This window comes from Sceloporus occidentalis, unplaced genomic scaffold (assembly GCF_023333645.1).
Source record: "Sceloporus occidentalis isolate IW3139 unplaced genomic scaffold, rSceOcc1.0.p SCAF_2, whole genome shotgun sequence".
Lineage (NCBI taxonomy): Eukaryota > Metazoa > Chordata > Lepidosauria > Squamata > Phrynosomatidae > Sceloporus > Sceloporus occidentalis.
Window position 1 is genome coordinate 38,728,752 of NW_028316982.1, and position 209,439 is coordinate 38,938,190.

The 209,439-nt window shown below is 40.0% G+C and overlaps 1 protein-coding gene across 1 annotated transcript; it reads left to right on the forward strand.

The window, feature by feature from the left end:
* The first annotated feature begins 285 nt into the window (after positions 1-285).
* On the forward strand, positions 286-190,821 carry DNER (delta/notch like EGF repeat containing). Its single transcript, XM_089509155.1, has 13 exons — positions 286-644; positions 94,218-94,514; positions 95,232-95,326; positions 99,703-99,869; positions 110,264-110,409; positions 132,564-132,717; positions 136,462-136,575; positions 143,873-144,097; positions 173,930-174,052; positions 176,743-176,856; positions 180,006-180,137; positions 184,981-185,227; positions 189,750-190,821. Exons 1-13 carry the CDS (start codon positions 396-398, stop codon positions 189,859-189,861), a joined length of 2,175 nt encoding a protein of 724 aa, XP_089365281.1. The 5' UTR covers positions 286-395; the 3' UTR covers positions 189,862-190,821.
* The last annotated feature ends 18,618 nt before the right edge of the window (positions 190,822-209,439 follow it).

A 209,439-nucleotide genomic window follows, 5' to 3' on the forward strand; every position in this document is an offset into this window, starting at 1 on the left:
GTGTGGCTTCAAGATTGTTGGACAGTGGAACAGTGGAGTGGAGATGGACCATTTGGATGATGGTGGTGGAGAGAAACCAAGGAGGGGAGGTCTTTGTTGAAGACCTGGATGCCCCTCTATCAGAGGGGTGTGCTTTGATGGGGAGTTCCTGCATGGAAGGGGGTTGGGCTGGATGACCTTTGGGGGTGTCTTGCAACTCTAGTGACGTCACTGCTGAGGAGGGCGGGGCTGGCATGGCGAAGCGTCGTCGGGGCCATCCGCCGGCAGGGGGCGCTTCGGCAGAGCTCTGGGCTGAAAGCCATGCCAGCCACTCCCTCCTGCTCGGCTCCCTGGCCAGAGCCTCCTCCGAGCCTCCTCCGCTGAGGAGCCTGGTCTCCATCCTCTCTTCCTGGACCATGGGCGCCCCCAGGTCCCCCTCCAGGCCTCTCCTCCTGGGGCTGCTGCTGATGATGATGCTCTCCCCGCTGGGCTCCTGCCTGGCCCCGGATCCCTGCCTCAGGCAGCCCTGCCAGAACAACGGCACCTGCTCCCCGGCCCTGGCCCAGCTGCCCTCCATCCCTCACCGCCTCCCGCTGCTCTTCCTCCAGCCCCAGCCGGCCTACACCTGCGCCTGCCCCCCGGGGGTCTCCGGCTCCCAGTGCCAGGTAAGGCAGACCCCCTCTCCCTCCCCTCCCCTCCCCTCCTCTGCTGCCCCCTTTCCCACCCCCTCCTTGGTTTCTCTCCTCCTCCTCCTCCATCATCATCATCATCATCATCATCACCACCATCCTCCTCCTCCTGGTCCCTCTCTCCAGAGTCCCTCTCCATCCTCCTCCTCCTCCTCCTCTGCCAGCTCTTTCCCTTCTCTGTTCTCCCAGAGTCGCCTGCCTTCCCTGCCGATCCCCTTTATTTGACCGCTGGCGCTCCGCTCCTCTTTCTCTCTTTTCCATCGCCTGTTATACAAGGGCCCTCCTCCTCCTCCTCCTCTTCCTCTTCCTCTCCTCCTCCTCTTCCTCCTGCACTTCTTCCCCGATCTGCCTGATTCCCCATACAGTCTCCCCCAAAACGGATCCCCTAATACTCTCCTTACAGCTGCCCCCTTCTCTGCCTCATCCCCATGACAGTTTCCCTGCAAGTGTTCCCCTGTTTCTCTCATTCCCAGCTGCCCTACAAGTGTTCCCCTCGCTACCTCTTTCCCTATATATCTATTTATCTCATTCCCCATAGAGTTCCCCTACAAATGATCCCCTCTCTGCCTCCTTCCCTAACAGTCTCCTTACAATTGTTCCCCTCCCTCCCTCCCTCCCTCATTTGCCACAGTTTCCCTGCAAGTGTTCCCCTATTTATCTCATTCCCCATACAGTTCCCCTACAAATGTTTCCTTCTCTACCTCATTCTCCATACAGTTCCTCTATAAGCGTCCCCCTATCTACCTCATTCCCATCTACCTCATTCCCCTAACAGTTCTAAATATATCATGTATTTTGTGCATTTTGGTGGGCCGCATAAAGGTATCACCATTGTGTGGATTTGAGATGCAATTGTCTGTTGTTGTTGTTGTTGTTGTTGTTGTTGTGTGGCTTCAAGTCGTTTCTGATTTATGAAGACCGTAAAGCGAACCTATCATTGGGTTTTCTTGGCCACTTTCTTCAGAGGGGGCCATCCTCTGAGGCTGAGAGAATGTGACTTGCCCAAGGTCACCCAGTGGGTTTTCATGGCAGAGCTGGGAACCAAACCCTGGTTTCCAGAGTCGTAGTCCAAGATTCAAACCACTACACTACGCTGGATGTTTTTGTATTGGCCCCATATCTGTGCGCCTCAGTTTTCTCAGCCCCCACCTGGTTGCATTATTTTTTTTTGGGAGGGGCAGCCTTTTTTTTTGCAGGTGTCCAAAGAGATGTCTATGGGGATCTTTCAGTTCCTCTCATTATCCCAAAAGGGAAGGAGGCTTATAAAGGCAGGTGCTGGTATGCCCAGGATGAAGGGCATCTTGGGCACATTCAGTTGGCACCCATGTTTTCTGCCTCTCCTTGGCTTCCTAGGGATGTGACACTTCTCTATCAAGATGCTTCCTAAAGCTGAACTGGGCTTCTCTTCTAAGGACTGTGGGTTTGGTGTCCTTTGGGACTGTCAGAATGACAGATCCGTCAGAGCTTTTCAAGGATACTGCAAACTGCTGCTTGATTCGAAATAGAGATGTCAGTCTGTTCTGCTCAAGGTTAAATCTGAATGCTTTGGACTCCCTTACTCTGCTGCCTCTGCTTTTCCACCTTCTCCTCCCCTTTTTTCTTAGAGAAACATTCAGTACTTTGATTAATAGGGTTTTCTAATGATGAAATGTCCTGGTGGCTTTTGCCACTGTCGGTGACATCAAGTTTTACAGTTAGACCTTACAGGGTTGTGGCTGGAGCACATGTAATGGAATTGCAAGGATGGACAAAATAGACTTCCAGCAGCTGTTTCCCGCTCCCCTTTAAATCCTCCCTTTTATTTGTGTAGAATATCATTAATGCTGAAAAATGCTTTTCATAATGCTTTGTTAAGAGTTCCTTTTTGGTTTTGGAATACCGAGTTGTCCACCTGGGCTGGAAAAAAAGAGATCAGTTTCTATGTGGGCTTTAAAATGGTGCACCGACATCCTTTTCTACGAGAAGGAAAATGCTTATGTTTCATCAGATAAGACTGTCTGAATACTCCTATACGGTATTTATTTGGAAGTAAAGGTTCAGATAGATACCATTTCAAGATGTAGCACACAGGGAAACTATACTTTTATAAAATTATTATTTGCAAGTAAGCGTGTAAGGACCTGCTTTGGATTGGGCCTATCATGTCTTCCTGGAGAGATTTCAATCTCCTTCTGTCTTTAAAGCCATGAGAAAGAAAGGGGAACAAGACTCCATGCAAAGTCTCAGGGCAGTTAATCAAGCAGAGGGATTTTACTGTGTTCGTTTTATGACATGCTTTTAACATAGCAAACAGGCCAGCAAAGCTTTTTTCTTTGCACTGATACCTCAGTACTAAAGCTGTAGCCTCAACGAGTGTAGCTTAAAATATAAATGTTGCATATAAAATTTAATGTAGAAAATGTTAGTGAAAGAGACTTGCACACAAAAGAAAGTTGTGTGTGCCTTGTCTCAGAGTGCCTTTCTTGCTTCCTTTCAGCAATGCAAGCCAATTGTTAGATCAAAGAGATTTAAATGAACAAAACGGAATAATTTTTAACTAGCATAACAGGCTTGCTAATAAGAAATTGGCTGTTCACAAGCTTTCTTGTATGCTAAGAAGAATTTTGTATAGATCTTAGCAGTTTATATATGGTAGTATCTTATCAAAGATAAATTATTCTTTTAAAGACCATCAAAGCGTAACTCTCATTTACAAAGGAAGAGCTGCTATCTTATTCTAAAAATGTAAATGTGTGTGTGAAGTTAATAAAATTCTAAAATGCCTATGGATGGTTCTTCTGAAATTTCAATAAAAATTTTGCTTTTTTGTTACATGGATGTTTGACCAGCCAATGCAAGTAATATTCAGCATAAATCAAGGGATCTGCTTTAGTGCATGAACAAATGTCAATACTTGGGTGGCAGCACTGATAAAAGCAATTAATGTTTATTCTTTTGTCTCAACTGTATCTCACCGGTTTATTTATAAAAATACACACTCCAAAATTGATAATAGTTACTGGACACTTCAGCCATTTACATCCACCTATCCATCTTTGAATAATATTAATCAAAATATCCTGGTGGTCATCATTCCTCTCAAATTTATTTAGCCTTCAGCTCTAAACAGATGGAATGGAATCCACTTTCAATCATTCTTAGAGAAAACTCAATGACATCAGTGCTAGTAATGAAGTGAGTCATGATGAACTTAATTCCACTGAATCAAAATTGGATCCAGACCATTGCATCAATGGTGGGAATCATGTGGCCATCTAGATGCTGTTGGACTGCAAGTCCCAGCAGCCCTAAACACCACGATTAATGGTGTGGAATTCTGGGAGTTAGAGTCCAACAACATCTAGAGGATTGCAGGAGTCCCACCTGCATTATACGGAATGCACTCACAGAAGTGAATATGAAGCAACCAGGAATAACCACATTTACATTCTTTTCATATTATTTCAGGAGCTAAGCTTGTGTCCCATTAAAGTCAGTGCCTCCAACCAACTTATTTGCAGCAACTAACTTCACACAATACCTGGTAGCCATGTGTATTCTAGTTTACATTCAAAGGTGCATTTAGTCTGTTCAGCATGGCTTGGGTAAACATCATAATGCAAGTGGGAAAGGCATCCAGATATCTATCCACAAACACCCAGAGCTTGAAAAAACTACTTTTTGAGTCTTCTGTACCTAGAATCTCCCAGCCTTGGACCTGTAGTCCAAGAAAATAACTTTTCCAACCTCTGCATGTGCAGTATGTATGTGAGTCTTGCACATGGGTATATCTTTGTTTAGCACTGACTTTTTAAAGATAATCTTTCTTTTAAGAAGAGTTCTTTAAATTTCTTTTAACCTAAGTCTGTCAAGAGAGTGTCCAATATATTTGATTTTAAATTAGAGATGTCGTGTTTGTTTAGGATGAGTTTTGGCTTAATCAGTATATTGTAAATCGATATACTGGGGCAGAATACTTTCCCGTTGAACAGGGAAACTGAGGCTCTGGGACCTAATCCAGCTCTCCTGGGATACCAATTTGGCCTTCTGTAGATGCTCAAGTGGCCACATCCTCTTACCCCTCTATAGCATATTTGGGTGGTTTCCCAGTTGTTATATGGGATTTTTCGTCCCCCCATGTAAAAGTTTGGAATAACCCTGCAAAGGCATAGTTCTTTTAAAGATTTTACAGATCTTACAATTGGGTATTAACAACAAACAACATGTCCAAGATACCGTGTAATGAAATGTATAAAGTTTGTGATCCACAACAATCCAGCACAAATCTCAGGCCATCACAGGTGTGATGGAATAACTCTCAAAAATCAATATGTAGGAGGAAGGAGAGAAAATATTGGTATTTCCATATGCCTTACCTGCACTTGGAGCATGGTGTCAAGAACTTCTCTGAAATAAACTTTAGCCTTTGTGCTGAAAAAGGTTTCTAACCTTCACTTGTAAGGTTGCTTATTGAACAGTAATGATAAAAGTTTCATTTAGAAAAAGATGAGGACCAATCACTTTCCAATACATGACACTTCTAAGACAGACAGATATTTAAATGCACACCATTTTGTAAAAAACAAAAACAAAAAAACCCTGTATAATAATATAAGAGAACTATCCATCTGATTCCAGTTTACTTACATTTTGAATGTAACAGTGTCTAGAAATGTGGTTGTTTAAATAAATCCATTTGCAGCAGGTTTATTGATTTAACCATAACTGTGGAAACAGCTCAGATTTCTTTAGTACAGGTTGAGTATCCCTTTCCAGAATTCTGGAATCTGAAATATTCCACAATTGTCCACATGGGTGGTTGAGGTAGTGATACTTTTGCTTTCTGATGGTTCAGTGTACACAAACTTTGTTTCATTCACAAAATTATTTAAAATATAGTGTATAATATTTCCTTCAGGCTAATATTATGTTTAGACTTGGGTCATATCTCCAAGATAGCTCATTATGTATATGCAAATATTCCAACATCCTAAAAAAAATCCAAAATACTGCTGGCTCCAAGCATTTCATATAAGGGAGACACCACCTGTAATTGTATTACCTGTAACAATTTAATAAACTTTGTGGACACTATTATTGGCAGGAAGAACAAGAACGCTAATAGTACATGTGTTCAAAATATTTGTTATGTACTTCTCTTCTATCATTGTGGCTAGTCTTTTGTCTGAAGGTCTTTCTGTTTGTCTTTCTAGCTACAGGTTGAACCTGTTACTGGCTGCTACTGGTTGGGGGTATAATCTATAGTGTACTGTTAATTGTGTATCAACACAACAAGTATCATTGTCTTTTGAAGAACAAAACACATGGGACAGTCACACCCACATGAGCAACCAAAGCTACCACTTGCTGCACCATCATAATTGAAAGTTCTGATGCTAATGCTTGTTGTTGTTAACTGTCCTTGAGTTGATCTCATCCCATGGCGGCTTTGAGGATGAGGTCTCATAGACTCCCTATCCTCCACTGTTCTGCTTAGTTCCTGTAAACGCATACCTGTGACCTTCTTAATAGGGTCCATCCATCTAGCATGCAGTCTTCCTCTCTTTCTACTTCAATCCACCTTTCATAGCATTATTGTTTTTTCCAATGAGATGATCCTTCTATGATGTGTCCGAAGCGCAACAGCCTAAGTTTTGTCATCTTGGCTTACGGGGAGATTTCTGGCTTGATCTGCTCTAGGACCCACTTGTTTGTCTTTTTGAATATCAAAGGAATCCTCAGCTCTCTTTTCCAGCACCACATCTCCAATGAATTGATTTTCTTCCTATCCACTTTCTTCACTGTCCATTTCTCATAACTATACATGGTAATGGGAATACAGTTGGCCCTTCTTATACACAGATTTTTTATACACGGATTCAAGCATACACAGTTTGAAAATGTTCAAAAAAAAATTTAATTTTAAATATCAAACCTTGATTTTCCATTTTTTGTAAGGGACACCATTTTGCTATGTCATTATTTTTAATGGGACTTGAGCATACACAGATTTTGTTATATGCAGGGAATCTTGGAACCAAACCCCAGCGTATAACAAGGGTCCACTGTACAATGGCTCATATGATTCTAACTTTCGTGCTCGGTTGTACAGTCGGCCCTTCTTATACGCGGATTTGCCATCTGTGGATTTGAGCATCCGCGGATGGCAAATCGAGAAATTGTCCCCAATGGCGGCACGCGTGCACACGTGCCACCATTGGGGACAACTTCCTTCTCCTTCCTCCCCTCCCTCGCTTCCCTCCTCTCCTCCCTGCCTCCCTCCCTTTCCTTCCCCTTACTTACCATTAAAGTCTCGGTGCGGCTGCTTGGCCTCTGCCGCCGCTGCCGCAGGGCGAGCTGGGTGGCAGTGGCGGCGGCGGATGCCAAGTCTTGGCTTCCTCGACGCTGCCTTGAAAGGGCATGATGGCGGTGCTGGAGGCCTCTTGGCCCCCAACAGCACCGCCACCGGGCCTTTCCCGCGGCAGTGGCGAGGAGGCAGAGCTACTGCGCCAGAGGCCTTCAAGGCCTCCAGCGCCAGCATCCGGCCTCCTCCATGCCTCCGCCGCTGTGGAAGGGCCGGATACTGGTGCTGGAGGCCAAGAGGGCCCCAGCACCGACACCTGATCCTTCCGCGGTGGCAGCGTCGGCAAGGAAGCCAGGTGATGGTGCCAGAGGCCTTGAAGGCCTCTGGCGCTGCTGCCCTCCGCGCCTCCCCTTCACCCGGCCTCCTCGCTGCCGCTGCTGCCGCAGAAGGGTTGGGTGTCGGTGCTGGGGCCCTCTTGGCTTCCAGCACCGGTATCCGGCCCTTCCGCAGCGTTGGAGGCATGGAGGAGGCTGGATGCCAGAGCTGGAGGCCTTGAAGGCCTCTGGCGCAGTAGCTCTGCCTCCTTGCCACCGCCGTGGGACAGGCCCGGTGGCAGTGCTATTGGGGGCCAAGAGGCCTCCAGCACCGCCATCGCGCCCTTTCAGGGCAGCGGCGAGGAAGCCAAGACTTGGCCTCTGCCGCCACCGCGGCCACCTGGCTTGTCCCACAGCGGCGGCAGCGGAGGCCAAGCCGCTGCGCAGAGACTTTAAAGGTAAGTAAGGGGAAGGAAAGGGAGGGAGGCAGGGAGGTAAGGAAGGAGGGAAGCAAGGGAGGGGAGGCTGGGGGCAGGAACTTTTGTCCCAATGGCGGCGCGTGTGCACTCATGCCGCCATTGGGACAAATGGGACTTGAGCATACGTGGATTTTGGTATACGCGGGGGGGGGGGGGAGTCAGGAACGGATTCCCCGCGTATACCAAGGGCCCACTGTATATCTTTGCATTTTATGATCTTTTCTAGTTCTTTCATAGCCCTCCCAATTCTTAATCTTTTTCTGATTACCTGGCTGCAGTCTCCATTCTGATAAATGTTTGATCCCAAGTGTGAGAACTCTTTTACTATTTCTATTTATTCATTATCTAGGTTGAATTTGTGTAGATTCCCTGTGGTCATTATTATGGTTTTCTTTATGTTCAACAACAAGTCTGTCTTTGCTCTTTCTTCCTTGATCTTCCTTAGTAGTTGTTCCAGGTTTTCTGCTAGTGTTATGGTATCATCCTAGTTGATATTCCTTCCTCCTATTTTTACTTCTCCTTCCTCTGTGTCCAAGCCTGCTTTTCTTACAATATGTTCTGCATATAAGTTGAACAAGTAGGGTGATAAGATGCAGCCTTGCCTGACCCCTTTGCCAGTTGGGAACCATTCTGTTTTTCTGTGTTCTGTTCTGACACGTAGCCTCTTGTCCTCAGTACAGATTCCTCATCAGGGCTATCAGATGTGTTGGCACTCCCATGTTTTTCTTACAATATGTAAGATATGTTTCCTTACAATATGATCTAAGCAGTCAAAAGTTTTGCTGTAGTCTATAAAGCACATCCTGATCTTCTTTTGGAATTCCCTTGTGACCCCATTAGTCATCCTATGTTTGCAATGTGGCTCCTAGTGTCTCTTCCTTTCCTGGATTGGCTGGCCCTTGTGGCCTCTTCCAACTTACTATTCCTCAACAACAAATGATTTTAAAAATAACTGTGGTACTGTTTGTAAAGGGATCTTTCAGCACCTTTGAGACTAACTGAAAGGTAGAAGCTGGTAGCATAAGCTTTCATAAACCTGAGATACATTAGGTGCAGTGGAAAGCCCAGGGACAGATCTAAATAGCAGCCTCTGTGAGACTGTCCATAGGAATGCAAAATTTTTGGGTATGGAGATGAGGTGACAAGTTCAGTTTAACAATAGTAACTGGGGAACAAGGCAAGGATATTGTCTAAAGCCAAGCTTAGTAGATAACAATATGAAAGATTATTGGGATATAGTGTGGGAGCCAAAAAAGAAGATGTGATAGCCAAGAGAGTGCTGTTGTGATGGACAGTCTTATCCTAAACAAAGAATATATGTGGTTGAAGATGCTTGAGTAGCAGGAACAAAAAATGGTCCTAAATTGCATGAAAAAGCAGTATATTGATTTGCATGTACAACTTGTTAAGGCATCTTTTCAGATGACTATGCTTATGCTACATATGCAGGAGGTATGTTTCCTATGCAGTATTTTCCTCTGCATGAACATTCCTGCTACTGGCTTTCTTTGCAACTTGGAATGTATTGCTTCCCTATTAAGCATGATTTGGAAAAGTTACTTTTTTGACTACAATTCCTAGAGTTTTCAGACAGTCAGAACAGTAACTTTTCATAGTTTTGCTACTAAACACAATTATTGGCTTGTTTTCCTATCCCTAATACAGACTACTTGCTGATTCAAATGGCGCTTGCAGAATGGCCATAGCTTAGTGACAGAGCACATGTTTTGCATGCAGAAAATCCCAGGACCAATCCCTGCTTTAGCCAATTAAAGGATTTGAGGAAAGGAGTGCCAGTGTTGTATACTAGTTTGAGGGCTTGACAGGGGCTTGGGGGTCACAGGTTCTAGTCCCATATGAGCTATAAAACCTTGAGTGACCATGGTACACTCTCCTTCCTCAGCTTGAAGTGATCTGGAATGCACAATTCACTCAGATCCGACTCAGTTTAGGTTCAAGAGATAAAATGGGAGGGAAAACAGAGCCACTGAGATCACAAATTATAACTGTATTGGTGAAAAATTGATGAGAAAAGATGTAGTAATAAAAAAATATAAACAAAGAAACTGTTTTCATTTTTCTTCAACCCAATTCTGACACAGCCTCAAATGCTGGTTGTTTCCAGGCTTACACTGCTCCGATATTGTTCTCTAGCTCCATATGGGCCTTTTTAGGTTCTCAGAAAATTTTCCAGCTTTTATCTTTCTGAGAGGGGATGACAACGTTTTCTAGAAGGATCACTAACACAATTCCAGGTTTGGGAAATAGTTTCCCCTTCCTCCAACCACCTTGAGACTGGAAGAAGATACCTGTTGTCAGTGAGAGCTTCCTTATCATTGCAGGGATTGCAATCTCTATATTTAATGCAAAAAATAAAATTAAGTTGAGCAGTTATGGAATGGTTAAAGATGAGCAAGCATAGGGTTGCCATAAGTCAGGACCTCCAAACTGGGACAAACGTAGGACACGTGTAGGACAAAATTTTCAAATGTAGGGTGATTTTTTTAAAAAATGGAGGACACACGAAAAAATGGCTGTTTTTTTAAAAATGTTAATATAAATGCATGTTTCTTAGGCATGATCAAAATGGAGGACATTTGGGCATTATTCCTAGACAGATGGCACAAATGTACTTCCCTTTCTGGCCAAACCATCCCCCTCCCCATCCCAAAACACAGGACAGCACATTTGGGCATTGAACATGGCTTTACTTAACATGGTAATCTCTTGCATATTTCAGAGGCTTATTGCATAACCAAACTCTTTGGGTTTCACACTGAACATGGGTTCACATAGCTATGCATACTGAATATGTCAAGGTGGTTTAACAAGAAGTGATTTGCCCTTGGTTTCATGTGTCTCGCACCAACTATACTTCTCAGAAGTGTGTACTTGGTCAAGGGACTTTGGTTTTTCTTTACTGCACATGAGTTTGTAAAAATCACCTCAGAGGCTTGCTGATATCAATACCACCACCACCACCATCATCATCACCAGTATCATTCTTAAAGCAAACCTGTACAAATGGAATGGAAATCCTCCTCCTCCTCTTCCTCCTCCTTCATCCTTCCTCCTCTCCTTCCTCCTACTTCATCCTTCCTCCTCCCCCTCTTCTTCCTCCTTCATCCCTCCTCCTCTTCTTCCTCCTTCATCCCTCCTTCCTCCCTCCTCCTCTCCTTCCTCCTCCTTCATCCTTCCTCCTCCGCCGCCGCCTTGGTGCGCTCCCCCTCTGCGCACTCCAGTGGCAGAGGCAGGCGGCCACCTCCGCCTCCTCCGCCTTTCTAGCCCTGCGCGCAAGCAGGGGCGAGTGCGCGCTGCCGCCGGCCAGCCAGAGCCAAGACAAGCACCCAGCGCGCGAGGCGGAAGAGGAGGTGGGTGGCTGCTGCCTGCCTGCTTCCGGTGCGCGGACGGGGAGCGCGCCAAGGCAGGCGAAGTTAGAGGAGGAGGAGGGGCCTGCCTGCGCGCTCCCCGTCCGCGCACCGGAAGCAGGCAGGCAGCAGCCACCCACCTCCTCTTCCGCCTCCGCCTCACACGCTGGGCGCTTGTCTTGGCCCTGGCTGGCCGGCGGCAGCGCGCACTCGCCCCTGCTTGCGCGCGGGGCTAGAAAGGCGGAGGAGGCGGAGGCAGTAAATGGCCGGCCGGCTGCATGAGCAGCCGCGGCCATACAGGGAGTGTGCGGGGGCAGAGGAGGCGGCAGAGGAGGAGGAGGTGGGTGGCTGCAGGCGGGGCAGTCCCCCCTTTTGCCTGGAAACCGGACTGGGACCGGGCCAGGACCCCCAAAAGCGGGATTGCCCCGCCTACAGGCGGGATATGGCATCCCTAGCAAGCATACGATTATGATATTTAAAAATTCTCAATGCATGGTTAGATGCCAATTTACTAAACTCTTCATCAGTCTTCTATGCAAGCAACCTATTGCAGATCCTCACCTATCTCACAGAGTTGTTTTGAAAACTAAATTGGAGGACAGGAGTCATGCTCATGGGAGGAAAGGTGAGATATAAATGTAACCATCATAACTGTGATAATGAATAAATTATTGGTCTATGAACATCTTCTCCTGGAATCTCAGAGTGACTACCAGTCACGGAAGCCTGTACTGGGCTAGACCAGTAAACAACACATGTCAGTTTTATGTGTTCATCTCCCATTAGAAGCTGTTATGCGTTAAACATTAATGCATGTCTGCTTTTACCTTATAAAATGTGAGACTGCTATTCTTTTATTTATTGATTTCTTGCCTCTTACTGGTTTCCTGCTAAGGCATTCAGGACACTTCACTATTTCAGGCAAAAACAAACCAAAGTGTCAGAAGACAAAATAATAAAAGAATAAACTTGTCCCAGGACATTTGCTACAGGAGCCTCACAAGACAATAGCAGCACAAATTCTCTAGCTTGGACTATATCTTTTATTAGTGTTCCCCCTGCTTGCTCCTTATGTGTACTACAGAAATGTCTGCTTTTCAGCCCAAGCTGAACTGTTTCTGTATCAGTCTTGCTTTCATTTGATAGAACAAGGTTAGGGGAACCTGCAGCCCATGCCTTGATGTTGTCCAGCCTCTAGAATTCTTCAAGACTGCCAGCCCCTTGTTGGCTTCTCTGGGTGAGCAGTAGGGCAGTTTGAAATTGTGCAGGCAAGTGACAGCAAAGATAGCTCAAGCTTTACAGCAAGGATAGGTCTTGCATGCCTCTCCAAATATTGTTGAATTGCAAGTTGCAGTGTTCCTCACTATTGGCTGTATTGGCTAGGATTGCTGGGAGTTGCAGTTCTCACCCTTGCTTTAGAGAGAGAAAGAGAGAGGGAGTGGGTGTGATGTATACCTGGTAGAATTTTGAAGGTGTCATCTAGTTAGATTGGTACTTTCAAAGATGTTCCCAAAACCACTGACCTGCAGGAAAATTGGTTGGACTCTCCAGTTGATTATCTTTGTTGCTGTATGCCTTCAAGATATTTCCAACTTATGGCAACCCTAAGGTGAACCTATCACAGGGTTTTCTTGGTAAGACTTGTTCAGAGGGGGTTTGCCATTGCCTTCCTCTGAAGTCAAGAGAGTGTGACTTGCAGGTCACCTAGGCTTCCATGGTCAAGCATGGAATTTATTTTTTTTTGCCCGGGAGGGGATTGTCCTATATGTATCTTCTGAGAAGTTATTCTCATTGCATACAATGAGAATTGCTGCCAAGTAAATGAGTATAGGATTGTACCCTCATGTGTAATTCTGATGGTTTATCACCATCTGATAACTCTTTTTAAATTTATTAAATTAAGATTCAAAATTAAGGTTCAGAAACCATTCTGTAAATTATTGAAACTTTCCAGTTTATTCCTAGTAGCTATTTCATCTCTTATGCATTGGAGTAGGCTGTCTAATTAGTTGACATTTTAAATGTTCAGTTAATGAATGCTCAGTGCTCTCCTCTTTGTGGTCTGACATTGACATATAGGTGCAATATGGAACTTACCTCCTGGACTAACATAAATAATTAGTTCCTTCTGCATTAGTCCCTTCTGCATTCATTACTTACCTTTAGTCTCCAGTTGTAGCATCATAGAGTTGGAATTGACTGCCAGGACAATCTAGTTCAATCTCATCAGCACAAATGAATACATCCACCCTTATGTTTACATGGACTTCGAATCCGCACCCCTTGCCCATTTGCAGGTGGCAAAAAGAGGGGGACAAAATGGGTGCATGCCACCATTCAAGCCAATGGGGCTTGAATACCAGTTATTTTCCATTTTTGTGGGGCGGGGATACAAAATGAATCCCCCATGAAAACGGAGGGGCTACTGTACAGCTAAAGCATCCCTGACAGGTAGCCATCCAGCTTTTATTAACAATCTCCAACAAATAAGAGTCCACCACCATCTAGTATAGTCTGGTCCACGGTTGAAAATCTCTTAGATATTTAGCTAAAATCTCCTTTCTAGTTGTTGTTATGAACTACTGTAATTCTCTATACTTGGGGCTGTCTTTAAAAAGTATTTGGAAACTGCTAACTGGGACAGGTTACAGAGACCACACAAGGCCCATGTTGAAACAGCTCCTTTGGCTGCCAGTTTTTCCCTGGAAAAAATCCGAAGACTATAAAGCCCTATATGGTTCAAGACCAGGCTGTTTGGCAGACTGAATCTCCCTATATGAGCCAGACTGGGCCCTGAGATCCTCTGGAGAGGTCTTCTCTCAGTCCTACTCCCATCACAAGCATGGTTGATGGGAACATGAGAGAGGGCCTTCTTGGTGGCTGCCCTTAGGCTTTGGAATTCCCTTCCCAGAGAAGCCAGAAATTAATTTAATTCTATCTTAATGCATCCCTTTTGTATGTTTTTAATTGTACTGTGCTTTTCAATTATAAGCCACTCTGAGTCCCAGTTATGGGGAAAAACAGGATACTACTACTACTACTACTACTACTGCTACTGCTACTACTACTACTACTAGTTATGTGCTTTCTAGTCATTTCCATCTTGTGGCAACCCTAAGGTGAACCTATCATAAGGTTTTCTTGGCAAGATTCTAGTAGGATGAACCTGTGTTTTTACCTTCTTTTATTCTGTATCCCCCTTTTACCTGTGCTTGTCTATGACTGTAATAAAGATGAACTGAACTGAACTAGTAGGATGAATTTTTTTGGTTTGGACAGAACAAAATGAAAAGATAAATGTTCCAGGGCCAGCCATATAACACCAGTATTGAAAGATCTCCATTGGCAGCCTATTCGCTTCCGGGCCGAATACAAGGTGTTGGTTATTACCTATAAAGCCCTAAATGGCTTGGGCCCAGGGTACTTGGAGGACCGCCTCTCCCCAAACAGTCCGCCCCACACTCTCAGGTCGGGTGGGAAACATCTTTTGAGAGTTCCAGATGCTCGATTTAGTTCATCTCGGAGGGCATTTTCAGTTTCGGCCTCTCAGCTCTGGAACTCTCTCCCCCTTGAGCTCCGTACAGTCACCACCCTTGATGGTTTTAAGAAGAACCTGAAGACCTTTTTATTTCGCCAGGCTTTTCCCCCATGAGCCTGTTGTCATCTTTTCTCCCCTGGCAATGTAATTGGCAGATTCCATCTATCCAGCCATTTGTATGGGGTTGTTTTGTAGGGTTTTAATTGTTTTTAATTGTTAATTGTTGTATTTTTATGATATGATGTATGTTTTACTTGCTGTTGTACACCGCTGTGATCCCTGGAATAGCGGTATAGAAATAAATTAAATTATTAATTATTACTAAACCTAACTCACTGTTTCAAACAGAAAGAATTAAGATATGAATATAATCTATATTCTTGTGTTGGTAAATACTGGATTGAAGTTGTTTCATTGCAGAGCTATGTACTTTGAGTATAAATATAATTATGTAGGGTTTTCTAAAACCAACTCTTCAGCCTTTTGTCTGGAGGTCATTGAACAACGTAAAAACATTTATTGGCCACTGGTGAAGCCTGTGAGTCGAAACACATCTGGCTACCGTTTGTATGAAGAATCTGATGAGACCTTGGGCCATGTATTTTCCGTTGACAAATGATTTATGTCTCATCAACCTTCTCCCACATTCATATTTTTAGTCTGGACTGTGTAGTTTTAATTTGAATAATTGATTATTTTATTGTATTTTACACACACACACATTTTATGTTCATACCCTAACTGTTTCCATTTGCTTATCTTCTTGGTTTGGATCCTGTCTTCAGGAAAAACAACAAGCAGGCTTGCTATCTTGTGCGTATGATGGCTTTCAGGATATTTACATATTGCTGTCATTTCATCTTTTAGTTTTACTTCTTCAGGCTAAACCCAGCAACCTCAGTTTCTAGACCTTTTTCCATCTTGATCATCATCTTCTAGGCATATTCCAACTTGTCAATATCCTTCTTGAGTTAAAGTGCCTAGAAATGGACACAGACCAAAGCAGAATAGAGTGGCATCATAATTTTCCTTGATCTGAATATTATACTTGAGTTGATGCATCCTAAAATTGTCTGTCTTTCTTTTTTGGCAATGAACTGTGGCAACTATACATGAGTTGATGCAGATCAGAAATGTATTTTTTAAAATTAGTTTTTGCTGGTGAATTGTGGGCCAGATAGTACCACACTTCGGGGTAATTGGTTGACAAACCAAACCTAGAGAGTACTCCTTCTTGAACTATGATGCCCAGAAATGGACACTTTTCCAGGTGAGGTCTGACCAAAGCAGAATAACAGAATAACATAACACTTGATCTGGACACCATATTCCTATTGATGTAGCCCAGAATTGCACTGGCTTTTTGGGCTGCTGCACTACACTGTGGACTTGTTTAGCTTGTGGAATATTGACTACTAGATCTTTTTTCACATATACCTCTTTCGAACCAGGTGTCACATGTTCTATATTTGTCTATTTAATTTTTTTCTGCCTAGATGTAGTATAGTACTTTACATGTATTCCTGTTGAAATTCATTTTGTTAGTTTTGCTTAGCTCTCCAATCTATCAAGGTCATTTTGAATTCTGGACAGCAAGCATTATAAAAAGAACTTAAAAGACTTGAGTATATTTGTTGGAGAATAAAAGACTGAGAAGTGATATGACTGCTATCTTTAAATATCCCAAAGATGTTATCTAGAAGATGGTGTGGGCATGTTTTCTGCGGCTCCAAATATTATGACATTTTGTATATTTGTATGTGATTTTATACTGTTCGTAGATGATTTTAATTGTTTTGAATTTATTGAAATTTGAAAATATTTTTTATCTTTGAGTTGCCTTGGGTCCCTCCAGGGTGAAAGGAAGCATACAAACAAACAAACAAACAAACAAATAATACCAGTAGATTCAAATGATAAGAAAACAAATTCCATCTAAATGTTAGGAGGAATGTCTTGACTGTAAGAGCTGTTTGACAATGGAACGGACTGTCTCAGAGGATGGTGGACTTTTCATCTCTGGAGGTCTTTAAACTGGGGTTACATGGTGCCTACTTAAATTGGGATTAAAGATTGTTAGGCCACAAATAGGCCACTAATTCCTTCTGTGTCTAGAGGGTAGTTTGTGCTTGACCACAGACAGATCTAACTAGTTCAACAAGCTCCATCCTCAGGATACAAAGTGTCTGCTCAAATCTTGCAGTCACTGACATACTTTGAATTTGAGGGGCTACTAGCTTCTTCTCCTTTTAATTGCCTGTTCAAGGAGAGTTTAATACAGATCAGCTAATTCATAAAGGGATTATTTTCCAGGCCGTTAACTTTTTGTTGAACTTGGACTGAACATACAGACCACAAAGCAGCTTTTTGAGCAGTTTGCAGAAGTGGCTCACATCACCATGATCCCTTTTAGAGACTTATCAGTGAGCCAGTATGTTAGCATCTGAGTTTGTGGCTAAGTGACTACTTCATCATCTCTACATCTAGTCAGTGACTGACAAAAAATGATCAGCATGATCATGGATAGGAAATAGACCCATTAAATGTGGGTATAAAATGTGGTCTGAAATTTAAGATGTCCAATGTTGTGTTGTGATTTTGTTAGGAAGGATCTGATTAGGAAAATTTCTTAATTTAGCTTAAATTGCAGAGAGTGGGGTCCTAACAACACCCCTCGCAAGACCATGTCCCTTAGTGTATACCAGAGAGCTAAATGATCCCTTAAGAGATGACATGGAGACAGACTGCTCCATTTAAGTCTAAATATTTATGAAATGGGAAACAAACACACAGCAAAGGATACACGCGTACACACACACAATTCTAAATGAAAGTAATTTCCGAAGGGAAATTTGGGAGAGAGTTGTGAGAGGCAAAACTACGGGAAATACTTCTGAAGGCTACTCCAGGAACCCAATGTAGATGTAGATAATGGAAAAGACACGTCTGCTGGAACATGGGGGGAAATGGCCAAGGGAACTAAAATCAGAGTCCAGTCTGACATGAAGCCAGGCTGTATTCTGACTATAGCACACTTGGGTGAATGGATCTAAGGGTTATATAGGTAAATTCTAGCCTCTTGCGATGAGCTTAATGGCTTGGCTGAAGCCAAGACAAAGGATGAAAAGACCTGGACTTTTGTTAAGCCAAGGTGAAAAATAGCCCAGCCGATGCACTTGGGTCTTGACAGAATGGTGGAGGACAAACAGATGAATGGATGGGTCATTCATTTAATCACTGACCCATCAAGTATGAGGCTGAGAATAAAACAGCCAACATTTTGTTGGTTTTTGGAGGTGATGGCTTTCCTATTTAGCAACTCTCAAACTTCCTGTGGCAAATTTCCAGTTTATTATCTCTAGGGATCTTGCCTCCTCCTTTGCAAGCTGCCTACCTGACCTCCTTGCTTTGGAGAAATGGCAGTGCCCCTAGGAGGTCAGCTTGGGGTCAAAGTAAATTCCACACACACTCCAAAATTTAATAAATCTATATGCTTTAACAGTCTCAGTGTTGGACTACAACTCTGGACACCAGAGTACTATTTCCCTCTTGGTCATGGAAATCCACTGGGTGACTTTGAGCGAGTCACACACTCTGAGCCCCAGAAAATGTCACGATAGGTTTGCCTTAGGGTCACCTGAAAATACACAACAACATCTTTGAGGAAGACAAAAGAGAAAGAAGAAAAATAAAAGAAGACTGTGCTCTCCAAAGACTGCATGTGAGAGTGTTACATAGATTTTTAGTTAACCATAAAGCACAGTGCTGTCTCATCTATTATTTGAATTGGGACACAATGTTTTAAATGTGATTTAGACATTATAAATAAATACTGTGGTTCATATATTCATTAAGGGTTACTTAGTATGTGAAATGATTGTAACAGTATATCCTTAAGGTCTGTATACAAAGCTAAGTAAACTGGCTTTATGGCAAGTAAAGTTCTTTTTTTAAAAAAATACCTGAAATGCTGTAAACCTTCTAGGAAGGGCTGTTTATTTTTAAGGTACTCAAAGAAGCTATTGCATTCATTTGAAAAGACTCTTTTGTATAATTTGCAGGTCATTACCCATGCAAATTGCTTCAAGAAATACTTCAGCAATATGGTTTACTCCTTGTGTTGATAGTTGCTGAAGAAATGTGACAGTAGAAGTAAACTAGAATGGGAGGTGGCAGGCTCATCACCTAGACTGGCAGGTTTTTATTGCTGTACTTAATGCTCTTTTCCAAGATTCAAACGATGTTTTACTAATTACTTCAGCAATATGGTTTACTCCTTGATATTTAGGGAATCTATTCCTCTTTCACCAACTTTTAAAAAAATATCTACTCAAACAGTGGCTTAAAACAACAATAACAGTTAAAACAGCACTTTCCAGCACATTTGTGTGAATCTCGGTGGACAGCAACACTGAATGCAGGTGTCTGGAATCTATTCAGCTAGTGTTTCCTCCATTAAAATGCCCCCTTCCAATTTTTATTTTTATTTTGTAATATCTCCATAGTATTATTATAATAGTGCTAAGCTACAATGATAATATTATTGTGCTGGGATGAGATAAAATCCTTTGCCCTCTCCACATACAGACCAACCCATATGATAAAAATCAAGGATTGTAACCTAGAATCTTAAATTAAGATCTGGAGTACCTCAGCTAACAAGTTTTGTGCTACCTCTACTTTGTCAGGATTTTTCACCATTTCATTTCCTCCACCTCTGAGTTGTGCATTTTAGCTTGCATATGTTTAAGCACCCTATACATGTGAGCCTCCATTTGGAATTCATTTTGAATGTTTGCTAAGTCAATGTAGTTCTCCCCATAAGAACTATAGTCCAGTCTACAGAAGAAACAGTGGAAGGAGAGGAATAGGGGATGGATGATACTTACATCCATAAAACTCCCAATTTGTTTGGGTGCTACAAGACTCTCTAGATGTTTGGAGTGTTCCAAAGCTGAACATCCATTTCTGGGAAACAATCCCTGGTGTATATGGAGAAGGTTCATGCAAGGATGCTCTTTGTGTATGTGTATATTTTTGCGTGTTTGTGTGCTTGTTCAGCACAGTAATAAGAGCATTAGAATTTAGCAACATAATGACAAAGCTTTAGAGAGAGAATATTAAATGATTTAAAAATTAAAAGGCATTTTTTCAGGGCATAAGGAGGACACCAATCTATCTATCTATCTATCTATCTATCTATCTATCTATCTATCTATCTATCTATCTATCTAATATTGTTTGGTCAGGGAAACTCAAAGAAACACCCCAAAGGAACATTCTATGACATTAAAGGAAGTGACACAAAACAACACCAGTGACTGGTTTGGATGAGCCCACTGGAAACTATATAGAATCAATACATGCTGTTTACTGCTTTGTTTTCCTGTTCTTTCTTCCTTTCTTGACGTTTATATTCATTCCTCTTTTCACTTTCATGCGTCTTTTTCTGCTTAGTCTTGGGATTTTTCTGGTGTTTGCTTCAAATCAAGTAAATATTTATTGGACAGAAAAATCATTACCTGAAAAATATCATCCATCTCTCTCTTTCATTTCCTATTCATACCTTGTGGCAATTGCTATTAGTTGGTTTAAGATGGTTGTGTTGTACGCAGGTTGTATATATGTACGTAGGTAGGTAGATATGTTTCTATATATGTTATTGTTAAGTGAAAACCTTAATAAAACTTCTTAAAAATATCATATATAGAAAAACAGTTCCACCAAAATACTACATAAATACATTAGTATTACACATAAAATTGCTAAATCAATCATGTTCATTATCTTTCCACTGTATTTTTCAATAATGAACTGTAGACATACACAGTGTGAAGTCAGAACAGCACTACTTCAAGAGTAGCAATGTTGGGAGAAAAGCAGGTATAAATTCAATAAATAAATAAGCAAGCATATTTGTGTTTCTTGAGGTCAATAGAAAAGTTTTGACTTTGCATGTAAACCTTCTTTCTTAGCCAGAGATATGTTCAAAATGACTCTCTTGAGGGTCTCTGTAAGAGGCAGCAATACATAATGTATAATTTCTTACATTTTCCCCAAATCAGGAGAGTCTGACTATTCTTTATATAATGTGTGAATTAAGAGGGTCTACCCAACTCTCTTTGAATATTGAATGAGTGTGTGGAAGGGGTTGTGGGGCTGCATGGGGTATCCCTACTCACCAACTGCTGATGCATGTAATGTTTTCCTGATGAACTTATGCTTGTCCATTGGGGGGAAAAATTAACTGTGTGTACACATAGATACAAGAAGGAGCTGTCGCCAGTGCACACAGAGGATTCCCCTGACAATTTTAAATGCAATGCATTGTGGCTTTGTGGGCAAAGCTTTCTCTGATCATCGTACATCAGGTAAAGGGGATTATGTGTATTCCCTTTCCAGAACATTAATGTAATAACCTATGTCCATCTTCTGCTATCTCAATTCAAGGGCACTTCTCTGAACAACATTGTCTTGAGATATATATTCTTCAAGATTTTATTTACTGCAAATTTCCCATTCTTTTCTATGCCTTACCTTTTGCTAAACACTGCTACTTTTTGTTCTTTTATTAATTCCTCTCACGTTTATTAATTTCCTCTGGAAAGGCTAGCTTGCCCAAGGAAGTCTTAATTGGAGAAGCACTTGACTTAAAGGCACTAGCTGAGTTTCAGCACTTGTCTGAGTAAGTTGTTCACCTGGCAGTCTCCCAAATGCTGCAGTGCCTGAGTTGACTCTCTTATGCCCCATGTCCTTCTAGTATTGGCTTGAATGTTGAACTGAGAAGCAAACCTCTGTTCTTCAGAGGTTTAGTCTTGAAAAAAGAAAAATTTATATCTTTAGCTACTCTTTATTCTTTTTCTGGAATTGCAAAACTTCAGGATTGTGTTTGCCCTCCCCCCCCCCTTAATTTATGCGTGCCACTGCAACTGTCTGCTACTTTAATTTGTTGAACATTTCCAGTTTTCATACACGTTTCATTCCTCTTCTACCCCCCAAATGGTTATCTTTTTTGTTAGAATCAAATCATAGAATCCAAGAGTTAGAAGAGACCTCAAGGCCATCCAGTCCAACCTCCTGCCATGCAGGAATCCACAATCAAAGCACTCCCAACAGATGGCCCTCCAGCCTCTGTTTAAAAACATCCAAAGAAGGAGACTCTACCACTCTCCGAGGGAGTGTGCTCTGCTGTTGAACATCTCTCACTTTCATGAAGTTCTTCTTAATGTTGAGGTGAAATCTCTTTTCCTGTAGGTTGCATCCATTGTCCTAATCTCCGAAGCTGCAGAAAGCAAGCTTGTTTCATCCTTGATATGACACCCCTTCAAATATTTAAACGGGGCTATTAGATTGCCTCTTAACCTTCTCTTCTCCAGGCTAAACATACCCAGCTTCCTAAATCTCTCTTCATAGGGCATGGTTTCCAGACCTTTCACCATATTGTTGCCCTCCTCTGGACAAGTTCAAGCATGTCAACATCCCTTTTGAATTGAAGTGCCCAGAAACTGGATGCAGTATTCCAGGTGGGGCCTTGGCTACCATAATGTACATAGTTCAGACATGTTAAATTTTTCATGTTTTTAGGTCTGGCATTTATCTGGCCTTTCCTGCATCCTGGTTTGATTGTATTTCTCCTCTTGATTCTGAACTGCCCATGGTGAACTTCTGCCCCTTCATTTCAAGAGCTTACCTTCTCATTTCCCCTGTTCTTCCAGCGTTGTCCTTCTCAGTAGGACTAAGTCCTTCTATTTACTGTCAACATCTTTTCACTCTGTTCATTCCCTTCCTAGAGAATATCCTGCCTCCTGACATATGGACATTTCCATCTGTCCTTATATTTAAACTGTGACTGGAGACCCATCTGTTTTCTCAGGATTTTGCTTTCATTACCTTTCCTCCTCCTCCTTGAATCCCTTATCCTTTTATGCTTTCATTTTCCCTAATCTGTGTCTCTTTTAGATTATGAAAGTAAAGGAAGGATGTCTGAATATACACAAATGTAACATTTTTCATTGACTAATTTAAAGGCAGATTAGGAAACACTTCAGGTTGATGGCAACCTAATGCATTACATTGTAAGAACAGTCAGGGCAAATTTAGGTGAAATGAATAGCATATGTACATAGATTAGCATTTGAACTGCATTAATTTTTTTCCTCTGGCTTTCTCTGTATTGTGTCTGTTGGTTATAATCTTGCACCGCGAGCTGTGTTTTTATATGAATGGTGGGAGAGAGCACAGGTATAAATCATAACTCCACCATCTCCCGATGCTACAACTTGTCATATAAATCCACTTCCATTAATCATCCTAATTTTGCATGTGTCTTTAATAATCAGTGTTTTTGTAACAATTGGTTTATGGTAAATGTGAGGTCCTCTCTATGTTCAGTTTGAACTAATTACTTCTAAATGCTTCATCTTTAAAAATATATGTAGCTTTCTTTTTAAATAAAAAAAACCCTGCAGTATAAGTTTCTACTGTTTACTTCTGTTCCTCATGCAGAAATGATTTCTGATATGACAGTACACTTTTCATTATAAATCCATATTTAATTTTTGGCAGATAATGCATTTGATTCCCTTTCATACTTCAAGGTCAAGTTTTATGCAAATATTTACACTATTTTCATAGTCACATAGCAGACTGCTACTCAAAAAACCCAAATATTTTTAATCACAAGAAAGTTTTTGGATTACTCATGCTTATCTGCATTTTGTAGGACGTAGTGCATTACTAGAAAGAGAATAGGAAAGATTCAGTTTCATCAGTGTACGTGGGCTGCAGTTCAGTGAAATTCATGCAGACAAGTTAGGCCGGTTTGAAAATAATATGATATAGCAACTGTTTTAGCAATATTTTTTTTTGGGGGGGGAAGCCCTGATTTGTAATTATAGTCCCTTGAACAAGATCTAAGTGGCTATTGGGATCTCAGGCACAAATTCACACCTGCAAAATAATTTAACTCCAGTTGGAAGTATCCTCCACTGGTTGGCACACTTAATGCCATACTCATCCCTTTTAATGTGAACTCATATTGATCTTAGAGCCACACATTTCTGACCCAAAGTAACATTTGTATAAAAGGGTGTTTCTATCTTGGTCCACGTGTTCAATAATATGGATTATTTTGTGTCACGCTGTTGCAGTGGCTGCACCATTTTTCTTTCCTGGCATGAATGCAAATATATAAACCAATAGCCTTTCTAGCTTTCCTATAAATCTTACCACTTACATGCACTGCTGTTTGACAGCTCTCCACCTCCTATTCCCTCCCCTCCGCACCTGAGTGAGGTAGTAAGGGAACTTGAAAGTTTAAGTGTTGTAGCCTAAACTAGGAGGCATTTAAATCTCCCTTAATTCTTTCTCCATCTGCCTTGGAGATATCCCATTTCTATTAATAATAGAAATAAATATTATTATTATCAAATAAATATTATTATTACCAAATAAATATTATTATCAAATAAATATTATTATTATTTTGTTGTTTTTATGCATTGATATTGTGTTTTTAACATGTTATACTGTTTAATACTGTCTTAAGGGGGGGAGGGATAAAATGTTTTTAATTGTCATATTTTATATTTTACTGTTGTTAACCGCCCGGATTGGTTTGCCAGAGGGCGGTATACAAATAATAATAATAATAATAATAATAATAATAATAATATTAAGTCCATAAAGTGGGTGAGGGAAGGTAGGGGATGGGAATGAGTGAGTGAGGTAATGCGCCTGCGGCTTCAGTAGCTCTGGGCTTTGTGTTAACACTTATCAGTCCCTATTAAGCTTCTTCGCCCCTTTTGTTCAAGTGAGTGAGCAAGTGAGTGAGGGGACTTTAAACTTTAAATGTCATTGCCTAAACTTTGTTTGTTGTTATCTGACATTGAGTTGACCTTGACTCATGGCAATCCTGTGGATGAGACACCTCCAAGAACCCCTATCCTCCACTTTCCTGCTAAATTCCTGTCAGCCCATGCCCCCCTCCTCGACTGAGTCCATCCATCTGGCATGCGGTCTTCTCCTCCGTCTTCTACTCTCTACCCTTCCTAACTTTATTGTCTTTCCCAGTGATCTATGTCTTCTCATTACATGGCCAAAGTATGGCAGCCTCTATTTAATTATTTTGGCTTCTATGGGGATATCTGGCTTTATCTGTTCCCAGATCCATTTGTTTGTCTTTTGGGCTATCCACAATATCCTAAGCACTCTTCTTCAGCACTACAATTCAAATGAGTTGATTTTTCTTCTGTCTGCTTCTTTTAGTGTCCAGCTCTCACATCCATACACTAGGAGGTGTTTAATTTTCCTGATGGACAGAACACACACACACACATGGGATAGAAGGTGTGTGGACAGAGGGGACTGGAGAGGGGATGTAGAGAGAGCTGGGATGGACAGGTGAGATGGTGGCAGAAGCAGGAGGAAGCAGGAAGGGGCTGTTGGTGGTTGCTTCCATGGCAACAGCTTAGTGTCACTGGTGTGTGCATGAGGGTTGTGTTTTAAGCAGTTTCAGTGACTTTATGTGATACATTAGACTGTTGTGCAAGCCAAGTAAAATTCCAGCTCTGGTCCAAAACATATAATTTATTTGTCACATGTGTGTCTGGGTTTCTTCAAAGAGCTCAGGGTGGTGCATGTGGGATGAATATGTCTTGTCCTCACAGCACCATTGTGTAGTGTGACATATCTCCTCGCAGTTCACCATAAATACTGCTGATCATAAACAGTGAGGGGAGGAGGAGGAATAACAAGCCTAGTCACTCAGCGGTGCCTCAGCTGAACAGCTTCTACCCTCCAGGTTTGAACACGGTGTTGTGGTTGTCATCGACTCCCTGGCAAGGACAGAGCGAAGCTACAGTTGCACCAGCTGTGTTTCATGGAAAAACATGAAGGCTCCAATGCAGCAATTCTCAAGCCTCCCTCCTCCCACCGCCAATGAAGGAAACATCCTTCATGCATAGGAATCACATTCAGGTTGGGCACTATCAAAAATGAAATGGTGACAACACACTTGCTGGATGGAGAATGCCACTCACCAATCTGCCCCCCCCCCCTTTTACACTCCATCTCAACACTGGGGAATAAAAAGTGAGTTTATCTAAATCATATTAAAGCCTAAAAGAAACACTTTCATTGTTAAAACAGTCATCTGTTCTGAGGAGTGGTGTTATCGAGGAAATGGAGATGGGGTACAGATTTTATTTGCTTGTGTGGATCCAGCCTCAGAGATGGTAGTAATTTGACTACATTCTTGAATACTGTGGGTATTCATCATCTCCCTCTACTTCAATACCAGTGGCTTCACTCAGATGAAAATGGTTATGTCATCATTATGGGCTGGGAAACAGCTAATTTTAACTGGTGTTTTACCATTCTTCCATATACTGTATTATGGATCTCAGAAACTGGGGAACTAATACTCCCTTTCATTACCTGCTTGGCTAAGGTTGTTTCTTTTCTACTTGCCATGGATAACCTGATTGGTAGTCTTGTGCTGCTGCCAAAAGACACTGGGACTGTATTTGGGGAAACCTTTTGTTTCTATACAAGTAATGAGATAGGTTGTTTAACTGTTCTTGCTTTTCGTCTAGTATCAGTATGCTGCCTAGTTCATGGTTGGTCAGAATTTCCAGTTACCATGACATCTGAATGCCTGCTTAGTCTTTTTTTTTAACTTACATGAAAACATGATGAAAATGAGATTTTTAGAAACACATTCAATTTGACTGACAATATCCTTCCCATCTAAGAGAGGTTTAAATTAGATTACCAGTTCATATTTTATGTTGCTTGCTCATTCAGTTCCATATGATTTATTTTCACTATTGCGTCTGCTTTATCTATTATCCATAATCAAGGTATTGAATCCCTGAATGTTTACATTGTATGTCATGTTTTGTGACTAGCCTCTCTTTGTGATATTGAAAACCATTCACCTAGATTTTTCTAAATATAATCTGACATGATCATGCAATTTCTACGATATATTATTGAGAAGATTGCTTTTATAGATCTAAATATGTTATTACCATGTTAATGGTGTGTGTGTGTGTGTGTACACACACACATATACCCTTCATAGTAGTTCAGAACCCAAAATAGTGTTCAAACATCTCAGGTGTGAGTGTTTTATACCTGGATGTTCAGTGGACTTCAGGTGATGATTTTTAAAATGGTTTCTGCTGAATCCTGGCACTCCATTGTAGATGGCTTTTTCATGCTGGGCCTCTTGATGAGCTCTCTCCAAAGAAGGTTTGTTTTTCTGCCTCAGTGTCTGTGTCTTTTTCCTGTTCTTGAGAGTAGATGGATTCTTTTTGGAGGGCCCAGGCTTGGCCTCAGTTTCCAGTGGTCCTAGGAAAGTTGCTAGCCAGAGCTTTCAGCTCCTCCTCTGATTCATCTTGCCTGTCATCGTGGGTCTCCTCTTCAGACGTGGTGAAGCATTTGACTTTACCTCCTTGATTTAAGGCATGATACCGATATTCTGTGCCTGAAGATGGGATTTTATACAAAACAGCCCATGTTTGTAGTGTAGAGAGCCAGTGTGGCATCATGGTTTGACTGTTGGACTGCAAGTCTGGAGACCAGCATTCAATTCCTAGTTTGGGCATGAAACCTACTGGGTGACCTTTGTCAAGTCACATACTCTCAACCTAAGGAGAAAGCAAGGGCAAACTTCCTCTGAATGAATCTTGCCAAGAAAACTCCATAGGCTGCCATAATTCAGAAACAAAGGCACACAACAGCAACAACAACGATCCTTTAAACCTGATATATGAATTTGTAGCTATTATTTTGCTTGCAATATTATACTTGTGGATGTAAAGTAGCAATATAGCAATAGCAAGTACATTTCTATAACTCATATCAGTACACTTAAGCACTCCATAAGCGGTTTACAATGTGCAAGCCAATTGCCCCCAACAAGCTGGGTACTCGTTTTACCAACCTATGAAAACATGAAAGGTTGAGTGGACCTTGGAGCCTTCTTCTAGGATCAAACTTGCAATGTTGTGGCTGGGGTATTGGCATTTAACCACTACGCAATGAGGGTTCCTTAAATCTGAAGTATCCTCTTCAGATTTCTTTACTGGGTATATTATGCTACCCCCCCCCCCCCCGGTTAATCAATAATTGGTCTGCTTTATTTGATCTCCAAAATAAATAAGAAATATTTGTGAGCCTGTTTCTTTAAGAAGCTTTTCCAACTCCTTTCCTCTTTCCTCTAAGAGTTTGGATTTCCTCTGACTCTTTTTGTTTATCCTCAAGATATTTGCTTTTTGTGTCAGTATCTTAATATAAATGGCCTATATTTTTTACAATGTGGAACTTCATAAATATTTCTCATATGCCTGCTTATTTTCCATGTCATACAAGTAGCTTGTGCAGTTTTCTGGTTTGGCAATAAATTCTAAAACAAAACCCACTGGAGTATGATCTGTATATTAAAAAAAATTGTTTTTACATATCTTATTTTTGAAATAACGTTAGTATCATGAAATAAAAGTATGTTTGCAAGTATGAACAGTGTGGATTTCAGCAGAACATATAATCCCTTTTCCATTCATGTAATGGGCAAATTCAGTACTATTATAATTTAGAGTAGACCCACAGAAGTTAATGAGATTTGTTAGTTTCAACGAACGTTTGATAGGGCTAAGGTTAAATTTAATTCTGTGACCCAGCTGCAGTTGCTTGTCCCAGCTAGAGTAGGCCTATAAAATCAATGTGATATATATAAACACGGACTTAACATGTTTTCTTGATTTAGTGAATGTATTTAAACTTTTGCTCACTATTTCCACACATTTTACATGGATCTTTGTTCTGAATCCTTATTTTTTTTGTAGCAATGTGAATATTCTTGCTTCCACAGCAAATTTATCTATTGCCATTTTCAATCCAGTAAAGAAAAATTCTACTTATTGTTGAGAATATATGTTTTATGTTTCCTATGACTGCTTGTTTGTAAAACACAAATTCAAGGGTTAATCTGTTCTTTTTTAAATCACTAGTTTTCAGACTGAAGCAACCAAATTCAAATCTTAATTTTGCCAAAAACATAATCAGCAGGAGGGCTACATCCATACTGCAGAAATAATCCAGTTTGACACCACTTTAATGGCCATGGCTCAGTACTATGGAATTCTGGGAACTGTAGCTTTCTCTGTCAGAGAGCTCTGGTGCCACAGCAAACTACAATTCCCATAATTCCATAGCACTGAGCCATGGCAGTTAAAGTGATGTCAAACTGGATTATTTATGCAGTGAGGATGCAGCCAATGACTCTCTCCATTTGAATCATTCTTACCTAATAAACAATTTCAACATTAAAGAATCACTGAATTAAGTGATTATAGTTTTCTCAGATTTCTCAGTGTAGTGACGGAAATTGTTTCAGAGCCTTTAAAAACATTTTTGCTGGAGAACTAGATTCAATTTAATGGCATGTTGAAATAGCTCAGGCAGTGCTTTTGGGAGCTGTTAGTCAGGCTCAAATATTCTTATAGTCTGAATGTAGCTTAAGGCCGGAAATAGTGCATTCAGAAGGAGGACACAGGCTTTTTTTTGCAAAAATAGTATGCCAACCCAACATCTTATAGCCAATATATGTATTCCATACAGATTCAACACAAAATGCTTAAATTATTAAATGTATGTAATAAGAAAACTTACTAAACCTTGTAGGCCTGTCGGGAGAGGCGGGACAACATAAATAAAACTTATTATTATTATTATTATTATTATTAGGTAAACTGAAACATGTGGCTACTCTATATCTAACAGTAAATGAAAATATATACATGAAAAATTATTGGCAAGAACTATTTAGGTACATTGCAACATGCAAATATTCTAGACAGAATGGACTGACAGAAATATGTGAATGCAGAATGCTGTACAACAGAGGTGGACCATGTCTGACTTGCCAGCCCACCACTTTGGAAAAAATTGGGAACCACAGGCCTGTTAAGGGCCTGTTAAAATCGCCCTCCCATGCTTTATAACAAGTGGGAGTATCTGAATGGGCAAGGAAATAGAACATGAGACATAGTATACCAATAGGAATAAATTGCTGTCTGAAGCTAAGATGACTAAATTATTGAAGGAAGCCACCTGAGGAAGAATGTATGAAATGGATTAACACCAGGATCTCTATTCTTCTAAGTGCTGTAAAGGCACTGAGCAAATATTAGGTCTATTGTTGCACCTTTTGGGTTGGTCCCTTTTGAAAATACTTTTTGGTTGGGCATGCTATATTTGTTATCCCACTGGAAACCTCTGTCCTCATTTTTGCTTTTTATATAAATGGTAGTGCAATTAGCATTTATACATATTGTATTATTCTTGTGCTCCTTTGTTTTTTTGTTTCTAGCAACATTACATAGCAATGGGATTCATTCTTCATGTGTACTGAGTACAAAAATATACCATTTTGCAATTTACATTAGCCACACTTTAAAAAAATTACATGGGGGAATGCCAATTTAGTCTTGGATGCTATCCTTTTAAGCATTAGTGGCATATTCTTTAGAAAGCAGTGAACAAGTCCAAGTAGGCAGTCATAGCTTGGAGGATGTTTGACATTTGCTGGCTTTACAGATTGCATCTAATAACTGTTGAAATATATTTCTAATTTGTATGGAAAATGTTCAGATGTGGCAATGGTTAACTAAAGTTTAAAATGGTTCCTGTTGAAGGCCAGAAAGCCTAGGCCTGAAAGAACAAGTCTTCAAGGACATTGCCTGAGACATAATATAAACAAAATGTTTTATTGTTATGCTTTTGTGTAGTGTGGTGACTTCATGGGAAAGAGGTGTGTCCACTTGGTGGGAAGGTTGATCTTTTGAGAGAACAAAGACTGATGTCACATTCAAGCTTCTAGCATGGACTCTGAAAGAGTATAGATGTATAGTAGCCTTCTGTGAAAGTGTAAATAGCAACAAAGTCAATAAACCCTCATTTGAGTGAAAATCAGTGTGGAAGTTACTTTGATCCTGAGTAGCTGAGAAGACTGCATCTGTTCCAGTTGGTACCAGTTCAAACCACCGGCAGCACGAGACATCACAGATCCCAAAGATCTTTTTCTCTAACAGTAACAATTTTGATCATTTTAATATGGATCTGTCTCAGTACATGGAAGCTTGATCACTTTGAAGTGTTATAGACAGGGCAGTTAGTCATGACCTCTAGCTATTTAATAGTGTGTAGTTGAACAATGTCATTACTTTCATATTTGTCATATAAAAATGGGGACAGCTACAACAACAACAATAATTATGTAGTTTATTTAGTAGTAGTAGTAGTATTTATTATTATTAGCTTTATTTATAAAGCGCCATAAATGTACACGTAGTAGTACAGTTTATTTCTATCCCTTTTCCTTGTTCAGGACTCAGAGCAGTTTACGACAGATTAAAAAAATCATTAAAAATCCATAAGATAAAAGTTAAAATAAGATTAAAAATAAAACAATTAAAACCAGATTAAAACATACAGTCAGCCCTCCTTATCCACAGATTTTTTTTTACCCACAATTTCAAACATTCACGGCTTGAAAATATTCAAAAGAAATGTGAATTCCAAGAGCAAACTTTGATTTTCCATTTTATATAAGTATGCCATACGTCCAGACCTCCAAACCGGGAAAAATGTAGGACAAAATTTTCAAATGTAGGACACATTTTTTTGGTGTCCTACATTTGAATAGGAGCCTCGCTGAGGGGAGGCTTTCCCTTGCCGCCTGGGCCCCGGGCCTTGCCGCAATCGCGGCGGGGAGCGGAGCCCAAGCAGCGAGGGAATCCTCCTCTGACGGAGGCTTTCCCTTGCCGCCTGGGCCCCGGGCCTCACCGCGATCGCAGCGGGGAGCAGAGCCCAAGCGGCAAGGGAAAGCCTCCCTCAGCTTGACATATCCTGCCCGGGGGCGGGGGCAAACCAGGGCGGGACCGTGCAGACCCGCCCCAAACCGGGAAAGTCCCGCCCCCAGGCGGGATATGGCAAGCCTATATATAAGGGACACCATTTTGCTCTACCATTATATTTAATAGGACTTGAGCATCCATGGATTTTGTTATCCACGGGGGATCCTGGAACCAAACCCCTGCCGATAACAAGGTCCCACTGTATAGCATTAAAACACACACCAACACAAGAATGAGCAAGATCCAGCACATTATGTTAGCCATGAGATAAATTACAAAATTCATATTGGTGAATTTGTAGTGTTTATTTCTTAGACCAGCCAAAAATGCACAGCAATCTGTTCTGACTTTTCAGGACCTGCAGATCTCTTTGTCAGGCAAGGTGTTACAAATATCAGGTGGGAGAAGGGGAAGAAATGTGTTGATCTTAACGACATACAGTACCACTTACATGCTGTTTTATGATGCCAAGGAAGGAGACTCTCAGACTGGTCTCATCAGGGATTAGGTTTCATCTTGAATAGCCTCTATATTTACTAGGAACATGAAAAGCAAAAAAGCCCCAAACAAATCAAAAACAATAAAGGTTGATTCTCCATTTTGAAAATATACACACTCAAATACAACCATAAACATTGATGTCGTGATATCTTCCTTTAAACCAACCGTTTTATTGGAGCTGATTGGTGTTTTACGCACTGAACTTACTTTTCATATTAATTCTTGATATAAAGCAACAAGAGGAGTCAAAGGCCCTGAACAGATGGGCCCTTTGCAGTGTATCCACGACGTGCTAGGGTTGCCTCGTGGCGGCGTGTGCACATGCCCCGCAACCCTAGCATGTTGTGCACCCGCCGCCATTATGCAGCGCCTTACAGACGGCGCGCATAATGATGATGTCACAGCTGCGCTGCCTCCAAATGGCGCTGCGCAGCTGCAACATAACCGCACTGCCTCTGGCACTTTGCGGCGCCACAAAAAGGAGCCGATTTTTGGAGCTCCTTTTCTGCTGCGCAGCAGCGCCGCACAATTTGTATGCTGTGGCACTCCTGTGCAGCAAAGAGAGGCACCTCCTAGGCACCTCTTTCTGGTGGTCTGTACCCTGCCAAAGAGATGGTCAACATACATCTGTTCCTGCATTCTCGAAATCTTTGGTCGTGAATTCCTAAACTAAAAGGGAAGGGTGATGACAGGGTTTTTTGTTTTTGTTTTGGCTGTGCTCCTTAATTTTTTCATAGTTGGTCCCATGGCTTTTTTCTGCCAAATTAGGACTTGCCCCATCAAACCAATACTAAAATGTAGAAGTATGCCCAGTCACCAAGGGCCACATGTTTAATTATTTTCTATTGTTGGCAAATGGCAGCAGTTAAAAATTCAGGAAGTTCAGAAAATTAATGACTAGTATATAGAAAACACTGTGTAATGCATTGAATGGAGGTGTGCCTTGTGGGAAGTAATGGGAAATGCTTGACCTGTGTGGTCATACTGATTTATGTGTGTTGTATGCCAGCCACACTAATGTTCTTAATGAAACTATGATATGATTTGTCATATTCTGTGAGAATTTTAATTGGATCCTTTGTATAAACTTAATGGGGGGGGTTTAAAGTTAGGTGAAAAAATGTGAGTTTTTTCATAGTTGCTCATTGCTTGCCTAGTTAAGTTTCAGAAAAAAACTTTGGTGATTATTTACAGAAGCAATTTAACATAATTTAAAATAGACATTCAGTTGTCTTCTTTCTTGGAAGTATATCGATTACTCAATATAGTTTGGAACTGACCCCAGTGCAGTAATTCTACAATGTGTTTTGGAGCATGTTTTCCTGGTTTCCTTGATATTTGATGCTACCTTATGGTGCAAGCTACATGTGATATTTTTATTTGTAAGAGGGGTAAGTGCAATTTCAATTTTATGCGTACATGTTTACTCAAAGTTTCATTGTGCTTAATGTGGCTTACTTAGAAGTAAATTACTTCAGGGCTGCAGTTTTAATAGCTTTATGATCCAATGGGAACATGGGAGCTATAAAGATTTTCTTACGCTGTATTTTCTTTCTTTTTCTGATAATGTTTAATTTCTCTGAATTGCAGTGATGGCATTCCCTACAAATTCCTCCAATGTCTGTTTAAATATTGATGTGTTGTTCATATTATTTCAAGTTGTCATAGGTCAAGAAGCCCTTCTTTGTCACTGAAAGATAGAAATTGTCTTATGGGCTTGATTAAATTTTAACACTCCTATTTAGAATATGTTTGTAAGAATTCATTTCTTTAGCCTTCGTGCATCAGGATGGGACATTTTAGTGCCTCAAAGTCATCAAAGAATCCATGAAGCATTATGCTTACATTTGTGGCATTGTCCACTTCACAGTAGTAAAGAATGCCGCCAAATTTCAGCCACTTGCTATGTACAAATTCTCTACTTCTAGAAACAAACAAATAAAAATAGCTGGAATAAACAATGGTCTGACTCCAACTGGAGAAGCCAGATTGAATCATTTACTGAATGGAGAATTGACATATAGGTAAATATATTGATCTACAGTACTTTAGTTGGGACTAACAATAAGATTCAGTTCATGGGCACTAAAAATCTGTTGATTTTTGTCACTGAGGTACACTACCCAACCAATAGAGTAAAGATTGTCACATGGCTATGCAGAAGTGGTTGTTAGTAGAGTGTCCTGATTTGAGGAAAATCGAGATTTGTTGAGTTGAGGAAATACCCCACAGTACAAGAATTGGCAGTTTTATTTTATCTGATTATGATCGCATCTAAACCATAGAAATAATGCAGTTTGACACTGCTTTAATTATCATGGCTCCATCCTACAGAATCCTGAGGTCTGTAGTTTTGTGAGTCAGCAGCACTCCAAGTCAGAGAATGCTATTCTTGCCATGTCTGTTCCATCTGGTTTTAAGTTTTATTTGTTTGTAATGAAAATCCTCTATTAGTGCAAATGTAAAGTTGAAATAGAAGCCATTATGCTGCAACTGGGTAGGAATACATCTATGATAACAGACCTGCTTTTATCTGTAGAAGACACTAAGTGGAATATTGAAAGCCTTGAATGTGAGAGGAAAGCCAGGCTGCATTATCAGTTAGGCAATGGGAATTAACGTTCAGATGCCCTCTGTAGCAGAGGAACCCATACAGCTGTTGACACTGCACAGATACATACACAGCCTTCTTATACTGTGGTGGTGTCAAGAGAGAAATGCTCCTGGAAAGATGAGGGTGGTAGATCTCTCTCTCTCTCTCCTGTTGTCTTCCCCAAATCTCAGTAGCATTAACCCACTTCCATCCTGGCCTTTTGTCCCAGCTGTCCTGTGGGTGAAGAAGGAATTGGTAAATCCATGTTACTGTTTCTGAGACTCTTGCCTTAGGCATGCCAGCTGTAGCACAGACATTGGGGCTGTCCAGTCATCTGTCCCTGAGGACTGAAAGAACTGGCTCCAGGATTTCTCTTGGTCTGGCAGCACTGCCAAGCCTGTTCACAGTGCAAAGCCAGCCCTTCAGTCAGAGAGCACAAACATGTGCCCCAAGAAGGCTCTGTTTTTGGAAACACTTAAGGGCACCTGCCACCTTAATCCAGCCTTGGAGGGAAGTGCTGCTACTTATAATGCATTCCTTTCCACTTTCAGCCTGTCTTGTTGCATAAAATTTTACTCTGGATGGTCCATCATCTACAGGAGGTGCTTTGAGGACAGCAAAGGGCGGCAGTTGGAAGTTTGTGTGTGTATTTGTGTGTGAAACAGAAAAGCCCTGTTGAGCACATGGCCCTTTTAATACCAGCCAATACATGGGGCAATACAAGAGGAAATTTCATAGGGACCTGTTAGAAGAGAAAGTGGAATGCTTAATAAATGCAAGGTAACCTACAAAGGAAGGAATAACCTATACCCATTCCATATTAATTTTAAACACTCATGAGAAAGAGATGAGCAGTGATCTGACAGCTCAAAGTCCTCTCTCTGCTCTAAAGTGGCAATTGTAAGTGTAACCTTCAATACAAATGATAAATAATTGAGTAACAATTATGATTGAACCATTTGCATGCCTTTATGGGAGTCCACATTTTGCCATTCCATGACTTTAAATGCAAAACTTGCTATAAATACAAAGACAGAGGTTGAACGAAGGTGGGTAGCGGAAATATTTGCAAGAGTATAATAGCACCCTTTAGACTGGATGCAAATGAGATGGTTTGTAATAAAAGTGGCAAATAGGTGATTGGGCCTCTTGTTCCTTCTCACTAGGTGATAATAAAACAAATGCAATTTTTTAAAAAAACAACCCACAATTGTTTAAATTGTCTTTAACTCAGAAGGGCATATGTACACCCCCCCAAGGTTGTGTATGTGGCCCTGATTCCACTTGACTATCTTTTTCTAACAAAAGAAGCATGAATAACTTTATTTGTTAGGAGCAGCAATTTACCTTTTAAATAGGTTGTATGTCTGCCCTGCACTGTTTAACATTAAAAAATCCACTTGTTTTCCAAAAAAAACAACATTTGTTTTTGTATTTTTTATATTTGTGACAATCCTAGGACTCCAGGGATAGAAAGAGGAATCCTAGGACCTAGTGCGATTGTCCATCCTTGCTCTAACTTATAAATTATTTAACAAAATGGCAAAAGCAGTAATTAGTACAATTCAATTCTGTTGAGTGGGTTTCAGAAACAGCTTTCTGTTTCATGCTGCTTCTTTTCCCTTTAGGTTCAACTGTTCTGTGGACCTCACTGCCTCTTAAAATTTTAATTTCTTCATTCTTCCTCCTTGTTTGAAGCATCTTTGAAGTTTACAGTACCTTTAAAGTTTAGTCCCTTTGAAGTTTAAATTGCCCTTGTTTAAAGTGCATTTAAAGTAGCTGTGCCTCTGATTTGGAGAGTGCCCGAAAGATGGTGGCCCCATTTGCAAGAAATCTGGAAATCATATCTTAAGAGGAACACTTGAAAGAATGAGGTATGCTTAGCATGGAGAAGATAACAAAAGGAGGTGTGATGACAGTCTTCAAAATGTGAAGTGCCATGCCCTGTCTCTGGGAGCAATAGCAATACCAGCTACATTTCTATACCACTTCTTACTAAACTAAGCAGTCTCTAAGGGGTTTACGACATGTAAGCTAATTGCTTCCAGCAAGCTGGGTACTCATTTTAGCAACCTCAGAAGGATGCCAGGCTGAGTCGACCCTGGAGCCCCTGCCTGGTATCAAACTCACAACCTTGTGACTGTGAGTGAGTGGCTGCAGTACCGGCATTTAATCTCGGTGCCACCAGGAAGAGGCTGAGAGCCCGTTGGACATGCCAGGACTGCAGTCACTCCAGCAATCTCTGGAGGTAAGGCTGCAGCCAGTAACAGGGCCAAATTCCCAGGAGCAAAGTTTTCCACTACCAGAGCCAATGCCACATAGAGACAACAGGAAAAAAAGAGACAATGGTGTTCTCTGTGGTTAAGTAGGAAGCAGGCTGCTAACTGGGAGCACTTGCATGACCCTGACAGGCTATAATTATTCCAGCACCTCCACCATGGTTAACAACCATCCTTTGTGTCTTGGGAAATGCCTTGCTATTGACTTGGACCTTGACTGATTGCCTGTTGTCTGAAACTTTGCTTGGATCTGGACTATTTTTTCAGATTTTCCCTTCATACCTGCTGTATTGGACTGACTGAAGTCTTGTTATGAACCTGGACTGGATTATACAACCGCTGCTTTTGCTGCCAAAGATTTGGCAAGACAAGCTTCCTTTCTCTCATTCCCTCAGTACTTGAAACACTGAACCTCTTAATCAGGGGTAGGCAACCTTTTTGAGCTGGGGGCCGGGTTGCTGTCCCTCAGACAACTGGGGGGCCGAAGCCAAAAAATAAATAATTAATTAAAAAATTAAATAAATAAATAAACCGGGACAAATGTAGGACAAAATTTTCAAATGGAGGATACTTTTTTAATAAAAAAATTGAGGACACACGAAAAAAATTGCTGATTTTTTAAAAAATGTTAAGATAAATGCATGTTTCTGAGGCTTCTATAGACAATTGCCCCACCATGCCCTTCGCACGAGAGGCCAAAGGCCCCGGCAACAATTGGCGACAGGACCGGGCTGGGGCCGGTCCCAAGCCCTCGCCGGGCCGCATCCGGCCTGTGGGCCGCAGGTTGCCTACCCCTGCTCTTAACTGAAGGTTTGGCTAGCCTCCCAAGGTCAAAATGGGACATTAAGGGCTATCATGCAAAAGCCGCAGGCTTGATCTTGGTTGTTCTAGAACAGGATTAGAACTGATGGATGTAAAACACAGGGAAGCAGATTTTGACTAATTCACTGACAGAAACATCATACTATTGCAAGCTATTCACAATTGGAAGGGACTGCCTTGCAAATTGTTGCATTGAAGCAAAGTTTGTAAAGCCATCTCTGAGTTCACTAAGATGGAAAGAGTGTTATCCTAAAAAACATGCTTCTGATTTTACTTTGTAGAACAGTTTCTGTGCTTTTGTATTGAGAATTGCAGAACTGTAGTCGGAAAGAAGTTATGTCCCGGTCTGCCTTATAGGTTGACTACAGAAATCATCATAATACCTTTTTTTCCTTAATTTTTTAAAGGTGAGGTAAGAGGGGGTTTCCTGAAGGGTACACCTGCAGGAGGTTGCAAATGAGCTGAGGAAAAATAGTTCTGAAAACATGAAGAATTTAAAGGGACACAAGGAGCTGTCTAAGGTACTGAAATGGAGCTGGTGATCAGGGCTTTGGAGGAGGCAGACATCTAATACAAAATAGCTTGTTCCTCTCCCCCACCAATCTTGTTGTGTTCTGTGCTGCTGCAGTGGTGAGAGAGCCAGCCCGGTATAGTGGTTTGAGCACTGGACTATGACTCTGGAGACCAGGGTTTGAATGCCCGCTTGGCCACGGAAACCCACAGGGTGACCTTGTGTGAGTCACACTCTCTCAGCCTCAGAGGAAGGCAGGCAAAACCAAATCACTTCTGAATAAATCTTGCCAAGAAAACAACATGAAAGGGTCGCCATAAACCAGAAATGACTTGAAGGCACATAATGTAACTGGAACAGAGTGTATGATGTAGAATTAAATTGCTGAATATTAAAAAGAAACAGAGGAAACCCAATTAGTAATGGGACTAGGGCCATCATTTCTCAAAAGTTTGAGTCAGGAGTAAAGTAAGATATTTTACTGCAATTCTTATGGTCCCCCCCTCTAATATTCTGTCTTTTAATGCATTTCAAAACATTGTAACTCTGTAGAGGGTTAAGTTGTTTTGTTTTAAATAACACATACATACAGACAGACATATTTACTGATATTTTTGTATGCTTTTAATTGTACTGGTTTTAACAATTTGTGAGCTGCCTTGAGTTCTAGTTGGGAAAGGTGAGATACAAATGAATACTACTACTACTACTACTACTACTAATATTAACAAGAACAACAAAGAACCTCTGATATACCTTTCTTTTTAATTTACAAGAAGCTATGTACTACTTAGGCTGTGGTGGCTTAGTGGTTAAGATGCCAATTCTGACAATCAGAAGATCAGAAGGTTGGCAGTTGGAGGCCTGAGTGCTGCATGATGGGATGAGCTCCTGTCACTAGTCCCAGCTTCTGCCAGCCTAGCAGTTTGAAAGCATGCAAATGCAAGTAGATAAATAAGTACCACTTCGGTGGGAAGGTAACAGCGTTTGGTGCAGTCAGGCTGGCCACATGACCACCAAAGCAGTCCTCGAATAACACTGGCTCTTTGGCTTAGTAACAGATGGTTCTTTGAAACTTTGTTTCAGTCACAAAATTCTTTAAAATGCTTTATATATAAAATTGCCTTCAGACTATGTGTGTAAGATGTGTACAAAAGAGAAATTAATTTTATGTTTAGACTTTGGTCCCATCTTCAAGATATCACATAATGCATATACAAATATTCCAAAATCTGAAGAAATCTGAAATCCAAAACACTTTTGGCCCAAGCATTTCTGATAAGGGAGACTCAACCTGTATATGATATAGAACACAAATAGAACATTTTGTGTGTTATAAAATTACAAACATATAAGAAGTGGAAAAAGTAGACTCTGATAAACCTTTTCTATACTAACTTTTTCCTGCAAATAAATTGCAATATGTCAGTAATTTCTGAAGTATATATGCCATTGCAAAAATATATTTGTCAGTTGTATGTATCAGTTGGGGTATCTGCCACCTACATGCTAAATGTAATGAATGCATGTTAAAATCCCAAGTAGTCGTGATATTTAGCCTATGATCAATTTCAAAGAGGTTTTTGGTTTTTATTTGGCAATTTAAAAAAAAAATTCACAGCAACTATACACTCAGTTTTTAACATGTAACTTAGGCATTCAGATTTGAGTTGAATGAAAGTTTTTAGAATCATATTGGTTTGAAACATCAGTAATAATAAATAAATAAATAAATAAATAATAAACAAACTATTTTTTAAATTCTTCCAAGAGCTATATAAGAGCTTTTTGTCAGTGATGAAAAGATATTGGCTGGCATTTTGTACTGCATTTACGGATATCTAATTTAGAGTTATGGAGCTGTAAGTGCTCTGTAACTATTGCCACAATCATAAATTCCTCTCCTAGCTGACCTTAACAGCCAGAGGCCAGATCGGGGCAAAGGAGGTCTGTTTAACTGCCAGTCAGGATGCAAAGTGGAAGAGGCTTCTGGCCCCCTCCTGCTAGAGAGCATGACAATGATATTCAGAATCATGACCTGTTTGAATTTCTCATTACAGCCTCACTTGTTGGCTGGAGGGATTTGGAAATGTCATCCTCCTTGTGTTGGCAGCTGCATAGACCTGCTTTGGTTGATGTGGCTGCTGGCTGTTAAATCAGACTTGGGGCAGGGTGGTGGTGGTCCAGCCAGGAGTCAGTATAGAATATCAACCATAATTTTATTTTTTAATTGCAAAAACATTTTAAATGTTTCAGTTTAATTGCAAAATCATTTCAAATACTTCAGGTGTTGCACAACCACTCTCTAAATTTACAGTTTTATATGTGGCTCCTTAGAGATGGTTTTGGAAAATACATAAAGAAAATATTGAACGTTGTACTGCAATATTCTTGGCCTGCAAATCCCATCAGTTCTCGCCAGCATAGCAAATAATAGAGGCAGATGGGGAGTTTCAGTTCCACAACATTTGGAGGGCCACACATTTTCCATTCCTGCCATTATTGTTGTTGTGTGTTTCCAACTTAAGGTAACCCTATCACAGGATTTTCTTGGCAGTTTCTTCAGAGGGAGGGTTGTCTTTGCTATCCTCTGAGTGTGATTTGCCCACGGTCACCCAGTGGGTTTCCATGGCCGAGGTATGATTCGAATCCTGGTCTCCAGAGTCATAGTTCAATGCTCAAACCACTATACCATGCTGGCTTTTATACCTGCCATAGAGGTGTTAATATTTCTCTAAAATGGCAGGTTTTTGTTTTATTTTTTATTGAGGGAGGGGAAATAGTAATAGAAGTTCTATTCTACATAAAAGATTTTCTAGACAGTTTTGTCTCTCCCCCTGCTTTTTTTTTTTACTTTCAGCATCTTATTTCCCATGCAACTCCAATAAATCAGTTCAGAAGGAAATAGTGGATAGTCAGGCTAGCAGATGTGTATTCTAGATTTCTGAATCCTTCATTACAAAAATTGCCTATATTCATTGGCTAGACTGCCTGTTCCTCTTACTCTTGTAATTTCCATCTGTTGCTACTAGTGCTGAGTCCTACAGAATGACATCCTACGCACCGCAGGAATAGGGGGGAAAAGCCATCAGCCAGTTGGGGAGGGGGGTCTCTTGACCCTAGGATGATGATCACTGCCATTGAAGGCCCTGAGAAGGATTAGCATGGATTAATGCTGTAACTGATTAGAGCTCTGTAAATGAGATTGCAGCTGGTTCTCTGGGAGAAACAGAATCCAATTTGTGCTTTGTGATGAGTTCACTTTTCAGTGCTAATAGGGGTAGAGGTCAGTGTAAACCTATCCCCATTACTCTGTTCAGCAAATGGGATTCAGTTTCAACAGGGAACAGATCTGCTGCACATTTATGCAATTATTTTTCTAAGGAGATGGTGCATCTGAGAAGAATTTACTTGGATATTTAATGAGAAACCAGGGCCTAAAAACTCTATTTAAACTTATGTGCTATAGCAAGTAAATTGGACCTGGCTGCAGGTTTATGTAAACCTCTAGCTCATACTAGCAAGGCTTAATTGTCATTCTAGTAAAGCCTGTTTGTTTGTTTGTTTGTTTGTTTGTTTGTTTGTTTCAGAAGGAGTACAGAGGTGACATAAGACCTCCATTCAGAGATAGGGGATTAGAAATGGAAGCTTGCACTTAGCGATATGGTAGAGAGAATTTAAAACTTGTATCATAATCATGTTGATAATATTAAACTCAAAGAACTTGATCATATTTACAGTGCTGAGAACAGAATTAGGAAGAATCAGAGTGGAAAGAAGAAAAGTAGAGGCAGAAATCCCTTCTGTCAAAGCAAAAAAGGAATAGATAAACAGATAGGAAAGGAGTCAGCTGTAGACAGAATCTTAGACACTTGGAGAATAAAAGAAGTCCAGTAAAAGGGAGTCAGCAACAGAGAGATCAGGGAGACAGACTAGAGATGTCTGGATTTTATAGACAGGAACTTGACAGTGATAGTGGTGTGGACAGATTTACAAAAATGCAGAGGACAGAAACTACAGTAGATAAGAGAGCCTTCCTCCGAGTGAAATCCTCCAGATATTTGGGATTCAGCTACAAATAACATGGCTGGTGCCTTGGAGTTCAAGTCAAAAACATCTGGAGAGTACAATATTGAAAAGAGCGTAGTAGGGGTTCTAGAAAGGAATTAGAGGGAAATATAAAATGGTGGGTATGTGAAATGACAGATGGGTGAATCTTTCCAAACTTCACTAGTGGCAAATGTTTAATATAACTATGGACAGTACTAAAGGCATGGAAGAGGTGGGAGAAATGAGACAAGGTATAAGGCCACAGTGAGGAATTGGGGCCAGAGATGATATCATTGTAGATACTGAAATCTCCAAGCAGCAGTAGGAGATGCTATCAGAGAGGAAGAAAATCTTAGTCAGGGTTCAGGCTTTGAAATTAAAGTTGAGAGGGGACAAGAATGGTGAGTTTGGACAGTAACATGGAGAAGCAGAGTGGAATAGAGTTGAGCTGGATGAATGTTAAAAGTTGAGAAGAATTTGGATGATTGCTGAGCAGGGGCTGGACCTAGCCTGAAGTGAAGCCAGCTGAACTACTGCAGCCTTCAGAGGGGCCAGTCACACTTATGTTTTTTGCACAGAGAGACTCACATCTGTGAATTGCTTCAAAATCAATTCACCATTGCCACTACCTTTTAAGGCAGCGAATCTCTCCGTGGCATTTAAATCCAATCTGAAGTTCCTATTTGCCAGCATTCCGGATCAAAATGGAGGCGCCTCTGTTTCCTGAATGGTGGCTGCATGATCCAAATCAATCTGATAGCTTACTCACACTATCAGAGATGTGGATACTTGAGGTTCTTTAAAAAAGAACCACTAAGGTATCTGGTACCAAATGCACTGGTTTAAATGGGCTTTTCGGTTGTCCCCCCCCCCCCCCCAACTGCACTGAGTACAAACAGTGCAAGTCTGAATGACAGGGAAATAACTCACTTTCCAAACCAGGTTATTTAGTAGTGTGAATGGGGACATAGTTGAGTTTGTGTTGAGGGAGAGCCCTCCCACAGAGAAAGCAGCTAAAAGATCAAAAGTTAAGTATCCAGCTTTCTGCTGAGAGTGAGCAGCTGGAGGCTATCCAGGGAAGAAAATACTATGGAAGGTGGTTGTTTTCTTGGTAGTGAATCATCCAGTCAATCATAGTTAGTCACCAAATAGTCAATGACTTTGGGAACTGGCTTTCAGCAGCTGTCTAAATCCTTGGGCCAGAGTCCTGTTGAAAAACTATACTGATCTAACAACGATAATGCAGGCAGTGGTGGCAGGAGGAAACAGCCATGAGTAGAGAAGCTGTGAAGGAAGGAAGACATTGGAAATTTTGTCTGCTTTTCCTCATTCTCAGTGCACAACCCTGGTGGGGATGCTCTTGCTTACATAGTGTACCAACAAGGTTCCAGCCTAGGTTTGCTGGTGGTCCATTGATGAAAATACTGGGTTGGTTGTGTTGGAGAGATTTATGTGAATGAATTATGAAGTGGCTCCACCTCTTAGTCCAGGTGGGGAGATTGTCAAAATTGTCATAAGGCAGAAGGAGGAGCTTTCATCTAATAACAGCAAAGGCAGGCATACCAGCTGGGAGGAACAGACAGTTTCTTGGCTGGCCAGCCATAGGTTGACTGAATTCAGTGAGACAGTGCTATTCACTCAGCTATGTCTCTCTGCTTTGTAAAACACCTTTAAATGTGTTCTGCTAAGGGTATGTTCTCTGTTTTCTGTATAGACGCCTGAAACAGCCTACTGCTCATTCAATTTTAATAATTTATCACGTTTCTAAGTTGGTATATGTAGCTTCTAATTTGTAAATAACATGAGCAATAAAGATTATTGTTGCATTGCAGATGAAAGCCATTGTTTGATTGTTCATGAATTTTAATGAGTAATCTGCCCCTTAAGAATTGGGTATCACTGTTAATCCTTCTACAAATAAGTGAGCATCTTTTGCAGTAGCATATGCATTTGGGGAAACAGAATATTTCTTTGTCTCAGATGAATCAATGTGACAATAAAGTATAATGAAAACAATTGGGTTTCTTTGTACAATTCTCTTTTTACATTTTTCTATAGAATTTGACAAATGAATAATAGATACATTGCATTTCCCTTTCTTTGGGGAAATTACCAGAGTTAGCTAGCTTCATGGCTCTGTGCTTCTTTGATTTCCTTTTCTAACCAGGAAAGGAAACTTTTATAGTTGTTACACACTAACGATGGCTGACCTTTAGTGTTAAGGTTCCTGTGCCTTTAATAATTGTGCAGAAGAGGAAATTTCAGTTTTTCTTTCCACAATTCTCGCTGGGTTTTGAAGTGAGAGTTTTCCTATGTTGCTTCCATTGCACAATGATTAAGAATATCAGAGTCTTATTCTTTAAAAACTTAAAATCCCTCTTTTGGACATTTGGTTCGTCTCTTTATAAGGAATCTTTGCAAAGGCATTCAGAAAAAAAAAACTTATATGCATGCACATTAATACGCTAGTCATGTGTTTCACACTGATGGCATAGGAAACAAAGAAATAGTTGTGCCAAGACAGAGGGACATGATGCTGTGTTACAGGTTAAATAGGATGGCCACAGCACTAATGCAAATACCACAGTTACAAATCAGCTACAGTATATTCATAACTAATATCTTTCTAAGGTGGACAGTGTGTAGACAAAGTAAGATTGAGGGAACATGAGGCTCAGTGGTTTCCAGACCAGTAAACACTCAAGCTGGGAAGCAAGCTGGTAAACATCTGGCAGGGTTTACCGTATCAGCCATTCTGTTGGACATGGAGGTGAGATTACCTACATCTGCCCAGACTACAGATTCATAGAATCATAGAGTTGGAAGAGACCGTAAGGGTGCTCCCCCCCATTTAACTTGTGCCCACTGTCCTTCTCCCCTTTTATATTTCCAGTTGTGACAAAGCAGTGAGAATGATAAAAACTCATGCTGAATAGCAGGGAAGCAACAATGAAAAGGAAAAAGGGATGTGAAAATATAAAAATAAAATTTCCCCACAAGGAGTGGGGAGTGTTATATGTTTTCTCCAAGCAGACAATTCATTAAAATGGTTGTGTGCAATGTAATTCACAGTTTTCCCATGTAAGATTTTGAAGGGTTTGTTTGATGTACACTTGTCCCTCCACATTTGCTGGGGTTAGGGGCACAGGACCCCTACAAATGTGGAAAAACCACAAATAACTAAAATACTAGGTTTTTACCTGAGAGAACATCTCTCTAGGAATCCCTGGGTCCTCCAGTGCAACTCTGTGGTCAACATCTGCCAGACATCGGCCATAGAATTGCGCTGAAGAAGCTACAAATGCCTAGTGGAGTGTTCTCTCTAGGAATCTCTAGGTCCTTCAGAGCGACATTTAGTTAACGTTAACCATAGAGTTGCGCTGTAGGACCTATACATTCCCAGAGAACATAGTAATAAAATTCATGAATAATCAAATCCGCAAATGTCAAAGCCGCAAATGTGGAGGGATGAGTATATTGAGCATTTTTATTGAATGATAAACTCTGATTCATGGGCAAGACACTTATAATAAATTGTGGAACTAATGCTTTTACATTGACTAATACCAGTGTTTATTTTTTAATTTAAAAAAAAATGTTCTTTGATATTTGCCAAACAAAGAGTAATAAATAAGTCAAGCCATTGGGATGAAAAAGAACAACAAAAGAATGATTATAGAACTGCCTGTGACATGTGAATATATAATTACAGTTGTCAGGTCAGGGAACTTCTGGAATTTGTAGATAGGCTGGAGTCAAAGTGAGTTGAATGTGTGAAGGGTATTGTACATATTCACATTAAGACATGGAGAATGTTCCAACTAGCAATATATTTCAAGTGTTCACCAATCGGTATGCATTATTTCCAGGTGATATTCTGGAATATGATTCATACAGTGTATTGTATATACTCATATACTTTCTGGAGCAGGTAGGGCTATACTTATAATGGGACAATATTCAAAATTCCATTCTTAAGTAAGTTCTGCACAATATATTCTCCATGGAATTATTTAATTCATTTATAAGCCCCGGCATAGCTGAAAAGGCTCTCAGAGCCTTTATCATATTAGTAAAAACTTCAAAAACAAGACATATTATGTGAATGTGATCATAATCACCAATGTTTTTGCACAGTCTCAGTTCAGCTTCCAGTAAGAATATAACTTATTTTACAGATAGATTGCCAGAAAGATATCTCTTTATTGTGGGAAACTTAGAGTCATGCAGATATCAAATTAAAAGTGTTTAGTCAAAAGACAAGCCATGGTGACCCTTGAGATAACCAAACATAATAGGGAGCAAAATTCCATACCATTTCATGGTTGCATATTAAGCCTGTGAAAGGCCATGACACAACCAATTCATTCACTTTTAAGCTATTTATGCCATTTGGTAGGGCTAACAGAGGCATTACTACAATATGGAAATTATTTTAAGACATTCACATGATCCCCCCTCCCAGCAACAGGAATAATATTCATTTATTTTGTTAGTCTTATAGGAGACAAAAGTTTGGTAGGTTCAACTTAGTTCACCCCAATTGCATTTTGATGTGTCTTCCTATGGTATAGATTGTACCAAAAACTCTGAACCATGTTAAATATTAGGTTGCGAGCTGAGCTTGACTGCTGAGTACTTTTTTGTTCCTTTATTTCATTCTAATACATTTCTAGTTGCTTAGCAACAGAAGGGCTGAGTTCTTTAGCCTTTTTTGATTCTTCATTCTACAGTTATTTTCCCATGGGGCAGGAAAAATCTTCAGAGAGAATGACATTTTCTCAATTTAATAGTTGTAACTTGTAGAGAACCTTAATTTGATATACATCATTATGACCCTTTTTAATATGCCTTGCAGCATAATACGTTGTCATATGTGTTGACCTTGTACATATTATTATTTACTCTTTTATTCACAAACATCTCAAAATGATGATATAAATTCAGTATAATTTGGCTGTGTTGATGTAGTTCATTGTTAGTGCCTTGAAATGTTTGGGATTGAAGAAGAGTCTATTGAGGAGCCAGGATCCATAATGAAAAAGAGGTCAAATACATATACGACTGCTTATGGCTACAATCCTATTCCTACTTATGTAGGAGGAAGTATCACTGAACTCAGTGGGATTTTTTTCTAGTGAGGATTCATGGGAATGTGTTGCAAATTGATTTGGTGAATTTGTATTCTGTATTTCATTATTTAAGAATCTAATTTGCATGCGGACTGTCTACATCATATTCCATCAGATTTAAAAGAGTAGAAACCTTTTAAGTCTCTGTTACTTTTCTCTGACTGGCTCCTTCCCCAGTTTTTGCTAGCACACTTCTTTGTTCTTTATATTCTGAATACCTGCTCAGGTATTATCGTTTTCTGCTCTTGTCTCTGTGGCTTTTGTCATACTGTTTTGCAGAGCTTAGAAAGATGACTCACTCTGCATCCAGAGCCAAAGTCCATGCTGGGTAATGGATTTTGGCAATTATAGTCCAACACAGTAACTTTTCCCACTGTGCTATTTATCTCTGAAACAGTCTTCACTATTCAGCAGACTATTTACATCTTCCCTGCCACACCTTCCTCAAGGTCTTTCTCTAGTTATGGCTCTTGAATTGGGCTTCTGTTAGTAAGAGGCCACCAGTGAATGCAGTTAAGGATAAGGAAGACCAACACCTATATCAGCTGGTGTTCCTTGATGGATAGAATAGCACCATGCAAGTAAGTACATGTTTGCTGGATGGAGAGCAACATCTGGTGTCAGAAGAAGTGGAACCCTTCCCCTGCTTCCATCTCATGAGTTGTCATTGCCACTCTGTCATTTTACAGGAAGGAGGAAGGACAAAAGGAACCATCCTGTCAACCTCACTTTCTTGTCATATACTTGCTGCAAATCCTGGAGATGTACTTCCCAGCATGTATTACCAGTATAACATAGAAAAAGTAGGTTCTTTGTGCATGGGACAAATATAACTTCTCTGCTTATGGCAGTTACCTTGCAAAGATGTCTGCAGGATATGTGCTGCAAAGATGTCATAGTAGTTAAGTGTCTGGAACTGACTGTACTTTCTGTCAGTCTTCTCCATCAAATCTTGAAAAAAATAGTGGAACACATCCTGTGACAATTACAGATTTAAAGTGTCTTTCCATCGCTCAGTTTGCTACCCTTTTCAGTTACTGAGTACAGAAATTGATGTTACTCAGTATTTCACATTTTATTTCCCTCCGCCGCTGCAAACTCTTCTTCCTCTCAAGAAGAGGGGTTGATCCACAATCAAATATGATGTTGCTGTTCAATTTATAGCCATGTGTCTTTATCCCTAAATGGTAGAATAAGACACTTCTGTGTATTATCAACATCTTTCATGAGGATTGCTGGGATGTGGGATGATACTTAAAAGAGCCAATGTGGCACTGTAGTTTAAGCATTGGACTTAGCAGATCAGTGTTCAATTTCCCACTCAGCCATGGAAACTTATTAGGTGACCTTGGGCAAGTCACACGCTCTCACCCCCAGAAAACCTCTTGATAGGTATGCCTTAGGGTCCCCATAAATCAGAAATGACTTGAAGGCGCACAGCAACAACAGCAGGATGATATTTATGCATGTTCTGGACTTGTAGAAATCAAGTAGCTTTGACAATGTTGGTCATAACTTTCTTCATTATGCAACTGAGTGTTTCTTCTGATTCAAGACACATCAAACTCTTGTTAAGTGTTCTGTTGCAACAGCTGTCTTTGTTGTTTGTACTTTATTTTCTATTTTTCCTATAGCTGCTGGAGAGGAAGGAGAAAAGCCACAGCATTTGGATAAAAATGTTGCATTGGTTTGTATTGTATTGATTTGTTTGTTCTTCTGGTAGAACAGATAAACCTAGAGATATGGGCTTTCCCCATTTATATGCAAACTTGAAGCATGGATGGGAAGTCAAGGCATTCCACAAAGTTAATTGAGGTTTCTCAGTAGACCAAAACCAATCTGCTTTCTGGTTGCGTCCTGCAGTGCTGAAGTGCAGCATTGAACCAAGAACATAGGAAGCATTTGGAGTACCAAGTCACAAGAAAATAACTGCTTTTGTGGAATGTTTGATATGGTTCTAGAGTAAAGTCTAGATGTCTTCAGAAACATGCAAAATGACATCTGTTTTTAGTTTTTTTAAATCTCCAGCCCAATCCGTTTCACACTTCAGATGCCTGCCACATGATTAAATTTTTTGGAGATGCTCTCGTACAGATTTACAGAATATATTATACAGCAACAGCTTGTTGATAATTTATAATGAAAACAAAATTTGGTTTTCATAAAGATTCTGTTGGAGACCATTCAGAATTAGTTACCTGCGACATCACTCTTCAATGCTCAATGATTTTTAGAATTTCAAAACTGACTCTTTCATGTTGCTTTTTAACTTTTATTTTTCCTTATATATTATTGGTTTCTTATATTACTGGTGATAGAATACAGTGATACTAACTGTGGAGTTCAGCAGTAGGTCTGAATATATATTGTGGAAATTGTGTTCTATTTACCAAAGAATATTTTAGGCTGGATAGACTGTGTACTGTGAGATGATGACTAGTGAGTTAATTAACTGAATAAACAGAGAATATCAAATGGTACATGAACCTCAGGTGTTCAGTACAAAGTTAAGGGGAAAGAAATTTAAAGCCAAAATAGGTGGTAAGAAGTCTTGGAGGTTATTCATACACTGGTTTTTTTTAGCATGACTCTATGAATGATCTCATTCATGCATTCCGCTTCTGTTGTTCACACTATGGAAGCACATCTATGCACATCTGCAAGTTCTGTTGTTCACACATGCTAGCACTCAAATAAAGATGGAGTTGATTTGAAGCATGTTCAAGGCAGGCAGACTTTTATTCTGGTTTATCCTGGGTCTATTTGCATTGGTTATTCATACAGGCAATGATGCAGATCTTTTAGACAAATTCAGAAAAATACCTGAGATTGATTATCCTGCATTAAATGCCCCCCTCCCTTAACCAGGTGCATTTAAAATGCATGTGAACAACAAAGATTCAACCCAGAGTCTTCCTGGATTATTTTCACCATCTTAATAACCCCTTGGAGAAGCTTGTGTCCTTAGTTACAAATTGACTTGATGATTTCAGCAGATGCTTGTACTTCCAAGGGCTGTTGAAGAAACATTTAAAGTAGCTGACCTTTTATAAGAGGTGACCGAAATCAAGATGTTTTAGCAATGACTTTGCTACAGCTTTATTTTTATACCAGCTAGTTGTTTTTTTAAGGGTACTTGTAAAAGTGACTGCAGCGTTTCAGAGTAATGTCTTTGATCATGTGTGGGATTCTATTTTTTAGCACTACACATTTGGCCAAATCACATGAGATGGATAAATTATTGCACCGAATGCTGTTACCTTCCCACTGAAGTGGTACCTATCTATCTACTTGCATTTGCCTACTTTAGAACTGCTAGGTTGGCAGAAGCTGGGACTAGTGACAGGAGCTCATCCCATCATGCAGCACTCGGGCCTCGAACTGCCAACCTTCTGATCTTCCGATCATCAGAATTGGTGTCTTACTCACTAAGCCACTGCATCCCTAATCCATACCTAGAACTGGGGAAATGGGTATGCTTACACAAAGATTGTGAATGCTATAGTCAAAAAAAGTTACTTTTCCAAGCTTGGGCCATACTTTGTACAATATCATTTGCTTTCCTAAAATTATTTTACTTGCCCTGGTCAATTAGACTTATCTATCTAGTGACTGAGGGCCTCTACAGATGAGTGGCTCAATGCCGCCCCTTTGAGGTCCAGATGGAGGCCGTGGCAACCAGATGCCATGGCCTTTGGCAGGAGCAAAAAGAACTCACTTCCCGGCGGGTCCTTTTTGCATCCTGAAAGGGGCGCCACAGGCATGCTTGCGCAGCACAATGACACCCCTTCCGCCCAGCGCTGTTTGGGTGCTGTGCTCGAGGGACGTCATCATGATGTGTGCTGTCTGGATGGATGTGTGCCATTATCACACCCCAGCAGAGAAAGTATGGCTTGGAGCATGTGGATGCTCCACCCTACTTCAACCCTACCGTGCATGCAGGCCAGCACAAAGTGTATTGCCCCTGAGTTCTTTGCTGTGTCTTCCTTCAAAGCTTCTTTGAATGTTTTTTTTTTAAATGATTCCATTGAAATATGTTTAATCTATTACACTAATTGGTAGATATGCACTTGACCGAAAGTCACTAGGCTTTGCATTCATAACCTCCTTGAAAAAGTGACAGATAAAAGAAAGTGTGTAGAGCACCTCTAAATTTATTCTTTGGTGAACAGTGCTGCTTTTTTATGTAGGCACATTGTCATTTTCAGTCGCGAGTGGTGTGATAAGATGCTGAATGATGTTTCACTCCTTAAAGTGCTTTTATAATAAACCATTATCACAGGTGCCATTGCTGCAAACAACATTCTGTGTAGGAGGATGTTGGTAAAAGCTGCACAGGTTCCCTGTTAACCAGAGGGGAAATCCAACAACACTTTCTGTAATTAGGACCATTTCCCCCCCAGTTAATGTAGTACCTAGGGGAATCATTAAAAGATACAGAGCAGACAGCTCAATGAGAATGTCAGCCCAGTAGAGGACTGCTGTGAGAATGTAAATTCCATGTTGGGGGTCATTAGGAAAGAAGTGAAAAATAAAAATGTCAACATTATTGTGCCTTTATTTTCCAAGACTGGTCGGTGATATGATCGTTCTTGGAACACTTTGTACAGTTCTGGTCATTGCATCTGAAAAAGCAATAGACAGAAGATTCTGTATTATTAATCCCCCAACACCTTTTAATGTTTAGAAAATGTAAAAAAAAGTTAGTAGCAGTACATAGTTTTTAAAAACTGGCAAACGGAATGCTTTATCTATGATGCATTAGGAGTGAACATCTAGTGAGATTTTAAAATGTGCGTTTATGAGAAAGAGAGGCAGACAGATAGAGTAAAATTCTTACCGAAAAGAGGAAAATCTCAAAACCCACCAATGCTTGGTGCTCAGATTGGGTTCAGGCTTTTCCAGTCTCATCCAGTGGACTTTCAGGCAACAGTAAACGGGCCCCAGCCAATCCTCTAAATTTATTGCTGAACAAAGCAAATTTCCATGTTTTGTGAAATGGTTTAACAGAATGATGTTTACCAAAATATTGCTGGGAATTTATGCTGTACTTTTTACATGTTTGCACAAAGAGGTTTCCAGTACCCCCTTAATTTTCCACTAGCTTGCAATGTAGTGAGCTGGTTTAGAGGCTGGTCCAGCCTGCAGGCACAACTCTTTCCCCCTTATGGTTTTGAACATCCATAAGAATGGCCTGGAATTTTGCCCAGAATGTTAGGACATTCAAACTAGGATTTTGACCATTGTCTTCTCACGTCTTCAGCGAATGGGGAGGAGTAAAGAAAGAATCTCCAGTTCTATGGGTGACACCATTTGTACATTGAATAAGAATCTGAACTATTAACTGAAAGGGGATAGTGAATGACAGTGATTTGAATGTGCTGTGTTAGAGCTATGCCATGATACAAATTTGAGGCAGCAGACTTACCCCATGTATTTGAAATAAAGAAGGAAAAGAAAATCTAACTGTGCTAATAATTACCATTCGAAAGCTCAAATCTATTCTGTGTGAGACTGGCATATAAATAGGCTGAAATTCATTGACTGCTAACAAGAAATTCTTAGGTAATGGAAAATGTGTCAGGACTATCAAGGAGAGATGCAGGCTTCACAGATGTGTGTGTGTATATATATTACTGCATAGTGATTTATGGAAAGAGATACAGATGAAATTTCTGAAATCAAGGGGAGCCTTTCTGTGACACTGCTACTGCATAAGAAATATTTCTCAATTGTAGAAGCATCTCTGATGAAGAGAGCAGATATACAAAATTTGAAATTAGAAATACATCTGAAAATGTTCACTTTCACTTGGATAACAAGCTAGTTAAGGAAAAAAAGGTTCCTTCCATAATAATTATTTAGTTTTTATTACAAATTAAAGAAAAATGCAGTTAAAAACATACAAAAGTGGGCATTAAAAAGAATTAAACTAGTATAGTATTAAAATACATCACTCATCAAAAGAATAAAATGCAAGTTAAAAGAGAAAAGTGTTTAAAAAACAGGACACATTAAAACAGTCAAAAATCCTAAAAATTAAAATATTAAAACAACACACACACACACACAGATCCTTAGCACCACAAAGCATCAAGAGTACAACTTTATCCATCTGTAAAGGCCTGGCAGCACAAAAAGATTTTAACTTGCAACTGGAAGGACAGTAAGGATGGGGCCATCCTGGCCTCGCTAGGGAAGGAGTTCCTGAGCCTGGGAACAACCACCAAACCTGGGAGCAACCACCAAGGCCCTCTCCCTGGTTCTGACTAAACAAGTCTGAGAAGGCGGTGGGTCAGAGAGGAGGGCCTCTCCAGATGATCTTAAAACCCTAATGGGCGCATATAGGGAGATACGGTCCTTCAAATAGCCTGAACCCAAGCTTATGACCCACCCTCCATTAATTTCAGTTTATTGGTTTCATCTAATCAAGGGGCGGTTGTTCCCAGGCATTGTGTGATTATTTATCTGATATTTGATTTTATATTTGATACTGATGTTTTTAATTGTTGCCTGCTTATTTTATCTAATTCTATCTTGTATTATTTCCTATTGTTTTATATGTATTTTGTAGAATGTACGCCATTGGCAGGTTTTATTTTTATCGATTTTATTATTTGTATGTACAGCGCTGAGTAAATCTACAGCGCTATATAAATAAACCTAATAATAATAATAATAATAATAATAATAATAATGGTCAACTGCCATGGGTTGGGAGATTGCATCAACTCCCCCATGGAACCATTCTCTGCAACACTCCCCATTTCTACCTCTAACCCAGTGGTGAATTATTTTGTCCTCAAAATGGTCAGTAGCAATCTCAAGTAGCTGTTCCAAGCCTAGATGGGGATTTTTTTTTCCCAACCAAGGAATGACTGAACAGTCACATCCTGTTTAGGGGAAAAAAAATCCTGTTTAGGCCTAATCCTTCTCCTTCCAAAAAGCCCCCAAACACAGTGAAACAGTCAATAATGCTCTTGGAGTCTCTGGGGTTTTGTGTGTGTGTGTGGGGGGGTATGTGTGGGGATATAAAGATTCTTCCTTGATACTCTTGGGATCTTAATTTTCCCCACCCTGATATTTTCCATTACTGTTTGCAGTTACACTACTTAGTTCTTTTACTTTCTCTTCCAACCAGGTGTAAAGGAGCCATCAGTAAGTTGATGGCACAAAATTCCAAAACCCTAGGTAACCTTGTAATCACAGTATACTTTAGTAGCACCGAGAAGAAAAAAAGAGAGAAAGAAGAAGAAGAGGCAGCGCTGTCAAGTTGTTTGTGAGGAAGTAGCATAAGCATTTGGAAATCACACACTCAAAACTTGAAATATGAATAAAGAGAAGGCTCGATGGCATTTGCAAGATGTTTCAGTGGGAAGTATTGGCTTTTATTGCAGAGAAATAAATCCTCTGATTGTAATTGAACCTAATGTCATAGTTGTAAATGCAGTCTCAGTTTGGGGCAGATGATCTTGAACTATCCAAGTGAGTGAGCAAATTGTATGTGATAACAGGGATTGTAATTTCAGGCACAATGAGATGAAAAGAACTACTGCACTGTTAGAATCCATTATCGCTTATGTGTGTTCATGTGCTGAATTGGGGGGTTAGCATGATAGGGATGATCTTGGAAATGGATGATACAGGATGTGATCCTCAGCATTATGCAAAACCTCTGGAATGCAGCTGCTTCATTGGGAGTAGAGCATGGATGGGAATCTGATCTCCCAGGAATAGCATGCTGACCTTGAAGGCTATTTTTGTGGCACTCAGAGAGAAAGCAGCTTTTCATATTTTTGAAAGGAATGATTCCACCTCAAACATTCCAAAAGGAGACACAATTCATCTTTTAAACAAGTGTGAGCTCCCAAAACTGTATTTTTTTTTTTTAAAAAAGAAATCCATCTAGGGAAAAAGAAAGTGACCTTCCTATCAGTTTCTGCTTTATTTTGAGGAGCTGTTACAGTCCTCAGAAGGTTTTGGGAGGTGAAAAATGGCCCATGGATCTTGGCAGCTAACCCAGCCCCGAAGTATAGGAAATGATGGCAGAAGGGCCACATATATGAAGAAGAAGGTTGATACTAGAGTGACTATAGCATGGAAAACACCAACACAGTAATGTCCTTCAGACCGCCTGTAGTTGTTAGCTTTCAGTGAGACTTGACTTTGCCTTGATTTGCAGTTTAACTTCATTCTTTATCATCTTTGCTGGATCAGGAAATACTCCAAAATCCAAAATTGTCCACATGGGTGACACTTTTGCTTTCTGATGGTTTAGTGTATACAAACATTGTTTCATGCACAAAAATATTAAAAATACAGTCGTCCCTTCTTACCCAGGGGATCTGTTCTGAATCCCCTCTTAGATAACAAAAAATGTGGGACCTCAAGTCCCATTGTTTCCTATGGTGGCATAGCATGCCTCCATTAAAAACAATGGGGCTTGCCATCCGCAGAAGCTCAAATTCATGGATGGGAGGCCTGCAGATAAGAAGAGCCCATTTTATTGTCTATAAAATTACTTTCAGGCTACGCATATAAGGTGTATGCAAAACATAAATGAATTTCATGTTTAGACTTGGGCCCCATCTCCAAGATATCTCACTAGGTATATGTAAATATTCCCAAATCAAAAATAATCCAAAATCCACTTTTGGTCCCAATCATTTTAGATAAGGGATAAGCTGTTCGCCTGAATTTTAAAGGAGCTGTTCAAGGTGCTGATCCCTATCCTTAAACCTGGTTCACCACCTTGGATAACGCCTTTAAAGTTCAGACTGAAGCCTGCAGCAGAGTCATCACCAATGACACTGAGCCCACCATCCATTATTTCTGGGTGGACTTAGGATGGTTGTATGGGTAGTTTGATCTGGATCACATACAGCAAGGGGAGCTTCTTTCACATTGAGCCTTGACACTGCACTTTGTTCCCTGCTTGTCTCCAGAAGAGGCTTCTGATTTCTTTGCTTTTACAAGCTCTCTAACATAAATATCTTTCAGGTCCATCCAAGTCCAGGTTATGATAGCACCTTCCTACCAGTGAGTTCCTTGGTCACAGGGTGGGCTGCAATGTCTGTTCTTATTTTGTAACAAGCTCACAAATCCAGCCTCTTCCACCGTGCACTGCACTTCCTGGGATGTGATGTTGATGCTCATATGGGTGTAAGATGTTAGAGAAATAAAGGAGCCAGTTTTAATGTTTATTCATCAACTTTGTGTCTGTACCACAGTAATCTCAGGAATCTCATTCTTAATCCAACATTATTTTCAGATGCTTTGAAAGGAGACCCCCCCCCCCCCCCATTCTTCCCTTAGCCTAAAGGAGCATATTTCCGTTTAGCTTTGAAATATCAGGGTGATGCATCAGTGGTAGGTTCTCGTATCAGTTACTACCAGCTCTGGGTGCTGCAGAATTCTGAAATTGAGAATGTGTCATTTCTATATAGGCCACTGTGACCTGAACAACAACAACATTCCTAGGGTAAGTAGCCTAGATCACATTCTGAAAACATATTTGACTTGTTTTTTGTTTTTGTTTTCTACACAAGACTACACTGTTTCCCTTGGTGTCTACTTAGAAATCTTTGATGCAATTGTTTCTCAAGTCAGATGGCACCAGGTCACTTGTTTATGTTCTGCAACTGCACACTACAACTGAAGCAGCCTCTGTTCATACACATAAAAACATGCATCTCTTTTAGATGTATGAATTTGGCTTGAGGCACAAATGCTTCACATAGTGTGAATGAAAATGAATTCTGTGGCTGGATATTTCATGCCCTTGCTGGGATAAATACTACGTAGCAACTCTCATTCAAATGCACAATCACTGGGGGATGTTAAAAAAAACCCCCAACCAACCACCACACTACTGTGATTCTATATATACTTTTGCTGAACAGTGATAAAAACATAGCTCTTAGGGATATTAAGCTTTATATAAAGTCGCTGGGGGGATATAGTTCTATAAATTCAAGAATGGATTATTGACATACATATGTAAAATTTTCTTTAATCCCTGACAAATCCTATATTGCTAATGGTTCATCTTTCAATGATTCACCCAAGTGTGTTCATACATGCACTGTATCTGTAGACAGCTAAACTGCTGTTTGTAATCTTTTACGTTTAGTAGAGAAGACCAGTGTGGTGTAATGGTTAGAGTGCTGGTCTTGGGACATCTCCACTGACCCATGACACTCACTGGGTGATTTTGCTTCAGTCACTCCCTCTTATCCTGACCCGTCTCAGGTTTCATAGAATCACAGAATCATAGATTCATAGAATAATAGAGTTGGAAGAGACCACAAGGGCCATCCAGTCCAACCCTCTGCCATACAGGAACTCTCAATCAAAGCATCCCTGATAGATGGACATCCAGCCTCTGTTTAAAGACCTCCAAGGAGGGAGATTCCACTACACTCCGAGGGAGTGTGTTCCACTGTTGAACTGCCCTTACTGTCAGGATGTAACCTCTAATGTTGAGGTGCAATCTCTTTTGCTGGAACTTGCATCCATTGCTCCAGGTCCTAGTCTCTGGAGTAGCAGAAAACAAACTACTGTAGCTCCCTCCTCAAAATGACATCCCTTCAAATATTTAAACAGGGCTATCATATCACTCTTAACCTTCTCTTCTCCAGGCTAAACATCCCCAGCTCCCTAAGTCGTTCCTCATAGGACATGGTTTCCAGACCCTTCACCATTTTAGTCGCCCTTCTTTGGACACATTCCCTGACAGATCGGGGCCTCAGTGGCCACAATGGCAGCCCTGGAAGTCCCGATCCATCGCTTCTCCTGGCCTCAGGTAAGCAGCAAAACGCCGCTTCCCCGCAGCCTGGAAAGGGGTGTCTTTGGGGCTTCATGTCCCAAGGACACCCCGACAGTGGTCCCTTTCTCTTCCGTATCGCTGGTGCGGCTGTTTAAAAGCCGTACGTTTTGGAGCTCCTTTCGCGCCGCCGAAAGGGTGCCACAAGCGCTCTGCAGCAGCACACGCGCATCACGGATGCACCGTTTGGCTACCGTTACTTTGTAATGGTGGTGCCCATGTAGAGAGGGCATCGCCATTTTGACGTCTCGGTTACGTGCTAGGGTTGCGGGACATCTGTAAAGGATGCCCCAAGGCAACCCTAGCATGTATCCAGGCCGGTGCAAAGCGCCATTGTTGAGCACCCATTGGGTTCGGCCAGTCAACCAATTACAAATCCATGTAACAGTTACTTTGTCTAGCCCACATTTTACTAGCTTGTATACATTTATAAATAGATTCATATATTGAATTAATGAATAAAAGGGATAAAAACAGCAGCAATTTTCATACTCTTTCACTGATTAAAGGACCTTGTGTGACACAAAGAGGGGGCTAGCTTTTTAAACACTAAAATTAATTTCTAACAAGCAGCTATATAAACTGCCATAGCTGACTCAGCTTGCATTATATTTATTATTAATATTTGTATGCCAGCTTTTTTTCCAAAGCAGTGCATAGTAAAACTAGAATAAAACTTCAGTACAGTATCTACTCGGGTTTCGTTCCAGGATCCCCTATGGATACCAAAATCCAGGGATGCTGAAGTCCCACTAAATTCAATGGTATAATAAAATAGTATCCCTTACATAAAAGGGCAAAATCATGGTTTGCTTTTTGGAATTCATATATTTTAAAAATATTTGGAAGCCATGGATGCTTGAATCCATGGATAAAAAATCAATGGCTATGGAGGGCTGAATCTACCATAAATACAAAGAAAACATCAATACAGAAATGAAACACAATAACACACTAAAATAATGTCAAAGAGATGGGTCTTAACATCATTTCTGAGAGGCAAACAAGTGAGGTGAATTCTAATTCAGGAGGGAGTCTGTCCAACCAGGGATGTAGCCAGGATTTTGGCAAGGGGGAGGGGTCCAGACTGCCACCATTATATTGGGGCTTGGGCACGGCGGCACAGCAGCACATGCCATTCATTGTATCTAACAAAAGGGGGGTCCCCATGGATCCCCCCCAGGCTATGTCCCTGGTCCCACCATTTGGGACACAGCAGAGAGCAAGTTCCAACATATTGATCTCTGAGGAATGTAGTGTCCCTGGGGGGAGACTTGCCTCTGGATTGTAGTAATGCTATAGGTTCATAGCAAAATGAATCATTTTGACAAAAGAAATTAGGGTAGCTAAGGTCCTAAACACCTTGAGTAACTCCAGAAAACTATAAGCAATCATTTGAGTTTATTCCAAAGAGCCAAATGACCTTTCCATGTGGAGACGTGGCTAGTAAATTACACCGGGAATAGGACAGAACCCTCTGAGTCACCTTAGACTAAGGATGGTCATGATTCAGAGGTCAGAGGGCCACTTTTGGCTTCTCTGACTCTCTTGGGGTGGTACTTTAATGCATCTGACCACTCCAGAAGTGAAGCTTTAGTGGACAGTAATTTCTAATCTCTACAAGTGCACTCCCCATCCTTTTGTTGTTGATGTTGTTCTGTGTGTTCATTCCAAAATGGGGATCAGGGAACAAAACAGTCCCCCAGAGCAAATTTCTTACTTTTGTGGGGTGAGTGGTTTATACCCACCTCTTTCATAGACCAAAGGCCATGAAATATAATATTACTTCTTCAGCACCACCTTCTGGACCTTGCCCAATAGAAAGAATGAGATAATATTGATAAACAGTACCTCCAAGTCCCATCCCCACCAGATACCATGATTGATAACGTAGAAGCTTTGTAGTAGTCTAGAGGACAGAAAGGGCTGAGTTCACCCATGTTGCTGACAGTTTAGATAATCCACTCAGTTGAAAATGATAGAAACTGATAATTATCATTTAGAGGAATCTGAGATTGCAACACCATTGTTCTATAAGCAAAAGGAATAATATAAGTCACACGTATCACATACTGTTTGAATTAGTTATATATGACCAGCTGAAATTTTCAGCAGCAACTGAGTGCTATGACTTTCCCTTCTTTGTATGCAGTATTAGGACCTTTTGCAACATGAAGTCTAAGAAAGGGTTTGTTGCAATGTAATGTTTTGATGCTGATGGCTGCATCCTTTTTGTGCTGTGGAAAGGCCAGATCAGGGCTGCAGAGTGCGGTTGCCATGGCCCCAATCTGGCTCTAAAAGGGGTGGTCTGCACAGCCCCTAAATGAAATGAACAATGGATTATGGATTAGAATAATACCACATTTCAAATTAATGTAGAACAATGCACAAGTGTTACAAAAATTCCTATTTTCAGTGAGTCTGCAGTGAATAATGGTCTGTAATAATGGGTATGCATTTGTACTAATTGATATGACTTTACTAGAAATCCCAATATTGGCACTAGAATGATGGAGACCTTTCAGAAAAATTACTTAAAGATATCTTCTGTATTTGCTGATTGAAACATATTTTATACAAGCCGTTCCTTACCTTTATATATTCTCTTCATTTTGGTACAAATTTGAAGTGGTAAGAGATTTTGTTAGGAGATTATCACATTGGGGAGAATCGGGGGTTTAAACAGGCATTTTCCCAGGATAGTCACACAATCGCGGCTAAGATTTTCACACACACTGCGATTAGAGAGGACTTATCCCGGAAATAACCAGGAATGCTCAAGCAACGAATCATTCACAGGATTTCCCCGTGAATGATTTGTTGCTGGAGCACTCCTGATTATTCCCAGAAGAAGTCCTTTCTAATTGTGACATAGTGTGCAAATCTTAGCTGCGATCGTGCAACTGTTCTGTTTGTTTAAACCCCCTGTTTTCCCCATGTGATAAAATCCTTAGTTATGAAATCACTGGACCATAAGAGTCAGTGGTAACATAGGAGAAGTGTGAGGGGTCAGTCCTCCCCTTTTCGGCCTCCTATGCACCTTTAAAATTGGGTATTTTTATTGTTAAGTAAATTTTGACTTATTGTGATCTTTTGAATGGGAGACCTCCTGGATCCTCATCATCAACTAGGCTGCTCAAGTCTTAGGGCCATGGCTTTCTTGACTGAATCAATTCATCCATAGTGCAGTCTCACTCTTTTTCTGCTGTCTTCCATTTTACCAAGCATTATTATCTTTTCCAGTCAATCCCATGGTCCCATGTTATGTCTGGAGTACAATAGCCCCAGTTATTTTTTACCTCTTTTACCATTGCCTATGTACTACTTTTGTTAGACAAGAAAAATTATTTGCTGTCATATGCACCAACCTCTGTGCATTCCTTCTTATTTCAGTTTATTAATCTACACCGTCTTTTAAAAATGCATGCTGTCCTTCCAGTCCTGCTTTCACTTTGAATCATTTTCTTGTAGTGCTAGTCTTTCACTCCTAAATATGATCATGGCAGCCTGGTATGTAAGATGAGGACTGGCTTTCCCTCTGGGTTAATATTGATTTTGCTGGATGTTCGGTTAAATCCAATATTTCATCAGCGGAAACAGAAGAGGAATATTAGAAGCAGAACAGAGGTGAAGTTGATAATTCATAGTTCTGCAGTCCCTGCTGTTTTCCATATCTCTTCTGATGGTTTCACAAATTCTTTGGAGAAACTCTACCACATTGCCTTTTCCCCTTGGGGAACATCACTCTTCTTTTTGGTCTGCTTCTTTTCTGTGTAGTGTTGTTACAGTATGACTTCTCACATTGTTGATGCATCAGAAGCCTTTCTATATAGGATCTTGAGTGCATGCCCTCTTGAGTGAAAAGATGCCCTTAAGAATTTCATTGAATCCATGGATGTGACCCTATGATTCTGCTAATACAAAATGAAAGCGACAATGAAGTGAAAGCAACAAAACAAGATAGTGACATGAAAGTTAAGATTTACCTTTATTTGTAGTGTCTATTTCATCCATCTAAACTCTGTGGCTCAATTTCTCTTCAAATACAGGTGAATTTGAAGTTTTCTAAAGCTCTTCTTCAGAGTTCACTTCTAGATCACTGTATAGTTATTGGATAGGGTTGCCATTAGTCCGGACCTCCAAACCGGGACAAATGTAGGACAAAATTTTCAAATGTAGGACCCTTTTTTTTCCTTTTTTTTTTTTTTTTGGTCCTACATTTGAAAAAGAGCCTCTCTGAGGGGAGGATTCCTTCTCCACCTGGGCTCCATTGGAAGCAGCCCAGACGGAGAAGGAATCCACCCCCAGGGAGGCTTTCTTTCCCCCCTGGGCTCCGTTTTTGCCAACGGAGCCCAGGGGGAAAAGAATCCTCTCTGAGGGGAGGATTCCTTCTCCGCTTGGGCTCCGTTCTCACCAAGGACGGAGCCCAGGCGGAGAAGGAATCCTCCCCTCAGGGAGGCTTTCTTTTCCCCGCCTGGGCTCCGTTTTTGCCGGCGGAGCTCAGGCGGGGAAAGAAGTCTGGCCTCGGCAGGCGAGGCTTCTTTCCCTCCCTCGGCTCCAGCGGAGCCAAAGAGGGGAGGGAAGCCCCCCGCCAAAGGAGAGAGGCCTACAGAGGCCTCTCTCTCTTTCCCCTGCCACCGCTGTTGCACACTTTGCAACAAAGCCCGGGGGCGGGGGAAATCCCGGGGGCGGGGCCAACCCGGGGCGGGACCATGTGGACCCGCCCCAAACCGGGAAAGTCCCGCCCACAGGCGGGATATGGCAAGACTATTATTGGATAACTTAGTGTGTCCTCCTCTGGTGAATGATGGCAATTGTCTAGATGCCAAAATTTTTGGTAGTTTTCGGTGAATGTGGAAATCCTGCTGTCTGACCCAAGTTCCAGAAAGTTTTGTTACTATTTATATCCTGCTTCCCCCCCCCCCCCCCCAAAAAAAAAAAATTGGGGCTCAACATAGCTCACAGTTTAAAAGAACAATACAGTGTGCCTGCATCATATGTGGACGTGCCATATGCGGCTTTCAGCTTATGCTGAAAGCTGCATGCCAGAGGAGGCAGTGGCATGTGTGCCTGGTGCACAAGCCCCATTATTCAATGGGGCTCAAGCATACGCAGTATTTCCCTTACGCAGGGAGTGGGTGGGTCCGGAACAGATCACATGCGTAAGGGAAGGGCCCAGTGTACAATTAAAAACATACAAAAAGCCAACATCAAAATAGAATTAAACCAGTACAGTATTTAAACATATCACACATTAAAAGAATAAAATGCAATTTTTAGAAAGATAAAAGTGCTTAAAGACAGTATAATTAAAAGAGTACAGCACCCCTAAAGTATTCTTTAAAAGCATCTATTTATTTATTTTTAAAAGCAAAATATAGCAAAATCCAAAATCCGCAAGCAGCTATGCCTTTATTAGGCCAATACCAAAGGATAAAATATATAGCTGACCAATCCAGTGAATAACGAAACCAGACACAGAGAACTAGGTTATAACATGGGCAACTATATGTAACTCAACTTATTTAACTTTATTTCTTTGAGATCTGCAAAAACTAGGAGGAGTGACTTAGGGAACTAAGTATGTTTAGGCTGGAGAAGCGAAGGTTAAGATGTGATATGATAGTCCTGTTTAAATATTTGAACAGGTATCATATTGAGGACTGAGCAAGCTTGTTTTCTGCTGCTCCAGAGACTAGGACCTGGAACAATGGATGCAAGCTATAGGAAAAGAGATTCCACCTCAACATTAGGAGGAATTTCCTGACAGTAAGAGCTGTTCGACAGTGGAACACACTCCCTCAGAGAGTGGTGGAGTCTCTTTCTTTGGAGGCTTTTAAACAGAGGCTGGATGGTCATCTGACAGGGATGCTTTGATTTTGAGTTCCTGCATGGCAGGGGGTAGGACTGGATGGCCTTTGTGGTCTCTTCCAACTCTGTGATTCTATAATTCTAAGCCTACTTCTGTGACAATGAATGGATATGGCTATGTTTGAGAGCAATTGATGATAGTCGGTGAAGTTTGATCTGGTTTTGCCCTTTTGTCCTTCTGACTTTTGTTCCAATAATTGTACTGTTTTGATCATATAGTCGGCCCTTCTTATTCATGGATTTTTTATACACAGATTCAAGCATACACGGTTTGAAAATGTTCAAATAAGTATAAATTTCAAATATCAAACCTTGATTTTCCATTTTTATAAGGGACAACATTTTGCTATGTCATTATATTTAATGGGACTTGAGCATACACGGATTTTGTTATCCACAAGGGTCCACTGTACTTTTATCTCAGTATTTATATTTTTAATTATATTTTATACTGGTCAATGACAGAATAAACTATTGATTGATTGCTTTGTTTGAGAGACCTTTTACTACCTTAAGGGTGTATCCAGACTCATTGAAAAGTACCAGATTCTGTTCCTGTTCATTCTGATTTGATACTAGGTTAAAATAAACTGATCTGTGGAGCTGGTATAAGAAGTATCTGATTGTACCGGGAGCTGAAAGAAAGTATTCTGAGATAAACAAAATTTATATTGATCTCCAAAAATAAAATTAGTAAGAACAGGAACAAAATGGGGGACATTTTGGTTTTCTGGGTGGGCTGTAATATGCATATGGATTTTGATAACTGTTTCTTGCATTTTGTCTTTTACACAACTATTAAAAGATTCAGGAATCCTGTGCTTTTAAAATGTTTGGCTGTTCTATGCAGATATCAGTTATCTTGAGGCAGGAAGATGCAATAAAAATCAGTGTACATCCGGTTTTACTGTGGGTCCTTTACCCTTAAGACAGCAGTTTGTACACTTTGGCCCCATTCCCACTTATATTTAAACCAGTTTGCTATTCGCCTTTGCTCCATGTTGGTGAATCGATTCCAAAAGGTCCATCGTTCCCACTACAAAAGTGGTTCATTTCATTATCCCCTTGTAATCACTTCTTTTTTAGGATGATTGTTGTCTGCACTAGTTTGCACCACTTCAAAATACGTGTCAATCATCTGCATGTCAGCCTGGGAAATATATATATATATATAATTGATAGAAGATTCGATTCATTGGTTTTGCAACTTCTTGCCTCATTGAGCTGCCGATCACCTGGCTTGCCACCCAAGTAATTGCTAGTAGTTGCAAAATCAATGAATCTAATCTTCTATCATTTTTAAAAACAAAATCATTTGCCCATAGGTCACACAACAAGCAGAAAGGCAATGCTGAGAAGGCGGGGGGGGGGGGGGAAGGAATGGTGGATCTACCAAAAAGGAGGGATCGTAAATACTCCTCTGCCATTAGTCCCACCCCTCCAGAATGATGTAATTCAGATCTGTTGTTCCCACTTGTTGAACACACTTCGGAACTGTTTTTTTTTTCCCCAAAAGAAAAATAGTGTCAGGAAAGAGTGGTTTTTTTCCCCATTTGCCTCGCTTCATTGCAATTGAAAGCGATCACAGTAGGATCGGAAGCAGTTTCAAATGGGAATGATGGACATATAACCCAATCAGCAATTTGCTCTAAATCATAGTGGGAACATGGCTTGTGGGTTCTGTTTCAAAGAGTTGCCATCATTACAGGGTGCAAAAAGGGTTTGTGCATACTGTATAACCTATATCACTGTTTGTGTTTGTGTGTTATCTTACTTTCTCATTGTCTCACTGGAAATTGAAATGACAGCATTCTAAGATTTTTTCCATTGTTTTCTCAGATTACACATTCTTCCATTATGACATAGATAAAGAAACTTGATGGTGTAGAAAATGATGTTTTTGGCTCCTGGCAGTATTGATGAGGTTTTGGAGTTGTTAGTTTTTTGTTTTTTGTCTGTCTTCTTTTTGGATGTTTTATGCACATCTAGCGCATTTGTTACAATAAGAGTGGCAAAAACCAATTAGTTGCTTGAAAATAAGGGTACTAACTGGGGGAATGAGATACTTAAGACCTAGCTAACATAAGTAGCAGATCAGGAGGATAGTGTGTCTGTACTGCAGAGTGGAAGCTATTCCTCTGTATCTAAGCAAATTTTACAAAATGTTCCTGCTTCTCAACAGCTAGTTGTCAGGGAGCAGGGATTTTAGCTGGGAGTTTCTCCTGCTATGCTGATTTTTCTATGAGCAGGCATTTGTTTTTATTTTATTGTTTAGTGGGGAATTATTCAGTTTTTAAATCTTCATCTGTAGTCTCAGTTAGTAGAATCCAAATAAAGGTTTGTCACCTTATCTACAGTTTGTTATCTGAAAGTCTGCCTACTGATCTTCATTGCATATACTTCATGTATGGTACAATATCAGATTGATACAGCAGTACAGTGGGACTTTGTTATCCCCTGGGGTTTGGTTCTAGGATCTCCTGTGGATAACAGAATCTGTGGATGCTCAAGTCCCATTAAATATAATAGCAGAGCAAAATGGTGTCCCTTATATAAAATGGAAAATCAAGGTTTGCTATTTGGAATTTATGTGATAATAATAATAATAATAATCTTTATTTCAGCCAACAGGCCATAAGACAATTTGGAATTTATACTTTTTTGAACATTTTAAGGCTGTGGATGCTTGAATCCATGGACAAAAAAATCTGTAGATAAGGAGGGCCAACTGTATTTAATCCTATGGGAGAATTGAGCCACAGTCTTGTACCTGGTTATGAACCACACTGAATTCAGTAGAGCACACCTCTACTCAGTAGAAATATATAGGATTGAGCTGTTAAAGCACACAAAACCTGAAGGCAGGTTTGTAGAATTAGCATTTGCAGATGAGGCAGTTTTGTCCATAGTGGTATGGCTGCAGGGCAAGGAGAACACAGGAACTTTGCCTTCTGTTAAAGTCCTTAAGTGAATGTATCTTCAGATAACAAGCCAGTATAGTATACCTGTGCCTCTTGCAGACTAAAATGGAATAATATTTTAATTTTCTTTTATCATAATTGAGGCACTTTGGATTTTTATTTGAAAATTCACTTTGAATTTTTATTTAGTGCTCATATTGACATACATGCATTTTCTCATCTTGGATATTCATCTTATGTCCTCAGATAGGTTATCATATTCATCTTCTCTATTTACTTAAAATTAATCATTTCCTACCAGTTCTACCTTTTTAAATCTCTTGCAGTCAGCAAGCCATTCATTTACCATTCATTTTTTTTTAGATATGTGAATTGATAGGTTAAAGCAAGATTGATTTTTAAATTAATCCCACTGATCTATTGACCAGTAGCATGTTGAAAGCCTGGGCTGACCATGTGTTTGAGGAGATTTATTCCATCCTAAAAGAAGAAGGCAGTTGCATGGGGTCAGGGACGTAGCCAGGATTTTAGGAAGGGGGGGGGTCCAGACTAAGTGCCACCATTATAATGGGGCTTGGGCGCGGCGGCACGGCAGCACACAACATTCATTTTTCTAATGGAAGGGGGGGGTCTGGACCCCAAGAACCCCCCCCCCCCCTTGGCTACGTCCCTGATGGTGTAAAATGAGCGGGGCTTGTCTTTCTGGAGCTGTGGAAATGAGCTCACATTTTCATGTAGGAGCCATAACATTTATTTAAGAGCTGTATGAATATGTGCACATGTCATTTGTATGGTTTCAAACATTTTAATCTGTATCCCAGCATGGAATTTATAATGATGCAGAGAAATGTTATAAAAGTGACTAGGAGCTTCTGTTGCACAGTGTTAATATTGTCACGTGGATTTTGCTTTATTGTCTCTTCCTCACCTCTCCATTTTTCTTTTGTCTGATGTGGGCATAGATTTATCTTCATTGCCAGTATTATATAGAACATATCCAGCTAGGTGTTAAGGACTGCTTCATTCTTTACAATGAATTTGAACAAGATTTATTTGCAGCAATGTATTGCTGTACTTTGAAATGAAGGCACTTATTTCTCTGCAGTTGTCCAGCAGTTGCTCATCTGTAGCTCTATGTCATCACATTCTGTATCATTCTTCCCAACAAAGAAATCAGAGTAACAAGATGAACCCAAAGCTTCGCATGCTGATTACTTCAATTTGTGTTTCATTCTTGTTTCATACTGGAAAGATGTTTTTATGTTTCCTTTTAATATTAAAATTTAGTGACTTACCCTTTTAGGACTTTTTTTTTGTTATCTAAACGATGAATGCTATTTTTGGTTTGATGCCGCCGTGTAGAAAGCAACCAAGAAAATTTAAGGAGAAGGTTCAAACTATGTTGTAACCACTGTGGAAAGCCCCTTTTGATGATGGGTATGTGTTAGAAGTAATTACAGAACAAAATTCTTTGATCATTGTTTTATTGCTACTGAAGTATATTGTTTGACGTATTGTAGTTTTTGTATTTTTTAAAAATCCTGTTGGATGTCACCTTGACTTCTCAGAGTTTGAGTGGAAAAATGACTCATAAATATATATTTTCAAATGTAACATAAAATAAAATCACATCACATCAGAATAAAATCACCCTGAGTTCTATAGGAGTCACTGCCAAGTGAAGTGCATAGGACTGTGTACTAAAGCTATAATCCTAAGCAATACTGACTTTGGCATGAGATCCTTTGAAGTCAGTTGTAGTTATTTGTCTTTATGGATAAACCTGCATGGGCATTAGGAGGAACTACCTGACAGTAAGAGCTGTTGGACAGTGGAACATACTCCCTTGGAGAGTGGTGGAGTCCCCTTCTTTGGAGGTCTTCAAACAGAGGCTGGATGGCCATCTGTTGGTGCTTTGATTGAGAGTTCTTACATGGCAGGGGGTTGGACTAAATGGCCTTTGTGGTCTTTTCCAGCTCTATGATTCTCTCCAGGACAAAAAGAGTAAGCCCAGCCTACATATAATAGGCTATGCTCCCTGGCATCTACAATCTAACAAATCTGGTTTGTTAGATTTCTGCCTTAAATTTTATGTGGCATCCTGACATCTAGTATAAATCAGCCCTTACGCATTTCATATATCCAATTATGTGCTAATAAACTACAAAACATGTCCAGGATTACATAATACATCCATCCATGTCCTAAACTTTTCATGTTGCTTGTATTTTCAGTTCATCAGTATCAGCCTAAGATGCCATGCGGTCTTATGCAACATGATGTATAGGATATGCCACTTCTAGGCTTTATTAAAGCCAGTATTTATGAAGAAGTGCATAGTTTCTTCAACTGATTCAATAAGTTCTTTATCTTTTGGTTTTGCTTTTTCATCTTTTAAAAGTGCATTTACATTTGGTGAGGCCAAACAACTTTTTGACCATTAATGTCAAGCTAAAATATTGATGCTGCACACGTGGTTGCAGTTTTCCATAAAGTCTATAAATAGCTGAGGTCTGCCAGCATCAGCTGCCTTGTTATGTAGCCTGAATAGTACCAAGGTGTCCATTGTGTAGTTATTTTTGAAATCAGATGAGCCCAAGAGAGGCATTATCCTATACAAAATGTTCCATCTTGTGTGACTGTGGAGAGATGGTTATACATGTGCTTCTAATGGCTTTAGACAACTCCAAATATATTCTCTTTTCTATTCCTGTAGAACTTTGAGTTAAAAAGAATGCAATGTTAACTAATAAGGTCATAATGTATAGAACTGAGAGACTAGCTCTGTACATTTTGGGCACAGGTGGAATGCAGTTAACTGATTTCTCCCCAGGCTAAGCTCTCCAGGTAGTAGATGTATAACAGAAACTTTAGTTGTGATCATCATCATCATAATCATCATACTAACACTGACTAGAGTTGGGGGAAAGAGAGATCAAAAACTATCTTATGCAGGCAGATATTGCTGCATAGGATAATTGATACTGAATATAACAACGTTTGCAGTCATTGTGAGAAACAGAAGCACTTAATAGTATGCATTGCAGTCTTCATCCCCCATGTAAGGCCAGTTGACCTCATTTAATCTTTGTGAGCTGAGCACACTGCTGACTCTGCAACACACACAAAAAGAACAAATTGCATATGTTTACAAATAATTTTGGAGGAAGATGTAGGGGTCTTTTACAGGCATGACATCCTCTTGATCCAGATTTTGTGCACATTGAGCACTGCAGGCTTGCACATACTTGCTAGAGAGTATGTCCTATTGAGCTGGGTGCAACAAGAGTCTTTGTGGGTATTTTTTTTAATGATGCAACACACTGATATGGCCACGTTTTTGGAAATCAAATCTGGAATATCTTATCAAGGGTGTAGCTATGCCCCCTTCAAAATCAGGGCACTCCTCTCCAATATGAAGTTTGATGCCAATTAAACTTTCCTTTGATCCCCAAATTTCTAGAATTACCAGGGGAATGCAATCACAGCAAATATAAGAGTTCTAGATGTGATCCAGTTTTGAAGTTTCTTTCTCTGCAGTGCTAGAAATTGGGGGACTGATGGAGAATTGAATGGGGAGCAGAATTCATCCCACCCCCATAACTACACCCCCAGACTTAGTGTGGATGAAGTGTGCAATGCCTCTGACCATATTAGAGAAGCATAGCTCACACAGATAAGTGATGTTTGAGTTGACAACCGTTTTCATGTGTTGGTCATGCTAGTGTTTTGTTTTTGTCTGAATGGGCTGACCAAGGCTTTAGTGATTGCCCAACAACAACAAACTCTAGCTGTGACCCAACAGAGACTTAAATCCATTGTAACAATTGTGGTTTCTTTTTGTTGCATCTGGGAATTGCGCGGTTTGTCTGCTGCGGTTCCCGGATGCAGCAACCAGCGGCGCTGGCAGAGCGTCGTTTTTGGGCACTCTGTAATGCGCCAATGTTGCTTTCTGATTCTAAGTGATGGAAGATAGTGTCTTCAGCCTTTCTTTCATTCATCATTCCAATGCTTTTGACATTTTTTCTGTGTCTCCTCTGAAAGTCTCCAGTTTATGCACATCTCTCTTAAAACATAATGACCAGCGCAAATCACACTGATGCCATGAAAGTTAATTGCTTACTAAAAAGTTGCCTTTATGTGCTGTGTTCCATGATAAGATTTTTTTGAAGTTTCCAGTGGTCTATGAGATTCAGGTTGAGTTCCTGGCATTCCCAGATACCTGTACTGGAAAGCATCTCCATCTGAGCAGAGACCCTGGTCTCAAATCCTAGAGAATCATTGGTAGCCTGTTGGTAGTGCTGATCTAGATGAAACAATTGTCTTTCAAAGTATGCAAAAGCTTCATATGTCCCTCCCCCCACATATGATTTCCTTGTTCAAATGTTACAGAACGAGTTTCAGATTGAAATGATAGGTGACAATCACATCAGTTCAAGAACAGAAAAAAATTGGCTTTAACTTAATTCTTTGGAGCTCTGCTTTTGCAAAAAAAAGTGTCAAATGGTGTTAGAAGTCTTTAAAAGCACAGCTAACATGATGAATCCTTTTACTAATACCCTTGAAATGTTGTTAAATAATGTGTGATAGAAAATGATAAGATATAAGATACTGAGGCTTTACATGAGATCTAAGAAGATAATTCAGTCATGTCAGTGTAACAACGATGTGAATAGAAATTTTTAAAAAATAATTAAGTAAGTGAAATTAAAAGAAACTGTTACGCAAAGTGGAGAAATATTACAGAATCACTATTTACAATGTAACTACATGTTTTAAAAGAGTAATTTTAAAATAAGCCTTTTGCTTGTGGATGATAGAATAAATGTATTTTTCTTCACCAAGCAACATAGAAGATTTTAAGAAATATACTATCAATGAGCAGAAATCCTTCTGTTTCAACACATGACCCAGTGAGTATAATACTCTTATCAAATCTGGTTCTACAGAATACTAACAGATTAGGCTTTAAATACAATCATACTTGGAAAAATTGCTAGATACTTGGAGAAATTATATAATGCACCCTTAAAATTAAAATGTGAGGAGTGCCGGTCCACATTTGACTGGTATAGAGCTAGTCTACATGTATTATGTGAATTGCTGCAGATTTTCACACATTTACACTGACACTTAATTGTCTTCACTTTCCTGCAGAAATGCTCATCTGTTCGTCCTCTTTCTGCTGAAAATGTGCATCCATGCATACAATTAAGTGTCAATATGAATGTGTGAAAATCTGCAGCAATTCACAGAATACATGTAGACATGTAGTAATGCGGATACTTGTGAATACTCATGGTTATGCCAGAAAAAAAGTGAATCCTTTTTCTGCAGAGTTTATGGAGTTTTTCACACACACATCCTAAGCCTGAATTCCTCTGAATCACATATGCCCAGATTACACTCTATTTGATTGGAAGGGGGAGTATTTTACTCATGTAGACAAGCCAATAGACCTCTCTTCTATTTGGTTAGGAAGCAACTGTCCTAATGCTTAGTATTTTCAGTGAACTGGTATACAGTGCAATACAATGTTGTTTCACTAAGAGATATGCATTTAGGATTTACCTGACAACTATGACAGTAATGTAAATTTGTGAAACTTTTGGCAGTATCTAATCTAATTTGGCATGAGGATGTTGTACCAGTTGAACATCACTGATTACAATGGTATGCATACAGTGGCTGCTCTTCTTCCCTCTGACATAGCAAAAGCAAACAAAACTCTTACCTGGTATGTGTTAGATGGAGAGAATATAATAGAGCAGAGTGTACAAACATTTTTTGGGTCAAGGGGTAAATTGGTTCTTAGGATTGGATAGAGTAAGTGGGATGTGATGTAGCTGCACCTCCATGTCATTTTTATTGTTTGTGCAGAGAGAGGCAAAGAGCAAGCACTCCCATGCTTTGGTCCTCAGGGAGAAAAGAGAAACAGAGAGGCACGAATTACATTGTACAGCACTTCTTGAGGAGAGGGACATATTGAAGGGGAGGTTCTCAGTGGACCCTTTTGAAGCCTGGATAGACCGGTTTAATGTGTTGAATTTGGCCCATGAAACTGAGGGTCCCATCCCTGGAATAAAGAGAATAGAGACCTGCAGGCATAGACATGTTAACACACGTTCGAGATGAATGTCACAAGTGTGCATTGTTTGGGGTTGCTGGTGGTGTGTGATCAGAAGGGTGATCTCTTTCCTTCCCTCTCTCTGCATCGGATGAAGTATTGGGTGGAAAGAAGTTTTACAATGTAGTCCATACTCCCTAAGGGATGTGGTGGCTTAGTAGTTAAGACACCAGTTCTGATTACTGAAAGATAAGAAGGTTGGCAGTTTAAGGCCTGAGTGCTGCAGGATGGGGGGAAACCCCTGTCACTAGTTCCAGCTCATGCCAACCTAACAGTTCAAAGGCATGCAAATGCAAGTAGATAGATGGGTACAACTTTGGTGGGAAGGTAATAGCATTCGGTGCAGTCATGCAGGCCACATGACCACCAGAGTCATCTTCAGACAACACTGGCTCTTTGGCTTAGTAACTAAGATGAGCACCCCCCCCCCCTTTACAGTCGGTTACGGTAGACATTCATGTCAAGGGACTACCTTTACCTTTTACCATACTCCCTTACAAGTGTGTACAGGGGTTTCAGTTTTGTAACACAATGGTGTGCTTTCTGGGTGGCTTTCTAGAAGGAAGTCTCATAACTTTGGTTACTTGGTACTGTGGAACAGGCTGGTTGATGCAGAGAGAAAAATGATATAAGCATGGGATACTGAAGTGCTATACCTCCTAGACCTGAGTGGGGTGGGGGAAAGTAGGATTTGGTTAGGATTTCTTTAATTGCATATTTACACCACTTTTTAGTCCAGTGGGTTTTCAGAGTGACATACAATATTTATTTTATGTTGTTGTTCAGCATGGAAGATCCATAAGAATAAAATTTTACCTTGTACCAAACTCAGAAGCTACAGTTGGTTCAGAATATGGCAGCAAGGCTGGTCACTGGATGTTCCAGGACCAGCCATATAACACCTATACTGCGAGATCTTCACTGGCTGCCTATTCACTTCCGGGCACGATAGAAGGTGTTGGTAATGACCTATAAACCCCTAAATGGCTTGGGCCCAGGGTACTTGGAGGACCGCCTCTCCCCATACAGTCTGCCCCGCACTCTCAGATCGGGCGGAAAACATCTATTAAGAGTTCCCAAGGCAAGGTTTGTGTCTTCTTCACAAAGGGCATTCTCTATCGTGGCCCCGCAGACCTGGAACTCTTTGCCCGACGAGCTCCGCTCAGCAACCTCTCTAGATCTTAGGAAGAATCTGAAGACCTTTTTCTTCCGTCAAGCCTTCCCCCATGTGCCTTGATGTTATCCCTTTCTCTCTATGCATTTTGTTTGATCCAGCTAATTTGTTATATGTGTTTTAATGAGTTTTAATTGGTTTTTATATTGAATGATTGTTTAGAATGTTTTTAGAATTGTCGTGTTGTTTTTAAGTGGTACGTGTGGGTTTTTTATTGTCAGGTTATGGGCTTTCACTTTGTATTGTCTTTTGATGTTAAATTTTGTAAACCGCTATGATCTCTAAGGAATAGCGGACTAGAAATAAACATTCATTCATTCATTCATTCATTCATTCAAAAGCACTCATACAATAAGAATGGATTGGTGTGCAGAAATTGAATTGATAGTAGTCTGAACGCTTCTGGAACAGTGATTCACATTTTAAAAACGATTTGATTAAAAGATATATGACTCAGCCTGATCCCTAAAAATAGTTTAGGCTGTTGATTGGGGGAAAATACATAAGAATCCTTCATGGTGAAATGGATGTGTGGGTAAATCCAGTGTCTTATTTTAAATTACAGTACTATTTAAATTTACAGCAAAGTAAAATAGGTGACAAATACAGTTGTACTGAAACCATACTCTAGTTTGATTTCAAGCACCCAAGAAAAAGAATTCTTCTTGAGCATCCAGACTCAAGTCCATCATCATCATCACCATCACCACCACCACCACCACCACCTACCCAAGTCAGTTGATATTATACTAATTCATATGGGAAGGAGACACTTGAATGAAGCACCAGAGATTATTTTACATAGCTCTTGTCCAAAGTTGCAATACAGCACTGGGTTCACAATATTTAAGCTAAATAAACATTTTCTCTGCTCCTGAACAGCAGGGACCCCAGAACTATTTTTAAACTGTAGCAGCTCAATATTGTCAGGTATATCGTTGCTAATTTTGTCTACTTGCAGGTACAGTATTTGTTGTGGGGGGAGAAATTCTTTTTGCTGTCTATTGCCACTGAAACATTTTTAAACACTCTTACAAGCATAATTCACCTTTAAAGTGTCCTCCATGTGTTCAATGTAGTTTCACTCCCCAAAAAGTGTGCATTGGATAGATTGCAGGCAGACATTATTACAGTTCTGTGACAATAGCCTTTAATATTTCTGTTTGATCATTTTGTGCACCTCTGAATCATAATGCTCGAAGGGACACAATTCTGGTGTTTAATTTTGTTAGATCCTTTCAAGGAGAGGTTCACCCTTCCCTCATTCTGAGGTCCATGCTGGATTTTAATTGAAAGAAATTTAGAACATTCGACATAGGCTAAATATATCACAAAATCAATAATGCTAAACTGAGTTTCATTCATTTTTTATATAAAGGTTTTGTTGAAATGCTCTGTTTGAAAACAGTTGTCTCCTGATGTGATTGAATGTGTTGATCAGCCAAATGAATGTTTATTGTTTCAAAAGCGATATATTTAAATGTACAGGTCTTTTGCTGTTTTTTTAAAAAATAGAATCAGTTTTTATTAAGGTATTCCTGTGCTAGGATTTATTAATGCTCTTCACAAGTTTAACACAGATTTATTGCATAGGTTTAGATATATCATAGAACTATAATATAACATTCCTCTTCTTATTTTTTACCTTATCTCCAATTTAAAAAATCAAGAAATTTAATAACAGGCTTGTTTAGAGTTTACATGGCGCTATCAAAACAGCATGAAGCAGTATTCCAAACCTCTCTAGTATAATTGAGGTAGGGGCTATGTACAATAAAAGCACTAGGTCAATATCACACTACACTGTTATAGCGCTGTCATTCCACTTTAATTGCTATGGCTGCTTCCTTTGGAATTCTGGGGTTTGTAGTTTAGTGAGATCTAAAAGCTGAGAATTCTAAATGTCCTTCCCTAAACTGCAAATCCCAGGATTCCACAACCATAGCAATTAAAATAGAATAATAGTGCTATAACAGTGTAGTGTGATCTTGAAAGCTAAGCTGGCTCAGCCTTGGTTGATATCAGCAGAGGAAGGAACTGGCAAAACCACCTCTGATTATTCCTTGCCTACAAAAACCTTATAAAAATCATATGGCTGCCATAAGTCACAAGAACAACAACACACACACAAACCCACACAATTGTTGTATCTGTAAAGAAATAACAACTTCTATCTCTCTCTCTTTTTTTTTTTTTAAAAAATATAATTCCAGTTTCTCTATAAGATCTCAGTGTAGCCTGCTCCATATAATTTTTTAATGCTCTTCCATCCAAGAATCATACAAAGGTAGACATGTATGACTACATCAATAATTTCTGCAGTCGATACAGTTCTAAAAATGGTAGAAGGTCATTAAAGGCTAATGTGACATATCTATGTGCTGTTATATTGGAGCAAGTCTCATTTTGAATGAATGGTGATTTCACTTCAGAGTAAAAAGAAGAAGGATTTGACCATAAGGCTTACATAAAAAAATCTATAAAGATTATTGTTATAACTTAGTAATTTGTTTTTATGTGACCAATGATGAAGAAGACCATTTTGTCTGCAATATATTAAAAACTGAAATCTAAATGCCAGTAGTTGTTCTACATGCATATTTACTGAATGTTACACTACAGCTTTGGGTGCATGATATGTAAACTACATAATTTTTGCAGACTATGCTGCTTTAGAAGTGCAATATGATTGTTAAAAACTACAGCTGTATTCCTATGCACAGTTAAATCCCATATTGAACCTATGGTAGATTCCTTCCAAGAAATAAAAGCAGGATTTTTATGCCTTCTAAATTGCTTTTCTGAGACCTATAGTTGAGAGAGAGCAGTTTGTTTGCAATGTGTTAGGAACAGAAAGACTTCCCATAGAGCCTTGTACTCACATTTGGGTTACTTGCTATACTACAGGTTGCATCTCCCTTATGCAAAATGCTTGTGATTAGAAATTTTTTTGATTTCTGAGTTGACTTTATTTTGGAATATTTGCATATACATAATGCAATATCTTGGGGATGGGACACAAGTCTAAAGATGAAATTCATTTATTTTGTATGCACATTATCAACATAGCCTGAAGATAATTTTGTACATAACATTTTTAATAATTTTGTGCATGAAATAAAGTTTGTGGCCACTGAACCATTAGAAAGCAAAGGTGTAACTATATCAGCCACCCAAGTGGACAATTTTGGATTTTGGAGTATTTCAGATTTTGGAATTACGGACAAGGTATACTCAACCTGTAGTTTGTTGCTGCTTGCCATTTGTCCTTGTCCTCTGAGATTTAAATATGGCCACATATTTAATCATAGAATTCATGTTTACTTTCCATTCCATTATATGCACACACGTGTGTGTGTAAAACTATCATAGAAACATATTAACATGGTCAGAAGGCAGGAAGTTACTTTTAAAAATAATTAATTACATTTTTTATTCAAGACGGTTACTATTACAGTTGGCCCTCCATATCCATGGATTGTGCATACATGGATTCAACCAACCATGATTCAAAAATATTCACCCATTTTATTTCCCCCCAAAAGCAAACCTTGATTTTACCATTTTATATATGGGGCACCATTTTACTACTCAGATGTATATAATAGGACTTGAGCATCCACAGATTTTGGGCTGGAACTAAACCACAGTGGATACCAAGGGCCCACTATATAGATTTTTTTGGGAAAAAATTAAGTAAAGTAGTTACAATACTTTTGTTTCTATACACTCAACATAATGCTACCTGTTAGCATGTGGTACAGATCATACCTAAGTAGTGAGGCCCCATATTCTTGTAGGTATAACAATAAACAAAAATGTTACTGTAACATTGCAAAAAGGAGTGCAATTACTCTTTGCTATGTTGCATTTGTAATCTAATTTTGTTGCTCCTTAATAACTGTAAAAAAGGAAATTATAGTGAAATAACTCATTATTTGTAAATAGCTCCTTTCAGGGTTTAAATGTGGTATATGGTGTGCTTCCCATCCCTGGAGGTTTGGTTTGGTTTGGCTTCCCCCTGTGGATGGGAAAAAAAGGGGTGCTTAATCAATTAGTGGCAAAGTATGCACACCTGCAGCAGTGTGTTTGCAAGTGAACTCCAGCATTAGCGTGGCAATCTGTGGATGGTCTGCTGTGGGTCCACTGTAAATTACTGGAAAACTGATACAACTGCTTTTGAATGCAGAAGGCGATCCAGTGAAATCTCAAATGTCTTGTTCTGTAATGGCACTTGGCTTTGGAAACAGCTGTGCAGAGAGATATACCACACTGGTTCATCATTAGAATTCAGTGCACAGTTAGACAACCTTTGTACCTTTTTGCTCCATGCATTTTAAGTGACAGTAATGATTCCTGTTAAGGATACATGTGTAATATGCTTTTTGTGAATTCTTGTACAAAGTGACTAGACATGCTCTTCTTGGGTTAATGTGCAGATTGGAACTTAACCATCCACCAAATTTCCACTTATTCTGACTGCTGCAGCACGGTACCTAGCAGTTTAAGTATATAATATATAATTATATACTTTTCAGTACATCTCCTGAGAAAAATGTATATTTAAATGAATTTTAAAATTCATTATTTGAAAAGTTCACACACACACACACACACACACACATTCATATACAAAAATCTGGTTTTAGTTTCCCTTATCCCAGAATTCCAAAATCCAAAACATTCCAAAATTGGCTGAGATTTTTTGTTAATACCTTTGCTTTCTAATGGGTCAGTGTACACAAACTTTGTTTCATTCACAAAATTTAAAATATTGTGTTTAAATTACTTTCAGGTTATGTATATAAGTTGTAAATGAAACATAAATGAATTTCACATTTAGACTTTGGCCTCATCTCTATCATTATGTCTATGCAAATAGTCCAAAATCTGAAAAACTCCAAAATCCAGAACACGCCTAGTCCCAAGCATTTCAAATAAGAGAGACTCAACCTGTATGTATTTTGAGAATTTTTAAAAATATTACAGACTAGGAACCAGTTTGCCAATTTAGGAAATGCCATGCTAATGCGTATTTTGTCAAGAATTACCATGGCATTTCTTGAGTTTGCAAACTGGTTCCCTGGATTGTGAGGCACTTGCATAAATGGGGACCTGGACTCAGACACTCAAGACTCAGGCCTAGCCTAAGGAGTCTCAGGTTCAAAGATTCCACAGAGCTTCAGTTCTGAGCAAGTTTTTAGTACTTGGGCTCAGAGGTCTCTATTGGTGGTGATGTTCAGGTATAGTGTCCCTTTCTTTGTGTTTCTGCCTTTATTGTGGCGCTAGAAAATATTAAATGTTACCCGTTGTTTGGTTTTATGGTTTTATTGTTTTTACTGGCTTTATGCTTTCTAGGCAGAAAGGTGATGAATAGTTTCCAAGCACTCATATATCAATGGGCCAATGAAGATTAGATGAACTGCTGAGATTTTCCAAGAGCATGCTCAGCAGTAAATATGTGCTATTGAGGTAAATAGTCCTATTGTGCAGTTATGTAGGCCTATTCTAGGATTTACGGTTTTCTGGACAATTGTGGTTACAAAAGTCTGAAGTACAGAATAAAGAAATTGAAATGCTTATTAAAGTAGTGTCTGTTATTGTAAGTGTAGGCATGCATTCATCTGGGTCTAATAATAATACACACACAATTGCAAATCTCAGAGGGATATGATGAAAAGATTGGATGAAAATAGTGAAGAGCTTAAATCAAGATCTTTTATTTTAATGAAGGAATTTGTGTGTGTTGGTGCCTTTCTTAAAGCACTTTTTGCTGCTTTACTGCAACAACGAAAAAATGCCTTCTATGCATTTATTACATTTGATGGCCATTTTCATTTCATGGAATATTAAAATCTCAAAAGCCAGTTTGGACACAGACCAACCTAGTTATTTATTACTGAACTTGATGTTTTGAATTATCATATGAGATACTTCTGTCTTCAGGAGATTCATTTAGTTAGTTTAGTTATTAACTTCTTTGGCTGATATGGTAAATATCTGGAGAGATGCAGTATGTAGACATTGCCATAAGGATGATAAGCAGGCCCAGTTGCACATGCATGGCTGTAATAGGAAAAATGTAGTATGTGTGACACTGGTGTACTTGGATGCATTAGTACTTGCTGTGTTTGTTGTTGTTTATTGTTGTGTGCCTTCAAGTCATTTCTGACTTATGGCAACCCTCATTGGGTTTTCTAGGCAAGTTTCTTCAAAGGGGATTTGCCATTGCCATCCTCTGAAGCTTGTATGACTTGCTCAAGATCACCCTGTGGGCTGGGATTCAAACCCTGATCTCTAGTCCAATGCTCAAACTACTACACCATGCTGGCTGTCTTGCTACTCTTCCTGTACTTTTGTTGTGTGCAGTTTGGCAACTGGTGCCTGTTTGACTGTTTCATTGCCAGCAGTTTCTCTGACAATACATGTCTTCTGTAGAAGAGAAGTTTAAGAGGTGATATGATAGCCCTGTTTAAATATTTGAAGGGATGTCATATTGAGGAGGGAGCAAGCTTGTTTTCTGCTGCTCCAGAGAACAGGACCTGGAGCAATGGATGCAAGCTACAGGAAAAGAGATTCCACCTCAACATTAGGAGGAACTTCTAAGGGCTGTTCGACAGTGGAACACACTCCCTTGGAGTGTAGTGGAGTCTCCTTCCTTGGAGGTCTTTAAACAGAGGCTGGATGGCCATCTGTTGGGGATGCTTTGATTGAGAGTTCCTGTATGGCAGGGGGTTGGACTGGATGGCCCTTGTGGTCTCTTCCAACTCTATGATTCTATGTAAGATTTAAATATAATAATAATAATAATAATAATAATAATAATTTTTATTTATATTTCCCACCTCTCCCTGTGGATCGAGGTGGGATTGCAACAATAAAAACAGCATTATAAGATTAAGGGCTACAATATCATATAAAATACACTCAATAAAACAGTAGGACTGCTACCAATACAATACATTGACTAAATCGGCATTTAAAATACATATCATTACAAACAGAGGTGGAGTATTTCTAACTCTCTTATAACAGATGGGGTGGATAGGCCTGCTGGAAGAGATCCGCCTTAAGTTCCTTCTTAAAAGCATCTAAGGTGGTAATGAGATAGATCTCCTCCGGCAAGCCATTCCATAATTTAGGAGCTACGGCAGTAAATGCTCTGTGGGAAATTGTTGTTAACCTAGTCTTTGCATGCTCTAGTAAATTCTTCCCGGTTGTTCTGAGAGTGTGGGGCAGATTGTGTAAGGAGATGCGTTCCCACAAGTAACTCGGGCCCAAGCTATGAATGGCTTTAAAGGTAATAACCGACACTTTGTACTGTGCCCGGAAGCTAACTGGTAGCCAGTGAAGAGATTTTAATATTAGTGTTATATGGTCTGACCTAGATGTTCCAGTGACCAATCTGGTTGCCACATTTTGCACCAATTGAAGCTTCTGAACTTGGTACAAAGGTAGCCCCATGTAGAGCACAATACAGAAATCTAAACGAGAGATTACCAGTGCATGTACCACTGCTTCAAGGTCCTTTTGATCCTGCACTGAAAAAAAGCAGGTAAGTTGGAATTTGGATAGTGATATGTAGTAGATGTTGGAAAATGCTCCCACTTCTGTGAATTGAGAGGGTTTCTGATATTTTCTGTTATATACTGGGGAAAGGTAATGTGTGGTGATGATTCTAAAAGATGAGTTAGCATGTTTTTAGTTTAACTAGTGTTATTGGTTCTTTACCTGGGAGGTGATGTATGCATGATTACCAGCATGGCAACATCCAGCTGTTTTTACCTCTGCTCCAGTAGCTGGTCAATAAAACTGTTGGATCAGAGAGCCCATTTTAACTGAAGAGAAGGAGAGTGAGCAGAATGATCGGTGAACTAAAGAGATGGGAAGACCGAGTGGCTGAATGTGCTCTCAGTGTTGCAGAGCTTTTTATGAAGGGTGGTTGACCTTACTTTGCTCAGAACAAGACTAGCAAAAGAATGTCTGTTTATGGACTTCAGCTGCCTTTGTTTGTTGTCATATGCTTTCAAGTCATTTCCAGCTTACAGAGACCCTAAGGTGAAACTGTAACGGGATTTTCTTGGCAAGATTTGTTCAGAGGGGAGTTACCTTTGTCTCCTTCTGAGGCTGAGAGAATATGACTTGCCCAAGGTCACCCAGTGGGTTTTCATGGCTGAGTGCGGAGTTGAATCCTAGTTTCCAGAGTCATAGTCCAGTGCTCAAACCACTACACTGCAATGGCTCTTTGTTAGTCCCAGAATAAAAAAGTATTATAGCAGGTGCATATTACAGTGATCCTTTGTCATCCACTGGGGTTTGGTTGTAGGATCTCCCGTGGATAACAAAATCTGTGACTACTCAAGTTTCATTAAATACAATTGGGCAGTAAAATGGTGTCCTTTATATAAAATGGAAAATCAAAGTTTGCTATTTGAAATTTATACTTTTAAAAAATATTTTCAAGCCATGGATGTTTGAATCTCTTAATAAAAATCTGTGGATAAGGAAGGCTGACTGTATTTTATATGTATATTTCACTAATGCTAGTTGCTTTCTCATTCTATGTGCTTTTCTTTGAGGTTTTCTTTTTCTGCAGAGAAAAACATGAGGAAGCAAACAGAATAATATGGTGGTATTACTGATGTGCCCCACAGGCTAGGATGTTATCTTGTATGGATCCTGACCCATAATTTCAAGACCAACAGAGTAAAAGATATATCTTAACTACAATGGATTACCAAAAGAATTGTGAGCCATACATAATAATAGTAAAAAATTACATTCTGATATTTTAATTTTATGGAAAAGATAGTAAGTTGTATCCAGAGGTTTGTGAGTGGAGTGCTGTTCATAGAACAAATGGGATACCCAGCTTTTTCACCCTTCAAAATCTGGATTAGAGCATTAGGAGAATAGGGGCCCATGGAGTAGGGGGCATCTCATTGGGAATAAAAGAAAACTAATCTGCAATTAATATGCACAGAATTCAAGTCTGAAAGGGACCCTTTAATGAATGGAAGGATTCTGTCACACCATGACTCATCCAGTGTGAACTCCTAAATTAAAAATAGCTACGGGCACTGTAATACACCTGGGTTGGGAGTTTTATTTTGTTTTTGCAAACTTCATGTGCCTTGAAAAGGGAACGTTTAAGTTCAGTGTTAAAGTCACCTTGGTATACATTCATCTGCAGTCATATTAACTGTGGTGAAACTTCTCTTGTGATTCTTTTTCCTCTCCCTGCCAACCTCATTTCTGCTTTGTCAGCTAGGTTATTCAGTTGCTTGTTCCGATATATCTGTTGAGTAGAACATGCAGCCTGGCAGTCAGATAATCCCAGAATAAATGCAGAAGCAGATAATAGTTGAGTACATACTGCATCCACTTGTGCTTTAGAAAATTCAAGAAGTTCATATATGCCAGTATCATATATGATAGTGATTGCTGAGTATCTATTTCTGAAAAGGTTCCACAAATGAATGATTATGCTGCTATGTGATTGACACCTCTTGCCTTTACTAGCAAATGCTAGCGCATAGCCCATGACTTTACTTACTTGGCTGGCCTTACTTATTTGTCTTCCTTCCTTGGATGATAATTGCTTTACTTGCTTGGCTGACATTAAGGATAAAGCCAAATTTGCAAATAAATCCAAATAAATGAATAGCCCACATATGTTTAACCCAACTGCCTGCCCACCTGTCCTTACAGATATTAGTAATTTGCATCACAACAGTAGCCTCAAAGAAAAGAAAGCTCATTCTTCAAATTTAGAAGAACTTACATATTCTTAATTGCCACTGATCTATCTAGCCCTGTATTATCTACTTGTGTTGGCAACAATTCCACAGTGTTTCAGATAGAGAAGTCTTTTCCAGCCTTATCAGCTGAGTTCCTTTTATGCCAGGGACTGCACTTGCATTCTTGTGCATATAAAGCAGATTTTCTGTATCACAAATCTAAATGGCTTTTCTGCTTGGATCCCTGGAATCTATATCTGATCAAGTAAAGGAATTACTATTCTGTGCTAAGCAAAGAATTAATAATCTTTTGATTTCTTAGTCCTACTATCTACGACCCATTGCCACTGCCCATTTCACAGGAGTATAAAATAATGCATCATTCCTGCAAATTTAACATGACTCTAAGCTGGTGGGTGAGGTCATAAGGAGTTTTGGGTTGGGTAGCATCTGTATGCTGATGAGTGCTCTACTTCTTATCATTTGAGTCAACTGGACTAGCATAGGTGCTGGCCGAGTGCCTGCATGCTGTAATGGATTGATAGAGGTTCTATAAACTGAAGTTAAATCCCAATATGAATGAAGATCCATGGATTGGTGGCTCCTAGTTCTAGAAACTAGGTAAGTGAGTTGCACTTCCCATAGGAAGCAAATGCACAGCTTAGGACTATTCCTAGATCCATTTTTGTCACTGGAACTCCAGGTAGAATCCACAGCTTGGAGTGTGTGGGCATCTCATGGATAGAAACAACCTGGCCATGGTAGTTCATGCCCTGGTAACTTCCCAATTAGACTACAAGAGGACCCTCAGATCCATGGGGTATACATTTCCAGATTTACTACAAACAGTGAAAATCATGATTAATAGCAAATCCTATATTTCCAGTGGAAAGTGACTATACAGACATGCTGGAGGACTTCCAAATACCCTTAGAAATGTTCTCTCTAGACATCTGGAAGTCCTTCAGCATGACTGTATGGTTAATGTCTGGCAGAAATTGACCATAGAATCACAATGGAGGACCTCAAGATGCCTATACTTTTTTGGACACAGGTAAAGGAAACTGTGTGTACCAGTCTCATGGACACATGATACTGTACTACAATGCACTCTACTTGTGTCCGTCCTTAAAGATTACTTGGAAGCTACAGCTAGTGAACTATGCACAGCAGCTAGATTTCTGATGGAAACAAATTAGTACAGACAGCATGATACTGGTTTTAAAGAGATTGTACTGGTAGCCAATAAATTTCTAGTCTAAATTCAAGGTGCTGGTGATGACATTGTCTGGAATCTTGATATGACAAGATGTCTCGGGAGGTGTGCTGTCTCCCTGGGGCAAAGATCCATGATGTGACAAAGAGGCTGACAAGACTTGTCAAGCCTACTGACCATTACCCCTTTCTTTTCGTTCATGTGGGAACCAATGATACTGCAAGGCACAGCCTTAAGAATATCATAAGGGATTATGAGGCTCTGGGTAGGAAGTTGAAAGAGGTGGATGCACAGGTTGTCATCTCCTCTCTTCTCCCAGTCGAAGGGCATGGTCCAGGAAGGGAGAAGAAAATAGCGGATGTAAACAACTGGCTCCGCAGATGGTGCCGCCAAGAACGATTTGGATTCTTGGATCATGGGCTGCGGTTCCATCAGGAGGGACTTCTGGCAAGGGATGGGTTGCATCTCACACCAGCTGGCAAAAACGTCTTTGCCAATAGTCTCAAAAATTTGATCAGGAGGGCTTTAAACTGAGATATGTAGGGGAGGGAGACAGTATTCTGGAAGGCAAAAAGGCTGGAGAAAATAGTCAAACTGTCATAGAGGGAACAAGGCAAACAGTGCAAGGACCCAACAGTTGGAGGCAAAAATGTTTGCACAGGCAGCAAGTAAAGGGAACACATGATCTTAAATGTCTCTACACTAATGCACAGAGCATGGGAAATAAGCAAGATGAACTAGAAATCCTAGTGCAACAAAGCAAATATGATATAATTGGCCTCACTGAAACCTGGGGGGATGAGTCTCATGACTGGAATGTAGAAATAGAGGGATGTAACTTTTTAAGAGAAACTGGCCAAACAGGAAAGGAGGAGGAATAGCCCTATATGTCAGGGTCATTTACACCAGTGAAGAGATCCAGGACATCAATCCTGGAAGCCAGGTGGAGAGCATCTGGATAAAAATTAAAGGGCAGGGAAACAACAAGGATGTTATTGTGGGAGTCTACTACAGATCCCCAAGTCAGACAGAGGAATTGGATGATGCCTTTCTAGAACAGATGACCACACACTCAGAAAGGAGAGATGTAGTAGTGATGGGTGACTTCAACTACCCTGATATTTGTTGGAAGTCAAACTCAGCCAAATCCTCATGGTCTAGTAAATTCCTCACTTGCCTCGAAGACAATTTCATTGTCCAAAAGGTGGAAGAGGCAACAAGGGGGTCAGCTATTTTAGATCTGATCCTAACCAACAAGGATGACTTGGTTAATGAAGTGCAAGTGGTGAGATCCTTAGGTGGAAGTGACCATGTTCTCCTGGAGTTTGTTATACAATGGAGAGGAGAAGCCAGGCATAGTCAGACACACATTCTAGACTTTAGGAAAGCTGATTTCAGTAAACTTAGAGAAATACTGGGGGTGATCCCATGGTCAGGAATACTAAAAGAGAAGGGAGTTCAAGATGGATGGGAGATACTGAAGGCACAAATTAAAACAGTTCCAGTGAGAAAGAAAAACGGGAGGTGTCGCAAGAACCCAGGATGAATGACCAAGGAACTTTCAACTCGGCTAAATTTAAAACGGAACATGTATAAGAAGTGGAAAAATGGGGAAATCACCAAAGAGGAATTCAAACAAATAGCTAGCATGTGTAGAGATAAGGTCAGAAAAGCTAAAGCACAGAATGAACTCAGGCTTGCTAGAGAGGTTAAGAACAACAAAAAGGGCTTTTATGGATATGTCCGCAGCAAAAGGAAGACGAAGGAAATGATAGGGCCACTGTGTGGAGAAGATGGCAAAATGCGAACAGAAGACAGAGAAAAGGCAGAATTACTCAACACTTTCTTTGTCTCAGTCTTCTCAGAAAAGCCAAAGGGTACTCAACCTGAGGATAATGGAGCAGAGGACAGAATAGGGGAATTTGAGCACAAAATAAGTAAAGAGATAGTACAGGAATACCTGTTTAACCTAAATGAATTTAAGTCTCCAGGACCAGATGAACTACATCCAAGGGTATTAAAAGAACTGGCAAATGTAATATCAGAGCCATTGGCAATAATCTTTGAAAACACCTGGAGAACAGGAGAAATGCCAGCAGACTGGAGGAGGGCAAACGTTGTCCCTATCTTCAAACAGGGGAAGAAAGAGGATCCAAACAATTATCGTCCAGTTAGTCTGACATCTACACCAGGAAAGATTCTGGAGCAGATAATTAAAAAGAGAGTCTGTGAACATCTAGAAAGCAATGCCATAATCACAAAAAGTCAACATGGGTTTCAGAGAAAGAAGTCATGCCAGACAAATCTTATCTCATTCTTTGATAAAGTTACCAGCTTGTTAGATGAAGGGAATGCTGTGGATATAATATATCTTGATTTCAGTAAGGCCTTTGACAAAGTTCCCCATGACATTCTTGCAAACAAGCTTGTAAAATGTGGGCTAGACAAGGCAACTGTTACGTGGATTTGTAATTGGTTGACCGGACAAACCCAAAGGGTGCTCAACAATGGCACCTTTCCATCCTGGAGAGAAGTGACCAGTGGGGTCCCACAGGGCTCTGTCCTGGGCCCAGTACTGTTCAACATCTTTATCAATGACTTGGAGGAAAAAATTGGGGGAATACTTATCAAATTTGCAGATGACACCAAATAAAGAGGAATAGCTAATACTCCAGAGGACAGGATCAAGATTCAAAATGACCTGAATAGACTAGAAAGCTGGGCTACAGAACATGAGTGAACAGTGCGATGCGGCAGCTAACAAGGCCAATGCGGTTTTAGGCTGCATCAATAGAAGTAATGTGTCTAGATCAAGGGAAGTAATAGTACCACTATATTCTGCTCTGGTCAGGCCCCACCTGGAATATTGTGTCCAGTTCTGGGCGCCACAATTCAAAAAGGACATTGAGGAACTGGAGCGTGTCCAAAGGAGGGCGACTAAAATGGTAAAGGGTCTGGAAACCAAGTGCTATGAGGAACGCCTTAGGGAGCTGGGTATGTTTAGCCTGGAGAAAAGAAGGTTAAGAGGTGATATGATAGCCCTGTTTAAATATTTGAAAGGATGTCATATTGAGGAGGGAGCTAGCTTGTTTTTTGGTGCTCCAGAGACTATGACCCGGAACAATGGAAGCAAGCTTCAGGAAAAGAGATTCCACCTCAACATTAGGAGGAACTTCCTGACAGTAAGGGCTGTTCGACAGTGGAACACACTTCCTCGGAGTGTAGTGGAGTGTCCCTCCTTGGAGGTCTTCAAATGGAGGCTGGATGGCCATCTGTCGGGGATGCTTTGATTTGGATTTCCTGCATGGTAGAGAGTTGGACTTGATGGCCTTTGCGGTCTCTTCCAACTATGATTCTATGATTCTATGATATTTGACAGCAGGGTTGCTTCTCTATACGTCTGCAGGATGATTGAGATCAGCTGAAGGAGCTCTCCTCTTTGTCTTTGTAGTGGATGCAGTACATTGTGTGAGGATATATTAGAGGGCTCTCACCTTGGAGACTAGATTTATGCCAACACTGCCTTCATTCTAGCACCTACTTAAAATGTAGCTTTTTTTTAATTAAAGTATTTGGAGTCTAGTGGTTTTATTCAAATCTGTATAGATACATAGCTAGCTGTTCTAACTTATAAAAATTATGCAAAGGAATCTTGCAGCATCATGAGACAGTCTCAAAATTACAACATATCTTTGCATATGGATATTCCAGATTTATACCACTATGTCTCTGAATTATAAATAACTGGTTCCTCGTGGCTTTATGATATCCTTTGATAAGCTCAGCATATTCTTCTAGTACCTCACAAATGTGTATTTGCCAAGATATCCTTTCTGGATTTATTATTATTATTATTTTGGTGTAAAAGGTAACTTGAAACATATTTTGCCCAGTTGTCATGTAGTAATTGAAGGATTACATGCATAAAGGTAGCTCAAATGTGCTTTAACTGTGAAAATAGGGAGTGATAGAGATATAAGGCAGGTACAAACTTGATTTACTACAACCTCAATTGGGACAATTGAGACAGTGGGCTAAATATGAACATGGAGAAGAACAATGTTGTAGCTTCATGCAGTAAAACTGACTAGCTTCAAAGTTAGAAAGTCGTGAATAAAAGGATCATAGTCTTTTCCTAAGACAATGCTTTGATGAGATGCATCTGGTTGCCATCCTAAATGTGTGGAATTCCTTGACATTATAAAAATGATTTTTTTGTTGTTGTGGTAGTTTCTGAGTTTCCCTTTTGACTTTGCCAGTTTGTAACATTCAATAATAATAATAATAATAATAATAATAATAATAATAATAATAATAATAAAATTATTTATATATCACCCCATCTGCACTTGGCAATTATGTCTGGGTATGACTTACTTGATACTTTGTAATGGATTTATGTTGAGAATAATAATGTTGAGAATAATCTGGTCATGCAAAGATATGATCAGTGCAAAACAATGTCCACACTTGGTCATGTGTCTTTGAAGGTGAGTGTGAACAATTGCTGCATGATAAGAAACAAAAATGACAAAGCACAATAGCTGGCAAAAATCCTCATCAGAAATGATGTTGCCTTGTATTAAGTAGCATTGACAGATTCTGTAATATTTGAGAGGAATGCTGTCTGAAGTGAAAAGGCTGAAGTGAAATGTGAATGTCCTGAATAATTATATATACGTGGTAGATCTTTGTGCCTTTCACATTGATAAAAAGCCTTTCCAAATTTCAACTGGTAGCTTTCTTTCTGTAAAATATAATTATTCCTCCTTGAACTGCATAACTCAGGCATATTTTCTCAATCTAGTATTTCTGTTGGAATGTTACATATCCAGGCCCGGCAGAAGCAAGGATGGCCCTATTTCCTGTATATCAATTTGCATGTATCTCTGTGCAAATTCCAAAATCTGTTTGCACTCATTGTAAACTTATAATCAATAATTTTTTTTAAAAAATGAAACCACATCAACACACTTTAAGACTTCTTGTTGGCTTATGGCAAAAAATTTCAACAGGCCATATCATTTTCATGATTGCAGGTGGTCTTAGAGTAGATTTTTTTAAAACCCTTTTAAAGAATCTTCTGCAGTTTTCTAGGTGAATTATTACCTTTATTTGGGACTAGAATTTACATGCTAATTAATCATTTGTACTGCAAAAGCACATTGTAGCTGTAAAGCCACATGTTTTCACACTGCCTCCTTGCACTAGTCTCAGAAAATTGTCCATACAAATGGTGCATCTGGGTCATGATCTGAATACTTTTTCAAAATTGTTATTCCATGTGATCTGATAGTTCTGTGCTGAAGTGGCAAGTTTCTACTTTCATCTTGCTTGTCCCAGAACATGCAGGGCAACACAAATTTGACTTTCAAATTGAGCCTATTTGGAGCTCTGAAGTTGAATTGGGAAATTAGCTTTGTTGGATTTATAATATGCACCTGGACAGGTTGAAGTATTTAATAATGTTTTAACAATATCACACTAACTGTTACAGCTCTGTTATTCCACTTTAACTTGCTATGGCTGCCTCCTGTGGAATCCTGGGATTTAAAGTTTAGGAAGGTGTATTTCGAGTTCTCAGTCAGAGATGTCTTAGGTCTCACTAACCTACAAACCCCAGAATTCCACAGGAAGCATACATTGTTGGAATGTGAGTGCACAGTCTTGCGTCGTAAGCCCTTGGGAGGATAATCACCAAGCCCTTGGGAGGATAATCTCGGAGCCATCTAGCTGTTCAGAAATCTCCTCCTTCCTTCCAGATGCTGATAAAACATGCTCTTCACCAAAGTGACTCTTTAATCTTTCAGTTGCAATATATACAGCTACCAGTCCAGCAAGCCCGCAGTCTTGGTTTTATCTTTGATTCTTCTCTGTCGTGTATCCCTCAGATCCAGAGCACAGCCAAGGCTTGTAGATTCTTCTTATACAATATTGCCAAAATCCAACCATATCTCTCTGCCTCTACTGCCAAGATCCTGGTCCATGCCCTAGTGGTCTCATGACTCGATTACTGTAACGTCCTCCTGGCTGGGCTTCCTCTTTCTCACCTCCGTCCTTTAATCTCTGTCCAGCATTCAGCTGCACGCATTATCACATCCGCCCACCGCCCCGAGCACATGTCTCCTGTGTTGGCATCCCTTCACTGGCTCCCCCTCCCTTTCTGTATTCAGTATAAGCTCCTGCTGTCAACGTTTAAAGCCCTCCATGGGCTGGCCCCTCCTTACTTATCAGACCTTCTTTCTTCTCACCTTCCCACTCGGGCCCTCCGCTCTGGTAGTCAAGGTCTGCTGTCCCAGCCCAGGATTTCCTCTGCCCCATCTCGGATTCGCCCCTTTTCACTAGCTGCCCCTCACTCCTGGAACCTTCTTCCTCCACGAGCAAGAGCCATCACTTCTTTAACCAGCTTCAAAACGGAGTTGAAGACCATCCTGTTCAGAGAAGTGTTCCCAGGCATTGCATAACTGTCACTTGCTATTTGATGTTCTTTTGGTGCCTGTTTTATTGAATCATTTCCTGTATTGCTATGTATTTTATATGTATTATCCTACTAGAGAGGCAGGCTAACTCCAACAGGCCTCCCTGGAAGAAGTTTACCCATCCATTAAGAAGCCAAGCCCTCCCTCCAGTCCATCTGCCTTGGTCCAGGCCTCAGAGGTAGAGAAGAACTGCTGGCCCTCATCCCCTTCCCCTCCACCACTCCCTTCTCCTTTTGTGTTGTGTCTTTTTAGATTGTAAGCCTGAGGGCAGGGAACCGCCTAATTAAAAGATTGTATGTACAGCGCTGTGTAAATTTACAGCGCTTTATAAATAAAGGTTAATAATAATAATAATAATAATAATAATAATAATATAACTTGATTATCTGTACTGACCATTTTGTTTTATTCTGCATTATGTGTGTGGTTTTTTTAATTTCCATTCTAGTATTGTGTATAGTAGTTTATGTTATAGGAATAGTTATAAATCTTTGTAATGTGCCATGTAGATGGATGCACTATATAAATAAATGATGATGATGATGATGTCCCTGAAACTTGCCAAAGAAGGACATCATGGATCCTGGTTTGTTATTCTCCAGTTTGGGGAGGGGATGTTACTGCCAAGTAGCAATGGGCATGTTTTCTTGGTGCAGTCAAACAAAGAATCACACAGGAGCAGAGAACACCACAAGTTTAATCCACCTGTGCAGTTGAAGCCAGTCAGCTAAATAGTTTCACAAAGCTGACTGAGTAAAATTAACAAGCATTCAAGTCTTTTTATACATTTTTGGTTACAAAGCAAGTAAACATTGGCAAAACATTCTATTAGTATTAATCTTCAAGTTCCATCTTGTCTCCTCCCAAGTTCCTCTGAGCCGAGCACAACTCGTCCCTCCACATTTTCAGCTTTGACTTTTGCGAATTTGATTATTCATGAATTTTATTAAAAATGTTCTCTCTAGGAACATCTAGGTCCTCCAGCGCAACTGTATGGTTAACCTTAACCAAAAGCCACATTGAAGGACCTAGAGATTCTTAGAGAGAACACTCTACCTAGGCATTTGTAGATCCGCCTGTGCAATTCGATGGTCAATGTCTAGCAGATGTTGACCACAGAGTTGCACTGGAGGACCTAGAGATTCCTAGAGAGATATTCTCTTAGGTAAAAACATAGTGTTTTTGTTATTTGCATTTTTTTTCCACTTTCATGGGGGTCCTGTGCCCATAACCCCAGTGAATGTGGAGGGACAAGTGTATATCTTCCACAGTGCATGCGACACCCTGTGCCAAGCTTCATTAACATATTTAGGAATAAGGTTTTCACTTTTGTGATGTCAGTAGGTCAACAAAGTTTACATGGAATGTCAGTCTCATTGGTTCATACTAGTGTTGGCTGGTTTTAACTGGTCCAGGCTTGCTCTAGCCTACTGCAATGGGAGGCACTAGCCTGCAGCAAATGGGAGGATATAGTCCAGTGGTTCTCAACCTTCCTTATGCCACGACCCTTTAATACAGTTCCTCATGTTGTGGTGACCCCCCAACCATAAAATTATTTCCTAAGACCATTGGAAATATGTGTTTTCCAGTGGTCTTAGACGACCCCTGTGAAAGGATTGTTTGACCCCCAAAGGGGTCGCAACCCACAAGTTAAGAACTGCTGATCAAGTCCCTCATCTCCACTTGGCACATTCTTTTCAAGGTGGGCATCAAGAGTTCAAACAAAGATGATGAAACTACATTTGCAAAATTATCCTTTAACAATAATATTAAAACTTGCTGATGTAAACACAACATTTCAAAAGTGGTTTCTTAAATTAAAACAGCACTCACAGTTGAAATAGATGTTCAACTGAATACATGTTTTATCAGCATGGGTTTTGAAAATGGAGTACTTGAATACCAAAGAAGCCCATTATTTATTTATCCAAAATTCAGGCCAGGCAAGACAGTAATTGGAGGTTACTGAGAGAGCAGAGTATCAGTGGAGTCATATCATGCATGCTACTGTAAGATAAACCCTCAGTTGTTGATGCTGGATGCTATTAACTCCTCCAAGTGAGAGTACAATACCTATTTGAACTTATCCTTGGCTCATAAAAACTGCACAGCAAAGTTTTTTTTTTTTAATAGAACTATCCAACATTTTATTATTCCAAGGGGGTGCTGTCGTAATACTTCTGCACCACTACTTCAACACTACCATTTTTTGTTTGCTCCTTTGCTTTATTATGCCACTACAATCAGAGAACCAATTCATCGCAATGTGAACCATGTAATCTCTGAAGCATTAAAGCCTTTGATGTTCTATACCATACATAAGGTTTTTAGTCTGTTGCCGTTTGTCACCAAAGAAATGAATGTTAGGCTGTGAAATTAATTTATCCATTATATTTCTGTTCAGTTTGTTTCAGATCCATGTGCCAGCAACCCTTGTCACCATGGCAACTGCAGTAGTAACAGTGATGGCTATCTCTGTGTTTGTAATGAAGGCTATGAAGGTACAAACTGTGAACACTCATTTTATAGTCCTCCAGTGACTGGGTGGACAGAGTCAGAGGCACTAAGCCAAAGCAGGCCAGTATCAACCACCATGGAACCTGACATTGCCTTGCCACAATCTCAACCAACTGTTACGCTGCCCATTTGGGAGCCAAAGGAAGATCAGAAAGTTGTGGATCTGAAATGGGATGAAGTAGAGGTAAGATCTGGTAGTCTATTATGTTCACAACTTTATGAAAAGCCATTTCCTGAAAGCTAGATTTGATCCATTATAAAATGCATCTCACAGGTCATGGATTTCTCTCCTCTGCAGCTAGTAGTGGCTCTGTTCAGTTGGTTGTGTCACTGTGACAAATTGATAACAGGCATATTTGTTCTTGAGATCAGATGGCAAAGCTTTACTACCTCTGATTTGTTGAAACTCTATGCGATAGTAAGCATTGCTGAGAGATACTATCAATTGTTACAGCTGTTGAAATCCCATGAGCTTTCATTACTGGCAGTTTAAAATGCCATGCTAGAATCTTGTAGGTATCTAACATACTATGATGTGAAAATCAATTTCTGGTTTCCTGATGAGTTCACTGATATCTTTTGGAAAGATATCGTTCTTTTCTTTAGCAAGAATATAGGTATTTGCACAGCTATAGGAAGTTAGCTTTTAAAAATAGATACTCCCCCACCCTTACGGATAGCAGTTTTAGTTGGCACCGTGGCAAGAGAGAAAAAGTTGAATTTCTGTGTTTCTGTGACTTCTGTCCCATATCTGCTTGATCTCTCTATGGTGCTATTTGCACTTTTTTAAAAACATGCAGATTAATTACATTCATGCATTTTTAAATAATATTTAAAAATAACTTTAAAAATAATATTGCTTCTATGGAATGTTATGACTGAAGTTGATTATTTGTTTTAGATTATTCCAGATGTGGCTTGTGGAAATGCCAGCTCCAATAATACGGGTGGGGGTCGCCTTATTTCTTTTGAAGTTCCACAGAATACATCAATAAAGTAAGAAACTACCCAGTTATCTGAATGTGCTTAAAATAATTTGAACTGTTGAATCTGTAATCAGTATTTTGTTTTCTATAGAAATGATAATGATATCTTACAGAAACACTGGGAGAAATCTTTATGGTGTCTCTGACAATAGGAGGATCTTCACAGGCTCTGTGCAAAATACGTTGTTCCAGCTGAGCTGTTTAAATTTCCACTCAAACACTTGAAAAATAAAACTATGGCCCCCTCTTTAGTGTTCAGCTAGAGTTAGGGATGGATGTATCTGCCAGTTTTACTTTTCTCCACATACACATTCTGAAAGTCTCGGGGTTTTTTCTCTTCAGTTTTGTAAAAATTGTGAAAATAATTCATATCAAAACAAAACTAGATGAAATTCGCAATCAGCTACACTTTGTTGCTGTTGTGTGCCTCTAAATCATTTCCCACTTACAGTGACCCGAAGGTAACCCTCTTATGGAGTTTCTTGACAAGATTTGATCAGAGGGGTTTGCTTTTGCCTTCATCCGAACTGAGAGAGTGTAACTTGCCCAAGGTTGCCCTGTGGGGTTTCCACGGCTGAATGGGGATTCAAACAACCAAAGTCTCCAGAGTCAGAGTCAAATCTTTGCACCAGCTGCACTTACCAAATCCAATAGGTACAGCTTTTTTGAACTTGAAGAGGATGATGTCCCTGCTAAAGTTGAGGAGGCTTTCAGTAAAAAAATAAGAGGGGTGGCAACACCACAAACCCAATGAAAGGTAGAGTTCTAAGAGCTGAGCATCCAGCCCCCTTTTTATTTTATTTTATTTATTTATTTCGGAGATTTATATCCCACCTTTTTCCCAAAGTGGGATTCAAGACAGCTTTTTGTCAGATGAGTGAATCTGTCAGTTTCATTTTCTACCATTTCAGAATGTTTTTAGTCATATGTTCTTTCAATTCAATTTATTTTTAAAGATGCAGATACTTATTTTTTTTTAAAAAAACAAACAAATTGGAAACATTATAACCAACCCTTAATTGGAACACTTGCAAGACCCAGAGGAGTCACCTGTCCTTTTCCCCTGCTTATCCTCCCACTCCTCAAACTAAAGGTTCTTTTCTTTCAATGGGGTAATATGTAGCAAATGGCTGCCATCTAGACAAGAGAATCTCTATGGGATCTCTTCTTTTCTGCAAATGCATGCAAAATCCTTATGTTCTGGTGTACAAATCCTATATGCCCTAAACAGACAGTAGTAAGGGACTGTAGGATTTGTAGTCTAAAATGGTGTGTGGCTAAGATTCATTACATCTTTGGTAGGAGTAACAGTTTGGTAGGGTTCTAACTGGAAAACACAATGATTTAACTGAGAATATTGCACTTTGGGCATGCTTTGAGACAACATAACTTATTAGAAAAGACAGTACTCCTCCATATAACTGAACTTAATTGGAAAAGAGGAAGACAATAACATAGGTGCATTGACTCCTCCTCAGTCTAGGAAGCCATGTCCCTCAGTGTGCAGAGCTGGGCTGTTAATAACTGTGTCTCTTGGAGGTCTCTCATACATAGGAGTTTATCAAACAGGAGGAATTTCTCTTAAATTCGAATGAAAAGAAAGTGGGGCCAGAACGCATTCACTTAAAGTCGCTAGTTTAGTGCAATTACGTGAATGCACATTGCGTTCAAACTGGCTTCCAATTGCCTGAAAATAGCATGCCATTGCCCAAATTTGCGTGTGGCAGTCTATCACACAATAACGTAAAACCACATGATTGTGTTCGGACTGACTTCCCATTGCTCGAATTTGCATGTAGTGGGTTATCACGCAATAACGTTAAACCCCATGATTGCATTCAGATTGCCATTGGATTACACTTCCACTTTCCCTTGTCTGATAAACTCCATAGAGTCAAAATAAATCAAAGCCAGCTTGATGGCCGTGAAAAAAAAGTAGTTTGTGGAAAGCATGGCACAGGCAGACTACAGTGTTGGATTCAGATCAACCCAACATTGGCTGCATTTGCATTGCAGAAATAATCCAGTTTGACACTACTTTAACTGCCATGGCTCAGTGTTGTGGAATTCTGGGAATTGCAGTTTAGTGAGATGTTTAGCCTTCCTTGTTGGAGGGCTCTGCTACCACAACAAACTACAGTGGGCCCTTCACATTTACTGGAGTTAGGAGCACAGGACCCCCTAAAAGTGAAAAAACACAAATAAAAAACTTTTTTTTTACCTGAGAGAACACCTCTCTAGGAATCTCTAGGTGCAACTCTGGTCAAGATCTGCCAGAAGCTGAATATAAAATCACACTGGAGGATGCTCAGATGCCTAAAGAACTGTTTTCTCTAGTAATCTCTATGTCCTCCCGCACAACTCTGTGATCAATTTTGGCCAGAATTGTGCTGGCAGACCTAGAGATTCTTAGAGAGAACATATGAATCAAATCCATAGAAAATCAAATCTGCAAAAGTAAAAGCTGCAAATGTGGAGGGCGAACTGTACAAATCCTAGAATTCCATAGGATGGAGCCATGGCAGTTAAATACGTGTCAAACTGCTCTATGGCTACAATGTAGATGCAGACATGAAAAGTGTGTGGCATATTTGAGCAGGTATAATCATTTTGAGCTCCTGGTTTTTGGTCTACCTTTGGAATAAAACCTTCTGAAATATTTATTCTTATGCCTGCATCCATTGTTGTGGGAGAAGTGGTGGGGAAGGTGAAGAGAAAGAGGTGAAGAATTATGCCCCATTCAGATGAAAGGGATGGGTTTGGTAAAGAAGACTGAGAAGAGTTGTTTGGCTTGAACAGGTTGAAAAGTAATGGTGAAGCTACTACTTTGGGCAGTGAAGGGTGGCTGAGAATAATGGCGGGTTACAGACCGCCATTTAGTACGTAATGAATACGTACAAGGGTTAGGAAGGGGCGGTGCTTCCACACACCCCTAACCCTAGTACGTATTCTGTACGTACAATATGGCGGCGGCCGTTCCACACGGCCGCCGCCATATTTACGTATCGGATGATGTGCGTCCGCACGTTTCGCGAGTCCGCCCCTGGCGCCTCGCGACATCATAGAGGCGCCGCTTAAAGAAGCTCCATTTTGGAGCTTCTTTTTTGCTCCGTAACAGAGCCGCGCGGTTTGGCTGCAGCGGCTCCCTTACGGAGCAAACAGCGGCGGTGGCAGATCACTGCAAAGCGGTGGTTTATAACCCGCCAATAAGACTATTTCAGAAGCATCAATTATTTCCAGAAGATTAATGTAGGGCAATATTATTACAAAGATGCTCATCATATTGCTCATTGAAAAATGCTGTTAACATTTCATGATATCACAAACAGGCTCAGCTGGTTTGGAGTACTGTATGAGAGGCCTATAATTAGGAGTATAGCTATTGGGAGTGTGTGCAAAATGAGAGCATTGTCCTCTTCAAATAAGAATTCCCACCAAATGAAATTTCCTCAAATTTCTAGCATTGCAGTAACAATAAGTAGTTCCAGCAATTTTTTCCCCTCTGTGAGAAAGTCTTCGAAAACTATGCATTTTTTTGAAAGCTATCCACAATTCAGGATTTGTTCTTCACAGAATTTGCATGTGGTTGTTTTGTGCAGAAAGTAGCATTTTCTTTGCAGGAAACAACAATTTTTGCATGCAAAATAACATTTCAACGCAGAAGTATAAATTCCTGTATAGAAAAATGCTATATTCTGTGCAAATCAACCATGTGGAAATTTTACACAGAACAAATCCCCAGTTACATTATTTTCTGCAAAGATAACAGCATTTTCTAGGTAGGAATTAATATTTCTGTGTTGAAGTATTATTTTCTACATAGCAAATTATGCTTCCTCCATATAAATTGCTGTTTTTTTGTGCAAAACAACTATGTCTGAATTTTATGCAGACTAAATCCTGAAATTTGAAGATGCATGTCAGTCCAGATTTCTACCCATCAGGATTTGTCAAAAAGGTTTATCAAAATATTTTTGATAATTCTTTCTATCCTTAGAGGGAAGACAGACCAGATTTTCCATCTCTAACAGACTGTTTCTCCAGGTGAAGCTTCTGGGGGCCTTTCCTCTTCTGCCAGTGTAGTTAGCCTGGCATAGCACATAACATGATGCTAGCAATGGTGTTCATTGGGACTTTCCCAAAGATATGTGTGTTTAAAGTTGAAGGTTTAAGTATTTGCTCACTTTTGTCTTCTCAATCTGTTTGAGGGTTTTACTATTGGGTGAAATACTGTGTATTTAAGACTTGTTGCTCTGAATCATTCATCTTTTGGTCCTGAATCTATGCTATTGATAATATGTATTGTTTCAGTGTCTTGAGTAATGTGCTGTATGTCAAGACTTTTCTTCCATATTCCACATTTATTAATTTCTTTTCTGTCTTTAGTATAAGACAAGATGCCACAGCTTCTCTTATCTTGCTATGGAAAGTAACAACAGACAGATTTAAACAGTGCTCACTTATAGATGCCACAAGTGTTACTCTTCTCCAAGCAATGGGTGGACTTGTCCTGACAGAGGAGATGCTTACGTTAGGAAACAACTATTTTATTGGTGAGTTTACTGAATAAAATAACATAATTCATTTCATAAGACAATAAAATGTGATGTAGTTGGCCCTCCATATCCAGAAATTCTGCACCCACAGATTCAGCAATTCATGGCTTGAAAATATTTTTCACTCCCCAAAATAGAAAAGGAAAACCTTGATTTTGTCATTTTATACAAGTGACATGATTTTATTATGCCATTATATATAATGGGACTTGACCATCCATTGATTTTGGTATCCACTGAAGGTCCTGGAACTAAACCTTAAGCAAATACCAAGTGCCCACTGTACAAGCATTATTCAACAAGTAGCAAAAATCAAGAAAAACTGACATATAGGAAATCTAGTAGATTGCCTTACCTAATGTGTGCCTAGTTGACACTTAAGATCCTCAGAAGAGGTATTATTGCTTGTTCCTCAGCCAGTAGAATGGTAACATCACAAAGGTGATCCTTCTCAGTGGAGAAAACCACCCTCTGGCCCACTCTTCCCCATAAGGTTTTAGTGATAAGAGGTGTTTAAAACTTAAAATACCTGTTGGAAACATCTAATTCTTATCAAGGAAAAAACCTCTATAGCAGGCTGTCCTCTCTATCCATAGAGGACAGATTCACAATATCTTAAAGCCCCTGGGGCTCCATTTCAGGAACCATGGCATTTTATGTCCAGTTATAAAGTATTGTTGTTTTAACTAATAGAACTATTAATGTTGTGCGCTGTTTCTTGGTGAAGACTGAACTAGGTTGAAGAGTTTTATATATATTCCATATGTGAACCTGCTACTGTATATTTCATTGAAATGTCAGGTTGTATTCAAAACCATTTAAATAAAATAACTAAGGAGAAATATGATTTAGACCATTTTTAAAGTACACTCCTCCCTCCCCATTCACAGACTTGGGATCTGTGGTTTTGGTCCTTCATGGATGGCAAGCAAGGAGGGTCAAAACATGGTGTGCACCTGGGAGTGCCCCCCCCCCATTGTAACCAATGGGGATTGAATATCTGCGATATTTCCAATTCATGAGGGGAGGGGTCCAGAACGGATCCTTCACGAATCGAGATGATTGTATAAAGTTTTTTGTGGGTTTTTCGGGCTATGTGGCCATGTTCTAGCAGAGTTTCTTCCTGACGTTTCGCCAACATTCTCTGAAGATGCCACCCACAGATGCTAGCGAGACGTCAGGAAGAAACTGCTAGAACATGGCCACATAGCCCAAAAAACCCACAAAAAACTATGGATGCCAGCCATGAGAGCCTTCGACTTCACACTGTATAAAGTGCTTGTCTTCTCAAATAGTATCTATTATTTCTGTAGCACATTTGGGATGTGTGACATATTTTATGTTAAGAGGTAATTTACTTATAAATGGTGCAGCTATGGAACAGATATGGGAGACTGTTGGTGACTTCAAGACATTTGTAGGTGTCTGACCTTGGAAAAATTATTGATCTGGATTACAACTCTCAGAATCCCCCAGCCAGGACAGAATTGACAACCCTGGATTCTGAGAGGTGTACGGTAGTCCAAAAATTATTTCATCCAAGCTCTGTTTCAGCTTCTGGTTGTGTTTGTGAGAGATCAATATGTCCACTCAGAGAAAAAAAGCTGAAGGATGAGAACGGCTTTTGTCTTTATCCAGCAGGTTCTACTCTCATAGTAATTTTGGTCCTATTTAAATTAGAAAAAATAATGAGCAGTTGGAACTCTTATTAATTCTAACCATCGCTTGCAGCATTTAATGGTGAAAGGTTAAGCTTGTTGACTAAATAAACAGAATACATTTCTATGTGCATTATTTTAAGCTGTGTAAAAGACAAAAAGTGTTTTGGAGACATTTTCCAATAGGTTTAATTACATTGGCCTCCGTGGGACAGATGGTTTGCTGTAACTGGAACGTGAAATTGGAGTTTGATAATAATAGTACTTTGTTGTTTTTCTAGAAATATTCTTCTCTCCATAATGAAGAGTTGGTTGCTCAGTGATTTGCTATTTCTAAGACAAATGGCTTCCAAACCAGCACAAAATGGGATTTGCACTTGTAGGTCAGCTGCAGTTTGTACAAAAGGGTTGGGGTGGGAATGGGAACAGTTTTAGGAGGGATTTCGTTCATACTTTTTTCCTTGCAAAGGATTATTCCACCCCCCACTAGAAATTTTAGTTCTCTCTTTTGGTTGAAGAGACTAGAAATGCCATGCCCATACTCAGGATCCTTTCGTTCTTCATAATTATAGCACTATGATTCCACTTTAATTGCCTGGCAACATCCTATGGAGTCTTGAGGTTGGCATTTTATTGAGACACTAGAACTCACTGACTAAGAATTCTAAATTCCTGTCCCTACACTGCCAATCCTAAAATTCCATAGGATGGAACCATGGCAGTTAAAGTGGAATCATAGTGCTATAATTCTGTGGTTTGAAAGGACTCTCAGACTGGGTACTTCTTGCAGCACTTTTAGGCTTATTCTGGGCATGGCTTCCTTCCTTTAATGCTTTCTGCCTTCTGCATGATACTCTGTGCTAGTCTCAGTCATCTCTGCAGAAGGACAAAAGAATCCCCTACCACTTTCTGTTATGATGCTGCTTCTTAGCAAATTTGTTGAGGATCAAAACAGATAATATGCACATCTCTAAATGTTTTTCCCAAATATTAAATAATCAGTGGATGGATAGGCCTGTTAATAAGGATACAGTGCTGGAGTGGGGTATTTAACTCTTCCAAATTGCACCCAACACGGGTGCAGAAATAAAAAAAGAAGTTACATGTAGCCTCTCTTCCTTAATATCTGGAATCAGGGGAAGGGGCTTCTAAGGTTGCATCTACACTGCAGAATGAACACAATTTGAGATGTTCAGCCTTCTCTGTGAGTGCCACAAAAACCTACAAGTCCCATGATTTTCTAGGACGCAGCCATGACAGTTAAAGTGGTGTCAAACTACATTCATCCATTTATACTTATTTGGGCCTGTTACAGACAGCCAAAATAAAGCTGCTTCGAGTCACAGTGGAGGTATGGTGTTTCAATGATGCATGCGTCCTAAGAGTCCAGAAGTTGCACCAAAGCCACGCTCCAGCCCTAAGGACTGGAGCATGGCTTTGGTGTGGCTTCTGGACTCTTAGGACGCATGCATCATTGAAACACCATACCGCCACTGTGACTCGAAGCAGCTTTATTTTGGCTGTCTGTAACAGGCCTTTGACTCTTATGGATGGGGTGAGTGGAGGGGCCAGTTAGACTAAATATATGCAGGAAAGATCCATTTTGTTAGTTCTTTTGCTATGGTTCTCATTTGCAGTTGAAATTTAACATTACCATATATACTCAACTATAAGTCGACCTCATGTGTAAGTTGAGGGCAGGTTTTAAGGCCAAAATTATGGATTTTGATATGACCCATGGATAAGTAGAGGCTAAAACTTAGGGGCATATAACAAAGGATCTAAAAGATGAAGCAAAGGAAAAAATGCTAAAGAACTTACAAAATACCAGCAGGCATAACTGTCTGTGCTCACACTAAAGGCTGGCTGGACAAGAGAGTAGAGGGAGGTCAGTGCTCCCATGACAGATTACACTCTTCCTTTTCACCAGGGGATAGTTCCTGGTTTGTTAATAAAATTTAAGGTACAATGTTTACATTGAACCATGGATAAGTCCACTAAGTTTTTTTGGGTCAATTTTTGTACTTCAATTTCTAGACTTATACATGAATATATACAGTATATCACTTCATTTTGATATCAGTCCGTTTGTTTGACTGGCTTGCACACAGCCACCAGAATTGTTGGAGTATTTGCACAAGACTTAGAAACATCAAATTCAAGAACTTTACCAAACCTCATTTCTCCTCCTCCCAAATAAACAGAAATCCTACTCACTCCATTCTTTGATATGCATATATATTCTGTACTCACATTGTGATAAATGAGTTTGAAAAGCATTTTGTAAAATTCTAAAAGTAATTAGCTAGTTCTGTAGATATGTGAGTGGTTTTTAAAAGCTCCTTTTAATCCATTCCCTCACTGGAATGAAAGAGACGTAACAGATTAATGCAGTTCTCTTTCCTCCACTTTGATTGCCAGTCTATGCCAGCCACTTCTGGGTGTGTTGCTGCAAAATCTAAGCTAGTCAGCTTGGTAACTCTACTGCAGGTTCTTCTGGATAGTTCTGATATGCAAAATCACAAACAATTCAGAGACATAAATTTGCTTTAGTGTTGCTTCTTGGTATCTAATTAAGAAAATTAACATTTGCTCAAAGATGCCTAAATACTGCTGAAAAGAATTCAACAGGCATCTGCGCCAAGGCTGTAATTAGCCAATCAAGGGGTTCACTGTACAAACAATATCTGTGCTAGAAATAATGCTTTGCATGTAGAAACTGTCAACAAGTATCTTCTGATTTGGTCATGCAGCTTCTCTCTGCTGGTAGACAGGGAGCTTAAGTTACAAGCAGTTTGGAGATAAGAGGTTGAAACTGGTTGCTTAGAAGTACCCCAGGAAGGGAGTTTCCCCAAAGTATTCCACTTGAAGCACTGTCATCCCCCCCCCCCTTTGCCTCCTTGAAATAGTTGTTGTTTTTTGCTTTCCTTCCCCTTGTTGTGTGCCTTCAAGTCACTTCTAGCTCTAGAGTATGCTTGCCTTGGAAAAACAATTACTAGAGATCAGTGGGAGGGGGCTATAGTTTTTGTGTTCTGATAGCTGGTCTCATTAGGAGATAGAATGCTGGCCTTTGGTCTCATGGCAGATGGTTGACTTCCATGTCAGTTGGGTAGTGAATCTAAAGGAGATCTCCAAGGTTTTGAACCTAGTTCAGCATACTTTCAAGAATCAAAGTAAAGCCTGAATTCACAACTGCTTTGGTCTCATCCAAAAGGGCTTTTCTTATATTCCTGCATTGAACCAAATTGTCATATGGCAGATTTTGAAGTTTTGGTTTAAAGTTGACAGTTCATGTTTCAAGCCATTTTTGGGTGTTTTCTTTGGGGGGGGGGGATTTATGCCTTTTTTGTTTTTTGAATCTTTATTTCTCAGTTTTGTAAAATTCATAGCATAGGATTGTGTTAAGGAAATGCTCTTCCCTCATCAAAACGCAACACATTTATTTATTTAATGTATATCCTACCATTCTCTTGACTTGGGATAAAAGGTGGTTTCCAATAAGGCTAATACAAAATCAAACTAAAACCTTACATTTTCATTCAGGGGAGTGGATAGCTTTATCAGATACTGTGGTGTCTTCCAGGAAACAAAACATCCTTGGTGAACTCCATTTAAAACAAGCCTGTATATCAGCTGGGTTATAGAAATACCCAAAATGAAGTTGTAATATCTGGCTATATTGTTGGCACAAGGTCAATTTAAAAAATTGATCTGTTGAGTAACTCTTCTTTTGTTTGGCTTTTTGAATTTTAACACATTTCAGATATGCTGCTTGTTCTTGCAGTTATTACAAAGTTAGAGGCTACTGAGCAGCTTCACTGACCGTTTGCTCTTAACCAGATGCTGTTTGTTCTGTCGCTGTAATAACCAGTTCTGAAACAAAACCGTATGTATCCTTTTGAGGAATGAAATCAGTGACTAAGGAATTTCGTTTAGTTTTCTATGTGAGAATTGTCACAAAATGGAGACAAATTCAGTGCATCATTCCAGTGAAATCATACAATGTTCATATTTACACATTAAACAAGTCAAGATTCCTGGTTTTCTGTGAACAGTCCTAATGGAAGTAGTACTTTTACTCCACCTCTTGAATGAGTAGGAAAAACCAAAAGGGAGCATAAACTCAGATCTTGACAATAACAGCCTATGATTCATAACTCAGAAAAAATATCCTGATGAACAAGAAAAAGGGTACTGTTTAATGTTTATAACTTGGTGTTTGAGTTTTTGCATTACCAAGTGCTTTCATGTTAGGTGGCCAAATAATGGTGATACTTTCCTATTTCCTTCTTAATTAAGTAATTTAGCTTTTGATTCATCAGCAGGAAGACATTTGAGGTTGTTATATTTTAATTGGGTCTTGGAAAGATTGGACAAAATTGCCTTTAATTATAAAAAGACATTGAATTCTTTTCCTGTGCTATGGATGCAGGATAGTGTAAACATGTTTCTGAAATTGTTCTCCTACCTGACACCTAAAAATAGATAGCAGAATATGAGTGTTTAAATGTAGTTCTGAAATAAGAGGCATGTTCTAGCCAAATTATCTCAGGAAGATAGGAGAGGTAATGGGAAAATTACAAGAAAAGGTGAAAACCAGGTGTGAATAAATTTTAATAGATTGCCAAAGGCATACTTTTATTAGGATTAAATGTGCCAAGAAGGCTTCAGATAAGATTCCTTCAGGTAGTGGTACTGAAGAGCTTGTTAACCATTTGTTTCAGATGAGTGAACAAAAAAATAATTTTGTAAACATCAGAAAATACCAGGCATGCTCAGATATTGAATTTCTAACTATGTCAGTCAGTCATATTCTGTATTAAGAGTACATGAATATATGCCACAGTTTTAAAACCTTTAGTTTAATGTATTTCAATATTAGATGCTACTACAGATTTTAATTCTCAGAATGGTTCAGTTATTTTTTTCTGTAGGGTGATTTGGGTGAGCATTAATTTGGGGATGATTAAACCCAGCCTAGAAATAAAAATCTGTACAAGACACCATCTTTTGTTTTTATTTTAAAAAATCCACTGACTTTCATTGTGGAAAAAAAAGGGCTGTAGGGTCATAGAAGACCAGAAAGCATAAATATTGAAATTATACAATATTATTGGGAGGTTAGGTAGACAAGGAATATGGGCTGCATCTGTACTGTAAAAATAATGCATTTTGACACCACTTTAACTACTAAAGTTCTATGAAGCACCAGCACTCTTTGTTAGAGAAGGCTAAAGAAATTGTAAAACTACAGATCTCAGCATTTCATAGGATGGAGCTACAGCACTTAAAGTGGTATAAAAGTGCATTATTTCTACAGTGTAGGTGCACCCACAGATGCCAAATGGAATAAAGTGGTTAAGCGACCACTTTGATGGTGATGAGGCATTTTATTTCTCTCATTCTTTTTTACTTTGAATTGGGACTCAAGGTAGTTTACAAACAAACTACATTTTGTATAGACAAAAACACCATTGTAATAAAAATAGTAATGGCATTAATTTTTTTAGAATATACATTAAAAATTAAAACCAGTTTGAAATAACACAGCATCCTATTAAAACCCTTTCTTTTAAAAGCAGTGAGTTCCACAAAGCCTGTCCCTGTGGGGAGAAAAAAGGTCTTTGCTTGCTGACCAAAAACATCTAGCCTGTCTAGGAGGGACATTCCAGAACCTATGAGCAGCCACCAAGAAAGTCCCTTCTGAGTTTCCACCCATCATGCTTGTGAGGATGGTGGGACTAAGAGAAAGTCTCTTACAAAGATCTTATGGCCTATATGGGAGAATATTCTCCTTCAGATCTAAATTGTGCCTGGGTTGGGAGAAGTGTATTACATTGTTTTTCTGTTCTGCATATAACCACAGCTAAGTTCTTTTCTAGGAGCCCCATTATCTAGATCCGACCAGGATGTGGATCATGGGCGACTTGTATTGTGCAGTCACCCACAAGCATCATAGATAACATTTATTGTGTAGTTGCTCTTGTGCACTCTCCCAGGTCGACCTTTATTTTTGAGACATTGATGTGCACCATGGATGACTTTTATGCAATTGCTCATGTGGACCATGTATAGCGTTTGTTTTGATGTTACCCTGTCTCGTTAATGGAAATTGCACAGGGCCTTGATGTCATTATCTTTCATTTGTAATCCTCTTCTATTTGTTGATTACTTGTATCACTCTCTGTTGCAGGAAAAGACAGAATAGTTGCATGGGGTCTTTTGATCAGTAGTGCTAGGGAAATATTTTGTGTTGGCAAGATGTACAACTTTCCTTGCACAGGTGGACCTTTGCAGACCTTGTTGTTATTGATTGATGCACATGACTATAACCTGTCCCATTCTCCATCCTCAGCATTTATATGTTATTTTTATTTATTAGTTACATTTATATCCCCCTTTCAATGAGCTGAAGATGGGATATACAGCTCTTTTTTCTCCACTTCATATTTGCAAGAGCACTAATGGCTAAAGTATTATCTTACAAAATTGCAGTGTTTCAGATGTTTAACAAAATTTCTCTATAAATTGAAAGAGTGCCTTTTCAAAAGTATGATGTGCCTAATAAAATTGCATGTTCTTCTCACATTGCAAAACACAAAGAATATAGGATTCTGGATTAGCTCTGTTTATTAGACAGATATTATCTCTTTGGGGGAAAGCAGCAGTGGGTTTAAATTTTTTTATTCTATTGCCTCACGAAAAAAAAGAATCCAGTGTATATATATTTTTCATCCTTTTGCATAATCACAGTAATTTGCATTAAAATACTGTCTTTGTTTCCTTAAAGCTCTGGGTGTTTGGTCTGAAAGAAATCATAATCTTATATGTATTTCAGTCTTCTTCAGTAGTACCAACAGTTATGTTGCAAATAGGTTATGGCTTGAGGTGAGGAAGAAAAAGCATGAGCATCAAAACTAAAATTTTCACTTGGCTTTCTCTAAATATTTACTATATATAAATACAGTGGAAGAATAGGGGATGATCAACAACGAAAAAATGTTCTGGATAAGCATGATGACTGTTCTCAGTGTGTCTTTTGCTATTGGCTCTCTTTATGTACATTTGTCTCTGTGTTTTTAGAGTTCTGCAGCAGTGTAAGTTGCAGTGTCACAGATGGGAAAATGTTGCAATATATGTGGCCTTCTCATTAAAGTGGCGTTATTTATGGTTCCAGCTAGCCACAGTTAGGGTGAGTGTCCAGTTAGGTTGGACACTCAATATTCCATGGTGACTGAGTATTCTCTGTCTTCATTGGAATGATATGTGGGAAGTTTCTCTCACTTACATCCCCCCCCCCCAAAAAAAAGAACATTTGGATAAGCAAGCTAACACCGTTTTCTGTATCTTCCTTAGCAGCAGTGTTTGTTGAAGTCATTCATCATCTGAAGTTTCTTTTATCGATAGCTAAATACATTTTCTGGGATAAGAATGCTTGCAAATAAATTCTAAGATGCTGCTGTTCAAAATGGTGGTCCATAGACTGGTGCTGGTCTGTGAATCATTGTCTTCCATTTTGTAGCAAGTTTACAGGAAAGAAAGCAGTAATTGTAGCCAATAAGCACAGATGTGTTGCCAGGCCCTGGCACATTAGGGAAAAAAATGCTGCCCTCCTACATTAAATAAACTAAGAGATGGACAGTAGAATTCTTTTAAAGTTATCCTGAAAAGTAAATTCCCTTAAATGTGTAGGTGTCCTTTTTCACATGCTGTTCTCGGACCTCAGAACAGCAGTCTTTGAACCACCACCCCCCCCAAACAAACAAACAAACAAAAAACTACAAAGGAAGATTAGAAAGAGAAACAGCAGAATTGGAATATATCTACACACTCCAGTCCATCAACAGTGGGTTGAACAGAGACAATGGTTTCCTGGCGCACTATACACCCTATAATGCAAGTTAACACCCCAGTCATGATGGCTCTGTTGGCCAGTTCATCACATCTTTTTTCTGGTTCCCAGCTAGCATCATACTACAGTCCAATAACTCCTACCATATGGTTATCTACTCACCTTGGCTTTAAGCAACATCCTTCCTCCTGCCTTTGTCTCCTAATGACCATTAAAACTGAACTTGTAGGCTCATCACCACAGGTTTTGCATTTCTGTTGCTTTTCACATACACAGCTTGCCTATGTGTTCCTAGATACTTCACTCTATGCATCTGAGGAGGTAGACTTAAGTCAATGAAACTTACCAACTTCTTTCTTTCACTCAGTTAGTCACAAAGGTGCTACAAGACCCCTTTGCATACTGATCCAATCTGATCCAGGATTTTTCAACTTTGTATTTTCTGTATGGACTAAACTAGATATGTTATAGGAGATAACAAGCTTTGATCTTAGACCTTTTCCTTTCGTTCAAAAACAGCTGTAGGTACCTCAGATATGAACTGAGTCATGGTAATGGCATTGAAGCCAACCCCTGAACACTTTTCTCAGCTGAAATGATATATGGCCCTCCCTGACACCCACAAGGTTTATTTGCGAGATAGTGTGAAAATCTGGAGGTAAAATGCAGTTGTGTGTGCTCCCATGCTCTCATCTCAGGTTTCCAAGCTTTTTGTGGATAGTAGATGTTTGGGTGGCATTTAAGCCAGGGAGAGAATTAACTATCTCTCAGATTTATATCCAGCATGTTTCAAGGCAGTTTACATCAAACTAAAATAAAGCACAGCTAGAAAAAAATGAAATCACAGCAGCAACAACAATAATAATATTCTTTTTCCTCAGGTTTTGTGAATGATTCCATTGCCAAATGCATTGTGGCTTTACGCTTGACGGTAATAGTAAAAGTCAGCACGTGTTTGCCTGGGGGAAGCAAGTCAGATGACCTTCAGTGTTCGGGAAAAGGAAAATGCATCACAAAAACATCGGAGGTAAGAAGAAGAGCCATTGTGTTCTCAGTCTGGAGTGGTTGTTTATCCTGTCTTGGCCATGTGAAACTTAAGGAAGGCGAAGGCAGTCATTAGTTGACAAACTGGCAACAAGTTGTGGATGTCTTAGTGGGCACCATTGCAAGTCAGCCAAGACAGCAGCTATTATGAGAAAACCAGCTGCTGCTTGCAGGATTTTTGACAAGTCTGATCTTGGCCAAAACTAAACTGAGGCCTTCCTATAAAGGTGCAGGCTCTGAAGTTGGAATTAGTGTAATTAGTTATCTCCCATTAGTGGGACGTGACATGTCAGTGGAACTATTTTTTTTTTAACTTAAAACTCTTTTGATGCTTTGTGATATCTTAGCTGGTCCTCAGTAGCATCTTAGCAAAGAAGACTGGATGAATATAAGGATCTGTATAGTTGAGATGATTAGTCAGATGCTTTACAATAGAGGAACAGGCCGTTGGTTGCAATGTTAAGTGCTCATCTCTAATAGCTGCTAGTTTATTGTGCATATATGTTTCTGTGTTGATATTAGGATTAAGATACAGTAGCACTGTATCTTTTGAGGCATTGTGTGATTTCCTTATCCAGGCTATCATGATTCCCTGCTCTACCTTTTTGAAGAGGAGTACTGTATTAAACTTTTTTTTAAAGTGCAGAAAAAATAAGAAAGAAAGACAGAAAACTAGTAATTAAAGCTAACCCATAGCAGGAGCAAAAACTGACAGAGGCAATTTAGGGAGAGTACTGAAGGATCAGTTAACAGGCTAGTCATCCTAAATTCCTACTTTCTTTCATCAAAACAAAATAAAGCTGGCTGAAGAATTTTTGATCTGCATTTCTGGGGACCTCTGCAGAGAATGATGTACTTTTGTGTTAATACTGTAGAATAATCTTGAACACAGGAAAGTACATTGCTTGATAATGTATCATTTAAGTATTATGTACCTCCATTTTATTTCTGGTTCCAAATGACTATGAAAAAAGCAGTGTATTAAATAACTTACCTTTAATTTGAGGTGGCTGTTTTTGTAAGCAAAAATAGTTTTAAAGGTGCTATGTCAGCAATTATATTTTAGTGCTAATGGGAAAATGTTTTATTAATTTTGAATCTGCTACTGTGTGGTCTGTATTTTTCAGATGCTTGTAAGACATTGTTTTTGAAGGAATTTATAAGTAAAAGGTCAGAAGCAAAAGAATGCATTAGAATCTTTTATATAGTCCTATAGAAATAGATCAAGACAGTTACAGCCCCATGTATGTTTTCAGAGACACGAATTTCACTTTGTTCACTGGGACTTAGTTCTAATTAAGCATGCATAGGATTTCATTATTATTAAAAATCAGATGTTTCCCCTTATTTTAAAAGCATACAAAGAAATCCTAATACCAGAAAAGCTGCCTAGAAGGGATCAAAGGCATGGAAAAGTATTCCTGTTGAAAAATTACATTAATGGCTCTCTCTAGAAGAGTTATCAAATGGGCAAGACGGAATCTGAATAACAACCAGTCCCATGGCACTTGACCCATTCACACACCCAAAAGGTCTAACAGAGAAAGAAGTAAACCGTTGTTTTTGGAACTTATATAAAGCAAAAAAAAATTTACAAATTAGTTTGCATAATCATATTGTGTAGTTGAGGTAAGAGAGAAAGCGAAGGGAAAATGGCTGAAGATTACAGTAGGGAGCTTTGGGAGAAACTACTGTTTTACACTCATGGGTTGGGGTGAAAAAACTAGCCCAGAAAATATTTTACAATTTTGGGGGCATCTGGTGGCTTTAGTGTTGTGCCTACTGGGGGATGGAGGGCAAAAAGTCACTGCTGCCCCCTCTGCAGTTGCCAGCCTATCCTAGAGAGTAATATGCAGTTTACCAATAAGTACATACAAGCATGCAAAGATTGATAAATCTAACTATTCCTTCACTGCTGGAGAGGAGCTCCAACTGTATAGGATATGTATGTCCATTTGGAGGTCCCAGCTGTGCCAGTGGAATTCTGTTTGGGTGAAAATCATTCATGGAAGTAGCTGGTGTTAGCTTTTGGAAAAGGAAATTGTTTGGATAGGACAGGGATGGGATGGGTGTTTCTTTCTGGTGGACTCAAAAGTTTTTCATTTTCTGGGAGAGTCTGAGGATTACTTTCCCTTTTGCACCTGCCTAGATCTGATACAATTTCCCTCACTATTTATAACCAATAAGGTGGCAATAATAATAGTTTTGAATAGGTATACAAATGTAGGACATGGTAGATGAAAAACACCTCCTACACACACACACACCTCCCACTTTGACCAGTGCAAGTGTGAACCAGCAGAGCTCTGAAAGTGGTGAATTATTTACCACTTTGCACCCTCAGCCCCATGTAGGACTGCAAAGCTATTTTTCACAAATGTCAAGTTTTGTTCATAGAATAAAATTGATTCAATAGATTTCTAACACAGCATGGCATATTGAGATGGATAACACAGAGACCCTTAGGTAATGGAACAATTTGCTTGGAGTAGATGTAAAATCTATCATGTTCTGAACAGAGGGAAAGGAAAGATGAATCAGTGTGTGCTTGGATGCATGTATAAAATCCAACTATAGTAGGATCTGTCGTGGGTGATTCTTGACTTCCCTTTCATGTTGTCATTCAATGATTCTGTAATTTCAGCGCTCTGATTTCTTGAACCTGCCGACCTAAGAGTTTCATTATTTTTGATGGGGATGACCTGTTTACATGCTTGCTTTTGAAGTCACTTTGAAGGAAATTCGCCACTCTTTTCATAGTATCTGTAGAAAACATTATTGGTACTTGAATATTAGCACTTTGTTACTTGGAAGGTGTTTATATGTTACATTTGCAGGTACTGTTTTGTGTGCTTCAGTCAGACCTATTTCTGCTCTCAGACATTTTACAGTTCAAAGCACTGAACTGGTTGATAAGGCTTAATCAAGTCAGATAAATTTTCTGTGCCATCAGCATTCCTTCCTTCACTAGAACAGAAAAAAGGTGCTTTCATTACTGCTCCTGTCACATAGAGGAGTTCAGCGAGAATTCCTGGCACAGTGGGAGATTGCAGACTTGGGTCTTCTTTACAGTGACCTTGCCATCAGGATTGTAACTGTTAGATTTTCAGAGGTTGTTTAGCCTTTAGTGTCAACATTTATTAGTGGCTGGGATGACAAATATTAGAAATCTGGAAGTATTTGGATAAAAAAATCATAGAAAACTGACAGATTCATCCTGTGGCATTTACAAGGACATCTGCCACTTTGGATTTGGAAATTTACTCTTCACATGTTGGTGAGATTGAGCATGCCAAGTGTTGCATACACCCTTATCTGGGAATTAGTTGACTATAATGGGACTTATGTAAGCATGCATAAGATCACACAATAATATCTAGTGGCCAATTATTTGATTAAATTGATACTTCAGTACCTGGACATAAAAGTTCTGGGATAAAATTATACACCTCTTTTTTGGTCATTGAAACTGATCATATGATCAAGCTGACAAACACAATAATTCATACAGAGAGAAAGGGAATGGTAGAGAATTCAAAGAATAAACAACATATATCTGATATTTTATTTCCAATATCTATTTTCATTTTTTAAGGATTAAATCCAAAACCCTAGACAAACTGTGAAGTCGAAGGCTTTTATGGCCAGCATCCATAGTTTTTTGTGGGTTTTTTGGGCTCTGTGGCCGTGTTCTAGAAAAGTTTCTTCCTGATGTTTCGCCAGCATCTGTGGCTGGCATCTTCAGAGAATGCTTGCCTGGAAAGGAGTTGGCTATATATACTGTGTGACCTGGAAAGGCAGGAGTGATTTGCATGTGTATTGTTCTCTTGCTAATGGCAGGCCTCAGGGTGGGAGGGTCTGCAAAAGAGGATTAGTGTCTGCTTGATTAGTGCTCATTGTCTGCACAGGGTCAGGGGTTTCCCAGCAGACAAGGAGCACTATCAAGCAGACACTAATCCTCTTTTGTAGTCCCTTCCACCCTGAGGCCATTAGCAACAGAACAATACATATGCAAATCACTCCTGTCTTTCCAGATCACACAGTATATATACCTAACTCCTTTCCAGGCAAGCATTTTCTGAAGGTGCCAGCCACAGATGCTGGCGAAACGTCAGGAAGAAACTCTTCTAGAACATGGCCACATAGCCCGAAAAACCTAGACAAATTGTTATTAGCAAAGTTCTGTGTAAATGAGTAGAACAACTATAACTGAAAATACCCCCATGATTTCAAAACAACATCTTGATCATAATCTTTAACAAGTATGTTTAAATGATTGCTCAACCTTCTAGATATACTTGTTCAAAGATGATAATTTCTGCAAATATATTTCCCAGTCTATCAGTAGACTTTCCCATCAAACATAAATTTTCAAAAAGCTTGTGTTGAACATTTAGTTTTGGTGGGAATCTTTTTTCCTTAATAATTTCCCCCCAAATTCTTCTCTGCCTCCCACTATATTCTTTAGTCTATTAGTTGCATGGATGGAACTTAAGTCAAGAAAATTTGACTCCCAACTGCTGTAAATGCTGTAGTTTAATCAGTTGGCCTGTGGGAAATGCAAGTTTAATTAGGCATGATTTCTTTTTGCTACTATTTTCTTCACCTGGGGTGAGAGCTGTTCAGAAATGCTCACCTACAGATAACAGCAACCTGCTGCCAAAATTGTATGCTTAAGGTAAGTCAGCCATAGCATCAGGTTCTTTTTCTTTTCCTTTTGGCATAGTTGGAGAACTTTTAAAGAAATCTTAAACTTTCTGGCATGCTCTTTGAAGCTTGCAGTTTGATTTTATTTATCATCCCTTATGTTTGTACAGTCTAACCTTCTATTATGCAAAAGCATAGTCTTGAAAAAGAAAAATTCACAGCAATTTTGCCATGTAAACAACATTGAGGACTGTAGCAGGTATTTCCACTGTCAGTTGTGTGCTTATGATCTTTACTGTTTTAGGTCAAAGATATAATAAGATACTGTTCACACTTCACTTTACCCTTCTACAACTATGTTTGCATTCTGTAATTTGAATACAGTAAACCAGCGTAACATAGGAGATTACCACCCCGTTTGTTTTCTCCCAATCTGGGTACAGGCTGAGACTGTGTATAAACAGCTTCGTGCCCAGATTGGAGACATCCCTTACCTATCAGGACTTATCCTGTGTTTAGCAAAAAAAGGTACATTTCCGTTCATTGCAAAGTATGGGAGAAGTCCCGATTGGGTATGGAATGCCTCTGATCTGGGCATGGAGCTGTGCAATAATCTCCATAATGGTTTGAGTGTTGGACTGTGGTTCTGGGGACCATGGTTTGATTCCCCGTTCAGCCACGAAATCGACTGGGTGACCTGGGCCAAGTCACATGCTCTCAGCCTCAGAGGAAGGCAGTGGAAAACCTCCTCTGAACAAACCTTGTCAAGAAAACCCCTATGGCCTTAAGGTCGCAATACACTAGAAACTATTTGAAGGCATAGAACAACAACACAACACTTCAATTAGAAAGACACTAGAAAGAGTGAAAAAGCAGAACTGTAGTTTTTAGTAGAGGCTGGTGGCTTCCATGGCAGTGGAGTGTTGAAGCCACTCCAGGTTTTTAGTCTGAATAGTCTTGAAGCTATCAGAAGTGTTCCAGCCCATCCCCAATAGATGCAACAGATGCAGTGAGGAAAGTGGAGCCTTTGAGCTATAGGCAGCCTCCAGGACCCCAGTTTGCAATCCCTAAAGTCCTCAGACCTTCATTGAAAAAAAAAAAAGTGTTTTTTTGCTCCCAATCCTTCAGTGGCTAAAAACTACATAAAACACAGTAATTTTATCCCATAATACCCTAGGCCCTCACATACCTTTAAAATGTAGAACCCTCCGGAAAAAAAGCAGATGAAAATTGTGAAGTGACATTACTGCTGGTCATGTTTGTTGTGCTGGTGTGGCCTGATTTAGGACACAGGGTGAAAAATGCCTCCAGCACCTCTGTAATTACTCATCCTTGCATTAAAGCCTGGAAAAGGATCACTGGCCCACTGACTTGGAAGCCACCAGTTGCCACTGCTCTCCTCCTTTGAGGCCTATAGTTTCAATCAAAGTAGTGTTGATTATTCCTTCATGCCAATAGATTGTTGCTTGGTGCCTCTATAGGGGTGCCTGTTTTCACCAGATCTTAGACCCCATTCTCACTGGCACTTTTGCGCTGGAAGGAACTGGGAAGCTTCGGTTTCTCCTTCTCCCGAATCCCTCCGGAAGCAAGTGCTGACTACCAATCAGGGTTTTTTTTTAACCCGAATGCCCTCTCGGAGAAATCGAAGGTGCCTGGCTGTCAATCAAATTTCAGTTCCACAATCGTCACAGGTGATGTTTCCAGCACTCATTGGGCCATCAGAAGTGTGTTTCCCCCCTCCTTATTTTTAATGAACCAGGTGCCAGAATGCACACATTTTGTCAAATTTAAAAACCTCTTGTGTGTGTGTTGTGGGCATTTGGGTCAGTGCAGGTTATGATCTGCCCTTGGCCCCATTTTCAACCCCAAATGCAACCTAATGCCATCTCTGCATCCTGTATCCCCGCTCCTTGCCACCCCAGAATGCCTCATACGCATGTAATAATAATAATAATAATAATAATAATAATAAATTCCTCACCTCGGAATGCCAGAAAAGGATGTGATGCCATGCATTCTTTGCTTTTCCTAGGCTACCCCTGAATTCCTTAGAGACAGTAGCAAAAGCATTCTGTGTATCAATTTGCCAAATTGGAAAGAGAAACGTTGTAACATTTGCATTGTAGCATTCTTTCGCAAAGGAAAAAAGCAGTACTCTTTGCAGCATTTCCCCATTGCTGGAAGCGAGGAAATGAAAGGGAAAGCGAACAAGCAGCTAGCCACGTTCTATCTAATATATATCTACCTGAAGCAAAATATATGCACATTTTTTGCCAAAAATAATTTTAAAAAAATCAAAACCAACAGGGAAAATTATTATTATTATTATTATTATTATTATTATTAAACTTTATTTCTAAAGCGCTGTAATTATACACAGCGCTGTACAAAGTCAATAAAATTAAGGAATATATAAAAGCCTGCCCGAGGCGTACACTCTAAAAGTAATAACAATTGGATAGAAGAATAGATAAAATTACAATATAGGAAAGAAAAAACAAGTTAAAAACATCAGATATAAAAGCTGGAGAGCAGAGGCTTGACTTGCTCTGGCCCTCTGACCTGCCCTGAATTGACCCAGTCAGTCACCCTGATTCCCCCCTTTTGCCTCCTGCCATTTGCCTCCTGCCAGATTCCCCTTTTTTGCATCCTTCCTCTGTCTCCTTCCTCCTCCTCCTCCTTCGCCCCGATGAGGGGAGGGAATGCCCTGTCCACTGCCCTACCTCTGATGTAAATCCCTACCCTGAACTTGCCCCGATCATGATTGGGAGCAAGTTCATATTCAGCAGAACTCGGGTTTTTTCAAAAGAGATGGCTTTTGCCCCGATTGCAAATGACCTGCGCTAAGGGGCATTTGACAAGAAACACTTGTGCATGCCTCTGATTCGCTAGTGGGAGATTCGGGGCCAATATGAACTTCATGTGAAAGAATCAATTTCTGATCTGGGGTAAAGTGTAGTCTGAATGACCCTTAGATACCATTCATTACAAACAATTCATTCCAGTCAATTGTAAGACCTGTTACATGTTCCTATTGGGGATAATTTGAGACATTTATTTATTTATTGAAAGGGTTGCTAACAACATTTTATTACTTTTAAAATAGTAAGTAATGTTGGTTATCTTAAAATGTTGCAGTGAGGAAGTCATTTGGGGAAATGTTTGTTCAGTTTAAGAATTAGCTAAAACATATATAACATGTAAATAGAGCCACTGTGGTCTGGTTCGAGTGTTGGACTAGGAATCTCAGAGACCAGAGTTCAAATCCCCATTCACCCACTAGGTGACCTTGGGCAAATCCACAATCTCTCAGCCTGAAAGGAGGTCAGTTGCATATCTTCTCTGAACAAATCCTGCCAAGAAACCCCAGTGATAAATTCACCTGAGGGTTGCCGTACTTCTGAAATGATGTGAAGACACATGAAGTTTTTTTTAAAGTTACTCTTTCAAGTAATAGCAATTAGTTACTTTAATATATCAACTATAACACCCAACACAGGAAATAAATTACCCTGGACCATCTTTTACAGTGTCACCGAAGTCATAATGATGAGTCTTGAATAAGAATTTCTCCAGGTCGTAATGTTCAGCTAAAACTGGGCATCATTTTCTCAGGAAGTTCTGCACAAGATGTAACTGAATTTCTGTGACAGCAGTGAATTTAATGTAACATGTAGTTCTGGTAGAGAAAGAGGATTTTTTAAATCAATATTTTTAATGTTTGCAGAATGGAACATTGCTATTATTGTTAGTTTTGGAGGGGAGCTCCCCCCCAAAAAAAGTATCACTGGAGTTGAATCCATAAGGCCTTGACACAGCTCTGCTACTGACAATTCCATGTCAAGACCTTGAAATTAATTACGGTTTTCAGCCTGGGGCAGATGTAAAAGGAGCATCAGCAGATGTGTCAACTGAAAACCATTTATCTTCTTGAAACCTGATCTGTGGTGACTTCAGTGTGAATAGTGTTAATTATCTCAAAAGTGAACAACTGTACAGAGTAATATTTGACACACATTCTGTCTACTTCTCTTTGCTGGCAATCAGCAGAACACAATTATACCGATAAGGACACTGCTTTGGAAATAACAAAAGCATAAAATAAGCTCAGCTGTAGAAGATCTCAAGCTTGTTTTGGGGTGTGTGTGAAAATATGGAAAATTTTGAGAGTATGAAGTAGGTTCAATAAAAGCACCAACTTGAGATGAACAAACATCCTGAGGTTGTACTTGGACTTTAATACATGATGATACGGGATCACATTTTTGAGGTTTTCTTTTTCAGATATGCATCTAATTAAGTGCATTTAAGGAAACACATATCCATGAAATCCTAATCCAAATGTCTTTAATGTGTCACTAGATTGTTGTTTTGCTGCAACAGACTAGCACAGCTACTCCACTTCCACCCAAGATAATTGTGCCAAATAGGTTCCTGTGCTAAAAAAATAAGATATAAAAGATAGCAATACCTAAATACATCTAAAAGATCTATAAATACTCAAGCTATTTGTTAAAGGCTGTTCAGGTGACATTTTGAAAGGAATATGACAATCCACAGTCTTGTTAATTCTGTTCTCCTCAGATAAATGAATACATGTCACCAAAAATGTAAGTCTGTGATGAGAGAAAAATTACAATGGCATACTAATAATGACTAATGAGAGCTAGTCATTTCTGCATAATAACTTATTTGAATGCCAGTACTATTATCTGTCTGAATTTTCCCCCTGGAAGTGTTGAGACATGTTTCATTGTCAATATTTTCTTAAGAACAAATTGTTCTATCCATTTTATAATGAATTGTTACCATATATCATCTTTCAGCAAAAGCCATCACTATTACCTTGCAAGGAGGACTGTGGGGGCTGAGTTTTAACCTAGAGTGATATACTGATCTATACTGTCTTCTTTGTTATTCTCTGACATATTTGCTGTAAATCTTAGCTTCAGTTACAATGAATACATGTGCTATACAGATGCAGTGCACATGAAATATCAGTGATACAATACACAAAAGTACGTGGCTACTCACTGAGTTCAATGGATCTTATTCCCAATTAAGTGATAGTGATTGTAGCTTGTGTGAACAGATTCATGAACTATTGTCGCTTAGCTGATCTGTGGTTGGCTATTGAACTCTCTGGTCATAATTTAGTGCACAGATGGGCCTAGAGTAAGTAAAGGAATATCATGGTGGTAGAATTAAAAGACATAATTGTGTTAATCTGGAAAATCAGTATGCAAAAAGATCTTGTAGCACCTTTGAGACTAACTGAAAGAAAGAAACTGTGAAAAGAGTAAACCTGTGCTGAATCACATTACATTCCCTGTGAACTCTGGGTCCAGTCCTGTGGTCAGATGTGCATTTGCAGACTTAAAGCTAGTGCTCCAGCTGTGCCCTTTTCTGGGGTGAGCAAGACTCATGACTTAGTTATATTTTGTTTGGATTACTACAACAGGCTGCACTTGTGGCTGCTTTTGAAAAATGTTTGCAATATTCAGCTGATACACAATGCAATGACTAGACTGTTGACCAAGGGGCCCATTCATACAACATGGTTATAGCGCTATGATTCCACTTTAACAGCCATGGCTCCATCCTTTGTGGTCTTGGGATTTGCAGTTTGGTGAGGCACTGGAGTTCTCTGGCTAAGAATTCTAAATGCTCCTTCTCACACTGCATGTCCCAGGATTCCATAGGATGGAACCATGGCTGTTAAAGTGGAATCATCATGCTATGGTTGCGTAGCATGAATGGCCCCGGGGCTAGAGACAGGGAGCACATAATTCCCATGATACATCAGTCTAACTGGTTACCAGTCCCTTTCCAGCTGCAATTGAGATTGTTGGTTGTGACCTGTATGGCTTGAGTCCAGGTTACCTGAAAGAGCATATTCTCCAGTACAAGTCTGTCCTGGCTTTGAAATCTGATAAGGAGTCCCTTTCCATCCTATCATTTTCAGAAGCATGTTTTGCAAGGACACATGGGGTGGCTTTTCAAACTTGCAACTCCTAGACTATGGGAACTCTCTTTTGACTAGCCTCCCCCAACTTCCATTTTATCTTTCTGCAAGCAAACAAAGATGTTTCTATGGAGACAGACTCTAAACCTATCTGTTATGGAGCGAAGTTTTAAATGGCTGCATTAGAATGTTCAATACTCTAATTTTGCATATTATTATTGGGGAAATAAAAACTTTGTTTAATTTGTATTTTAATATCTGCAATTTATTGCAGTTATTTTTAATTATGTGAAGAGCCATTTTGCACTGAGCCATGGGAGAAAGATGGGATATAAACCAGTGAATCAGTCAATCTATGAGTCAATTAGACTTAATAGGATTCTTGTAAAGATAACTGAGGTAATTTATGTGAAGTATTTAGAGTACTTAGAAAAAATGGACACATAAAATTCTCTTATTCTGAGCTCTTCTAGGTCAGTATTGATCCAACTCACCCATTTTATTTATTTATCTACATATTTGTATCCCACCCTATATCACAATATCTCAGGGCGGCATATAGATGAAATCAATTTAATGCTATTTCAAGCAGCAGTAGTAACTTAAACAGTATGAAAGCATATTAAACAATTTAATAATTAAAACAAACTAAGCCTGTTTTGGAATTCAAAGATATAGTATGTTGAGAGATCTTATAGCACATTTTAGCCTAAGGGGCTGTACAAATGGGTGGCATCCAGCTGTCCCCATAGCAACCGCACGGCATGGCACCAATCCAGCCTCCGAACAACACAAAAAGGACCCAGAAAAACCAGGGCTTTACAGACCAGCGAAAAGCACTGGTTTGTACGAGTGGTAAGGGCTGAGCGTCCCCATGCTCCAAGCCCTTACTGTGCCACTGGCTGCCCTTATGGTGCATGCCTATCTGCACAGCGCATGCCATGATGATGCATGCTAGGCGCAGTGTCCAAATAGCGCTGGATGGAAGGGGTGTTATGATGCTGCGCCGCGGCGCTTATTATGCCCCTTCCAGGAAGCTGCTTAGAGCAACTTCTTTTTGCTCCCTAGAGGAGCAGATTGGTGCCACTGCATGCGGCTGCTGCAGCACCAGTCTGAGGGGGAAAGGGCCAGCATCCTGTGGCCCATCTGTACAGCCCCACTGGGTCCTTTTTGCTGCCTCTAAAGGGCGTCATAACTGCAGTGCTGCTGCTTTGTGACACCCTTTAGGTACTTCATCAGCTAGAATGATGATGATGATGATGATGATGATGATGATTTATTTCTAGCCTGCCCTATCACAGAGAATCCGGGTGGGTTACAACAGTAAAATACATCAAAGTTACAATAAAATCCAAGAAGAAAACAGTCCAAATACCCACCCACCCCATTCCCAATGCTAAAACAGGATTAAATAGTCATAGTATAAAAGCATTAAAAACAGTAAAAACATTAGAAACATTCAACTAGAATTTGGAGTAAAATAAGCAGACAAGAAGGCATTTTTCATAATTGTGATCATGTTCATGTCAGGTTCGTATCCAGATCTATATCTATATTTCTATATATCTCTATATCTGGGGAGGGGTAACTAGGTTGGAAAGGCCTGCCAGAAAAGACTCTTCTTGAGTGCTTTCTTAAAAGCTTTCAGAGTGGAAATGTGGCGGATCTCCTCCGGCAGTCGTTCCATAATTTTGGAGCAGCAGTAGAGAAGGCCCTCTGGGAAACTGATGTTAGCCTAGATTTTTTAGGCTGTAATAAATTCTTCCCAGAGGACCTTAATGTGCAGGATGGACAATACGGAAGAAGGCATTCCCTCAAGTATTCTGCACCCAAGCCATGTAGGGCTTTAAATGTAATCACCAATACCTTGTACCGTGCCCAGAAACTAATTGGCAGCCAATGAAGGGACTTCAAGACTGGTGTTATATGATCATTTCTAGAAGTACCCATAGAAACAGTGCGAGGGCTGTACCATGGTGCCGCGTGCTGTCTAGAAGGGTGTGTGGTGTCATGATGTGATGGGGCGGAGTCACAGCATCCAGCATGTGGATGCTGTGCCATGGCTCTGCCTGCAGGCTGGCATAGGGTTGCCATAAGTCAGGACCTCCAAACCGGGACAAATGTAGGGCAAATGTAGGACAACCTTTTCAAATGTAGGGCACATTTTATAAAAATGGAGGACATGCGGAAAAAATTGATGCTTTTTAAAAATGTTAATATAAATGCATGTTTCTTAGGCATGATCAAAATGGAGGACATTTGGGCATTATTCCTAGTCAGATGGCAGAAATGGACTTCCTTTTCTGCCCAAACCACCCCCCTCCATTCCAAAACACACACAACAGCACATTTGGGCACTTCCCGTGGCTTTACTTAACATGGCCTCTTGCATAGTTCAGAGGCTTATTCCATAATCAAACCCCTTGAGTTTAACACTTAGCATGGTTTAACATGGCTATGCATATTGAACATGTCAAGGTGGTTTCACAAGAAGTGGATTTGCCGTTTCAGGTTTCTTGCACCAACTCTACTTCTCAGAAGTGTGTACTTAGTCAAGGGACTTTGATTTTTTTTCACTGCACATGAGTTTGTAAAAATCAGAGCAGCTAACATTGGCCATGCCTGAGAGGCTTGCTGATATCAATATCACCATCACCATCATCACCATCATTGTCACAACAAGGGAGACTTGTTAGCATTAAAAGCACAAAAAATACACCAAAACCACACTTTGGAAGGTGACACTCTCTCAACTTCAGAAGCTGACTCAAATCACATCATCACCACACTATCCTTGTCGAAGCAAGGGACAATTGTTAGCATTAAAAGCATCAAAAATACACAGAAAAGGCACGTTAAAATGCACTTTAAAATACAGTTTAAAAAATACAACTTAAAAATGCACTTTAAAAATACAGCTTTAAAATGCACTTTAAAATACAGTTTAAAAAATACACCTTAAAAATGCACTTTAAAAATACAGCTTTAAAATGCACTTTAAAATACAGTTTAAAAATACACCTTAAAAATGCACTTTAAAAATACAGCTTAAAATGCACTTTAAAATACAGTTTAAAAATACACCTTAAAAATGCACTTTAAAAATACAGCTTAAAATGCACTTTAAAATACAGTTTAAAAAATACAGCTTAAAATGCACTTTAAAAATACAGCTTAAAATGCACTTTAAAATACAGTTTAAAAATACACCTTAAAAATGCACTTTAAAAATACAGCTTTAAAATGCACTTTAAAATACAGTTTAAAAATACAGCTTAAAATGCACTTTAAAAATACAGTTTAAAAAACACATACAGTACTTCCTCCTTCTCCTTCTCTTCCTCTTCATCCTCCTCCTCCTCCTCCTCATCCCTGGCACCAAAAAAGGGCAAAGGAAATGGCCCTTTCCTTTCCCCTCTGGCTGCAGCCCAGCCCAACAGAGGAGGAACTCCTCCTCCTGAGTCTGGCTGGCCAATGGGGGCAGACTGGGGCTGGAACAGCCCCGCCCCCTGCCAGCCCTCACAGTCTCAGGCCTGGAGGACCCAGCCTCAGGAGGAGGAAGTCCTCCTCATTAGCCCTGCGCGCAGCTCTGCAAGGGCCAGCAAAGGCAACCTCATCCACCCGGGACAAGGAGGAAACCGTGCAGGGACGCCCCCTAGTGGTCAAAACCCGGGATTGTCCCGCCCCCAGCCGGCTTATGGCAACCCTAGGCTGGCACAAAGTGTCGTTCTGTATCCCCGCTAAGTGAAAGAAAGAAGTGGGCAGCATGAGCTTTCATAGGCTTCAGTCTACTTCCCTAAATGCATCTGAAGAAGTAGCCTGAAGTCTATGAAAACTCATGCTGCCAATTTCTTTCTTTCAGTTAATCTCAAAGGTGCTACAAGATCTCTCTACATATTAAGCCTGTTTTAAACCATCTATCTGTGTAAATTTGGATAAAATCATTTAGACACAAAATTATTTAGATCTTTGATTAGAAAACCATGTTTTTAATTTGGTTACTGGAACAGAGCGAGCAGAAAAATGTAAGGAGGCAGCTCCATGTGCTCTGAGATAGAGTTTCACTTTATACTGTTTTCTGCTTTTAACATGCTTTTCAGTTCTCTCTTTTCTATTACAATATCACTTGAATAGAACTAGCATCAGTGCCAGTAGAGTCACATACAACAACTCCCATATCCTTGAATAGTGCATTAGTTCTGCTCCTTCAAGTGTCAAAGTCCAAAACCATTTAAATGTCACCACTTGCATCCTGAATTCAGACTGGAAGTATATTGGCAGCCAGTGCAATTCCTATAAAAGGAGTGGTATATGTTTTCTGTAAAATGTTTTTATCATGAGTCTGGCTGCTATGCATTGGAATAGTTGAAGCTTCTGCATTGTCTTCAAGGACCACATATATCACTTTATAGTAGTCTAATCAATATGTTTGCAGTGCATGAACTACTGAAGCTGGATTTTTTTTGTCCAGGAAAGGCTGTAGTAGGCAGACTAGTCAAAGCCGACCCAAGGTTCCAAAGTAATGTCTCCTCTTGCTGACAGCTGCTAACCAGGGTCTGCCAACAGTATTTTCCCCCAGCATGTAATACCTGGCCATTTAATGCACGATTAAATGACCTTCAAGAACAGGGATGCACGTAGTTCCTCCCAAACCTATTAAGAGCCCTATCACTAGACTGTGCAGCCCTAGTTCTAGCAGCACATTGTCAGCAAAGTTGTCTTCAGTTTAAAAATTGGCTGCTGTGACAACTGGCAAAAGGGTCATAATTTTACTTTAAAATAAGACATAGGGACTGTACACATTGTTTTAAAGTGAAACTGACCTTTTGTTGTTATTGTTGTTGTTGTTTCAACCACACCAGAGAAATTTAGTGATGCAGCAGCAGATGGGGCAAAGACCTGCATAAATGTCAGTGGGGTGGGAGGAACAATGTGATTCAGAGACCATGAGTTGCCCAGGCCTGAATTTTCTGGAGATGCCATGGATCTTATGACCTTGGGATCATCTGAATATTAAATATATGCTTGTCACCAAGCTATATCACTCCTTTGTCATTGTGCTGCATATTCTCTCTATAGGTATTGTTAATAGAATTATTAAGAATGGTCCAAAACACACTGCAGAAATAATCCACTTTGAGACCACTTTAACTGCCCTGGCTCAATGCTAGGTTATTCTAGGACCTGTAGCTTTGTGAGACATTTAGCCTTCTCTATCAGAAAGCCATGATGTCACAATAAACTACAATTCCCAGGATTCCCTAGCACTGAGCCAGGACAGTTAAAGCAGTCTCAAACTGGATTATTTCTGCAGTGTGTTTTGAACCAACATTAGCTACAAAAAGAATCCGTAAATTTAACTCATGTAAGGACAATATGTGCACAGTTGAAGTCAGTGTGACTGCTGCTTCTTTTGCTTCTGTATGAAACATGTGAAGCATTATGACAAATCTAGGACCATAGAGGTGGTCTTTCTTTTGTATTTTATGTCTCTGTTATTGTCACATATGTTGTAAAATACAAGAGTGTCATGATACCAAGTAGGGAAAAAAAATACCCTGTTAATGAGGTTGGAACTGCAGGATGCAGTGCTGTGGCAGAGAAAAGGAAAATAAGACATTAGGATAAGTTGTTCTAGTTGTTCTCATAGGCAAAAGGGATTAAATATTCATGTTACATTTCCAGCAACAGTGCAACATTTAAGTTACTGTATAGTATTGGCCAATATTTTCTTGGTGTTATATTATTGCTGCTGTTATCTTTTCTCATGAAATGAATTTCCAGTGCTGTTCTATATTGCTCAAATTGGTTAGGTGCCTGAGTCCAAACCTCAGATCTGAACACCTCTGAAGTTTTAGAACTTCAGAAGTACCTCTGTATGAGCTTTTGATTCAAAGTTGCCTGCTATCTCTGTAATAAGATGAATTGGTTTTAAACATAACAGAGTGCTCGAGGTGTTCATTTCTGGACCCAGATACTGACTCCATGTTTCAGGAGCTTCTCTGCCCTAGATCAAAGCTATAGCACTTTTTATTCTGCAGTTGCCAGCAGGCACATGTGTGCAAAAGATCCAATTGTTGAAGGATTAGTGATATAAGAAGTTTCTAAATTATTTCCTCCCCCCATCAATAAAATTTTTCCAATAGATTCAGGGCAGAGCCCCAAGCAAACAAAATATACAGCAAAAATAAATATTTTTAATATTTAATGAAGACATTCTTAAACAAGTGTGAATTTTACTTATACTACATGTATAAGTACATGTGTGTGAATGTAATCGGTGTACTGTTTTAATGCTTTGATATTTTTAGTGTTTTATTGAAATGTTTTAAACTATGCTGTGTTTTTAACTGTTGTGTTTTAAAACTATTTAATTCTTCTTTAAATTTTTAAATTAATATTTTAGTTGTATCCTGTTTATATTATTGCAAGCTGCCTTGAATCCCATTTTGGGGAAAGATGGGATAAAAATCCAAATAAATAAATAAATAAATAAAATCATAGAATCATAGAGTTAGAAGAGACCACAAGGGCCATCCACTCCAACCCCCTGCCATGCAGGAACTCTCAATCAAAGCATGCCTGACAGAGGGCCATCTAGTCTCTGTTTAAAGACCTCCAAGGAAGGAGACTCCACTACACTCCAAGGGAGTGTGTTCCACTGTCGAACAGCCCTTACTGTCAGGAAGTTCCTCCTAATGTTGAGGTGGAATCTCTTTTCCTGCAGCTTGCATCCTTTGCTCCTGGTCCTGTTCTCTGGAGCAGCAGAAAACAAGCTTCCTCCCTCTTCAAAATGACATCCTTTCAAATATTTAAACAGGGCTATCATATCACCTCTTAACCCTCTCTTCTCCAGGCTAAACATCCCCAGCTTCCTAAGTCTTTCTTCATAAGGCATGATTTCCAGATCTTCACCATTTTGCTTGCCCTCCTTTGGACATGCTCCAGTTTCTCAATATCCTTTTTGAATTGTGGCACCCAGAACTGGACACAGTATTCTAGGTGGGGCCTGACCAAAGCAGAATAGAGTGGCACTATTACTTTCCTTGATCTAGACAATATACTTCTATTGATGCAGCCTAAAATCGCATTGGCCTTGTTAGCTGCTGCATCACACTGTTGACTCATGTTCAACTTGTGGTCTACTTGGACTCCCAGATCCCTTTCACATGTAGTCTCCTTAAGCCAAGTGTCCCCCATCCTATATCTATGTGTTTTGTTTTTCCGCCCTAAGTGTAGTACCTTACATTTCTCCATATTGAATTTCATTTTGTTAGCTTTGGCCCAGTTTTCTAATCTGTTAAGGTCATTTTGAATTTTGATTCTTAGCTATTCCTCCTAATTTGGTGTCATCTGCAGATATGATAACTATGCCCCCAATTGTGTCATCCAAGTCATTGGTAAAGATGTTGAATAGCACTGGACCCAGGACAGAAGCCTGTGGGACCCCACCGATCACTTTCCCCCAGGATGAAAAGGAGCCCCTAGGCCCAAACCGACAGGCCAAAATAAAGCTGCTTCAGGTCACTTGGAGGTATGCTGTTTAAATAGTGCATGCGTCCTAAGAGGCCAGAAGCTGTGCCAAAGCTATGCTCCAGTCCAATTATGAAGGTCATATCTATTTAAATGTATTTAAATGATAGCAGATAATCAAAGCCCTTCACTGTCCTCATTTCCTTCAAGGCTGGAATTTCAGATTAATTAAAAACTTTTTCATTGCCTTTTTCTCTAATCCAGGGGAAAAAGCTAATGTTGGGCTAGCTGTATTCATCTGAAACCTGCCATTAATAATGTAGAATTCATTAGCTTAGAAGTGGTGTGCAGTTACATATGTACCATTACCCCTGTTCAGGTTTCTCAATAGCACCTAAACATGAGTGGCTAGGAGATGCAACACAGCTCTGTCCCCTCCATCCCAGTTCTCATCATGCTGCTACTTGAAAGAAGCAAGAAAGAACATTGCCATTCCACTTGTAAAGGAATGACTTTGGTAGCTTTGTGATAGAGAACCCAGATTTTTCAGAAAGAGAACACCTGAAAGAGTTCCTTCATCAGATGGAAAACTTGTTATAGCATTGATCATAGCTTTAATCTACAAGATTCAGAATGTCATTTTTGCATGTCTTTAATAGTTTCTCCAAAATACAGTGAAGATCATAACAGTGTTATTAATAGTAACCTAGAATTGTTTCTAGGCCAGGAGGACAAAACCTGCTGGGAAAGTTATGTGCAGTAAAGTGCTGTTGTTTTTGCATTCTCTCATTCACATCAGTGTGTCTTATTTGGGAAAGCTTCCCGGATGGATTGTGCCTTTAGATTCTATAAATGTAATATAGCCCAGGAAATGCAATTGGATTGAAAGAAAATTAACCTCACTTCAGTGCCATTGAAACCACTGAGGCAGTGGGATTGAATGTGTGACTAATTTCCCCTGGATCCAACGCACAGTATATTGCTTGTATTTCCCTCTACCTGATTATAATTTATTATGTTTCATACACTGCACACATTAAGATCATCCACTGTGTACTTTTTTTGAATGACATTTGCAAGCAGGATTGAAAGATAAATGGTTATTTGATTTGCATTAGACCCATCCCAAAATTTTTGTAAGGTGGGAGCAGTAGAAACAAAGTTCTTCTTTGTTGAGAGAACTGAGGAAACTATGGGAGGTGGAATCCAATAACATTGGAAGGGCAGGATATTCTGCTTCTCTGCTCTAAATGCAAGATATGAAAATGAAATACAGGTTTTTTTAAAACGAAAATTGAAAAATAGAATTGGTATTTGGATTTGACACATTTAAATAATAGTTCAGAAAGGAATTGCCTTCTCTTTCTGCCTGTCTTCAAAATACAAAAGTTTCAAATGAAAAAATAAAGTATATTACCAAAATATAGGACATATGTGTGATTTGAATTTCTGTGAGGAAGGCAGGACATTGCAAGTATCACATATTTAGCTATTGCTTTCTATAAATCTTTCGCAAGTGCATATGTACAGTGAAAGTTTTTGTAACAGGGTGTGGGAAGTACTTGTAGGTAGCAGGCAGTGTGTTTGTGCCACAGTGCACATGCATGGTGGGGAAGCAACAACAACAATAAAATAGCCAGCAGCATGGCTTGATGCCACACTGTACAGTTGGGCTGTGCATATTTGTCCTGCCTTCTTAGCAGGCAGTGTGGGCAGTGGGGTTTGAACCGCTTTTGGAAAAAGCAGGAATGAGCTGCTTTTTCCTGCCCATCTGCTCTGGCCTTGGGTCTTATATGAGCATCAGATGGTATAACATAGGGTAAATATCAAGTGCAGGCATTCAGAGGTGACTGGTGGAGCCTTTGCTGTGAGGCAGCAGGTTTTATGCCTGTTTATGCTGTTTTAGGTCACAGGTAAGCTCTCCTGGGGAATAGATCTCTAGGTGGAATAAGGTCCAGCACACTTCTGCGATATGGAGCAGTTGCAAGTGGAGCATGCATAAAACTGACAGAGGATTCACTTCCCCCATGGTGCTGGATTCACCAGCTATCCTTGCAGGTGTGACTCTTGCTTCTGATCTCCACTGCATCTTGTAACATAAAAAGAGTTCACTCAGGAGGGCAGACCTGTGAACTTCCATTGCAAATTGAGCTTATACAATTCTTCATGAGAGAAATGCTTGAGCATTCTCTTTGAATGGTAGACCCTGAGGTATAGTGGGTGAGTGTGTGTGTGTTTGTGTTTGTGTGTGTGCTTTTCTGGCAGCTTGCCCTACCAATAGGTAGATTGAGGCAGCTGCCTCAAGTGGCAGATTTGGGCTGTCATGAAGGAGCAGCAAATTGTAAACTGATGTCATGTATTTTTACTGCCAGCGAGAGCAGTATATGTGGGATTAATGTTTATACTTGACTACAAGTCAACATCATGTATAAGTCAAGGGCAGGCAGCCTTGTCTCTTTGCCATGTCTTCCTCCTCCTCCTCTGCCATATCATTCACTTTTGAGAAGACTAGGGGTCTTTGACGGGCAGGCAGCCTTGTGAGGAGGAGGAGGAGGACGAGGAAAAGAGACAAGGCAACCCACCCACTGCATTGTCCTCCTCAACCTCTGCCATGTCGTTCTCCTTTGAGTGGCAAAGCTGCATGCCAGGCAAAGTCCCCAAGCCACTCATTGGTGAATGACACTGCAGAGGATGAGGAGGACAATGTGGTGGGCTGGTTGTCTTGCCTCTTTCCCCTGTCTTCTTCCTCCTCCTCTGCCATGATGTCATTCACTTTCAAGCTGCCTGGGGGCTTCCATTGTCCTAATGGCTGGCAGGAGGGAGAGGAGGACTAGGCAGAGACAAGGATGGCCGCCTGGCAAAGCCCCTGGCCACTTGGCAGAGGAGGAGAGACAATGCAGCTTGGCTGCATGCTCTGTGGTGCCAGTCTGAGATTGTAGTCCAGCCTGGAAAGAGGCCCAGGCCTCCTCCTGGCTTCATGTAAAGACAGGCCCAAGAAGGCCTCTGCAGGCAGTATTGGCGTACTCTGGAGGACTTTTGGGGATCCAGGAGCAATGGGCCTGGGACTCATATGTGGAGCCCGGGAATGAAGGAGGACTTTGTGGGGGAACTCCGCTTGCCTGTTTTGAGACCATTTTTTTTTACTTGTTGTATTTTGCTTATCCTCCCCTCCCAATTCCTTCAAGCCCTCATAGTTGATTTGCATCAGTCTTTGATATTGTGAGCTGCTTTGACTTCTCACGCAGCCATTAGGGACAATGAGACCTGAGGTCCCACTGTTTTGGCTATCTATGGGGAGGCAGACCTGGAACGTATCCCCCTCGGATCCCCACTGTATTACTGTATTGCCTTGTGTATAAGTCTACCCAGAATTTTGGAGCTCATTCTGGAGCATAAATTTCTCGACTTATAGTTGAGTATATATGGTATGTGCCTCAGATGCCAAAGTAACTTAGTTGACATTGAGTTCTACACATGTTGAATTGAGGGGTGGTGGTCATTCATCCTGCCATCTGAAGCAGGAAATCATCTTGACCCAGACCTGACAATTCATCAGCTGAATTTGGCTGCATTTTAAGTACTCATTATTGTGAATAAGAAATTTACCAGGCTTTTGTCTGAGAAAATATTCATAAGGATTGAGTTGCATGAATGCTAAATTATGGCCAAGTAATTAGTTGGTTGTTTTTCTTTTCATCTTGTGCTATCAATTTTTTTTAAGATTTCATTTTAAATTCTATTCTCTATTTGTGCTTATGAAAAAGGGAATGGAGGGTAATTCTTTTTTTTAAAAAATGATGTAATTAATCTAAGATGAAAGTGTGTCATGCCAAAAACATGCTAAATTGGTCATAATCAAAGTTCAGAAGCTGCCTTTCCTGCATAAGCATTTGTATTTTAAGGAGTTTCCCTCTAGAGATCTTGTTACCCTCTTAATTGGTAATTTGCCACATCTATACTACTGTCTAACTTTAGGGATGCTTCTTTTCTTGATCAAGATCATAACTTAGAAGGAAGCTTTGAAGATTCATAGCAGTGTTTTTTTGTTCTAGGCAACATTTTTCTGTGACTGTGAAGATCAATATTTGGGTGGTCTCTGTGAAGAATTCAATGCCTGTAAAAGCAGCTCTTGCCAAAACAAAGGAACCTGCATAGATGTTATAGAAAAACATGATGGAAACCACTTCACCTGCACATGCCTCCCTGGTACGTTTTGGGTTATGCTTGGAATCACGTACCTCTATGCTATGTCTTTTTTGCTTTGTAGAAGGAAGTCCTGCACAACATTTGTATTTAGTGCAGAGGCTGCTTTGAGGGCAGCAAATTCTTCTTTTGTTTTAAGGCTATCTCAGCTGCTCTGAGTTGTACAGCAACTGTCCCAATGCTGGTCTCTATCCTTGATATGTTGCGAAGCTGCCTCTTGGCAATGGATCTGCCAGCTACATCTGTTCCCAACACCCCTTGTATCTGACAGATCAGAGAAAACTAATAGAAGAACATTGTTTATATGTGTATAGAGATCATAATTGCATATTAATTTGCAGGCATCAGTGTATACTCCACTTGGAATGAGGATGCAGCTAAGGCAGTACACGATGCCATTTCTTTCAGTAATATCCTAAGAAGTAATATAGACTAAGCCTGATCTGGCTATTTTAATATAAATGGGAAAGGGAATGAGAACAGATTTAGCCCATAAGTTCTGCTTCCTTGCTGACACATGAAGCTGTATTTATTTATTTATTTATTTATCATTTATTTATTTATTTGAAGAATATTTGTCCTACTCCTGAAACAAAAAATATGTCCAAAATGGATTACAAAAAAGACCACTTAGTCAGTCCCTTCCCTCAGGCTTGCAATCTAAAAGACACACAAGATAATATATATTGGGAAGGAAAGCGGGGTGGGGGAAGCATGTGCTGACTGAAATAATTTGCCCAAATGCATGAGAGAATATCTGTTCTGGAAATTATTGTACTGAAGTTCTCAGTATGTTCTGACACATGGCATTATTGGCTGATACACTCTTTTCAGTCTTGCTCCCCTTATGTTTCTTCTTTCCTGATGTTTTCTGCTTCTTCTTCTGACAAGAAGGACAGTTTCTCAGCAACCCTTCTAGGAGCATTTGGAGGAAGGAAGGAAGGAAGGAAGGAAGGAAGGAAGGAAGGAAGGAGAAATTACATCTGCAAAAATCTGCAGAAATTTGCAAACTAGGATGGGAATAAGTCAGCTCAGCAGGCAAGACTGGTATGGTCAAGCATTAGCCATACAAAACATGGGCAGTAGCCAGAGATTATGGGAATTATAGTGCAATATCGGGAATTATAATCCAGCATCTGGAGAAATACTGGTTGCCCATCTCTTCCTGCAGTTGAGAATACTCTTCTGTCTTTTGAACTGACTATGCTGAATCAAGGGTCCACATTCAGTGCAATGGAGCAGTGGAAGTACAAAGTTGCCATTTGTTTATGTGACAAATATTCCATATCCTTTAGGGTTGGTGATCCTCCATTGTACTTCAGCTTCTTTCACATCTAGATAGTAAATACATAAATTAACTTTTCCAGCCTGAATTCTGATAAAAGCACTGCTGTCCAAAAGCTGTGACCTCTTTGGGCTCATAGATTTTCATCTTCTATATTTAATATAAATATGCAAATGTATCTGCATATATCCTTAACAAGAAAGATATGTAAATATGGTTAAGTAATGCTTTAAATTCTATTAACAGCAAAGTACATTGGAGAAGATAAATTAGTCTGTAATTCAGCTTGGAGTAAAGCTACTTCGATAAGCTTTAGAGACAAGGTCATAGTGAGTGAAGTCTACTCATTTAATAGAAATAAATACCTGTATAGATAAGTCGTATCATTGTCCAGGACTTGAGAGGGGAATAGAAATACATCTGACTCACTGGAAGTAGGTTTTTAGTTTGCCCTAAAATTATTGCTTGTGAAGAACATGTAAAAAAAGGTAAAATCTCTATTTTTAAAAGAGCCTTTGCAGTCATTGGTAATGTTGACATTGAAGTTCTTCTTAACTAAGCAAAACTTTGAGGGCTCATAAAAATTGCTTCAAAATGAGGGGTGAGCTATTCAAGGCTTATTCTTTCCCATTTGGCTCCTAATCTGAATGCTCAAAGAGGAAGTTTGGTGTTTCCCTGACATATATGATCACCATACATGTCTCAGAACTATCCCTCCCTAGCTGTCAAATTCCTGCACTCTTTCCTTGTCACTTGCATTGGTGTGGTTGTGATGGAAGAGGCAAAAAGGAGGCTTCTTCTTCCTTCCCTTGATTTTTAAGAGTACTGAAGGGTCAAGGACTCATTCAGACATTTGAGGTCAACAAGAAAAAGCAAAATAGAAAAGCCGGTCAGCCACAGTGCAAGAGTAAAATCTGATTCATTTAAAAGACAGAATGGAAATGCTTTACCGCCTAAATGTGATTACAAGAGAGCATTTGATGAATGGATTTCCAGAGATGTGGCTACAACTGAGAAGGAACAGTTCCATGTTGTCATCCATCTAAACCAGGAATAGGGAAGGCAGTCTGAGTAGAGACTGAGAAAGACCTGAGTGGCTGGACAAGTTCATATGGAAACAGCTGTTCCTGTTGTGAACCCCACTTCATTTAAGATTTCAAAAGCCACAACAAGCCATAAGCATTGTGAGTTGTTTGAGAAAGCACACTAACTTATAAAATACTACTTTCATATTAAAAATTAAACGATTTGTTCCTTTTAATACTGTATATAGCATAGATAATGTTTTCACAAAGCTGACAGTGAATTGTCAAAATTCTGATATTAATTGCTTCAAATTACTATAAAAGGAAGATTACAAGTTTTGATAGAAGCAGATTATCTTCAGCAAACATGAATAGCATGGATGTATGAGTCATGCTTACCAGATCCTTTTAGATCAGCTTTTTCCAAACCAGCACCCTCTGATCTTGCTAAACTACAGTTTCTATGATCCACAGTCAGTGTGGCAGTTGATGATGGGAGTATTAGGAGATTATTGCATGCCATTCACCCGATCCAGGCATGGGCTGAGAATGGGCTTGAATGGGCAAGAATGAGTGTGGTCACACAGCAAAACGCCACCAATGCCGCCAGAAGACTACAAGTCGTCCCCCAGCTGCACTTTTCCCACTGATTTTGAAGGATGGAAGCTTGATGGTGGCTTCTTGTTATGTCTAAACTGGACAGATTAGAATAAGGTTTAAGTAGACTTTGGAGGAAAGTTGTTGTTGTATGCCTTCAAGTCATTTCTGAACTATAGTGACCCTAAGATGAACCTATAATGGGGTTTTCTTGGCAAGATTTGTTCAGAGGGGTTTTTACCGTTTTTTGAGGCTGACTTGCCCAAGGTCACCCAATAGTTCTCTATGGGTGAATGGGAATTTGAATACTGTATCCAGTGTCGTAGTCCAGTGCTCAAACCATTACACCAAGCTAGCTCTCTGAGAAGGAAAGCCCAGAGCCTAAACCACAATCAGAGGTTGGCTTTCCCTCCTGCCATAGTTGTATCTACCCTCTGTGTTAGATTCACTCATAATAAATCATATAAGTCCAAGTTTTGCTTGTCTAATGCCTAGAAGACAGGCAGAATTAATTAATTAATTAATGGTTTTGCAATTAAGTTAGAACAACATCTGCTAGTGCTGTGAGAACGGTTGCTTATAAAATAGTGTTCTTTTGTCATTGCAGATGTACATTGATATGTTTTGTTTTCATTGGAAGGCACTGACACTGATCCTCTTCCTGTTAATTACTGAAGATAACTATCTTACGAGATCAATATTCCAGGATTCTGTTTAAATGCTAGAATGTCCCTTCTAGTAATAAATTTCTTAGTAAAATTCTTCCCCATCTCTCTCTCTCTCTCTCTCTCTCTCTTCTTCCTCTCTTCCCCTTTAAAAAATGATTCTGTCATGATGAAGGGTATACTGGAGAACTGTGTCAATCAGAAATTGACTACTGCATTCAACAGCCCTGTCAAAATGGAGGTACCTGCCACTCCAGCATCAGTGGATTTACTTGCCAGTGTCCAGAAGGTGAGCAACAAACTTTGAAGGTGTAAGTTCTACAGCAGCTGCCTAAGGACATTGTTTCTGCTTTGTCTGCTTGTTGGTTCAGATATACTTGTTGTTGCGTGTGCCTCTGCATTTGTACTTATGTGTACAACCATGCTTGAACTGGATGTGTTGGCATGCAGCCATTCATCATTCAGACAACTAGTTGTGTGAACTGATAAGTGCTTCCCTGGGTAATATGGATATGTAGTCATGAGATAAATGAGCTCATGCCTGAGAGATATTGCCAGAATTACCACAGATACTATGAATGTATGTATTAGTGTGTCTCTACTAGCATTTATTTATACTGCTCATGTGCTGCTGTGCCTGTTATTGCAAGTATATAATGACTCTGCTTGTTTAGCTGCTGTCCATGACAGCAGTGCCCAAGGGTCATTCTGTAAATATCATCTTCCTACATATATGTCAAAGATATTAAGATGTGTCAAATGAGAATGTTGTATGATGGCTGGAAGCATATTTCTTGTAGCTTGTTTCTGCCTGGAGGTGCTTGTTGTGTAACTTGATTGCTCCTAAATTTATGGAAACTTTCAATAATAAAACATTCACATTAGTCATCCTTACTAAAATGTTGGTTCATAATGGAGCTCAGGGCAAATGACAGTTCCTCTTGCCAGTCTCTTCTTGTTACCTTTCCCACCATTATTTCTTATATACCTAGGCTGTGTTGTATATAGAGATGTTTCTCATACCATATACAGACTTAACAATCAACGTTCATTTGTATTTAGTGCAGCACTGGGTTTGTATCTTTTCTTAGTGTACACTATTATAATGGGTGACCCATTTAACAGTTATGTTGAGACCTATAAACAGACACAATGTCAGCAGTTTAAATCTGACATTTTGAATATTTTTGTGCCTCTTCCATCCCCCATGAATACATAAATAGTAACAGCATTCAGTGAGACAATCAGATATTGGGACTCAGCCAAATCTGAACTGGCTTCCTAAAAGTACCCTGTGAAAATCCATGCTAGCCAAATGTAAGCCTTAAAAGAAAATAATAACATTGGCTAAATATATGGACAGAAACAGGGCAGGTGGGTCTGCTCACCAAATGGGTCATCTCTTATATTAGTTTATAGTTCTTGCTCTAATTTTGCTTGAAGAAAGTGTCATCAGCACCCCTCCTCAATTTACTGTGACTTCTATATAGGAAAGATGTGGGAAAACCTCCAGTCCCCCAGAATTTTTTCAATCTGGGCTTTCCTAGATAGCTATGCCATCTTCCCCATAGCACCATAACTATATGGTTTCCCAATTGTAGCATAGCTCTCCCATATTGGAAAAAGTTGAAGTGCCTGGTTACTATCAGTAGGGGCTTTCCATTAAAATATGGTAGTGATTTTGGTCCTTAACTTTTTGCCTTTGGCACCATCAGCCATTGGAATGCATCCCCCAGAACTTAAGCTGAACAAGGTCAGCACTTCATACAGTGCTTTGTAGCAATCAATTTAGGGAAGTTATTAGAGCATAAACAGTAGCTGCTATGTCTATCCAAAAATAGTTATAGCTCATGAACACATGGAAGGGATAAAGGGCAGCCATCGCTTCTGAGGCAACCTGGACTTCAAGTACTGGATCAAAGAGAAGTCAAAGCTATAAATGCCTTTCTCAAGCAGAGTGCAACAACCTTTAGAACAGGCTATATATCCAAACCCCAGATATAAGACAACTATAAGTCCCCCATTTTTGTTGGAAATCAGCCTCAGTTTATTAGCCCTCATCTGTCCCATTACCAATTTCTGTTTCTAGCTGAGTACCTGTACTGTGTCAGCAGAAACAGAGAACATGGAGAAAGAGAGCAGAGTGTCATCTGTGAGCTGGTACCTCATTCTGAATTCTTTGATGATCTGACCCAGTGGCTTCTGACATACATTAAATAGCATGGCGGAGAAGATAGAGATGTCTAGAGAGAATATCATACCTGTTATTTATGATGAAACAACAGGTATTAACTGAATTAACCAAATGCTAATGCTTCAGTTTCTCTCTCTTTTAATCCAATCAGTCAATCAATCAGAATGTATTAGTCCACCAACCATTTACCCCTTATGACAATGATTTTTCTCTTGCACACAATCACCTTCTCCATTTACTGCCTTTATTCTGAGGAAAGATTGCAGGGAGAGTGAAGTTAAAACATAGATACATCACTATGTTTGTGTGATAGTACTTGGAAAGTTGCATATTAAATTGCATATACTGCATTTTTAGACTGTTCTCCCAGGAGGTCCTTGCCCAGTTTCCTTTCCCCCACTGTGCTTAATTGTTTCTATGTGATAAAAAAAAAGTCTACATGCTCTGAAATGCAAATATAGCTCACTGGGGAGAAATAACCCATGAGCTAATATATACTTAAATGCTAAAGCCCCAAAGTCTGGGTGAAAGAATGGACCTAAAATAAAATAAACAAAGGATGCTGAAAGTACATAAATTTGTGACAAAGGAAAATGAGGAGGAAAGTGTAAATTGGGCTGTCAGTTACTGGGGATGAATCAATAGGGTGGTGTCTGCATGGGCAAAGGTACTCCATAAGCAGCCTGGAGTAACCTCACCCTAGAGTTGCTCCAACCTCCCTGCTGTTACCTGGGACCCTCAACTCTGATGCCAGGCAGCTGATCTCATGGGTGTATTACAGTGCTGTCCACTTCTGGCATGCCTCATTCAATCTGAGGTCAGAACAAGGTGCCGAATGTGGATCACGTAGTTGGGTGCCATGTTTCTGGCCTCTGAGTGATGCATGGCAGCTGTAGTGGGTGGTCCAACGGGATACATTTCACACAGCTGCCCAGTGTGCACAGAGGGCTCCAGATCTTCTAAAAAGATCTGAAGCAGGGAGTTTTTTTTACTTCATTTAAAAACCTTGGGTTTGGTGCTGAATGGACCATTGTCATCCAGACTGTTCACACCAGACTCAGGATTGGACCCTGCATCATCCAGACTCCATTCCAAGAGGCTGGGGGAGCTTTTTTTTATTTGGGCTGTGCAGACAGGGATGCAGACTTCCTTGACATATTGCCTAAAGGGAGACTTGACAAAGCAATGTTGGAAGTTTTTAATTACTTTGGGCAAGTTTCTTTTCAGAAATGGCATCTAAGGCCTGATCAGTGCATGATGAGCAAGCAGGACTAATTTATTTATTTATTTGTTGTTGTTTTTCTTCCTTTCCTGCCTTTCTCCCTGAAGGGACCCAAGGCAGCTCACAAATAAAAATTCTAAAAACATATCACAATGAAACAAATAAAACTTCAGCTAAAAACAACATAAAATTACAAACATTAAAACCACAATAAAATCACAATACCCGTCCCATGTAAAACACATCCCCTGATTACACATTAAAAGCCTACCTGAACAGGCTTTTTTAAAAAAAGAAAAATAGACCTGAGAGTCTAGCCTTAGATTTTAAAAGAAATATTAAATATGTGGTAAGGAAAAAAATTAAAAAGAGCTAATAAAGAACTCTTTTATAAAATGGTCCATTTGCATAATAAAGATGACTTCTGTAATTCAGGGTGCCAAACCTTTGAGCTGGGGTTCTCCAGCAATTAAAATAGAGAAGACGTTTGAGAGCATTGGAGAAAGAGTGATAAAAAGAACCCATAAAACTGTCTCTCACATATAGCAGCTGATGACTAAAAGACTTGAGAAATTCCTATTGAATGTCATGTTTCAACGGTAGAATATATTAAGGAGAGTAGCTATGTTCATTTCACTTCAAATTTTTCTTTTGATTTCTAGAGTTCTATATTTGACCTCTAAGCTGAGTTGGGCTGAAGTACTGAATGGAACTTCAGTTTTCGTTTCCCATCTATCACATTTGATCATTCTTAGTCAAAACTAATGACATATGTCCTTGTCAAAGTGGATGAGACAATTTACAGGGAAGTTAACAGTGTTATTTCACAGACAATTGGAATAAAGAAACACTCTAAAGGATGCCATTGGGTTTGAGCATTCAAGCATTCTCTTGCTTTTCTAAATTTCAAATTCTTTTCTGTAATTTGTTCTCCATGGTCCAAAATACACTGCAGAAATAATCCAGTTTGAGAGTGCTTTAACTGCCCTGGCTCAGTGCTAGGGAATCTTGTGAGTTGTAATTTATTGTAGTACCAGAGCTTTCTGACAGAGAAGGCTAAATGTCTTCAATAGTTCTCAGAGTTTCCTAGCATTGAGCCAGGGCAGTCAAAGTGGTCTCAAACTGGGATTATTTCTGTTGTGTATTTTGGACCCATGTGGGTTTAAAATGAAGCCTCTTTTGTATCTATCAGAGTGCTAATTGGTCTTACTTCAAGTAGACCAACTGAAGTCAGTGGAACTATACTTGTGGCTACCAAGTCTCATCCACTTCAGTGAGTCTACTCTAGATAACTTTGGATTTAGTCCAGAATTTCTACAGAATTTCTTTGGTTATTGATGTGGATATTGATGTTGATGTGACCCCTTCATAGTGCTGGCTCATAAAACTATATGAGAAGCCAGCACTGTCTACAATATTGAATTACAGGGTGGAGTTGATTGTGTTACCATATCCCAGCTTCAGATATGCCTTACTTCATGCCTGTCTCCATGGCCCGATGTTACTGCCTTATTTCCAGAAACAAGATACCTGGTGTTGGTCTGTAGAGTAAGCTATTTAGTCCCTCTGAAACTCCCTTCTATAGAAGGCTAGGCTGGCTCTCTCCCAGTTTTCCCTTCACTGACAGGCAAAGAAGTTTCTTTTTAAGCAGGTTTTTAATGTATAAGTAAAGGGGCTTTTATTGTTCATGTTTTATTTATCATTTACACTTTGGGTTGTTTCTAAAATTATTTTGGTGTGTTTTATGGGGTGATTTTAATTGCTTTTAAATTTTATTGTAAATGTTGCTAACATACTGTTTCTGGAAGCCACTTCAGGTCCCACTCTCGGAGAAAAGCGACATATAAATGAAATAAAGAGCAAACCAGGTTAGAGACTAGGGAAGCAGTACAGCAGGGTCAAGGCCTACTGGGTGTTAAAGATGATACCAGATGGAGAGTTTCCAGAAGCTAAGATCAAACAGTCCAAAAAGGAAATAGCCAGCAGAAATAAACTAAAACAGGGTAAGACAATTACAAGATGCAACAAGGCACAGTGCAGGATCATTCAGTTCCAAAAACTGGGGTTGGGTATTACCCCCCTCCCCCCAAAAAAGCACCCTTGTTGTCAGCACTGACCTTTGGTTATTCAACAATTTATATGCTGCTGCTGTCAAGTACAGTACATAAGACTCAGCCTTACGTCTCCTTGCAATCAGACACCTGTTCACATGGAGACCATTTGCTTTCATAAAGACCTCCTTTAGAGCCACATACTTCATATAAGGACATATTTCATCTAGCTGGAGCCTTTATTTTCCTCTGCCACGGACAGGAAAGTGGTTTAAAACACATCTGATTGCCGTATCACTACTGAAGTTCTAACCTATGAAAGTAGGAAAGTACTGTTGTACTGTTCAATCAAAAGCCCTAGCAGAAAATAACAATCCAGTTTTGAAGTATTTGTACCTTCAACAAGGTCTGACACATTCAACTAAAATATTTTTTAGTTTTGAAAATTTTGCTCTGCTCTTCAGAATTTCATTAGCTGGTTGCAAAATTAATCAAGACATGAGATACATCTTGAGCCTTCTGTTCAGTCATGGGAAATGAACCTTTGTTCCCTTTGTTTCAACTTGCAGTGTTCCTGTAAGCTCACTAAAGACAATAGTGAATAAATTTGCATAATGCACTTTATTTTGCTTATTATTTGCTATATTTAAGACTCCCCCTTTCTCTTTTATCTAATTACTACTTTTATTTTGTATCTTTTATTATATAAGCTTTTGGACTAGGTTCATGAAGGCTGGATTCAAATCCATACTTGAATGGTTAAGGTCACAGAATTAAATAGGATCATATATTGATTATTTATTAGTAGCAGCCAAACTGGTCTCAGCTCGACTCTGAAAAGATTTAAAGGGGATATCTGTGATGGCCTGGTATAATAAGGTGCAACAGTTACCTTTGATTGAAAAATTAACTCATAACCTTCAAATGGCTAAAGGAAAAAAATGTAATTTGAGTGGCTGTATAGACAGCTACTAAGGGATGGCGCAATGCCTCCCCTTTCCTAGCCAGATCGGGGCTGTGGCAACTGCACGCTGTGGCTCCGATCCGGCCTTTCCAGGACATAATAGCTGTGATGCCATGGCGCTGCAACTATACAGTGTTCCTTTGCCACTGCGCCATCCAGACACAGTGCCGGAGGAGCGCTGTTATGCCAAATGCTGTGTGGAGTGGTGTGTGGTGTCACAGCACTGGGGGGGACAGAGTCAGGGCGTGCGTCATGTGGATGTGATGCCCCAACTCTGCTCCCAGAGTTGGCCAGTCTGAAGAGCCCCTGAGTATGATTTAGGAACTGTTTTGATGAATATATTGGGGAGGAGGAAGATAATGCTGGACTTTCAGAGGCATTCAAATATTTTTGGTTGGCTCTGTGAAGACACTTTGGACATCTTTAAATTATATATCTTATGGTTGTGTACTTGTAATATGAAATGTAACTTTGTGTACTACTGTCTCTTTTGGGGAAAATGTTTATAATAAAAAATAATGGATTTTTTAAAAAAATGCAACACCATTATAGAGATTAAGAAAAATAAGACTATCTATGCTTACTTGAGATCACTGGAGGAAAGATGGGATAGTTTTGATGTTTAGAAGTCTTCTCTGTGAACTAAATTTTCTAGATTTCCTTCTTTTTCTCTGTGGTAAAAAACATGTTCCACTGTCTCATGTCAATACTCATAAAGGAGCATGAAGCAGCACATGATGTTAGTCATGTTAGTTTTTATCAGCATATAAATGAATCTTGTATCTCCGTTAAGACTAAATAGGAGAAAGCACTTAAACTGATATTCTTCCTCTGCCATTTATTTGTCCTCCACTATACAGGAGGGTACATACCTGTAATTTTAAAAGTGACTAAAAAGATTAAACTACAACAGAAGATATTCCTTCTCACATTACAGTACAAATGTAACACTTTTGTAGTATAGTACTAGAGCAATAATTTGAAAACTATCAAGATCAAGCTTGGATATGTTATGTTTTGGACTGTAACTTGCAGAATCTCCTAGCCAGTATGGCAACTAACCAAAAAAGTAACTTTTCCAAGCGCTAGTTCTGCTCCTCTCCCATCACATACTTGGTGAATGCATGGAAATAAGGTGTCTTCACTTCTTTTTAGGATACTTGGGACCATCTTGTGAAGAAAAAGTTGACCACTGTGCTTCGCTTCCATGCCAGAACAATGGAACCTGTTATTCAGATCGGCTTTCCTATTCTTGCAGTTGTAGTGCAGGATTCACTGGACCTACCTGTGCCCAGCTGATTGATTTCTGTGCTCTGAATCCTTGTGCCCATGGCATTTGTCGTAGTGTTGGAACAAGTTACAAATGTCTCTGTATCCCAGGTAAGTACTCTTACCAGATCACCCTAGCTTCTGTGTATGTAAGTTAAAATTAGTTCCTTTTCTCTTTTTAGTACTGGTTGAAAAGAGATTGCTTTGAACAAACTATAATGATAGCCATTGAAATAGTTTATACTTAATCAGAAATTTCAAAATGAACATTTTGAACATGTAAATTGTTTTCCAGATGGTTCATTATGTATCTGATGTGAACTTATAATAACAAAACTCTAGGATGCTCATTTTAGAGTGATGCACTAAAGCTTTTAATGCTATAAAATTAAGTAGCTGTGAGAAATTTTGAATTAGTTTTTTAGGAGAATAGATAGCTGGATCTATTTAGTGTTGAATTCTATGTATGTTGAATTCTGTTTTCCAAATATTATGTTATATTTTACACCACAGCTTCCTTGCACAGGGTAGGTTTCATAATCATTACACTTGAGTGTTTTTTACATTGTTATGAACACATCATTTGAAGGTGGTAGAAAGCTATTGGGTGGATCTAGATTCAGTCAAAATCAAAAATTTGATTAAATGTGAACTAAGTTAAGCCAAGTCAAACATGTCCCTTCTGATTTCATTGGGACCTACACACCTTGGCTTTAGGGGAAATTTTTCCTCCCTCCTTCATCCACCAGTGACAATCAGTTAAAACTGAACATATGGCGCCCTGGTGGCACAGTGGTTAAATGCCTGTACTGCAGCCATTCACTCAAAACCACAAGGTTGCGAGTTCAAGACCAACAAAAAGGGCCCAAGCTCGACTCAGGCTTGCATCCTTCCGAGGTCGCTAAAATGAGTACCCAGACTGTTGGGGGCAAATTAGCTTACTTGCTAATTAGCTTACTTGCTGTTCACCGCTATGATCTTTGGAATAACATAATATTTGGAAAACAGAATTCAACATACATAAATAAAAAAACACAAATATATACATAGGTTTTGCATTTCTATTGCTATTCACCTACACAACCTGCTTATTTTTAGCTATAAAGATATGTTCCTAGGCATTTTACTCCATCCATCTGATGATGCACACTAAGGGACAGTACAGACTGGCACAATACGGTGGCTTCAGGGCAGTGTGGGGGTGTGGTATTCAGACGGGGCGTGCCCCCACACTGCTGGGAAGCCACATATATGCAGAGGCTTCATGGTGCTGTGGCAGCATGGCATTTAGTCACTGCACGCTGCCACAGCATTGCATAGCCCTGGGGGACAGGAAAAGCTGCCGCAAAAAGGAGTGGCAATTTGCCTCTTCTTTCTTGTGGCAGCAAAACGCTGGAGTGGAGCCACAGTGGGCAGTTGCCACAGGATCCACTAAGCTTTTTCAGGGGCAGTGTGACACTGTCCCTTTGGGGCGGTCTGTTTCACCCATTAGTCTATGAAAGTTTATGCTACCAACTTCTTTCTCTCAGGCATGTTACAGACGGGCCAATGAGGCGCCGTCATTACACGCGAGGGGCGGTGCTTCCTGACGCGCCTTGCCCCCATGCGTAATGAGTACATCAAAATGGCGGTGCCGCATACAGATGGGCGCCGCCATTTTGATGTCGCGGACGCCTTGCGGCACCTCTTCCGGGGCACAGGAAGAAGCGCCATTTTGGCGCTTCTTTCTTGCTGCGCCCGGGAACAGTGCAGTTTGGCTGCTGCGGTTCCCGGATGGAGCAACCAGCAGCGGCGTGAGACCGCCCGTTTTGGGCAGTCTGTAACGCGCCTAAGTCTCAAAGATGCTACAAGATCCTATTATAATGTAGAGTAGATATAAATAAATAATCAATAAATAACTTTATTTATATACCGCCCTTTGAAACATCAGGGCGGTTAACAGCAATATTCAATACAATTTATAAAAACAATACCATTAAAACAGTAATAAAAGAACTTGTGCCAGATCACAAACAACTGACAGAGGGGGGAAGAGGACTCTCAGGGCAAAGAATCAGGGGTAAGCCTGCTTGAAAAAGAATGTTTTTAGCCCCTTCTTAAATTGGGCCAGGGAGGTTGCTGAACGGAGCTCGATGGGCAGCAAGTTCCAGAGGGTGGGGGCCGAGATGGAAAAGGCCCTTCTAGTGGTGTTAACCAATCTAGCCTCCGGAACTCTTAACAAATGCTGCCCGGTGGATCTGAGTGTGCAGGGCGGATTGTACGGAGAGAGGCGGTCCTTTAAGTACCCTGGGCCCAAGCCATTTAGGGCTTTATAGGTTATAACCAACACCTTGTATTGCGCCCGGAAGCGAATAGGCAGCCAATGTAGGTCTTTTAAGACCGGTGTTATATGACTGGTCCTAGATGTATTAGTGACCAGTCTTGCTGCCATATTCTGCACTAATTGCAGCTTCCGGGTATGGTACAAGGGTTGCCCCATGTAGAGCGCATTGCAGAAATCCAACCGAGAGGTTACCAGAGCGTGTACCACTGTTTCTAGGCCCCCCTGCCTCAGGTAGGGACGCAGCTGGCGTATCCGCCGAAGCTGATAACAGGTGCTCCTGACCGTCGCGTCCACCTGAGATGTAAGGTGGAGCGACGAGTTGAGGAGCACCCCCAGACTGCGTACAGAGTCCCTCATGGGAAGCGTGATCCCATTCAGGACAGGTGGAACCACCGCCATCCCTGGGCCAGGAGAACCTATCACAAGTACTTCCGTTTTCTCTGGATTCAAGCTGAATCTGTTTTCCCTCATCCAGCCCATTACCGACTCCAGACAGGCCACGAGAGGAGAGATGCCATCCCCGGTCACTGCATCAGTTGGAGACATAGAGAAAATTATTTGGGTGTCATCAGCGTACTGATAACCCCGTGCCCCATGTTTCCGGATGATCTCTCCCAGCGGTTTCATGTAAATGTTGAAAAGCATGGGAGACAGAATGGCTCCTTGAGGGACCCCAGATGTTAGGGGTCTCTTGTCGGAGCACACGTCTCCCAGCTGCACCATCTGGAACCTCCCAGAGAGGTAGGACCGGAACCACTGGAGCGCAGTGCCCCCGACTCCCACCTCTACCAGGCGCTCCAGAAGGATACCATGGTCTATGGTATCGAAAGCCGCTGAGATGTCCAAGAGCACCAACAGGGACACGCTACCCCTGTCAATGCCCAGACGGAGGTCATCGACCAAAGCGACCATGGCAGTCTCAACCCCGTAACCCGCGCGAAAGCCGGTTTGAAATGGGTCTAGATAATCCGTTTCATCCAGGATCGATTGGAGCTGGATCGCAACCGCCCTCTCGATCACCTTACCCAAAAATGGCAACAGCTATACAGGCCGATAATTATTATGGATCAAGGGGGTCAAGGGAGGGCTTTTTTAATAAAGGTCTTACAGTGGCCAATTTTAAATTCGAAGGAAATTGCCCATCCCTGAAAGATGTATTAATAATCCGGTGTAACATTGAAGTTACCACCGGTCCCCCCTGAGCCGCCAGCCATGAGGGACAGGGATCGAGAGAGCAGGTCGTCTTCCTAACACTCCTAAGGATCCTGTCCACATCCTCGGTACTTACAGACTCAAAGTGATCCAGTTTAACCAAGTCCACGGAAGCTCTGGACGCCTCTACTCTGGTTTCTGCTCTAATACTGGCATCCAGACCTTCGCTTATCCGAGAGATTTTATCCGCGAAGAAGTTGTTAAATCGGTCACAGCAGGCCTTGGAAGGTTCAAGGATCTGGTTCAGGGCAGGAGGGAGCTGAGTTAGCTCCCTCACAACCCTGAACAACTCTGCTGGACGCGACTCCGCGGACGCGACACGTGCACCACAGAACGAGTTCTTAGCTGCACGTATCGCCTCTCCATAGTCCTTCAAAAGATGGTCTAGGAGAGTCTGGTCGGATAAGCGCTGGTGTTTCCGCCAGCGGTGCTCTAGCCGTCGCAGAACCCGCTTCCTTGCCCGGAGATCATCCGTATACCAGGGCTTCCTTTTGGAAGCAGGTCTGAGAGGGCACTTGGGAGCGATACTGTGTATAGCCCTGGAAAGATTGGTATCCCAGATACCAGTCAGGGCATCAACAGAGTCGCCGTCGGTTCTAACCGTATACCCCTCTAGGGCTTCTTGGAACCTTTTGGGTTCCATCAGCCTTCGAGGGTGGACCATTTTAATAGGTCCGCCACCCCCGGGGAGGATCTGGGTAGAAGCCTTGATTTTTGCCTCCACCAGGAAATGATCCGTCCATGACAAGGGGGAAATATTCGATATTTCCGCCCACGGAATTTCCATGTCCGTACAAAAGACCAAATCAAGTGTGTTACCCGCAGAATGCGTAGGCCCTGAGACCAGTTGTGACAGGCCCATGGCTGTCATGGTCTCCATGAATTCTCGAGCCGCACCGGATGGAACATAGTTGGCCGCGAGGGAGATGTTGAAGTCTCCCAGGACTAAAAGCCTGGGGGACTCCAGCATCAGCTCCAAGACCAACTGTGTCAGCTCGTTAAGGGAGTCTGTTAGCGCACGGGGTGGCCGATAGACCAACAGAATCCCTAGACTGTCTCTGGCCTTCAGGGTCAGGTAAATACACTCAATATAGGACGTTTGACGCACATGGTTCCTGGTTAGAGACAAGGTGTTCTTATGCACCAAGGCAACACCCCCTCCCCGCCCACCTAACCTGGTCTGGTCCTTCACTGAGAACCCGGCAGGTAGGGCCTGAGCCCATACAGCTTCTCCCTCAGACCCAAGCCAAGTCTCAGTAATGCAAACCAGGTCACAGTTGTTATCCTCAAGCAGGTCATATATTATATGGGTTTTGTTTTTAATAGACCTGGCATTGCACAGGAGCAGAGACAGGGTTTGTGGTACGGTTGGAGCGACCCTCAGGTCTCTTTGGCTAGGGGAGGGACAGGAAGGCGGAATAGATATTAAGCATCGATCTCGCCTTCCCCTGTAACGCTGGTCCACTCTCCTACCACCATACCTCCCCTTGCCCCACACTACCTCAATAGGAGCCCCGTCCAAACATGAAGAGTTACCCTCTACCTCCCCAGCCAAAACATTCCCCGAGTCCATATCCCCCCTCCCCCTGTAGCACCATGGAAAGGGCAGAGAGAAGACACTTCAGTCATTCTCTGCCCCATTCGGCACAGGAACACCTCCCTTGCCCTCACTCCGCCGCTGAAAATGCGCAGCTGCGGAGATGCAGAGTCCAACAGCAGTCCGTAGGCGGCTCCCCTGGGACGGTGTGCAGATGCGCACCTCCGACAACCCGGGGAAGGCCGCCCGGCAGCAGTCGCAGCTCCAGCAGCAGTGTGCCCGGTAGAGAGCGGAGGGGGCGTGGCGTAGAAGGCCCGGCAACCCGGCTTTTATGCGCACCTCTCTCACTGGTGCGCCTCTCCCTAGCCTTCCCCCCAGGTGTCCTCAATGTGGCTTTCTCCGGCCGCCGCGGGAAATGCTGAGATGGAGGCAAAGTCCAACTACCAGTCCATGGGCGGCTCCCCCGGGACGGTGCGCAGATGCGCACCTCCGACAACCTGGGGAAGGCCGCCCGGCAGCAGTCACAGCTCCAGCAGCGGTGTGCCCGGTAGAAAACGGAGGGGGCTCTTGCAAGCAGGCCTTAAGAGATGCCTCTCTCACAGGCACAGCCTCCTCACAGCTGAGCAGCAGAGTCTGGTGGTGGTCTGAGGCTTTTACCTGCAAGCAGGCCTTAAGAAATGCCTCTCTCACAGGCACAGCCCCCTCACAGCTGAGCTAGTTCCCAGTGTAGTTAAAATATGTAAAACTTGGAGAGTTGTATTTTGGATCAATACAAGAGGACTGGTGATGAGATGTGCTTGAATAATTTGTATACATGCCAGATGCACCCATGAAAGAATCAGTTTTAAACCTATGACAGCCTAAGATTCAGATGTAAACCTATATTACATCTTGGTATCCATGGGGGATCCGTTCTGGATCCGCCCTCCCTGCCCCCAATACCAAATCCTGCAGATGCTCAAGCCTGCGTTGCCCCCAGTGGTGGCACTTGCATGTGGCCGCACTGCCATTGGGGACAACGGAACGCAATGGGAGTGTGGCAGCTTGCCTATCCCTAATGGAGGCGTGGTCACATGCACAGATGAATAAAACAAAAATTGTATTGCCAAATGTGTGCAGAACATTGGCAATAGCAATGAGTTAGATGGGTGGGAAAGAATGTGAATGAAGAAGCTTGAAAGCATATTATATCATGATCCTGAAGAACATGTCTTTAAAAAACTGTACAGATGGTACCTGACCTCAGTAAAAATAGCAAAAGTGTGTAAAGGGGCAAGGAACCTTTGTTGTAAATGTGGGAAGCAAGCTGGGTCCTTTTATCACCTACGGTGGACATGTGATAAAGCCAAGAATGTCTGGAAACAAACAAAAATATTGCAGAATATATTTAAAATTAAAATAGATTTGGACCCAGAATTGTTTCTGTTAGGTATGTCAAATTAATAGATTAGTTGTTTAAATTACAAAGTGATGCACTATATGATACTGGCAGGTTGAGTGAACTATAAAAACAAATGGAAAAACTCAGAAATTCTATTTAAAGAAGAATGGATATTAAAAACGTTCGAACTGCCAGAAATGGACAAAGTAGGTACTATTATAAAAGAAAAATAATCAGACAGCTTTGCGAAAGATTGTGAATGATTTATTCAATTTGTTAAGAAAAAAGAAGGAAAGAGTAACAGCTTTCCAGCCTTGGTTTGTGAAGGTGCTGTTTGCACTTGTTAATATCTGGAAGAAGTAGTTGACAATGCTGAGATGTTAATGAAGAAGGACATAAAAGGTTTATAATTCTAAACTCTTAGGTGTGGGAATTTGGAAAGTCATGTATATAAGCATTAGGGGGAAGTTATGGGGTTGTGCTTGTTTGTTTTTGTTTGTGATATTTTGTAAAATGTTAAAAAAATATTGGGGGGGGGGAAATCAGCCTGTTAAAAACAAAATTTAAATTGGTATGAGCTGTCATGAACCTCTCCTCTTTTATGTCAGTCTTGAAATAAAGGTGTGTTGTACTCTATTGTGGGAAATGAACTTTTCTTTTCTTCCTCCCTCCTACTGAAGGGAGTTATTTTTATTTGGCCTGTATTTTCCCTGTTGGCAATTTGCTGGCAGTTTCTAGAATTTTAAGGAGAACCTGATAAAATCCATGGCAGGATACCTTATCTTTCACTCTTTCTTGGGAAGATAAAATAGGAGGATCATTGTTTTGTCATACTAAGGCAGCCCACATGACAACTACTGAGGTATGTGTGTATGTTTTCCCTAAGACTTTATTGTTGTTGTTTTTTTGCACCCATTTTCCAAATTTATAGTAAGTCCAGTTTCTTTTAAACAGCTTCTTGCACATGTGGTTCTATTTTTTCTTGATTTCCTAGAATTCTAAATTTCCTAGAATTTTCTAGAATCTTCTCTGATTAGGTCCTGAGTGAATCAGCTCCCCAAATATTAAAAAGCAGCTGTGGTCCACCAGGCATTTATATTTCTAGTTATATTTATTTATTTTATTAATTTATATTCTGCATTTTTCCCCAATATGAGGAGGGCCAAGGTGGCTTACAGTAAAGTTAAAAACAAAATACAACTAAAACAATATATAATACAAATAATACATTAAATAAAAACAAATATTAAAATTAATTGAAAAGCATTTAAAAACATGTTTAAAATACACAATTCAAAGCCCCATATACTGTTTTTTGATTGAAGCCCTAATTGGTTATGCCGGCTAAGTTATTTGGGAGTTGTAGGTGAAAAACACCAGAGGATCACAATCCCTCCGTCCCTCCTGCAAGTACTGTAATGTGAGATTGTTTTTGAAGACGTTTTGGAAGCATGTTTTCATTTAAAATATATCTGGGTTAGGCATCTGCTACAGTACTGGCAGTATGTCTTGCCCTTTACTGAAACATCACCACAGGCTCTCTTTCCAAGCTCAGTTCATAGTCCTAGTGTCTATCTCAGCCCTGGACTATTTTTCAACATATCACTTCTCGGGAGATTTATGAGGCTACTCTGTAGGCAAAGCAAGTTATACTTTTGGGATCCTTTTGCCATATAATCTCACCTGCACTTTTACGTTGATGACATGCGCTTGCCAAGCAAATATCTTTTAGATTCTCCCAGGCTTCTGAAATCTAATACTGTGATTTTAAAAAACTGATCCGTTTATTATAGGTTTTCTTTCCCGCTGTTTTATTGTTATGTGGTTTATTAATTTTTATAATCTAAACTGAATTGAGTGGCCATGGATACCAAATAGATACATCTAAGAAGCAAACAAAGGCAGAATCTAATCAGGGCCTGCTTTACCCTGACAATTCCTCAGCAGAAATGTAGGTGTCATGAAAGGGCAGACAACTTTAAGATATTTAATTAGTTGCTATTGTATTTTTATTGCCAGGTAAAATGAGGTTAAAAAAACTCTGCCAGGTCACAGGCACTTGTAAGATTTCCTTCCTCATGTGTCAAAATAACTTGGATAGTTTTGCATGCAGTGTACTTTGAGTTTGGGAGGGTGGGGTGTGTGCACGCTACTTATTTCTCTCCCTCATGTGTTGAAATAACTTGGACCTATTCTGGCTGAGATTGCTGAGTAATCCTTTCCTTATAATAGTTCATTATTGGTAAATATTTATGTAGTCTGAAGCTTATATTCATAGATCTTGACTCAGACCTTGAATCTGTTAGGGGTGTCAGCTGTGGGGTTGTAGACAGAGTGCTTGTCTCTCATCCTGGTACCATAGGGATAAAGCAGATGGCCTGGAAGGAGTGGCCAGAGGCAGCTCTGGCCCCGATCGGGCTGGAGTGCAGCAACTAGATGGCCTGCTCCTAAAGTGGGCCACTGTCGCAGTCCCAAAGATTAAATCTGCTCCTTTTGCTAGTGGATTTGGGCCATTTCAGGCGGCCCGGGAATGGCTTCTGGCTGCTTTGGGGGGGGGGGTGTAGTCTAAAGAACACCCCCCTCCCCCAAAGCGTCTGGAAGCCATGCTATTTGGCCTATCTGTTTCGGGCCAGAACTGTGCATGTACAGCTTTCTTTGAAAAAACAAAACTGCTCCTTTGAAGGGATGTTGGGTTGGAGAGCAGAAGAGTGATTTAACCCCCTTTCCTCAGGTAATGAAATTATTCCATTACTGCTTTTTGGAGAGGACTCCATGCATGAAGCCAGAATTGGGCACAATGTATATATACATCATTCATGGGTATATTAGAACATAACAAATTAGGTTTGTGAATGGACTTATATACTTGTGGATTTGTTTTAACAAGTTTGCTATATTATAAGTCAATTTTCTTCCTGTGCAATAAAGAAATAAACATTGATTGACTGACATTTTTTATGCTTGTTCCTCACTTTTTCACTCATTGTAATGACAGCTGAAACTGCAATAACTGTAATTGAGCTACCCTGAGCATTTTTTTAGAAAGAAGATGGCAGATTTACTGCTTATGAAGCCAGCAGTGCATAAATCTGAATATCAAACTGTTTCTTGCAAAAATAATGAGTGTGTTGACTGTAATAAAATATTTGCTCCTTCTGTTAGTCTTCTGGATATCAAGCAGTAATCCGTATTTTTATCTGAGGTGTATATAATGGAAAAAACATTTCCTAAAATTATCTTATTTCAAGATTTACCATTATTCAAGCTATATTGCCTTAAAAATACATGTTACTTCACTTGCAAGGTCCACATATATAACTCAATTTCTGTGAATTTCTCATGTCTGGTTATCACCATAGTTGGGAATATGTCAAGATCAGAGCCTCACTGAGCCACAGTTAGGAAAAGTTAGTTCCACAAATCCTTTGTAGCACTTTTTGCTGGGTGTCCTGGGAGTTGCAGTCCAAAAAAGTAACTTTCCAAACTCTGGTATTTCTGTTTCTAACATTCTTAAGGTGTTTGCTTATAAACATTTGTAGCATTCTATGGTAATTGTCAGTACTATAGCTTACCATTGAGTGATGCTACATGTACTGACAATTTGGTGAGCTGGCATCTAGTCTTCTGAATCCAAATGGAGAGCCTCTTAATCTGTCTGAGGCCTGAAATGCATGAACCAAAAGAAGCAGCTTCTGGTCACTTTGGGGAAGTGATGTGCAAATGACACATGCCCCCAAACTGGCTGGAAGCCACTCTGATGCTGTGATCTAGTCCTTTGGACCAAATCAAAAAGGAGCTGAAAAAAATCCAGCTTGGGACTGCAGTGCCTGTTTTGGAAGTGGCCCATGAGTCCTGGTGCGATCATGGCTGGAGCCACCTGGACCGTTCTTTGCCATCTGTCTGCTTCGCCCCTGAGGTATCAGCAGCACAAGGGTGTGTGGGGAGGGGCTTGGCACACCTGCAGCTCAAAAGGAGCTGTTCCAGCTATTCCCATTGAACTATCAGCCTCTCTAGGTAAGGCAGGCAACAAATACTCTTTGGGTGTTGGGAGCAACATCTGCCACTCATTGTATGAACATCACAAAAGGCCTTGTCTGCACAGACCAAAAGAACACCCTTCCCAATCTGGTGGTGGCCCAAACTGCGGTGTTCTGATTCCCCTGACACCTACACAGGCCAATTGGGAAGAAACCATAAACTGATAGTGCTGGCAAAGGCAATAAATTAGCAGCAGCCAGAAAGCGTCCTTTTTTTTGTGGCAGTCAGTTCAAAGAAACATCTTGGTCCAAGTCAAGGGAATAAACAAGCAGCAAGGTCCATACAATCCAAGGGTCAAAGAAGCCAAGAAGTCCAAGGTCTGAGTTGCAGGGATTTGGAGTCTGAAGTCAGGAATGCTGTCCAAGAAACAGACTAGTAGCTTCCAGCACTAGCCCTAGGCAGATACAGCTCTTCCTTGTTTTCTGGAATCTTGAAACTGGATCTTGACTACTCTTCTATGCAGCCCACTATCTGTCTTGGTTTACCTGGATTCCTGATCCTGTACTTCTAACTGTCCATGTAGTTTCGCTCTCCTCAGAGTGAATTATAAGGAGTTTCTAAATTGAGAACCATTGTTTGGCACATTTGCTCAGGAGAGGTGCTGCTGCATGTTGAGAGGGTGGAATTTGTATCATGCTTTCCTGAAGGTACCTTCACCTAGGTTCCTGCAGAGGGCCACTGGAGGGTTTCAGTGGGAGTCTTGAAACTTTGTACACCATTGAACAGGCTTCCCAATACAGCATTAGAGAATCTGTGGCTCAGGACAGGAGTTTCCTCTGTTAGACCCAGTAGGCCATATCCTTAATTCCTTCACTCTCATTCTCCCTATCATTAGCACAAGTTTATAATACTACACCTTGAAGTGGCCAGAAACAGCTTCACTGTCTGGATCACAGCTGGAAATGATTATGCAAAGTAAACTGGATTGCTGACCCTCAAAAGCATCCTGATATTAGTAATTAGAAGTGGCACTCTGCTACGACACTACATTAATGTGCATATTTAATTTCTGAGAGATCTTGGTGAATAGATAAATGGTCTTTATTACCAATTTAATTCAAATCTAAATACTTAGAGCAGCAATATTTGATTGCCACCAAGCAAACATTAGGGCTGATTTCTGGTTTGCTGAATGTTCTGATGAATTGTGGAGATGGAGATTGAAGGCAGGCATGGGGAGAAATAAACATTTTCAGATGGGGGTTAGATAGCTGATTTGTGTCCAGCTTTGCTATTATAAAAGCAGCTGGATTTCTGTTTACTTTTGATTGCTTTTTGTCAAAGAAGATTAAGATACAACTTGGGGCCTTTCACATTACACTCGTCCCTCCACATGTGCAGCTTTGACTTTTGCAGATTTGATTATTCATGGATTTTATTAATATGTTCTCTTTAGGAATATCTAGGTCCTCCAGTGCTACTCTATGATCAACTTTATCCAATGAAGGACCTAGAGATTCCTAGAGAGAACACTCCACTAGGCATTTGTAGCTCCTCCAGAGCAATTCTATGGCCAATATCTGGCAGATGTTGACCACAGAGTTGCACTGGAGGACCTAGAAATTCCTAGAGAGGTGTTCTCTCAGGTAAAAACATAGTGTCTTTGTTATTTGTGGTGTTCCCCACATTCATGGGGGTCCTGTGTCACTAACCCTAGAGAATGTGGAGGGATGAGTGTACACCATTATGATCTCACTTTAACTGACATAGTTGCATACTATGGATTTCTGGGGTTTGTAGTTTCCTGAAGCAATAAAGCTCTTTGTCTGAGAATTTTAAACTGCATCCATAGTATCTATTCTTGGGACCGTTCACACTATACAATTATAGTTCTGTCATTCCACTTTGTCATTTCAACATCCTGGGGAAATCCTGGGATTTGCAGTTCTGGTAGTGCAAAAAGGTCCTTTGTGACTGCATTTTATATTTTTAAGAATGAGAAATTGTTCCATACGTGTTTAAGTGTCCCAAGAGTCCTGAACCTGAAATGTGCACAGTAGCTAATCTATTTAAAGCTGTCTCTTCTTTTGTGCTATTCTGCCTCATGACTCCTTAAACATTTTAAACCGAAGTCTACTTTAGTTGACTTCAGCAACATCGACAATGTCAGCTTACACACTTTAGCTTTTAGTTTTGTAACATATTGCCTGATAAAGAGATTTGGAGATCTCAAACCCTTGTCCAAAATTCTGTACATATTGTGTATATATAAGTCTAGAAATTTTAGTCAAATAATTGACCCAAAAACCCTGAGTAAATGTATACACTGTACCTTAGGTCTTATTTAATAAAGAACCATCCCCTGGTGAAAGGCAAGAGTATAATCTGTCCTGGAAGCACTGACTCCCTTCTACTCTCTCATTCTTCCATCGTTCAGTTTGAGCACAAACAGTTATGCCTGCTGGAATTAGAAAGTTTTTTGGCATTGTTTTCCTTTGCTTTGTCCTTTACATCTTTTGTCACATGTTCCTAGGTTTACCCTTGATTGAATTCATGGGTCATATAAAAATCAACAATTTTGGTTCCCAAACCTTCCTTCAACTTATGCACGAGGCTGACTTATGGTTGAGTATATATGGTATTTGGTAGAACCAGCATGTATAGTGGTTAGAGCATTTCACGACGACTCTGGAGAGCATGATTCCCAACTCAGTCATGAAAACCCACTAGGTAACCTTGGACAAGTCACATTCTCACTCTCAGAGGATGGCAATGGCAACCCCCCCCCCCCGCCCCAAAGAAACTTGCCAAGAAAACCCTGTGATACTGCCTTAGGGTTGCCATAAGTCAGAAACTACTTGAAGGCACACCCCACACACAGACACAGTAAAGGTATTACTTGACCTTAGGCTTTCTAATCATTCTTAAGCAAAAAGGGCACAGAGGAGGGTTGGGAAGCTGGAACAAGAAAGTCCAAAATAAAAAACACTTAGTAGTTTAGCAGATTACTATATTTTATTACTAGAAAATGTAATTATCTATGGATGCTGTTAGTAGTATCTTTTGAACTATGTCATCAGAATACTGATTCACAGCTGATTGCACACTACTGTTGTTAGTTAATTCAGACTATCCAAAAGCCTTTATTAGCAAGCCCAGATCAAGTCCATGTTTTCTAATTCTGGTTTAGCTGGCAGTTAGAAGCCATGGTTTATCAGTTCAAACATCACAGCAAACAAAAGTTGTTTCTTTAGTCCTGGTTTCAGTTAATATCTGTGTAGTGTGTAAAATGTCTTCTTCAGCTGTAGATTAACATACACTCCCTTTCATTTGATGGTGACAGTTTAAGGAAGAGTACAGCTCTATTAGGTAATTGAAAAGTTGCTTTAAGGAGGGTAGATACTCAACCAAATCCCTAAATGTCTTTAATTTTAGGGAATTTTTACTCATTTTGACTAAACTTGGCTATGTTATGTTACACACACACACACACACACCTCCCTCTAAAATCCCCAAGCCAGTGGTTATGGTGGTGGTAGGATGACTATTTTATAAATAAGAAAAAATTTATCTGCTTCCAGGTCTTGGACTAAATAAAATTGAAGCTGACTAAAAATATGCAGTGCAGAAATAATATGATTTGACACCACTTTAACTGCAATAACTCAGTGCTATGAAACGGTGGAATTTGTAGTTTTGTGCAATTTTTAGCCTTCTCTGTCAGAGAGCTCTGGTGCCACAACAAACCACAAATCCTAGAATTCCATAGGATGGAGTGATGGCAGTTAAAGCAATGTCAAACTGCATTATTTCTGTAATGCAATTTAGACCTGTGAATTCTCTGAATTGCCTCCTGTACGTCCAGGCTTTTCTCTGTCGCTGTGAATTTTTTTATGCTGAAATTTTCAGAATGTCAGATAATAATAATATAATAATGTCAGATGTTACATTCTGTACCTGTGAAGGACAGTTGTGGATGTAAAAATAAATTAATAAAGTGTACACACACACACACACACACACACACACTTTTAAATAAGGGACTAATTGCAAACAAAAGAATAATTGTATATTCACCAAAATTGTGGACAAATCAATCATTGTTATTCATATTTTTGATATAAGAATCTCATATCATTATGGGATGAGTATATGTTGTTTTTTATTCAGTGCCTAATGGTTCATGCAGACTACTGTAATATATGAACCATTTTAGGGTATCCATCAATAAGAATTGAAGGATATAGCTGCATTTTGGGCTATCTTTCAATGGGAATGGAAGGATATAGCTGCAGTTCAGTATAAGCCACAATACTTACCCACCCCAATATGTATGGTGCTGAAAATCTGCAGCCACAGATGAAAGCCTGGAACGGTAATAACACAAGTCTAAAGGCCTATTTTTCTAAATTAGTACTGTACTTTTCACTTTTCCTTTCTGATTTTAGAAGGTAGAGAAGAAACTGGCTCTATGATCTCTGCGGCACTGCTGATCAAATGCTTCCCATACTCTCTCTTGCCTTTCAGGATTCGTGGTACTTTTACTCTCAAGTCCAAGAGGGCAGTAGAAAAGTGATGAAAAGCAGAACAAATGGATGCGTTTTTGTTGAAATATATTCACATCATAGCACAGGCTTAAGGAATTTGACCATATTTGAAGTAGCTTTTAAACTCTATCAAGTCAGAGTCTGGATTAAAAGAGCAACCGATTCTGCTTAAGGCAACTTTAAGTTCTTTGATATTAAAGTTGGTGGGTAGGCAGTAGCCTGTTTTGTTGAGGCATGCATATTAATTGGTATGAATAGTTTCTAGTAAGACCAATGTCTTTTTCTTTATTGTGGAATATTGCATTTGAAAGGTTTCTATTCTTATATCCTTTCTCTGTGTTGTCATTAGCTTTGTTTCCATTTTTGTTGTATGCCTTTAACTTATTTCTGACTTATGGAGACCCTAAGGTGACCCTATTATGAGGTTTTCTGAGGCCGAGAGTGTGTGACTTGCCCAAGCTCATCCATGGGTTTCCATAGCAGAGGTGGGATTTGAACCCTGGCCTCCAGAGTTATAGTCCAATGTCACACTGGCTCCACTTCCTATTCTTCTACAACTATTTGCTCCTATCTCCCCCAAAAGTGCGATACCAATTAACACTTCAAGTAAAAATGTTCTTTTCAATACCAATGGTAATATTAGTGAGATTCTCATTGATGAGTCCCCCCCTCTCTCCGTCATTTTTCTTAGTCCTTATCTTTGTGAGGCTCTTTTGATCTTCTGTGATTTTCCATAATACAAAACAAGGACATTTTAGTCCCCAGTGATGGGTGGCCTTGGAGAAGACATCATCTCGCAGCCTCAAAGGAAGGCAATGGCAATCCTCCTCCAAACATATCTTAGCAAGAAAACCCTACAATAGGTTCACCTTAGAAATGCTATAATTGTGAAACAAGTTCAAGGTACATAACAATAAAAACAAAGTTGGGACCAAAGTCTAAACATGAAATTCATTTAGGTTTTGTATCCACCTTATAGACATACCCTGAAGGTAATTTTATTCACAATATTTTTAATAATTTTGTGCATGGAAGAAATTTTATGTACATTGAACCATCAGAAAGCAAAGGTTCACTATATCAGCCACTCATGTGGACATTTTTGGATTCTGGAATGTTTTGGAATTTTGGATAAAGGAGACTCAGCTTCCCATATTATCTAGATTAAGTTTCAACTTGTTTACCCTCTTCTAGACTATTACTAATAGCAGGAATCAGTTCAGGATGCCTCTGTGTTATGCTATTTGTACTGAGTTTTCACTAAAATTGCATACCTCTACTCAGTATTTCATTGGCTTACAATCTAAACTTGTGTTCTTGATTCTTGGATTAAATTGAATATGTCCATTTGTCTCCACTGGTTGACCTTTTGTGTCTTGTCTTTTTAGACTGTAAGCCTGAGGGCAAGAAACCATCCAATTAACGATTTTGTAACCTGCTCTGGGAGCCTTGGTGGCTGAAGAGTGGGGTATAAATGCTCTAAATAAAAATAAAAAATAAAATAAAATAAAAAAATAAGTTGGAAATTGGTTGGAAACAGTTCAGAAAGCCTGAGTGAATGGGGACTGCTAATTGACAGTTGAGGGATAGGAAGATGGGATATGATCTACTAGCACAGGATATCCACTGCTTTTTGTGACTTTAAAACAAGGGCAGGAAACCTGTAGCCTTTGAAAAGTTGTTGGACTGTGACTCTCTTTCAGCCATAACTACTGAGTGTATCAGGTAAGACTGATGAGAATTGCAGTGTAGAATATCTGAAGTGCCAAAAGGTGCCCGCCTCTGGATTTAAGCAGGACTATGGAGGACTGGTCTATTAGTAGTGCCCCCTTGCTCAGAAACTCTATACATCTGAGATAACAGGGAAAGTTAGTCACTTCCGTGATAATGGCATCCACAGTTTGAAACAGAATTATGGACTTTAGGCTCTTTTGGCATTCTAAGGTAGGAACAAGAAATTGTCAGATTGAAGCTCTCATTAGTTCTAGTCATCATGGCCAATGTTTTGGAATGGTTGGAATTCCATTCTAACTACTTCTGCAGGGCCCCATGATCTTTACCCCAATGCTATTAGACAACACTTGCCATTTCTTGCCTTACTGAAATTGTTTTCTGTATTTACAAAGCATTTTTATTTCCACTCCCAGGTCTTCACAATTTCCTCTTCTATTAGTTCCTCCCATACATCATTCATTTATCCTCCCCTTTCTCCTTCTATTCCAGTGAAAATGGGAGCAGAGAGGAGAACTATCCTTGTTATATAGATTATTCCAGTTCTCATTAAGAGCAATGTTGACACAATGGGCAGTGATTGAACACCTAGAGAAGATTGAATATGGATCCAGAGCTTGGAAAAAATGACCTTTTTTGGAGTATATTCTGAATCTGGAGATTAGAATGCAAATCCCTGCTCAACCACAGAAACCCATTGGGCAAGTCACACTCTCTCAGCCTCAGACAAAGGCAAAGGCAACTCCATTTTGAACAAATCCTGCCAAGAAAACTCCAGAATAGTTTTGCCTTAGGGTTGCCATAACTCAGAAATGGCTTGAAGGTACATAACAAAAAAACAAAACAACAATAACAAAAAAACCCACTAATGTGCTCAGTTTTTAGTGGTTTCCTGATTAATATGGTAATCTTGATATTATAGCTGCTTTGACTTCTGTGATATCCCCTCCTTAAGGTCACAGTTTTGTATGTTATGTTGACACTGCATAGAATAGGATTAGGCAGTGTACTCTTTTTGGTAGAGTTGAAGCCAACAATGAATCTTAGTAGGTTTCCACATCTTATAGACTTTTTTGTTTTGGTTTGCATTGGTTTGTTTTTGGAGTGCAGAGTTTCCAGGTAGTGTTCATAAAACTGCTTTTGGTGGGTCAAATTAATATAATGTGAAGCTTGGAAATGTTACCTTTTGGAAATCAGTTCCCAGATCCCCCAATTAGCAAGACCAACCATTGTGATATTTGTCTAATCTACTCTTATCTATATATCTATTGTACAACTTACCATGGATAAATTAGGGCCTCATTCCCACAACAAAATTTATCATTTTTGGAGTCAAATTGATGACATGGTTTAGCGCTTAAGAGCCTTTGATCTAGCTATCCAGTTCAGTTTAATTCACTTTGCATTCACATTCGGTTGATCGATTTAACATGGAGTCACCTCATAAGGATAACTGCACCACAGGAACCGATTCCAATCTGCAGCCTGTTCACACTAGCACTGAATCAATTCATCACAAAAGAAGCAGGGAATTTAGTGGACCCAGAATAAGTGCTTTAAATGGTTCTAGTGCTGGGCCCACCTCAACAAGCCATGCCACGGATTCGGTGCAAGTGTGAACAAGGACCATTTAAACCACTTCAGTTCAGTTTGTAAACCAGTTTATTATGTAGTGGGAATGGAGCCTAGGAAAAGAAGGGAAATCTTCTTAATCCTATATAACACCTATGAGCAAGGGAATCTCCCCTCTCTGCTACCTCCAAGTGAACAAGTAAAATCCATAAGAGAACTCTGAAAGATGGTGGTTAGTTGCTAAGTGGCTGCTAGGGTGGCTGATATCTTCTAGGCAGTAAACAATAGAAGAGACATACACAGTGCCAGCTGATCGAATATGAGTATACAGTAATTCTTATTTGTATAGCATCAAGGCAAGCAGTAGTGTCACATTTAAGTTTTCCAATGCTACTGTGTTTTCAAAGACTTGTAGCGTTTTGAAACCCACTCTGATCTTTCAGCAGTTCTTCTTGCATAAAGGAAATGTCAACTGTACATATGCTTTAAAGATACCTTTCAGGTACTGCTAAAATAAAATAGGATGTAGGATTGTAAATTGTTACATGTGCAAGAAATAGTTTGATTTGGAGTTGTGCTGAGCAGCCACAAGTTTTGTCATATGGAAACAGATGAATAAGGCATTTCAAAAAAGCAGACTTAGGAGAGTGTTTGACTTTTCTCTTCCTCCCAGCACAATGTAGAGTTAAAAAAAATGAAACAGACACAGAGATAGTGTTGTTTCTTTAGACTTCCCTGACACATGTTTTGGAAGACACCCCCCCCCCCCCTCTAAGAAATGTTTAGTATGCTTATAGTTCATTTCTGAAAAGGTCTGCAGTCATTTCAAAGAACTGACTTGTAATTATTATGATCATACTTTGATGGAAGAGGGAGAGGAAGCCTCACCAAAATATCTCTTACATATGATTCTGTTTGCATCAGAGACAGCCGTCAAAGAGAGACAAGACATTACAGTCCTCAGTTAAAATCATGGGTTGTATCTTTTGACAGCTGTCCTGTTTTTAACTGAAAATATATTGTGAAGCACACACTACTGCTCAATCCTATGTGAACAGGCCAGAGCTTGGAAAAATTAGATTTTTTGGAATACAAATTTTAGAGCCCACAACTAGCCTAGTCAATAGATATTTACTGTAACTTTAGATAATAAGAACAATTTGGCCCTCCTTCATCTACTCAGGTAACTGAGATAGCATGGGCTTATATCTGTGACCTTACAACATCTTTAAAGAAATAGGAAGTATGAATGAGTCAGGAAAGGTTTGTCATATGCAAGATGCAAGAAGAAATGATAGGCATAATCCCCAATTAGCTGGGCAAATATATATTTGGGGGTTGAAGAATCCAAACGTTAGGCCTTTTTGGCATTGCGCCTTATAAAATAGGAAATTAACATCATGGGCCTTTCCTTGAATTATTTTTGTGGGAAGGACAGGCTTTCCCCTAAATGTTCACATGTAGGCAGTACACATCTGGAGGATAAGTGCATTGGCAGGTAACGGCTGGTGATAGAAAGTCAGTATGAGTACAAGAGGGAAGTATATGAGAGTTGGGGAATTATTGGAGAGGAGAGGTAGTTATGGTCAAAATACAAGTGAAATTTAATGCATCATTAGCAACTACATCTTTTTTCTCCTTTCTCTAATTATATGTTTGTGTGTGTGTGTGAGAGAGAGAGTGACAGAAGGAGAGAGATTGGGATCCATTGAGATTGTGCTTGGAAGAAGGAGGTTTAATCCTTGCCTGCTCAGATACTGTCATCCTGTCAAAAATTGGGATCTCTCTGTATTTGTAGTTAAATAAAAGAAATCAACAAAGTTTTCAGTTATTTTTATGTGCCATGTGTAGTTCGAATCTTGGTGATTGAGAATACTGTGTTCACTCAGAACATAAACTATGTGACATTATCCCTGCAAAAGAGCTTACTTGGATTTTACTTACTCCAAAAGGTATAATAATAATAATAATAATAATAATAGTTTTTATTTTTACTCCGCCTTTCCAATTGCATGATCAAGGCGGCTTACAAAACAAAGAATAATAAAACACAGTTAAAAGCATCACAATATAAAAGTCTAAAAACATCATTACAAGGGTTATGAACGGGAATCTATACAAATCGCAATTCACTAGGGACAAGAAAAGGACAATGTATTACGCTAGTCCGGGGTCGAAAAACAAAGAACAAGGAGCAGAGAAAAAACACTATTGCCTAAAGTGAAAAAGCCAGCTGGAATAGGTGCGTTTTTAATTGTTTCTTGAAAGAAACTAAAGATGCAGAGGAACGGAGCTCTACAGGGAGCTTATTCCACAATGAGGGGGCGACAATAGTAAAAGCCCTCTGTGAGGTCCTTACCAGATGGGATTTAGGGACCTCCAACAAATTTGTCCCAGATGTTCTGAGTGTGCGGGGCGGATTATATGGGGAGAGACGGTCCTCCAAGTACCCTGGGCCCAAGCCATTTAGGGCTTTATAGGTCAAAACCAACACCTTGTATTGAGCTCGGAAGCAAACAGGTAGCCAGTGGAGGTCTTTTAAAATAGGTGTTATGTGGTCCGTCCTGGAACGACCAGCGACCAGTCTGGCTGCCATATTCTGCACCAGTTGAAGCTTCCGGGTTTGGTACAAGGGTTGCCCCATGTAGAGCGCATTGCAGAAATCCAATCGAGAGGTTACCAAAGCATGTACAACAGTTTCAAGGTCCCGACGGTCCAGGTAGGGGCGCAGCTGGTGTATCAGCCGAAGCTGATAACAAGCACTCCTGACCGTCGCATCCACCTGAGATGTTAGCTGGAGCGACGAATCAAGGAGTACTCCCAAGCTGCGCACCGAGTCCCTCAAGGGGAGCGTGACCCCATTCAGGACAGGCTGACAAATCTCACCACTTGGAACCGAGGGACCTATCACCAGTACTTCCGTTTTCCCTGGATTCACACTGAGTTTGTTCTCCCTCATCCAGCCCATTACCGACGCCAAGCAGGCATCTAGAGGAGAGATGCCATCCTTAGTTACTGCATCAGTCGGAGACACAGAGAAAATTATTTGGGTGTCATCAGCGTACTGATAACACCGTGCCCCGTGTCTCCGGATGATCTCTCCCAGCGGTTTCATGTAGATGTTAAAAAGCATAGGGGACAAAATCGCTCCCTGAGGGACACCAGATGTAAGGGCCCTCTTATCGGAGCGACAGTCCCCCAGCTCCACCATCTGGAATCTACCCGAGAGGTAGGACCGGAACCACTGCAAAGCAGTGCCCCCAATACCCAACTCCCCCAGGCGTTCCAGAAGGATACCATGGTCGATGGTATCGAAAGCCGCTGAGATGTCCAGGAGCACTAACAGGGACACGCTTCCCCTGTCCATGCTCAGACGGAGGTCATCAACTAAGGCGACCATGGCAGTCTCAACTCCATAGCCCGCCCGGAAGCCAGTTTGAAATGGGTCCAGAAAATCGGTGTCATCCAAGATCGATTGAAGCTGGAAGGCGACTGCTCTCTCGATCACCTTCCCCAAAAAAGGTAGCAGCGAGATGGGCTGATAGTTGTTATGAATCAGGGGGTCTAAGGAGGGTTTCTTGAGCAAGGGTTTAACCACTGCCACTTTCAATTTGTATGTTTCCAGTTATGCTTTATGTGCCACATGTAGTTTGAGTCTTGGCGATTGAGAATACTGTTTGCTCAGCTTTTTTAGTGATATGGATTTTACCTACTCCAAATGGCATGTTTACCCATTATACCCACTTAGTGGATAGCCACTTATGATTCCTTCCTACTTCTTTCCTTTTGGTTCTGCCTGGAACAATGGACCATATGCTATTATCTAATTCTGAAGCTAGTCAAGGCACAACATGAGGACAATAGTAGAATCAGATAAGAGAGATCACTTGTCATCAAGACATGAGCTATACTACAATTTTGTTCATATGGCTTTTTTAAAAAAATGAAATGTTACTCTTTCTTGGTTCAAAACTATTTTTGTACAAAAATGTATTTGTAAAACCTTCAGAAAATAAGTTTCAGAATGTGAAAAATCTTGTGACTGTTGACATCCCCTACCCCAGGATGTCTTTACACATCTTGAGGGAAATAATTTGAGAGTATTGTTTACAATCTCTACACTGGATCATGATTATATTATACTGGCATCAGCCTGGGTACTGGTATCATAAATTACAGATGAGAGATATCTGTCTTTGCAGCTAAGAAAAAAGCTTTCTTTGTAGCACTCCAAGAACTGGTGCTCAGATACAGTGAGCAGAAAGAGGATATATATTGAATAAAAGGTCAGAAATTCTCACAGGAAGAGATTGGAAAATAAAAAGAGAGGGCAGGCTTTTATTTTTGAAAAAAAAATATTTCCAGAAAGTTCTGAAATTTTTGAAACGCTGTTGCTGAAAACAGAGCAGATGGCCACACACAGAAATCTACCTCAAGGCACCACATCTCTACTACCCAGGACTCAGCCATTGCCAACAGGAGCTCAGCTGGACTGAGCTGTGATGTATGAACCCTTGTGTGATTTGATATGACATTGACTCCTGCATATTTATTTCACTCTTATGCATATATTGCAGGGAAAAATTGTTTATGATCAGGTATGATTTTCAAGATGCCTTTAACATTTCGCTTTCACTAGAGAAGAGAGATTTAAAATGGATACATACTTTGGCAGAACTATCCTTTTTAATTTTTGTTCACTGCATGAAAATAGGTGGCATGAGGTTTTATGTATTGTTAGCTCAACCAGAAATCGGCTGTTTTAGATTGTATATGCCAATGTGTTACCCTAAATGTAGAGCCTCCTTGGAAGGAAGCAGTCTGTCTTTACCTAGTTTGGGGAAGTACTCAGCTTAGCAAGGCAAGAGGGGGCAACAGTTATTTTGCAAGATCCAGCTCCAGTTATACCAGTAATACCCATGGAGATGTGCAACTATATTTATTAGAAGAAATATAAAGAGCACACACAGAGATAACTCATCCAAATGAAAAGCATACAGAACTGACTGAATGAAAAGAATGAAAATAGCAGACTTAGAGAGTTGGGAGAGAGAGTGCAGATACCTATCCTTAAGGGATGGTTCTATGGAAAGCAGGAAAGCAGAACCAGCACCAACCACAAGGCTTGGAGAAGCAGCATTGGGCAGAACACAGACAAAGGAAACTGAGACTGAAGTCCAAGAGTAGAAATCAAAGTGTGGTTTACAGCAAATGGTCACAGGCTGCTACTGCCCATTGTAGATTGTTACAAAGAGGTTTCAGTTTTGGGGGCATATTTATTCTTTTAACATCAACCCAAATCCAGGAGAGTTCTGTGGGAAACCAAGAATTTTATTATACAAAGCAGAACCTGGGAAGATTTCAAAGGTGGACAATTTTGTTAGATATTTGGGAATTGGGAATGTTTGTTTGTGATAGATGATGCTTCATGGACTTTTACAACCCTTAGACAAGATCTAAATTCCCTGGGAATGTGAGGCTGGGTGAGGGAGTTTAGGAACACACATAAACATGTAAAAGATGAAAGGGATTTTGGTCTTGTGTTGATCTGGCAGAACTCATCCCTTTGGTTTTGGTTTCCATCCCAAATGCAGAGTGCAGGGCTGTGTGTGAATGGCCACACTTTCCCAACAACAGGTCTTCTAGAATTCTGATCTTGTCCTCTGGGGTACTAGTTACTCCCCCTAATTTGGTATCATCTGCAAATTTGATAAGCATCCCTTCTATTCCTTCATACAAGTCATTGATAAAGATGTTGAATAGCACTGGGCCCAGGACAGAACCCTGTGGCACTCCACTGGTCATTTCTTTCCAGAATGAAGAGGAGCCATTGCTGACCTCTGGGTTTGGCCAGGCAACCAATTACACAGTTAGGCCAGTGGTATCATTGCCAAACTTTGATCCTGCAAATGTTTACAGCTACTCCCAGAATTCCTAACCATTGGCCATGCTGTCTTGAGCTTCCTGGAGTCCAAAACATCTGGAGAGCCAAAGGCTGATAACAAATGAATTTGGTGAAAAAATAATGATTAGAAAGTCTTTTATGAGAAAGTAAGGCAAATTGTATCTTGTATGGCAGAGAAGAACTTGTTCAGGGAAATAATGTTGTAGGATATATGGTTTCCTACAACCAAGTATATCATTTGTGTTTTCATGGTGATTTTACATTAGTATTTTGAGTGATTTTATATTAGTATTTTGAGATTTTAATGCCCTAAGGAGCCTGCTTTCTGTATACACTAGGGAACCCCCATGGAAACCAAAATGTGTGGACGCTCAAGTCCCATTAAATACAGTGCCAATAAAATGGTGTTCCTTATATAAAATGGCAAAATCAAGGTTTGCTTTTTGGAATTTATATATTTTAAAAATATTTTCAAGCAAAACCAGAAAAGATATAGATTGGATAACTTATCAGAAACTTTTAATCAAACATACAGATGATAACTATAAATTGAAAACAAGGGAGACTAAATTATGAAAGCCATGTGTTAAATGTGAAGAATGAGAAGGAATGGATTAGATGGAAGAGAAAGTGCAGAAAGAATAGGGAAGAGATTAAAGAGAAGAAAGGGAACAGGAAGAAGCAGCACAGTGGGAAAGAAATGAGAAGGAGAATTCCAAGAAAATTATAAGAGTGAAATTTCCTGCCAAGCAACACACTAAGGAACATTCCTTTGTATGTATATCTCACCTGAGAATTGTAATATGATGTTAAGCTATAGTAATAGAATAATTAATGTATTATTAATTTAGAGAAGCATTCCCAGAGGTGAGCCCCTCTCTGACCCAGGAAGCCTCCTTTTAACCATCCATTAAGAAGCCAAGCCCTTCCTCCAGTCGATCTGCCTTGGTCCAGGCCTCGGAGGTGGAGAAGAACTGCTGGACCTGATCCCATTCCCCACCACCACTCCCCTCTCCTTTTGTGTCGTGTCTTCTTAGATTGTAAGCCTGAGGGCAGGGAACCGTCTAACTAAAAGATTGTATGTACAGCGCTGTGGAAATTTACAGTGCTTTATAAATAAAAGTTAATAATAATAATAATAATAATAATAATAATAATAATAATACACACTAGAATTAATTGTAAGATGAATTTATAAGGATGTATGTTTTTAATTTAAATTCTTAATAAAATTTATGTAAAAATATATATTTTCAAGCCATGGATGGTTGAATTTGTGGTTAAAAAATCCATGGATAAGGAGGACTGACTGTATATGTATATAGATATACTTTCATTATATCTATATATAATTGCAGTTTAAAGAAGCTGTTGGGTGAAATTTCCAGAACTACACTGAAGAATGTTATGTGATGATCCAGCAGTTTAGAAGTTGGATATTGTGATTGATTGTTTTGTTTGATCTTGCCTGCCACAAGGAAGTTTTTGTTGAACAAGCAAAAAGGGGTGGAAAGCTGGAATGTTTGCTTTTTTATTGATTTATCTAACTAAGCAGTGACATCATTTCAATAACACCAGAGGAAGTGAAAACAGTTGCACTTAAAGTAACAGTAAATCCCCTTCCATCATCACCCAAGGTCAGTAGCTTCACTTCAGAGTGTGCTTTTCTAACCAGATTATAAATATCTTGGCTTTGAATACATGAGAACCTTTAGACAGGCTCTAGTCTTGCTTTTTACTGTGAGTTATGCATTGAGCATAACTCAATGAGCAAAGAGGGAAACAGGAATAGGTCCAGGAGACTTGCCAGTACACCCAGCAGAAGATGTGAAAGATATGGTTGTACATACATAGGCTCTTGCATACAGTCAGGGACTCACTGGTTGTACCACACAGAGTTGTTTTCATATTTTCCATTAAGCACTAGGAAATAATGCCCAGTAGATGAAATAGTATTCCCTTTCCTGCAGGCAGGAAGTGAAGATATGATTGAAGATGAGACCAGTTCTTCTTTGGAATCCCATCTTGAGACAAATCCATGATATAAATTCAGTGAATAAATAAATATATTTTTAAGTGCAACGATTTTCCTTATTGCCAGACTCAGTTTCACATGGACAGCTGTCTTTGCATGATAGGGGAGAACAGCACCAGAGCTATGCATGTATCACTTCATGAATAGAGATGGGGGATTACATGTTTTTTTTTAAAAAAACCCTCTTCTAAATGAGCATTTAAAAATAATTCCAGTTAGGGTATATAAAAGACGCACACACAAACACTAATTTGGACATGATTTTTTCCATTGCATAGGGAAAGAGTTTCTTTTGTCTTTTATCTAGGGCTTTTTCTCATTCTTCTACTTATCAGTTGTCAGGAGAGCTGGTATCGACCTCTTTCTAGCCTCTTTCTAGCAGAGTGAAAGCATTCAAAATCCTCCCTTCTTGAAGTTTAAGAAGTGTGGTAGGTAGAAGCTGCCCTCTAGTGGAAAATAAAGTCACATTTCCCTTATACAATGAGATCTTTGCCTGATTGCTCTATAAAGCAAGTTGCTACGTGTTTCTGGAACCATCATTTACTTAACATGTACATCAGAGTATTTCTAAAAGCAATGCATATTTGCAACAAAAAGTCGTGTGTGTGTGTGTGTGTGTGTGTGTATTCAGTCATATATATTGAGGGTTACATTTAATTCATGTGCAAGAGCATTTCTATTTTATAAACAGGAATTTAAGTGAGAATACATACAGCACCTCTCTGGTTTCTTCTACTTTGTTATTGACGATTTGCACCAAACAGTGACAGTTAATCTATTTTTAGAACATGGTGAGACTATTCTGCATCCCTCCTCATTGAATTTTGTAACTCATTGTATGTTCTTTTAAAAACAAGTTAATTGGAGATTTGATCATTATTTCAGGTACCTGTCTCTGTTCCACATTTGACCAGATGTTACTAGAACTGCTTGCAAGTAATATATTCAGTTTCACACTGCATGTGCCTTATGTACAATTTGTGGTATAATCCAGAGTTTAGCTGGGGCTTTGATTTGTTGTTGTATACCTTCAAGTCATTTCCAACTTATGGTGACCCTAAGCAAACCTATCACAGGGTTTTCCTGGCAAGATTTTTTAAGTGATGATTTGCCTTTGTTTTCCTCTGAGGCCAAGAGAGTGTGGATTAACCAAGGTCACCAGTGGGTTTCTATGGCCAAGTGGAGATTCAAACCTGGTCTCCAGAATTATAGTCCAATGCTCAAACCACTACACCATGCTGGCCCTTTTGGGGGCTTTGATACTTACAGTGAAAGGGATCGTGGACTATTTTTTTTTTCTCTTTAAATTAAATGGACCGCCATTTCATATATTCAGACAAGATGAGGATGAGAGAGCATAAAATTTAAAAGCATTTAAAATGTATTCCTGTGTCTATTTTTCTTTTAGCAGCATTGTTGTTATCTAGCAGAAATAAAATGAATTTAAGGAGATAGGATTTACTTTGAGTGCTCACTTAAAAAGAGAAGACTAGAATTTAAAAAAAATTAAGGACTATTGACCTCAAATTACATTCTGGACCACTGTAATGTGGTGCTTAGATGCTAGACTGGATATTGGGATCAAGACATGATGGAGCTGCTCTTTTTTCCTTATGACGCCAAAGTAATGGCAATAATCACCAGTAATAATAAATGTAGTGTTATTTTTGGCTTGGAACCAAAGATCCTCCAGTTGCCTCCTCCAGTTTAAATATGCTGCCTTGTGTAATTCATTAGTACTGTTGTTCATCAGTAACAAAAGCTTGGATCCAATTACACTTCTTGTGAGTGGAAGGTTTTTATGTACTCAAATGCAAATTACTGATTCCCTCCCAACAGCTGCTCTGGAGGGCCCTCTTATCTTCTTACAGGGGGAAACACACTTTAGAGGTTAAAGGCAAATGTGTGTGTCTCTCTCTCTGTGGAGAGCATTGATCTCTGCTGTGTATGCAGAAGTGTCTTCCGTATGAACTGGAGGAAATTTTGGACCCAAGCAACTGGATCACCAAAAACAACACTCCAGTGGGCCCTTGGTGTCTGCTGGAACCAAACGCCTTGCGGATACCAAAATCCATGAATGCACAAGTCCCATTAAATACAGTGACAGAGTCAAATGGTGTCCTTTATGTAAAATAGCAAAACCAAGGTTTGTTTTTTTTGTAATTTATACATGTTTTGAATATTTTCTAAGGGTGAATGCTTGAATCCATGGATAAATTATCCATGGATACAGATGGACAGCTGTATATTACTGGTGGTTTTGTATTTTGATCTTCTCTCCAGACTACCTTCAGACAAATGTGGGATTTAAAAAAAAAATCTAAGTGAGGATGTCCCATATGCTTTAATTGATGAACCTTGTGTACATGCAGAGAATATTGTGATTTATCTAAATGTATAGCAACTGAAAGGTCTCCCTAGTTAAATAAATGCTGTGGCATGGAGCTAAAGCCTAGTGTCTAATGAGGACAATAATTGGCATAATTCACAATCATAACTGCTATGCAGTGTCTAAGCAAGGTTTGCAAGAAGATTCTGCACTAATCCGATGGAAATTAATGAAGGTTTTACCACTGCAGTAATTAGTCAGTGGCTCCCATATATGAGAAGAGACTTTGCAAGAAGCATGGTGGTGGGAATAAGGAACAAAAAAGTCCTTATTTCTGAACATAGAAATCAAAATTAACTTCTTTTAAGAATGGGAAATACAATGGATTGGTAAGGAAAGAAACTACATGAATGTGTAATCATTACCTTATTCTGTGAAACAATTGCTTTCTGGAATAATAAACCAGCTCAATATAAGCTGCTCCAACATCTGGCTGAAAAAAATGGTTGCACTTTTCTGTACTTAGCTGGTTATTTCTGTATAAAACAGCTTTTTCTCTTATTTGATCTTCAGTACCAATTTGAATCAGTGATGTCAACTGCTGAATCTCTGGGCTTTCAATGGCTTTATCCATTACAGGCAGGAGACAAGTTGCTATCATTATGAACATTATAAAGTTCGCTATTTGATTTACCCATCAGAGTTCTGTTGCTATGGGGGTCTAGTTAAAGTATGAAGTGATATTATGCAATATTAAATTATTAAAATTAAAGTTTTATATCACTTATGTGCTGTACAAAAATGAATCCTGAATACACAGTCATTACTGATTTATGTAGATTTCTGGTAAGACCCTTTGGTTGCCTCTTTAGCAGACAAAAATGTTTCCTAGCATAGACTGATTTATCCAAAATGCTTGGGGCTAGATTTTTTGGATTTTGGAATATTTGCATAATGAGATATTTTGGAGGTGGGACCCAAGTCTAAACACAAATTTTATTTATGTTTCTTATACACCTTATACACATAGCCTGAAGGTAATTTGATACTACTATATTTTTATAACTCTGTGCATGAAACAAAGTTTGTGTACACTGAACCATCAAAAAGCAAAAGTGTCACTTTCTCAGCCCTGCATGAAAAAAGTTTTGGATTTTGGAACATTTTGGATTCCAGACTCAGCCTGTATTCAACCTGTAGAATATTTAAGAGGCTATAGACGTTAGTTCCCAAAATCTTTGTATATATCCACTGGTTTTACTTTGCCTGTAAGGGTGTTATAAGTGCATTGTTATTAACCTCAAACAAGTCATCTCAGCCCCCTCCAAGAAGGTGAAATTATTACCAGAACACTTGCATGATGTGTTCCATTTTCTTTTGTTGCATATTTTAGGTTACCATGGACTTTATTGTGAGGAGGAATACAATGAATGCCTTTCTGCCCCTTGTCAGAATGGTGCCACTTGCAGGGACCTGGTCAATAGCTATGACTGTGCATGTCTTCCTGAATATGAAGGTAAGAGGCATTCTGCTCTAACATACACTTGACTTTGTAGATTTACTGTATATCTAATGTAGCCTTCTTAGTATTATATTAGAACTTTCCCCAACTTGCTGCCCTCCAATGTTTTGGACTGGAATTCCTACTATCCCTAGGATGCTTTGCCATTGATCATGTTGGTTGGAGATTATGGGAGTTATAGAGCATCACATCAGGAAGGCACCAGTTTGAGGGAAGGCTTCATTAGAAAAACGATGCTGCTGATAACATGGGGATAACATACTACATAATATACTATACAACAGTCCCTGTAATAACATCCCCAAGGAGAGTCCAAAAAAGCCATTTTATGGATCTGTATTTTTTAAATAATAATTTTAAAAGCCCACTTAATTTTCAGTAGTTTTGATCTCTAACAAGAGTGGGCATTTGGTAAAGCTTATGACTCTTGCCCATTCAGGACCAATAGGTTTTCAACAGGAATAGTTTAATATTACAGCAGGGATAGATAACAATACATTGTTCCTGGTTTCCTTTCCAGCTACTGTGCATGATGCATCCAAACTCCTAGGGAAGCAATTGGGGGGAGGGAGGGAGGGGACATGGGAACATGGGGACACAGTCCCTTTGAATCAAAAGACTTTGGCCTTGTGAGCCCTGATATTTGTCATTACACTGAGTTCCATGTTAAAACTTAGGATTGTGTTTTTAACATTGAAAAGAAACTCAATGTTCATTTTTTTCCTACAACCAATAATCTGGTATTGTGCAGCAGGTATTGTGAGACTGTGTGGATGCCACTATTGAGAACTCTTTAGAATTGTGGTTTCAGAGGAAGAAGACCCAGAAAAAAAAAAAAAACAAAACAAAACAAAACAAAATAAGCCGTTTTGCAAACTGGGTTAAAAGTTAGTAGTTCACACTGGTGCTGGTTTTTGCATACCCACATCAGGATGGAACTGGGGCAAGTCCCCAGTTTTCTGGGAATGGCATTTCCCCCATTTCTTTTGCCAAAACCCAGGGTTTCCCTGAGTGCTGGCAATGTGAACTTGGGGTTGATCCTACACCAGGTCATTTTAAGGGAGGGATTAGTGGGCAGAGGGACGGGACATGCCCATCCCTTTTCACAGGTAGGAGTGCATGGGCAGGGTCATTTTTGTGCTCTCCACCAAAGCCAATCATGAAAGGGAGATGCTCTGGGTTTTTTTTTTTTTCTTTTGACAAAATTTGCAAACCTTTGCATTTCTGAGGATTCAGAATTTGGGAGTATTGTTAACTAGATACGAATAAAGAAAGGGGGATTCTGTATGTCTCTGCCTGTCTCTCTCTTTTGTCTGCTTAGGGGCTGGAACTGGAAGGGAGCATGTGAAGGGGAAAACTCTGAGGGTGTGTGCTTGTTTAGGGAAGAGGGGGCTCCCAGCAGAGGAGGCTGGGATCCTTGTCTCTGTCATGTGTGGGGCTGCTGTGAATGAGAGAAAGGGTGTGTGTGAACTCCTTTGAGATCATAGCAGTTTTCAGTTCAGTTGTCCTGGCTCCTGAGAAAGAGGGGTACTGGATTATTCTGCATTCTGTCTTTCCCTGTCTCTTTGGTGGGAGGGGAGTGTGGAAAAGGGTGTGTGTTCCCTTCTTTCTCTCTTGCTGGCTTGCGGCTGGAGTGACAAGAGGAGGTGGCAGAGAAAAAGCTGGGATCCTTTTCTCTACCTGTCTGGTTCTGCTGGTGTTAGAGAAAGGAAGGGGCAGGCTTTGCCCGGAGCAAACTTCCTTTGAGGTTAACTGCAGGGTTTGGTTCTTTTCCTCTGACTCCTTAGAGAGAAGAGGTGATATTGGGTTGAAGCTGGGTGCTTCCAGCTTGAATGTTCTGGCTGCTTATTTATTTATTTATTTTTGCTTTGTGTGTGCTTTGCACTTTGTGGTTCTTCCATGACTGAGAGCTCACATGAGAAAGGAAACTTTTTTTCTGTTCTGCTTTGTCTCTCCTTCCTTGCTATAGTTCTGGAAAAAGGAAGAGATGCTGCTAATGGCCACAAATGGCTCTCAAGCCTTCTTAGCAGTGGACAATTTCCTCCTTACTAGTTGCTCTCCTTCTTTTTACCTGGAAAGGGGGAAGGGGTTGAGAAGGTTTTTTAAAAAAGAGATCTGATTTTTTTCTTCTTCCCTTGCACACCACTGTGGGCTACTGACTGAGTTAGCAATAGAAATGGTGCCAGGGACACGTCACAATCAATGACAAAAAATTCGAATGGTGTAGATGTGTATCATTTGATTGAAAGAACAAAAAAAACCACGAAGGTGATAGATCGCAATTGATAAGGAGGCGCCATTTTAAATCAGTACTTCAGCCAGTGTGAACTTCAGCTGGGTTAAATTGCACCGATCGGGGTAAATGTAGTGTGAACTTTTATTTGAGCCAGATTCGGTATTGGCTTAATGAATCTGCCCAGATCTACCCGGCACAAAAGTGCCAGTGTGAATGGGGCCTGCGATCACACATCAGAATGTGCAAACTATAGATGGAAAGGGTTGTCATTTAGCCATTTCAGCTTGGAGGAGGTGCAAAGAGGCAGGATTCCTCAGCAGTCTGTCTTATTCCTCCTAAGCCTCATCTCTAAAACATTCTAGCTTATACTACTGTGTGAACCTGGTTGTTGTATATGTTATCAGCCCTACAATGTGAAGAGTCATCTACTTTCACTTATTATTCTCAGGAAGGCACTGTGAATTATACAAAGATCCGTGTGTTAACATCACTTGTCAGAATGGAGGAACTTGTGACAGTGAAGGGCTCAATGCCACATGTATCTGTGCACCTGGATTCACAGGCAAGTTATTTGTAAATTGCCCAATCTATGTCATTATGTACCAGATTGCATGAAGAAGTGTCCAAACTTTCAGTAGCACTTGTATGTCATATTATTCCATGAAATGTCAAAGGTTTGGGCAGTAGTCTCAGCAGAATGCATCAGGAGACCTGGTTGGAGAAATATTGCCTCTACTGAAAGAATGGGCAGTTTTCATAAGAGATAGTTTACTGTAAAATGACAAAGACAAGGTGATATTCTTCAAAGCTTTGACAAAAACAGTACAAAACAGGGGAGAGAAAGTAGGTATTCTTGAAGAGAAGAAAAACCTTGGCTTCTTCCCTTTGCTAAACTCCATATGTAGGCTATTTCTGTTCTAAGATATGACCAGTGTGTTAGGATAAATATTAACATGGGACTTCTAAGTAAGTATGGGTCACTTGTAGTCCTTGGCTAAACTTCAAATACCATCTGTAGTTTTTAAGATTGTTGTTCTTGTTTTTGTTGTTGTTGTTGTGTGCTTTCAAGTTGTTTCCAACTTATGGTGACACTAAGGTAAACCTAGCAGAGGGTTTTCTTGGTAAGATATGTTCAGAACAGGTTTTCCATTCCCTTCTTCTGAGGCTGAGAGCATGTGACTTCCCCAAGATCACCCAATGGGTTTCATGGCCAAGCTGGGAATTGAATCTTGGTCTTCAGAGTTATAGTCCAGTGCTCTAGGCAACTAGGCCACACTGGCAACAACAACAACAATAACAACAACAATCTCAAAAGCTAGTGTTTTGTCATATAGTGGGAGATGCCAATTAAAATTATTTTAAATAAAATGGATAAACCATGTACTTGCTGAATGGATGCCAGTAGTTGAAACAGACTTGGCCTAAATCATTTTAGGTATGTGTTTTCCTAAAAGTAGTCCTGCTTGTTCTTATGATGGAAAATTGTACACATTAATAGCTGATCTGTGTTTTTTTTTACAGAAAGTAACATATTTTCCTCAAATAAATATTGTCCATAAATTAGTGTATTTGTTCAGCTACAATATATTTATCTCACTGTTGTATAATGTTAGCTTAATGTTGGCTTTTTAACTTTTCAAAAATGTTTGGCCCAGGAATAAAAAGGCAGCATGGGAAATAATCAATTTAGTTGACAATCAATGTAAGCCTTCTTTGCCAGTAGATATAGTGCTGTTAGGGTTGGCTTTGACAGCCTGTTCCTCTTGCTTAGAACTGACTTGATATAGTACTGCTCCGATGTGAAGCAAATTGTTAACAAGAGCTTAGTTAGGTACTAGGCTGTTAAAACATTACTTAGTCAATATCCTTCTGAAACAAGATTGCATTTGAAAATGATATTTGGAAAACTACAAAGAATTATATTGAAGGACAAGAAAGTCAGTATAATAATTGAGTAGTGCTAAATATGGCAGATGTGCTGTGCTTTGATTAAATTTGGGACATCCATCAGAAGTCAGATAAGGTTATGGGAGGAGTTATACTTTAGAGCCATGCCTGCTCTGAAGAATACACATTTTAGTCCTGAGTATAACAGAATATACAGCTAATGTACTGGAATGTGCAGACTGGTCTTAATTCTACTTTAGTAACTGCAGCTGGACCAGCAGTGCCTACCTTTGATGTAGTTGTTGTATCAGTTTCTAACCTTGGCCAGAAATGCAACATTGTTGAGTTCTGGCTTCCTGTGAATCAAACATTTCCTCCAACAGAAACTAGTGCAACCCCCACCATTCTCTTATAGTTTAAAGAGGATGGTGTGGGGTTGCACTAGTTTCTGTTGATGCTGCAGATAGCAGTTTCTTCCCCTTTTCTCTCCATTTCCACTGGTTCCATCTACGCCTTTGTATGTGATCATTGTTCCATATTGTTTGTGACATTTGATTTGGCCACTGGCATAGGCAGCAGAAAGTCCCTTGTGTGCCAGATGAAGTTTACATATTGTTTATCAATTGGTAAAATTATCATCTACCTATAGTGCCAGTTCATTTTGAAGTGAAATTTGGCACAAGCTGTTAGATGAGTATGCTCAAATGAATCTCTGGTTTGGTTGGATGCAGTAAACACACTGATTTAAACATTATACGCATTGTTTAAATATTATACACATGACACATTTTCCCATGGAATGATTAATGGGGGGATGTTATTCAGAATCTAACCATGAAATATTTCACTGTAGTTAATATTGATAGGCTGTAAAGAATCTCAGAGAATCACTGAACTTTATTACTCAAGTGGTCACTTCCAATTTCCTGTGCCGTTGTTGTGAAACTTGAAACTCAATATCCTTAAGGCATCCTCATGATTCTTACATTTTCCCAATTTTATATCCTTTCTTCATCAGTAATACATTCAGTTTATTAAATTATATGAAGATATATTTTTTGTATTTTTATAGGAGCCACTAGTTAATATTTCACTCAGGACCAACTACCCTTAAAGTGGGCTTATTTGTTTAGCAAGGTTTCTGTAAGATTTTATTTTGTAATTTTGAAAGAGCTTTTTTTAAAAAAAAAAATCAGTTCCTAGCAAACCAGTTCCTAATTTCTAATCTTCAGGAAAAATTTCAGCTATTTCAGCTCATTCACAGAGCCCCATTAACAACTGAAATACAATAACAAAAGATGGTGCATGAGAAACAATTTGTGGTCTACATACAATTATCTGATTCTGTTGCATATTCAAGCCACTTGCTAAAGTTTGATTGCTTTGCTGTGCAGATGCATTGGTGTGTGTTTTGATTGCTATTTAAATCCTGTCCACTCCTCAGGGACGTAGCTAGGATTTTAGGAAGGGGGGGTCCAGACTAAGTGCCACCATTATAATGGGGCTTGGGTGCGGTGGTGCAGCAGCACACACCATTCATTTTTCTAATGGAGGGGGGGTCCGGACCCCAAGAAACCCCCCCCTCCCGGCTACGTCTCTGCACTCCTGTTTCAGCTTTGGGGAGATCTTGTTCTAATAACAAGTAACATGAAATGAAGGTGATAGTTGTAAGAACTGTTTGCTGAAGAATGTAATTTGCTCCTTACCAGGAGCATGTTAGTTGGTGCATCGCAGGTGATATGACTGCATGTCTGAAATAGAAAGGGATGCAGACATATTGTTTTACATCTACAACACAGGATTGTCTTTCTTTTTTGTTTTAAGGTGAGGAGTGTGACATCAATATAAATGACTGTGAGAGTAACCCCTGTCATCATGGTGGAATGTGCATAGACCAACCCAATGGGTATATCTGTCATTGTCCACATGGATGGGTTGGAGCAAACTGTGAGATACGTAAGTATTAGTGGATTTGCCACCGTGTGGGTTTATTGTAGTAAATTTAAGTAGGGCTAAAGTAGTAGAACAGAACCATTGTTTTCCACATAACTTATTTGTCTGTCCTGTCATTAACTCTAGACAAATGAATTAGCAGAGTTTTGGAAGAGGTTATAGCAGTACAGAAAAATATCAGTGTGGGTGATAAACCCCTCTGTATATTGTACTACTTTCAGATCTCTGTTTGACTGTTTTCTATACACATCCCAAGCTCCATGTAGACTTCTGTAGACTACTCAAATGAATTGAACTATATTAATTTTCAAATTTTACCAACTTGCAAAGGTACCTAGACAGTGAAAACTTTGACAACAGATACCAACAGATTTAAGTAGATGGAGTGGAAGTTCATCAGCCTCATGGGTTATACAAACAGCCTGCTTAATGCAGTTTCCTCTTTTGACTGGAGGCCCATAGCACTAACAATGCCAAGATTGTTGTGGCTCGTGTGCTGCGCCCATAACCCTTGTTGGAACCTATGGAAGTGACGCGCAATGTCCACCACGACCACCTGCAGAGTTCAACCACGTCAACAGGACGCCAAGAAGAAGGAATCTGTGAAGATGTCTTCAACTAATAATGACTCTTACAAGTCTTCACTCTAAACGAGGGCTTTAATCTTCCTTTGCAGTATTTACAACATAGATATACACAGTGTATTGGACATCCGTCTCTAATACACACTATTTACACCAACCAACAATAACACAACCTCTGAGACAGCCACAGCTACACACAACAATCTCACTGTCTCTCAGTAACAGACACAGCCCACTCTCAGGCACCAACTGTCTCACACTCTCTTAGTGACAGTTGAGAACTGACAGTTGACACTTGCATCAACATTCCGAAGATGCACTGTTTGAATGCTGATACATTAGCTGCCACTGGAGCTGTAAATTATCTGCACAACAGCTCCCCCTAGTGGCCACACCAATGTCTTTTCCTGACAAAGATATCTATTTACAGATGTGTAGTATCATCCTTCTGCCTTGTATGGGAAATTGTCCAAGCCCGTGCTGTCTAGTCTTGGTGACAGATCTTGACAGCAACCACTCTCAGGTCCTGCACCAGTCATCATTTTATTCTTCTATCTTATCGTGACCCCTTCCCCGCCATATCCCTAACTCCAGGGGATCTCCCTGACCTTTCAGAGAGGTTTATGAGAATCTGCAGGTGCTGCTGGAAAGAGGAGAGGTGAAGTTTTCATTTATGAACTCCTTAGCATGTACATGACTACTGTACTCAGGCGTAAATTTAAGTAGGGCTTAAAATAGCACAACAAAGCCATTGTTCTCCACATTTGCCTGTCTTGCTATTAACTCTAGAGAAACAAACTGGCAGAGTTTTGAGATTTATTCCAATATAAAGTGGATAGAACTGCATTCATAGATGTCTAAAGATCCAGTCCACTTTTTTTATTTCTTTGGAAATGCTGAGATTATTATTTTTTAAATTGAAGAGCACAATACTATATACTTAAATAAAATGAAGAAATGAAGTCTGCAAGACCTTGCTGAGGAAGAAATACTAATGCCTAAAATAGGTATATCTACTTAATTGAGGAAGCAATCCAGGTGTCAGCATTATCTTCTTTACATGGTAGACAATAGGCTGACTGACAGATGGATTTAATATCCTGAGACATGCAATAAGTCTTCAGAAATCCATTTCAGGCAGTGCTTTGGTATTATAGAGATAGTATTATGTAATTTAATGGCTTAATGTGAAAGAAAGAGATTGCTGAAACCACATGCTTTTATTACCTACAGGATATGATGTGGCATGATAGCAAATATTTCAAAACCCTAGTCAGGATTCTGAGTTCCACAGCCATAAAGAGTTCAGTTACAGGTGTAGGTTACAGACAATCGCTGAATATAGCTCAAAGAGGGATCTCTCCTGACACCTCCCCTGTCAATTTTATTCCTGCCAGATAAGGAATAAGTGACATGAGTACAAAATGTAACTCAGTTTATATTTGTGTAGGGAAGCCATGCCATTCTCCCAAAGGTTGCACCTGCAATGTGGCCTGCATGGGGCTGCCATCAAAGACTTTTTAGAAAGTTCGGCTAATTAAAAAGCTGCAGTGTTAACTGGGGCTGGTTACAGGGAGCACACAACTCTCTGGTTACAACAACTCTAGTGGCTGCCAGTCTGTTTCTAAGCACAATTCCAAGTATTGATTATGCTCTATAAGGTCCTTAGATGTTCAGACTATCTAAAGGACCATATCCTCCTATACTAGTCTGTCTAAGCTCTAAGGGTATAGCTGCGTCACAGAAAGTGTACCACTTTCACTGTCATGACTCTGTCCTACAGAATCCTGGGATTTGTAGTGTGGCAAGGCACCAGAGGTGTCTGACAAACCAGGCTGAATACCTCACCAAAATGGTGTCCCTTATATAAAATGGCATGATCAAGGTTTGCTTTTGGGATTTTTAAAAAAATATTTTCAAGCTGTGGGTGGTTGAATCTGTGATTACAGAGGGCCAACTGTACACATCTACAGCTTTTTGGAATGAAATTGTCTAATTTAACTGAATGTTGGCAATGTAATAAAGACAACTTGAAGAATTCCATATGGCCAGACTCCCCTAACCCCCTGTTGCAAATCTCCCTCATGATGGAGATAGACCATGTGAGGGGCTGGTGGTAACATTAGGCTGCTGCTTCTCAGTTGACCGGGGAATGGATCTTCTCAATCCCAGCAGCTACTTACTGGTAAGTGAGGTTTGGTAGACTTTCACAATCCTTAGGTAGCCTCTATACTAGCTAACAAACTAGTTAACAAAGGCTAACTGGGGGCTACATAGGGATTATGACCACATAGTAGTTACAAGTGTGTAACTGTAGGTTAAGTTTTGTAACTGCCCTAAAAGATTCTGCCAAATGCTTCCTTGTGGCATAGCTGTACTTTGTTTTAAATTGGATCGCAGCTGGCTTGAATTTGGTACAAGGAGAAAGATGGCATATTAAGTAAATAAATAAGTAAACATTCCCAGCTATTAGTAAAATAAAACTATTTTTAAATGGATTTCCAGGATTAATAAAGGCAATCATAATGTTGCCATGAAAACGATTAGTGCTATATCTGAGAATAAGACACAGTGAAAAGTAGGTTAGAATCCTGAGCCAGCCCAACTCTAAGAAACACTAATGGCTATGCTTTTCATAGTACCACCCTATGCGCACACAAACAAAACAGGAAGGCCATCAGAATAGCTAGTAGATTGGCCAGAAGAACAATCAGTAGAATATTGCCGCTGTGTTATTATGCTTATATCTCAGCCTTATTTATTTATTTATTTATTTATTTATTTATTTATTTATGGTATTTATACACTGCCCTTCAGCCCTAAAGGCTCTCAGAGTGGCTATATAGCCTTAAACCTGTATAACAAACCAAATAAATGTAACAGATATAAATGGTGCCGTACAGATCACCCCGAAGGGGCGGCCTGTACGCTCCCCTTTTCACTCCGGATTGGGGCCAGGGCAGCCTCACCTGCAGCCCTGCGCCCCCAATCTGTCGTTTTTCTGGGCCACAGAGAAGTGGCAAAATGCCACTTCTCTGTGGTCCAGAAAAGGGGTGTCCTTGGGGCTTCATGCCCCCGGACACCCTGGAAGCCACAGCCATTGGAGAAAGGGGCCACCTCGGCATTGTTCCTGTGGCCGTTTGGTTGCCATGGGAATGATTTGCGTGATGAAAAGCAGTCTGGGGCAGCACAGAGACATCACACATATGCCTTTTCATTTGGACGTGGCATGTGCATGACGTTGTCATCTCATGTTCTGTGTGGACATGCCACATAACAATGGCACCGTCCACACATACTAGGGTTAGGGATCATGTGGTTGGTGCACACTCCCAACCCCTAGTATCAGTGTGAGTACACCACTTTATGGTCTGTATTGGGCCTAAGTTATCATAAATGATCCTAGTCACTCACCCAGTGTCAAACCTCATTCATTTAGTTGTCTCATGATTTCTGGAACCTTTTTCCTGTGTTTGTAGATTATATATGCCATCATTACTAAAGTGTTCTTGTAAGGATAAATGAGGAACCATTTTGCATTCTGGACAAAGGCCTAGCTAGTCTTTCCTCAAAGTTGCCAGGAAGGACATGAGGACCTGACAGCCTGCCACTTGTGTCCCCAGCATCTAATATTCATTGATATACTCTCAGTAATCTGCCAGATTTTGTACTCATCTTTCCCATTTTTCAGTCTCGTGAGTAGGGATGATGTAATTGCCTGGTTTACTGGGAGTTAAGTAGCATAGCTGGTTAAGGGATCCAGAGGGAGTTAAGTGTGTACATATAGGCGCTGTCCCTGTTTCAGGAGAAATGCATTGTAAGAAATGGGCTTTCATTTGCCTCTTCCATTTTTTTGTCTCTTCAAGATAAGGATGATATGATTGAACAAATGTTTAAAATATGGGTAGGGAAAATTCAGGACATGGACCCAATGCAGACCCTGGGTAGCACCTTTGCAGCTTCTGAACCCTTCAACCTGTTCTCACAAGCCCCCTGAACCCCAGAATTTTTTGCATTACAGAAAAAATTCATGTGATTTTGGGGTGAAAATCTTACCAAAATATTGGCCAAATGCATGCAAACATACAAACTGGGGGAAAAACCTTCCCCAAAGCAAACCATCCCTTTTAAAGTAAATGTCCAAGCTGTAAGAAAAAGTGTGAGCACAGGTGTTGGACCTGAGTGAAGCAGTATGCTCATTCTGTGCTAATAAGAAAACTGAATAGTTATTAATCAGGACTGAATGATTTTCTTGCTTTCAGATCTACAGTGGAAGTCTGGACACATGGCTGAGAGCCTGACGAACATGCCACGCCATTCTCTCTACATCATAATTGGAGCTCTGTGTGTGGCATTTGTCCTGATGTTGATCATCCTAATTGTGGGCATCTGTCGCATCAGCCGCATTGAGTATCAGGGCTCATCTAGGCCAGCATATGAGGAATTCTACAATTGCAGGAGCATTGACAGTGAATTCAGTAGTGCCATTGCCTCCATCCGGCATGCCAGGTTTGTTTGTGGGGACAGGGGGAAGAAGAGAGAGGGTAAGAGGGGAATATAAGGGAGATATAGTTCTCCCAACCATCAGACAAGATGATAAACATATTCCCTGGCTTTACCTCTTCAAATTGTGCATGATGGCCACATGATGAAGTATTTCTGCACTAAAAAGATTCCATCATATAGAAGAAAAGCATTCTGGATGTAGGCAAAGCTAGACAGTCGCTTCCTGAAATATGAGTATTAAAAATAGATATTTTCTTCTCCTTTGAGTGCTCACTTGCAGTATGAGAGCCATATTATATGAGATACAGAACATCTGTGACTCAATCCTACATGATTCTGTCCTTAGTTTTCACAAACATACATGCACACACACAACTTACTCTTTATCCCTGTGCTCTACACATTTTTATTAGAGCAAAGTCTTAAAGCACATGTTTTGCTTAAAACTTTAATGTTTGTGCTGTATTAGTTACTGTGAGAAATCTGTGGGTTAAAGTGATTAACTGCATCCTCTAGTATCCCAAACAAATTTGTCTGAAGTGTTTTTTCCTACTTTAGAGACTCTTTCTGAGTGTTCAAGGTGCCTTACAATAGAATCAAATTAAAGCAAATCAATAACCTTTAAGGAAGAAAATGCACAAAATCCACATACAAAAAAATAAGAATGCAGTTGTTAAACATTAAATACATCAACCAAAAGTCTTAAAATGCGAACAGCAGCAGATCTACCTAGAAGATAAGTTAAAGCTCAATAGAAGAAAAGTAATTGCAGGAAGAACCAAACCTCATTATTCCCCTTTTAAATGCCAAAGCAGGAATGTCTTTGGGGAGATGTAACTATGTCATTAGGACCATTGCACAAGGGGAGCTACAACTTGGACATTGTCCTGAGATACAATATGTCTTGTTGCTCAAAAGGAGCTCCCATTTCACAACAGAATGCGGTGTCTAGTTGTGCATCATCACAATTGTGTAGCATAGAATCATAGAGTTGGAAGAGACTGCAAGGGCCATCCAGTCCAACCCCCTGCCATGCAGGAAATCCAAATCAAAGCATCCCCAACAGATGGCCATCCAGCCTCCGTTTGAAGACCTCCAAGAAGGGAGACTCCGCTACACTCCGAGGGAGTGTGTTCCACCATCAGACAGCCCTTACTGTCAGGAAGTTCCTCCTTATGTTGCGGATCATGTCAGTGACATGATTTCATCACTGTAAAGTTATGTTTCATAGCCTCTGATGCTGGATTTCAGCCAGTGCCTTCTACTCCCATCCTGCAGAACTGGTCAAGTAAGATACTTTGATTGGTGATGTTAATGTCTGCTGAAGAATCCAAGAAAAGCAACATGGTAGTACTCCCCATCTTTTCCCCAAACTAGGTCATTACTGGGAGAAACTAATGCCATTGAAATGGCATTCTCTGGCCTGAAAACAGGTCGAAATATGTGTGGATAATCCATTTCATCTAAGAATATCTGAAGTTGCCCAGCCACCACACACTCAAACACCTTGTATAGAAAGGAAATATGAGCAATAGGGAATAGTTCTCACATAAATTTGTGTCAAGGGCAATTCTCTTCAGCATCTTTCCAAGCAACTGGCACTTACCTCAGACAGACTGAGACATTTGCCATCCCCTGGAGCCTCCCAATCAATCCCATTCTACTGCACCTTAGCAGCCAAGACTGGTAATGATCAAACTTACAATATAAATACAATGTTGTTTGATCCATTCACAATTTCAAACATTTTCCTGTGTTTAGGAATCCTGCCACTTAGTCCTCCAAGTTTCTGTGTGAACATAGGAATGGCTGGTTTTTTGTTTTTTGTTTTTAATTTGGTGGCTGTTTGAGACATGCAGTTCTGTATGATGCTGTAAAATATTTACTTACACTGAAGGGACAACCTCATGTTTCTCTTTACTAGCATGTTTCTCTTTACCTAGTCTTATATGTTTTTCCTTAATAGATACAAGTGACTGTTTTCTTACTAACTCTGCTTTCTGTAAAACAATACTCATCATCCAAGCATAGAAAGTCCTTGAGTCATGATTCCACTAGGGTTACAAGCCATTACTACTTTCTGAGTTTAACTGAGCAATGTATTTATTTGATTAATCCAATCTATGATTACCTGAACACTTAAGATAGTATCAGAAAATATTAAAAATATATCTGGACTGCCTCCTGGTGAAGCAATTCTCAAAGACATTATACAGTAGCGTTGAAGTTTGCGCTCCATCTTCAGCCAATTTACTTAGTCTGATGGGGCTTTTTTTTTAAATGGCACTGTACGTGTTGTATGCTTTTGTTTAGTTTTAATTTACAAAAGTGTTTGTCTTAGTGTTTTGAAATGCCAATTAATCAATATACATGATTGCATTTGCCCTTTAAACAAGATTGTTTCTGGATGAGGTGTCCGCAGCTTGTCTTCCACTTCTAACATTCTCATATTTTCCCATTACACCAATCGTCTTTTTTTCCTTTACATAAGACATCAGTTAATTTTTTTTAAAAAACATATGGAATAATTGTGCATGACTTAGATTGGTAATGCTAGGAGCTATGTGTCTGGAAGCAATTAAATCTGGCCCTACAAATAAATATTAATAGACATGGGGCAAATGCAAGCTCTTTTCTTAAATTTACCCAAGTTCAGTTTGTATTAAATAGATATCTTCATCTCAAATGATGATTTTCACTTTTCTTTTGTGGCTGAACAATGAGCCAGAGGAATAGAGTAACTTTTATCCCAATCTTTCAGGCAGAAATTGCTATCTCCTGCTGTTCTGAAATTGCACAGTTATGACATGTTTTCTTCTATGAATTTTACGTGCATGTACATTTTTCTCACTGCAAAAAAAGACAAAAAGATTGGGCAATTAGTGGCAAGCCCATTTCATTTTTCTGTGAAGATCAAGGAACAGCCCCTCCATCCATTTTGCTTAGAAGCAGACATTTCTATTTTCTTTCCTAAAAGGGAGGGAGAGCCTTAAGGTCAGGAGTGGGCAGCTATGGCCATCCAGATGTTCTTGGACTGCAAATCTAGCCAATATAATTAATTTAAGAGGGATATTGAAAGGCGCAGCACAGAATTATTTGGGAAGCCACAGTTGCCCACTCCAGGTTTGGAAGAACTTACTATGTATCATAGAATAGGATTCCTTTCTGTTTGCATATGATGGATGAAAGGTGCACCTTAGTCCACCAATAGGCTAACTACCTTCTGATATTTTATGGGGAATCCATTGAAGAATAAGGCTATCAGTGACTATTCATTAGTACCCAACTGAAGGGTTTTTGGAGTACTGCAGATTGGGATATTGGGAAATGGCAACTGGTGTGATCTTCTGATCATAAAGACAGAAGACATGTTGAGACAGGTAGTTAGATCCCCCAGGGTCCTGCCACAGTTGCTTGTCTCAACATGCCCCCGAACCAGGAGAGCACTACAGTAATCATTTGCCAGTGCCCTGTTCTGCTGCACCTAGGAAATCCTTCAGTTGTGTCACTATCTGACCCATAGGTAGGGGTTTTTTTTGAGGGGGAGGTCATTTTTGGTCACTGCTGATTGTAATTGTGAATTCAAAAATTGTGAGATCCAGTTTACAATCTTGGAAATATTGAAGAGGATGCAAACCATTGGGGTGAAACTGATGGGCCAAATCAAGCAGCTTCCGACTGTTTTGGAGGCATGCTGATTCAACAACACATCAAAGCCACGCTCCGGTCCTTAGGACTGGAGTAAAAAGGAGCTGGGATAATCTGACTCCTAGTGGTGCCACTTGGCCCCTGTGTCCATGGCCCGCCTTGGGGGCAGGCCATGCAGACAGTGAGGTTTCAATCTGCTTTCAGCCAGAGCAGACTTGGGCCACTCTTTTGTGCCTGTCTGTTCCAGACCTTCGACTCTTTTTGAAAGATTTTAGTCAGTACGTTCTCATGCCACATATACTTGGGTCTACAGATTTAAATAGAATTTGCAAGTATATTTGTCATAAGAAAGTCAGCAGATCCCCAATACATGTATGTTGTTATTTGCCATCTAACTGGCTTTAACCTATGACAACTCTATGAATGAGAACCCTAAAAGAGCTCTAGTCATCAATAGCTATGATCAGGTCTTGCAAGCTCATGGTTTATGGCCCTATACAGACAGGCCAAAATAAAGCTGCTTCGGGTCACTTTGGAGGTATGCTGTTTACACAATGCATGTATCCTAAGAGTCCGGAAGCTGCACCAAAGCTGTGCACCAGTCCTTAGGACTGGATCGTGGCTTTGGGGTGGCTTCTCAGCTCTTAGTACGCATGCATTATTTAAACAGCATACTTCCAAAGTGACCTGAAACAGCTTTATTTTGGCCTGTCTGTATGGGGCCCTTGTTTCCTTGATTGAATGAATCCATCTGGAATGTGGTCTTCCTCTTTTCTTACTGTCTTCCACTTTATCAAGCATTATCATCTTCTCCAATAATTTGTATTAACTATTTTTTAATTCCGCTTCTCTTTCTTCCTTATTTTTGTGGGTTTAGGTTTGGAAAGAAATCTCGACCTGCAATGTATGATGCAACTCCAATTGCTTATGAAGACTACAGTCCTGATGACAAACCATTGGTCACACTGATTAAAACAAAAGATTTGTAATCTACTTCAGGTGTTTTTTGGGGTATTATTTTTCAAAAGGATGGGCTACTGAATTAATTCAAATATTTTTAAGATGAAGAAAGTGTAAGAAATTTAAAATGTTTAGCTGCTCCAAAATTTTCTGTACATTATTTAAGAACAAGTTTTCTGCAGCTTTTAGTTTGGGGAAATATTTTAAAACTGAATTTGTGAAGTTCACAGTTTACCTTTTAATGTACTTTCAGCTTTAGAAACTCTGATCTTAACAATAGTGTGTGCTTCTACCAAGCTCAGAAGATGAACCTGTGTGGTTGTTACCGACAGAATATATTAAGCAATGACAAGATTCTCTTCAGCATAACAGTGCCAGCATTCTCAGTAGAGTTAGGAAAAATGTAAAACTTGATATATCCATTACTGAAAAATGAAGTCTGAGATGTTTGTGTTTGTGAAAAGGATTCTAGTAAAAATTATTACTCCTAAACTGAATGAATTAGCTTTCTCCCTCTTTTGTGCATGGATACTTAAGCTATTTCTGCATTATGTTCCTGAACCTTGCTGAACATACTCTTGAGTTGATGTTTGTCATTTTTGTAATAGTAATCAAGGTAAGCTTTGTAAAAATGATACATAATTGAAGTGCCTGTTAAGGCAAACAAAGGGTTTGATCCTGTTGCTTTTAAAATGAGTGGATTGTGTGATGTCCCCTGATTTAGCAGTGCTCAGGATCAGGCCTTTTTATTGGGATTATATTTTTCTTTAAAAAGTCAACGTTTTTTTATAGTGCAAGTAAACAAAACCTATAATTTGAACAATTTGTCTCTCAAATGTCGTTAAAGTACAGTATTATTTTGTTTCAATATTGTGTATTTCTCATAGTGCACCATATTTATGTGTGTGTGGCTCTATTTGATTGCTTATGTGCTTCAAAATTCTTGCTTATTTCAAAGAATATTGAATAAATGTGATCAATTCAAGGTGGTAGCTGGTCTTGTTTTGTCTTCTGCAGAAGTAAAGGAATGGAGGTTCTTATAACCATTTCCCAATGAGTGCCCTTGACTCCAAGCCATTTGCCTAATAGGAACCAGCCATGGCATTGCTAGAATCAGAAACACTGTATTTATACACTTGGAACACTTTATGTGACTACAAGAATTATATTTGCCTGTACTACCTAGTGTGGATAGGCTTAATATGGCTTGTAATATGTAAAACAACTATATGATACAAGTGTGGACATTTAAATTGAATGATATGATAGCTATTCTCCCCACCCACGTCATCTCAGAAACAGACATTGCAGTCTGACAACCATTAGTTTCTGCCCTACTTTTTTTCTTGGTACATGGCGCACTGAACTGTGGCTGTTTTATTTTTATGTACTGTTGTACCACTGAACATCTGTACATAGTAAAAGCATGGCTCAGTGTTGTCAGGATAGCTGCCAATTGCCTGTCAGCTTTGTTGACTTCGCAGCAACATCACCTTGCAGTGAAAAAGAGGGAAAAAGCAATGAGATGTTGAGTTTCAGAATGCCAGCTTGGTTTGTCTTTGCCTTCCTAGAGATACCATAGTAGTGCTAATTTCAGTGTACATTTTACCTTATAGAAAGTGTTAACAGTCACAGGACTCATATGAGATGAAGCAGTGGCATTAGGGCAAGGCAAACAAAGCAAGTGATATAGTAGCTGTGCCTCAGTGGTCAAAAGATCCTCTACTGGTATAAGTGTCAACTTGCTACATTCCATGGGATGTTAGACATGGCTTAGGAAAAACTGAGTTATTATTTTCAAATTTTATATCCCACTCTATATCCAAGGATCTCAATTTAAGATCCAAGGATTTTATACAATAAAATCAATTAAAAGAGTTTAAAGCAATAAAAACAATTTAAACAGACTAAAACTATATCCAACAATTTAACAACTTGATACCATTTAAAACTAGTTAAAACAGTTCCAGATAACCAGAAACCATAAACATTTTAAATCTGAGTGAAATCAATTGGGGCTCAAAGGCTATAATAAAAAGCCATGAAGCCAGGACTTATGCTAGCTGGTCCTTCAGGGCACTGCATGAATGAAGTGTCATAGCAAAGAAGGCCCTCTCCCACATCCTCCTATAGTATATTTCCTCTGCTGGTGGGATAAAGAGGGCCCTTTTAGCAGACCTCAGTCCTCAAGCAGGTATATGTAAAGGGAGATGCTCTTTCAAGTATTATGGTCCCAAGTCTTACATTCATTTATTTTTTCCTGTACATATTGCCTTTTCCCTGAAACTGGGACTCAAGTCAGCTGAAGACTTAAACATATACAGCTTTTTAAAAACACTTGGAAACTAGTCTAAATAAAAACATCCAAAAAGTCATTGTCAGAATATCATTCATCTATCTATAGGATTGATCTATCTACAGGATTAAAAACATTTAAATCAAATTCATTAAAAAACAAAAGATAAAAATATGTAAAGCATCCAGTTTGCCCCAGCCTCTTGCAATAGCAAATTTTTCTCAAGCTGCTAGAAGAAAAAATTCGGCGAGGAGTGGGGTGTCATCCTATAGTCTCCCTAGGAGCAGTTATTGAATTGGCGTTCTTCCAGGTGTACCTGTGAAGTGGCCATACCATGAGAAAGGCCTCCCCAGAACCTCTTTTATCCCAGGTCAGCTTGTATAGGAAGATATAGTTCTTGGACAGTTCAATCATGAAGATTACATGATTTCAAAGCTAAGGGGATCTTATATATAGAAAATTCCAAGTTCAATATTTCCATCTCCAGTGAAAAGAACTAAAAAGAACTGTAATGTTTAAAGCCCTAGAACAGGGGCTTGGTAACTCTGGTCCTTGGCTACAGTTCCCATACTTACTTGCCACAAATCTCTTTGGTTGAAGCAATTTGTAAATGAAGTTCAAACCACCCGGAGGTCCAGAGTTACACTCTTTGTGCTGTAGGCCATCTATTACTAGCTGAGGTAGCAAATATCTATTTCCATTGGTCAATTGTCTGATCTGCCATATGGCAACTTCATTTCACACCCCCTACCTGTGTAATCCATGTAACAAAGCTGAATTATAGACAGCTATTACCATGAGAAGGAGCTTGACTATTATTACCATAATAAGGAGCTTGCTTATAGCTACTCAATATGCCTGGCAATAGAACTGGTGTTTCTGATTTACAGCTTCTTGCTATTTATCATTATACTAAATGAAGATGTGATCCTAGGCACTGGGGGAACACAGTGTTTTCCAAGAAAATAGAAATCCATATTGTTTTGCACAATTTAAATTTATCAGTAGTTTCTCTAATACGATGCGCAACCGGTAACCCTCCAGATATTGCTGGACTGCAGTTTTCATTATGAACGCTGGTTTTTTTAACCAGGGTTGATAGAATTTGCAGTCCAAGAACTGGGGGAACAAGACCACTAACAAAGTACAGTGGTCTCTCCGCATTTGCTGGGGTTAGGGGTGAAGGACCTCCACGAATGTAGGAAAACCGCATACCTCTCTAGGAATCTCCAGATCCTCCAGTGCAACTCTGTGGTCAACATTTGTCAGAAACTGATCACAGAATCATGCTGGCGGACCTACAAATACCTAGAGAAGTGTTTTCTCTAAGAACTTTTAGGTTCTTCAGCACAAATCTATGGTCATCTTTTGGCAGACCTGCACTGGAGGACCTAGAAATTCCTAGAGAGAACACATTAATCAAAACTGCAAATACAGTTGAGCCTCACCTTACAGAGGGAATCCATTCCGGACCCCGACCCCCCCTTGTAAGGTGAATTTCGCCCATGCTTGAGCCCCATTCAAATGAATTGGGCTCGTGCACGCGGTGGCATGGTGGCACATGCTGCCCCTTGCACCCCACGCACTCCCCGCGGCTTGAGCTATTTATTATCAATGTGCTATTTCTGTTCTATTCTGCTGTCTCTGGAAACAGTTCAGTTTTCACTTGTCTAAGGCATCTTCACCTGTCTTCACTTGTTCCGCTAGCCACAGAAGCTATGGGGATAATTTACAGATTCTGTGGATACATAAAGGTGATCAACTACTTCTCCACTATTTCCTCTTCACTTCTTATTTACCTCTGCCCACATTATCCCATAAGATCTTCTCTTCAATCTTTTTCTTGTGTACTTCAGCCTCTCCTTGGCAGACCTGAAGCACTTGTGAGTAATATAAAAGCAATGCTTATGTGGCAAGCCTAAGAACATGAAGGCAAAAAGTCATACTATATGGCAAGAAGTATCATAAGATGAGTCACACTTTTGTTTGGAAGACACATGAGCTTGTATGTGTCAGGGAAATGATACATTCTCTTGTTTGGAAATGGTGTCTTAGCACACTTCCCTTTTAGTTCTGAGGCTGAATAAGCAAGTTACTGATTTTTTCATTTACCTTTGTCTGAGAAGGGCTCTGAAGTTTATTTATTAGGAAGTTGTCTTCATACATTAAAGAAACAAAGTTTTATCTATTTCTTCGATCTTTTGGCAAAGAATCATTTGAAGCCTTGGTTAAATTAAAATAATTCAACATCTTCTAGCAAAACTATTTCACCTACCATGATCTCAAATGGCAAACTGAAGACAACTGATCCTGTTTATGGCCAGCTCATACTGATGGCCAGCTCATACTGGTATGAGCTCATACCAGCTCATACTGATAAGTAATGGTGAAATCCTATGTTTACTCATAAGTCAGCTCCACTGAGTTTAGTGGGATTCACTTCCAGGTAAATGTATTTGGACTGATTAAAAAATTACAGCCTATCTAGACATTAAATTGGAGATTTGTGAGTAAATAATCAAACCCAAACGTCTAAAAGACCATATCCCTTGAATCAGGAACATCATGTAGGAGGGAATTCTAACTCCTTCCCTTCATGTCATGGTTTGGTCCAAATTCCGCAACTCTTTTAGTTCTGAGCCTGAATGAGTGGGATTTCGATCAGATGGGAATAAGGTGCTAGGACACGTCATAACCTCTTTACCCCTCAACTCTTGGTTACTTTTAAAAGATATCATTTATGACTGGAATCCACTTGGTTGCTTATGAATGCATAAGCACTGAAGTTATGCAGCTATGGAATGATTCCTGACCCAACCCTCCAATCCTCATATACCAGGCAGCAGCCACTTGCAATCAATAGTGGTCCATTCCTCCGTTGCTCGGGATGCAGCTGTCTGAAGTTTCCACCCACTTCCATGACCAATCTCTGTTACAACAGGCAGCAGAGGAGTCCAAAATCCCTTAAAGAGCACAGTTTGGGGACTACTGCTCTAAGTTATGCATTTGTAACTGCTGAAGTGGATTCAATTTCTGGCCTATATCTGAAGGAAGCCCTGGTGGCACAGTGGTTAAATGCTGGTACTGCAGCCACTCACTCATGGTCACATGGTTGTGAGTTTGATACCAGCCGGGGGCTCCAGGGTCAACTCAGCCGGGCATCCTTCCGAGGTCACTAAAATGAGTACCCAGCTTTGCTTGTTGGGGGCAAATAGCTTACACATTGTAAACTTCTTAGGGAGTGCTTAAGTGCACTGATAAGCGGTATAGAAATGTATTTGCTATTTTAATCAGTCGGTTAGAATTTTTGAAACAAGAGGTCTCTTTTCAAATTGACATTTGTAGGTGCATACAGCATAATACCTAAATTTAAAGGAGGAGGAAACGGTCTTACAGGAAGTTAGTAACATGACAAGCAAATAGCTTTTGGCACATTCCTTGGTGCAAATGACTAAGAGAAAGAAAAGGGAAATCTGGTGGCATTTGCCCACCTGGGAGGCTGAGCAAAAAAGCATGCTGACATGTTTTATTCTTAATCCAAAAGGTGGGAAGCAATATGCTATACAACAGAGTCTTGTTCCTTTTTGACCTTGGACAGAAATGTTCTGAGGATTCCTTTTAATGAATACGAACCCATTCACAGAGATGCTGTTTCATCCCATTAGTTTTCTGAGCCTGAAGGTGACGTGTGGCTTCTCCACTGTGTGTTCTTCTTTTCACAGCATGAGCAAAATTCTTGATATCAGAGCAGCCACGTAGTTTGTACATTTTCCAGTAGAACAAATAAACCCTAGAATTTAGTCCCATGTTCCTCCTCTGTTGTTCTTTTCAGCTATGCTTTTCAGAATGATGAAGTAAAACACAACCTTCAGGTTACTGTAACACACAAAAGCACACATCCAATACAAAATCACAGAACACAAACCACCACTGTGCTGAATTTTTATAAAGTTCAGTAAAGCACCAAAGATTGCTCTTGGATAGGTGAAAAAAATTATCATCTACTCTTTTGCACCATATGTATTTTGTTCTTGTTGTTTTCATTGTAATTGATTATTGCCCCCCCTTCACTGGATTATACTTTGCAGTCTCCCAGTTATGGCTCTTCTGGGTGTTTTTTTTTTACCTTGCTTTTCTGCCTCTGGATGCACAAGATTAAAAACAATAAATCATCAAAACCTAAACAACAAACTACACACAGCCCAAAATACAGGACTGCAGCTGGCAATTTTTAGAATCATAGAATCATAGAGTTGGAGGAGACCACAAGGGCCATCCAGTTCAACCCCCTGCCATGCAGGATATCTAAATCAAAGTTACTTGTGTGGAACTTCCTGTGCCTCCATAATGTGTGTCATCCCATAGAACTAGCCTTGCATGCAGAAAGTAACAGGTTTCATCTCTGGCAGCTCTGGATGGTAAGGCTTGAAAAGATGCATGCATCAAATCCTGAAATGCTATTGTCAGTCAGTGCTTGGGATAGGTTTGGCAACTGCAGCAAGTTGAACAGCCAATATTCTGGTTTTTTGGGGGGCTCTCTGGGAACTTAATGGGACAGCCAAAAAATGAAAACAAAACCTCCTCAAAATTGACCAGATATCCATTTCTTGTTTTCAAAAAATGTATTTTTTTAAAACAATAAACTGTAGCAGAGAGCCTGCAATCTATTTAAGAGATTACTTGCTTCTCCTGTAGTTTAAGACTAATTACATGAAAACCACATTGACCCAGCTTTTCTGTTCAGCCACTTCTCTCTCTCTGTCTTATCAAATATGCAGTACACCCAGTGCTTATTAATCATTTCACCAAGAAAAATGTCCAAGCTCAGACCTGCCTAGAAGTCATTCTAGTTGCCCTGGAAATACTTCCTCTTGAATGAATGAAGCCTCAGGACCATACTACACATAAGATCACAGTGCGGTATGGTAGTTATTTTACACAAAGCCCTTAATTGAGATTAAGATACTAGAATAAGAGCAAGGGGCTTTAATTCTTGGCTTGCCTGCTTGCTTGCTCTGGGGATGTGGTGAATGTGCCTGCAATTTGCATTTCTACATGAAAGGAGGGTCCTGTTGAAACAAGTGTGAGCTGGAATTCATAAGTGCTGTTATGAATGAGTAATCTATGGAATATGTAGAGATCATAAATATGAATCAGTTATGAATGCATAACTCTAGGTTATGCATATGAATGCATATCTCTAGATATGAGTGATATATAGAGATAATAAAAGTCCCCCAAACCTGACATACTGGACAGTAGCTGATGCAAGCAACAGGGATCTATTGTCTCGTTGAACCGGATGCAGTAGAGTGATGTTTCCACCCCCTCCTATGAGTGACCTCTAGTACAAGTACTTCGGATTGTCACACCGGAAATCGTTCACAAGTAGGGGATGGAAACATCCATCTGTTGCCTCCCAATCAACAGGAGAACAGATCCCCGCAACCACTGCTGCCAAGTAAATCAAGACAGGCTGTGAGTCGCTACTTAGCTACATAACTAAGGTAACATGGGCAGCCAACTAAGGCCTCAAGCAGATGGGGCAATAAAAGGGGCCAAAGGCTGCTCCCACCCTGATTGCTGCAGGACTTTGGTGACCACACGTGCCCGGTCCTAATCTGGACTGCTGCCACAGTCCTGAATCAGGCCGCCAAAAAGAAGCATTTTTTTCTGCTCCTTTTTGGCTGGCTCTTCCAGGTTGGGGAAGGTTTGGCATGGCTTCCAAACATGTTTGTAAACACCAAGCTGCCAGTGTGGCCCAAAGCTGGCCCTTTGGGCCTGTCTGAGGCCAATGTGGCTAATCTAGAATCTCAACCAGGATGTTTTTTGAAATTAAAATTGCAGACATGGAAGGCCTGATTTTCATTGAGACCACAATGGCATGTACCTTGTTGAGGTTGTATGAATGTCTACTTGTCAGAACTAGTGAACTCAATTCCCATTGCACAAACAAACAGTCTCATTGTGCTGAAAAGAACAAGAGACTCTACTGAAGGCACAGGATAGAAGCTACTAGCAAATAACTTGGAACTAACTAGTTCCAGCCCTCAACATGATATTAAAATTCACAATATTAAAACTCCACCCCCACATATTGGCACGCAAACCTTCATTCCCACCAGCTAGCTCTAATGGTTTCTTTGGCCTCATTCCCACTTACAAATAAATCACTTTGCAATCAATGGATCAGTTTGGCAGTGGAGCATGGTTCACACTACATTTGCCCCGATCACATTTTCTTGCTGTAAAATAAAATAAAATAACCCACTTGTGGTTCACATTGACAAATGAATCGATTCAAAATGGACCCGCTCCAACTGGCCAAAGGGCAAATTTAAATTGATTCTGATCCACATCTGGTTCACAATTGCGTGAAATTGATTTATCCAAAAAGATGTGGGGGAAAATCAGTGTCAAAAACATGTAGGTTAAATGAGTCTAGCGCATGGCCCCCCTCTCCAAATAGCTTCAGCAATTCAGTTCAAGTGCGAACCAGGGACATTTAAACAGGTTGAAACCAATTTGCGATCCAGTTTAAAAGGTAGTGGGAATGAGGCTTCTCTCACTCACCTGCCTTCCCTACTTGCCATTCCTAAGCTCTAACAGCCTAAAATTCTACAAAGACAAGAAAAAAATCTCCCCTACATTCCATCCCTTTGCAGAAGCAGACAGCACTAATGCGCAGCCCAGGTCTTCATGTTACATTGCCTTGGTCAGCCCATCCTCCATCCCAACACCCATGCTGTTTCCATACACACAGTGCAAGATGTCTCCCCCAAATACCAAAATCACACAGAAGAATACATTGCAATACAGATCCCCCTTCTTTTAAACAAATATACCATGGCAGAAGTAAACATGGAGTCTGACACTACTACAGTTATTACTTCTCTTCCTCTTTGTAATGATAATAAATGTAGTATTCTTGCTCTCTGTCTGCAATTGAATGGTACAGTTAATTGGAAAATAAATTATTTCTTACATGTCTTTTGATGATCGGTCAGAGGAAATGCTCTATAATGGCCCCTTTCTGCTTCTAAAGTTGCCTCATTTTACCTTTATAGGTGCAAATTAATGCTTCTTAACTCATGTGGTTAAACCATTTTATTTATTGATATCATCCAGTAAACTGAGGCTGGAATCCCCTCTCACAGTGTATGTTACATAATTTTACACATACTTAGCTACTTAGCAGAAGTGTTAAGAAATCCTATTAGTGCATTGTGAAAATGCATAATGGGACACTGACAAGAGTGTCCCAATGTGCATTGGCATTTGTTAGACAGTGTCATGATGCACAACAGGACCAATGTATAACAGGATCTGTGCACATAAGTCTGGATACATTGTTCTTAATGTGCATCAGTCACTTTGCTGACTTCCCTACATAGTAATGTAGCAGCAGACTGGATACAGACATTATGGAACTGCCTAGTTCTAATTCCCGCAAACCTAAGTCCGCTTCCACAGATGTAAGTCCCCAACAAGATTCCAGCTTCCATTTCTATCAATAAGGTACAAAGATAATAGCTGGGCTCCCACATCAAGGAGACGTAGCATATCTTTATGCTCATGGAGTTATGCTTTGGTTGTGCTATACCAGGTCATTACAGAATTACTATGCTGCATAACCAAATCCCACAATTCTGCACTGCTGTGCAAGCATGCACAACCATGCAATCAATTCACAATTTGCAATAATACACAATGTGCAATAAGCAATGCATAATGACATGAGATGGTACCACATATGTAACCACTTTTGTAACCTTCAGCTGAATACAGATGTTGTGCATCAGACAAAAGAGTACATAAGGAAACTCATATTTGCATAAGATGGCGACTGGATGCTAGCCAATGTGTAATTATACAAACTCTACATATACATGGACACACACACACACACACACACACACGCATATATATATATTATGTAAAGCTTAATCAGTTTAGCTGAACATAGGACTGGTAGAGAAATCTGATCACTGTGAATTCCAGTCCGTTGAACTAAGGCCTGGTACAGATGGGCAGAAAGTGCCATCCTCAGGTCAAAATTAGTATTCGGGAGTGTGCAGCAACTGCACGCTCCCAAACCCTAATACGAAATGGTGGCGCCATCATGGCGGCCTCCAGTCCACTGCCATGATGACGCAAGCGCTGCGCAGCATCCAGACATTGCTGGCAGGAAGTGGCATCATGGCAGCTCTCTTTCCTGTTTGTGGTGCTGCAAAAAAGAAGCCACTCTAGGCACCTTCTTTTTGGTAGCGTATCGGTGCTGCAGCTTGCGGCTGCTGCAACACTGACTGGGGCAAAGATGGGCGGTGCAGAGCTGCCTGTCTGTCGAGCCCCTAAGAAACATTAGAGATGCTTCTAAGAACTAAGATCTGAATTTAGCTATCCCCTAGTTTCCATAGTTCTCTGAAATAACATATTTTAAGATGAATTAATTGTCTATTTCCATACGTATTTTGGGGAGGATTTTTGAAAATACAGATTAAGATGGAAAAAGAAAAGCATTACGTGGGAAATCTGTGAAAGTTATGCCAGGGGAAATCTCTTCCTCCACATCTGGGTAGCTCTCATGTATTAGTAAGATGGCTAATACTAACTGCTGAAGTTCAGAATATGTGTTGGGAATCAGAGATGTTACCAATGTAGAAAGTCTATGTGCCTATTGACACAGCCCCCTGGATGCCACCATTTATAACATATGGCAGCTTTTCAATTTTGTTGTCTTCCTTCTGTCATCTACAGAGTGCAATCAGAAATACTAATTATAACACAGAATCATTGCCACTTTATATATTTTCTCCCAACTCATGCAGCACCCTGAACTCTGTATTTATTTTTAGCTGTCTCATTTCAACACTATGAACAAGAACCTATACTGGTGCAGAGGTCCACCCACACAGTTCTCCTTCCTACCCTGCTGCTGTTGCTTGCTGTTCAGGAGGGAAGAAAGGGCAGGGATGTCACTAAGGGTATGTGTTTGGGGTGTGTGTACAGACCACACCAGGTGATATCTCAGAGGGGGGCTTTGCTGGCCAGGTGGGAAAGGAAGTCTCCTCCTTATCACACCTGACCAGTAGGTCTGTCAGACTTGGAAAGCCTGTGAGGAGTGAGTGCCGAAGATTCAGGACTCTGGCTTTGCTGGTGAAGCAGAAAAAGGAGTCTCCTCCCTCTCTTGCCTGGATAGCAGCTCCTCTGGTTCCAGCTCTTCAGCAGCAGCTGTAGCCTGGTGGCTCGTCCAGGCAGAATGCAAGAAGGCGGATAGGGAGAGGAGTCTGCCTGTCTGCATGCTGCCCATCAAGCCACCAGGCTACTTTTCACTGCTGCTGATAGTTAATAATAATAACTTTATTACGGCCAATTGGCCAGCACGATTACAAAATTCCAGTTTAAAACACAACATAGGTTCATGTACAGATTGGAGAGTATAAAAAAATTGACGGTCTATAAAAAGTAAGGATAAAAAGCAAGGATAGGACTGCACGATCAGGCAAACACACAACAATAAGTAGGCTGCCATCACCTCACAAACAACTCTATCATATTGTGTAATAGAGCACCACATTCGAGACATATAAATTCAAAATCACAATCATATCCCCTGTCCAAGCAAGAGTTAAACTACAAAAGTTGTCTTTTTTGGGAAGGGGGGGGCATTGCGCCCCAGAGATGAGCACTGGCAGTCGTGGCAAAAATGTGGAGGCCAGCATTCTTCACCTGCTGCTTCTTCTGCTGCTTGTCTCCTTGTGGCGCTACAGCACTCTAAGGAAACAAGCTATGTTGGCAGCAGAGACATGGAGGTCTAAGTCCTCCATCACCTGCTGCCACTTGCTCTTTGGGGCACTGCCACTGGATAAATATTATTTATTTATTTGTTTCATTTGTATGCCACCTTTCTCCCTGGAGAGATCTAAATAAAGATAACACAATGCCAGCAACGCAACTCCAGTTTTCATGAAGGCTACAGGCTGATATTCTGGGTTTTGACCCCCTTGCCATGCTATGCAAGTTCAGACAATTTAACATTGAAATAGTGGCAAGCAATTATACCTTCTGCATACTTCCTCACAAAACAAGATTAAAGTGAATTATTAGAGAAGAGTAAGGATTCGATGAGACACTTTTAAGGTTACATGAACTGTGTTTATCAGCTTTTTCTCCATCTTTCAAAAGCATCTGTTTAATTTTCACACCCAGAATGCTTGATACATGCACCAAGATGACACATTCCTGATGCTTTCAAGTTTGTTTGGAGGTTTTGTAGCATGTGCAAGATTTAAATTTCACAGTGAGCTAGTTAGTTGATGCATTTTAGATTTCAATCAAAATGCCTTCCAGCTGTTTTGAAATAAGACCTCCATATGCTATCGATTTTTGAAAAATTTCCTTAGAAATGGAATCTGAGTGCAATCCAGATTCCATGCTATAAATTAAAAAGGTGCAAACTATTGAAGTGCCTATGATTAATGAGAAAATTATCTTGCATCAAGCACCCAGTTATTACATCCAGAATTAACTAGTGTTCATGAAACGTTATCCATGATACTACATATCAGTTTAGCAACTAATTGATTTAATAATATACCACTCTCCAAATCGTGATGGATAGTAAGAATCCTTTTACAAGAGCCCAGATCCAGTTGAAGATAGTTGTTTCTACCTGCAACATGTCTACTCTCAAGTTATATTCCATGGGACTTACTCACAAGGAAGTAGAGAAAGGACTGTAGCTTAAAGTTTCCTTAAAAATAGCCATGGTTTTATTAATGTTATGTGGTCATTGCAAGTGATCACTGCAAGACCTGGAAGTAGTACAGAGAGCTGAACTCAGATTGTAAGTGATGACAAGAGTTAGGGCAAAACAATATGGTATTTAAAGGTCGCTAAGAGCAGGATAGGGAAGGGAGAGAGAGAGGGGGACAGACAGTGAGATGTTGAAAGGTGTGGGACAATAAAGATCATTTCTTAAACTATACAGCCACACACAATATTGTGGTGGACCTGAGAAACTGCTCCTTGTTTGTAGATTATGGGGAAAATATATTCCCTATCTTGAAGGGATGGTGGGAAGCATTCTGGTTCTTGCTGAATCAGTGAGAAAAGAGAACTTAACAGAAGATGACCAAGGCCTGAAACAGACTGGGCCAAAAAATCTGGAGCATGGCCACACCATCACCAATCACGCCAGGACTGCAGCAACCACCACATGGCCCCAGACCAGGTCCAGCCTGCCACAGTCCTGAACCAGGCCAGCAGAAGGAGCGGATTTTGTCTGCTCCTTTTTGGCTCAGTTCTTCCGTGTTCAGGGCATGCATCATCTAAACACTACACCCTAAACATGGCTGGAAACCATGTTATTTGATCCATCTATTTAGGACCCAAATAACCAGGTTCCCCTGGGCTGGAATCAGCACTTTAAAAGAGAGATCAAACTTACTGTAATTGCTGTAAATACTCATGTATAAGTCTAGAAATTTTTGTCACAAAATTGACTCCAAAAACCTGAGTCGACTTATCCATGGGTCAATGTTAGCACTGTACTGTACTTTAATTCTTATTAAATATTGAACCATCCTCTGCTGAAAAGCAAGAGTGTCATTTGTTCTGGAAGTGCTCCCACCCCCTTTATATTCTCTCATCCAAAGGATACAAAGGATGAAGCAAAGGAAAACAGTGCCAGAAAACTTACAAAATTCTAGCATGACTTTTTGTGCTCATCCTTTGTATCCTTTGTTACACACCCCTAAGGTTTTTTTTTCTAGGCTTATCCTCAAGTCATATCAAAATCCATCATTTTGGCCCCCAAACCTGCCCTCGACGTATACATGAGGTTGACTTATACTCAAATATATACAGTAATACGTTTTCTGACTAAAATCCTGGAGAGGGAATGAAAAAAAGTGAGATGGCTTGGACTTCCAACCATTATCCATTTCAATATTAATAGAATCTTGTCAAAGTCCATTTCAATATTAATAGAATCTTGTCAAAGTCTAGCCTGTGATTTCAGCACTGTTTCAGCAGAATACCAACATCAGGAGACAGGATGCTTGTTCCCAGGAATCAAAGTTCTTTGTTGAAGCAAGCAGACCCATACCCAAGAATGAAATTTTGGGTTTTTTTACATTCTTAGAATTAGAAAAGGTTCCATCTGTTCAGGTGGCTTCTCTAAGAGAGTGATAATAGAAGATCTAGTCTGTGGATTAGTGCTGGTCAACAAGCAATTAGCTGCTAGTCTGTGTTTCCAGGAAGGAAAGAAAGTTGTAGTCAATGGACATATATATGGAGCCAGTCCCTGGCACACTGGGAAACAATCCTGTACTGATCCTTCAGTATCAGATTGATTAAGAAGCACCATTCTGTGTAAGACAAAGGGACCAATAGCACAACTCGATCTTCAACTGAGAGTATTTTAAGAAGTTCAAGAAGAAGTTATTCTACATTAGCCAACCAGGTTTTTGCATACAACAGTCCAATACCATATTAAAACATAATTAAAATGGGACAGTGAAATTGGTAATAAAAGATACAAAATAAGACTGTGATTATATCTTGTCACTAGACTATTTAAAGATATTATCAGTACTTGGCTTAGCAAAAAGGCAGTAATGACCAAGAGGATGTCTTCCTCCTGAACCTTCAGAGCAAGCCTGCAAGAACAGAGTTGACTGGCTGCCTGGCTGTTTTGTGTCCCGTACCCCCCGCCCTCCTCTGATTACTAAAAGTAGAAATGGAGGAATACCCAGCTAGAACACAGGAAGTGTCTTGGGAAAGAAGTCATAAGAGATGGACATGCTGAATTCCTCCATCTCTCATGACCAAAAAAATTACATACACACTGCATGCCATCCAATGTCTGAGACAATAACCCTACTGTTGGCAGATATTACCTGCTATTTGCCCAGATGGGAAGATATCCATATCAATATGGCTATTGCCTAGATGCAGGATGTCCAGCTCTAGGTAAATTTCCTTGCCTGGGTGGTGTTGCTATTTAATGTCTGATTGCTACTTACATCCTGGGAGTATTCGACATTGAAGAATTACTACTGTATTATTTTTCAGTCATTTTCCCTAGAGAGTGACTTGCGGATCAGAGGGGGCCTGAAAACATTCCAGTTTAATCAGCAATCTTATGTAAGACAACCCATACAAGTCTTAGAAGGGATGTTGGCAACATCCAGGGACGTAGCCAGGATTTTAGGAAGGGGGGGGTCCAGACTAAGTGCCACCATTATAATGGGGCTTGGGCGCGGCAGTGCAGCAGCACGCACCATTCATTTTTCTAATGGAAGGGGGGGTCCAGACCCCAAGAACCCCCCCCCCCCTTGGCTACATCCCTGCAACATCAGTGTGGCACAAGATCAGGACTCAAGCTTAAGTGATTCCTCCATGCAGGAATGAAGGTCTCATACATTATTTATTGGTTGGGGAAGTAAAACTCTATTTTTCAGTGCTGCTAATTTAAATCCTGAGAATAGTCAATCAAAGTTTTGCATCCATACTATTAATACAGTGATATCAATCTACTCTGTTCTTCCTGAAGCAATCATAATTGACCTGTCTGGCTGGCAAGCTGTCCACCTTTCTCATGCTAAATCAAAGTCCATTGGGGATACTTAAAAACAAAGCAAGGAAGAAATGTCTTCAAAATGATTAATAATTCACCCATCTTTCCAAAGGCAGCATTTATATACAGATGGTTTATATACAGACAGCATAATCCTATATCTGGTTCTATCAAATAGATATCCTTATTTAACATTACTTAGCATTGTATTTGAATGAAAGGAATTAAATCATACAGTCAGCCCTCCATATCCACGGATTTTTTTAGCCACAGATGCAACCATCCATGGCTTCAAAATATCCCAAACAGATATAAATTCCAAAAAGCAAACCTTGATTTTGCCATTTTATATAAGGGACGCTATTTCATGACACTATTGTATTTAATGGGACTTGAGCATCCATGGATTTTGGTTTCCACAGGGGGTCCTGGCTGGAACCAAACCCCAGCAGATTCCAAGGGTCCACCTTACTGATATTTTAAATATGATGAACTTAAATTAAAAAAAAACTTCCCAGAGCGGGTCTTTTCCATTATTTCAAGTAACGAAACTGCTTTATCTATTGTGATTGGAAATAAGGATGTAAAGAATACAATATACATGTAAAAAATACAATTTTCTTGTTCTTGTTTGAGAAACCCCACTTTAAAAAAAATGGTGAATTCTTGCAAGATTTTTCATAGTTTAGAGTTTGTATAAAAATGCATACTATTTTTATGCAAAAACATGCATTTTTTTTGTAAAAAAAAGGTCCCAAAGTACAAGCATAACTGAAGCATGCACAAAAGCTCTTATAGGCTCAGGCAGCAAGAACAAAACTTCTGAGGTTATTCATTCTTTCATGAGAGAACTGAGTAAGAAAATTTACATCCCTACTGAAGTGCAAGTTTGTTGTTGCCTCTGTAGGGAATCTTCATCTGAGCACTGGGTATTGCACCTTAGCAATGAGTATGTATTGTACTGCACATAACTGATTTATTTATTTGATTTGTATCTTCCTTTCCTCTGAAAATAGGGACACCAGAAGAGTCACAAGATTAATTTAAACAGTGTAGATGAAAAGACCTAAATGTATAATACTAAAGCACTGATGTTAAAAAAATATAAGCAAAACACATTTGAATTAAAATAAGTTGAAAAGCTCATCAATATGAGAATACAGCACCTCCCTCAGCAGGCAGTCTATTATCAAATGCCCACTTGAACAAAAGAACTCTTTGGCCTGTTACAGACAGCCAAAATAAAGCTGCTTCGAGTCACAGTGGAAGTATGGTGTTTCAAAGATGCATGCGTCCTAAGAGTCCAGAAGTCGCACCAAAGCCACGCTCCAGCCCTAAGGACTGGAGCGTGGCTTTGGTGTGGCTTCTGGACTTAGGACGCATGCATCATTGAAACACCATACCTCCACTGTGACTCGAAGCAGCTTTATTTTGGCTGTCTGTAACAGGCCTTTGACTATAATGAAAGTTCTGTTGAGAGCCAGTGTGGTGTAGTGGTTTGAATGTTGGAATAGAATCCTGGGAGGTCAGGGTTGAAATCCCTGCTTAACCAGGAAAACTCACTGGGTGAACCTGGGCAAATCATACTTTTTCAGCTTCAGAGGAAGGCAATGGCAAACCCTCTCTGAAAATACTTTCAAGGTATACAACAATAAGGTTCTGTCTCCCAACACAGCTGAAAAGGAAATTTCTAAATGGAGCATATCTCAAAATCCTTTCAAAGGTTTCATTTTCAACAACCTGTATTTACCAGCATAAGAGTATAGTGAATAGTGGGCTCTTGGTACTTGGTGGGGTTCTAGGACCCCTCCCCCATGGATATGAAAATCTGTGGATGCTCAAGTCACATTCCATACAATGGGATAATAAAATGGTGTCCCTTCCATAATATGGCAAAATCAAAGTTTGCTTTTTGGATTTTTTTAAAAAATAATTTCAACACATAAATGCTTGAATCTGTGGAAACATGATTTGTGGATACAGGCCAACTGTGGAATCTAAAACATGCAAAAAGATGCATTTTGTTACTCTTAAAGATAATGCACAGGCAGTGTAATCCATTGCATGTACCTCCAAGTAGTTCCACTGAGTTCAACACTACAGCACTTTTGTACATCTTTGCACATGACAGCAACCCTAGTTGGTTTATTTGTATATCTAGTCAGCTTTGAAATTATACTTCTGAAGGATACATGACAGAGAAAAAGAAAGCAGAGAAAGCAGTTAGCTTTGTGGCATTTCTGAATATAGCATGATTCCAGCTGAATGAGTACTGAAAATGAAAACTCTTTTGGCACAAAGATGGGTCACTGAAGGATACCTGGCTGCCATAGCAACTCAGCCTATGATCATGGGAAATACAAGAGAGCTCTAGGGCTCCGTTTGTCGTTTTCTGAAGCCCTAATGTACAATAAAATTTATATATTGTACAAACCAAGTAAAAAAAGCTGGGTGTTTCCAAATGTTTTGAGACATATTCATCTCAGCCTCATTTTCACAAAGCATTAGCAATATGTAGTTCCTATCTGTAAGAAGTGTTTTTCTTCATTTGAGACACTGACCCAATTTAAATTCAACACTGGCAAGTACAGAAAACCTAGCTGGGTGGCATTTCATGCAGCTGCTATCTCTTTTAAACTGGGTCACTTCAGGTACATATGTCCAGCTAGTATGGCAAATAACTGTAGCCCGGGGGGAGGGGGCAACATACTGGTGTACAAAAATAATAATTTGTATGCATAAACTGGGAGGTCTGCAGCTAGAAATGTTGTAGGGGGAAATGCTAAAGAAACACCAAGGGTGGTGGTGGTGAGAGCAGGTGGCTCATGGCTACAAGCCTGTTCATACTGTGGAAGATGGACAAGTATTTAAATTAAATCCTATGCATATGCTGCCTTGGGTCCCTCTAATGAGAAACTAACTAAAATGGTATGCACAGGCTGTGAGATGTTTAATTGGATTAATATCACTGAAACACAATACAATTTCATAACACAATATACTTGTCCATTATTCTCTTTAAACTATGGTTAGAAGTGAGGAATAGTTTTGGTAGAATGTTTTGTTCAGCCTAGATAGGTATAGATATGTCCTTGTAATACCCCTGCAGGGACTAACTTCCTGAGAACCAGTGCTACATATTGTGTGAGTACATATCTCATGTATGAGATTCAGCCAGACATCAGATTTGCAGAATTTACTTTGTTTTTAACTAGAACTCTGTAAAGCCACGAAACAGAGCCAGAGGAAAGCAGTGGTTCAGAAGAGTTAGCATATACCAAGAATTAAGGAACAGCCCCCTTTGAGTAGATCCTGATCTATGCTTCTGACAAACCATCTATATGCCATTGTTGCTCCTACACTGGGTCTCTTCCAAGCTGGCTAAGAAACTGAACTTGCTCCTAGTGTTAGTAGAATCAATATAATTTTGTCCAAATGGATTCATCTGTAATGCCTGTCTTAAGTTTTGTTTCTTTTTAAATTAATCCTTCCTAATGACGTTAACACAGTTCCTTCACAGGTAGGGTTGCCATCCCGGAGGACCTCAAAACCGGGAAAAATGTAGGACAAGGTTTAAAAATGTAGGACATTTATTTATTTATTTATTTATTTATTTATTTATTTATTTATTTATTTATTTATTTCCTGGCCAGGAAATTAACCAAAAAAAAGGTCCTACATTTTTAAACCTTCTCCAAGGCCTCGCTGGGCCTGGGAGACAGCCTCTCC

Bases quoted from the DNA above. Each gene is read 5' to 3' on its own strand.
- DNER (XM_089509155.1), top strand. From the start codon at position 396: ATGGGCGCCCCCAGGTCCCCCTCCAGGCCTCTCCTCCTGGGGCTGCTG. The intron at 95,327-99,702 runs GTAAGAAACTAC...TTCTGTCTTTAG, and splicing joins CCACAGAATACATCAATAAA to TATAAGACAAGATGCCACAG. The intron at 132,718-136,461 runs GTACGTTTTGGG...GTCATGATGAAG, and splicing joins CACCTGCACATGCCTCCCTG to GGTATACTGGAGAACTGTGT.